Source organism: Triturus cristatus, chromosome 8 (assembly GCF_964204655.1).
Source record: "Triturus cristatus chromosome 8, aTriCri1.1, whole genome shotgun sequence".
NCBI lineage: Eukaryota > Metazoa > Chordata > Amphibia > Caudata > Salamandridae > Triturus > Triturus cristatus.
Genome location: NC_140591.1, coordinates 1,337,860,121 through 1,338,148,478, shown reverse-complemented (window position 1 = coordinate 1,338,148,478; position 288,358 = coordinate 1,337,860,121).

Sequence of the window (288,358 nt, the reverse complement as noted above, 5' to 3'; positions counted from 1 at the left end):
TCTGACAAGAGAAGGCTAACGTCTCAGGACTGGCCTGGTATTCTAGGGGAGCTTGGACCTTCCAATAGGGCAGCAGAAAAATTAGAATACCCAGAATGGCATAACTTCTATTAAGACTGTGTTAATTAGGCAAAATGTATCAAAAGGTATAAAACACACATGAATCATTGTGCTATGAGCCAGCCCAGCACAGAAGGTTTCTAAATACTACAGCAATTTGCAAAATTATTACTTTGAAACTTTAGTGCATATCCGTTTTATTGAATATTATACTTGTATAATATGCCATCATTGGATTAGGAAGGTACTCCTGGATTCAAGAACTCTAAACCACATTGTTTAGACCTATGTGAAAGGCAGAAAGGCTGGAAAAAAGGGAGCAACAGAAGCAGGAGGAGGGAAGACTATGTTTATGAACTCCTGCCAGGAAAGTGAGGTACCCACTCTGAACCTGCACTACTGCTACTTTTGTTTACCCTATCGCCAGAGGCACTAGCTCCTTGCCTCCCTCTCAGGGCAAGTTTAAAGTGAACTGGCTGACCTGATCATTTTTTAGAGTTGCAGGAGTTGGTATTACAGGCTCCTGTTGGTCATACAGGTACGCTGAAAGTGGCTGAGGACTTGGGTGACTGAAAACTGCAGCCAGGGAGAGCGGGTTACTGTGAGTACTATGGGCACTTTTATCTAATAGATCCCAGCTCTGAAGACAACCAGAGCTAGACAGGAGGATGGGACCAGACAGCTACAGTTGTGCTGCTGCTCAGAATGGAGGAGACAACAGCAGTGGCAGAGGCAGCAGTAAGGCAGTGATAATTGATAAGTAATATGTGGGTTACGAGGCACTCGGAGAAGTTCCCTGGTGGCTAAGGTCCGCCACCAGAAGCAGTGTTTCTAACCACTGTCAAAACTTATGGAGAGAGACCTGAGATATTGTTCATTTTCTGTCACTTATCAACAGCTGTGAGGTCTTTGCTCAAGTGCACTAAGGATTGGCAGCCAGGCTGGACCATCCAACATTAAGTGTGAGAGATAGCATAATCCGTGTTACCCAGCCAGATCCTGTCAAAATCCCACACCCTCTGTGAAACATTCCCAGACATTTTTGCTGTACCCTAGAGAAACCTGTCCCCTGTGGGCACCAGTGTCATGGTGTGACTGTTGTCAAAATTTGTGGAGCTTTAGGACTGAGGTAGGCAAAGGAGGCTCATGATTGTGTGCTGCCTAGAGAAGGGGCCTTCCCAAGGCTGCCCGCTCCAATGCATAACACTCATCAATAGGAAATGACTGGTGTGCATAAATGAAGTGGGGAGGAATGGTGACTGCGATTAATAACATAGGGGCATATTATCAAGCCAGGCGATACAATTATTGCCGCCTTAGCGGCAGAAAACTGCCGCTAAAACGGCGATAATAGGCTTGATAATATGCTCTATGGAATTCCAATTGAAGCCCATGTTAGACGTCCTTCACGTCGAACATGGGCTTCAATTGGAATTCCATAAAGCATATTATCAAACCCATTATCGCCGTTTTAGCGGCAGTTTTCTGCCGCTAAAGCGGCGATAATTGTATCGCCTGGCTTGATAATATGCCCCATAGTTTGTTAATTTCTCTTTACATTTTCAACCAAGCCTTTCAGGTGCACCACGGCGGGGCAGGGAACCCCACAGTAGAAACAAATCTGAACAAGCCACAACAGACAGTTCACACATTAGAAAAGAAATTAAAAGGAAAAGGCTGACAGCCACTAAATGCATCAAACTCAAACAAGACATTGGGGCTAGGGTTGGATGAAGAATTCCAGTGAGGTTTGTGGAGTTTTGTTCAGCAAGGAGTGCAGAAAAACTCTGCAAAGTGATGTGGAGCTGAGTGTTTTCTCCTGAAGCAGCTTGCCAATGATAAGTTGGCAAGCGCTCACGAGAAACAATCGTGTGCAAGATGTCCTTCGGGCAGATTTCTCAACATGGGAGGTTGCGGCAGGTCATGACCGCTAGCATTGAGATATCTGCTGCTCGCTTTGAGGAAGCTGCTGCTCTAATAGAATGTCTTCATGAGCGGCAGAAAGCAACAGCGACCTCTGGCACAATGCATAGTGCTGTTTGCATTGATTTTGCAGCATGGAAAAAACTCCCAGTGCTAAAGATCAGTGCAAGCAGCACAACTTAACAGACTCCACCACTGGCGGAACTCTGCAGAGCGCAAACGAGTTTTATGGCACTTCGTGGAGTAGAACTCTGCGAACTCCGTCCAGCCATATGTGGGGCCTCACAATGCCTGAACCTAATAAAAAGTTGCATATGTAGTGTTATTGTTGCCCCATAGTTGCAGGGCTACAACAGTGTAGTTGGTGGAATCCTGGGTCAACATAAGTCTCCTGGAGTGGTGAGCCAGAGGCATCAGAATATGAAAGCTCCATTTTAGCTGGTTCCTATGGCTATTTTTGGTATTCGCTAAGAGTCTGCTTGGGCCAACTATTCTAGGTTCCTGAGAGATGTTAGCCAATCTAGTGTAAAAATAGAAAACTGGGTCTTTGAATGAAATATTCATTCAAGTCATATGGTTATTTTTTAAACTGTGTCAAAGCCAATACGTTTGACTTTACAAAGTCAAAAAAGGAGTTTGGGCAAATTATCGGGAAATAAATATTGTGATACAAAAATATTGTGTCAGGATTATTGGGAAGTCAACAATATGGTTGACAGGAATATCAAAGGTAAAAATATTGTTTATAGTGTTGTTTTTAATACAGGTGTAAAAATCTTGATGCAGAAAATATTGTATGTAACATAGTTTGTGAGAGTAAATTAGTATGTAATTTGTTGTAGTGTGTTAGATTCTATATGTGTATTGATTTTATTTACTTGTGTTTTTGTAAGATAATGTATTAGTTATTAATTGATGAAATTTGTATTTTTATTTGTATTAATATATATACATAATGGTTTTACACTTTTTTTTAGTCATAAGATATTGGGTTGTTAGGAGATAAGGATGGGGAATTTCTAAAAATTGTATATTTTGAATTACATTTTATTTTTATTATTTAATTGATATGCACATTCATATTTTAATATTCTCTAATGTGTTTTGTTTTTTAATATTGTTAATTAGAACTAATTAAAATATATATTAATGGTATGTGATGGCCAAAGACAAATTATAAAAATAGTCTAAAAATGTAAAATATAGAAAACATTATTTTAATAAAGTAGAATAATTAAACATTTTTTATATAAAATGTTAACATTTTGCATTTTTGTGATTTCATTTTTTTATTTTATTTTTTACAGTTTAGGAATGATAGTTATTTAAAAAATACATTAATTATTCATATTGATAATGTTTAATATAAATGTTAACTGTCAAATATGAATTAATAGGTTTGTTATTTTATTTAGGATTTTCTTTATAGTTAATAAATTGTGTCTGATTATGGAGTATTGGTTGTGTATCTACAATTTTTAATTTGTATTACCTTGCATACAACGTTTTAAATTGTATTGGAAATAGTAAATTTCACCTCTTTAGAATCCAACGCCTTCTTCAAATTGTCTTAGATTGGATTGGGAATAGTAAATGTCACCCCTTTAGTGTCCAACACCTTCCCCTAATATGGTTAAATTGGAATGGAAATAGTAAATGTCACCCTTTTAGTGTCTAACACCTTCCCTAAATTAGGTTCAATTGGAGTACGAATAGTAAATGTCACTCCTCTGCTGTTCAATACCTTCCATGATGTGGGATTAGTAAACCTCACCCTTTTAGTGTACAAAATCTTCTTTATATTGGTATAGATTGGAGTGGGAATAGTCAATGTTACCTTCCCTAAATTATTATAGTTGGGAGTGAAAATACTATGTGACACCTTTTAGTGTTCAATACCTTACCCCAATTTGGTTTAGTTTGGATTGGGAATACTAAATGTCACTCCTTTAGTGTTCAACACGGTCAAGTTCCTAAAAGTTTATGTTATCCTTTTCTCTCACAAAATTACAGTGCAGTAGTTCCAATTAAGTCCTGAAGAAAGCCACGTTCAGTGTAAGATATAGGATGGCTGAAACATGTAGACCTTCTCACTAGCGCGCTCGCACATTTATTCAGATCGCGCCTTTACTGCTTTTTAACTCTTGACACCACGGGATACCTAATAAACTTTTTTCTCTCCTTGTAGTCAATTTTAACACACTTATTACATACACTGCACCCCGCTTTTTCACCACAATGCCTTATGCTTCATTGATCCTAGGTGATCTAGTCCTGGATTACATCCAAACAAGCGTGAGCTCCTCCTTTACAGTAGCAACGAGTTGTAGCTCCTTGGTTGTACTAGTGTGCAGCCAAGAGGAGATCCCAAATGATGAAGCATGCCACTTCGGTGGGTGATGAGATTCCGTCCTCTTAATTGAGACTCTTTCCCTTTTTTGTGCTCTCCTGTGGTGTGTACTGCCCATACGTTTGTCTATATATTTCTTTCTGAGACCCGCGGATTCTTTGTTGTTGTTGAATATGGCTTGGGGACTCATCCGCGCAGGTCTATAAACATCCCTTAGACCCTCTTTCCTCACCTGGTAATATATTGGGCCCCCTTTCTTCCCTCACCTCCGCAGTTTTCATGTAGGAGGCACAGCCATGGAAACCCTGGTGGAGAGGAAACTCCTAATATTCCTGGCGGGACCACAGCATTCCCGCCAATCATAGTGATGCCCTACACCGCTGCAACACCCCCATGGAACAGTGGTTTCCTGGTGGCCGCAGAGGGGCTGTGGCGGTCCCATTACCCAACTCATAATCCGGGGTTGGAAGGACCGCCACTGCCATGCTCCCCGAGTCTGGCAGTATGACTCGTAATCAACCCCTCAGTGTCCAACACTTTCTTCACTTTGGTTTAGATTGAGTAGGAATCGTAAATGTTGCCCTTTTAGGTGCCGATTACGATCCTGTAAAAACCGGGTACGGACCGTCGGACGGAGCATATTCCCCGTCCGATGCGTACACGGTCGTAACAATATACAAACATGGAAGTACGATTCGCACGGAAATACTATTTCCGTACGAATCGTACAAAACCCGACCGACGAAAATAAACATACAAATGTGATCCGGGAAAGTGCCGACGTGACGTCGGGACGCACGCAGCCTGCCATTCACGAACCAGGAAGTACGATTCGCACCGACGTCATCCCGCACGGAGAATATTTTCCGGCAGCCAAAAACTGCCAGGAAATCAGGACGACGCGAACAAGGAGTACCTGCACGCGACGGACAGACATGGACCCGAACCTACGTGTCATCCCGGCCCTCATAGCAGTCGACCTTCTCTACAGGTTACGACGCAGACGCCGCAGAAGGTCAGAACAACAAAGGGAGCGGGGAAAGGGGGGGGGCAGGAGCAGTGGCAGGCCACAAAACCCCCACCAAAGTCACACAGCACACATGCCCTGGACATACCTGACCCCCAGGCCCTGGTCACTACGAGGGGGTGGGGGCGTGTCCAGCAAAGCCAGCGTCCGCCACAACGGAAGTGGTTGACGACGCGAACCGGCAACACAACAATACAGGTACGTCCCGTACCCACGCCTTAAGAGCGTGGGTACGAGTCGTACCACGCCCATACCTACGTCACCCCAACAATGGCGGGACGGCTGTACCCACGTGGCAAAGGCCTGGGTACGGCCCGCACAAGCATTCCACAGCGTGGGTACGGATATGTACAGACCGTTCTCCCACCCCGTATGCATGGAGCGTACCCCCACCCCAACCGTGTATGTACGGCCCGTACCCCCACCCCAACCGTGTATGTACGACCCTTACCCTCACCCGCGTATGCATGGAGCGTACCCCCACCCCAACCATGTATGTACGACCCGTACCCTCACCCGCGTACGCATGGAGCGTACCTCCACCCCAACTGTGTATGTACGACCCATACCCTCACCCACGTACGTATGGAGTGTACCCCCCATGCTAACAGTGTACGTACGGACCATACCCCCACCACGTATGCATGGAGCGTACCCCCACCCCAGCTGTGTATGTACGACCCGTACCCCCACCCCAACCGTGTATGTACGACCCTTACCCTCACGCGCGTATGTATGGAGCGTACCCCCACCCCAACAGTGTATGTACGACCCGTACCCTCACCCGCGTACGTATGGAGCGTACCCCCATGCCAACAGTGTACGTACGGACCGTACCCCCACCCCGTATGCATGGAGCGTACCCCCACCCCAACTGTGTATGTACGACCCGTACCCTCACCCGCGTATGCATGGAGCGTACCTCCACCCCAACCGTGTATGTACGACCCATACCCTCACCTGCGTAAGTATGGAGCGTACCCCCCATGCTAACAGTGTATGTACGGACCGTACCCCCACCCCGTATGCATGGAGCATACCCCCACCCCAACCGTGTATGTACGACCCATACCCCCACCCCAACCGTGTATGTACGACCTGTACCCTCACCCGCGTATGCATGGAGCGTACCTCCACCCCAACCGTGTATGTACGACCCGTACCCTCACCCGCGTACGTATGGAGCGTACCCCCATGCTAACAGTATACGTACGGACCGTACCCCCACCCCTTATGCATGGAGCGTACCCCCACCCCAACCGTGTATGTACGACCCGTACCCCCACACCAACCGTGTATGTACGACCCTTACCCTCACCCGCATATGTATGAAGGGTACCCCCACCCCAACAGTGTATGTACGACCCGTACCCTCACCCGCGTACGTATGGAGCGTACTCCCCATGCCAACCGTGTATGTACAACCCGTACCCTCACCCGCGTACGTATGGAGCGTACCCCCATGCCAACAGTGTACGTACGGACTATACCCCCACCCCGTATGCATGGAGCGTACCCCCACCCCAACCGTGTATGTACGACCCGTACCCTCACCCGCGTATGCATGGAGCGTACCTCCACCCCAACCGTGCATGTACGACCCGTACCCTCACCCGCGTATGCATGGAGCAAACCCACACCCGTGTATGTCCTAAGCGTACATATCCTGAAATAGGAGGGTTGGGTGCAGAGTCCTCCCAGCAGTGCCCAGTCATAAGAGGGGTGTGTGCAGAGTCCTCCCAGGAGTGCCCAGACACAGAAGGGGTGGAAGCCTAACACTCCCAACAGTGCCCAGACACAGGAGGGGTGTGTGCAGAGTCCTCCCAGCAGTGCCCAGACACAGGAGGGGTGTGTGCAGAGGCCTCCCAGCAGTGCCCAGACAAAGGAGGGGTGTGTGCAGAGGCCTCCCAACAGTGCCCAGACACAGGAGGGGTGGGTGCAGAGTCCTCCCAGCAGTGCCCAGACACAGGAGGGGTGGGTGCAGAGTCCTCCCAGCAGTGCCCAGACACAGGAGGGGTGTGTGCAGAGTCCTCCCAGCAGTGCCCAGTCATAAGAGGGGTGTGTGCAGAGTCCTCCCAGCAGTGCCCAGACACAGGAGGGGTGGGTGCCTAACACTCCCAGCAGTGCCCTGACACAGGAGGGGTGTGTGCAGAGTCCTCCCAGCAGTGCCCAGACACAGGAGGGGTGGGTGCCTAACACTTCCAGCAGTGCCGAGACACAGGAGGGGTGGGTGCCTAACACTCCCAGCAGTGCCCAGACACAGGAGGGGTGTGTGCAGAGTCCTCCCAGCAGTGCCCAGACACAGGAGGGGCGGGTGCCTAACACTCCCAGCAGTGCCCAGACACAGGAGGGGTGTGTGCAGAGTCCTCCCAGCAGTGCCCAGACAGAGGAGGGGTGTGTGAAGAGGCCTCCCAGCAGTGCCCAGACACAGGAGGCGTGTGTGCAGAGTCCTCCCAGCAGTGCCGAAACACAGGAGGGGTGGGTGCGGAGTCCTCCCAGCAGTGCCCAGACACAGGAGGGGTGTGTGCAGAGGACTCCCAGCAGTGCCCAGACACAGGAGGGGTGGGTGCCTAACGCTCCCAGCAGTGCCCAGACACAGGAGGGGTGTGTGCAGAGGCCTCCCAGCAGTGCCCAGACACAGGAGGGGTGTGTGAGGCCTCCCAGCAGTGCCCAGACACAGGAGGGGTGTGTGCAGAGGCCTCCCAGCAGTGCCCAGACACAGGAGGGGTGGGTGCAGAGTCCTCCCAGCAGTGCCCAGACACATGAGGGGTGGGTGCAGAGTCCTCCCAGCAGTGCCCAGACACAGGAGGGGTGTGTGCAGAGTCCTCCCAGCAGTGCCCAGTCATAAGAGGGGTGTGTGCAGAGTCCTCCCAGCAGTGCCCAAACACAGGAGGGGTGTGTGCAGAGTCCTCCCAGCAGTGTCCAGACACAGGAGGGGTGTGTGCAGAGTCCTCCCAGCAGTGCCCAGACACAGGAGGGGTGTGTGCAGAGTCCTCTAAGCAGTGCCCAGACACAGGAGGGGTGTGTGCAGAGGCCTCCCAGCAGTGCCCAGACACAGGAGGGGTGTGTGCAGAGTCCTCCCAGCAGTGCCCAGACACAGGAGGGGTGGGTGCAGAGTCCTCCCAGCAGTGCCCAGACACAGGAGGGGTGTGTGCAGAGGCCTCCCAGCAGTGCCCAGACACAGGAGGGGTGGGCGCCTAACACTCCCAGCAGTGCCTAGACACAGGAGGGGTGTGTGCAGAGGCCTCCCAGCAGTGCCCAGACACAGGAGGGGTGGGTGCAGAGTCCTCCCAGCAGTGCCCAGACACAGGAGGGTGGGTGCAGAGTCCTCCCAGCAGTGCCCAGACACAGGAGGGGTGTGTGCAGAGTCTTCCCAGCAGTGCCCAGTCATAAGAGGGGTGTGTGCAGAGTCCTCCCAGCAGTGCCCAGACACAGGAGGGGTGGGTGCCTAACACTCCCAGCAGTGCCCAGACACAGGAGGGGTGTGTGCAGAGTCCTCCCAGCAGTGCCCAGTCATAAGAGGGGTGTGTGCAGAGTCCTCCCAGCAGTGCCCAGACACAGGAGGGGTGGGTGCCTAACACTCCCAGCAGTGCCCTGACACAGGAGGGGTGTGTGCAGAGTCCTCCCAGCAGTGCCCAGACACAGGAGGGGTGGGTGCCTAACACTTCCAGCAGTGCCGAGACACAGGAGGGGTGGGTGCCTAACACTCCCAGCAGTGCCCAGATACAGGAGGGGTGTGTGCAGAGTCCTCCCAGCAGTGCCTAGACACAGGAGGGGTGGGTGCCTAACACTCCCAGCAGTGCCCAGACACAGGAGGGGTGTGTGCAGAGTCCTCCCAGCAGTGCCCAGACACAGGAGGGGTGTGTGCAGAGTCCTCCCAGCAGTGCCCAGACAGAGGAGGGTGTGTGCAGAGGCCTCCCAGCAGTGCCCAGACACAGGAGGGGTGTGTGCAGAGTCCTCCCAGCAGTGCCCAGACACAGGAGGGGTGGGTGCGGAGTCCTCCCAGCAGTGCCCAGACACAGGAGGGGTGTGTGCAGAGGCCTCCCAGCAGTGCCCAGACACAGGAGGGGTGGGTGCCTAACACTCCCATCAGTGCCCAGACACAGGAGGGGTGTGTGCAGAGGCCTCCCAGCAGTGCCCAGACACAGCAGGGGTGTGTGCAGAGGCCTCCCAGCAGTGCCCAGACACAGGAGGGGTGGGTGCAGAGTCCTCCCAGCAGTGCCCAGACACATGAGGGGTGGGTGCAGAGTCCTCCCAGCAGTGCCTAGACACAGGAGGGGTGTGTGCAGAGTCCTCCCAGCAGTGCCCAGTCATAAGAGGGGTGTGTGCAGAGTCCTCCCAGCAGTGCCCAGACACAGGAGGGGTGTGTGCAGAGTCCTCTAAGCAGTGCCCAGACACAGGAGGGGTGTGTGCAGAGGCCTCCCAGCAGTGCCCAGACACAGGAGGGGTGTGTGCAGAGTCCTCCCAGCAGTGCCCAGACACAGGAGGGGTGGGTGCAGAGTCCTCCCATCAGTGCCCAGACACAGGAGGGGTGTGTGCAGAGGCCTCCCAGCAGTGCCCAGACACAGGAGGGGTGGGTGCCTTACACTCCCAGCAGTGCCCAGACACAGGAGGGGTGTGTGCAGAGTCCTCCCCGCAGTGCCCAGACACAGAAGGGGTGTGTGCAGAGGCCTCCCAGCAGTGCCCAGACACAGGAGGGGTGGTTGCAGAGTCCTCCCAGCAGTGCCCAGACACAGGAGGGTGGGAGCAGAGTCCTCCCAGCAGTGCCCAGACACAGGAGGGGTGTGTGCAGAGTCTTCCCAGCAGTACCCAGTCATAAGAGGGGTGTGTGCAGAGTCCTCCCAGCAGTGCCCAGACACAGGAGGGGTGGGTGCCTAACACTCCCAGCAGTGCCCAGACACAGGAGGGGTGTGTGCAGAGTCCTCCCAGCAGTGCCCAGACACAGGAGGGGTGGGTGCCTAACACTCCCAGCAGTGCCCAGACACAGGAGGGGTGTGTGCAGAGTCCTCCCGGCAGTGCCCAGACACAGGAGGGGTGGGTGCCTCACACTCCCAGCAGTGCCCAGACACAGGAGGGGTGTGTGCAGGGTCCTCCCAGCAGTGCCCAGACACAGGAGGGGTGTGTGCAAAGTCCTCCCAGCAGTGCCCAGACACAGGAGGGGTGTGTGCAGAGTCCTCCCAGCAGTGCCCAGACACAGGAGAGGTGTGTGCAGAGGCCTCCCAGCAGTGCCCAGACACAGGAGGGATGGGTGCAGAGTCCTCCCAGCAGTGCCCAGACACAGGAGGGGTGTGTGCAGAGGCCTCCCAGCAGTGCCCAGACACAGGAGGGGTGGGTGCCTAACACTCCCAGCAGTGCCCAGACACAGGAGGGGTGTGTGCAGAGTCCTCCCCGCAGTGCCCAGACACAGAAGGGGTGTGTGCAGAGGCCTCCCAGCAGTGCCCAGACACAGGAGGGGTGGGTGCAGAGTCCTCCCAGCAGTGCCCAGACACAGGAGGGTGGGTGCAGAGTCCTCCCAGCAGTGCCCAGACACAGGAGGGGTGTGTGCAGAGTCCTCCCGGCAGTGCCCAGACACAGGAGGGGTGGGTGCCTCACACTCCCAGCAGTGCCCAGACACAGGAGGGGTGTGTGCAGAGTCCTCCCAGCAGTGCCCAGACACAGGAGGGGTGTGTGCAGAGTCCTCCCAGCAGTGCCCAGACACAGGAGAGGTGTGTGCAGAGGCCTCCCAGCAGCGCCCAGACACAGGAGGGGTGGGTGCAGAGTCCTCCCAGCAGTGCCCAGACACAGGAGGGGTGGGTGCCTAACACTCCCAGCAGTGGCCAGACACATGAGGGGTGTGTGCAGAGGCCTCCCAGCAGTGCCCAGACACAGGAGGGGTGGGTGCCTAACACTCCCAGCAGTGCCCAGACACAGGAGGGGTGTGTGCAGAGTCCTCCCAGCAGTGCCCAGACACAGGAGGGGTGGGTGCCTAACACTCCCAGCAGTGGCCAGACACAGGAGGGGTGTGTGCAGAGGCCTCCCAGCAGTGCCCAGACACAGGAGGGGTGTTGTAAATTAAGGCAGAATGTGATTAAGCATTTACTGAAAACATTTATGCTTCCCCTTTTGATCATGTTTTCTTCGTTATGTTGACCGAAGTCCGGACTCCATTTTGTATTGACATGCTGCCATGTGTTCACCACGAGGAGAGTCCGACCTCTGTGTTAGTTGCTCTTGTAATCTGCCTAGCAACAGTTTATAAATAGCTCTCTCTTGTCCGTCTGGCGCATGCCCAGACTTGACCACATCTGTTATAATTAGCTTTGCTTGACCATGTCCTTTCGCGGGCTCAAGGAGTGTGTTGGCTCCGCCCATGTATTGATTCAGTATCGAGAATGACCATAAATGGTAATGTTCTTCGGCCTCATGTTGTATCCACCCACTTATGAGCCCCTCTGTTGTGTATAAAAGGGGACTGTGTACGAATGTTCTTTGTGCTACTCCATGCAATACTGAAGAGTGTTGTGTGGATTGTAGGACCACCCTTAAGGGTTAATAAACGTTGTTTTGTACTTTGCAGTTTCCGTGCCAACTTCCTTATAGATTCCGTTACAGGAGAGCGAACCCTTGTGTCTTGCGGGCCTAGCTGGGGCCTGTATTCATCAATTGGCGCCCAACGTGGGGCTCATCGGCGACTCGGATGCTCGAAGGACTGGTCGCGACGAAGGTGAGGAGTTTGGCCGGGGACGTGATCACTGCCAGCGGCGTCTTAGCCCTGGCATCCCGAGGTTTTTCTTCCTTCCCTTCCGAGCTGACCGTCTGGGTGGCGCCGGTCATCGACTGAGACCTCTTCTGTCGGTCCTGCCGTGAGAGCCGTTTGGGCGATTGTGGAGCTTGGCAGTTGGAACCTGGACTCTTGATTGGTAAGAACCGTTGTACGGTACTTGCTCCGAGTTTTGAAGCCTGGGTTGGCTATTTGAGTTTGATTGATGATGACTAGTCATATTTTGAATTTGTCTTTGTGAAAATATATGCGTTGCAACACATATAGGCAGGTAATGTGGAGAAATTTCTCCAGGAGCTGTGTAAACTTTGAACGGCGCAACGATTAAGTGCCATTTTTCCTTATAATATTGCATATTTTGCACTATTTCTGAGCATGCCTGCTTTCAGCGCACTCCGTAAGTGGTGCTGCTGTTTTGGTAACCGGTTGAACCTCGAGGAATCTGCTCCAGCTCCCCCAGAGGGGACTCCTAATAGGGATATGTATGTGAAGCATGGTCTTTCTTCCATAATGTACAGCACGCTATGGAGGAAATACACGAGGAAGGATCCTGAGTTGCGATGGCCTTTGTATGGATCGTTTGATATATGTAAGATTGAGTATGTGGAACAGTGTATGTGTAAGCGACGTGCTCGTCAGGATATGTTTGAGTGTGTGCGATTATGGGTGAAGGAAGTGCGTGAGCGAGAGAAACGTGAGAAAGCGCTGTTTGATAAAGAGCAACGGAAGAATGACCATGTGCGAGCGCAGGAAGCGAAGCGTCGGGAGGACAAAGAGCATACGGACAGACAAGAGAAAGAGCATAGGCTACAGGTCTCGGGTCAATATGTTGTTCGCCAGCCGCTTTATCCTGTCCTTAATAATCCTGATGATGATTTTTATTTACTAGATCGCTCTCCGCCCCCTTATGTTGGCGCATCTGCTCCGCGGCCGCAAGATTCTGGCCCGGCTCCGGGTAAGGTCGACACACGATCCATGTTATCGGCCGAGCATATGGCTGAGCTTCGGAAACTTTCCCTCCGAGCACTTAAGGGCAAGATGTCTAATGAGGAGTTGTTCCATACTTGGGGGTCGTGGCAAGATAGAGAGAGGGTGTATTTTCTGTCTCATTTCGCGGATGAAGTAATTGCTGCTTTCCGAAAATATTCTAGTGTCCTTGAGCCTGACGAAGTGTCTTCGGATGCCGGAGCATTACGTAATGGTGTTTTTTCTCCCCCTAAGGCTCCTGAGGCGGCTCGGCGGCTGTTCGCTTTACGGGACGAGGTGCTGGCCCTTAGAGAGAAAGCACGCCAACAAACGGAGGAGGGGAAGCAGTTGGATTCGTCTGCAGCAGGGGGCCACCCATCCGCCTCCCAGTCAGATAAGGATGACATAGTGCATGCTAAACCAATGCGAGAGGCGGCGCCTTTGTATGTTCCTCCTAAGGGAGCAGGGACTAGCTCGGATATTAACTCCGCCGATGCAAGGGGATATTTTGTATATAACTGGGTTTACACTCCATGGCATAGGGCCGATGTTATGGCACTAAAGAATGTGTTGCCTGACCCCCGCAAGAATCCAGCGGCCTTCTATGAAGAAGTCGAGGGGGCCTTGAATTCTTGCATTATGACCTTAGCGGATATAGACCTGTTCTTTGGCCTTATCCTACCGCCGGATACGTGGCGCTCTGTCCGAAAGGTAGATGATGCGGTTGCCTTCAAGGCCCGGTGGTCCGACCTTGAGGATGAGGATAGGGAACGGAAGCCTGCACAGAAACCACCCCAGAATATTTTAGATCTCCCTGCGGCTATTGTGGCTAAGTTGAAGACGATTATCCCCCCTAAAAAGATTGACTGGAATATGTTAACTGCATGTAAGCAGAAAGTTGACGAGTCAGTTGCGGACTTCTTTACGCGCTTTGAGGAGACGTTTCATGATTTTAGTGGCCAGTCGCTTACTGACGACACGGGCCGCCACCTTTTCGCGGACAAATATGTGGCTAATCTGCTACCGGCAGTTGCGGCCCGGTTAAAAGCGAGCGAGAGTTCCTGGTCCTCCGCGACGCCGACGGCCCTTCTGACTATCGCTCAGTATTATGAGCGTCAGGAGCACGAGGCGCAGGGCCAGGAGGAGAAGAAATCGAAAGATCTCAAAACCAAGGTGATGTTAGCACAAGTATATGGCCCGCCCCGACGGGGTAATAATAATAGAGGAAGGGGCGGATCTTATGGTCCCCCTTCGGGCCGATCTGATTTGAATAGGAACCAGTGTGCGTACTGCAAGCAGTTGGGCCATTGGGCCAGGGATTGCCCAGCGTTGCGTGCTTCGCGTCAGGGGCACACTCCGGGTGGCCCGAGAGGTAGAGGGGGCTTCTCGAACTTTAGAGGGAATTCTAACGATAATGTCCGTTTCGATACTGCCGGGCGGCACCGAGATGGCTCAAATGTTTTTGATCGCCAGCACCAGTATCATGTATCGGACATCGATCAATCGGGATATCATGATTCTCAGCATGCATAGGAATGCGTTGGATGGGGGTCCGAATCAGTTGAGGTGCCGGTCGATCAGACGGGTCCTTATGTATCGGCTGAGGTTTTAGGTTCTACTGATCAGTTCCTAGTGGATACAGGAGCGACACGTAGTGCATTGTCTAGGTACTTGGTTCCGGGGGCTCCCCCATCCGGCTCAATAGTTACATCGGTAGGGTTTGACGGTACACTCTCCCGAAGCCCTCTTTCACAGCCCCTTGCATTTAAAGTTGATTGTTTTTCTGCGCCCTGTCCGTATCTGCTTGCTCCATATACACCGGATAACATTATGGGCCTTGATATGTTAAAGTACTTTAGGGCTACAATCCGCTGCTCCCCTGAGGGTGTGAGGGTGATCTTGAATGACAACTACCCCCGGTCTGGGAGGATGTGTACGATATCAGAGGATGCATTGTTGGCTACCCTCCCCCGAGCTTTATGGGCGACTTCGGACACAGATGTGGGGCGAATGGTGATTCCTCCGGTCCACATTAGTGTCCAGGAGGGGGCGGTGCTACCACGCCTCCCGCAGTATCGTATTTCCCAGGAGGGCGAGGAGGCTCTCATACAGATTGTGCAAGACTTGATAGCAGTAGGGGTAGTGGAAGAAGTTCCCTATAATATCTGTAACAGTCCGATTCTCCCAATTTTGAAAAAGGACACGGATGCAAAGGTCTATCGGTTCATAATTGATTTGAGGGAGGTAAACAAGATCGTGATACCTCAGTACCCGGTGGTTTCCGATATCACGACGTTGCTTACCTTGGTCCCGCCTACGGCGACCATGTTCTCAGTGATTGATTTGAAAAATGCCTTCTTTTCTATTCCCATTCACCCTGATAGCCGATTTCTTTTTGGGTTCACATTAAACAATAGATCTTATCGTTTTTGTAGAATTCCCCAAGGCTATACAGAAAGCCCTAGTATTTACAGTCAGGCTTTGAAACGACAGTTGGATTCCTTTGTTCTACTCGAGGGGGTCGCCCTCATTCAATATGTCGACGACATCTTGTTGGCGGCTAACACCCCGGAGGTGTGTGAAAAGAGCACGTTATCCCTCCTTTCCTTTTTAGCCTCCCACAATCATAAAGTATCTAGGAAGAAATTGCAATTCTGTAGACCAAAGGTGACTTATTTAGGTCACCTTTTGTCTAAGGAGGGGCGTGCACTCACACCAGATCGTATCCAAGTAATTTTGGACACACCGAGACCATCCACGCAGAAGGATGTGCGTGCATTTTTGGGTCTTGTTTCTTTTTGTAGACAGTGGATATTGGGGTTTTCACACATAGCTAAGCCATTACTAGCTCTTTTGACAAAAGACACGCCCATTCCGATCCCCTGGTCAGATGAGTGTGATGCTGCGTTTCAGCAATTGAGACAGGCCCTTTGTTCAGCACCAGTGTTAGGGACCCCTGATTATGCAAAACCCTTTTCGTTGTATGTGCATGAGAAAGATGGATGTGCATTGTCAGTCTTAGTACAGATGCACGGCGACAAGCAGCGCTCTTGTGCATACTTTTCGGCTGTGCTTGATCCTGTCGCCCGAGCATTACCAGGGTGTTTTCGCTCGGTAGCGGCGACAGCTGTGTCAATACGCCAAAGTGAAGGAATTGTGTTGTCCCATAAATTGTTGGTGTTAGTTCCCCATGCTGTGGATGCCCTGCTTAATCAAACAAAGACGCAGCATTTGACCAGTGCCCGTTTAACGGGATATGAGCTAACGCTTTTGGCTCCTCATATTACGTTAAAGAGGTGCGTGACATTAAACCCGGCCACATTGTTGCCATACCCCGAGACCCAGCCTGAGGCGCAGAAAGCGCATGATTGTATTCTTGTGACTGAGGAACAAACAAAGGGTCGTATTGATCTCCAGGATACGCCCTTTTCAGAGGTAGATGGAGAGTTGTGGGTAGACGGATCATGCCTGAAGCTACCAGATGGTACGACTTCAGCAGCGTATGCAATTACCACATTACACACGATAGTGGAGACAGCACGCATACCACAGAAATCAGCTCAAGCAGCGGAACTGATAGCCTTAACACGAGCATGTGAGCTCAGTACAGGATTGTGTGTGAATGTTTACACAGATAGCCGCTATGCCTTCGGAGTAGCGCACGATTTCGGCCTACTCTGGAAGGAGAGAGGGTTCTTAACGTCACATGGGGTACAGATAATGCATGGGGAGTTAGTCCACAATCTCTTAACCGCATTGACATACCCGAAGAAAATTGCCATTGTTAAGTGTAGTGCCCATAGGAAAGTAGTTGATAAAGTTGGAGAAGGGAATGCGTTAGCAGACCGAGTAGCACGGGAGACTGCGATGCAGCCCGGCGCTACTGCCATGTATGTAGTAAAGTCACAGGTGGAAAGATGGCGTGATGCGAAGGAGGAAGTGCGAGAAATGCAAAGGACCGCTTCTGATAAAGAGCGGGAGCAATGGGCTAGCGAGGGAGAGTTGGATGATGAGGGCTGTTGGAGAAATAAGCAGATGGATAGATGGAAGTTACCCACGGCTTTCGTACAACCTATGGTTCAAATGGCACATGGGCTAGCACATGTTGGAGCTTCCGCAATTGTGAAATTGCTTACCCGAGTCTGGGAGCATCCAGAGATTGCTAGCACAGCAAAGAGGGTGGTGCAGACCTGTATGATCTGTCTGAAGTATAACCCAGGGAAAGGCACTCGAACTCCAGCAGGAGGATTTGCGACGCCCACTGCACCCTTTGAGGTTCTGCAGATGGACTACATCCAGCTTGAGCGTTGTAACAATTTGAAGTATGTTCTAGTAGTGGTTTGCGCCTTCAGCAAATGGGTTGAGGCGTACCCTACGAAAGACAATACTGCAATGACCACGGCGAAGCTGCTGCTAAAAGAGTTTTTCCCTCGATACGGCGTCTGTAGACTTCTGTGGAGTGATAATGGCCCTCACTTTGTAGCGGATGTTATAAAGTATGTCTTGAAGGGGCTAGGCATCACTCAGAAGTTTCATGCCGTGTTCCACCCTCAGTCTGCAGGACTAGTCGAGAAGTATAATGGTACACTGAAGCTTAAGATCGCCAAGATCCAAGCTTCAACATCTTTGACTTGGCCAGACGCCCTGCCACTGGCGTTATTGTCAATTAGGTCGGTGCCACACTCTCGAACTGGCCTTACGCCATATGAAATCGTATTTGGACGCCCAATGAATATTTGGGGTCCACCAAGGCCTAAGGCTGTGTATGATGTACCTTGTGTAATGATGAGCGATTATCTGGCACAGTTAACGGATAATTTGGTTTCTATTCATCAACAGGTCCGAGAGGCGCTCCCTGATCGGTCTACCGGTGAAGGACATGGTCTCCGGCCTGGAGATCATGTTATGGTGAAGGTTTTCGACAGAACGAACAGTTTGGAGCCGAGATGGGTAGGACCTGAACAAGTCCTCCTTGCAACGAGGACGGCAGTGCGAGTCTCGAACAGGAAGAATTGGATCCATTCCTTGCACTGCCGAAAGGTACCGCCCGGATTGGTGGAGTCTGCCGTGCTGACCGATCAACGAGAAATCCTAGCAGCAGAGACAGGCCGTGCTGCGAAGCCGAATGACACTGAGGAGCTCTTTCCGGACCACACGACTTCTGGAGGAAGGCGATATCATCTTCGACCAAGGAAGTAAGGTTTCCAGTGCCGGGACATACTGTCAGAACGGCCCTTGGGTTAGTGAAACGGAGAGCCGATGAGGCAAGGGGGGGGGATCAGCCCTGCATTAGTGTAGTGACACCCGTCTTGGCCCGCTGGTGAAGAAATCAACCGCTGCCCAAGGGGAAGAGTTCTGACAGACTTTTTAGTTTCAGGAAGATATCAGGGTATTGTTTCTTTTGACATGGAGAAGAAGAAAATCCTTTGTGCGTTGGGGTTCATGCTAACAGTAGCTATTGTTGGGATAGCCACATGGTTTGTGGAGGAGGCAACTCCTGCTCGAAAGACACTTGTGTTGACGACTCCAGTGCCTGCGGAGCACTACTTTTATACATTACCGTATCAAGAGTTGAAGCATCGACAGTCCTATTTGAATAACACTTTCATTCAGATGCTGCATCACACCCACGTTGCTACGAACGCTACGAACTGTTGGATATGTGGGATGATGCCAGCCCATCAGAAGAAAGGAGGAACGCCATTCATACCACTTCCTTTCTCTCATAATGGCTCTTGTAGAGCATGGTACACTTTGCTGTTTGCCACTCGGAAACCGACAGTGGGACGATTGCTTTTTAGACTTAATAGAGAATGCCATCAAGACAAGAATGGGTATCCACAAGCGAATGGGACAATTTGGGAATGGGAAGAGTACCGACCGGACAATGAATCCATTCCCTATATCTTCACGAACACAAGAGACACTGCGGGGAAGGACAAATTCGTAATCCAAGTAGCACAAGCTCAAGCGGATTTGTGTGTCCAGAGTGTGGGTTTTATCCCTGTTGGTGTCAGTGATTGTATAACTGTACTGAACATCGACGGGCTGAACAACAGTACCTTCCTAGCGTCCCATAATACCTATTTTGTATGTGGAAATAAAGGTTATTACCGTTTGCCGGCAGGGTGGTCCGGGGTATGCTATGTATCATTCCTATTACCTCCTGTATTCTTAGCACCTGCGTCATATCATAAGGATTTGAAACTGTTGAATAATGTGACTGTAAATAGATATAAACGTACTCTATCAATTGATGATGTGGATCAGACCGATACCAGCTTGCAACAGTATATTGATTTTAACTTAGGACTGTTCTTCTTTGTTGGAGCTGCTTTGAACAGTAGGAAGATCCGAAGATTGACAAGAGTGGTAGAAGCTGTGACAAATCAGACTGCTGCCGCTCTTGGGAATCTTACGGAAGAATTACAAATAACTAGGATTGTTGCATTGCAGAATCGTATGGTACTAGATGTAATGCTAGCTGATCGAGGTGGAGCCTGTAAAATTATTGGAAGTAGCTGCTGTGTGTTCATCCCAGATCATACGCCATCCGTTTATAACGCCATTAACAAGCTGCATAAAATAGCAGCTGAAATCCACACAGAAAACGGCACTTGGTCCTTTTCTGGATGGTTTTGGGCGTTGGTTACTGCCTGGGGATGGAAGGTCTTAACTGGTCTCTGCATTATTATAACAGTTCTGTTCCTTTTCTGTATGTGTATTCAATGTGGACCATTGTGCTGTTCCGTATGCATTTCATTCTGCATTCCAGATAAGAAAGCTATTGCCGATGTTGCTCGACAGAAGGGTCTAGCTAAAGAGGTTAAGGGAATGATGATAATTGATATATATGATGATTATTCTTGGAAACCGGATGTCTTCAGTAAATGCTGAAAGGGTCGTCTGTTGTAAATTAAGGCAGAATGTGATTAAGCATTTACTGAAAACATTAATGCTTCCCCTTTTGATCATGTTTTCTTCGTTATGTTGACCGAAGTCCGGACTCCATTTTGTATTGACATGCTGCCATGTGTTCACCACGAGGAGAGTCCGACCTCTGTGTTAGTTGCTCTTGTAATCTGCCTAGCAACAGTTTATAAATAGCTCTCTCTTGTCCGTCTGGCGCATGCCCAGACTTGACCACATCTGTTATAATTAGCTTTGCTTGACCATGTCCTTTCGCGGGCTCAAGGAGTGTGTTGGCTCCGCCCATGTATTGATTCAGTATCGAGAATGACCATAAATGGTAATGTTCTTCGGCCTCATGTTGTATCCACCCACTTATGAGCCCCTCTGTTGTGTATAAAAGGGGACTGTGTACGAATGTTCTTTGTGCTACTCCATGCAATACTGAAGAGTGTTGTGTGGATTGTAGGACCACCCTTAAGGGTTAATAAACGTTGTTTTGTACTTTGCAGTTTCCGTGCCAACTTCCTTATAGATTCCGTTACAGGAGAGCGAACCCTTGTGTCTTGCGGGCCTAGCTGGGGCCTGTATTCATCAGGGGTGGGTGCCTAACACTCCCAGCAGAGCCCAGACACAGGAGGGGTGGGTGCCTAACACTCACAGCAGTGCCCCTGCAAAGAAAAGGGTGGAGTACCCACAGATCCAATGCCCACAAATGTCAGTCAGGTGCACAAAGATCCTGCAGTACATGTACCACATGTGTGCGAGGCTGGGAGTATACACATGCATAGCGCCGAAAAGAAAACATATCCACATGAAGTCATGACAACAGTCTACATACACAAGTACAGTGACCACCAAGGACGCCACGAATGATGCAGGTGGAGACATCGCTCAGCATGCATGGCCAAAGTCTAACGAGTCCGTCACACACCCAGCCAATGTAGACACAGCTCAGCACCACATATTGGAAAGACCCTGCAGGGAAGATGTCAGGTTACACAGAGGAAGGAACACACCTTGGGACGATGTCACCATGCAGTAACTGCTTACATGAACAAAGTTATGTAGCCAACAGCTTGTGATGGCACACAGATACCAGGATCCACCCTATGACCAGCACAAGACTACAATTCCCACACACCCAACACATAATCACCACCCAAAATAATGGGGCCGGTCCACCAACAGCAATACCAGACAGACAGTAGTGTACTAAGGAAAAATAAATTGCTTTATTCAGCATCGAAAAATCTGTTTGTCCCTTGAAAGTTCAAAATGTACAATGCCCATAGGGCAATCTAAAGTTCAAATCCAGGTGGGGGACACAGTGGGACGCGTGTCCCCTAGCTTGCCTGCACAGTCAGACTCCTTCGTCTTCCAGAGGGGGGAGGGCATCATGTGGGGGGGAAGGACCAGGCACCGCAGGGACATGAGGGCGAAGGGTAAGCGTCGTGGGTGCAGGGATGGAGGACTCCACCACAAGGGGTGGGGCAGGGCCAAAGGCGGAGGCCAGGATGGCGCTGCACACCTTAGCAAGGTCCTCCAGCGACTCCCCTGCACCCGAAGGAACCACAGGCCCCAAGGAGGGGGGGGTCAGAGGGATGGGTCGCAGCGCCACTGGGGGAGGGTGTGGACAGGGGGGGGGACTCAACCACCCTGACCGGGGACTCCCTTGACCGCTTGCGGGGTGGTGTCACTGTGGGGCTCAGGGACAGAGTGGCCATGAAGGAGTCTTTGCCGGATATGTGGCCAGGAGAGCTGAGGGGAGGGGATTTGGAGGGAGTGGATTTGGTGGAATGCGGACTCCCACTCTGGCTGCGTGTCTTATGTTTGCCCCCCGACCCAGTGGGTGTGCCTACTTCACCCTGTGTGTGCGTGCAAGGAGGTGTGCGTTTGACCTTCCCTGCTGGTGTGGTGCCTGTGTCTGTTGTGGTGGGTGCATGCTGACATCTGGGTGTACGTGGGACAGGCATGGGAGTGGGAAGTGTGGATGGGTCAGGGGTAGGGGGTTGGACGAAGCGCTGCAGGAGACCCACTGCTGCAGTCAGTGTCGAGTCAATGGACCTCAGCAAGTTGCGTTGGTCAGCCTGCGATGAGAAAATGCCCTCCAAGTATGCCTCCATGTTGTTCAGCACTTGGCTGTGGCCATGGAGGACATTAAGCATCGCAGCCTGACCAACCTGCAACTGCCGCTGGATGTCCACAGACTCGGCATTGGCGGCAGCAGTGGAGACAGGGGCAGGGGGTGCGGTGCCTGGCAGGAAGGAGACATGCGGTGACTGGGCACGCTGGGAAGGGACACGAGCAAGTGGGAGGCAGCTGATGGCAATGAAGGGGGCGGGGAGAGATGTTGTGCCGCTGTCAGCTGCTGGTGCAGCCTCCGCCCACTCGGAGAGATCATCCTCGGACCCGTCAGCTTCATTTTCTGTGGTGGCAGTGGACAGGTCCTCGGCCTCACTCTCCTCCGCCTCAGTTCCACTCGATGTGCCAGGCACGATGTCACCGCTGGCACTGGTGCTCGGTCCCTCCTCTCCGTCTGTGCTTATGTCTCCCTCCGTGTCCCCCGAAGATGCTGTGGGCAAGGTGAAGAGACAGCAATTAATCATACACCTGTATACATATGTCACATGAGTCCAATCTACATAGGTTACAGTGCATAGCCTGAAAAGAAAGATGAGTAACATCTACAAAACAAGGTACATATGTAGGGCATGCAACACACAGTTGGTTGACCCACCATGACACTGAAAAACTATGGAGAGCATGACACAATAGCAAATGACATGAAATGGATTTTGACAGAGGAGCCAGGCCCTGGGGACAATCCAGCACTGCATCTGCACCACACAGCGTCGCCGAAAATAGGGATGAGCAGGGACCATATCCATGAACTTGAGGCACATGCTGCATAGGTAATACTGAAAACATGCCCACCATGACTGGCTCACTGCACCTTGAGTGTATGTCCAGACAAACATCACACACTGGCCAGACCTAGCAAGGAGATATCAGGTTTTGACATGTAGGCTTTGCCCGCACCAACCACCCCCTACATGAGACAATTTGTTGAGACACAGGAAGCACTTACATCTCTTAGTCTGGGTGAAATACACATGGGCTGCATAAATGAAAGATTGGACACCAAATACCCAAGGTGCGCCTGTCCAAATAATCATGTACAAATGGTCATCATCAGATGATTGTAACAAAACACACAGGCACTGGCCACCGTGAGTATGAACAAGGAAAATCAGGTCAGGATGTACAGTGGACACTTGTACTACATTTTACGTCAATATACATGGTGCCAGGGGACAATGGCACAGAGCACAACCTATGCTGTGGACACTGAGAGTGTCCACATTTTGTGATGACACACATGACACCTAGGAAAATATGCCCCAGGGGATAGTAGTGGCCACACAACTCCATGGTCCTGAATGGGAATGACTGCAACACACGCCACCATCCCTGCACCATGTGTATCGCACACTCATGCACATCATGTCACAGGCCACAACATAGGACATGCGTGCTGTAAGGCATGACACTTGAGAGACTAACTCCCATGTCTGGACTCAGCATCAGTGCCAACTGACATGGAACCCACAAGTACTGAACTGGACAGGGCACAGGCAAGGTCCCAAAACCTGTTACACACCACCACCACACATGATGCTACAGGCATTGTTCACGTGGATAAAGTGCCAGCCTAGATAACCTTGTGAAGGAGTGACTACACACAGACCAGGGAACACATTGCAAGGAGGGGAAGGGAGGCAGGAGAGCACCGTTATACTGTGGGTAACAGGATCTGCACAGCACCTTTAAACCCTGGCAGTGTATCCATGCAACTACGCACTTACAAATGCTGGTGACACACAACAAACACACATATACCTACCCCCTTCCTGCTGCTGCTTCTCCTGTAAGCGCCTGTCCAAGTCTGGAAAGACCACTGCCAGCACACGCTTGTGGATGTGGGTCAGACGGCGGCGCCCGCGGTTCTTATGGGTCTCAGGTGAGTCCCCCAGCAGGACCCGTGCGATCCTCCGCGTCCAGCACCGGATATCCTGCCAGCGTTTTCTCACCTGGGCCAGGCGCCGCTTGCGACCCTCCGTCCTCCTCACGGCACTGACGGCGTTCATCCAGATCTGCTTCTTGGCAGAGGCGCCTACCTGTGAGGATGAACAAGTGACACTACATCAATACACCTGGCACATGTCACAGAGACACATATTAGAACAAATTTGCTGTTTACAACAAGGCATAGTATGCAACCAACGCATTGCACCTTTGTCATAGGGACATGATCCTCTGGGGAAGGGCAAAAGCAGTACGTGCCATTGAAAGTACACAGGTGGAATGAGGGCAACGACACAATCAATGATCCAGGCTCACACTGTGCATCACAAGCTACACCAGGATTATGTGCAGCACCTCTAAGCAGTCACATGCCACAGGCCACTGACGCTACCTCAGCAGAGTACACAGACACACACAGGCACAGGACATTCACCTGCCATTGCCAAATGCAGCGACAAACCTCACTCTGCACATGTGCCACTAGACGGGGGGCTCACAGGTGTGGGGCTGGCTCTGCACATCAGACACACAGCACTGCTCCCTGCTCACATCAGATGGGCAGGGTATATCCATCCCTCATGCAGCCCGGGTGCTACACTCCACATATGCACCCACCCACATGACAGGGAACTTACACACACACCCATGTCCAGGGTACGAACACATCATGTGGACACTCTCAGCGCAGGTACACAGAACTAACACACATCTGTGGGTACAGTCACCTGTCACACTGGGCTGACCACATAATCACATGAGGACTGTAGAGGCAACATTCCCAGGAGGATAAGACAGGCAGAATGTGGCATGCACCATGCAGTGATTGTCACAGTAAACACAATGCAAGTGAGGACGGCAGACATGCACCACAGCATGCTCTGCTGGGAGACATCAGGCATTCCTCCTCCCTGGGACCCCCCTACAGTACATAGCATGTGTGTCACACCTGGACACAATGCCAGAAGTCACAGTCACAAAAAAGGGACACAGTCTGTGCTATTAGACTCTGCACTCACCTGATACCCTGGTTGCCAATACAGCAGGGGGTACTGTGGGAGGATCACATCCAGCAATGCCAGGTTCTCCTCCAGGGTGAAAGGCTGTGCCCTCTCCACAGACCTTGACATGGATCCAGGGAATCAGGAGCAGCAGCTGGGTTGTAGAATCCAAAGATGTGCAGGCAAGTGCTCCCTCATGGGACCTGGCTGCCTTATATCTGCCTTGCTGGCCTGTTTCATGCACAGGAGTACAGAGTGATTGGTCACTCACATTTGCATCCTATGTTCCCTCCAATCCCTTTAAACCTAGCACAGTCAGTAGGTTTTAATTGTTTTTTTTCTTGAGCATGATGTCAACTCCAGAACCACATTGCAACAAAGTAGATTCATTCAAACTGACTTCTGCTGTGCACCTTCCGGAAAAAATTCAAATTTTAAACTTGGTCTCCATGACAACCAGCATGTGCATGTAGGCCTTTATACTTGTCCCTCATGTGTCCCCTATGTAATTTGGAGTTTCACACACAGGTACGGTGCGTACCGGGGCCCTAGGGCACCCCAAATGCATAGCAACGGCCCGTACAGGCGTGTGTGCGGTCCGTATCACTATGGGTACACATACGCGAGCACACCCATAGTGATAGTGAGCGTACAGGCGTGTGTACGGTCCGTATCACTATGGGTGTGCTCGCGTATGCGTACCCATAGTGATAGTGAGCGTACAGGCGTGTGTACGGTCCGTATCACTATGGGTGTGCTCGCGTATGCGTACCCATAGTGGTAGTGAGCGTACAGGCGTGTGTACAGTCCGTATCACTATGGGTACGCATACACGAGCACACCCATAGTGATACGGACCATACACACGCCTGTACGCTCACTACCACTATGGGTACGCATACGCGAGCACACCCATAGTAATACGAACCGTACACACGCCTGTACGCTCACTATCACTATGGGTACGCATACGCGAGCACACCCATAGTGATAGTGAGCGTACAGGCGTGTGTACGGTCCGTATCACTATGGGTGTGATCGCGTATGCGTACCCATAGTGATACGGACCGTACACACGCCTGTACGCTCACTATCAGTATGGGTGTTCTCGCGTATGCGTACCCATAGTGATACGGACTGTACACACGCCTGTACGCTCACTATCACCATGGGTACGCATACGGCAGCACTCCCATAGTGATAGGGAACGTACACAGGCCCTCTGAGCGAATGTACGGTGCCTTTCACACATCACAGTGGTGACAGGCAGCACAAAGGAAGGAATAGAGCTGACATACTTGTCCATGGATGGACATCAAGGCATTGTCTGGGCAGTACTACATGTGTGGGGCACAGGTGTGAAAGGCTGTGATGTGGCACATTACTCCTGAGTCGAGAAGGCAACAGATGTATGATGAGATGTGTAAAGATGTTATGTGTGATGGTGCAATGTGTGCCAGGCATGCCCTTAACTCCTTTGACATGTGTGCATGTCGTACTGCACACTTGGGATGAGCGTCACTGGCATGGCACAGTCAACAACACACGCAAGTGTCCGCTGATGCCCGCTACAGGGGTTACCACACCAGACATGTGACTACCCACGGTGCACGATGTATCTATGTCATGTATGTGTGAGGTGTTCCCATTAGCTTGATGTTGGTGCTCCCTCAAAAGCATCAGCTGTTGCAGCAACCAACATGTGTCTGTGTGTAGATGGACATGGCACACTGTTACGCACACCAGGCCACATGTGGTATCGGATGTGAGGTGCGTATGTATGCATGGGACACGGAGTAGCGTAACAAGGACATGTCTGCATCCTCTCAATGAATGTGTGGTGAGTCATTACATGTACACCTTCATGGCAAGGTGTGTGGGCTGTCCTAGTGTAATGTCATGTGACCTGTGGCTCTAGTGTTCCGCTACCTGTCTCTGAAATCGACATCCTACTTCTGCTGATGTGTTGATGTATGTCACTCCTGTGTTGCGTCTGGCTGTTCACTTACACTGGGAAACAGCTAATCCCATGCCATGGCATGTGGAGGTTCAAAATCTCCGTGTGTAGCTGGGTCTTGGTAGGAGTGTCACCTGGCAGCCATACGTGTCCACGGCATGTGGCACATACCTGACTCCGTATGTAGCATATGTGTATTGACAGATTAACATGTGCTCAGTACAAATAAATTGTTGTTGTAGTGCACTCACTCTTCCTTGTCACTTCCAAATTACTGCAGAGCGCCGCCTCTTCCCCGACCAATTCCGGACTTGGCTGACATGCGGGAGAATGACTGTATACGGTGCTACCGCTTCCCCCAACCGTTGATTGAGGAGTTGACGGCAAGGCTGGCTCCACACCTGCAACCGCTGCACAGGTATCCTACGGCACTGACACCCAAGCTGAAGGTAATGGCAGCCCTACATTTTCTTGCCACGGGTACTTTTCAATATACCATAGCTCATGTTGGTGGCATGTCCCAGAGCATGTTCAGCTGTGTGCTGCATGATTTCTTAGAGGCCATGTTGCTTCACCTGGATGAGTTCATCCATTTCCCGACTCCTGAACTGTTGACTGGGGTCAAGCGTGGATTCTATGCCCTGGGAGGGATGCCCCATGTCATTGGGTCCATAGATGGGACACATGTGGCTTTGGTACCACCACAGGCACAGGAGGTAGCGTATAGGAATCGCAAGCACTACCACTCCATCAATGCCCTTGTGGTGTGTCTGTCCAACATGGTGATTTCACATGTCTGTGCTCGTTTTCCAGGATCAGCACACGATCCCTACATCATGAGGCGTAGCAGGGTGCCTGAAATGATGACACAGCTGTGCAACGAACGAGCATGTGTTGTTGGTGGGTACACTCTGTCTGTCCTGTATTTTGCGTAGACTTCCAGCACGGCGGCTTCTCCTGTCCTACTTATGTCCATGTGGTTTCCATGTAGGGGACGCTGGCTATCCCAACATGCCATGGCTGATCACACCTCTCCGCAACCCCATCACGCCGGCCCAGCTCCGCTACAACACCGCCCATGGCCGGACAAGGCGAGTGATAGAGAGGACATTTGGCCTCCTGAAGAGCCGATTCAGATGCCTCCACAAGACCGGTGGCGCCCTCCCATATGCCCCGGAGAAGGTCTGCAAAATCTTCATGGTCTGCTGCATGCCGCACAACATGGCAGTTGAGAAAGCTGTGCCACTCATCCTGGATCAAGATGATCAGGACCATCCACCCGAGGAGGACGAAGGGCTTGGCAATGGGGCTAGTGATGTGGAGGATGTGGTTCCGCAAGAGGACATCCGGAGTCGGCTCATACGTGACTTCTTTGCTTAGTGGTGAGTACCAGTGTCTGTGTGTGCACGCATTGGTCCCCGTGTGGCATGTGTTGCGATGTGTGTGTCCATCTGCATGTATGCCACGTGAGTCAGAGGTGTGTGTGGATGTGTCACTGGAGTGATGAGTGTATTTCCCCAGTCATAATTGTGACCTAGCATGTTGTCATCCTTACATGTGTCGAGTGCATGCACATGCAAGTGGCTGTGCTTTTTGTGGTTGACTTCTTGTGTGTCTCTCATCCCCAGGTACTTGCGCATGCCGTCTGCTGGTTGCATTGTTGTGGCACTGCTATTCCTCATGGACACGTCATCGTGTGCTGACTCAGTGTTACACGCAAGGACAAGTTTGGAAGTCTCCTTAGGGTAAGGGATGCATCAGGGGTGTATTGGGTGTGGCAGTTGTTTACGATGTGTGCATACTGCCCCTGTCGATGTTTCGTTCCTCTGCAGACATGTCGCATCACCATGGGACACATGACATGTAGCTGGGTACACCTGAATAGATGGTCAGACTTGTTGACAGTCATCTGTGATGGGATAGTGGATTGTGATGATGGCATCAATGTGTGTAACACTGCCCTCGGACACATACGGTTTGCATTGGCTTGACATGGTGTGGGACTTCCACATCAGAGGATCAATGGTGTATGGCAGCCTCTCCGTGAGCAGCAGGGGGTGTTTAGCTGTTAGCCGACACTTGTGTGCCAGTTCCATGGCTATCACGCATTTGTGCTGCAGAAGGGGGGTTCCAGTGTTGGACCCACATGTTACTCCACATGACCTGTTTATGTGTACTCCGAGTTGCCTCTGCATTCCCAAATACATGAATAATAAAGGTGTCCCTATGCCTCCAAGGTGCCTATTCTCAGTCAATGCTGGTGTGTTGCCACGGTGCATCCGGCATGTCTGGCATGGTTTTCCGTGATAGTGGCTATGTGTCTATGTGTCGAGTAGCAAGATGCAAGCTGTTTGTGTGGGATTAGACTGTATTTTGCATGATGTCCATGACTGTGTGGGTATTGTGACATGTGCCATCCCCATGCATCCAACGTTGGCCAGGCCACCATTCTCTGCATCCCCCTGACTCAAGCTTGCAGGACATGGTTCTGCCACCTCTCCACACATACCTGGGTGCCCCCCAGGACACTCCACATGATCCCTGACCTCTGCGCATGGCTGTCGCTGTACTCAATATGTCTGTCGGCACGGTTGTGCGGCCACCCCCTCAGCTGGTTGGGCCCATCATGGGTGTGTATGGTGCGCCATGTCTGTCTTGCCTAATACATTGTGACCCATGTGTGTCCTGTGCCAGACTCAGGCCCCAGGGTGTGGATGGTTGAAGTCAAATGAGAACTCAGGCATGGTTAGACTTTACAAGACACATGTAAGGTAATGCAAAATGTAGGCATCATCTCTTTATCGTGTAACTTTTTATTTTGGTTGGGGTACGGGGGGGTGGAGGTATGACATGAGGGGCTTTCCGGGTGTGTGGAATCCAAAGTTCACTAGGGGAGTTGGTGTCCTTGCCATTGGAAATCCTCAGAGTCCATGCCACAGTCTTTGTCAACATTGGTCAGACAGTGACCAGCAAGTCCATGTGGCAGAGAATGTCTTTTGCTGCTGTGCTGCTGTTGGTCCAGTGGGCCAGGTGCCAGGCCAGGTGTCCTGGTAGATGGTGCTGTTGCGCTGACCCTCACGGTCTTTTCCGTGGACGACCCGCCCTCCTGCGGGGACCCTCAGAAGCAGGCCGTGACGATGTTTGGGATGCTCCGTCGGATGTCTCCTCCTCCTCCTCATCCCTCACTGTGGGTGGTGATGTTCTACGCCTGGTGGCACAGGGAGGGTTGCCCATGTTGTTGGCTATCCGACGGAGTGTACGATGAATTCCCGTGAACACCGTCACAAGCTCAGCCTGTCTGTCCTCCATCCGCCCTTGGTGTCGCAGTAGACAGGCATGTTGCTCCGCATGTTGCTGGGCCTGCTGGGTCTTGATCTCCTCGAGGATGGACACAACCTGGGCCATGCCCGTGGTGTCCTGCCGGTATGTGTCCAGGATGTTTCTGACATGGGAATATACCGGTTCCGCAGCCAACTGGTCAGGCTCGCGCCTCCGCCATCCTCCACTCCCATCACCCCTGCCCACTTGCACCTGGCCTGCCCTTGTGGGCACATCGGGTCTCCGGGACCCCTGAGGGGTGGCATTGGCGTTGTCGCCTGCCTCCTCCTGGGTGCCCGGTACACCGTGTCCCTCCTGGCCAGCCTGGCTGCATTGTGGTGGTGGGGCAGGGATCCTGGGTGTCTCCTGGGATGTGGTAGGAGTGGGGGTGGTGGTTGGCCCAGTTGTACCTGACGCAGGTGCTGCAGGTGGTTGGACACCAGAGGGACCAGGTTGGTCGGGGTCGTCCACAGAGTGGTGAGAGTCATCACTGCCGGTGTGTCCGTCATCCCGCCGAGCCGGGTCCTGTGAGTCTTCCCCCCAGTGTTGGGGGGTAATCCACGACGTTGACCTGTGTGTGAGAGAGACAATGTTAATTTTGTTCCATGCAACATCCATGTTTCATTCGTTTCTAAGTTGGCACATTTCCTCTGGTAATTTGGATATGTCTTGCATTCCAATCACAGTGCACTTGTGCATGGGTATGTCCCTTGGCCACAGCTTTTGAGACTTTACCTATGTGTGGCACAGTCTTACTTGCTGCGTCAATTGTGACTGCAGTCAGCAGTGGAGTGGGCAGGTGTGGCGAGCCATGCATTGGTGCCTTCCGTGTTGCACTGTACGTGGGCACATGGAGTTGTTCCACACACTTATATAATGCAGGTAGTTGGCGTTGTGCTCGTGCACAGGTTGAGACATGGCCCAGTGTTTTGCCATGGAGAAGAGAGGGGGATTCAGGCACTGGCCACCCTTGTCTACATGCACGCAGTCCATCAGGGAATTGTTGTCTGCTTCTGAGTTGCACTATGTGATTTTTGGGGCGCACACTCCCGCCATCCGGCTTACCGTGTCTTGTGTTGGTGTTTTCTGTGGCCTGTGACTTGGCATTGTCCAGCTGGGTGCATGGGGCATGGTGGCGCTAGTGGCATGTGCGTGTTCATGGAGTGTGGTTGAGTCGTGCGATAGCTTGGGGTGGTTGCGTGCCTGATTGTGAGTTTGGTTGTGGATGACGTTCCCCCCATGTGAGGTGAGTTGTTTGTGTACTCATCCGGGTCTCGGAGTCCTTCTAATCCGTCCACTGCCACCACCGGCAGTATGGCCATCACCCTCTCCTCCCAGGGATGGTATTGTACGGGTCTGCGGGGCGGCCCTCCTCCAGTGATGTTGGCCTGGTTGTGGTCGTCGGTCATTTTGGCTTGCACCCTCCTCCGCAGATCGTACCACCTGGCTTGGCATTCATGCCTGGTCCTTCTGGTGGACGCAACAGCATTCACAGCATCGACAATCCTCTGCCACATGGCTGTTTTTTCGGATGTGCTGGTCTGTCTGACCAATGTTCCAAAGAGGTGTGGCTCGACTCTGAGGATTTCGTCGACAAGGACCTCCAACTCTCGGCTAGTGAACTTTGGATTCTTGTTAATGGGCATGGTGAGGGGTGTGGGTGTGGATGGTTGTGGGGGGTGTGGGTGTGGATGGTTGTGGGTGTGTGGGTGTGGTTGTGCAGGTGTGTGTGTGAATGTGATGAGGGGGTGTTCGTGTAGGTGGGTGTGTGAAGGTGTGCAAGTGTAAGGTGTAGTAAAGGTTCAAGTATGGTGCTGTAGGTTGTCTGTGGGGTCTGGCATCAGTGAGTCTGTTGCAAAGGCTCATGGTTTGTGTCTGTGGGCCCTTTTTATTGGTCCATTGATGGGTGTGGCTGTGTTTGAACTTTTGGTGGGTGTGTTATAAGGAGTGGTTGTGTTTTGGGCCTCTGTTTGGGATTTGGGCAGTTGCAGGTCAGTGAATGTGTTGTTTTTGTGCTTGTTGGACATGTTTTGTGGCTTTGTGCCATTCGAATGGTGTATTCTTGGGTTGTTTTGCTTTGTCCTGGTTGTGTACGTGCGTTTTTAGCGTGTGTACGGTGTGTACTTCAGGAATTTTGTTGTACAGTGCTGTCCTTGTGTCTGGCTTGGTACGACTCGTACATGCGCGATGTTGGGTGAAGGTGCTGGTGTTGGGGCCTGGGGTGCGCTCCGTACTTAGAATGTTGGGGTGGGGGTACGCTCCATACATACGCGGGTGAGGGTACGGGTCGTACATACATGGTTGGGGTGGGGGTATGCTCCATGCATAGGCGGGTGAGGGTACGGGTCGTACATAAACGGTTGGAGTGGGGGTACGCTCCATGCATACGTGGGTGAGGGTACGGGTCGTACATACATGGTTGGGGTGGGGGTACGGTCCGTACATACACGGTTGGGGTGGGGGTACGCTCCATACATACGCGGGTGAGGGTACGGGTCGTACATACACGGTTGGGGTGGGTGTACGGGTCGTACATACACGGTTGGGGTGGGGGTACGCTCCATACGTACGCGGGTGAGGGTACGGGTCGTACATACACTGTTGGGGTGGGGGTACGCTCCATACGTATGCGGGTGAGGGTACGGGTCGACATACATGGTTGGGGTGGGGGTATGCTCCATGCATAGGCGGGTGAGGGTACGGGTCGTACATACACGGTTGGAGTGGGGGTACGCTCCATGCATACGTGGGTGAGGGTACGGGTCGTACATACATGGTTGGGGTGGGGGTGCGGTCCGTACATACACGGTTGGGGTGGGGGTACGCTCCATATATACGCGGGTGAGGGTACGGGTCGTACATACACGGTTGGGGTGGGTGTACGGGTCGTACATACACGGTTGGGGTGGGGGTACGCTTCATGCATACGCGGGTGAGGGTACGGGTCGTACATACACGGTTGGGGTGGGGGTACGGTCCGTACATACACGGTTGGGGTGGGGGTACACTCCATACATACGCGGGTGAGGGTACGGGTCGTACATACACGGTTGGGGTGGGGGTACGGGTTGTACATACACGGTTGGGGTGGGGGTACGCTCCATACGTACGCGGGTGAGGGTACGGGTTGTACATACACTGTTGGGGTGGGGGTACGCTCCATACGTACGCGGGTGAGGGTACGGGTCGTACATACAGGTTGGGGTGGGGGTACGCTCCATGCATACGCGGGTGAGGGTACGGGTCGTACATACACGGTTGGGGTGGGGGTACGGTCCGTACATACACGGTTGGGGTGGGGGTACGCTCCATGCATACGCGGGTGAGGGTACGGGTCGTACATACACTGTTGGGGTGGGGGTACGCTCCATACATACGCGGGTGAGGGTACGGGTCGTACATACACTGTTGGGGTGGGGGTACGCTCCATACATACACGGGTGAGGGTACGGGTCGTACATACACTGTTGGGGTGGGGGTATGCTCCATACATTCACGGGTGGGGGTACGTCTCATACATAGGAGGGCTGGGGGAGTGTTGGGCGCGTATGCGGGCACATGTCTCCATGGTTGCTATGGGAGTTCGGTGCAGACGGTGTTTTTTCCATACGGTTGTAACATCGGACGCACGGGATGGATCGTACTTGCGCGGTCGGACTTCACTTTTCACATTTGTACGGTAAATCGTCCGGGGACGTGTCGGACACATTTTCCGACCCAAGGACGTGTGGGGAATTATTCCCAATGCGATTCGTATAGACTTTTTCCCATGCGAATCGTACTTGGCAGTTTGTACGGCACTTGTACGATTCGTACGGTAAAAAGACCGGATACGAGTCGTACGGGGAAATTTTTTACAGGATCGTAATCGGCACCTTAGTGTCCAGTGCATTCCCCAAATTGGTTGGAAAGGGAATAGTAAATGACACGCTTTTAGTTTCCAACACCTTTTTTAAAAATTGTTTATGTTGGAATGTGATTATTTAATTTTATTTGTATGCAGTAGAAATAGTTTGTGTTATTCATTAGTATTGTTGGTGTTTAGAAATATACAAAAAATAGTTGGTTGTATGTTTGTAAGCAATAATATCATTAAGTACATTTTTATAGAATAATGACATGTAAGTCATTTTTCTCATTTTATTTATGTTTAACAAGTTTATTTAATGTATATTTATTCATTTTAACTTAAAAATAAACTTTTATAGATCGTCAAATAAATAAGAAATGTTAAGTATTTTTAATAACTATTGTATGTTGTACATTTCACACTTTTATTTTCCATTGTTTAACACTTTTTAACATTTATTACATTGTTTTCTATACATATTTTCAACATCATTTTAACAAACATTTTCTCAGTATTTATTAGGTCTAGAAATTAGTTATAATGATGTTTGTAGTTTGTACATTTAGATGTATTAAAAGTAGTGTTTTTCACTAGTTTTTAGTTTTGGGTTTTGGTATACTTTTTTTTAGCAATGTACCATTATGTTATGTTTAATTGTGTTATGTTGCTTATATTTTGATGATTAAGTGTGAGGCATATGTATTTTTAGGAATGAAATGTGTTTTGCAGCTCTGTATTCTCATTTCGTTTACAGGTTTCTGTTTATGAACTTGTCCCTTGGGCATTACAAGTTTCTTTTTTTTAAAGCAAATTAATTTTGGTTGATAATAAACCAATGCTTATTACTTTGATTTCCTTCTTCTGAGGTTTCCTGGAGCACTTCTTTTTTTTTAATCACTTTTTCAGGTTTTTTATGGTTCCTAGATACTTTGGATTGCCATTGAATTTGTTTTATTTTTGCATTTTTGGGGGGCTTTTGGAGAATAATTTACCCGTTTTGGATGGATTACTATTTTTGAATATGTGAATACGAAGGAATGTCTGCAGCTAGACAACAGTAAGTCTTATTTATTTAATTTCTTTTGGGTGGGAAATGTTGTATTTTATTGTTTGTGAAAATATTATGTGATTGTTCTTTGGAAGTGTATGGTTTATGTGATAGATTGAGTTTGTTTTTTAGGTTCTTAGTTGATGACAGTTATATTTTGTAGTTAAATAATTTATAGATCGTTTTACTATGTCAGTCTTCATTAACAATTAACTTTTATTTCATTATTAGACTGATGTAATACAATATTAAATTCATTATTTATAAAAAAATAATTGTTCATGTTGGTTTAGGTTTTGTAATAGGTCTGTGGGATTTTGGTAGGTAACTATTCATTTTATGATATCCTTTTGGCTGTCATTTCTAAGTAATATACTCCTGTGTTATTTATGAAGAGTTTGACTTTAAAACGTACCATGTTGTACAATCTTTTAGGTTGCTTGCTAATTTTAGGGGCAACTTTGCTTACAAATTGCTCCATTCATGGTTGTTAGATTTGCTTTTTTTCTGATACTTCTGTGAATGTATCGAGCGCATCTTGAGTTCTGCCTACTGTGGATTGGAAGACATTATGCCATCTTTCTACTGCGTTATTTGTTTTGACTTTCTGTACCAAGGTGCTGTTATAGACATTCCACCATGGTATTTGGAGTTTGGGTTGCCATCTGTGTCCGAGGCAATGCAGTCTGCCAACCCAAGTGTCTTTGAATTAACTCATTAGGGGGCTAGGTTACTCCTCATTTTGTTGGTATAAAGGGCTTTCTATTAGTAAATTGTAGTGATTACCTATCACTGTGACAGGGACATAGGCTTGTGCTATCATTATTTTTTATTTCAAAGGCAAATTGGCTGTTTGTAAAATATTCTACAATGTGTGCAGATTGTTGGATATTGCTCCATATGCTTTCATTGCCATGATAGTGGCAGCCGTGTATGACTTTATGGCGGTACATTTTTAAAATGGTTTAAATCATAGCTTGCTCAAAGTCTATGAATCATTGTTTGGGGATAGTAGTTATTTGTTTTATGCTTAATGTGGTTTAAGAAGTTGTAGTAAGTGCTGCTATTTCTTATTTGGTAGTAGGGCATATATAAAGGGATATTTGTGCTTTCATATTCACCATGCATGGTGGGTATCTAAGTGAAGGGTTTGGGACACATTTTTAAGGCCCCAGGTATTTCTAAGTCTTGGTATCTTCTAGGAGCAGGGGGAGTATCCCTGATGTCTTTTTTAGTTCATGCAATTAAACGTTTTAAAGTGGGTGTAGGTGGTAGTTGTCCTGTAATGAGTTCAGGGACTTTTGCCATTATGTTTAAGGATTTTAGATGTGGGTTTCTGGGAGCTAGTTCTTGATTCTCATATGGTCTGCAATACCGCCCTTAATTCTATTTCTGTCACATTTGGGCGTGGTTATGTTCTCTTAAATGAATTACACATCATATTTTGTAACTGCCCTCCCATAGCATACATTAGAATTATATTTGGTACATTTCCAATTTATATTTTCTGTTGATGCACTTTCTTGACTGTATGTGTAACCCATGTGATTTAGTAATGACTTTAATTTCTGCAATGTTATGTATTTTGCAGCCTATGTCCATGTACCTGAAAGTACTGTAATAGGATAAATATATACAATATTTTAAAGTTTGTAAGTTTGTAAATTACATTTTAAAATTATGCAACTACTTTTATTTTGTATACTTACATGTATGTTATTTTTAGATGTTTCACACTGTTTTGCAGCTTTTTGGTTGGGGTGCTCTAATGTGGAGCAGGTGTTTTCTTTTCTGTTGGACAAAGAAAGTCAGTTTCATTTTAAATGTTAATTTGTTGGTCATTTGTAGAAGTTCATTTTGTTTATTTCTACTAATTATTTAGGTGAGTTTATAGCTTTTTAATAATGTATGTGTACCTACTTTGTTATGTCTTTTTGCTGGTTTGTGATAATTGTTCTTTTCTGGCAGTTTATCACCTTTCCAAGTAGTAGTATTTTCTCTTAGGAAGTTGGTGCAATGGCATAGAGGCTGAAGAATGTTTTATTGATTGTTTGCTATTTTACTCTTTTAAGTTTATTAACAAGCACATTTTAGTTAAAGTATAAGGTTAACTAATTTGGTTAGGTAGTTGTGAGATGTATATATTTCTTCTTTAATGGTCTGGTCAGAGAATACGGCAGAGTTGTTTTGTCTTGCAGCGTCCGTCATTTTGAAAGTATTTACTTGTGTAAATTAGTGTGCCTTTTATATTGATGATTTCGGGCCTCATTAAGAGTTTGGCAGTCCATAGGACCATCAAGCCTATGGTGGTGGTGGTGCGACCACCTCCACACTGCTGGCCCGCCCGCAGTATTACATATGTGGCAGTCAAACTGCCACAGGAATGCTGCGACCGCTAAGGATCAAGGATCCCGTGGTGTGGTAGTCAGATTGAGCAATATGTTGGCAATGCCACTGTGGCACTGCCAAGCAAATTACGAGCTGCCTCACTGCCACCCTTTCCATGGGCAAGAGCCCACCACCAAAAGGTTGGTAGTGAGGCAAATAAGGGGTCCTTACAGGGCTGCCTGCTGCTCATGGACTAGGCGGTGCATGCAGGTGGGGACATTTTGTGCCCTCCTGGGAATGTGCACCCCACTTCCTGCACTGTATGGAATACAAGACATGGTGACTTCCATACTATGTAGGAACATGCTGCAACAGTGTCACAGTGGTGCCTCTGTAAGGCTCTCCTATTAGCCTTAGGCAGGCCCCGCCATGACACCACCGCAGCACCGCCCACCCACCAAGGATGAATTTTGTACTCCGGCGGGCAGTCACACTGCAGGCTTGGTGATCCTCCTGCAGAGTGCAGCTGTGGGGGGATGCAGGAGGACCACCAAACTCATAATTAAACTCTAAATTGTTTGTCTGATTTTATTGGTTAAAGTTGTTAATACTTTGATTCTATTGCTTGATTTAGCTTAAGTTTTGATTTTTTGTATCTGTTATATCATTCTATGGTAAATGCCAATGTAGGTTTTATTTATAATTTATGTTATATATTTTGATAGTTTTGAATACTCAGGTATTTTTTGGGTTGTGTTGTTATGATTTTAGTTATAGAATTTATTGGACTGAATGGTAAATATTCTGGTGATGTTTTATATTTATATTTAATTTAAACCTGTGTATAACATGTTTTAGGTTTTATCTTTTTTACGTAAAGAGCATTTTCTAATATGTATTATTGATAATTTAATTATTTTGGCAATATTATTGTAGTCAATATTGTGTGAATCAATACTTTTGACATATAATACATTGAAATGTGCACCCAAGTTTAAAAGTTCAACCTCATTGTTTGTGAATACCCTTTGACAAGGCAAGAGATCTGATGGGTTTTAAATATATACCTTACATGAATTGCAACAGGAGTGTATTTAGGTATTGATGTTATAGGGATTAGCATACTAGCTATTAAAGGTGCCTTAGGGCTACTTCATGTAGTCTACCCTTAGGGGCATAATTGACTACTGTGACCTTCCTCTAGTGTACATGCCCTGATGTTTATGAGGACCTTTGGAAGGTTTGAACTTCTTTTTTCCACTTGCCATTTTATATATATTTGCAATTCTCTATGCTGTACGTATTTATATGTTGGTAAATTAAAGCAGTTTTCTCCATTTTTCTACATAAAGCACTGGCTTGACATTGATATATTGGGTATTTGTCAGTTTTGAAATGTTCTACATGTCTACCTTGAGATCCAATTGCTAAAGGAGCACTTTATTCCCAGTGTGAGAGTTCAAGCCACAGGAGCCCAGGACATCAGAAGATACCTAGTGACACAAATGGGGGACAATAACTTTTGATTTCATTCAGACCGCCAAACCAGGATTGCTGACAATGATTATGAAATCAGATAGTTTTTTTATCTCCACTTAATTCTTACACATAAACAAACCAGAATAAGTTAGCCTCACTTCTTGTATATGTAGTTGGGAAACATCTATCTATCTATCTATCTATCTATCTATCTATCTATCTATCTATCTATCTATCTATCTATCTATCTATCTATCTATCTATCTATCTATCTATCTTAGAGACAATGGTTATACGCATTAGTTACTCATCTTTTGAAGATGTACTGTCTCTCCGCAGAAGATCCTTCCTAACATTAGGTCAAACCCCATTCTGCCATATCAACCCACTGCTAGAAATGTATTTGCAGTGACAACTCTGTGAGAAATGATCCCCCTTTTGTCTTGTTCTCCCCGTATTGCCCATGAGCCTTCTGGATTTGCAACTGTGTGATTAGCCACTGCTACAGTGTAGACAAGCACGTGCGCTTCTACCTCGGACATGCTTTACATTGAAACTTCCTCTGTGGCCTATTAGTCTTCTCTATAAATCCTTTGTAATTAGTGCCTAAAATGCAGTTATGACATGGAAAGTTAAATGTAATATGTGGACTGCAGTGTATATTTATGTCACCCGGTAAAAGATAAAAGTATGACTGCCCACTTTCCTAACAAGTGCTCTATAAGTCAACAGGGCAAGCAACTAATATATAAACACATTGTACTCCACACAATGGACTTAATGTGCTCTCTTTAAAATAAAAGCAAAATATATTTCACTCTGAAGGCTTTGCTAGATGCTCCCCTAACAGCATAGAATACATTTCTCCACGTTCGATAATGCTAGAAAAATCTTGAAATGCAGTTCTTTTTTAATTGTAAAATTTAAATTAATGGTAAATCAGATTTTTGAGATCTTAAATGGAAACCTACGTTTGTAAGAATGTACTTTTTACTGCCCATGCCAAAACTGGCCTCAAACCAGTTTTGCCACTCCAGAGCTGGAATGCCCATCCTTGGCTAGGAAGCACCTCTGGCTCAGAGAAACGTAGCCTGCTTCTGAGCCTGTAAAGAGCAGTGTTAATTGATGACCGCTTATCAGGGATTAACAATCTGTGATTAGACAATAACCATTGGCAGAAGCAAGAGAACCTTTAAAACTACATATTTTGGTTTGGAGATAAGGAAGTCTTCTTCTATTCATTTCCAGAACCCTACTGAAAATCCAGGCTCCAGTCACGGTAGGGTAGAGCTCATCTAAATAGGGGAGTGGCCAAAGAGCTGAAGACTGGCTGGCTATATCTTCTGCTTTTCAAAAATCAAACCCAATTAATAGTGTGACTAGAGGATTCTACCATACGAAATAAGAGTCTCAAAGTATGCTTAATCGAGGACTATAGCCTAGGTAGGTGATATGAGTCTCTAACTAGAATGAAAAAATATATATAATGAACCATAATTAGCTGCAGCTATAGACATGTGATTGAAATTCACTGCTAATTGTTTTAGAGATGTTAGACTTAGGTGAAAATGTCAGATAAAACATGCCATTTTAAACATACAAAATCACTGAAATACCCCAGTTATATTCATCTCAACTGACTATACCTTGTGTACTAAGCACAAAACTGTGTGTGCCAAGGGTGCAAGTTGTAGGTATTGTACGTTTAAAACACTATGCTTTAACTGACGCTTTCACCTAACTATAATGTTATTTTAACCTTTGTTTGTTTCAGTGAATATTTAGTTTTTTTTAAACTTAAAGTAATATTTTATTTCCATACGTAAAACCAACCCCCGTCTTGCATGGCCTTCAGCTTTGTGCAGTGGAGAGTCAGCCACAAGGCCTGGCCACAGACCAAGCTCTGCATCCAACCACATGCAAGCAGCCAATCTCACACCATGCACTGTATGACCTTCTGGCTTGTGGAGGTCCTGGCTGCACTCAGGTAAACTTACTAACTTTGCCAGAGAAACTCAATACCAAAATATAAACATTTATCCTATTATCATCTTTCTCCAGATATCACCAATAGTTTTTATCTAGTGTACATTTCAGTAAATCACACATTCCAGGGCCTAATTCACAAAGGTGGACTTACACTTTAGTGTAATTTTATGATTATTTGTTAAACACATTTTACTATTCGTATCTTTATGACTGCTTTGTTTTTTGAGCGCAACCTGTTTTTCTTTGAGGAAAAAGGGCTGCATTTAAAAAAAAATGATTGCCTTATTTACAAGCAATCACAGACATGGTGTCTACCATCCTCATGATTTTAGCGATTCCTAGCGGGGTAGCAAATTCTGATCTGCCTCATAAATATTAATGAGATAGGTCAATTTGCGAGCCCCTATGAACTCTTGGAGTTTCATACATTAGGAATAGTGATTACCTAATTGCGATTCACTGAAAATCGCAATTAGGTAATCGCTGTTCTAAATCTTGATATATGTGGCCCTTATCTATGTGAAGCAAGTGGTTGAGTGCTGATCACGACTCATAGTAAGGCCCTGTACCGTAGCTGTACCAGGGCATGTGTGCACATGGCCTGTTTCCAAACAGACACCAATATGCAATTTCCACTATGTATATCCTTTGGCTATGCACAGCAGGGGAGGATCACAGATTCAGGCAGGAAAAGTTCGCCGATTTATCAGTGGCGGCTGGTGGAATTTGAAAGTGGTAAGGTGCAATAGCAATTATTGGATTTGAGCGAGTTAAGAGAGCAAGCCTGATTTTTCTGAGAAGGTTCAGGGAGGTTCTTCCCCAAGAAAATGAAGGACCTCATCTACAAGAAAATTACACAGCACGGCGCCACAAGTCATTTAGCTGTTCATCATTTTCAAAAGCACAGAAATGTGTTGTATTAACATCAATACGACGCATCCCTGTGCACCAGCGCAGACACCATTCTGTCATTTTGCAAGTGTTCCTGCAGTGCCGGGATGATTGTTTTCATGCAGGACGGTACTCCTTCCTGTACAAAAACAATAATTGATGGCATTTTCCTCTATGAGGAGATATAAAAGTATTTCTCCTTGATGCGCCATTCGGCGTAGAATTCTGTTGCAGTCCCAGTTTCACAAAATGTAAATCTGGGAATGCATCATGTTCCATGGACGTTGCTTGGTAATATCATAGCAACACCCATGGAACTACCCTTTCACATAGAGTAACGTGTGAAAGGGGCCCATATTAACAAGGCATTGAAAAATTACCAGCGTGACTTTAAGTGGCCTTACAAGTATGTGCAAGCCCGTGCATCAAAAAAAGTGAAGCACAGGCAGCGCAATGGGCTTGTAAATAAGCCCGACATCTGTAGCACATATTAGAGCAACTTCAAATATGTGAGCACAGGATAGATGTTGTACAAAAGAAAACATTTTTTGTATGGAGCACCTACTGAGCTAACACACTCTAGACGCTCTCATATGTGCAAATGAAATCATTAATACATTAGAGAGCACCTTGAAATACCAGAGCTCAGGATAGGCGCTGTACATAAGGAATTCTTTTTTGTATACCGCACATCCTAAGCTCAAACATTTCAAATTGCGCTCATATGATTTCATTAGCACATGTGAGAGCATTTTGAAATATGTGAGCGGGGATGTGTATTGTGCTGACAGCCTTGTTGTAATTACTTTTAGCCTCAAGGCTAAAAGCAAATACAAAACAAAGGATAGCAGGCTTGAGCCTCGGAGAGATTCGGTCCGATCTTTGCCTTACCTGCAATCAGGACAAATCCCGTACTGTTCTGCTCTGGACGGTCTTGAGATTAAAGTTACAACTGGTATGGGTCACACAGGCCTTAGTAGAGTCACGCTGTGCAAGTCAGGTAGCAAGCCTTGTTGCCCTTGGCCGCAGTGCTCCTCGAGTCAAGTGTAGTAGTGAGACTCTGAGCAGGCTCTGGATGATGACGCAAATACAGGAAACAAAAACACTACACAGTGTATCTGTTTACAGCACGCATTCAACCCGATATCACAGAGTCTCAGGACTGTGACATCAGGACACATGTCCTCAATCCTTACACTGGGAACATGCTCTAACCCACCCTATCCCATGTCTTCGCAGGGTGGGATGGGGTCAGCGATGCTTGCTGACCCCACTCCACCATGTGACGACTTGGGTGGGTGGTTTATTACAGGTGGTGTAATGATTGACAAGCAGCCCTGGGAAATACAGGACTTACGTGCTAGAGGCCTGGGGTGCTTTAAAATATGTACAAAATCAAAGGGAGAGCTAGGGAGAAAGTACGGGGGTACGTCCCTTCCCCACATCAACACAAGACTTCAACAATGTGGACGGACCCACTATGTGTATGCAATTAAATCACTGTGAGTAGTAAGAACATGGACCCATTAGGTGTTCTTAAAAGACCCCTCACACACCAACATGGTTGGTGTCATGCTTCATCATTCCTCCCGGTTGTGCTACGACGCCTGATTACAGCGGAGTTGGTGTTGTGCATAAGTATGGGAAAATCAAATCCTGGAATATCAGGAGATGCCCTTCTTTGAAAAGGGCATAAAATGGCAGGATAGGGACACAATCACCAACCTAAAAAACAAAATGCCTCCATAAAGTTTAAAAGGTTCACCCCCCTCTTAAATCTTGACTACCCTTCAAAAAGAGTTATACTCTATTTACCTTAACAGAATCACTCTCTTTTAGAAATGGGGGTCTCTCGTTGGCAAGGGCTTGCACCTTTGTTCAAAACGGGACCCTTCTTCCTAGTAAGGGTAAGGGAGTTACAATCCTAAAATAACCCCTGCTCACCCCCCTGGTAGCTTGGCACGAGCAGTCAGGCTTATCTTAGAGGCAGTGTGTAAAGCATTTCCACATAACCAACAGTAATACAGTGTAAACACTACAAAAGGACACCACACCAGTTTAGAAAAATATACAATATTTTTATATACTTAAGACCAAAATGATAAAAAATCCACAATACAGCATTTAAAATTTGTCGGTTATCCAAATAACCTTGTAAAACAGTTCATTGATGTCAATAGCTCCGTCCAGGGCTATCACGGCATCGTGAGCAAACAAATCCAAACAGTTCTGGCTGACCGCGGTGTTGCGGGCCAGCTACTATGTCGGGAAGACCCGCAAACAGTACCTTTCAGAAATGCAGGGCATCGATGACCTCTCGTTGAGTTTCCGAACACATGGCGTCGGTAGGCGTCGGTTCCTGAGGTCGATGCAGGAGTCATCAGGGCCCTCGAAGTCACACGCGTTGCAGATCGAACTCCTCTTTATTGAAGTCAGGAGCGCTGGCATCGGCAGGCGTCGGGTGCCGCGGTGCAAAGTGCAGCGGTGCAGCGTTCGGTGCCCTCAGGCCGCGGTGCGAACAGCGGCTTGGTGGCGGCGTCAGATGGCGTCATCGGTGAGACCAGGGTCGCGGTGTGAGATGAAGGTGGTGCTCGTCACTTTGATGACAGGTCACGGTGCAAGCAGCGTCGTCGTCGTTGCTGAAGCGATGTCGTCGGCTGATGAACTGGAGTTGATTACACCGCCATCGGTAGGCCAAGACTGTGGTGCAGGATGAGGACGGTGCGTCGTGTAACTTTACGAGCAGTGCCGTCGATCCACGGTGCAAGCAGCAGTGTCGATTCTGGCATGGAGCGGCATCGTCAGGGATACCAAGGCATCGTCATGAAGTGAGGCGGTGCGGAATGAGGTGCCCACAGGTCATGGTGCAAGCAGCGGCTCGGTGGCGGTGTCAGCAGGTGTCATCAGTGAGACCAGGGTCACGGTGTAACGTTGCGGTGGTGCCCTCTGCAGTGCTGTCAGGACACGGAGTTGGCAGCGGCCTTGTCAACATCGTCAGGTTCCTTCTCTTCTGTTGCAGCACAAAACACACAGTTCCCAGTGCTGCGGGCAGAAGAGCTTGAAGTCTTTGCTGTTCCTGAGACTTCTTGAACAGGAGGCAAGCTCTACCTCAAGCCCTTGGAGAAACTCACAAAAGTAGATTGCAGAAAGTTCAGTCCAGTCCTTTCACTGCCCAAGACAGAAGCAGCCACTGCACGCCAACACAGCAAAGCACACAGCAAAGTGGTGGATCCTCCTCACAGCTTCTCCAGCTCTTCTTCTTAGCAGTATTCTTGATCCCAAAAGAGTTCTCTAAAGTCTTTTCTATCCCTGAGACTTCCAACACGAGGCAAGCTCTACTTCAAGCCCTTGGAGAAAATTCTAACAGCAGGATGATGAAAGCACAGTCCAGTCCTTTCCCTACCCAACACGGAAGCAACCACTGCAGGCCAACTCCACAACACGCAGCATAGGGGCAGTACTCCTCCTCCAGCTTTCCTGGTCCTTCTTCCTGGCACGTTCCTTAGTTCAGAAGTAATCTAAAGTTCTGGGGTCAGGGCCCCAATATTTATACCACCAGATCCTTTGTCCTCTGAGGGCAGATGGTCATGTACCTAGTTCAAACCAGTTCTGGGTGCATTCTGCCAGTGTGAACCTTCATCCTTTGTCAGTGTGGGTCAGGGTCATCAGACGCACCACAGGAGATGGAGCCAGCATTGTGGAAGGCAGGCACGGCCCTATTCAGACCCAGGTGCTACTCCTCCCACCCATCTACATGTAGATAGGTCTATTCAGCCCTGTGCTGACTTACCCTGTCTCCAGGAGTCTCCCCCAGCCCCTGTCACTCACAAACCAGCTAGACAATACACAAGCTATCAGAGGCAGGCTGGATGGCTAGGTAAGAAAATACCTACTTTCTAAATGTTGTATTTTCAAACACAGAATGTTAAAACCATCTTCACTAAAAGATGTATTTTATCATTCTGAGTTCAGGCGTACTAAACTCGAATTTCTACCATGTTCCCTGGGTCAGTTAGGGTTATAGGATGTTATAATCAAACTGCCCATTCTGGCCTATGGGTAACAGGTAGCCTTGCAATAGTTAAAATCGAAGTAGGCTGTAATTCAGTATCACGACATGCCACACATACCAGGGCATGTCCTACCTTTCACATACAATGCACCCTGCCCACAGGGGTACCTTGGGCCTACCTTAGGGGTGACTAACATGTAGAAAAGGGAAGGTTTAGGGATGGGAAAGTGGGTGCACTGGCCATGTCGACATGGCAGCCCCAGGCTGCACACAGGCTCTGCATGGCAGGCCAGAGTTACACTTTACGGGCTGTTTGCGTGGGTGGCAGAATCCAGTGCTTTAGCCCATCAACAACATTTGATTTATAGGCCCAGGCACTCGCAGTGCACTTTACTAGGGAGTGACACATAATAGGCCAATCGTGGAAACACCAATCCATAACACAGTTTACACAGGGAGCATATGCACTTTAGCACTGATTGGCAGTGGGAAAGTGCCCAGAGTCCTAAAACCAACAGAAACAGGTCAGGAAAAAATAGGATGAAAAAGCTAAAAGTTTAGGGATAACCCTGCAAAAAGGGACATTTCCAACACTCTCTTAAACACTTCACATGACCAACAGTTTTAAGTCAAGAGGGTGAGAGATTTTAATTTGTCAGTGGAAATACCTCTTCTGCCAGTCCCTGTGCACAACTCTCCATAGTGAAATTAACTGCCCACATTTCTGAGATTGGCAAACCCAGAGCCATGCTTTCAATGCTAGTGTGAGATGAACTACCTCTGCTTGGAACTGCCCTATATTCTACATTATTGAACAATCTGAAATACCTCAAAATCTTTAGCAAAGTTTTAGAAATCAACATCAACTCCCAAAAAAACTCCTCACTATGTAGGATATGTCTATAGCACGGTATTACAACTATTTCACTTGGGCAGGTACCCAGATATCCAGTGTTAAATAATCTGTTGTCAACACAAGCTTTGGCCTTTCTCACACATTTTTAGATCAAGCTTAAGCTTTAAGCCACAACCTACTTTGAAACATACCTCTGCAACTAACATTAGGTACACTCAGGATTTACCTTGTTCAACATGGAGCATTACTTGTGCCCCAAATTTTTGCGATTTGCAAATGGTTCACTTTATAACTGTCAACATGCACAACCACACTTGCCTCCAAGGCTTATCCTATTTCCTAGGATTTTTTCAGCAATATAATTTGAGAATTAATAAGTAATATCATCAATGCTGTTCTTTAACATGTCATGAGTGAAGTAAAATAAGAGGTCAAAAGCAGTTCATGGCATGTGCTCAAATTATAGGTATCTCAGTAAACTACAACAGGTGAATTTCAGTTTTTTTGTTTTTAAACATTCATTTTAAACATATTTGAATACCTAACTACAACCTTCGATTTTGTATTCATTTTACACTGTTTATAGCCTCCATGACATTATAATCCAATTTAGCTAATTGTGGCCCTCGCTGCCTAAAAGAGACAGCCAGTGACCCAGTGTAATAATCTTCCCTAGCGCCACTTTTTTGAACAGGGACCCCAGCAAGCATCACAACTTAAGGGGCAGTGCTCATGTGGGTTTGGCCTGCTGTCTCAGCCGGACCAAACCACACATGCGCACATAGGTTTTCTTCAGCCCAGCTGCATTGAGCAGCTGGTCTGGAGAAACTCCACAGAATCGCTGGTCTGAGCAGGGCTTCTTTTCTGCCTGCTCAGACCAAGCCCTGCGCTGCTGCAGCGCGGGGATTGGACAGGGAGTTTGTCCCAGGGGCTGCTGACTCCAGCAGGCAGGAAGAGGAGGGGCGGCGCAACAAGACGCGACGTTGGAGCGGCTGGCGGCAAAAGGTAGGCTATTCCCTCCCACGTGATGCCTCTTGTGCGACCCCACCTGCCCCGCCACCCTTTGTTCATTACGGCCAATGCTGATTGCTAATAATGTACGTAGAGAAGGCTTTGGGTCCACCGCTTTCAGACACTGTCTTTCTTTGAGCAGCCTTTTTCAGCTGTTTGCTTGAGACTTTGACACATTTTGGCTCAGACCGGTGGGTAATCACTCTCCTAATGCCATTGGCTGTTTGGGTGTATCCTTCCACCACCGCTTGAGAGCTTTCATTGAACTGCTTGGGGCTGTTCTGCAACTGTAACCCTCTCTGTCCGTTTCTGCTCACTCCCTCCTTCGTGTCTCGCTTGTCAACTGCTAATGGTGCATACAAGAGCATATTAACCTCAGACCTATTGGTTTTGGCACTACTTGTTATACACAGGTAACTGTAGTGTCGCGATATTATCCCTGACGTGACACGCGATGGCGTGCACGTCAGGGCACGTAGTTGTGACTTGCAATAAATACTACGTCACGCTTGCACGTAGGCAGAAGCGCCACGGCAGCGGAGACGAAGAGCACACCCAACCCATTGTCTCGTGTCCTGATTTCACCACGTGTGTTAGGCCTACACCGTGGGGGCCCTTAGCACGAGCCCCCACCCCCCAGCGACACAACAAAGTGGCGACGAGGGTGGGCGTGCCCTCGCTCCCGCTCCGCGCGTCCGGTTGGTGTGGCGGCCGTTAGTGGTGCTCGTGCCCCGCCGGAGCGCGCTGCTGTCCCCGCATTCCAAGGCTGCCGAGGACGTGCGCGGAAGCGCCGGAGCGCTCCTGCTCAGCTGGATGTTCGCGCTGGGGCCGTTTCTTGCATCGGTGCCCCGGCGCGCTCCTGTGACCTCGCGTGACCCGCCCCCCCTGGCCTGTGGAGCGCGAAGCGCCCATCGCACCCTGCATCCTGCCTGAGGCTGTGGGGAATAGCGCCACCTGGCTCACCTGCTGCTGGAGAGGTAGGATCAAGTGCCCTACGCCTGCATAAGCCCTCTGTCACCTGGGGCACGGAGCTGCTTGGTCCCTGCTGTCCTGAAGGCCCCTGGGGTATCTGACACTGCCCAAGGGTGAAGGTCCTGCCGCCCACGTGGAGGCCATTTTCAGGGAACCCTCATTGTCCAGGGGAGGTGAAGGTCTCGCCCAGCGCCAGAGCACGCGTGTGTCCAGGGGAGGAGAAGGTCTCGCCCAGCGCCGGATCACGCGTGAGCAAGAGGTCCCGTCCAGCGCAAGCCGCGCACGTGCGACATGGCGACCATCCCACCAATAGAACCATTCTCTGTCGAGGGGTCCCCATCGACGGTAGCGGCCCGATGGAGGGACTGGGAGGACAGAGTGCGCATCTTCTTCGAGGCCACGAAGGTCCACAGAGATCAAAAGCGCGCAATGATAATTCACCTAGGTGGGAAGGAGATTCACAACATAGTGAAGACGCTTGTGGAAGCCACCCCCAAGACGCACACGACGCTAATAGCAGCGCTCAACGAATATTTCGAGCCAATGGCAAACCGCGACTATGAACGCTTCATATTTCGCCAAGCGCGCCAATTGCCGGAGGAGTCGCTCGACAAATTCTACGCTCGCCTAAAGAACCTGGCGGCCACCTGCGGGTTTCGGGATGAGACGGAGGAGATAAGAGGCCAGATAATACAAGGATGTGCGTCCGTCAAGCTGAGGGAGAGGATCTTGGAGGAATCCGGTAAGCCCCTCGCTGATATCCTGACGATGGGCCGAACGAAAGAACTGTCCAAAGCGCGCGCCGCGCACATGGAAGCGGCCCTGCAGGTGCCCGTAAAGACCGAGCCGGTCAACGCAGTGGCAGTCAAGCCCAAACAGAGGTGGCCCCGACGAGGGCCAGGCCCGGCTGTTCAAGAACAACCAAAGTCCTGTGGGTACTGCGGTGGCTCGCCCCACACCCCGTCTGAATGTCCAGCGCAAGGGACTAAGTGCAGGGGGTGTGGACGATTCAACCACTTTGAGAAAGTGTGCCGATCGAAGAGATTCCGAAAGCCCCGCCAAGCCGTCAACACAGTTGAGGAAGGAGGCACGGGGGCCAGTGACATGGACGACGACGAAGAGGAGGAAAAGGTCATACACCGGGTACACATGATAGGCACGGCGGCCCGCCGGACGAGGAGACTGCCGCAATGCAGCATCCGAGTAGGGTCCCAGGAAGTCACGACGGTGGTAGACACAGGGGCCAGCATCAACATCATGGCCGCCGCGATGCACAGATCCATGCGCCCACAGCCCGCGCTCCAGCCCTCGACGATCACGGTGTTCGCCTACGGACAGGAAGAACCGTTAAAGGTACGAGGAAAGTTCAGGACGATGATATCCCATGGGACGAGGTCAATCACGTCGAATGTCTATGTCACCGAAGACGGGCAAGGCATGCTCCTGGGCTGTCGGGCGGCAGAAGATCTGGGAGTGGTGACGTTCGCGTTTGGGGTACATCAAGAATCAGTACACCACACCTTGGAGGAGTTCGAGGAAATCTTTCAAGGGATAGGCAAGTTCCGGGGCAAAGAGGTTCACCTACATATCGATCCCACGGTCCAGCCGATAGCCCTCCGGCATCGCCGCATAGCGTTCCACCTCAGGCCACTGGTGGAAGCGGAATTGAAGAAACTAGAGGCGGCGGGGATCATTGAGAAAGTATCCGGACCGACCCCGTGGGTGTCGCCAATTGTCGTGGCAAAGAAACCCAAGCAGCCAGGCGCTGTCAGAATATGCGTGGACATGAGGCTCCCCAATGCTGCCATCAAAAGGGAGCGACACATCACCCCGACCATCGATGACATCGTCGGGGAGATGGCCGGCGCCAGGTGGTTCTCAAAGCTGGACTTACGCTCTGGGTACCACCAGCTAGTTCTGGACGAAGCGTCCCGGAACATAACCACGTTCTCCACCCATGTAGGTCTGAGGCGGTACACGAGGCTGAGCTTCGGGGTGTCGAGCGCTGCGGAAGTATTCCAGAACGTCATACAAGAACTGATCGCAGGAATCCACGGAGCGATCAACGTCAGCGATGACATCATGGTACATGCCACGACCGTGGCGGAACACAACGAGAGACTGGTGCAGGTGCTACGACGCATACGAGACGCAGGTCTCACACTACATCGGGAGAAGTGCGAGTTCCTGTGCCGGAAAATCCAGTTCTTCGGCTACACCTTCTCGGCCGATGGTGTCAACCCGGATCCGGACAAGGTCAAGGATATCAAAGAGGCAGCCGCTCCTGCCAACGTCACGGAGGTGAGGAGCTTTCTAGGAATGGTGAACTACTGTGGCAGGTTCCTCAAGGACCTGGCGAACCTCGCGGCGCCACTGAGAGTACTCACAAAAGAGTCCACCCCCTGGACATGGAACAGTGACCAGAATCGGGCGTTCGAGGAAGTCAAGCAGGCACTCTCAGAAGCCACGATGCTGGCCTTCTTCGACCCGGCCAAGCTGACGCAGATCGCCGTCGATGCCGGTCCAGTCGGGCTGGGCGCGGTCCTGCTGCAACGGAAGACAAGTGCCGAGGAATGGGCCCCGGTGGCCTTCGCCAGCCGGTCACTCACTGAGACGGAGCAGAGATACTCCCAAATAGAAAAAGAGGCGATCGCCATTCATTGGGGGTGTCGTCACTTCCACCTGTATGTCTACGGCAAACCCTTTGTTGTGACCACAGATCACAAGCCACTGGTATCCCTGTTTGCTGGCACATCCACCAAGCCGCCGCCAAGGATCGAGAAGTGGATGTTGCAACTGCAGGACTATAACTGCAAGATTGAGTACCAGCCGGGTGCGTGGAACCCGGCAGACTACCTGTCTCGCCACCCTCGCACAGCAACTCCGAGAGAAATGAAGGAAGCGGCCGAAACAGAAGAATATGTCCGGTGCATCACGGCGCGGTCATGTCCCCGGCCTGTATCCATGGCCAGCCTGTCTCAGGCCACCAGTGAAGATGAGTGCCTACAAAGAGCAAGAGTGGCGGTCCGAGACAACAGCTGGACCCGCGCCAGAGAGGAGTGGAAAAGCCTGACGCCTCGAGCGAAGCAAATAATGGAGAGCCTGTACCATGTAAGAACTGAACTGACGGAAGACGATACAGGATGTTTGTTGAGAGGCCACCGGCTGGTCATACCGACGTCCCTCACCCAGAGAGTAGTGGATCTGGCCCACATTGGTCACCAAGGCATGGTCAAGACTAAGTCAAGGCTCCGAACCAAAGTGTGGTTCCCTCTCATGGACGAAATCGTGGAGGCCACCGTTCGAGAATGCCAGGCGTGTCAATTAACTGGAGAAGTGCCCCGGCCAGCCCCTGTGGTGATGGAGCCTCGCCCTCGGAGGCCCTGGTCGAAGATCAGCGTCGATTTTGGCAGCTTGCCAGACGGACGGCACACCTTGGTGGCCATAGATGATCACTCCAAGTATCCGGAAGTGGAAATACTGACTGTTCTGAGTGCTCAGGAAGTAATCCCGAAGCTCGAGAAAATCATGGCAACACACGGTATCGTCAAAGAGATCAGAACTGATAATGGGTCACCTTTTCAGAGCCAGGACTTCGCGGCCTACCTACAGACCCTTGGGGTTCATCACCGGCGGATCACCCCCCGATGGCCTCAAGCGAACGGAGAAGCTGAACGCTTCATGAGGACCCTCAACAAAGTGATAAGGATTGCCCACGAAAAGAACCAATCTGTGGAACTTGCAATTTTCACGTTTCTCCGCAGCTATCGTCAAACGCCCCACTCAATTACGGGAGTAGCACCGGCACACCTGCTGATGGGGCGGGTTGTCACCGACTCAATACCGCACCACCCAGAATGGAAGCCCGAAACTCCTAATGACAGTGCCATTGATGAGCATCGACGTGGAGCCTTTGCTCAAGCTGACGCCCGCCGGCGGGCTGTGTCCTCACCCCTAGTCCCAGGTGACAATGTACTGATCCGCAATCGGATGCCAGGGGGCAAGTTTCGCTTGAACTGTGAACCACAGCCTTGGACCGTGGAGAAAGTCAGAGGCACGTGTGTGACAGCCCGGAAAGGCACCGAAAAGATAACGAGGAATGTGTCATATTTCAAGAAGATTCCCGTGCCCTCTGGACTGGATGAACGACGCCAGGACAGGGCCATGAGGGACACGCCGCGAGAGGAGAGATCAGGACTAGAGGGCCAGGCGAGTGCAGGAGCGGAGTCCACAGGTCATGGTTCTGACACCACGCAGCACCAGACAGAGAACCTGCCACCCGAAACAGCTGGCGTGCCCGAGACTGGAGAGAGCGGCGCAGATGGCGACTCCGGGAGTGGAGGTCAGGGTGTTGCGGTGGACCGTGGCGGAGTGAGATATGACCTGAGGCCGCACCCCGCGCCCTCCTGTCGGTTACGGGACTACGTCAAGTAAGACTGTTCAAGTGTTTTTCTTTGTGAGAGTTTTAGACTGCACATGTTGAGTGTAGAGGTGCGGGACACTAAGAGACCTGTCGTCCGTACATCAGAGTGCAGTCACGCATATTGGGTTATGTTTTATTTTGTGTGTTGGGGAGGAATGTAGTGTCGCGATATTATCCCTGACGTGACACGCGATGGCGTGCACGTCAGGGCACGTAGTTGTGACTTGCAATAAATACTACGTCACGCTTGCACGTAGGCAAAAGCGCCACGGCAGCGGAGACGAAGAGCACACCCAACCCATTGTCTCGTGTCCTGATTTCACCACGTGTGTTAGGCCTACACCGTGGGGGCCCTTAGCACGAGCCCCCACCCCCCAGCGACACAACAGGTAACAACATTGGTTTAACATTTTCAAGCCACAATAGGCAGCAGTTTTATTGTAGCTGACGAGGGTCTGTCTAAACTTCGGTAGGATGACAGGATAAACAGACAGATCATAGTTCAAATCTGTGATTAACAGCAGTACTAACACATGGGTTGTTAATATTGGGCCACGATGCATGGGGATGATTTGATCTTTTGTTTTCCAGTCAATGCGTGTCATAAACTCGACAACAGTCCCAAAATTGATTGTGTTTATATGTGACTGCCAAAGTATAGCCAATAAATCTAAATTCTTTAGATATGTTTGGAAACAAAAAAATAATCTAAAGTGTTGAGCTCTTTTAAATATGATTTAATTTAAATTCAGTGCACTATATCTTCCCAGGAATAAACAGTGAATCCGCAGCACGCGCTTAAATTATTTATACATTTACACGAATGCAAAGCAAAACGCTTTGAAAACGTCTGCAACGTATCAACAACAAGACTTTCTCTTTCGGGAAGAATGATGAACTAACCGGAGTAAACTGCTAAGCCTTTCATTGACAAGTGGTAAACCCTCTCATTACAGGTAATCTATTGAACTGCAAATGTCACTCCCTCAAGCGGTGCCTCCGATCAATATCTTTTACTTTCATCCAACCTGTCAGATAAGATACAGTCTGCATATACAGCATTGACTGAATTCTGTTCCAAGATAATACACAGCACTCACAGATCCTACGGGGATTTTATGTTTAAAGCAACCGCCAGACTATCCCAGTTTTACAAAACAAATAACAATCTAGAAAAAAAAATGTAAGCTCTTTTCCGAGACGTCCCTTTAGTTCAGCTAAGTCGGTTTTCGTGCATTGATTTAACACACTTGCTTTTGTGGAGATTGTTAAAGTGAGTTGTTGTGAACATTTCTTCCAAATGAAGAACTCCACAGCACTGCAGCAGAGCTTCTGAATAATACATATGCAAGTGATATAATATGCAGTGGCATCATAACCAGGCGGTCTGTGCAGCAGTCAGGAAGGAAAAATGAACTTGAATGCTGTATGCAAGCTTAGCCTCGCTGGGTTGTAGGCAGTGTCAGACATGGGAATTAAAATACAGGATGTAATAGGTGATGGAAATCAGGGGTGGACTGAGACAGAACAAAACACACAGGCACCAAAATTAATGAGGCCTCCATTATGAATTACAAAGCTAAAAATGTGTTTACAAATAGGGTCAGTGTTTTGCATCGGCTACTGCCTGATTGCCCTCTAGGACTGTTCGATCCATATCGAGGTCATTCGCTTCCTGAGCTGGTGTTTTATTTACTGTCCTACATACAAACCCACTATAGCAAAACAAAGGACATCAATTGCTAATAGTATCAATGCTGCGAATCTGGATTTTCTTTCACATATGTAAATCCATGAATGTACACTTTGGGCCACTTTCACGAAGATATGATGCAGCACACTGCAGCAAGACAACCTGCTGCACTGCGTCATATCGAGAGGGCAGGGCTGCACCATATCAACCCTCCCCCATCACTAGCCCACGCAGTCCAGCCTAGTATAAATGCAGGTACCCATGCACTATAGTGCAGTGGTGTCTGCATTGCAGGCAGGATTGTTTGTGGGCAGGAAGCGACCAGTCGCAGACAGTGCAGGTAAGTGTTTGTTGTGTGCATTGAATGGCTGGGAAAGGCGAACTGGTCTAGGCTTCTCTCTCTACTTGTCTTTTGCCAGGAGAAAGCAAGAAAGCACATGTATTCCTATGGAGTACTGGAACAAAAAAGAAAAAAAAGTTCCATGGGTTCAATAATCGAAGGATACAAGTCATCTAATCATTAGCACTGTAAATAATGTATACTGTGGTGGAGGAGGAAACACAAGAAAAGGGAGAAAAGTGATTAAGTAAGAAGAAAGCAATCAGAATAAGAAGATAACTAACCAAAGATAATATGACCTAAATCACTCTGAAAGTACAGGTATTGTACACAATTGGTCTTACCTCTCTGTACATGAGACCTAGATTTAAGACAAAAAGTACCACATGTGAATTACATAAACCAGTTACTTGCCAACACTTTACACCAAGACCCTACATGATAGTTACATCTATTCCGGATGACATTAATCAGTTTCTCACAGGTCCATACCAGCAATCTTGAATTAGAAGGGACATTTTAATCTCCAGCATATTTGATGAATTATTGTTATCACTTTTTGTGGGAAAACAAATTCTCTTTCATGAAAAAAAAAATGTTTTTATTGGGGCCCTAATTTCGATCACATAAAAAGAAAATTAACAAGCATTTACAATGCAATGGTCTCGGCAATATTATAGGTAGAGCTATTGGTATTGCTCATTATTTTTTTTATCATTTTTGTATCCCTAAATAAATGGCATTGTCATTTCTATAGGCATTAGCTTTTTTTTTGCATACGTGATACCTATTGCATTAGCAGAGAGAGAGTGAGATAGAGAGAGTGAGGTATTGAAATAGAGAGTGAGGTAGTGAGAGAGAGTGAAGTAGATAGAGAGTGAGGTAGTGAGATAGAGAGTGAGGTAGATAGAGAGTGAGGTAGTGAGGGAGAGGGATGTTGTGAGGTAGTGATATATAAGCATAGAGTGATGTTGTGATGTAGTGAGATAAAGAGAGAGGTACATGCACCAGAGTGAGACAGAAATAGGTAACACTCTGTCACGGCAGCGCTCTGAAGAAGTCACGAGCGAGAGAATACACCTTCAGGCGTTTTACTTCAGCGACCAGCAAATGAATGAGCAAAGCTGCTCCATACTGGAAAGCGGTTTCAGATTCAGGGGCGTGTTTTTCTTTTCTCTCCTCTTGCCATTGGCTGGAGGAGAGAAAAACACGCCTAAAAAAGGGCGTGGCTAAAAAGTGGAAAGAACAGCACGGAACACGCCCCCGAATCTGAAAAAGACGGAGCCTATTTGGAGGGACGGCTCTCTCCTCCAATGGCTGGCCTCCGTTTAGGAAGCCAGCCAATGGAGGAGAAGCAAAAAGAGAATTACAATTTACAATGCAATGGTCTCGGCATTGTTAAAGTTAGAGCTATTGGCATTGCTCATGACATTATTTTATTATTCAGATGCAATAACATACAGCTTTCAAAAAGCACCATGAATTGCACTGCAGGAAAGCTTATTTGCAATTTCATCATAAGGAACAGAGATGGCTTAGCACGTACCCAACAGGGTCCCAAAACCTTCATTGGCTTCTCTCTCACAACACAGTGTCCCCTAACGCCGAATAAGCTGCCGTTTCTATAAAATGCCACCTTTTGGGGTTCAAAAATCATATCTTCGTTTTTAGCTGGTACTTCCTCACTGGCATGCTCAGCAAAGCATGAGATATTGTCTTCCAGGTCTGTCCACAATGTAAGAGAAGCTTCGCCAACTGACTGCTCCTTCTTTCGAGATGAGACACTAAAGCTCTTTTAGCCTCTGTGCGCACAATTCACAATGGAACTCTTATGTGGCCCTTGTCTTTCATACAAGACCTGAACATTCTTACCTACAGCCCCCCCGCAGGTCTTAATCCTGAAATCCTCCAAAGTCTTTGGATATGCATTGAACTGCTTTAGCCTGTGCAGTTTGTCCATGACCAGTATCAGCCTCAGAAATGCACTCACTTCCTGGACTGCACAGCCAACCACGCTACCCTCAAGCGCACGCGCAACGCATGCAGCCAATCCTCGTGCACCTTACACACCTCAGACACTATACCTCTCGTGGGCCTTGCTAATTGGGGATTCACGGCCTGGCCGCAAGCCGTGTAAGTTGAGAAATGATAACTACCCTACTTGCTCCTCCCTCTAGACGAAGGCCACATCCACACCCAACATGGCCTCTGTGTGACTTGAGCGATTCACGCATGAGCGGTACTGCCAAGTCAATATAAACAATACGGTTAACCGATGCAACGGAGGCTAACGTACTAATATTAAACAGTGGGGAAAAAACATAAGCAAAGACGATCAATGTGTTCTAGTGTATTATTCTTAAAAATATATTTCACACTAGACACGTTTGCGATGTTTTAAAATATGCACGGTAACATCGAGAATGTCACGTTCGTCTCCAAAATACCGTCTCCGCATGCCTCACGATTTCGATAAGAACTACAATCTGATAAACAAAATAAAAAGGTTGGTTTGAAGACGGCTGCTACGATGCAGTTGTAGTCCTGCTTTGTTTGAACACCAAGCTTCTCTCCCTCTTCCTGAGGCACAGTCAGTTCTCGGAGTAGTGAGGAAGAGCTAGAGTGCTAACTTTCTGTTTGTGTGAAGTGCTAAAGCCAGGAGGGCGGCTGTTTTCACGTTATAAACCTTCCCCCACCCTCCGAGCATGTAGCAGCATTAACGAAGCATACGTAAAAGGTATCACATGCAAAATTATTTTCTTAAATTCTCTAAGATTACATTTCGCCCCTCCGGAGATATTAATTCGACTACTGTGCTGCTGGTTTTGCATTTCCAATTTCATTGTGAAGCCCGACTTCTGGAAGACAAGGACCCTCGAGGATCGGCAGCATGGTGTAGTGGCTGCATCCTATTTCCTGTACACTGCTTGAATACAGCACACATACAGAAACCATGCAGTCGGATGACGGAGGAATGCCAACGAACTGGGGATACACTTCTGTTACGTTAAGAGTGATGGATTCAAAAGCTGACAGGAAGTATGCAAGATGAACATCTGAAATGGAACACTGGAAAGCCAACCATATGTAGGAGAATCTGGCCAAATTAGAAGTAGGTAGGAGACACCACCGTCTTTCTCCGAGGCAAAGCAGAAATGCCTCGGAGAAACGCAGCGGCGTTTTTCGGATTCGGGGGCATGTTTCTTTTTCTCTCCTCCTGCCATTGGCTGGAGGAGAGAAAAACACGCCTAAAAAAGGGCGTGGCTAAAAAGTGGAAAGAAGAGCACGGAACACGCCCCCGAATCTGAAAAAGACGGAGCCTATTTGGAGGGACGGCTCTCTCCTCCAATGGCTGGCCTCCGTTTAGGAAGCTAGCCAATGGAGGAGAGCCAAAAAGAGAGGCGGGCTAAATAGCCACTCTAAGAAACATAAGATCTCCGGACTTCCGGTTCTGCCTTCGGCAGACCGGATGGTCCCTCGACCTAAAAAGGATGTATCAATCTTAACCCATTACAATTTTAATGGTTACTTCCACAAGAAATGTCATTTCAAGTTTTCAATTCATGATATAAACATGTATAATATAGCCTTTTAACCTGCTGCCAAAGGCCATATCGGTTATTAACAGACCAGAACCTGAGTTATATAATGAGGGATATGGCCTTTACGCAACTAGTTTAGCCTGAAAACATTCCACCAACTAAGAGTACAATGTTCTAAATTAAAAATAAAGTGTAGGAAGCTGTCTCTCTATATAGTGTACTAAAATGAGGTACACTATCCAGAGAGTCCAGTGGGTCTCAAATTGGGTCACAGTGGCAAAAGTTGATAATACTAACACTTTTATTTGTGGTAGTGTGGGCGGGCAGTCAGGCTTATCAGAGGGTTCTGCTAAGCACTTGATGTACTCAACGAGGCAATAAATCAGACACACACTTAAAGAATAAATGTGAGACCAAATTAGAAAAAGAACACTTCCTTTTACATATATTTTAGAACCATGAACTTCTGTCAAAGGTAAGTACTGTTTTCGATATCAACAATTACAGGTAGGAAAAATGTTAAAACCTGTGTGCTTTCATGCACAATGCAATCCTATAAGAGCAAAAGTCAAAGATGCATAAAGGTAGGTACAGTCGATTTCAGGGGTTCACCTTCAGGGATCAGAGAAATAGTGGGCCAAAGTGCAAAGTACTACCAGAAATTCTTCTGTAACCTCCTGGGTTCCACTGGGAGCAGGGTGCTGGTGAGGCTGGTAGCTGGTGTGCTGCGGTGATAGGGGGCCACCCAAAAACAGGCTGCACAGGGTTACTTGCGGGCAAGTTTGAGGGGTCCAGAATGGGGGCTTAGGTCACATTGGGTCTTGGAGCAAGAGGCACAGCCGGTTCATTGGCAAACTGAGAAACAGCTGGCATAGGAGAAATCAAAGCAGCTGGCCACTCATGAAGTGGATCTCAGTGCCGCTGATGTCTCTTGACGGCTGCTTGGCCCTAGTGCATGAGAATTCGGACTGGACTCTCACTGTTGGTGTTTGATGCAGGGCATCCGGTACCCCGGGAGTTGATACGCCATGGCTCCGGTTGGTCACGGTGTCTTCACACTCAGTGGGAGACAGATCTGACCTTCCTGAGTACAAGTACCTTCTCCAGGTCATCTCTGGTGTCGGTCAGGCCTGGGAGCTGCAAAGCGAGTGACCGGACTCTGCTTGCTGGTGCCTGCAGACTGCAGGGGAGGAGCCCCTGTACTCCAAGGGAGACTGTTGGTGGTTTTGAAAGTGCTGGCAGGCTACCCAAAGCTTTGGTTGTTCTCCAGCTCACAGGACGAGTCTCTCTGTCACAACTGTCAAGGGAGGGCTGAGGACAGCAGGGTTTTCGTGACAAAAGTCCAAAGGTCTGCTGCAGTTCTCGCCAGGCAGTGACTCTTCTTCGTCCTTCTTCTGTTGAAGCTAAGTTCTTGGGTTCAGGGTTGTCACCTAAATACTCAATTTAGGGCACATTAAAGGGAGTGAAAGGTAGTAACCAATGTTCCTGTGTGAAATGGGCATAACCCTGACCCTAGAATGCTTATTCCGTCCCAAAAAAACATGGAGGAATCTAAAAAGTGCGGTCCATATCAGTTGGCCTGTCCTAGGGGTGGTGCTGGATGAATGTGGGCACATCTCCTAATCTTACTAATTTTCTCTCCTGTCTTGCCACAAAAAAGTGGGGTCAGGACAGTAGGGTGGGCACCGCCACTATCTGGAGGGGCTCGGAGTTGCATATCAAAGGTGGCAGAGCATTTGTAGCTTCCCACCCTGGGATGCCCATTCTGCTTGGATGAGGTGTTGAAACCTCCACCCAGAGCAGGCATTGTTCCTGGCCTCCAAGAGCAAAGGCTCTCGACATAGGAGGTCGGAAATCTATAAATGGTGGCTGGCTGTTTGAGACCAGTCAGTCAGCACACTAGTAGTAGGTAGGTTTTCAAGGGGCAACTTTAAGGTACTCTCTGGGTGCATCTTTTAATAAATTCAGAACTGACATCAGTGTGGGTTTAGTATGAAGAGGGGCTTGGTACAGAACCATGTGGCCTGTGTGTTCTTACTGTTATACTGTTTAACTGTATTCACTGTATTATTGTTTACCTATATTCACTGTATTAGTGTTTTCTTTCTTCGTGTGCTATCTTCCCGCCGCTGCCCCCTGCGGCCTCGCCCCCCGCCACAGCCCCGCTCCCGCCACCCTACCTCTGGTCCCGCCCCCCTCCCCTACTTAATGCCGACCGCTGCGGGGGAGACCGTGCAACAGCCTTGACCTCTGGTCCAGGCCAGCACTCCCCAGCAGCTCTGGCGTGCAGTCCGATCTGCTCTGGTCCAGGGCCCCCCTCGAGCAGGGTTCATGCCGGCAAAGCACCTCAGGTGGTCTTTCTCCTCTTCGCCTCCCTACCGTTTTCCATCCAAATTCTAAACCCCCTCACTCATTTTATTTTATTTGGTCTGTGTGTTCTTACTGTTCTTCTGTTTAACTGTATTCACTGTATTATTATTTGGCTGTATTCACTGTATTAGTGTTTTTTCTTTGTGTGCTATCTTCCCGCCGCTGACCCCTGCGGCCCCGCCCCCTGCCACAGCCCCACTCCTGCCACCCTACCTCTGGTCCCGCCCCCCTCCCCTACTTAATGACGACTGCTACGGGGAGCGTGTGCAATAGCCTTGACCTCTGGTCCAGGCCAGCACTCCCCAGCAGCTCTGGCATGCAGTCCGATCCGCTCCGGTCCGGTCCAGGGCCCCCCTCGAGCAGGGTTTGCACCGGCAGAGCGCCTCAGGTGGTCTTTCTCCTCTTCGCCTCCCTACCGTTTTCCATCCAAATTCTAAACCCCCCTCACTCATTTTATTTTATTTTGCCTGTGTGTTCTTACTGTTCTTCTGTTTAACTCTATTCACTCTATTATTGTTTACCTGTATTCACTGTATTAGTATTTTTTTCTTTGTTTGCTATCTCCCTGCCACTGCGCCCTGCGGCCCCGCCACAGCCCCACTCCCGCCCCTCTCCCCTACTTAATGCTGACCGCTGTGCGGTCGCGCAGCAGACGCGTGCAGCGGGCGGGCGCGCCTAAGGCAAGCCGGTCTGCGCCCGTCCACACCTGGACCGCGCCCAGCGCCAGACCCCCTGGCCCCCACAAGCACCACTGTGACGCCAACCTCCTTCACGCACCCAATGCCGGCCAATCTACCGCCTGCTTCCAGGCCACCGAAGCACACCCAGGGACCCTTCACCTGCCAAAACTGCAGCTTCACCAGCCAGTGTACACCAGCACATCCTGCCCACACCAAAGCAGGCCACAACCATCTCAGATGCATACTGCTCAACACACGGTCCGTCCACAGGCATGCCGTCGAACTCTGGGACCTGCTCAACTCATCCTCCCCAGACATTGCTTTCCTGAGAGAGACCTGGATGAACACCTCATCGGCACCCAACGTTGCCATAGCCATCCCGGATGGCTACAAAATCACCCACAGGGACCGCACAAACAAACCGGGAGGAGGAATCACCAGCGTCCACAGAAATACCCTCAGAATCTCAACCAACACCGAAGACACCCTCAGCACCGCGGAACACCTGTGCTTCCAGATCCACATCGATCCCAACACCACCCTCAGAGGAACCCTCATGCACAGACCCCCCGGACCCCGGCCACAGTTTATCGACTCCATCACAGACGCTGTCAGCTCGCACGCCTTGGCCTCCACAGACCACATCCTCCTCAAAAACCTGAACTTCCACCTCAAGAACACTGATGACAGCAACTCCACCACACTGCTGGACAACCTCGCCCTCAAACAGCTCATCACGACACCCACCCACTCCGCCGGACACATGCTCGACCCCATTTTCTCCGCCAACAGCCACGTCACCATCAGCCACACCACCGAACTCCACTGGACCGATCACCGCTGCATCCACTTCTCCTTCAAGAAAACCACCACACACAACCACCAGCAAAGAATCCCCCACCGCAGCTGGAACAAGGTCACCGAAGACCAGCTAATCACCACCCTCGCCCGAGACCCACCAACCGACCATACCGACACTGATACAGCCGCCCTCAACCTCAGGCAATGGATCGACGACTGTGCCAACACTCTCGCCCTGATCAAGAAACCCTCAAACAGACACACCGACAGAAGGGCCATCTGGTTCACCGACGACCTCCAGACATCCAAACAGGCCTGCCGAAGACTAGAGAAGAAATGGTGCCACGATAAAACACCAGACAACCATGCAGCCCTCAAGAACGCCAGCCGCAGACACCACCAACTCATTCGAACGGCCAAAAGGACCTCCTTCAAGGAACGCATCGACAACAACGCACACAACAGCAAAGAGCTCTTCTACATCGTGAAGGAACTCACCAACCCCCGCTCCAGCTCCAACGACATCCCGCCGTCACAAGACCTCTGCGACTCTCTAGCTACCTTTTTCCACCGCAAGATCGCAGACATCCATGACAGCTTCAACACCCTGACCTCTCCAACAGAAGCCGACACCCCAGACTCACCAACCCCCAGTCACACCGGCCACCTGATCTCCTGGAACCACTTCAACGACGAAGACACCATCAAGACCATGAACACCATACACTCCGGCTCACCATCAGACCCATCATGCCCCCACCACATCTTCAACAAAGCGAGCTCCATCATCGCACCCCAACTCTGTAAGATCTTCAACAGCTCATTCGAGACTGCCACCTTCCCGGAAAGCTGGAAACATGCAGCGATCAACGCCCTACTCAAGAAACCCAAGTCAGACCCAAAGGACCTCAAGAACTTCCGGTCCATCTCCCTGCTTCCGTTCCCAGCGAAAGTCATCGAGAAGATCGTCAACAGACAACTGACCCAACTCCTCGAACAGAACAACACCCTGGACTCGTCCCAATCCGGATCCCGCAGCAACCACAGCACCGAAACCGCACTCATCGCCACCACCGACGACATCAGGACCCTGCTGGACAATGGCAAAATAGCGGCCCTCATCCTCCTGGATCTCTCGGCCGCCGTCGACACAGTCTGCCACCACACCCTATGCACATGCCTCTACAACGCAGGGATCCATGACAAAGCCCTGGACTGGATCACCTCCTTACTCACCGACAGAACACAGAGAGTCCGCCTCCCTCCATTCCGATCCAAAGCCACCAAGATCACCTGCGGCGTACCCCAAGGATCATCCCTCAGCCCGACCCTCTTCAATGTCTACATCACACCGCTCACCAACACCGTTGGATCACACAACCTCAACATCATCTCAGATGCCGATGACACCCAGCTGATCCTCTCCCTCACCAAAGACCCAGCTGCCGCCAAAACCAACTTCCACGAAGGAATGAAGGCTGTCACCGAATGGATGAAGAGCAGTCACCTGAAACTGAACTCGGACAAGACAGAGGTCCTCATCCTCGGCTCCACCCCCTCTGCCTGCGACGACTCCTGGTGGCCTGCCTTGCTGGGAACCGCACCAGCACCCACTGACCACGCAATCAACCTGGGGTTCATCCTGGACTCATCTCTGTCAATGACCCAGCAATTCAATGCCATCTCCTCCTCCTGCTTCAACACCCTCCGCATGCTTCGCAAGATCCCCACCGGAACCAGAAGGATGGTCACCCAGGCCCTCGTCACCATCAGGCTGGACTACGGCAAAGTCCTCTACGCAGGAACCACGGCCAAACTCCAGAAGAGACTCCAACGCATACAGAACGCCTCCACATACCTCATCCTCAACATCCCCCACGACAGCCACATCACCGCCCACCTGAGGGACCTGCACTGGCTCTCCATCAACAAGAGGATCACCTTCAAGCTCCTCACCCACACTTACAAAGCACTCCACGACGCCGGACCAGCATACCTCAACAAGCGACTCACCTGCTACACCACCAACCGCCAGCTCCGCTCCACTGACCTCGCCCTCGTCACCGTCTCACGCATCCACCGAGCGACCACCAGCGGCAGATCCTTCTCCCACCTCGCCGCCAAGACATGGAACACCCTCCCCATCCACCTACGACAGACCCAGGAACTGCTGACCTTCAGGAGACTCCTCAAGACCTGGCTGTTCGACCGGAAACAGCTCCCCCCCTCAGTGCCTTGAGACCCTCACAGCTGAGTAGCGCGCTTAACAAATGCTTGATTGATTGATTGATTGAACTCCCTTGGGCAAAGCAAAACCATCATGTAGCTGGGGAACTCATATTCGCAAGTGTTCAGCCCATATGATTGTCATGGCTTCCCTTTGCTGTCCTAACAACTAAGGGTGAACTTAGACATCTCGGGGACACATCCACTTAGGCAGGTATGCCCACACATGTCAAAGTCATCTGAGTCTGTGCCACACTGTTTGTTTTTCCAGTCGTAATGCAATATCTTTGGTGGTTTTTTTTCTTTGTCTGATATCTGTGTGAAATAATCTAATTATCATAGGAGTAAAATTGATTAACTCCTGGTAAAAGTACATCAGCTATTTTTCAAATATTTTTTTAATACTGTATTTTTAAACAAACTTTCTGGATGTGGTGAGGGTCTGTGGACATAAGTGAGTTAGTCTTTATTGTAAAGTGTATTCATTTGTAACAATAAAATTATGTTTTGTATTTTGGGGAAAAAAGCATCTTTGGTTCTATAAGTTTATATTGCAATTGTTGTGCTGAGTAATAAATAGTTAGTTGCCTTAACAGTCATGGGTATGGTGCACCCTGCCTTTGGGCCATAGGTCAGGTCCTGTGTCTAACGTCCCGCTGTGAACTGTTGAAGGCTGGGTGCTGTTGGGGATGTTAGGCTCCCATAGGGCGGTTTAGCGCAGGGCCTAGCCTACAGGGGTTATGGTGCCCAGGACTGATTGCAGGATAAGGTGCCTGTTAGGGAAAGGCTGTGTGTGCTGTGGTGGGTAGGGCACCCGTAGGAGGTTGTGAGCAGGGCCTGGCCTGTGACTAGGCCCTGTGCCCAAAGCCCCACATGCACTAGTATTTAATCACTCAATCAGCAGATTTGCAGAGCGCTACTTGTCACCTGTGAGGGCATCCAGGTGCTGGCAGGGTCCAGTAGATAAGCCAAATAGCCAGGTCTTTATGGACTTTCAGAACTCTGGAAGCAATGGAGAGGTCCGCAGATGAAAGGGTAGCTCTTTGATTCCTTCGCTGCTAGGTAGAAGGAGCTACCTCTGCATCAGCTGCACTTAATGCAGGGGTGAGGGTTAGAGAAAGGGATGTGGAGCAGAGGTGTCTGGTGTTGTTAATAGAAGTTCAGGCGGTGGTTCGAGTAGGCAGGTCTGCAGTTGTGTAAGGCCTTGTATGCATTGTCATGGAGCTTGAACAGGCATCTTTTCTGTTGAGGGAGCCAGTGGAGTTTCCGGAGGTAGAGGGTGATGTGGGTTCGTTTAGGGAGATCCAGGACATGTCTGGTTGCAATGTTCTGTATGGTCTCTAATCATTGGAGTTGGTGAGCTGCAATCCCTGTGCAGAGAGCGTTCCTGTAGTCCAGTCGGCCTGTGTGATAACCCGTCTTGAGCTTTGGGGTAGCCATTTGATTATCTTACTTAGGTGGAGATAAAGAAGCAGGAGGAGAAAAAGTAGTTCACATGTGTCATCATGGTTAGCTTGTTTTCCAGAATGATCCTAGGTTCCTAGCATGGTCAGTGGGGGTAGGAGGAGGGCCTAGTTCTCTGAGCCAACAGGACGTGTCCCATGGCCACTTTTGTTTTTGGAAATAGTACCTCTTTCTTTTCTGTGTTAAGCCTCAGGCACTCGTAATTCATCCAGCTGGCGACGTTTGTCATGCAGTTGTGGAAGTTGGTTTTGGTGTTGGTTGTGTCTTTGGAAAGGGAGAGGATGAGTTGTGTGTCATCAGTGTAGGATATGATGTTAAGTTTGAGGGTTTTGGTGATGCTGGCCAAAGGGGTCATTAACGTGTTGAAGAGGTTGGGGCTGAGTGAGGATCCTTTGGGCACTCCACAGAGGTTTCCCTTGGGTTCAGAGGTGAAGGGGTGAAGCAGACTTTTTGCATTTGTCCAGTGCGGAAAGAGGCAATCCATCTGAGAAGGCTCCTTGGATGCCTATGTTGTGCAGCTTTGTGATGAGTGTGTGGTGGGAGACCTTATCAAATGCTGCTGAAAGGTCTAGGAGGATCAGAGCTGCACTCTCTCCTTGGTTGAGTGGTGCTCAGATTTTTTCAGTAGTTGCAATGAGGGCTGTCTCAGTTCTGTAGTTGCTGCGGATTCCAGTTTGGAAGGAGTCTAGTGGGAGGTTCTGTTCCAGATGTCTGGAGAAGGCTGTACACTGTGGTGGAGGTAGAGTGCTCGCATGGGGATTAAGCGCAGGAACTGGCAGCAGGCCAGGCCTTGTGTCCAATCCCACACGTGCATGGCAATTGACATCTTACAAAGGTAAGAAAAAGCATAGAAATTCACTCAAAAAACAAAGATTAAAGTGACGTTATATTTAGGTATGGGAACTGTGAGGAAATGGGTAGAAGTAAATGGTGTGGTTGTGCAGCATCACCATGTAATACACTTATCAACCTCTTTAGGACCAGTCCGTTTTGATTGTCAAACCTGCTGCCAAACCCTGCGTATCTGTGGCTCTGAGCATTTTTTTTTTTTGATCAAGAAGACAGCCAAGAAATCCAACACCAATTCATAAATATAGATTGTATATTTATGTATTTTTAGACATCACAATAAAAAAGGTATACCTAGGAGTTTCAAAGATATAGAATATACAAGGTATAGTAAATCAAAGCTTTTCATTCAACCGCAAACAGGCATAAGCAAATTAAACACATTTGACACAGAGACATTTTTACATCAAGACATTGAGTTAGTTAGATAATTAGAGACACTTTAGGCAACCATCTCCAGTAGGGAGGCAGTCAAGGGGGCCAGCAAGGTCCACAGAATCATTTACCTCCACAGATGAAGCAACCTCCAGGAAGTTCCAGGCACTTTATTCCCTTTGCAGTGGATTTCTATAGAAGTGGTCCTAATGAAAGGTATGAAGGATGCTCAAGTTGCTCAAGGATGCTGTGGCTGTGATGCAGTCAACAGGGTTCATCCTTTGGCTACTCCTAGGTCCATAAATGAGGTGAAGTGGTCCTGGTCACAGGTTTGACGCCCCTTGAAGTCCTCTCGGTGCTGGTAGAAGTCCAGTTAGCACTGGGCATCCTGATATCTTGGTCACAGCAAAACCCTTCCCTGTGCAATAGCTCGGCTCCAGGGCACCCAACCTGTACTCAGATGACCATCCTGGGCTTTCCAAACTTAGGCGCAACTTTGAGCATTGGGTCCTGGTCTCTGGTGCTATATAGTTGCAGTTCACGGTGGTCTGAAGATCCTTGGCTACCATCTTGCCCCAGCAGGCTTCCCAGCTGTTATGGCCATTTGCTGCAAAAAGGGGGTGATACAGCTTACCCTTGTTTTGTCTGCACTCTGGGGATGACTTCTCCCCGAGCAGGACACAGCGGACACAGTCCCTCTTCTTTGCTAGCCACCAGGTTCAGCAGGTGCAGTCCACACCAGTGCAGCCTCCATTTGCTGGTTTCTTGCTGCAGCAGGGCAGCCCATCTTTGGTCCTCTTTCCAGTCTGGTTGAGATATGAATTCTGGGTGTCAAGGTTGACCTATTTATGCTTAGAAAATGCCCTCAGGGTAGGATGTGATTGGTAGCTAATGGGTTACCAGATTCCCTCCCATCTAACTACCACTTCATTGAAAATGTGGCATCTGGCTATCCCAGCATGAACCATTCTGTCCACACTCAATATGACACAAAACCTATCCCTGTCCAGAGCTGCCTAGCCCAACCCAGAAGTGTGGCTTCCAAGGGGGCTATATGCCCCTGGCAAACATTTTTGACAACAGGCTTACCCTGCCCTGCCCCTAGTGCCAGCCTGTCTACCTCAACAATAAAGCCGCCCCTCTCCCAAGTGTTTCTCATTTGCCCTTGAAAGGTAGCTTCTCCTCTGAAGCACTCCTTTTGGGCCAACTCTCATGTGGCTTCCTGCTGGAGGGAGATAACACCTCTCCATATTGTCTCCTGTCCTGAAATTTATTAGCATGTCTCCAATGGAGGGCAGACAGTTGCTGCGGGATAGAGCCTGTGTACAACAATAGACAAGCAGTGGAAACTTTGGGTAAGTAAAGTGAAGACTTCTAAAGATGAACTTTGCCTACACAAGACATGAAATTAGTTTTAACCAATAAATTGGATATTAATGCACTGAGTTTTTTGATAGCTTACAGTACCAACTTTAGTACTCCTATTTAAGAGTTAACAGGACTGGGATGCAAGCCTGTAACTCTTTACTTGCCAATGGGGATACTAGCCTTTCCAGAGTAAAAAGAACAATTTAGGGCTTTTTGCTGGATCATGTAAAGGTACATGTCAAACTTTTTAATATACAGCACACTGCCTTAGGCCTTGACACAACAATTGATGCAGTCCCTGAGGGAACACTCTAACTTACAGCCTTGGTCCCCTTGATGCCATATACTAGGAACTTACAAATAAGTTAGACTATGCTAATTGGGTACAAGTCAAGTAAACATATACCATTTTAAGGTTCAGATCACATGCACTGAGTCCTCTTTAGTAGTCAAAATGGGGGAAAAAGTGGAGGGAAATTGATAAAGATCTGTTTTCTTATAGTAATAATATCTTAGTTTGTATTAAAAAAACTTTGGAAGCTGAGTGAAAAAGTCAGTTAAAACATACTGTTTTATACAAAACAAAACACTGAAATTCACCAGTTATAGTTACCTCCAGTAAGTATAAATTGTACCCTAAAGTAACTATAACTTGCACCATAGGTGAGAGTTAGAAGAGGATGATAAAGAGGATGGAGCAGCCAAGGAGAGTGTGAGTGAGAATAGGTGTAAGAAGGTACAGTGGGGAAGTGATTGTGAGAGAGAAGCAGATATGACAGTGTCAAGAGTGTGAGAAAGGGTGTTAGAAATGGGGGTCTCTAGTTGGCAGAGGTAGGTACCTTTGTCCAAATAGAGACCCTTGCTTCTAGTCAGGGTAAGGGGGATACACACTTTAGATAACCCCTGCTCACACCCTTGTTAGCTTGGCACGAGCAGACAGGCCCATCCCAAAGGCAATGTGTAAAGTACTTGTACCAACACTCACAGTAACAAAGTGAAAATACCACAAAAGGACACCACACCAGTTTAGAAAAATAAAACATCTTTATCTAAACTAAACAAGACCAAAACAAAAAAAATCCATCATACACAGTTAAAAATATGTCTTTCAAAAGGTTTCCAGAACTTGTACCATAGAAAACTATGGATGCGTGACTTTTCACCAAAGTACCTGTAGCTGCGTCAAAGTTCACCAAGCCAAACAGAAGCAGCGTCGGAAAACAAAGAGATGCGACACTCCTGAGACCCCGAGGAGACGATGCAACAGTCTCGCTGCATGCAGAGGAAGGGTTGCGTCGATTCCGGTCTTTATTGGGAGTGATGCGTCGATTCTTTGTGCCGGTAGGTGATGAGTCGGAAGAACTTGCTACACAGGTACAATGCATGGAAATCCGGGATGCATCGAGGATCAATGCCTCGGCATTGCATGGCGCTGCATCGGTCCTCTTCAGCCGCAATCCCTTGATGCGTCGTGATTGGAAATTCTTCTTGCGCCATGAAGATGTGTCGGAAAAACAGCCGCAGGAAGAGCGATGCATCGATTTCTGTAGTTCCTTGAGTTTCTTCTCCCTTCCAGCTCCCAAACAGCAGCAACAACCTTGAGAGGCCCAAAACTGGCACTGGCACTTCAAGGCAGGTCAGAGCTCACAAAAGCAGAGTTCAGGGGAGCTGGGGTGAAGTCTTTGTGTCCCTGATACTTCTGAAAAGGAAACCAGCTCACTTCAGGCCCTTGGAGATCTCCTTCAAGCAGGGGACACAACACACAGCAAAGTCCTTCTCCTTTCCTTGGCAGAAACAGCAACTGCAGGCCAACCCCAGACACACAGCAAGGGCAGTACTTCTCCTCAGTTTCTCCAGCTCTTCTCCTTGGCAAAGGTTCCTCTTGAATTCCAGGAATGATCTAAAAGTCTGGGGTTTTGGGTCTGATACTTATACCCCAAAATGTCTTTGTTCTCTTTGTGCAAGGGGCTCTGAACCCAGTTGAAACCAGTTCTGGGGGCACTCTGCAAGTGCACAACAACATCCATTGTCAGTGTGAGCCTTGGCTCCAGACACACCACAGGGGGGGGGGGGGCAGTGCCAGCATTGTGGAAGGCAGGCACAACCCTATTCAGGTACAGGTGCTACTCCTCCCACCACTTCAAATGTAGATCAGACTTATTCAGACTCCTGGAGCCACTGCACCTCCCCAGACCCTGTCACTCCAAAGCCAGACAGTCAATCCATAAACAGGCAGAGGCACAAAGGATGGTTAAACAAGAAAATAGCCACTTTCTAAAAGTGGTATTTTCAAACACACAATTTAAAAACCATCTTTACTGAAAGATGTGCTATCAAATTCTGAATTCCGGGATATCAAACTCCATTTTTCCATCTTATCCCTATGGGAAGATATGTTTGTAAAATGTTACAAAGCATTCCCCATTCTGTCCTCTGGGGCAAGATAGCCTTTCAATAGTGAAAAATGAAATTGGAAGCATTTCACTATCAGGAAGTGTGACACACATCAGCACATGTACATGTACATGTACATGTACATGTACATGTACTGTTGACCCAGTTCCTGAGGCGGAAAGCCGGGAGCTGGAGGTACGAGTGTTGAGAAATACTTGATTGCTTTTAAATACAAAAGCTTACCTTTACAATTGTGTGGTGTCACTTAAACGTGCTGCTTTTAAACTGCACCAACGCCAGGACTTGATGGAAATTAGCGCACAGCTGCTCTAAACGCTGTTGACGCTCCTCATCAGCCCCAGCGGCCGCCATCAGACGAGGCGTGCACGCTGACCACGCCCACTTAGGCCACGCCCCCTCGATCGCACTATATAAACGCTGAGCTCCAGCGCACCGGCAGACTGTTGACCCAGTTCCTGAGGCGGAAAGCCGGGAGCTGGAGGTACGAGTGTTGAGAAATACTTGATTGCTTTTAAATACAAAAGCTTACCTTTACAATTGTGTGGTGTCACTTAAACGTGCTGCTTTTAAACTGCACCAACGCCAGGACTTGATGGAAATTAGCGCACAGCTGCTCTAAACGCTGTTGACGCTCCTCATCAGCCCCAGCGGCCGCCATCAGACGAGGCGTGCACGCTGACCACGCCCATTTAGGCCACGCCCCCTCGATCGCACTATATAAACGCTGAGCTCCAGCGCACCGGCAGACTGTTGACCCAGTTCCTGAGGCGGAAAGCCGGGAGCTGGAGGTACGAGTGTTGAGAAATACTTGATTGCTTTTAAATACAAAAGCTTACCTTTACAATTGTGTGGTGTCACTTAAACGTGCTGCTTTTAAACTGCACCAACGCCAGGACTTGATGGAAATTAGCGCACAGCTGCTCTAAACGCTGTTGACGCTCCTCATCAGCCCCAGCGGCCGCCATCAGACGAGGCGTGCACGCTGACCACGCCCATTTAGGCCACGCCCCCTCGATCGCACTATATAAACGCTGAGCTCCAGCGCACCGGCAGACTGTTGACCCAGTTCCTGAGGCGGAAAGCCGGGAGCTGGAGGTACGGGTGTTGAGAAATACTTGATTGTTTTTAAATACAAAAGCTTACCTTTACAATTGTGTGGTGTCACTTAAACGTGCTGCTTTTAAACTGCACCAACGCCAGGCCTTGATGGAATTAGCGCACAGCTGCTCTAAACGCTGTTGACGCTCCTCATCAGCCCCAGCGGCCGCCATCAGACGAGGCGTGCACGCTGACCACGCCCACTTAGGCCACGCCCCCTCGATCGCACTATATAAACGCTGAGCTCCAGCGCACCGGCAGACTGTTGACCCAGTTCCTGAGGCGGAAAGCCGGGAGCTGGAGGTACGAGTGTTGAGAAATACTTGATTGTTTTTAAATACAAAAGCTTACCTTTACAATTGTGTGGTGTCACTTAAACGTGCTGCTTTTAAACTGCACCAACGCCAGGACTTGATGGAAATTAGCGCACAGCTGCTCTAAACGCTGTTGACGCTCCTCATCAGCCCCAGCGGCCGCCATCAGACGAGGCGTGGACGCTGACCACGCCCACTTAGGCCACACCCCCCTCTGGTCAAATATGTGCATCCACAGGAAGCGCAGCGGACGAGCGCAGCGGGAGCGCCGTTTGCGCGCCGAAGGCGCGCCTAAGGCAAGCCCGTCTGCGCCCGTCCGTGACCAGCCGGGACCCGGGGCCATGACCCCTGGCTCCTGCCTTATCCAGAGCAGAACCTACAGCTCGACGACCTTACATAGCATAGGCAGGACTATTACTCCCCAGTGCCCTCATACCTTCAGACCCACAGAGCTACCTGCCCGATGTTCAGGGTGCAAACACTCTTTCTACGAAACCCCCTTGACCGCGGCTCTAACGTACCGTATGTACGCGCTCAACTGCCGCTCCCTACCTAAACACAGCACACAGATCTCCATGCTGTTGGAGGAGGAAAGAGCGGACGCGGTATTCCTAACAGAAACGTGGCTCACTGCCCACTCCGAGCCAGACGTGGTAAAAGCCTTACCCGTAGGATATTATATCCTCAGAGTGGATAGACCGCTAGGGAGAGGCGGAGGTCTGGCGATCATCTTAAAAGACCAGTACCGATGCCGTTTTACAGCAGGAACCATCCCTGAGTGCGAGAGTGCAGAATTCTGTATAGAGTTTCATGCCAACAGCACTTTTTCTGGCACCCTAATCTATCGCCCCCCCGAGCCTGCAAAAGAGTTTCACAGGTCTCTTCCAGAAATTACAACGCAAAGAATCCTTTCCTCTGCCAATCACACAATCTTGGGTGATTTCAACCTTCACTTTAACTCCCCCTCAGACCACACTGCTCACGAACTACAAGAGGACCTGGAAGCTCTCCAACTGCTCCAACTGGTTGCTGCCCCGACCCATGATAAAGGCAATTTACTCGACCCCATATTCAGTAACTGTCTGAATCTAACTGTGGATCCACCCATCCCCCTCCCATGGTCAGACCATTTCTTAATTCCTTTCTCCTGGGTAAAACACAAGACCCCCCAGCTACCTCCCCAAACCACCACCAGGAGGAGCTGGTCAAAACTCCCACTAGAGCTCTGGATGAACAACCTAGACTCCACGCGCCCGCTACCCTGTCCAGACCCCAACGTGGCAAACACCCACTATGAGAGCTGGATCACTCATTCGCTAGACGCGATCCTTCCGCATCGTAAGTCCTTCGCGAAGAGATCACAGAAATCCGCTCCCTGGTTTTCCGACTCTCTAAGACAATTAAAACGCATTTGCAGACAACGAGAGAGAGCTTGGCGCCTCGACTTCCTCCCAGATAAGAAGACTGCCTACAAAGAGGCGATCAGATCCTACAAAGAAGCAATCAGGTCAGCCCAGGCAACCCATTACTCCGAGAAAATATTAGAAGCAAAATCCAAGCCAAAAGAAATCTTTCAAATTATAAAACAGTGCTCCAATGTCAATACGGCCCCTCCACCCATTAAAACCCAGGACCAATGTAACGAGCTCGCGGACTTCTTCTACGAAAAGGTTCAAAAAATTTACTCTACATTCCCTATCGCAGCCACATCCCTGGACTCGAGCATCTCACCTCCCCCTAGACCGCCCCCTCACCCAGACCAGCCCTCCCTTGAGTACTTCCATCCTCTGGATCTGGACACCTTAAGCAAGGTGGCCCAACAAGTCAAGTCGGGTTCCCCTTGTGATCCTGCCCCCCCAGAGATCCTTATGCGAGCCAGCAAAACCACCCTGCCCGCAATTCTAGACCTCCTCAACACCTCCATATCTGCTTGTTCAGTCCCCATGGCTTGGAAACAGGCCATGGTGCGGGCACTGCTGAAGAAACCCAGCCTAGACCCAGACGACCACGCCAGTTATCGCCCCATTTCACTTCTCCCTTGGGTTAGCAAGGTGTTAGAGAAACACATAAACGCGCAGCTGGTCCAGTTCCTGGAGGACCACTCTCTACTACATACCTCCCAGACAGGCTTCAGACCAAAGCATGGTACTGAAACCGCCTTATTGGCAGTCACCGAAGAAACCAGAAGGATACTAGACCAGGGAGGATCAGTGGCAGTGATCCTCCTTGACCTAAGTGCCGCCTTCGATACGGTCAGCCATACCACCTTGCTAGACCGTCTCTATAACATCGGGGTCTCAGGTGACGCCTTAAGGTGGTTCGAGTCCTTTCTGTCTGGGAGGTCGTTTCAGATCTTCGATGGAAAGACAGTATCCTCCAGGAAACCCTTGAGCTGCGGAGTGCCACAGGGCTCTTCCTTGAGCCCTGTGTTGTTCAACGTCTACATGAGGCCGCTGGCGGGTGTTGTCGAACCGTATGACATTAAAATCGTGTCATATGCCGACGACACCCAGCTTGTGGTCTCGCTGGCAACGGAGAACAATACTCACTCCGCAGCAGACCTGTTAAACTGCCTAGTGGACGTGAAGGGATGGATGACCAACTCCTCCCTTAAGTTGAATGGTGAAAAGACGGAGCTCATGCTCCTGGGACCAACCTCTCCTGTGTCTTTCACCTCCCTATGGCCCAGTGCCCTGGGTCCCCCGCCCACTCACAAAGAAAGTGTTAAAAGCCTGGGAGTATGGCTAGATAACAAACTTTCCTTCTCCACCCAGGCCAAGAAGCTGTCCGCCACCTGCTTTGGCCTACTCAGAATTTTGAGGAAGGTGCTCCCGTTACTTCCCCTAGAGGCCAAAAAGGTGGCAGTCCAAGGTCTGATTCAATCTCGCCTGGACTCAAATAACGCTTTATACTTGGGGGCCCCGGAGATGACCCTCAGGAAATTGCAAATTGTTCAGAACTGTGCAGCACGCACTTTGCTGAAAATTCCACGGACCCAGTCGGCCAGACCTGCTCTGAAGAGCCTCCACTGGCTGCCAGTGAAGCAGAGAGTGTCCTTCAAGGCGCTATGCTTGGCACATCGCACCTTTTGGAAGACGGGACCTGCCATATACACTGGCTTGGTTACCCCCTACCATCCTAAAAGGAACCTCCGGTCTTCGGAGGCGTTCCTGGCCGTTGTACCCAGGGTGAAGCGAGCTAGGTCTGGAGGCAGGCTGTTTTCCTTGAACACCGCTAGGCTATGGAATGCTCTTCCCATCACACTCCGCTCCAACCCTGACCTTCTTGCATTCCGGAAAAACCTAAAGACACTGTTGTTTGTTCAATCCTATGTACCTTAAGCTCCCTCAGTCACTTTCCCTCTATCCAGCGCTTGGACGCCTGCGGGCAGCAACCGCGCTCAATAAATACTGTTACAATTACAATTACAATTACATGTACTACCTTTCACATACACTGCACCCTGCCCAGGGGGGTACCTTGGGCCTACCATAGGGGTGCCCTATATGTAATAAAAAGGGAAGGGTAGGGCCTGGCAAGTGAGTGCACTTGCCAAGTCGACATGGCAGTTAACAAACTGCGCGCAGGCACCACAGTAGCAGGCCTGAGACATCTTTCCAGGTCTACTCATGTGGGTGGCACAATCAGTGCTGCAAGCCAACTAGTAGCATTTGATTTACCAGCCCTGGCACACTCAGTGCACTTTCATGGGGACCTCCTGGTAAATCAAATATGCCAATCATAATAACAATTTACACAGAGAGAATATGCACTTTGGCACTGATCAGCAGTGGTAAAGTGCCCAGAGTACTATAGCCAACAAATACAGGTCAGGAAAAAATAGGAGGAAGAAGCAAAAAGTTTGGGGATAACCCTGCGAAAAGGGCCATTTCCAAGAAAGGGGATGTAGAAGAAAAGAGTGAAAAGGAGTGAAGATTAAATAGGACAAAGGTGAGTAGCGAAAAGTCTTTGGCAAAGAAGAGAATTTAAAGTGAAAGAAATGATAACTAATGTAATGAATGAGACAACAACACTATAAAGTAGAAAATGGAAAGACACATTTTCCAAAAATAAATTATATTTATAATAATTTGACACCCTTCTTTTGCATCTCAAGTTGCAAATGTGTCTGTACAGGAATAATAGTAGGTTCATCTATGTTGTCATATTTAAGTAAGGACTATCCATCTTTTTTTCCGCTTAAAATTAAATTCAGTAGGAGTTTGAAATAGATCAGTTACAAACTGAAACATTAATGGTAAAAGGATATATTTGTAGAGCTCTGTGTTTCCCAAGCTATAATAATGCTAATTAAACAAGTGTTTATTTATTTGAAGATTAGTTGAACATTGTTTTCACAATATTGTAGACAAGGACAACATAGAACATATACAAGTAATCAAAAAAAGCTAATTATTAATGATGTGTAAAAAGAGTACTGCAGAATACTGACATATTTCTATCAAATTATTTACTAAAGACTGTTTCACTTATATTTTTGCAATATTTTTGTAATTGTGTATGTGTAATATCTTCCACTAGCTTGATTAAAATGTTCCAATTGATCTCCAAGTTTAAATCAAATGTGTTATATTTGTGCTAGATTGGCCATGCACATAAACAAGGCACCAATTTGTAATTTGTGAAGAAATTTCCAATTTCTCAAAACACGTATTTGCCTTTTTAGGACTATGTTGTAGTCACAGTTGCTTTTTTTAGCCATGTCTATATTAAAATGTAGGGGGTCATTACAATAGTGGTGAGACCACCGCCGACGGGATGTAGGTGGTTGTCCCACCACTGACAGACTGTTGGTCTGACCGCTGCATTTTGATTCAGACGGTTGGACCATCAGCACTCAAGGGACAGACCTACTGCCTCTGACAGGATCTACGATCCCATCTGGGATGCGGCCGGACGCGTATCCCTAGAATGGCGGCAATGCTGATGCAGGCAACTCCATCAGGATTACGATGTCCATTTTCCACAGTCTTTCCATGTTGGCCTCACCGCCATGAAAAAGGCTGTTGGAAAGGGACTTTCCGTGCCCCAAACAGGGCCCGTCCCTCTTCGGCCACTGCAAAGTGGCCCAGGGGGCTCATGTGGTACCCCGACGCACATCAATGCACCATGTGCCATGCATCACATAGTGCATGTCAGATGGTGCATCGATGTGCCCAAAGTGCTCTCTAACACTGTGGCTTGTACTGCAGCCCTTTTCCTGGGCTGCAAAACAAGCCGCCATGTTAAAGTGCATTTGCGACTGCCAACCCAGCGGTCACATTGTAGTAGGTGCACCTGCTTGTCAGCAGTCTCCTGACCGCCTCAACTGAGGTCAGCAGTCAAACCTTGGGCCATCGTAATGAGGCTCTTAGTTGGCTATTTATTTTTTCCACCAGTCTAACAATATTCAACATTTAAAGAATATGAGAAATTAATCAGCCAGAATAAATCTTTGAAATGTTTGAATGAGCTTCCTTGCATAGTTATATTTTTTGACATAGGAATGCCTGCTTTCCATTTTTTAAGGAAATATGATTTTTTTTAATGGATGTTAGAGAAATTTTCTTGTCAAATGCAAAGACATTTTGTCCACAGTTTTTCAGTTTGAAGGTACAATTATTTTTGGCAAGTGAACGCATTTTTATATACAATGGGGCAGATTTACAAGCCCCTTGCGCCACTTTTGCGTCACTTCTAACATGGGAAAAGTGACGCAAAAGTAGCGCAGGGGGCTTGTAAATCTGCCCCATAGTGAATTCTGAAAACTGCGTGTATTTTCAATGTGTGTGCCCCAAACAGTCAAGATATGTTGTGACATCATTCAGTGTTTTTAAGAGCCTCATGAGAATATTAATACTTATTTGCAATATAGGTTCCATTTCTTTGGGTGTTTTTAACCCAAAGTAAGTGGACTGTTTGCTTTCCATTCTGTAAGCAAATTCACATGTTTTATTTTCTCTTTTTCGTATTTTGGAGGTCATCATCACACTGGACATGGTTCAATGTATTTTGTAGCCAGAAACGAACCAAAAACGCTAACTAAGATGAGGCATTTCCATATAGGGCCAGAATAATGTTAGCAGCATATGGCTCAAAAACGGCTCAATTTTTAAAACAAATTGATATAACTTATTTTTAGACATTATACTACTCCCACGGGACAATTCATACTCACTCAACACATACTGCACTAAGATAGAGGAACCTGCAAAGTAGAAAATTCAATATTTATTACAAGAAGAAGCGTCTATTTGATTAGCAAAAACACGCAGTTTGAGCAAAACGTATATCCAGTGTATTCAAATAATTCCCTTTTCGGACCACTGAATTTTTTAAATTGTCATAGTACCTAATGAGGTAGTGAAACAATGTGGGTAGGCACAATTACATAGAATTATATCTGTGTTTTACAAAACCATGCTACATAAAACATATTTAGATAATGGTAATTGGGTGGGTTAAAGCAAAAATCTGAGCTAGGAATTACGATCACACTAAAACAATAGACAATTGTCTACTATACCTGCATAAAGAAATTTGCAATACACCTTTTGGACCACAGTTAAGGGATTAGGAGTGTATACAATTAAGCCAGGGAACCTCTGGCATGGGTGTATATTTAGTTTTCAAAAGGATGCATTTAGCGTTAGGTGGGTGGAGAATACAAGGGGCAGCAATTCTGGCTTTTAACCCTTTCCGTGCGCACGACGACCAGGAGCCATCGTGCGCAACAGTGCCCGTGTGCGCAGGATGCCTCCTGGCCGTCCTGGCACATGGCAGCGGAAATCCCTCTGGTGCAGGCACCAGAGGGATTTCTTTTTCTTCCCCAAAGCCTCGAGAGCTGGGGAAGAGCTTCCCCAGCCCCCGAGGCCCCCCCATGGTTTCTATAAAATGACGATCAGTGCACACATCGCGCTGACGTAATTTCATAGAAACCGAAACTGACATGAGCCTTTAGGCTCATTTCAGTTTCACTTTCTATGTGCTCAGGGGGCTATCTCAGCCCCCTGAGCACGTAGAAAGATGGGAGATGTATCACTGGAAATGGGAGAATCTCCCCTTTCCAATGGTACCACTCCTCAGTGGATCCCTGCTTGGGCATCCACCACTAGACACCAGGGAGGGGGGAGCGGACCCTTGGGCAAGACCCTTTGCTCCCCCCAAAAAATGTTGGCCAAATTCAATCTTTCTGCCCCCCAGGGGGGCAGAAAGCCCACTGGACGCCAGGGATTTTTTTGGACAATTTCAATGAGGGTGGGGCTGCCCAAAACCGACATGCCAATGCCTCCACCCCCACCACAACTACAGCCTTTCTGCCCCCGGGAGGGTATAAAACCCCCTAGACACCAGGAATTTTTTTGGCGGTAATTTTAATTGGTTGGGGGCTGCCCAAAACAGGCAAGCCAATGTCCCCAGACCCCCTCACCACAGTTACAGACTCTTCACCCACCGTGGGGCAGATGGGACAATAGCCCCCAATTCGCCCCCGGGGGGCAGAAAGCCCCCCTAGACGCCAGGGATTTTTTTGGGCAATTTCAATGAGGGTGGGGCTGCCCAAAACCGGCATACCAATGTCTCCACCCCCGCCACAACTACAGCCTTTCTGCCCCCCTGGGGGGCAGATGGGGGCAGTAGCCCCCAATCTGCCCCCGGGAGGGTATAAAGCACACTAGACACCAGGGATCTTTTGGGGGGTAATTGTAATTGGTTGGGGGCTGCCCAAAACAGGCAAGCCAATGCCCCCTGCCCCCCCAAAACAAATACAGACTTTATGCCCCCCGGGGGGCAGATGGGGGCAGTAGCCCCCAATTCAACCCCCCGGGGGCAGAAAGCCCCCTAGATGCCAGGGATTTTTTTGGCGCAATTCTAATTAGGGTGCGGGCTGCCCAAAACGGGCATTCCAATGCCCCCACCCCCCTGTCACAATTGCAGCCTTTATGCCCCCCTGAGGGGGCAAAAAGCCCACTAGAAGCCAGGGATTTTTTGGGGGGCAATTTTAACTAGGGTGGGGGCTGCCCAAAACAATTACAGTCTTTCTGCCCCCCTGAGGAGCAGATGGGGCAGTAACCCCCAATCTGCCGCCCGGGGGGGGTAACAAACCCACTAGAAGCCAGTGATTTTTTTCGCCAATTTGAATCATGGGTGGGGGCTGCCCGAAACAAACATGCCAATGCCCCCACCCCCGCCCTAAAAAATTCCAGTCCTTCAGCCCCCCTTGGGGGGCATATGGGGGCATTAGCCCCCAATCTGCCCCCCCGGGGGGCAGAAAGCCCACTAGAAACCAGGGATTTTCTTTTGTATTCACATAGGGGTGGGGCTGCCCAAAATGGGCACGACATTCCCCCCACCCCCAGAGAAATTCCAGTCTTTCTGCCCCCCATGGGGGGCAGATGGAGGCAGTGGCCCCTGACCTGCCCCCGGGGGGGCAGAAAGCCCACTAGGCAATAACGATTACGCTGGCTTTTTTATGCGTGGGGGTGAGGGCTGCCCAGAATGGGCATACCAATGCCCCCACCCCCCAAAAAATAGCAACAGTCTTTCTGCCCCCTTGGGGACATATCGGGGCAAAACCCCTCCCCCCTGATTCCTCCAGGGCGGCAGAACGCCCACTAGACACAGAGTTTTTTTAGCGATGTACCTACCTGTGTATTTTGGGCCCTAGCACAGCTGGCACATAGGGAAACCTATCAAACCTGTACAATTTTTAAAACTAGACACCAAGGGGAAACCAGGATGGGGTGGCTTGTCTGGCTCTCACCAGGTTCTGTTACCCAGAATCCCTTGCAAACCTCAAACTTTGTAAAAAAAAAACAGATGTCCCCACATTTCTGTGGTGGAAAGTTCTGGAATCTGCATGGATCCACAAAATTCCACCCAGCCCGCATTCCCCAAGGTCTTCAGAGAAAAATGGTACCTCACCTGTGTGGGTGGGTAAAGTACCCGCGACAGGCAAGGGCCCAAAACTTATTGAGGCGACATCAAAATTGCCTATCACAAAACAACCTGGTTTTGCAAGAGGGGTCACCTGGGTATTTGCCCCGGTGCTTGGCGGCCAGCTAGGCAAACCTACCAAACCCACACATTTCTAAAAACTAGACACCTGGGACATTCCAGGGAGTAATGGCTTGCGTGGATCCCCCAACATTTTCTTACCCAGAATCCCCTGCAAACCTCAAATTTAGCTGAAAAAATCACTTTTTCCACACATTGTTGTGTGGGAAAGTTGTGGCATCACTGGGCTGACACACATTTCCTACCACCCAGCATTCCTCCAGGTCTCCCGATAAAAATGGTGCCTCACTCGTGTGGGAGGCCCAAGTACCTGCGACAGGCAAGGGCCCAAAACTTATTGAGGCGACATCAAAATTGCCTATCACAAAACGACCTGGTTTTGCAAGGGGGGTCACCTGGGTTTTTGGCCCCGTTCTCGGCGGCCAGCTAGGGAAACCTACCAAACCCACACATTTCTTAAAACTAGACATCCAGGGGATTATAAGGAGGTATGTCTAGAATGGATCCCCCAACTTTTTCTTACCCAGAAACCCCTGCAAACCTCACATTTAGCTGAATTAATAACTTTTTCCACACATTTTTGTGTGGGAAAGTTGTGGCATCACCGGGCTGACACAAATTTCCTACCACCCAGCATTCCCCCAGGTCTCCCAATAAAAATGGTGCCTCTCTCGTGTGGGAGGCCCAAGCACCCGCGACAGGCAAGGGCCCAAAACATTTTGTGATGTAAATGAGAAAAATGATTCCACAAACAGGAAGACACAATAAAAACACAGCCTACCATCAATATTTTAAAGAAGCCCCCACATATGTCTTCTAAACATAGCACCCCACAAGCGATTCATAATATTCAGTGGAGTATTTACCTCTTTATTCATGCTGGAAATTGCTTAAAGTCAAATGTTAGGTAAGCTAAAATGCCTTTCTTGTTATATGAAACATGCAGAATCAACTCAGGGCTAGGTATGAACTAGGTGACCCTTGTTTCCCTGAAAAGCTAGCAATTGAGATCTGACAGCCAGACCAGAAGCAAGAGGTAGGCAAATGCTTAGTCAATTTCAAGCGCTATAATTGTTGCTACTCTACAGTGAATTCTTCAGATTGTACATTATGTCTGACTTCATAAAGCTCATCTTACATGTTGTGGCTCTTCACCCCTGCATACATCATGGCTGCTTTATAATGCTCATCCCTATGGGTTCCCATCTGCTGTTCTGGGGTTAATGCCTCAGAGAATATGCCAAAGCTGTCTATATACTGACCATTCCCTTGGGTTTGCCTCTGTCAATTCTGTATGGAATCCTCAGACTATAAAATGGTCCTGATTTACAGTGCCCATTCATATGTGTTCATTCCTGATACACCTGGTTGGTCTTCTCAGGGCATTTAACATGACTGGTTGCACACCACTCATTCAAATTTGTTGATCCTCTGCCTCAATTTCTCAGTGTATACATGCCTGGTTATAAAATGACCATCCCAATATGTGTTTCTTACTGTTGCTTGAAGAACTCCTCATAGCACATTGTATGGTTGTTGTAATGTGTATATTATATTTATATATTTATCTTGTTCATAGTTGTAGTACCTCTTTAAGGATTAGGTACTGTGTAGTTGTTGTTGTTGGAGTAGCTCCATGGAGATGGAATACTCTGGGGATGAGAGAGTCAGTTGCACCTGACTGAAAGGACTGGATGGATGGGATCTTATTTTCTCAACAATAAACTCAACTCTTCTTATCTCAACCTGACTCAAGATAACTTATTTTGGATAATTTTACACTGGCGACGAGCGTGGGATTCATCCTTACAGAGTTGTGAAGCTTCTACAATTGTTTTATTTATATGAGGAACTTAGAAGCCTTAAAGAAGATCCCAACATCTGTTATTAAATCTGCACTGGACTTTCTTGTAAGTGCTTTTTCTAATTTATATTAAACCTAAAGCTTCGCCACATTTCTCGCCCCTGTAATCTGAAGAAATTTATTAGAGGGCTGGGAGAATATCGATGTGGGCTTAACGTGATCCTGGAAACTTTGTTGGGAACACATATGTTCTCTTATATCTAATTTGAGAAATACATGTTGTTCACAAAGTAAGGATTCACCTGTTTTAAATTCTGAAATGATTCTCAAGTAAAACTCTTATACAAGTGGAGTATTGCTCCATTGATTTTGTCTGCTTACTCATCAGTTTTGAATCTACTTTAGTTGAAGAGTCCTCGCAGTTTTATGATGTCCTTTCATGTGTAAAACATGTGACTTTTACTCTCAATTCGTGTTTGTCAGCCTATGTTTGGCATGATAAGTTGTGACTCACGATCATTGTTTTTGGCTGCGAAAGGTTTCGTGGACAGCTGGGTAACATTTCTGTCAAAATATTTGACTTTGCTGTGCCCACCCAATAGAATCTTTCAACCAACTCTGCAGCTTCTGGATCAACGCACAAGCGGTTCTTTAACATCACCTGTTATGCTTTAAAAATTGTTGTCATTTAAAGCTTACCTCGCGTGATTTCTGCTGACGTCTCAACTCTGTGTGACGCCGAGAGTCTTCACTCTGCAAGGATCTTCTTCGGATTCGTTTTTTTCCTTCGGAGGCTCTTCCTTTGTTTGGACAATGGCCGCTTCCCTTAATTTATCAAGATTAAGGAGTATTTGAAGGAGACACCTAGATTAGGGAGTTTTGACCCTGAAGCCAAAACAGTTCTAGTTATAGATGCAAGCATGAAAGGATTGGGTGCTGTTTAACAACAAGAGAGTGGTGGTAAGACTGCAGTCATTCTTTTCCTTTCAAGAAGTCTCAGGGGAGCTGAATCTCGTTACTCGGTGATTGAAAAGGAGGCGTTATCTGTTCATTGGGCTATGAAAAATTAAATAATTTATTGTGGGGTATTAAATTTGTGGTTCATACGGATCACAAACCCTTAGTTGAAGTTTTTAATAAGAAGGGAACTGATGCTATCTCGAGCAGGATTTCAAGATGGGTCGTTGATTTGCAAGGTTATAATTTCAAGGTGGAATATTTACCAGGGGTACGCAATTATACTGCTGATGCTCTGTCCAGGTTAGTCTCACAAGATAACGATTACCTAGATCAAGAAGAAGAGGAGGAGCTTGAATGGGTGTGTGCTATAGGAGGTGGTGGCATTAAAGAAGATAAGTGGAGGGAAGAGTGTAGAACTGACAAAGAAATTCAAGAGTTATCCTCGCTCATTTATAATGGATGGGTTACAAAAAGTCAAGGTGTGTCAGAAAAGTATTGGAATGTGAGGGGTGAATTATCCATGTCTGATTGATTGATGCTTCGTGGCACTAGATTGATTCCCCCTAGGTGTTTTCGGGAAGAGTTAATTACTTTAGCTCATCAAGGCCATCAAGTCATTTCTAAAACCAAAGAGAGAGTTAGACTCAACTATTGGTGGGCTGGGATGGACCTGGAGATTGAGAGATTAGTGCGTGAGTTTATTCCTTGCACTCTAAGTGAGAAATGTTTCAAACCAAGAGTGTAACCTATGTTTATAAGGGATAGACCCAATGCGCCTTGGGAGGAATTGGCTCTTGACATATTAGGCCCTGTCAAATGTAAAGAAGGTGAAGTTTATTTGTTCGTTCTTATTGATTTATTTTCAAGGTGGCCCGAAATTAAAATCACTAAAAGCATTGATTCTAAGCATGTCATCTTTTTTCTTATGGATGTTTTCACTAGAGAAGGTCTCCCTGGTTATCTGCTTACAGATAATGGGGTCCGATTTGTTTCTAAGGAGATGGAGGCGTTCCTAGTGAAGTGTTCTATTAAACATAAGCGTTGCTCTTTATATCATCCGGAAAGTAATGGAATGGTGGAAAGGTTTGTCCGTGTCCTCAAAGAATCCATTTCATTATCCAAACAAAATAATACGGATTAGAAGGAAGGGGTCAATAAAATTGTAGAGAAGTATAGGGTAACGCCTCATGCTACCACTGGTTGCACACCTTTTTTTCTCTTAAAAAAAAGACAGCCTAATACTTTCATTACACTTTTCTGGGTGAATCAAAAGGTGAGAAAGAGGAATGGAGTCAAGCCTTCTTTTGAGTCTTGGAGGAAACGTGAGTCTGACAAAATTATTGATCGTAAGTTGAGGTTTGACGAAAGGAAAGCTATAAAGAGAACATGTATCAATGTAGGAGATTTGGTAATGATTAGGGCACCTCCAGGACGGAAGGCTTCTGAGATTTTCAAAAAGATTCACAAAGTGATAAAAGTTTTTTCCAACGCATTCAAGACTCTAGAATTTGGAATCTTAATAGGGTGGTTGTTGTCAATAAAACAAGGGCAAACATGGAAAAGGATGAAACCACTGCCGTGTCCGGTAGCAAGGCTCTTCCTAGTCCTTTGAGAGGAAGAGGTAAAGGGATCAGAAAACTTCCATCAAAATTCAAAGACTATGTTAAAGGTTAATCCGCTTGTTTTTTTTTGCTCTTTTATTTTAATAGTTCATTGTTCCTTTATTATGGGGGAGGAAGATGTGTAGTAATGTGTATATTATATTTATATATTTATCTTGTTCATAGTTGTAGTACCTCTTTAAGGATTAGGTACTGTGTAGTTGTTGTTGGTGGAGTAGCTCCATGGAGATGGAATACTCTGGGGATAAGAGAGTCAGTTGCACCTGACTGAAGGACTGGATGGATGGGATCTTATTTCCTCAACAATAAACTCAACTCTTCTTATCTCAACCTGACTCAAGATAACTTATTTTGGATAATTTTACACTTGTCTAATGCCCTTTCCTGCAGGTTGGGTTGCATCTGCTCATGGATGGAGACCTCAAAGCGTATACTATGGATGGTTTTGTAATGCTCATTTTTATAGGTGACTCCCTATCCCTCCTGAGTGCACTACACAGGGCATAAGACATGATTGGTTTCATATGGCTTATGGGCTGCTCTTGTTGCTCGAATGTGAATATACCTTGACAAAACAAAGACAAGAGAAGGTTGGCAAAACAGGAACAGTTGGTTTAATTAAACATTTCTCTGGGAAAACAGCTGCAGAAGTGGGTCTGAGGACTGTCTCAAAGAACTATTGATTTGAGCGCCATTATAAAAAAAATTGGGAGCATCATAAAATAATTTGTAGGTCTTTTTTAGGAAGATGAATGTGAGCCTAGTCATAGAGTCATAAATTACTCCCACTTAAGGTGCATCTCGACTTTGCGTGGATGCAGTGAGGGCCAGTGGGTAACGTGTCTAGATGTCCGGCATTGGGAATGCTGGCATGGGGAGAGCCTGATCACCGTTTGTGCTGTGTCCTGATTGGCTGAGTGTTCCTAACTTCATGTGGCATCTAACTTTATGGTGTTTTGGGAACGTGCGCTCCTCCGGCCATGTGTAATTTTTTGGGGCCAATCTTCCCAAACCTTTGTGGTGTCGCTGCCTATTTGTGGGATCAATCTGGGTTTTCCCTGTTCATAAGTTTCTTCTTTCAGTTATCATAATGGAGGCTTCCACTAGCCCTACAATAACCCTAAATCAAGAACCCAATCCGGATGCCACAATTTCCACAAAAGTTAATGTTTAGCCAGATTTACTGTAATTATTTGAATGTAGCAATTGATATTTTTCTTAAAGGCAATCTGCAAATTATGACAAAAACATCTTCACAGCGAAGAATTGCTAGCGAAGTTCCTAGTAAATGAGGCCCATTGAAACTAGATTGCATTACCTGCCTATACCATATCTATTATATCTATTGACATTGCCAATGCATGTGATGATGTCTTGCAAGCACTGGCAAAGTCAATTGCTATCACTAGACATCTTGAATTATGCACAATGCTTCTAAAATGAATACCATGATCAATCAAGACGCTATGTGGTGGCCATACTGGAAATATAGAAATTTAAGTGCAAGGTTGTTCAACCACTGTCTCCTCTGCTTGATGTCACACACATTCACAACGTGGAAACTGTCACATGGTGAAAAGCTCCTCTTAGTGAATAGGATATCATCCCCTTCAGGGAGTCATTCAGGGAGTCATTATTAGATTAATGGTTACCAACAACAAATGCAGTCACAAACCACTGATACACTACTTTGCAGTTTGTTAAGAAGAGTGGGTAGCCCTTTTCCACTCCCTCCTATAGAATAGCAATCAATCTCGAATGCCAATGTGAGTGTTATAAAGTAATTTTCAATCTGAGATGGGTCCTTACTACATTGTGACTTGTCTTTTTGTGCAGATCTGACAATCTCAGTTTTTTACAACTGCCAGCTGGTTAGATACACCTGAACCTTGGTTATTTACAGTTCAGCAAGATTTGCTAATGCAAGCAAGTTCAGCATGACATTTTGTTTCTATAATTAGTTCCGCAATAGTTTTCTCATTTTTAGTTCAGACAAAGAAGCCGCTTATGTAAAGGAACCCACTAACTGATGACCATGTTTTGCATTGGGACGCAGCAAATACAATTGTGGCGACTTTATATTGGCCACTGAATGTTCCATCAGCACCTTTACCCAGATCATGGCTCTTTCGACCATCCCTGGGATGAAGTCCAACTCCTCTTGACCTCTCCATGTAAATTGATGTAATGTACCTTGGGTGTCGAGTGTTGAAATGTCATTCCAACATACTACCAGAATATCGAATCCAAAATATTGTGCTGCAAACATTTTTAGCAACACTATTGACATCAAGAGTACTGTGAAGGAAATTATACATAGGTAAGTACTCATCTTGCTACACAAATGGGGTGAATCAACCCTAGGTGAATACTGGCGATCACATTAGACATAGTAGTTAGTTTACACACATTGATCGTTATGCGGTGCCTCAGGGGAGGGGAATCACTCTAACCCCTCCACAATCAAGGCTGGGATCAGAAAATTAAAGAAAAAGACCAGGAAGAAGTTATCATTATTGATCGAATGTTTCTTTTATTTAGCGTGTGCTAAGGATTGGATTTAAGTACCCATCATGTCAAAATATGTACTTTAAGGTGGATTTCAGAATGTTAAATGTATACTTATCTCTATACCCTTATCTGCAAAATATTTCTGTTGTCCAAAAAATGTTTGCTATGATTTTTTGTATCGCGATAGTTTTGTGGGTGATAGTTCGACTCACAGCCTCCAATCCATTACTTTGTTGATAAAATCGATGTATGTGATTTACAGTGTGCATACATTCGTGTTGTGGGGGATGGGTATGTTGCTGTCAGCTCCTGAAATATTTTACTCATGCAAGGCTGTGGCGAAATTTAAATTGTGCTGATGTAATTTGCCAAATTTCAGGAATTTTGCAAGTAGCTTGTTAATCAACATTTCTGAAATTATACCATTATGCCACACCACACAATAACTATATTTTTACAGTAAGTGCTTATTTACAACGCGAATGGCTGAAAGTGAGCAGCTATTGCGCATAGCACTTGTCCTTTTCGTGTTTTAGTTGGAAATCCGTCGCGGCACCAAAAATTGACACAAGGGTGCTTATCCTGCTAAAATATCGCACTGTATGATGGACATCATTCTGGCATAATTCTGCGTAGTTTTGCCAAAATTCTACGGGGCAGATTTATGACGTCTGGCGCATCTCTGCTAATCAGCAGAGATGCGCCAGAAGAGTTGCGACGCATCTGCCCACCCGTCCGCCACCATTGATGCGCCGCATTTACAATGCGGCGCACCGTGGCACTCGGATGGGCAGATGCGTGACGCATCTCCTGTCGGAAAGGCGGAGCATTGCTGGAGTTGCGTCGCAAGCGCGACGCAGCTCCAGCAAGGCTCGGGGGTGCCCTATCCCTTACATGCTGCGTCAATCCTTACGCCTGCTTCAAGCAGGCGCAGGGTTTTGACGCAGCATGGCCTTAAAAGTGACTGAGTGAAATCTTGTAGATTTCACTCAGCCACTTTTAGGAGGCGTTCCTGCGCCAGAACGCCCCCCCACTGCTCCAGAACGCCTACATGTGGTGCAGGGCTTTACAACGTAACGCATCTGCCAGATGCATCACGTTGTAAATACCCCACAGCATGGCACAGGATTTGCGCCGCCTCTGCGTTACAAAAGTGATGCAACGGCGGCGTATATGAGGCGCAAGGGGCTCATAAATCTGCCCCTACGTAATTAGGCGAAAGTATATTTATATAAACGTAACACCCCGTAATTCTTACCAGCATTTACAAAAGTTATTACGCGATGAAAAACTGAGAAACCGTGTGAAGTATACACTGGTAGTGGCAAGGAGGTAATAACATGAATTTTAGCACCTACTCGAAGATTCCCATCCACTGAAATAGCTCTGCAAGGCTGTGCGGTGCACTGTCTGCATGAAAACTACAGGTGATTTCTTGTGCTCGTGCCTTGCCTTACTGGGGAGCTAGTGCCGTATATCTGAGAGAAAACAGAGATGTTATCTGTCAGCCATTCCGGAAAACCTATTTGTGGCAGAGTAAACCGTTTAGATGGGCTGCATAATGTTCATGGTTTGCTGGCTGCAACCTGGAGCCACATGTGACTATTGTCTGTGCTTCTGTGACAGAAGCACTGCCCTTGACATGAGACGCCGGATTCCTGTGGCAGGGTCATACCATCCCGCTATATCAAACAATCATATATTTTAGCCAGTGAGAAAGGAATTTCTTGAGGCTCGGGGTCTTTCTAAGTGTGTGTGTGTGTATACTTTATAAATTAAATGCCACACATGGAGACAAATGAAATATGGCCTTTGCTGATTGTGTTTTAACTAAACGGACGAACGCTTGTGTTTTTATTCTATTAACACAAAAATTGATTAAGTAAAGACACTGGTGCACGAGTGCATGAATATGAAAGATTACAGCGCATTCCCTCAAGGGAAGACGATTTTGATGATCTGATCAAATCTCAGGATCGTCAGAGGATGACAACCAAACAACGTTTTTATTCCCCTGACGCTCTTAAACAATGTTCTATCAGCAACAACATGAAAAAATATAGGGGCGTATCAACAACAGCCGGCGATAATTATCTCTAAGCGCACTTAGCGCTAGGATAATTATCGCCGGCTAGCGTGAATTTTTATCGCTGAGATAGCGTGCTATTAGCAACGCTTATCTCAATAGCGATAAGAATCCTCACGCTAACAGGCTAACGTGAGATTATCGCTGGAAACCCAGCGATAATCTCACGTTACCTTGTTGATAGGGACAGGCAAACTTAGCCATGATATCCTCCTTCCATAGGATATCATGGCTAAGTCTGAAAAATACCAGACGTAAAAAAGCAGCGTTAACCGCGGTTAGCGCTGCTTTTTTTGTCTCTAACAGGGTTAGCGACATTCTTGATAATAGGAGAAATGTCGCTTAGCGACATTTCTCCTATTATTTTACTCTGGAACGCCCCCTTTGCATCTCATTAGAGATGCAAGGGGAAGCTTAGAGTAAAAGGGTGCTAACATGCAAATTTGCATGTTAGCACCCTGTTGTTGATAGGGCGCTAGTTTTATCTCCCCTTTTTTGGCTTTTAAAGCCAAAAAAGCAGAGATAAAGCCCTTGTTGATATGCCCCATAATCACTAAAAGTACTACATTCTTGTATACGTTCATTCCTCGGTTTACTGTGCCGCGAACCCCTTTATCAGTTCTTATTCCCATTCAATTTCCCACATCTTTACAAAACATTTTCCTCAGATGCTATCATTTATTGTGGATGATAAGCATATGCTGGCTCCGCGAAACCATGAACTGAGAATTTCTTCCGAACATTAAGACTCCGCGTTGAAGCACATTCTAACACATTAAAGGTTATCAGTGGTATGTAGTCAAGTAAAATGCTAGATTTTTAAGTCCGATTTTTTGTGTCATCGCCACCAAAGGGAAAAAGCCTGGATTTCAATTCTGTGCTTGCCTTTCTCTTGATTTCTAATACAATCCAATCTTATTCTGTGAGAGAGAATAACATATTCTGCCAGGCAATGAATTATCTAATATTACAAAATTTAAGTCTGAATATGTATGCAAACAAAGCAGTTAAGTATGCATTTCCATTTCTTTGTGTTTAACTGAAAATTTCTGTAGCTAAAGTAAAGTGCAGTTAAAATTTGAATGAAAAGGCATGTAGTATGTATATAATGATCTTTCCCATTAAAAGTCAAAAAGGGTAATGCATGTATTACATTTATTCCAACAACTAGACATGTAAATCCATTTTTTTTTACCTTTATGCAAGGAAGTATGTGGAGAATTTGAACTTTTCTCAATGTTGGTTGGACCCATGCATCCTCCAGTAAAGTCCTAAGGGAGAGAGATGAAGGAAAATAGCTTATCATGTAATGGAAATAATCAGCACTCGAAGAAATAAGTAAAACAACACAAAACAGGTCTAGAAACTCTAATGGATATAGTTTTAGTGTAGTCCTTACCATATAGTAATGTTTTAAAAAACAAGGAAATCAATAGTTACCATAGGGGCTGGGGAAAGTATTATTATATTTTATTCATAGATTTCTGTAATTTAAAAATGTTCTTTTGAATTTACACTATTATTTGTGCTTCTACTTCTCATTCCTGTTGTCTTAGCCTCCATTGCTGTATACTACAAACGCTTGCCATGAAATAAGTCAAACATCTTGTGAGGTCCAACATGTAAATAAACCAGGACTCAACTCACAGTATTTATGGCACAGAGGAGCCAGGCCTAATTTAAGGAAAAGGTCTCAGTGCCAAAACTACATCCCTCATCATCCCCATGTCTGCCATAAGTGCAAAACAGCATTAGTTTTCTAAGAATTATTCTATTGTCACATGCACCTCTGTGAGTGCCACATCCCAACTTGATGCACATAAAGCAAACAGTTACATCTGTATGTAGTTGCTCTTTCTTAGCCTTTCTGATCCTGAGTGTACATGAAATTTTATTTTGGTATGGCTTTATGAATCGATACATTGTATTGTTGTTAATTATTTACAACTTAAGTAGCCACACTAAATGATATTGTTGTTTGTAGTACTAGTTTAATTGCAACAATGCCACGTTTCACTGATGTTCTTTTTGGTTGTTTGCTTTTAGGTGCAAAAGCGAAGAGACTTCACCTACAGTACAAACAGACAGGAGGCCTGTGCACGACTTGACGCATGACCACACAACACGGACATCTCTTAAGTTTGTGAAGCTAAGTGCCACTGCCAACTGACAGCTTTAAGATGGCCTCAAAAACTGGCTAAGTCGCTCCAGACCTTATTTAGGCAAAAACGTGTGCCTGCCGCACCGCCTTCCTGGGAGAAAGCTGGGAGTAGCACTTCCGGCTCAGCAGCCCCACCCCAACCTCGGCCCAATCCCATGTCTGGAACAGAAGCAGCCACTCTAACCACACAACGCCGACGAGCAGTGACGTTGAATTTGACTTATCTCTTTCGCAAAGTAGTACCCAATCGTTGCTGGAAACTCAGCTAAGTGGACAACAATAGTTGCAGCCAACAATAGTAGTTCCTATCGAAGTAGGAGCACTTCAGGAGATTGAGCTTCATGCTGAGGAAGTACAGGAAGCCCCTCTTTCAGAAGATCCATTGTCTTCCAGATCTCCAGCAGGAAAAAGGAGGGGTAGGGTTCCTCTACCATCTTCGATTCCAAGCCCCCCTTCTGATGATCAAGACTCCACTTGGATGCTGCCTCAGTCTGAGACACACCGGGAGAGGCTAGCGAGAATGAAGATTCCTGAAAGCCTTAGAGTTATGGAGGAAGATGAGGATGACGACAAGCGAGTCATCATGGCTGTAAGCCCAGTCCCAGTGAAGACTTGTGTTACCCCATCTCAACGTGCTCTGAGGGATGTCGCACAGATACCACTACTACCACCGACAACATCCATATTTGCAAGGCCCCGGCTGCGACCTACATCCACAACCACATCAGTAAAAGTAGGTACTACAGGGAGGCAAATGTCAAAATGCCCACCTACCGCCACTTCCTCCGACATTGCCAGAGGTACCAGTGTCAGAAAGGGGACCTTTCCAGTATGGGACTTCTTTAGGTTAGCGATAAGTAGCTGAACATTGCCATATGCAATCTGCTGGGAGGACCACCTTAACAACCACAAAACTGCAAGTTGTGTTGGTGAAGGGAGTGTAAGCCGGGAATCCAATCCAATCATGGTGGAAGATGAAGGTGAAGAAGAAGGTGACATTTTTGTTAGGGAAATCAGCCGTGTCCACAGCAGTACAACATTGCCCACATCAGCAACATCGGAACGGCACAATGCTCTGAGTCAGGTCGAGACGCCAAGGCAGGCGCATACAGTGACTGCCCCGTAGAGATGCACATTGATCCTACCCCCTTCTGCTCTCAAGAAGTCACCTGCATCAGTGGCACCAGAAAAGAAAAAAACTCCAGGCTACTATTCCTAGCATGTTTAGGCTTGTTTGGCAGGAGGGGCAGTACAAACGCAACCACCCAACAGCACATTTGTGTAGCACGAAACTGTCTAAAATCTTAGCGCAGGGCCTCCTCCCTTTTTCTTTTGTGAAAGGAGTGGGCTTTCTATAATTTGTGGTGGCCATCTGCCAGAAATGGAGTGCTCCCAGCCTGACCTATTTTGCCAGATTTGTTGTTCCAATGTTTCATCACGATGTGCTGGAATTGGTTGGTCAACATTTGCAGCAGAGTGCTGTTCACACTATCCACCTGACGACAGACATGTGGACCAGATTCCAAGCCACTGATTACATGTGCATCACTAAACATTGAATCTCTTTTGTGGGGGTTAGAGAAATGATATCTGCAGGTGTTTGCACTGCTGAAATTTTTAATAGAGCTCGGAAGCATGCAACAGTAGCCATGTTTGCCATGGAGAAGTCCCACACAGCTGCAAACATCTTGGATGACTTTAAAAACAAGGTCTTTGAATTGCTGCGACCCAGAGAGTGTAACTTAGGATTTGTTGCCACGGAGCATGGCAGTAATGTAGTCAAGAAAATGACAGACGGTGGCTATTTCAGGAACTGTTTTGGGTGCACTGCATCAACATAATTGTGCAGGACATTCTCAAAAAAGAAGACTGAGTGAGAAACTTACTGTCCACCTGCAAAATAATCTGCACTCATTTCAGCCATTCTTTTAAACCCCAGAAACAGCTGATGATCATTCAATATGATAATAGAATTCAAGTGAAAGCACTCATACAAGAGGTGCCAACATGTTGGAACTACACTTGTTACATGTTGCAACATCTGTTTGAATAGTACAGACTGATAAATAAATATGTCATGCAAAGGGAGGATGCAACTGTGAAACGCATGATCACTGAGATGGACCAATCAAGCCTAGTCAAATGCCTGACAGAGATGTTGCTTCCTTTTGATGTTCTCATACAGAAAGTCAGCAAGGGGGACAATACCATGGGCCAAGCCATCCCGGTTGTTGCATATGCTACAGGAACAGCTAAACGAGGTGTCCGGAAGGTACGTAGGTGTGGACAAAAAGAAAGATGCGCATGAGTTGGTGGAGAGCTTAATTCTTCACTTACAAGGCTGCAAATGGACATTGTGTCATTACCTATGTGCCACAACTCTTGATCCATGGTACAAACAATTACTGGCCACTTTCATTCCCTTTTCAGATGGCGATGTTTCAAACTACAATACATGGATTGCAGAGGAAGACAGTGACCGACAAAAAGAACGGCTGGGGATTAGAGGCCCATTCCAGAGCACATGTTCTGCGGTGCAGCAGTCAACTTCAATAAAGCTTGAGGGCAGTGCTATTGGCTCACAGCTGAGAAAACAAAAAAATAGAATGCAAGCAACAAAAACAGGGACAGAAGCATTAGCACCAAAATCTGCATTTGATTCGTTATAAAGGTAGGGCTAAAGTCCAGTGCAAATGCTAAGGCAAAAGAGATCCAGCAGGGTGGAGCACCAATGACTATTGAGAGGATGGGCCAGGTCTATCTGGATGACCCAACAGAGATCTATCTAGATCAAGACCCATTGATGTATTGGTATGGGAATGGGCGCAATGGCCTGTGCTCAGCAGGCTGGCAAAAAAGTATTTTGATTTCCTGGTAGCCAGTGTGTCTGCTGAGTATCTGTTCAGTGCAGCTGGTGCAGTTGTCACAGTGAGAAGGACTAGTCTCTCACCCCAAAATGTGGAGAGATTAACCATTATCAAAAGGAATCAGCACTTTATACCACTGAATTACACCATACCTGAAGTACGAGACGAGGAGGATGAGGGTGATTGGTCAGGCTCATGTGATAGTAGTGTGTTAGCTGACCAACTTCTGGAAAAACCATCAGAGTTTGAGGACAAACTCTGCTTCCATGACTTCTGAGTAGTCCTGGGCCACCATGGAATTTTCTATCACCGAATTGCTTTGAAAAATAAAAGGATATAGCTACGGGAACACTATTTTATTTTGTTTGTTTGTTTGTGTCTGACTAATGCAGCCCCACTTTCTTAGACACATGTATGGCCAGATTGGAGTTGTGCCAGTGTGCAGGGAATAGGCCTCTCCCCCATTCCCTTACAGGACATAGGAAAGACAATGTCTGCCTCCATCCTGTGCCTATCTATCCTTTCTTTAATCCCCTAGCAGGACGGTCCCACAATATTTGATTTACAAGACAAGTAAAATGCACCAATGAGTAATATATGAGTGATTGTTGTTTCTGAGTATGTTGAGATGATTAATGTGGTGCCAGACAGTGAGAGCGGGTGATTAACAATAATTATTAATCTTGAATGTGTTGGTGGCCACATGAGTGATAAGTTTCCTCCTGAAGGTGATTCTTCCTTCCCCTTTGACACTTAGTGAGGTTTCTTTGTCTGGTCAACACAGCTTTGTTTCTCGGTTCACATTCCTGAAAGACCCTACCAGTCAGTTTAGCTAACAAACACAAATCAAGTCTAAACAAAAAAATGATTCAATGTAAAAGGAAAAGAAAGACTGGGGTTCTGCTTTAAAATCAATAGTTCCTATTCTTTTTCAGGAGCCATGATATAATGCCTGCCAGGCCCTAGCTTTGAATTCCTGGACTCTCTAGCAGAGGCGTTAGGAGACCTCACGCTTCAGTACTCAAATTTGACTGTCCTAGGAGATTTTAACCTCCATCTAGAATGCTGAAGTAACCCAGGGGTAGATAACTTTTTGGATACATTAGAAACCCTTGGAGTGTGTCCTAATTGTTCTTTTCTAACAGTTAGTTCCCCCTTACCCAAGCATGGCCAGACCTTATGTTAATACCACTTAAAAATATTTTGCCATGTCCAAACCATCCTTTAAAACAAAAATCAATATTAATACCAAGCTGCAGATGGGCAAAGATGCTAGCGAATCCAGCATTACCCCAGCTAGCAAAGGCTACTCTTCCAACCCTATCAGGCAACACATTAGAGGATAGTCATTGATTTAATACTTGGATAACAGCAATTAGTGACGAATTAGCTCCTATAGAGCACACTACAAGCCAAGAGAAAGTTAAAACTTCAGCACCCTGGTATACGCTTACACTAGTAGTATTCAGCCTTCAGAGTAAACAACTGGAATGAAGATGGAGAAGAGCGTATAGAGCAGCAGAACTGAACCTCTTCCAATTGAGTAGAAAAAAATATCATTCACAAATCAAGTTAGCAAGAAAGAAGTATTTCCTCAATAAAATCTTAGAGGCTCATAATGATAAGAAAAATGATCTTTTCAGTGGTAAAATCCTTTACTGCCTCAAAAGTGCTAGTCAAGCACATTTCCCCATTACAAATGCTATGTGATCAAATCTCGGTCTTTTTCGATGAGAAAATCCTTAACATTCAAAAACAACTTAATACTCATCACACACAGTCAATAGATTTGATACCCGACCCAACTGTTACTGGACTGTCCTTCCAGGCCTTTGAGGAAATCTTATTGGAACAGTCATGTCAAACTATCATGGACTGCAAATCAGGATCCCCTTTTGACGCATCTCACCCTGCGGTTCACCACAAGGTGATAGACATTGTTAATCCATTAATCAACAATATAGTTAATTCATCCCTAATGACATCTACAATCCCAGCAGAATGGAAAATAGCAGCTGTCAAACCACTGCATTAAAAACCTGAATTTATACCCCTCTACACTCTCCAGTCTTCGCCCTATATCACTACTACCCATTCTTGGCAATATTACAGAAAGACAGGTTAATAAACAGCTCACAAACTTCCTTGAGAAAGCCAGTAGACTACACCCAAGACAATCTGGGTTTTGACCCAAACACTGAACTAAATCTGCATTGCTGGAAGTCCTAGACACATTGAAATTAACACTAACCAGGGAAAAAATGCATTACTGATCCTACTCAATCTGTCTACCGCATTTGATACTATCTCGCATGATATCCTTCTATCAAGTATCAAACAAAGCGGCATGTCCTCAACAACTCTGGTCTGGCTTAAATCCTTCCTTACTAACCATAGACAAACAGTTACCCTAGGATATTTCCTCTCAAACGAATGCCTGATTACCTCAGGCGTCCCAGAGGGATCCTCCCTCAGCCTGCTGTTATTTAATGTCTATATGGCACCAGTGATCTTGTTAATATCCTCCTTCAATATCAATACAACCTCATACGCAGATGATACACAAGTGATCCTGGCCCTAAATAAAGATACTACCAAAACTGAACTTAACTTTAAGCAATGTATGACATTGGTCATCCACTAGATGAGGCTAAACAATCTTAAATGTAACAGATACAACTGAGATACTATTGACAGGGAAAGACAATCCCTTCAACCCGACCCTATGGTGGCCAAAACATGAACCTGCCCCACCTAACACAGTTGAAATCACCAAGAATATGGGAGTAAAATTTGACACTTCTCTTACATTCTGGCCACAAGCTTTTGCAGTGACAGGAATGTGCTTTAACCTTATAAAACTTTGAGAAAGTTATTCGATTATATTCCCTACTCTGCAAAGAAAACAGTGGCAGTAGCACTGATGCTTCTTAGATTAGATCACTACAATAGCCTTGTCAAAGGAACAAATAAACAAGTAGTAAAAAAGCTGCAAATTGTACAGAATGCAGCGGCTTGCCTGGTGTTGAAAATGCCTCGTCGATCATCGGCCAACTCAGCACTTAATACCCTGCATTGGCTGCCAATACTGAAAATAATTTTATTTAAATCTTGACAATCACTTTTAAGCCTATAGAGACTCTGGACCCAAATATCTGACCGCTAAATTCACTCATCACACCACATCTACGACTCTCAGATCCTCCACAGCGAACCATCTTAAGCCTCCCGCCTTTGGATACAAAACCAAAGGAACAAAAGCGTGGAATCTCATGCCCGAACATCTAAGGGGAATAGAATCTGAGACCCTATTCAGAAAATCACTGAAAACCTGGATATTCGGGCTATGGATGCATTCTACTCCTCACTGGTATAAACAGGATAATTTATCACACCTACTCATTCACCTGTGCCTCTTCCGCATAGCTACAGGATGCTCCCTCCAGAGCAACAGCTGTACTCTACAAATAAAAAAAAATTAAAAAACACGCACACATATATATATTTGAACCATGAGACCTGTCTGTAAATTGCTTCATGCACCTCTAACAATCCATCTCCATGCATTTAAATTGACATTTTTTAAAAGCTATGTTTTTCTAAATATTCCCTTTTTTAAAATTAAGGCAGTATTAAGCGAATAGAACAACACAGAGTTTAAGTAAACCAATGGGAAAAGGACATGCTGGACTTAGGTATGAATATCTCTCACTAATTATGTTTAGTTCTTTAAAAATAAATTATCACATATATATATATCCTCCAACTACACTGCTCCTATTCCAAGAATATGGCTTTCAGGCATGCCTCATGTTTGTTATTATTGAAGATTTGTAGCATTCAACATGCTCTTAAAACTCTATGGCTAATCTGCACTTGACACGGACTAATCAAGGGGGAGACTGCTGAAGCAATTTGAAAGTATGTTTCAGTAAACATGACTGGCATTTTTGCTTACATGGATGAAGAAAATATTTGAGCTTTTATAGAACATGGTCCTTTTTTAACTTTCTGGAGCACTAACCATAATTATCATGCTTCAACTACAATCCCTCATTTTGTTCCTCTACTGTAGTCTAAGTACTGTAGTATCCTTCAGTGGAAATGTTTTCCATGCTACAACTCCTATTTCAAGAACATGGCGTTCATTTGTGCAACATATCTGTCATTAATTAAGGTTGTTAGCATTCTACCTATTCATTTGAAATCAGTGGTCATCAAATCCCAGAATTTTTTTACATGCCAAATTCACATTAGAACTGATCAGAATTCTGAAAATAATGACACTACCAATAAACAAGTTACATTGTGACTAAAATCTGTTATCACTCTTTGTACGTTTCGTTTTGTGATCCTCAAAACCAGCAATTCACTAAAATGCATTTCAGTTGGACAAAATGGTATTGCCTTTTGACCCAAAAAATACATCTTTTAATCTTCCAGCTAGATAGTGCCATGAAAAAGTATATGATCTAACAAACAGTTCAGTGAATTGCCCCAGTGACAGATTGGGTTTTTGATTGAGGGTTGTGTTAACCCTAGTAAAGAAACAACCGCAGTCCTTGTCAGCGACAGCGTGAACCAGAAAAGAGTTTACATTAACCTGTTCCTAGTCCTCTGGAAGCTTGGCACAAAAGCAGTCAGGCCTAACTTAGAGACAATGTGTAAAGCATGCATGCAGCCCACAAACAGTAATAAAGTGAATACACAGTACAATTATATGCTACACCAATTTAGAAAAATAAAATATAACAAATAAAATGAGACCAAAACAACAAGAAACCCAATCAGTAGAATCAGAGATATGCACTTGCAAGGATTTAAGTAAGTATACTGCCCAAAAGCACAAAGAGCTTGGTGAGGGGAGTTGCGCCGCACATCAGCAGTTTTGGGTAGCAATGCAGGGTACTGCATCGAGATGTGGGGTGCGGAGTCAGTTCTGATGAGTGATGTGGGTTACTGCTTCAAGCTGTGTTACACTGCATCAGTTCTGATGAGGAGCTCTGAGGACTGAGAACTGAGATCCCTTTTGATTTGGGGGCACTGCATCAGTTATGATGAGGAGCTGCGAGGGCTGTGTCAGACCGCGTCAATTCTTCTAATGACCACAGTTGAGCTGGCACAGCACCGTTAGCCCCTCTTCTAAGGGTCTAGGTCTGGGGAGACAGCATCCTGGGCAGTAAGACTCACAGTAGGCATATTCCAATTGCAGGGTACAAGGATGTTAGAACTCGTTGTATCCTTGTATCTCAGAACAGGAGGCCAACTAACTAGCTCTTGGAGACACTCTGGTGCTCCTGGGTGCAGCGGAGCAGTTCCTCTTGCAGACAGAGCAGCTGGGCAGCAGGACAGCAGAGAAACTGGGGAGTCCTTCTTGCAGCAGAGCAACAGGAGTGCAGAGCAGTTCTTCTCCAGAGTCTCCACAGGCTCTGAAGGCTTCAGAAGAGTGGGCCTGAGGATTCCCTTTTAGTGCATGGTGTTCACATTGAAGTGGGAGAAGCTTCTAGAGTATCCTCCTACAGACATGTATGGAATTGCATGCCTCCTTGACCTGTTCTGAGTCTGTTTGGGGGCATAATAGGCTAATCATTTAATTGTGAGCTGGGCCAGTGCGTTTAAAGTGCAAATGTGGTAGGTGATAGCTCCGACCCTCCCTTTCCACACAGAAATGGCCCATACTGCCAACACCACAACTCTATTGTGATAGTGTCTGGGAGGAATACACAATGGCTAACTGCCAACAACACCAGGTGATGCTACCCATGAATAGGCTGCTGGTACTAAATGGTTAGCATTAGAAGATACCAGCTTTCTAAACGTGGCATTATCAGAATTGTGACTTAAAATCCAGCTTTACCATTAAAGAGGTTTTAAACTACAACTCCTGAGATACCAAATACAACTTTCCTACCTGCCGCTGATAAAAGGCTATCACATTAAATGTAATTGGGTAACCCAATATTAGCCTAGGAGAGAGGTAGGCCTCACAGTAGGGGAAGACGAATTTGTGAGTTTTTCACTACCAGGACATGGAAAACTTAAAAGTACATGAACAACTTTCTAATTACAAGGCACCCTGTCCTAAGGGCTGTTTAGCACCTGCCAATAGGCTAGTTTATTTGTATTAAAAAGGGTGTTGTGGGTATTAAAAAGGAATTATTTTTTTCCCAAGTCAATTTGTCAGTTCAAAACCTTCATACAGGTGGCAACGGCAGACCTGGGACATGTTTTGAAGGGATACTTTAGCGGGTGGCAAAACAAGTGCTGCAGGCCCACTAGTAGCATTTATTTTACCAGTCCTGTGTTTATGGTATACCCCTTTTCAAGGGACGTACAAGTAAATTAAATATGTCAATCAGGTTAGACCAATGTTACCATGTTGGTGTGTTTTACTTTTTGGGGCCTAGTCAGCTGTGGCCCCTCGATGTATTATCAATATATGTTTCACATTTTCACTGCATCTGTGCTAGAAATATTTTTGTATTATTTGTGGGGCTTTTGCATGACCTTGCATTCATGCAAATGTTTTATGTGTGTGCCTATGCCAATAGGTGGCTTAAAAATCGAGGTTGCTCCAGGAGCCAAGGGCTATCTAGCCAGACATTTAACTTTCTTCTTCCACATGTCCTTTCACACAGTTTTGTGTGAAATGTTTGCCTAATTGTTTCAACTTTTAGATATATTGGAGTAATTGTTATTTTGATTTGTTTGCATTTTGAACATTTATAAAGTTTATATTCATATGTTCTCACTGTTTCCATTTTGCTCTGCTGTTAATATATTGTTTATCTAGGTTTAATTTTCTTTTATACTATTGTTGCTGCATCACTGGTGGTATACTAAGGCCCATGGATAGGTCCAGTCACAGTTTAAATGTATATTTGGGCAATCCTGCAATCTGGATAGTTTTTGTTGTTTGAAAGGGAGGAAGGGACTACATCAAAGGTGAGAATGCTATCTTCCCTGTGTTTTCCTTGATTCTGTTTTTGCAAGCGATATGGCAGACAATCATTTTGTGGAACCAGTGTGTGTGTGTGTCTGTGTGTCATAGGCAGCATTTTAACTTTGTTTTACTTGCCACCTGCTTTACTGGCCATGTAGTGAGTGACCACGATTTTATGGAGCCTGTGTGTGTGTGTGTTAATGTGTGTGTGTGTGTGCATGTGTGGGTGTGTGTGTGTGAGAGAGAGAGAGAGGGATGGCCACTTTGTCTTTGTTCATTTAGTGTCTATCTTTGCTGGTCATGTGAACAGAGTCACGGTGTATTTCTGAATATTAATCATTGTATTCTACTTTTATGTAATTTTTGATTGATATTAGAAGCCAATGTTATTTATGTTTATTATTGTTTGTTCCTAACATATTTTTCCTGATGAAGTAATTTGTGCATGTGGCTGATTGTAGTAGTCTATAGTGCACAGTTGTTGTGTTCAATTAATTTATTCCACAGAGACTGCTCCTTTGCCTCCAATGGTGCCCATGTGGCCCTAGAAGGACACAAACAATATGTATCTTTATTAATTCGATTTTTACCTGTCCCCTGCCTCCCAGAGGGACCCAATGGCTCTGAAGGGAAAACCAGCTATTTATTAATTGAGTGTTATAATATTGCTATGATGATGGTGGTGATGATGACATATTTTCCATTGTCAAGTCTCACTCTCTTTGTTTGTATTTTCCTTTGCCTGCAGGAGAAGATACTGACTGAGACAAAGATAATTATGTGAAATAGCTGAAACCATAGCGAAAGATCTCTCTGCTAAGTGTTGCTACTCATGCTTGTGACAAACAGTAAAGAAGTACAGAAGATTATCCAAAAAAAGCAGGCTTTTACCAAGAATGCTGTCTTTGAGGAGAAGAAGTCTGTTGACACCACTCACATCAAGCTCAAATCCTTTTTTCATGTAAAGCAGGAAACCTGCTGGTCCTGCTTCTAAGTAGAAAGACACTGGAAGAGGAGCACCCTTGAATCAAGAATGGCACCATTTCCAAAACCGAAGCAAATGTCCCTCAGCACTGCAATGACTGCAGTCATATGATAGAGAGCTGTGAATTTGAAATCAAGTGATCCCATCAACAAACCAAATATTCTTCACAGAAACTCAACAAAAACTAGAGTCTGTGACATCTGAACTTCTGGAGGGAGGACCAGAGCAGAGAGCTGAACATCATTCAAATGTGCATAATGTGGTGACTGCTCTTGTAATGGACACATCAACTTCACTTTCTCCTATGAGAAAAAGAACTACCTCATCTTCTCCAAGCCTCTCATCAGATGAAGATAACATGGATTGAACCCCCGAGTTGAACTATGGAGACTCAGGAAACAGAAAGTTGCTGTATGCCTTTGAAGAAAAGAAGATAAACAAGTGATTAGTTCACATGGAGAGTGGCACAGAGGAATTGCAGTACATTTCTATTCAACCTGCCCTGATTCATCCACCAACCCCAACCTCACCTATGTCCATTTTTCAAGAACCCCAAGAGCTACAGCAACCCCCACTACTACCACAGCCCATGCTTGGAAAGTTAAAAACAATCACCAAGCTCAACCACAAGTTCCTTTGGCTCTCGCTCTATAAGGAAGATCTTCTTCCCTGTGTGGAACACTTTAAAGCAAGGCTGCATGAGAGAACCACATTGCAGATTGTACAATTTGCCTCATACCAGATCATTTTGCAAAGTCAGGTAGGCATTACATGACTGGAAGATAATTGACCCATTCAAAACCATCATGCAAATGTGTGCAAAGATCACATCAAAAGGATAGCTGCTAACAAGAAATAAGTAATCGAACAGATAGAAGGAGGTTAGGAAGAAGAAGATGTCATCAAACTTTTAAAGGAGCCCTGCCACACTTAGGGTGAATTAACACCTGCAGCAGCCTCAGCGGGGCACAAAGAATAGAGTCAGCTAGTCACCCAAAGGCATCCAAGCAGCCTAATTTCTCTCTATGATGTGGTATTGTCATACAAAAAAAACTACCAAAGAACCCCACTATTAAATTTATATTCATCAAGGATTTGCGGTACCACTAAACCATGATTTAGTCATTACAATAGGAAGTTGGCAAATTGTTAGTTCTTTACCTCCTCCCTTTTTCTTTGGTGACAGAAGAGGAGTTGCTTGAAATTTTTGAGGCTCTTTGTCTAAAGGATTATTTCAACTCAATATATTCCTCAAATGTTTCTGTAAAAGAGCCATGCCATCAAATGCTTGGATCGGTTAACGAAGCAATGATATGAAGGAGATCTTCTGTTAAATTCATCCACCTACTGACAGACAGGTGGATCAGTTAGTTGCTGGTCTCACTTTTGCTGAATGTTTATAAGGATTTCAGTGGCAAGCAATGGTTGCAATGTTCTTAATGGCGAATCACATAGAGTTGGTGTTGTAGATCTTACATTTAGCCTCCATTTTAGCTTTCTGGTTTAGCTTAGCATCTTTCTCTCATGGTGGCTTGCCTCAATATGAGAATGTGCCATGCAGGCATTTTTTCTTGATGGACTTTATCGCTAGGCTTGGATGGAGTTCGCAGAGTTCCACCATGTGAAACTCCACAAAGTGACAAGAAATCTCTGCCGTGCTACGCGCAGTTCTGCAAGTTGTGGATTGCATTACATCATGCCGTTCGTGCTGGTTTTTAGCATTGTGTGTATGTCCCACAGTATAAAATCAGCGTGAACAGCACCACAAGCAGTTCAAGAGGGTGCTGCTTCTTTCTGCCACTCGAGTAGATGTTCTACTCGAGCTGCAGCTTCCTCATGGAAAACAGAAGGTTTTTCAATGCAACTGTTAGCGACCATCCATGACTGCCAGCATTTAGAAATCTCGCCGGGACGTCGTCTGGAATAACATTTTCCTCACTCGTGCTGGCCAACTTAACATTGGCAAACACAAGTGAGGAAAAAACTCCGCTCTGCAACGCAGAGCGTGGAGTAGGAAAAACCCCGCAAGTGGAGCGGACGTTCTTGCCCAGACCTAATTATCACCCTATAGTCTGCACATTTAGTCCCAGTGTTGCAAACATTAGAACACAATGAATTGTTTTATTTTGCTTGTAGGAGATAACTATTTCTCAACAGACACAGTGTGATAAGCTTGCCATTCTATTATTTAAACAGTATACATGCTGAAGCCAATGAGAGGTTCACTTCTTTGCTGGAATTATCATGGAAGCTGCCTGTGACTGAAATCCAGTTCTGCTGTCCCTGGCCTGCCTCCTGAGAAGACAGATAGCCATGTGAGAGAAGTGTGCAGTCCGGTGACTCTAACAAAATCAAGAACTACTGGTCCAACTCCCTGCTCCCCTTTCCTGCAAAAGTCTTCGGAAAGGGCATCAACCTCCAACTTACAGAATACCTGGAGAACAATGATCTGCTGGACCCATGCAAATCCAGATTACACATGAACCACAGCACAGAAACTGTTCTGATTGCAGCCACTGACAACATAAGAAGCATCCTAGACTGGGGGGAAATGCCGCCCTGATCCTCCTCGACCTTTCAGCTGCCTTTGACACCGTGTCCCACCAAGCCCTTATCAAGATGCTTCATTGGACCCGGATACAAGACGATGCCCTTAAATGGATCACATCCTTCCTCAACAGAACCCAGAGAATCTCCCTTCCACCATTCACGTTGGAAAGCAAGAACATCATATGTGGCGTTCCTTAAGTCTTATCTCTCAGCCCTACTCTATTCAATGCCTACATGACTCTCCTGGCCAGCATCAGCAGAACCCATGGACTGAACATCATATTCTACACAGACGACACCCAGCTCTTCCTCGCTCTATCTGAAGACCCATCCTCATGAGGACCAACTTCTACTTTTGCATGACCACCGTTTCTGACTGGATGCAAAATAAGTGCACCAAACTCAAAACAGACAAAGCAGAAGTGCTGATCTTTGGGAAGAATATCTCCCTGTGGGACAATTTCTGGTGTCAGCTGAAGTAGGACCCTCTCCCACCACTACAGCCCATGCCCCAAACCTCGTCATCATCCTGGACCACAAACTCTCCATGAAAAACCATATCAATGCAGTCTCCTCCACCTGCTTCCTAACCCTTTGCAGGCTCTGAAAGATCATCATATAGCTTCCAGTCAGCACCAGATGCACAGTCATTCTAACCCTCGTCAACAGCCACCTAGACTATCCACTAGAAAGGCAACGCAGCACACCACCATAGTCTAATAATACCCTGAATTATCCATTTCCTTGGGTATTATCCATGGATTGTAAAATTCATAGAAAGATGTACATCATTGTCCAATCTTGATAGGGTTGTTGTGTTGAATTTTTTATTAACCAAGTATATATCCAATGTTCAAATCGCAGCCGACGCGCTTTTCGCCCACAGGGCTTTCTCAAGGCTGCATACATGTAAAGAAGAAAAGAAAACAATAGTCTACTTGACTCCATACGTAAGTATGCTAAAAAACATTGCAATCAGCACCAAACCATATGTAATGAAGGAAGAGAAATCAGATTGTACTGAAACCCGTGTTTAGGGCAAGATTGGAAGATATAGATCCAGCGAATACCACCTAGACTATAGTAACACACTCAACATAGGAGCTACCTCAAACCTCCTGAATATACTTCTGATCATACAGCACTCAGTGGCCAGGCTCATCCTTGACCTCCACAGAAATCCACCTCAAGAAATTCCACTGGCTTACCGTCCACAAGAAATGTCAATTCAAGATGATGAAGCAAACACAAGGAGATGATGGAGAGAGCGCTGAACCTTTTCAGACACTCACCCCAGTCACACAACTAGGTTGTATCCTTCATCATTCTTTAGCTCACTTTGCCACCCCAGTTCAGACCAAGTTCTGACCCAGCCATATCCAAATCAGTCTTGACCCTCTTCCTCATGTTTCTTCACAGGATTATGGCACTCTCACTCTTGCACCATTCAAATGTCAAAAAGGTGCTCTCACTCACAGTTTCAATATATATTTCTCAAATGAGATTTTTTTTTTGCAAGAATATAAAGTAAATGCACTGTTTATCTTTGTCTTAAAGGTTTCTTTTTCTTTTCCAGATACCTGTGATGGGTGAGACGATGAGGATCAGCAAAGCAGTATCTGCTTGTTGAAGTAGTGTTTGCTCCTGAAGGGCTGTATTAGCGCTGTGCATGGGGAGGCTGGTCTGACTTCTTTCATGATAGGCAGGAGACTGGCAGGCTGAAAAATCTTTAAGCAAAGCAAAATGTTTTGCCATGTGATGTGGTTTAAATAGACAAGCTGCTGCCATGCCCAAGGTTTCAGCAGGATGTCTTCCATGTGTACTTAGCATAAGTCTTGAGTGATGACTCAAGAGGCTCACAGCAGCAAAGTTCTAAGTGCTTTGCTTGAGTGGTAACTCATGTGGCTCACAGCAGGAGAGTTCTAAGTGCTTTTTGGAGGAGGCTCTCACTGCCATCTGAGTCAGCACGCATATGAGTGAGAGGGCTCAGTATTTGAAACATGGGCACCTTTGTCAAAAGAAAATAGTGAAGCATATAAACAAAACAAAGACGTATGGACATTTTTAGATAGTACATAGGTAGAGAAAAACTGGGTGAGTAATGATTGCACATGCATTTTACATGAACCAAGTACTGTGAATATGGGCCTTATGGCCTGTGGGTGTAGCTCAGTGTAAGGGGGTTGGAGTAATATAGACAGGTCCCTGACTCAATACCCTGCACAATCAAGGAGCAGGATACATCAACCACTGCCTGAAATTCTACCAACCCTCCAGACACCTGCGCTCTGCCTCCCTTCTCCTCGCTCACACCCCTCGTATCCTCCAAAGCAACAGTGGAGGATGCTCCTTCTCTAACCTCACCATGAAGGCCTCCCACTCCACCTCTGGACCTCACCCTTGCTTCAGGAATTCAGAAGAGGACTTGCACCTGTTTGTTCAATGGATTCCTCCCAAGCAGCACAGCTATCATTGCCTATACACCCTTGTGGGTGATTAGTAGTGCTTTACATATTTTGATTCATTCATTCATTGACTCAGATGGGGTGCATTCATTAATGCACTGAGACCGGCTTCTTGATATTCAGTTCCAAGGTATAGGATTAGCTCATTCCAAAAGACCTGGCAGATGGTACTCCAGACATGCTCTCTTTAGCATAGAGAAATTAGTGATAGATAAGAGTACTCTTGTGAACAATTAGCATGGTTGGATTTTCTGTGTTTCTCGCCATTCTCATAGTGCTTGTAACAATGATGTGTTGAATATTGCTAATAATCACAGTTCATGTTTGTTTTACAAAGCTTGTCAATAAACATTTGAAAATGCATTTTTATAGACTGACTTTGTGACACATTGAGCATGCAAAAGTGACAGATGAAAGGTTTACATCTGTTTCCACAAATTCCTTGCAAATCAGAGTGGCCATCTTTGAGGTTACTGACAATATCTATAACTCAGGTCACATCTGTTTCTTCCAAGATAGAATATTTCAGAAAAGGTTAACTGATTCTAACTTATTTGGCATGGTGATGGCAAAGTAAGTGTGTTTTACGCAAAAATTGCACATTCAGTTTTTACTACAAATGGTAGCATGGATGTGATGTGAATACATCATTCATCTAAGAGAGTGAAAATTGAAGTGAAAGTGGCAAGTACGTTGTTTCTTTTCCTCTGCTGGTCAGAGGAGAATACCTCACTTACCCGTTATACTTTTACAAGTCTATAAATACGGAAAAACACTATTGTTTGGCCCTGACCTATCTGCATTAGTAGTATGGAAACTTATTCCCACTTTTTCCAAAGATGCTCAACACATTTTCTTAAGTTTTGTTTTATGCGGATTTGGTTCCATAGAATATGACATTAAATAATTTTCATTGAAAGATGAAATAAATGACTCAAGTTCGCTACACTCACCTTCCCATATGATAAAGAGGTCATCAATGAAACGTGTCCATAATTTTACTTTTTCTACTTTTACTGAATGTTCTCAGTCCAAATGACTTCTGTTTCCCAGTAGCCCATGAGAAGGTTTGCATAGGTTGGAGCAAATAAAGTCTCCATTGCAGTACAATGTTCTTGTAGGTAATGAATGCCATTGAACATAAAATCATTGTGTGAGGCAAAAATGTAATATCTCAATCCGTAAATTTGAATGTTCAAGGTGATTGGTTGGTCTATCATATAAAAAATATTGAACTGCTTTTATTCCATCCACGTGTCTAATGGAAGTATATAACGAGACAACATCAATTGTAGCTATCAAGTGCGAATTCTTCCAAGGGATATTTTTGATTTTGTTTAAAAAGTCCATTGAGTCCCTTAGATGAGAAGGAAGAGCTGTCACATAGGGTGCTAAGAAAAGACCAATGCATTTTGAGGTATTTTCTAGAAGTGAATTTATTGAGCTGACTATGGGATGAACTGGTGGATTGGTTGGGCTCTTGTGTATTCTCGGAAGGAAATAGATGGTACAAGTTGTGGTGGGGTGTATTATTTTCAAATATTTGCATTCCTTGTCATCAAACAGTTCTTGTTGATTGCATAACTTTAATTTTTCATGAAATTCAATAGTGTTTTATTGTAAAGGGTCTACCTTTAATTTTGTATAATGATGTCTGTTTCTTAGTTGTTTTTCAGCCTCCGTTTGGTAGTTATTCCGATCCTGTATTACCATATTACCACCCTTATCCAATGGCATTATTATAGTTTCCATGTCTTCCTTTAGCTCTTTTAATGCTGATCTTTCTTTAATGGTGATATTTTTCCTACCCCTGTGTTGAATTTCTTCGGGCTAATCTGTTTAAATCTTCAATTGCCAGTTCTTGGAACAGATCTATCTTGTTCCCTGGTGGTAACTGCAGTCAAAATTTAGAATGTGATTTTCGTTCACTAACTCCTCCTTCCCCTGTATTGATACATAGTTCGGAGCATGTTTGTGGGTTCATCATTTCCCTTGCTTGAGTGGTAGATATTCCGCCAGCTGATTCTTTTTCTAAATATGCCAAAGTACTTAAGCATGGTAAATCCTTACATGTTAGGATGGAGAAATTCTTTACTGTTTGTGATTGTATTTTTCTAAATAGTGTAATTTTATTTATTCTTTCTATTCAAACCAAACTTAATCTACACAAATATTTGGTGTCCTAAAGCTAGAGTTAAAGCTTCATTTTATAATTTAAGCACCACCTTCAAATTTCTGTAATTTGTGCTTCTCCATAACCAGTGTTGTCAACTCGTTAGCCATAGTACATGAATTATAACTTGTGCTTTTATGATGCACTACTTACAAGCTTTCATATTACAACAATTATTCTATGTGAATACATATTGATAACAACACTTATGACATCTCAAATGACATGATTTGTGAAAACACTGTGCATGATAGGGTGAGGAGTTGTACTTTATGCACTATGGCTATAGAATTCCTCACTTCGCCAACGTGATGCTCTGCTACACTTGATAGGGTCTTTGGCTACAGACATAACAGTCCATGAGGCCAAGCCTGCTATTTGTGATGAACATCTGGAAGGCCATACCTGCTACTTTCAGCCTCCACCACCGTGAACTGTTCTCTCCACGTCAGATTTTGTGAAGGTAATTTCTTTTATTGGGACTTACCTGGTTCCGGTATCCAGCCCATGCTCCATCATGGTCAACCTGATCTTGTTACTTTACCCTGGTTTAACAAGCTCAGATGACCACAGTTGGTGAGTCGTGCTTCTAGGTACTATTTTAACCAAAACCTTTAAAACTGCATATCTACAGTTTTACTAATTTGAATGTTATGTTTTGGTGACACATAATTTATTACATTCTTGCAAAGTGGGGTGAGATTTTTCTTGTGTTGTGTTTTACTTTATTATTGTTTAAGTGTTGTATAAATAATTTACAAATTGCTTCTAAGCTAAGCCTGACTCTTTTTGTGCCAAGCTACTAGAGGTTTAACCACAGGTTAGTTTAGAAACTTTTCTTTGTTTCACACTGATGAAGATTGTGGTAGTTAGTTGAGTAGGGTTTCACCTCCTCCCCTTCAACCAACAACCCAATATCTCACATTGATGCATCGGTGGGTTCCGGTACTTGTGTTTGTGTAGACGCATACATTTGTTTGTGTTTCACAAAAATCCAAGATAAATAATTGTATGCCATATATGACCCCTTTTAAAATTCTTCTTGATTGGCTCCATCCCATTCTACCCGACTGTCAGTGTCTGTAACCCTACCTGCAAAGATGGAGCTTGTGCTCTGCAACCTGGAGTGCTTTACTGCAGCTGCACTCAGACGATTCTGCAAGGAGAGGGGGTTTCAAAACAAAATGATCTCCAAGAAAAAGGAGTTCCAGAATGCTCTCAGGGCTGATGAGAAGGCTCGCCTGTTGTTGGGCACATCACAGTATGAGGAGGATGCTAGTCACAGGTCCTGAGCTGCAGTACTCAGAGGAGAAAATTAACTCACCCTCCAGGAGTGGAGACCATTGTCAGAGCAGAGAGCAGTGTGTCTTCCAGTGGTCTGTTCCTAAGAGAGCTGGAGGAGAGAACCCTGGGAGGGAGCTCAAACTGGAGCTTGCCAAATTGAAATTGTATGCATACGAGAGAAGGACTGAGACATAGGTAGAAGGGTTAGACTGATAGGGTTTTGGCTGAAAAGAAACTACAGCTGGCTCATGAAGTGAGCATTGAGAAGCCGGGCCACAAAGCAACATAAACCTCAGAGTCCAGCGTAAATGGTGGCAGCAATACACCAGTAGACAAAGTAAACAAGAGGATCCACATTCACAAGGATCTGGTGCCTAACTTTGCTGAGGGGAATTACATAGATCAATTGTCACCAACCAGTCAATTGCAAGTTATTAGTAGATGGTAGACACCTTCAGAGTAGCTCCCAGCCTTAAGGTCATTTTTAAATAAACACAGGGCCTCAATTTCCTTTTAAAGTTGAGGGAAGAACATATTCATTTTACATTATTATCATCAGGGTGCAGATGGAAGGGTCTGAGGGTCTGATACTGAGCTGTGATCAGTCAAATGTAGGACCCTTGCTGGGGTACAGAGGTGAATAACTGACACACTGAGGTATTCAACTCTTAAATAAAAGTCCTTGTTAACCCAATATTGGACTGTGAGAACGAAAAGATGTTTCTGAATGCTTTAAAATCGAAGAGTAACCTTAATGATTGAATTAACTCTTTGTTTTGATTTTCTCTTATTTCAAAGTTTTACATTTCCGAACGCAGGCCTCTTGCTCCCAGTAGCGAGTTGGCTCTGTGCTATATTTATAACTGAAAAAAATCTGTCATTTTTTTTAATGGGAGAAATTTAAAGCGCAGAAAAATATTTCTATGGAACATCAAGAGCATCATTACTATACCAAGTCGGACTCTTATCTGACTGCACGACTAGGAGTTGGCGGTCCCGCTGTCCTTATTACAATGCGTTTGTCTTCACGGCGGTCGCAAAGTATATATTTTCAATGAACACTTTAAAAACATCCTTGCACCATGTGCCATGCACCATGAGGTGCCTGCTACTTGCTTCAGGGATTTTTAGGGCGGGTACCATAGGTGCCCCCCAGGTTCCATAGCAGAGGGCCGGGGAAAGGGGCCCGCTAGTAGCCCCCAAAGTCCCTTTTCGTCTGCCTTTTCATGAAAGCACAGACAGAAAGTGACAGTGCAATCACTACAGTGGTGCCTGAGAAGGTCCTGCCCCTATTGTAGGGATTACTGACCCTCCAACATTCCAACAGGCTCCGTGAGCCCATCAGAAAATGTCAGACTACCTCTATTTCTACTCCATCTGCTCCATCTGACTGCACGCAATTTAATAAATGCATCGGTCAAACCGCAGCAGCAGATTGCACTCTGACCTCATCCGATGAACCATCGGATGCGTTCCGGCCACCTTCAGAATGACCACTAAGTCTTAAACTTTTTTCTCCACTTTCAATTCAGTGAGTTACGTCGTAATGTTTTATGACGCATGTTTCTTCACTTTAAATTCTTCCCATTTAAACTAATGGCTGTATTTTTCTTTTATAAATATGGCACTGTGTCTACAGGCCTCTGGGAGCAAGATTCCTTCTGTTTGTAAATATGACACTGTTAAATGAGAAACATTTTAAGTGAGGAGTTTTATGGAATCCATAAAAACAAAGTTAACTCTTCAGTTTAATATTCTCCCATATCAAGGGGTCGCCTTGACAGACAGTAGGCATCTTTTTCTCAGAGGTTGGTTGACACGGTGCCATATTTATAATTGAAAAATACAGAATTCTTTTAAGTGGGAAAAATTAAAAATGCTGAAAAATGTTCCATATTATACACATTTTTGCTGAAAAAGTTTTTGCACTTTAAATTACTCCTATTTAAAAAAAATAGTTTTGTGTTTTTGTTATACATGTACTAGTGCCACATATGGTGAATGGTATTCGCTGTGCCACAAATATAAACAACACATGTTCTCTGTCACTGATACACATATATCCCATTTATACGCACACTTGTTCATACATCCTTATAGACCACACACTCACTTTCTCACGCGTGGGAGTGACTTGCTGGGCACTCACAATCGTATACAAAATTTTCAGGGCTGTTTGTGGACACCACAAGATTTGCTAGCTGGCAGCATGCTCCTATGAGATTTTGAGGCTGCCAACACATCAATCGGGTGCGAGTTCTGGTGTAGGTTGTCTGCCATTTGCAATCCCGACTGTGCAGGAGAGTCTCTCCTTGAGAGGCATCAAAATCTTGCGGAATTTGGAGTTAAAAACATCCTTGAATGGACATTTGGCGTTTTTTTATTTTGTGCAAGGAGTCCTTTTTAAAAAAAACTCTTTGTCAAACTGGAAGGAAGTGCCCCAGAGTCTCCATCTTCCTGGTCCTGTCCAGCAGGCTCCTGCCAGTTTTCTGTCCATCTTCTGGTCACTTTTCATTTGAATTTGGAGCTGAAAGGATCTATCTTTGTATTTGCTGCATATCCCATTGGATTTAAGGACTTTGCATTTAGGAATTCACAAGTAAGTTGAAAAACTGGTGTTGCTTGATTGAATGGGCAATGCACCTGGATTTATTTGTACTTTTAATTGATTTTTAATATTCATCATGGTGGGTGGCCTGTTGTTTCAGTAGGGGCCTAGTGATTTAATGCATTTAATTTCTCTTCTTCTGTAAAGGAAAAATGTTGCATAGTTTACTAGATTTTCTCCATTTTGTTGAATACATTGGCAATATTGATTTAATTCACTATGTGGTCTAGTCTGCCAATTGAACTTCCAGCCAGTAGGCCCAGTGCTAGTCATGGGTGCACGAAACAACTGTTTCTTTGGTGTCTGTTGAGTTTAAAACATCATTTAGGCCATGCATGGATTTGGATTTAAATACAAAAAGGGTTTTTGTTTGGAATTTCAAGATTTATTTTTAGTAAACAGTGTATGAGTGGGGTTATGAAGGATATGAGTTGTTGTAATTTTAGTTTTTGGCATTGCTGAATTATTGCTGTGTTCTCTGTTTTACCTTATCTCCTTGTCTGGCTAGTGTGTCTGTGTTTGCCATAGGCCAAGATGTGCCTTTGTTCCACATGCCATGTGGACAGGGGTCATTTTGTATAGTCAGTGTCCATAGGCCTGCATGTGTTCTTTGTTTTCCAGGCCTTCTGCCTCTTGTTGTGACCATGTGGCTGGCAGCCATTATGTGTATCCAGCCAGTGTTCTTTTGCCATAGACCTGCATGTCTTTTTTGTTGTTGGTTCTTGTTGTGACTGACCATGTGGCTGCCCGGCCATTTTGTATAGCCAGCCAGTATGCTGCTTTCCCCATAGGCCTGCTATATGTTCTTCTTAGTATGTTCCCCATGCCTTCTTGCTTATTGTTGTGACAATGTGGTTGTTGTCCATTTTGTGTAGCTAGGTAGTCAGTGTGCATTTGCCATAGCCTTGCATGTGTTCTTTGTGTGTGGTAATGTCTCCTTGCTTGTTGTTGTTTTTATGCATGTAATAGTTCTTATTTTGTACATGAAAAAAGTTGCACAGTTTAGTACATTCTCTCTATGTGTTCTAATACATCTGCAATATTCTTTTAGTTTAATTCACTATTTGGCCTAGTCTGCCAATGGGCCTTCCAGCTAGTAGGTCCAGTACTAGTATCTGTGCACGAACCAACTGTTTCTGTGTTGTCTGTTGGATGAGACAGCTTTTTTAGGGCCTGGATAGTATTAGATTTAAAAGCAAAATGTCATTTATTTATGGTATTTCAAGGTTTTGTTCTCCTGTAAACAATGTATAGGTGGGGTAATGCCTTTTTGGAGGATGTGTGTTGTAAACATTTTTGCCCTGTTGAATTTTCATTTTTGGCATTGCTGAATTAATGCTGTGTTTTCTGTTTTACCATGCCTCCTTCGTTTGGCCACTGGCCAGTGTGTGTGTGTGTGTTTTGTTTTTGCTATAGGCCAGCATTTGCCTTTGTCCCACAAGCCATGTGGCCAGGTGCCATTTTGTGTACAGTCAGAGTCCATGGACCTGCGTGTGGTCTTTGTGTTTCAGGCCTCGCCCTCCTGCCTCTTGCTGGTGGTCATTTTGTGTTACCACTAGCCAGCCGATGTACTTTCTCCAAAGGCCTGCATGTTTTCTCTTTTATCCCAATGCCTTCCTGCTCAATGTTATTGTTGTTGATGACCACGTGGCACTGGCTGTCAGCCATTTTGTGCATCCAGCCAGTGTGGCGGCCCTTTGCCATAGGCTTGCAAGCATGGTTGAGCAATGAGATAGCAGTTTAATTAATTATCTAGGCATTATTTCTTCCATTGTCATTTGTCAGCTGCACCTGCCTGAGTGCCACTTGCCACTTGAGCGATGTTGTGTGATGCTCATGAAGCAAACAGTTACATCTGCATGTTGCTGTTGTTTTTGCTCTTTCTTATCGTTCCTGAGTGGAGAGTTAGTCACCATGAGAGTTAATGTGGTGTGATCTTGCATTTTAAGAATAGATAAACTATATGGTTAAATATTTATTATAAGAGTAACCAGTGACCACACTAACTGATATTGTGTTGTTTGTGCTACTAATTAAACTGCAACAATGCCACATTTCACTGATGTCCTTCTTGATTTCTTTTCTTTTCGGTGCACAAGAGACAACATCACTCACAGTACTGCCAGAAAGAAGGCCTGTGCTTGATGTGACACATGATCCGCACATCACAGACATCACTTCAATTTGTGATAATAAGTCCTGCTGCTAACTCACAGCTTCAAGATGGCCCCAAAGAAAGGTGCTACCAAGAATGTTACCAGTGAGAAGAAGAAGGAGCTTACCACCACCCAGATCTCTTTTAGAGAACAAAAACTGGGCCTGCTGCACCAGTCTCTGGGAAGCAAGCTGGGAGCAGCGCCATCACATCAGTGGACCCACCCCAATCTAGGCCCAAGCCCATGTCTGTCACAGAGGCAGCCAGTCTAATCAGGGCAACGCCAACAAGCAGAGAAATTGACATATCTCTATAGCAAAGTAGTACCCAATCATTGCAGGAAACTCAAAGAAGTAGACAACAACAGCAGCAACCACTCGTAATTCCTCCCGAAGTAGGAGCATTTCAAGAGATTGAGCTTCATGCTGAGGAAGTAGATCAATCTGCTCTTTCAGGAGATTCATTGTTTTCCAGATCTCCAGCTAGAAAAAGGAAGGTTAGTGGGGCATCATCTTCTTCTTCAAGCCCCCCTTCTGATGATCTAGACAGCACTTGGATCCTGCCTCAGTCTGAGAATGAGACACAGCACAAGACGAGGCAAGGGAAAAGGAAGGTTCCAGAAAGCCTTAGAGTTATGGAGGCAGTTGTAGAATCGGAGGAGGACAATGAGTCAGTCATCATGGATGTTAGTGCATCCCTAGTGGAGACCGACTTTACCCCATCCCAACTTACCAAGGGAAATGTGGCAGTGGCACCACAATTACAACCACCGCCAACTGCCATATTTGCAAGGTCCCGGCAGTGATCTACTTCTACAACCACCTCAGTAGAAGTAGGTCCTGCAGAGAGTCAGACATTAAAATGCCCACCTACTGCCAGTTCATCCGACATAAATTAAGCTCCCTAGTTTGGGACCACTTTTTGGTTAGCAAGAAGGAAGTGAACATTGCCATATGCTCCCTTTGCAGAGCAAGTATTAGTCATGGCAAGCTTGGCGTAAACTATGGTCCCGGGGGCCAAACAAACCATTCAAGAGAGCTCCCTAGGATTCGTTAGGAGGCACACCTCAGCTGGCAAAAAACAAGCAAGTGTTGTTGATAGAGGGGGTGAAAGCCGACTGAGCAGGAAATCCAAATCTTTTTTTATATGTATATTACCGCAGTTAGTAAAAAACATAAATAACAGAATTTAGCAAGCATAAATATACATGTACTTTTTTTCTTCCTTTTCCCTTTTTGACCTGGACATATATGGCACCTTTTCTTCTTAATCTTGACACTGTTCCCTCTCAAAAATGGAAAGAACCCCCGGTCTCTATAATATTCATTGCTGCTTCATCTCCAAAATTTCAAGAAATTTGACTGTAGCTCCTACAAATATAATGTTTCTTTTGCTTCAGTTTGAGTCATCTTGTGTTGCCATTGGGAACAAATTGGAGCCTCAGCCATTTACCATTTTTGCAGGATCAAGGACTTGGTGACTAGGGATGCAATAAAAACATGCTGTCGAATACATAAGTTAAACATATCAATGATATTGGAAAGGACAGTTTTTGTTTCAGGGACTAAGACTATTCGAAGCTTTTTACTAAGCCAATAAGAAATTTGATTCCAGAATTCAGTTGAAGCCAAACATGAAAAGTAAATATAGAGCCAGTCCCCAATGGAACAATTGCATCTACAGAATGTCCCTAGAATGGAAGGATACATCTAATGAAGGCAAGATGAAGTATAGTACAGTTGCCACTGACACAAAAATGCCATGCGTTTGAAATTGGCACAACTAGGCTTTATGCACCCAGATATTATACGCTTTCCATAATTGTATATCTAGCCTACAGCCTGTAGAATTATGAATCTTATGTAATGCTTGTGGAACTACTTTTGCATGCAGTTGTTTCTGTAAGATCTACTACCAATTCCCTACCCCTCTGGTCTCCTTCACATAATACATATGGCTGATCAAGTTCACCAGCACATCTTTGGGGAGTTGAACATTTCTTATATAATTACGAAGTTGGAAAAAAGAAAACAGCAAAGAAGAGGGGAGTCATGGATTAATAGATTTTAATTGATCCCAAGATTTCATTGCCCCTTTTATAAGAAAATCATTGAAACAATGTAACTCTGCCTTCTCCCAAGTTGTTATACTTTTCTCACTTATATGGAGACCTATGTCACTACTATGTGCAATCAGGATTCCAGGATGAAAGGAGATAAACTGGTACTCTTCCTTCAATTGAGAAAATCTAGCAATGATAATCTGAGGCGTCTTTTATCTGCTAAGCTTGGGAAGCTTGGGTATTTTAGTAAATGGAACAAGCTGGGTGCCAATTTCTAGAAGCATTTGTTTAAGGTAGAAGTTGCCTCCCAAATCTCATCTAGTTACTGATCTTGTACACCAGTCCGTAAATGCTGCCTGATATTCTTTAAAATGGGGATGTGCAGGACCACCTCCTTGAATAGAATAGCTGTAGAGTCTCTAGTTTTGTGCAAGGCTTCTTGCCTGACCAATCAAAATCACGCAACATTTGGTCTATTGCATAAAAAATTTAGGGGGACATTAGATTAATATATTTGTAAAGATGAAAAGAAAAAAGAGAGAGAATCGTCATTTTTATCACAGCGACTCTCCCTGTTATAGAGAGGGGTAAGGCCTACCACTGCTTTAAAAGATTCTTGGCCTTAAAAAGTCTTGGTTCATAGATATAACTCTGAAAAATCATGTGAGACATATATCCCCAAATATCTAATTGAGTCAGTCCTCAAGACTTGGTTGTGCATATCAGAAGGAAGGATTTGGTCTAAGCAATTAAAAAGGAAAACCTCAGAGTTTGAATTGTTGATTTTATATCCCCCGCGATCTGAAAAAGTTTTGATTTTTTTAAGGACTTCCAAGATATTTTGTTTGTTTTCTGCCAATTACAAAATGTTATTGTCTGCAAAAAGTTTGAGTTCAGGAGCCCCTAACAGGGGTGGCTTGATTTGCGGATCTTGCCGTAGCAGGTATGCTAGCGGTTCTATAAATAGTGCAAAAAGCACTGGTGACATAGGGCACCCTTGCTGCGTGCCTCGTCTAATTTGTAGTAACCCTGCAGTTTGAGAGTTGATTATGATCTTAGCTTCGGCTTTACTATTTAAGTTCTGCAGTACATTTACATATTGCAAAGGAAAATTACATTTTAGAAGAATAGTGAACATAATTTTCCATTGAACTAAGTCAAAAGCTTTTTCAGTATCAATCATGATAAACGTTGCTTCTATCTTTTAATTAGTGTAGTAATCAGTTGCCTGTATTAGAAAGTTAGCATTGATTGCCATGGTTCTCCATGGCAAAAGAACAGACTGATCTCTATGAACCACTTCTTGAGCACATGGGGTTATCCTAGCTGCCATCATTTTCATAAATTATAGTTGAGTAGACTAATCGGCCGGTATGATCCAGGCTTATCACGTGGTTTATCTTTTTTAACAAAGCTTACTATGGCTGCCTCAGAAAAGGACTTAGGTATCTGGCATCCTTCTGGAATTGCATTGAAAATTTGCGCTGAAATGCCTACGAGTTGGGGCATAAATAACTTATAATATTCAGCTGGGAATATATCCCAGCCACATGCTTTTCCATTGGGGGTGTCTTCAATGGCCCCTTTGATTTCATCAATTTTAATAGGGGCTACAACATAAGCTTGTTGGTCACCACTGAGTTTAGGCATATCTATGAATTTGAAAAATTCTTCTATAGAAGCAGAGGTAGGCTGAGATGGGAACATATGTGATTTCTTATAATGGGAGAGAAAAACTGCATCAATTTGTGCCACTTGGTCGACTAATTGATTTTTATTTTGATAGTAGATAGATTTGATAGCGGCATTGTTGCTTTTCCTTTTTATAGACCAGGTCAGAAACTTTCTGGCATGCTCACTTTCTTCATAAAGTTTTTGAAAATATGTATGCTGATTGACTATTGTCTGAGAGTCATAATAATCTTTTAGATCCTGTCTAGCTTTTTCTAGTCTAACTTTAGTCGGTTGGGAATAATACATTATGTACATCTGAGCTGCATGATCTAAATCGTGCTTCAAGGTCATAACAGTAATCTTCTTTAATTTAGCTATGTTGGCTTTATATGATATTATCTCTATCTTAATATAGCTTTTACAAGCTTCCCAGATAAAGAAGTACAAAGCGGACCCCCTATTTCTTTCCAGAAATTCCTTAATCCTAACACGCATAGTCGTGACCCATTCCTCTTCAGTCAATGACGTCCTATATAGAGTCCATCGAGGACATTCCTGCCTAGTGAAATTGATCTTGATTTCCGTTACCGGGATTGAGTGGTCAGAAAATAGATTTGAGAGAATATAAGCCTTACCCTGTTCCCATTGATGAAAGATTAAGATAAAGTCTTGGACTCGCCAAGAATCGATTAAAGCAAAGCCTTGAATCAAAGTAGCCAAACACCTAGCTACTCTAGGCTTATTTTGAACTTTACTCTTACATAAAGTGTCTAAATGTAAATTGTGCAATACATTAAAATCTCCCCCTAGGATGATATAACCAGGACGCTTCTAAAAATACCTCCTTTAGACCCTCAACGGCGGCTGTATCATCGTCTATTGGGCCATAGAAGCTGAATATCTTTAAAACCTCTTTTTCCACCTTCCTATCATCCACCTAGCACTGGGGTCTCTAATGATCTGCAAAGCTTCCCCGTGGCAATGACGCGTGAACTGAATCATGACCTGCCTAATTGCTGCCCAGGCTGAGGCAATATAGCTAGGTAACCTAGGAGGAGCAGAATCTTTTTTCAAATGTGTTTGCTGGAGTAGAATGATCAGAATTTAGGCAGATACCAACCACTGGAGTGTTGATTTCAATTTAGTTTGATTATTGGCCCCATTGACATTGCACAAGGCTATCTGAATCATTTGTTTATCTGACATACTGCTTCAAAGTAGAACCAGCATCTTTGCTGGCTTTTTTATTTTTCATCTTTTCTCCCTTCGACAGATAAGAGAGATAAGACCAGGTTAAGATTCGTCATAAGGATTTTCGTAATATATTGAATAGCATATTTTGAACCTTTACTAACAGCAACTTTTCTATTTTTCCTCTGATCACTCCCGAATCCCCATGCCCCCCAGCCTCCCAGCTCCCCATTTAGGGTCCCTGCCCAACATGGACCCAGTGGTCAGCCTCCCCCCAACCCTTGCCCCCTCCTTTTCCCTTGAATGAGTACTCGTAAGCTCATTCCCATGAGGAACAGCCAGAGGGTTTGAACTTTTTTAAGGGTTGTTTGCGTTTTTTTAGGAAGCAAACTTTTTACCCTATCCCCTTCCCTGTCCCCTCTTTTGGGTCCCCTGGACCGGAATTCCATTGAAGAGCTCTACTACTCCTTACCCTCCAACCTCTTTTACTGTCTGCAAAAATGTTTTAGCATGATCTACTGACCAAAATAAATGTGATCGCCCTTTAAATAACACTCTCAATTTAGATTGGTGCATAATTCAAGCTGGTGCCCCATAATGTTTAAATTCATTGATATGCCCAACAAATTCTCAGCACCCTTGTGCTGGTTGAATCGACATGTCTGAAAAAATGTAAATGAAAAATTCTATGCTGTGGAAAAATATTTTTTGAGATTGCCTGCAATAAGATCTGTTCTCTTATTTGCACATCGCCAGAATTAACCACAATTGTACGAGGGTACTTGGCATTTGTAGGCTGGATTGATGGTACTCGATGTGCCCGGACAATGGTGAGAACCCCACTTTCAGCTGTCTTTTACATGTTTATGGATCAAGTCCGAAATCAGCTTTGTTCCAGATGAACCAGCTTCACAATCTTCAGGTATTTCCACGAATTGTAGATTGGCATGTCAAACTCTATTTTCGACATCGTTGATCTTTAGCTGAAGATCTTCTAGTTCGATCTGCATTTTTTGTAATGTCTTTTCTTGATTATTGTAAGAATCTTCTAGAGTAGAGACTGTCAGCTCCACCTGAGTCTCGCTAGAAGTTAATTGTTGGATATTCTCATTAAGTTGTTAAAACTGTTAATTAGTTTTCTTATGGGCTTTCTCATGCGAGATCTTCATCCCTCATAGCTCGCTTAAGAACTGACACAGAGGCATCTCTATTGGAGAAGGCAACAGGGGATTAAGGGTGGAGGTAGTTGTCACCTCGAGTCCATGTTGAATTACATCATTAGGTCTCAGAGGATCCTTCGTTTGAGCTGCTTGCAGCACGGTGACCATTTGAGTATTATTGGGCTTCGAGTAGCTTTTTTCCTGAATCTCTTTGGTGATGGCCCATGAGACTAGCGGATTTGGTTGTTTCCCTTTTTCTACATTTAGGGGTATAGGTACGGAGGTTTTGATGGTAGTTTAGAGGCCAGCTGCTACCATAGAGGTCGGAGAAGAGACAGCTTCAGATCTTGAGCTAGATTCCATTCTACTACTTGCTTCTTGGGAAAGATTGTGCCAGAATCCCTCAGGAGAGTGGGACTGTTGATCTGGAATTTGTTTTGATGCTTGTAGACTGCCGGTCTTATCACCTTTGAGGTTCCACTTAGCAGTATGCATTTTCATAGGGGAGTCTCTTGAAATGTGTTTCATTGAGGTAGCAGGTAGCTGGTAGTAATTAGCAGGAAGCAGTTGGGAATATAAATAAATATATATATAACCGTTTGTTGTCTTTTCTTTGAACTTGTTTTTACCTCTGAAGTAGAGTGGTGGGGTTGAGGCAATCGCTGGAGGAATTGCAAGGTGGCAGCAAGCTGCATCCATGTTACATGGACTGCCTTCTCAACACTACTTTAACTCCTTCTCCTGGCGTTAGACGTAATGTCCCATCACAGGTTGCATGTATCCCCCCTTTTTTGGTTTAAAATCACATCTTCCTTCTCTTTCTTAAGTTCTTTCCTAAGTTCAACTGGCTTTTGATATCTTAATGTGCCTCTCCTTTCCATAATGAAGCATGTAGTGAATGAGACACAAGAGAGAGCACAATAATTGTGGATACAAAAACAGTGAAGTGCCCAAAAGATCTCAGAGGAACCTAGACTGGTAGAGGCCTTGAGTGCTTTGATATTGTAAATGTGCTGAGGCAGGCTACAGTAAACAAGGCTGATGCCACCAGTGTAACAACATGTCAGGTTACAGCTCACAATTCGCTGGGAACAATGTTATCACTGCTCTTCAGATTTCCTTACCTAACTGCCAATATGCAGCCGTCAGCGGCTCTTTTTGGATTGCGGACAGGGAATCCAAATCTGATCCAATCACGGGGGAAGGTGAAGAAAAGGAAGACATTTTTTTTATGCAAAGCAGCCCTCTCCCCAGCAGTGGAGTAGTATCGCCCACATCAGCAACATTGCAATGGCACAAGACTCAGGTCGAGATACCAAGGCAAGTGAGGATATTGGCTGCCCTGCTGAAAAGAACATCGAGCCTACCACTGCCTGCTCTCAAGAAGTCCCCAGCATCAGTGGCATCAGAAAAAAAAAAACAGGCTCCTATTCCTGCCATGTTTAGGACGAAGGGGCATTATGAACGCAACCACCCAATGGCACGTTTGTACAATGCGGAGCTGACTAAAGTGTTAGCGCTGGACCTTCTCCCTTTTTCTTTTGTGGAAGGGGTGGGTTTTCTTGAATTTGTGGCATCCATCTGCTCGAAATGGAAGTTTCTCAGCTGGTTCTATTTCGCCAGAGTTGCTGTTCCAGTGCTCCATAACGATGTGCTGGAATTTCTTGGACAAGCTTTGCAGCACTCTGCTACACACAGTATCCACTTGACAACAGACACATGGACCAGTTGCCAATTGGCTGTTTACATGTGTATCACTGCACATTGGATCCCTTGTGTGGAGACTAGAGAAAAGATATCTGCAGGTGTTGACACTGCTGAGATTTTTAATGCTGCTCGGAAGCTTGCAACAGTAACAAAGTTCGCCATGGAGAAATCCCATACAGCTGCAAACATTTTGGAAGACTTTAACTATAAGGTTTTTGAATGGCTGCAACCAAGAGGGCTTAAGATTGGATTTGTTGCCATGGACAATGGCAGTAATATAGTTAAGGCCATGGGCGGTGGTGGCTATTTCAGGGTCCTGTGTTTGGCGAACTGCATCAACATCATTGTGCAGGACTTTCTCAAAAAAGAAGTCCAAGTAAGCAACTTACCGTCCACCTGCATAAGAATCTGCACTAATTTCAGCCATTCATTTAAGCCCAGAAACTGCTGATGGTTATTCAGCATGACAATAGAATGCCAATTAAAGTACTCATACAGTGGGTGCCAACACGTTGGAACTAGACTTATTACATGCTTGAACTGCTGTTTGAGCAGTACAGAGCTATCAATGAATATGTCATGCAAAGAGGGGATGCAACTGTGACAGGCTGAAAGTGCATTGGTAATGCAAGTAGCATTCAGGAAGGGAAAAGTAGGGCATTTATTTTTTCCCTAGGGTGCAAGCCTCCCCAAAGGAGGGGTGGTAAATCGTCTAACTTTGTACACTAATTTCATATGGCACTCTGGTTCTCTGGATGTATGTGTACATGGAAGTAAATAGCCAGCCTTAGGTTGCAACCCCTGGTTCGCTAGCACCCATGTCTCCATGGTCTCCTAGACGCAAAGCATATATGGCAATGGAGTAAAAAAGTCTCACAACTCAATCATGCAAAGAAAGGGAATAGATGTGCAAGATTCCTCTTTTTCACTTGTTTTGGGAACACTCCCATGGCCTACCAGCCTGGACCTCAGAAGGGTCTAGAATAAAATGTACTATAGGTACATACTTGCTAGAATTGCAGTAAGTATTGTTACACATGGAAGGAAAGTTTGCTAACTGCTGTGTGAGTATCAATGCACCAAGTAGTAGTTCTTTGGCCATGCGGGAGGACACAATGATGAGAAGCATTGCCTTTTGCTAAACACTGCAGAGGAAGGAGACAGGCATTTTCTACAGATCCAGCTGGTTGTCAGGAGCACAAAGAAAAAAGTATGGCAGTGATGGATTAGGAGGTATAGTAGTAAGCAGTGGAGAGTGCGGAAATAGTAGCTTAGAGGTACCGGGAATGTCTGGTGAATGGTACGATCAGTTTGGGGTGGGTACTTGAATAGGTGTGGGAGTAACGAGTGACTGATTGAGGGGACGGAGTCATGGAGTTAAACTTAAGTGGCTACTGGGATGGCAGAAGACTATCTGGAATAACTTCTTGGGCAACAGATGAGTGGCTAAAAGAGCTAACTGGGCTGAGCTTCTTGTGTTTATAAGGGTAATGAAGGTAAAGGTAAAGTGGGCACCAGTCAAGGATAATACAGGTGTGTCATGACTGCCAGAAAAGGTTAACTGGAGTAATTAAGATATAACTTTGCTGTCTGAGCCTTCTAAAGCTGCATTGTTTAGTCATGCATGATCACCACAAAGAAGTTGAAAAGGGTCTAAAAAGTGATCCTGCCTACAGTATCCCACCCACTCAAAAATTGGAAGTCTTTAGAGGGAGAAAATGCTAAGGATAAGGGTCTTTGAGGAAGGGGTCATGGACAGCAGGACGCCAACATTGTTTTTTTGGGAGGGATTAGCCCACTATGCCATCTGAAAAAGTATGAGATGAAAAACAGACCTTCAAATCCCTAAATTTGCCACAAAAATTCCCTTGTTTATGCTGCAAAGGTTCAAAACCATGTCGCAATATCGTGGAAGGTCTGACTTTAGAGAACGCTGAAACTAGTCTGGTGCTACCAATGCTCTCTAAATAGGACCTGGCTTTGAAATTCAGGCTAGACTGAGTGTTATAGAGCAAGATCAAGTCTGATTTTTCAGCATCTATTATCTTTTGAGATGAACAGTTGGAGAAAAAGACAAAGAATGACTGCAATTGCCTCTTAATTAATCACCTGTGACTGAGATAAATTCAAACATTCAATAAATCACTTTGTGTTTCCTTCACGAATACCTCATGCAGGCAACTATCATCATCATTGCATGGAGTATCACATATCTTAAACTGTCCCAAACACTGCTAATCTCCTAAAATGAATTAGAGCTACTCCAGAACCAGCAAGATTATGTGACTTCACAATTAGCTATTGAAAGACTGATTTACAAAGACACAAAGTGACCTCAGTACATTAGGGCTACAACAGCAAAACAGGACATTATCAAGGACTGCGGAAATCAAGTGAGACGTGCTGGAACAAAGTAATAAATAGGACAGATCACTGCATGAAAGCAGGAAGTGACATGTAGGGAAGAGATTGTCCTGGAAGTTGTAGAAGATCTGGGCCCCCGTGAGAGAACACCTCAGCTTGAAAGAAGAGATGATCACCAGAGTTCAGGTAGACTGGATCCACTGAAGACAGACAATTTGAGAAGTCCACCAACCACAGAGAAGAAAGAAAGTGGTAAATCAAACAGAGGAATAGTTGAACGGGAAGTAGTAAAACTTCCAAAACCAAATGTTAACAGTGTATTATACTACTAATGCTAGTGGAAATGCATGTAGAGCAGCGCTGTTACTGTGCAGCATGATTAAAAGGGAAAAAAGCAAGATGATGCAGGAAGGTAAACAGCGTTTTGTTTAATATAACTTTTAGCTATGCCCCCCACTACAACCTGATATCTGGGCGACTGGGTGTGGTATGCGTGTGTCAGGTAGGTTTGTGGATGACTAAAACATTATGCCCATGTAATTTCATAATCAGGCGTAAGTTCGCTACTGTGGCCATCTTCGTAAAATATTCAATGGGGCAAAAAAAAGTTATATGTAAAAATCACATCAATGTATTTATTCTACTCCAATCCAAATTGGGAGCTTTTTATGTACTTGCTCTTATATAGGAGACAGAATATATATGAACTGAATTGCGCCGACACGTGTTTCAGAAAGAACACTTGATGAAAATAGTTCAACCTTCATCAGGGCCCTGTCTGTACTCTATATATGGTGGCAACTGCCATCCATTCTGAACTTGATCCAAGTACTAAAAGGGAGCTCACATCAGGTCTCAAACCTGGTTCATGTGTGTTCTAGTTGGCTTGTCTTAAAAAAGGTGTTATTATGAAAGAAAGAGGTCTCCTATATAAGAGCAAGTACATAAAAAGGTCCCAATTAGTACAATATGTAATTTAGAATTCCAATGAAAAAAATTGAACTATTGTTACCCTATTGTGATATAACTGCTTTTATATTTTGTTGTGTATGTCTTCGTAGAGTATGATTGAGTGTATTACTGGAAACACGCTATGTTGTATTGTTTCTTGTTCTCTTTCCCTTAAGTATGTTTTGAACTTGTGTTTGAGTTCACAATATTTATGTACATATTGTCAAAAAAATATTTCTATTGTAAAATATAAATATTTCTATTAATGATAGATTATAAACCAAACTGGTCTGATCTTTGGCTCTTAAAACACTGTAAGGTGCTAAGTGCTTTTGCTTTGATTTAATCTGAGAAGATATTGTTTGGTTTTCTTGTAAGTTTCCTCTTCTGGACTCTTCTCCTTAATTTTGTCTCAGGGGCCCTCTTTTGTTTTTGACACGAGGGACAGGTGCCATAACAAAATTGGAGATATAACTTCCTAGCTGCCGCAGGTTCAATCTCGTCAATGAACCATTCTGTCTTAAACTCATCCTTCACCAAGAGGAAAGCATCAGTTAGGGGGCTGACACTTCCTAGTTTGAAGTGTTGGCAGCCAATTAGAGCCAAGCTCTTACTCGTGTTCCGCCCAGATATATATATATATTTGTTTCCTTTAATATCTCAACAACTACTGAATGGTTTTACACCATTTAACAAAAAGGGCACTTTCTGAAACAAGACCTACCTTTTTGCCAAATTTGGTGTAATTCCGTTCGGCAGTTCGGGCTGTAGCTTTGTCTAAAGTTTCCTATGGAAATTAACATGGGGAAAACACGTTTTGGGCCCCCCCTTTTTTCTCGGCCCCCGCTTGTCGAATCACCTCGAAACTTTCAAGACACGAGCTGACCAGAGCGGGCCACTAGTTTTGAAATTTCCGTGAAGATTCTTCAACCGGCGCCAAGTTATTGGGAAAAGAAACGCTTTTCCTATGGAAGCTAGGTCCTAACTATGACTACCATCATACATATGTATATATATATATATATATATATATATTCAGTGAAAAAACCATAGGTTTCACACACGTTATAGTTAGGAATTAGCATTTAAAAAACCTTAGAAATTCAGTGAAAAAACCATAGGTTTCACACATGTTATAGTTAGCTGGACATTTTACTCGTAAAAAACCAATGAAATTGCCCCGTTATAGTTAGTTCAGCTAACTATAACTCGCGCGCCCGCAATGCACTGCTGATGACGTCACATATTACATCACTCATGACATGGTCAGTGACATCACTCATGACATCACTGATGACATCTCAAATGACATCACTGATGACATCACTGATGACATCATCCAGTGAATGTGTGTTATTCTGAAAATTACATATGTTTTATATATGTATATCTCAAGGTCGATGGAAGAATAAATGGGTATATAAGTATCTAAATGGATGATTTGTTTTTGAAAAATTGATTGTGTAACTGACTGATTAAGTGTATCTCTCACTTTGTGTATAAGTGGCTGCATGGGTTGGTGAGTAGCTACATGGGTGTCTATATAGGTTATTAGTTGTTTTTTTGAGTATCAGTCTGAGTGTCTGTATGGTACGGTGGGGGGTATTACGTAGTGCATAGATGCATGAATGAGTGACTCACTGTTTGTATGTGTTGAAGACAGCATGTGTGCAGGACTGTATGGGTGGATGAGTGTGTGTATGGGTGTGTTAGTGAGTGAATGACTGTCTCAATAGTGTCTTCAGGAGTAACTACATATGTTTTAAACTAGTATATGTGAGTATTGGTGTATATATGTGAGTATATATGAGAGGGAGAGATTGAAAGAGTTCCTGTATGAATAAGTATGTGTTTCTATAAGTGATTGTTTAAAAGACTAAGTATGTGTTAGTTTCCGTAGAAGTAAGTATGGTGGTGTGTGTATTACTGTATATGCAAGTAAATGTATGTTTTATTCTTTATTAGCATGAGTGACTATGTGTGTGAGTAACTCTATGGATGAGTGGCATTGTGTAACAGGATGTATAGATGTATGAGTACATATGATGAGTGAGTACATGTATGAGTGACTGTATAGGACTGTTGGTGAATGAGTGGATGAGTATGTGGATCTTAGAATTACTGAAGAGGTTGTTGTAACTGGTATTGGTATGTCCATTGTTTTGAAATTTTTAGTCTCTATTTTTGAATGTGTGTATCAAAGCTTATATTAAGGTGAGAGGAGGTCTGCCACTCTATCACAAGGATGATGTCATCAGTGATGTCATCAGTGATGTCATTTGAGATGTCATCAGTGATGTCATGAGTGATGTCACTGACCATGTCATGAGTGATGTAATATGTGACGTCATCAGCAGTGCATTGCGGGCGCGCGAGTTATAGTTAGCTGAACTAACTATAACGGGGCAATTTCATTGGTTTTTTACGAGTAAAATGTCCAGCTAACTATAACATGTGTGAAACCTATGGTTTTTTCACTGAATTTCTAAGGTTTTTTAAATGCTAATTCCTAACTATAACGTGTGTGAAACCTATGGTTTTTTCACTGAATTTCTAAGGTTTTTTAAATGCTAATTCCTAACTATAACGTGTGTGAAACCTATGGTTTTTTCAGTGAATTTCTAAGGTTTTTTAAATGCTAATTCCTAACTATAACGTGTGTGAAACCCATGTTTTTTTCAGTGAATTTGCAAGGTTTTTTAAATGCTATTTTTTGTTTTTTTTCTTCATTTTTTTCAAACATATTTTTAATTTAATTTTTTACCTTTTATAAAGACTATGCTTAATTTTTTTAAATCATTAAATATTTATTTTATATACATTTTTTAAAATAAACAAGTGACATTTATTTCCAGATTTTTTTTTTTTTTTTTTTTTTTATAGTACGCGTACCGTAAGCTCACGGTAAGCGTACGTTTTACGCACCGTCCGTAATCTATCTACGCTGCTTGCGTATAGTTACGTACTTTGCGTAGCGCGCGTACTGCGCGTGGGACGCGTGCGCGCTTACGCAACACGCGCACGTTACGCGGAAGTGCCGGGAAATGACTGTTATGCGCATGCGCGCAAGCGCGTGTCTTTTTTACGCGCACGCGTACTTTTTGCCGTAAGCGTACCGTAAGCGTACCGTAAGCGTACGGTAGGTCATGTGATCTTGAAACACAACTTTTGATTGGTTGAAACTACTTTCAGTTCTAGAACTCTCCTACACCACACCCATTCCCCTCATTTCTGCTTGTGATCCCTTGGGAGAAGGAGCTGGTTTGTCTTTGGGATACGATGGCAGAACAGCAGAGCTCTTCTGAGAGTGAGGCTAGCACCAGCAGCACTGTCTTGAGGCAGAGAGCGAGGAAAGTAAAACCTTCTTATGTTTGGGATTATTTTACTTTTCCAGAAGGCCAGCAAAAGGTGAATGCACCCTTAGTTACTTGCAAGCTGTGTCAGCGTGTACTTTCTAGAGGTAATCCTGACAGGAAGTATTCCTTTGGGAATCACACCATGATGAGGCACCTCAAGGATGTACACAAAAGGACACATGCTCAACTTTTTGGAGGTAACTCTTCAGAAAGACGAGCCAGTACATCCACAGCAGCTCAGCCTGGACCATCACCTGCAGAGCTTACTCCTTCTTCTGCAGCTCAGGTGAGCCCTTCATCTGTGGGGGGAGAATCTCCTTTTGCTGGCCCTCTGGAAATGAACCCTCGATTTCGGAAGGTTGATATTCATTGCACATTTTGTAAAGCTCTAATTTGTTATAGGGAGACCAGTGTTTCCCTAGTGAATAACAAAATAGATCAGCACATTTGTAGCTTTGAATGATTTTCCCATGGTTCCTTTCCTCTGTCCCTGCATGAACACAACGGTTATTTTAAGAGCCAACCTTATCTTTCATCTTTTTTTTACATTTTTTTTAAAAAACTTTTTTTTTTTTTTTTACCGTACGCGTACGGTAAGCGTACCTTTTTTTTTATTTTTTAAAAAAAACACTAAAAATCATTTTTCACATTACAAGGTCCTTGAAAGACTACAATTATTACTATTGACTTACCATACTCACTGAAAAAAATATTTATTCATTTGTTTTTTTAAAAAATAGTTTTTAAAATGGTTGTAGTTTACGAAAATTTGCTATATCGATCTGAAAAAAAAGAAAAAAGTATTAATATCTTTAAACCATTTTATAATACAGTACACATATTTACATTTTTTACCAAAAAATATTTTTGCCTTATTTTTGCTGTTTTCAGAATATATTGCATTTCACTATAAATTGTGAAAGCAATTGCATTCATCATTTTACAGCGGGCAAAAAAAAATAACAATCTCAAAGATTGTATTAAAAAAGCCCAGAATCTCTTCTCACTTAAACTTATCATTACAGAAATGCATATTATTCTAAAAAAATATCATCTAAAAACAATACTTTTTTCTTTAAAATACCGTCTGATATTTTTGTTTCAGGAGTATAATCACAATATTATATCTCAAATAACTCCAAAATACATCTGATTTTATTTCCTTTAGGCCAAATTGTATTTTTTTTTTTCCCTGGAATAAATTTCCAAGGGAAAACCATTAAAATTCTAAAGTTTAATCTGTCCAGATCTCACCGATTCTCTGTAACATTTTGGTTCACAAAAATTTTTTGAATAATTTATTTAGTCCACAATAGAATTGCTTACTTTTCCACATGGCCAAATAGTAATTTTTTAAATCATTTTTGTAAAAATTTCCAATGGCAGTCCAATAGCATTCCAAAATTTAAAATGTGCAGAAGTTACCGATTATCTCTAAATTATTGGTTTTTCAAAATTGCATTAAAAATTTAAAAAGTCCACATTACAATTGGTTATCTTTCCTTTAGGCCAAATGATAATTTTAAAAAATATTTTTTCTACAAAATTGCAATGGTAATCCAGTAAAATGGTAAAATTATTTTGTCCACATCTTGCCAAGTCTCTCTAAAATTTAGGTTTCAGAAAGATTAGATAGGAATTTGCTAAATCAAAAGGCAAATGTTGTTTGAAAATCAATTGGGAATCATTACACAGTGTCCAGCCTTTTTCACATTTAAGATAAACTGTGTAATGTCCAGAAGTAACAGTAGGTCCATCATGGAAAATTATTGCAACAGTTACAAAAGTTTTTCCTGAAATTGATAATTGCTGTCCTGTAAACTTCTTTATTAAAGTATCCAATTTTGAACCATCAGCTCTACATCGTTGCATCATTAAAATTACATACTGTCCGTATTCCCTTAAAATTAATGTTGAAAACATGTCAGAATTACACTCACCACATTTCATGCTATGATTAGCATCTTTAACTAATTTTGCAAAAGTGACTGTTTTACTCTCTGGCAATGTCAAATAAATAAACCTTTCATTATCAACAATAGAGCCACATATATTATAACAATTTTCACAACTATGTTCCCATTTATAAGAGAGACCAAAAAAAATGTCAATGGGAACTCCTTCTTCTTCCACTACCTGAAGAAAAAACAACAAGAATTCCTGTGCGTCTTGCTGTACATTTTGAGAAAACTGTGTTCGTCCTGAACATACATCTAAAAGTTTTCTAATGTCAGTAGCACTTTCTATTTGAGTTTTATCTTTACTCAGCTTTTGAAAAAGGAGACTGAGCTCTGAACAGAATCTTTTTCCCTGATTTACTATTATCTGCTCTTGCAAACTTTCCAGATAAAATACAACATTCAGCACTACATTAGCGTAGCAGTTGACACCAGAGCTATTTTCAAAATGACATCCTACAACCTGTTCTTCATTTTCCTTATTCTTTTTGCTTGCAATTACATCACTCCTCTTTTTTTTCCTCTTCTCTACATCTTCATTACAGATATTCTCATTTCTCCTTTTACGAGAAACTACACGTTTCTCCAACACAGGATACTGACCTAAATGAGGAGCATAGGTTCTTCTTAATCTATTATACTCCTTTACACAGTTTGTATCAGCACTAACTTTTGAATCATCAAAGTCAATCATGAATAAACCTGATAATGTTTTGACTCGTGACAAAGCTACATATGCCATACCTTCTTTGAACACAGTTGAACCAATGTTCACAAATGCACAATCTACAGTCAATCCTTGAGACTTGTGGATAGTTACAGCATATGCTAGTGAAAACGGAAACTGCTTCCTACGTACATATAAGTCTTTCACAAGCATGAAACGAACTGAACAACGACAAATGTCTTTAACTTCCTCTATCTGATCAAATTTTATTTTTAAACATTCAATTCCATCTTTTTTCTGATAATTAATAAAACCCACAACTCTTCCCATCGCTCCATTCACTAAGCCTTTTTCAACATCCAAATTTCTCCTTAAAAACACTCTACAGTTCATGCAAACATATAGATTTTTTTCTAATCCTGCTGTTTTGGAGATATTCTTCTCTAGTGAGTCCAATTTATTTTTCAGTTTGCCTGTTACTGTGACAGTAATTCTTCCATCCTCAATTTTGTCCACTGCTTCCAATTTCATGATGTCTTCATTTTCCAATTTCAAAAGCTCCTCATTAAATATTGAGCATTCACGTAGAGTTGGCATTAAGCAGATGACACTTTTGTTTTCTGCAATATTCTTGTATATTTTCTCTGCAACTATTTCTTCCTTTGGAAATAAGTTATGTAGCAGCCGACTCTGTAATGCTTTTTTGCCAACTTCTGTGAGTAGTCCAATTCTGATATCTTTCAGAATACTTCCATATTCTTCATCGTTTGCTTGCCTCATATTAGTTGTAAGTTCCTTGTACTCAAAGAAGGACCAAATATTTGTATTTCCAATGCTTCCCAATGACTTCTTCGTGTCTTCATGTGTCACAGTATTAAACACTGGTTGTCCTTTAACTGGAGTAAGTTGCAAAAGATCCCCAAAAACTATGACGTGTTTTCCACCAAATAACACGTCATAGTCTGTCTTCAAAATTTGCTGCATTCTTAAATGCACAAAGGCAAGCATTAAGTTTGATACCATGCTCACCTCATCAATAATGAGAACTTGCATCTTCTTCAATACTCTTGACACTTCTAAGGATGCTTCTCCAGTTAGCTTGTTGAATTGTATTTTGTTCTCATGCTCCACTGGTAACATTAGCAAACGATGTAAGGTGATTCCTTTTATGTTATATGCTGCTAACCCAGTTGGAGCAGTAACCACACAAGACAAAGTAGAATCCGTTTTTTGCTTTAGGTAGCTTCTGATGACTTTAATTAGGAAACTTTTTCCAGTGCCAGCTTGTCCGCTTACATACATCCTGATTGGATGAAATGATGTGCATGAGCACTCTTTTTTGATATGTAGAAATCCGTGATCAATTTTGTTTTTGATCTCTTCATAAATTTGTTGCTGCTCTTGATTCAGTTGTCTTTCCAAATTTTCTAAGTCTATAAATTCTTCTTGAGCTTGATTCATAGCCGTTTCCACTTCATTCATGGCTATTGATGCTTCATTTTCAACGATTGGTTGTCCTAGGGGATCTTGACTGTATGTTCCTGAACTTTGGCTGTCCTGAGAACTGTCTCTAGCTATTTCTGCTGCAATTGTAGTTTCCTGTTCAATTTCTTCATTTAACATTTGCAGATAAGTTGAGAATGTACTGCATTGTATGCTGTCTTTGCAAGCATTAAAAGAATCTTCATAGCTCTGGAATTCTCCCAGTAGTTCATCCTCTGTACGCCATGGTTTAAACAACTGTAAAAGAGCCAAGTAGTAAAATTCTTTCTTGTCGGTAGTGTCGCAACTCAGCTTCCGGTGATTTATCAAACTTCCTTTGGTTTGCTTCACCAAACATCCTTCTTCACCAACAACTTTATATTTTCCACTGTTGATGTCTTCTGCAGCTTTCCGTGAATAAATGTAGTTCTGCAGCACTTCATAGAGACACATGTTCTCCAGATGATGACTTCTCTTGGGATAATATGTGTCCAACATGTTTGTTTTCAATATGTCTGTACTTTCTGGGTCATTCTCAGCCAAATATTCAATTTCTCCAACAGATTTCAGTACCCGATTTCTCATTGCTGCAAGGCCTAAACTTGCCCAAATTATTCTTCTTGACTTCGAGTAGAGACTTGCAGAAGATAACCTATCTGAACATTCGTAGGATCCAATTTCTCGATGCGATAACATCTTCAAACTAAAACTGTACAGCTTCTTACTGACAGTCTTCTCGTGAGAAATCTCTTCCCACATTTCCTTCAATTCTGTTTTTTCTGATTTCGTAATGTAAGACGTTACATATCGAGCAACAGCAATGGAATTGTCAGCAACATACTGTATATCCATGTTAGCGTTCCACATGGATAAAATGACTGGGTTGTAGTCATTTATATTTTTTGATTCTTCTTTTCTTTTAAGGTTGTAGGTATTCTTAGGTGATTTTCTTGTGATAGTATGTCTCACAGCTGACATAAAACTGTTGACTCTTCCATTTGTAAGAACAGGTCTAGGAAATCCAAATCGACATTTAGTGTAGTATTTTTCTTTGCTCTTGTATTTCCGTCGACAGTATTTTCCACACCGATGACTTTGGAAACGTAGAACTTGCTCCTTTAACTTGTTCTCTTCTGTGTTTTTAGGTATAGCACATGTTGCATATTCTTCAATGTAAGATAACACTGCTTCATCAGTATCTGTTCCAAACTTTGGGGCATCCTTGATCCACAGCAGCATATGAATATGAGGAGCACCTCTTGCCTGGTACTCTTTTCTCCAAAAGAAATCCACTACTTCTCCAAGGGGTGGATTTTTTTTATTGCAGATGAAGGACATCATAGCCTCAAATCTATGATTGAAATATCTGCAAACATTAACCGGATCCAATGAGCACAGTTCTCCTGCTGTCTTGTATTCGATGTTTTCAATGTTTGAATTGGCCTCTCGTAGAAAATCCAGTAAATCATCCCAAGCGTACTCGGCGCAGCTTAGGGTAAGGAACCATGTTGGTGTTCCTAAGTTGCGTAACATGCATTTTAGTTCACCATGGCGTCGGTACCAATATTCATTTGTCCCACGCTGACAAGCCATCAGATTGATCAGTTGTGTTTCCAAATGATCATCTCGGTGCTGCACTTTCTCCATAAAATCCTTAGCAGACACATTTTGTAAATGTACTCCACTTTTTAAAATGTGATTTACTGCATAAGACAGTGCAGACAAGTCGCTTTCAAATAAAAGATGGAACAAATAAGGGATACTTTGTCGAAATCTGGGATCTTCAGCATATAGTCTTGTAGTCCGATACTCAGAAGCTGGAATCTGTTCCGGACGTTCATCGTATCGTCCTCCTTTTCCTTTAGGAAACAGCTGGGGAAAACATCGAGCTTCCAAGCTCTCCTCCCATACACTCACGGGATTTCCTTTTGCTTTCTTCATCTGAAAGAGATCAATATTGTCTCCCATAACTTCTTTCGAATGGAGAGGATGTATGCTAAAATGTTCATAAATTTCTTCTTCCTTTGACTTGTCCACTTTTTCAATTTGTCCAGTTAGTGTTTCTGTGTCTCCTTGTAAATCTTCTTCTTCTTCTTCTTCTTCTTCTATATAAATTGATTCATACCATTTGTTATTTTTTTTCAAATACAAATTTGCTCTTTGTACTTTCCGCACATCTACCAGCTCCTGCCAAATCTTCTTATTCTTTGTAGGGACACCATTAACCAGAATAATTAATGGTTCAGTTTCCAAAGTATCTGCATCAATAGTTTCCATATTTTTTTTCAAATCCAAGGGCAAATACACCACTCTACCTTTTAAACCTCTCAGTAAATCTGAAGGAGGTAATTTACCAGTTTTGGGCTCCACACGTACTATGGTCTGGAACGGATGAACACATTGAATGAGTATAGACTCATATGTATTTAATTCAGAAAGTTCAGCAGGAATAGCATCCAATTCTAAATTATTATGTACAGCTCTGGTCGGCATTCTATTTTCCTCTAACTTGTTGTAGCAGTATTTGCAAATACGCTGATCTTCACCCAATTCAAAACAATTTTCAAGAAATATATATGTGGCAAAATCCATCCACTTATAATTATCTTCATTTTCACTCTTTCTGTAGAGATCAACATTCCTAGTTTGTTTTCTATAATGAGTTCTGCGGCAACAAATACAAGTAACATTTGGTCTTTCATTAGAGACTATTGCAAATTTTGTTATGTGATCATTAAATGTGTTACTTACAGAGGGTTCTACATTCTCTTCCACTTCTGCCTCATTTATTGTGTCCTTCTCTGCACTGTTTTGTTCAGGACCAAAGTAACAAAACTGAATTTCATCAACAACCTTCTCTACATCTGATACCGTTCCTCGGAACAGAGCCCTATTCAATTCATTTAACTTTATTGCTGGACTTTTGGCAAAATACAACCGTCTCACAAACTTTCTCATTTCAGTATGATGAACAGCCAGCATCCTAAAATGATGGAAAACACTATTGCACACTTTTCTAGATAGACAAGCAAGAGAATGACCCTGCAAACCAGTATTCTCTCTCACTCTGCATGGATCCAGACTTTGAAGCACCTTAATCTTTTGTTTTACACTTTTTTTACTATATTCTCTTAGAAACTCTCGAAATCTGTCAATAGATTCCTGACGCACAGTGCAAATACTACTACAATTCCAAGTGTACACTGGGGCTTTAGGACGTCTCCCCATTGCCTCATCTGCCATCACTTGTACCTCATCTCTTGGAACCATTATCTCCTTCTCCATTATGCAACCATTTTTTACTTCGTATGAACGACCTCTGGTGTCAACTGCATGCAGCAAACTATTACTTTGAAAATAGCTTTCTTCATTAAAAAAAGGTTCACTACTTGAACTATGTATCCACTTTCCTAAAAACACTTTACAAAAGTTTGTTCTGTTCACTACTCTTTTGCTTTTGCTTTGTGATTTCAGTACATTAACCATTTTATCTAATGTACGCATCCTATTCAAAATTAATATGAATAGTTTCCTTTTTAATTCTAATGCTTTTGCTGCAATGGCTTCAATTTCTTTTTTTCTCTTATAATATTTAGCCTTTTGCTTATATTTCTTTATATCCTTTATCAAATTGGACATAACTCTTCTCTGAAACATTTTTCTACGTATCTCTTTAAATGCTGTTTTTCTGTTTATGTTAAACTTTTCAATTGCAGAAGGTATATTTGCATTAACTAAATCCTCAATTTTTTGCTGTTCTGTAGGTTTTGTTACATTTTTCCGAGAACAGACATTTTGTACATTTTTGTTTGTTTTCAATATTTTGTTTAGGAATTGTCTTTTTTGCTTACCAGAAGATTTTTTCTTTTTCCCAACATCAGCATCTTCTACTAACTTTGGTCCTCCAGTTGTCCTCAAATATAGTTTTTTTTTTAGCGTTTTTTGAACTCGAGATTTTGTAGGCATCTTAAATTTTGTTCACTGTTCTTCAGCAATACCTGAAAAAAACTAAAAAAAAAATCCTTTATTGTATTTAAATATATTACTACATTTCTTTTCACAATAGTCACAAAACGAAATTTCTTTGCCATTTTCAATGCACACAAACTGCTCTTTTTTTAAAATTTATTTAAATGCACATGTCCAAGCTTTTTTTTTTTTTCAGATCACCACCGTGTGTATTCTCTGTGACTGCCTACACTCCAGCAGGGGCCACCAGCCTTAGTGATGCTGAATATATTTGCATTACAGACTTAAACCTGAAAACCCCACTCGCTTCTAATTACTGTGCATGACTATACATGGCAAGCACATGGGTGTGTGCTAAGCCTCTGCTTCTTCCCCCAAAAATTCGCTCCTCTTTTCCATCTACTGCAACTGTGAAATCACCAGAGCAAGACGCAATAAATTTCTGCCTATAATTCTTCTATGCACACAGAGTCATGTTTTCACATTAGTGCCAAAACGAAATTTCTTTGCCAATTTGAAAGCACACTTACTGCTCTTTTTTTTTCGGGCCAAGTGAAAATCTCTTTTTACACTTTGAAATCACTTTTACAGACTGACACATTCTGAAACCTTTTTTTTAAATTTATTTAAATGCACATGTCCAAGCTGTTTTTTTTTCAGACCACCACCGTGTGTATTCTCTGTGACTGCCTACACTCCAGCAGGGGCAACCAGCCTTAGTGATGCTGAATGTATTTGCATTACAGACTTAAACCTGAAAACCCCACTCGCTTCTAATTACTGTGCATGACTATACATGGCAAGCACATGGGTGTGTGCTAAGCCTCTGCTTCTTCCCCCAAAAATTCGCTCCTCTTTTCCATCTACTGCAACTGTGAAATCACCAGAGCAAGACGCAATAAATTTCTGCCTATAATTCTTCTATGCACACAGAGTCATGTTTTCACATAAGTGCCAAAACGAAATTTCTTTGCCAATTTGAAAGCACACTTACTGCTCTTTTTTTTTTGGGCCAAGTGAAAATCTCTTTTTACACTTTGAAATCACTTTTACAGACTGACATATTCTGAAACCTTTTTTTTAAATTTATTTAAATGCACATGTCCAAGCTGTTTTTTTTTCAGACCACCACCGTGTGTATTCTCTGTGACTGCCTACACTCCAGCAGGAGCAACCAGCCTTAGTGATGCTGAATGTATTTGCATTACAGACTTAAACCTGAAAACCCCACTCGCTTCTAATTACTGTGCATGACTATACATGGCAAGCACATGGGTGTGTGCTAACCCTCTGCTTCTTCCCCCAAAAATTCGCTCCTCTTTTCCATCTACTGCAACTGTGAAATCACCAGAGCAAGACGCAATAAATTTCTGCCTATAATTCTTCTATGGACACAGAGTCATGTTTTCACATTAGTGCCAAAACGAAATTTCTTTGCCAATTTGAAAGCACACTTACTGCTCTTTTTTTTTGGGCCAAGTAAAAATCTCTTTTTACACTTTGAAATCACTTTTACAGACTGACACATTCTGAAACCTTTTTTTTAAATTTATTTAAATGCACATGTCCAAGCTGTTTTTTTTTCAGACCACCACCGTGTGTATTCTCTGTGACTGCCTACACTCCAGCAGGGGCAACCAGCCTTAGTGATGCTGAATGTATTTGCATTACAGACTTAAACCTGAAAACCCCACTCGCTTCTAATTACTGTGCATGACTATACATGGCAAGCACATGGGTGTGTGCTAACCCTCTGCTTCTTCCCCCAAAAATTCGCTCCTCTTTTCCATCTACTGCAACTGTGAAATCACCAGAGCAAGACGCAATAAATTTCTGCCTATAATTCTTCTATGGACACAGTGTCATGTTTTCACATTAGTCCCAAAACGAAATTTCTTTGCCAATTTGAAAGCACACTTACTGCTCTTTTTTTTTCGGGCCAAGTGAAAATCTCTTTTACAGACTGACACATTATGAATCCACCATGTGTAACTACAACAAAAACAATTCCCATTTCTATTATTCATTTCTTAAGTTACCACATTCATCCCCTCTCAAACTGTAAACTCACCTTTAAATTTAGTTAGTTGTGAAAGAAATGTGTCACTCAAACAGCAGATTATCAGAGCCAGGATCTCTGTTCTGTACACCTCTCTCCTCTCAGCAGAACCAGATAATGGCAAACTTTCCCTCTATTTTTCCACACATATACATGTAAGTTTCAAATCTCAGTGCTTCCCCCTTTTTTTCAAATGTAATGACACATTTCTATTGGTTGAAAACCAACCCTTTTCCAAAAGTACCCTGCCCCCAACTTGACTTCTGCCTAGTACCCTTCCCCCAACTTGACTTCTGCCTGCTACCATAGCAACAGCTCATGGAACACTGCTGTGTGCAGTTAGGTCAGAAGTTCGACACACAATGTTTCAATTCCACAGAGCAAGAGTGCTTGACTTTTCAATCCTAACTGCAAATCCATAGTACTGTTCTTTGGTTACACATTTTTTTGTACCAATACAAAACATGCTTCTATTAATTTTCACATACAGCCTAGTTTTTTTTCTAGAATGGTATGAAACAGCCAATCAGTTCTTTTTGTTTTGTAAAAAATATGTATGCCTCCATTTCCAAACTGTCTTTATTTTCATATTGCCATTCTACTGAAAGACACCTCCTGAGTGCATCCAGTTCTCCTTTGAAGATGTTCACAGTGTGGATTGTAGGGCACAGCTATGTCTTCTGGAGTGAAAAGTTTGCAGAGAAAACAGATATGGTGAGAGACCTTGCTTTGCCAAATGTAGACATTAAATGGATTGGTCAGAGAGGGTTAAAGTGGCACCAATTGATGCCATTGGTGAAATCCTTCATGCAAATCCAACACCCTGACCTCATAATAGTGCACTGTGGTGGCAATGACCTAGGCACTTTGACTGGGGTAGGTCTGGAAATGCTTATGAAGGACACCTTTGCACAACTGTTTACACTTTTCCCTAAAACTGCCTTTGTGTTTTCCAACATATGCCAAAGGCAAAAATGGAACTGGTCCAATCATTTCTGTCCACAGATTGACAAAGCAAGAAAGCACGTCAACAAATCTGTTTCTGCTTTCCTCCGTGACTATGGTATGGGTGCCATTTACCACAACAACTTGCGTTACGACATGCAAGACATTTATAGAGGAGATGGTGTGCACTTCAATGATGAAGGGAACAGAGTCTTCCTCTTGAACCTTAGACTCTGCATCGGTACTTACTTGTAAGTACCACTAAAAAAATGACTCCATAAACACAACAGCTCTTTTTAGAGCTCCCTAATTTCTAAACTCTTAAATCTGATTTTCATTTATTTATTTTTATTTTTTTTACCGTACGCTTACCGTGAGCTTACCGTACGCGTACCCCGTGATTTTTTTTAAAATCAATAAATGTTTTTTTTTTACTTTTCTGTCCTTCTTTGACCCCCTTACAATTGTTAGGGGGTCTGTAACTCTCCTCATTGCCCCCTTTCTTTGTTTTCACTCTTTTTTTTCAGAGTGAAATACACAAAATGGCGGCCGCCGCTTCCTGGTTTCGGCCGATTCGAATGTTTACTAAGATCTAAGAGCCAATCAGAATCGCGCTCGCGCACGCCACCGTACGCTTACCGTAAGCGTACGGTAAGCGTACCGTAAGCTGGCTCAGATATATATATTGATTTAAAGGCTATTTTCTCAGAATCTACTGAACAGATTTACACCAAACCTACAAAAGGCACTTCCTTGACCTAGGGACTACCTCTCTGCCAAATTTCTAGTAATTCTGTTCAGCCGTTCGGGCTGTAGGTCGTTCTAAAGGTCCTATGGAAAAATGCATGGGAAAAACGCGTTTTGGGACCCCCCTTTTATCTCAGCCCCCGCTTGACGGATCCCCCCGAGACTTTCAGGGTAGGAGCGGAGCGTAGCGCCCCACCTATTTTGAGAAATTCGCGAGGATTCGTCGACCGGCGCCAAAGTTATTCAAAATAGAATGTTGAGGTTTTCCTATGGAAACGTGGTCCTAACTATAACTACCTACTGGCGACCGCCAGTAGGTAATATATATATATATATATATATATATATATATATATATATATATATATCTCGAATACTCCTCCGCTGTCCTTCGCTCAACGGCTATCCCAAAGGATGGACACAAACCCAAAATTGTGTGCAAAATTATTCCTTCTTTATTCCATATGTCGCCATAACGCGTTTCGGCTCGCCCGAGCCTTGATCACATGACAGTGGCATTAGAGATTACTCCCCTATTAAAGTGACATTGCAGCAGTAATCATGATCACGTGACAAGCATGGCGCGCAACTTTATCAATGAACATAAAGAAAAGCTTAACAAAAGTACAATCTAATACAAAACATTGGACTTGGTTTCTGTATTAACAAGACATTAAAATATCTGTTTGTTTTTCTTTTCAGTTAAACATTATTTGAAACATCTCTGTAAAATACCGTCAATCTGTTCATGATTTTAATCATTTGCCTATGCTCATGAGGGTATATATATCTGATATACCTGTGCAAATATTTGCTTGTATTCTGGTACGTGACTCATGGTACATAATTAAAAAGCAGAAATAATAAAATATATAAATATTATTTCTGAAAAAGTGCAACGTGCATACAAACCCAATGTGTATAAAAGATAATAAAAAAACAAATATTCGAATAATTCTTGTTTCAGTGACGGGTTGGACCCCTAAAGAAAATTGGAACTCGTAATGATGTCCCCGTATATGTAGACAATATTTTTATGTGGTAATTTTATGAGCAAATGAGATCTGTGCATAGATGGTAGGATACTGACAATGCTGCAGATTTGTTATCATATAAAGTCATTGGATGATGTTGGTAAAATACCTTGGTTTATGTTACCATCAAGTAGCAATTATTTCTATTCTGTGGGTAATTCTAAAATCTAGGTTAGACATTCAATATTTAGAAATTCAATATATATTACAATCTTCAATGTATGAACGAACAGTTGGAACGGACATACAAATGAACCGATAGCACCGATAAAGTGCGTAAGTGCCAGTGCAATATAGTGTGTGCAAAAAAATGCCAATAAATAGTTAAAAAGGTATTTTAGACCTTTAAAATTATATCTATTGACCTATCTATGTCGTCTTATATTCAGATAGGTACCACTGAAGATGAATCTATTCTAACAGCTTACATACCTTGAAGTTTAAATCATCAGGTATTGTTAAAAGCATGTAAAAAATGAATAAATAGTAAAATATCATTTTTACAAATATATATATACAAAGAATTTGAATAAAACTTTATATAACCAATGATTTAAAATTCCACGATTAACATTTTATACAGCATTGTTGTAAAGATGACAAGATCTACCTGGTGTGTGTGATTGTTTTGATGCTCTCTCTTCTAACAATCAGATTTTGCTAAATCAACTTATACTAGACATGTGTAGAGATCTTCTGTAGCATTGAGCCCAGCAGGATGCTTCGTGTCCATTTGTAAAATGTACCGTGTTTCTAATTTTCTTAGTTTGTTCTCACGGTCTCCACCTCTCCTATTGGGTGCTATTGAGTCAATGACATAATATTGGAGGAGGTGGTTGTCAGATTTATGCTTTTCTCTGAAGTGCCTTGCAACGGGGTATGTGTTGTCCTGATTAGTGATAGCCCTTAAATGTTGAAGGATACGTTTAAAAACAGGTAATTTTGTGCTGCCTATATATTGTAGGTTGCATGGACACGATAGGACATACACAGCATATTCTGTTTTACATGTTAGAAATTTAGTGATAGTGTGGTTGTAATCACTAAACGGGGTTCTATATGTACTGGTATTTACTCCTTGATTGCATGCCTTACACGTTTTGCATCTAAAAAATCCTTCGACTGATTGCATCCAACTACTGTTGCTAATCACTTCAGGACTGGTATGCACTAATGTGTCTCTCATTGAGGGCGATTTGCTATAAGTAATGGACACCCTCTGCGGTAGCAGGGGTCCTATTACTGGGTCACTAAGTGCCAATGGCCAATTTCGTTGTAAGATTTTATTGAGACTCTTGTGTTGTTGACTGTACTGTATTATCAGTCTGAATTCCTCTTTGGCGTTTGTATTATCCAAAATGTCCTGAGATACATAGTTGGAGTTGACTTTTCTAGAATTGTCAAACAGTGTCTTATCCACTTTTTTCTCCTTGATTGCTTCCTCCCTAGTGCAGGACATGGATTTTTTTATGGCATTGTCTATGATACTGATTTTGTAGCCCCGTTGTAGGAAGCGATTTTTACTCTCCTGCTGTGCTGCTTTTAAGTCTAGGTCATTACTACAAATGCGCCTTATGCGCAGCATCTCCCCGTAGGGAATGCTATTGATAAGGTGCTTTGGATGTGCACTAGTTGCATGGAGGGTAGAGTTGCCCGCTGTCTTTTTTCTGAAGAGTCGAGTTTCTATTCTGTTATTTCTGATATAGACTTGGGTGTCAAGGAATTCAATCTGGGATGGGCTAATGGTGGCGGTAAAGTGCAGATTTAAATTGTTCTCATTAATGCTCTGTATGAACTCATTGGCTTGCTGTACAGAACCATGCCACACTACAAATAAATCATCAATGTATCTCAGCCAGATGACAACATTATTCCTAATGTTCTCCCCATATTGATCTCTGAGGACCAGCTCCTCCCATTGGCCCATATGCAGACATGCATAGCTCGGTGAGAAGCTGGCCCCCATCGCTACCCCTCTGGTTTGCTGATACAACTGGCTGTTGAACATGAAAGTATTATTGTGTAAACAGAATTCGATCATTTCTATTAACATTTTGTTGTGTTCAAGGTGTTGTATCGATCTTTGATCTAGGTAGTGTTGTACGGCCATTAGCCCATCCACATGATTAATGCTAGTATATAGCGAGGTTACATCTAATGCTATCAGTAAGTAATCATTATGCCATTCCACATTCATAATTTTCCTCAGAAAGTCACTTGTGTCTTTTACATAGGAAGGTAAACTTTGTACATACTCCTGTAGATAATAGTCAATATATCTTGTTGTGTGTTCCATAAGACTATTTTTAGCACTGATAATCGGTCTTCCTGGAGGTTCATTACAGTTCTTATGAATTTTTGGGATGAAGTAGATGGTCGGTGTTGTAGGGTTATCATTTTTCAGAAATTTGAATTCATCATTACTGATAAGTTTCGCATTGTTCCATTTGATTAATTTATGTTGGAAATCTTTCTGTGCAATTTTCATGTTACCTACGGTGATCCTTGTGTAGCAGTTGCGATCGTTTAGTTGTTTGTACGCTTCCTTATTATACATGGAAATCGGCCAAATTACAATGTTGCCTCCCTTGTCACTGTTGCGAATGACAATATCCTTGTTTTTCTGTAATTTTGATGTTAGTAACCGATATTGCTGATTTATTTTACTCTCATGTTTGGTTTTGGATTGTGTCTTTCTATGCAGTTCTTTGATTTGTGTGGTTACTATTTCGTGGAAGATGTCGATTGAATCACGCACCATTATTGGGTTGAACGAGGATTTGGGCTTGAATGGACTTACTCCTAATGTTTGCTTCGTAGGATTACTTTCGTTGTTTAGATCTTGCAGTACTTGCAAAATGGATACATCAGATTGGGTCAAAGTCGGTGCAACTTGTCTGATTTCCTCTGAGGGAGTTTGTTTATGAGTTATTTGATTGACTGTGTTGGTAATGAAGTACTTTTTCAATTTTAACTTTCGTATTCCTTATATATATACATATATCCGGTACTCGTCCAATGATCCGTGTGCTAGGAAAGGACGAGGCAAACCCAAATTCAGTGCTTTCAAAGTTTATTTCGTGCCCTGCACCGCCGCCATTACGCGTTTCAGTCCTCTTGGGGCCTTGGCCACATGATACATCACATGGCTCTTACTACACCATTTGAAGTCACAGTGCGCAGGAAGGACAGGCAATTACTTCCGTGTCTACATCATAGAAACTGAAGACATTTCAGCAAAATGCTGCCTAAAGCGCTTTCAGATTTTCAAATACAAATTGTGAATTCCAATTTGATACAACGCTATGTGCAAAGTAACGCTATATATATATATTAATAAAAAAAACATAGGTTTCAGGTATGTTATAGTTAGGAATTAGCATTTAAAAAACCTTAGAAATTCACAGAAAAAAACATAGGTTTTAGGGGTGTTATAGTAAGCTAGACCTTTCACTCGTACAAAACCATTGAAATTCCCCCGTTATAGTTAGTTCAGCTAACTATAACTCGCGCGCCCGCAATGCACTGCTAATGACGTCACATATTACATCACTCATGACATGGTCAGTGACATCACTCATGACATCACTCATGACATCTCAAATGACATCACTGATGACATCATCCAGTGAATGTGTGTTTTTCTGAAAATTAAATATGTTTTATATATGTATATCTCAAGGTCGATGGAAGAATAAATGGGTATATAAGTGTCTAAATGAATGATTTTTTTTGTAAAATTGATTGTATAACTGGCTGATTAAGTGTATCTTAGTGAATACATGGGTTAGTGACTAATGTTTAAATATGTAAATATCTGTACCAGTCTCACGTTGTGTATAAGTGGCTGCATGGGTTGGTGAGCAGCTACATGAGTTTCTATATGGGTTATTAGTTGGTTTTTTGAGTATCAGTATGAGTGTCTGAGTGTCTGTATGGTTCGCTGGGGGCTATTACTTAGTGCATAGATGCATGAATGAGTGACTCGCTGTTTGAATGTGTTGAAGACAGCATGTGTGCAGGACTGTATAGGTGGATGAGTGTGTGTATGAATGTGTTAGTGAGTGAATGACTATCTCAATAGTGTCTTTACGAGTAACTACATATGTTTAAAACTAGTATATGTGAGTATTGGTGTATATAAGTGAGTATATGTGAGAGTGAGAGATTGGAAGAGTTCCTGTACAAATAAGTAGGTGTTTCTATAAGTGATTGTTTAAGAGAGTAAGTATGTATAAGTTTCTGTAGAAGTAAGTGTGGTAGTGTGTGTATAACTGTATATACAAGTAAATGGATGTTTGATACTTTGTTTGCATGTGTGACTGTGTGTGAGTAACTCTATGGATGAGTGGCGGTGTGTAACAGGATGTATAGGTGTATGAGTACATATGATGAGTGAGTACATGTATGAGTGACTGTATAAGGACTGTTGGTGAATGAGTGGATGTGTGTGTAGATCTTGGAATTACTGAATAGGTGTGTTGGTATGTACATTGTTTTGAAAATGTTAGTTTGTATTTTTGAGTGTGTGTATCAAAGGTTATATTAGGGTGAGAGGAGGTCTGACACTCTATCACAAATGCTAATTCCTAACTATAACGCCCCTGAAACCTATGGTTTTTTCAGTGAATCTCAAAGGTTTTTTAAATGCTAATTACTTACTATAACATATCTGAAACCTATGGTTTTTTCAGTGAATTTCAAAGGTTTTTCTAATGATAATATATTGTTATATTTCGTTTTTTCTACATTTTTTAAACAATTTATTTTTAAATATTTTATTTTTAAACTACATTACATATTTTGAATATACATTTTTTTTTAAATATTGAAACTTTTTTTTGTAATTTATATTTTGTAAAATATATTTATAATTTTTTTTTTTTTTAATTTTTTGGGGGAATCGCGCACCCAAAGCGTACCTTTCTCGATCACTGCGTGGAACCTAGCCGCCATTTTACGATTGTTTTGTAGGATCCACGTAGGGTGTGCAATGGGATCCTACACACGTGTTCGGCGCGGTGGGTGCATGATTTCAGCGAAAATTTTAAATGTCAAAAAAGATATATATATATGTATTTAATAAAAATATTAAGGCAAGACATTATCTGAGCTAATCATAAAAATAATATACTTTTACTTTTAATAACCTATTGAGCCCCCCCACCCATTTTTTTTAAAGCCCCGGGGGGTAGCATTCCCCGGGGCTGGGGGGGCCTTATCAAATTTAATATTTTTGCCCCTGGGATTTGGCCCCCCCGGGGGCTAATTGTTAAAAAAGCGCGGGAGACCACGCTTCATTTTATATATTTTTTTATGGCAGGAACCGCGCACCCTGCGCGCATTTTGCAGTTTTAAAAAAAAAACATTTGGGGCCTTGGGGGTCCTTGTGGGACCCCCTAAGCAGGTCTAGAGGGTAAGGGTATTTCTACCCTGCACCCTTTATACGTTTTGCACACTTGATCCACTGTTTTCTTGAGCCTCGCTTCTACAGAGGCACAAAATGGCTGGCAACACTTCCTGGTTTGGAGTGTTGACAGCCAGTTGACAGACAATTAGTATGCAGCTCGTGATCGGGAAGGTGCGCACTGGGAGCGCATAGGGTGCGCAGATCCTCCAAGACCATAGATATATATGTGATTGTACTTTTGATTTTCTCAGCAACTACTGAACAGATTTACATCATGTTACCAAAAGGCACGAGTGTGAACCAAGGGCAACCTCTTTGCCAAATTTAGTGTAATTCTGTTCAGCAGTTTGGCCGGAAGCTGCGATTAAAGGTTCCTATGGTAAATTGCATGGGGAAAACATGTTTTGGGACCCCCTTTTTTCTCAGCCCCCGCTTGACGAATCACCCCGAGACTTTCAGGATAGGAGCAAACCGGAGCGCCCCACCAGTTTTGAAAATTTTGCGAAGATTCCTCAACCGGCGCCAAAGTTATTCCAAATAGAATGTTGCAGATTTCCCATGGATAATAGGTCCTAAATATAACTACCTAGGTAATATATAGATATATATATGTTTATATATATATATTCACTGAAAAAACCATAGGTTTTATACATGTTATAGTTAGGAATTAGCATTTAAAAAACCTTGCAAATTCACTTAAAAAACCATAGGTTTCACACATGTTATAGTTAGGTGGATATTTCACTCGTAAAAAACCAATGAAATTCCCCCGTTATAGTTAGTTCAGATAACTAAAACTTGCGCGACCGCAATCCACTGCTGATGACGTCACATATTACATCACTCATGACATGATCAGTGGCATCACTCATGACATCACTGATGACATCATCCTTGTGATAGAGTGGCGGCCGCGCGAGTTATAGTTATCTGAACTAACTATAACGGGGGAATTTCATTGTTTTTTTACGAGTGAAATATCCACCTAACTATAACATGTGTGAAACCTATGGTTTTTTAAGTGAATTTGCAAGGTTTTTTATATGCTAATTCCTAACTATAACGTGTATGAAACCTATGGTTTTTTCAGTGAATTTGTATGTTTTTTTTAAATGCTAAGTTATGTATGTATTATTATTTTTTTTATATATTTATTTTACAATAAACTACGTATACATTTTTTTTTTTTGTTTTTTTTGTTTTTGTTTTTGTGCGCGCACCCTCGTGATTTAAAAAAAAAATAAATTTCAAAACATTTTCTGCCTTCGCGGTCCTTCAGTGACCCCCTGACAAAGGCTAGGGGGTCAGGAACTCTCTACCCTGCCCACATTTCACGTTTGCCACCTTCCTTTTTCACTCTCGCACTGAAAACAAACAAAATGGCGGCCGACACTTCCTGATTTTGACCGATTCGAACGTTGACTAACATGTAACCACCAATCAGAATTACGCTTGCGCACGTTAGGGTGCTCGCACGGTGTTCGCACGGTGCGCGTACGGTAGTGCTTATAGATATGTATATGCTTTTAAATGCTATTTTCTCAGGACCTACTGAACATATTGACACCAGACCTGCAAAATGCACTTTCCTGACCTGAGGACTACTTCTCTGCCAAATTTCAAGTAATTCTGTTCAGCCGTTCGGGCTGTACCTTCGACTAAAGGTCCTATGGGAAAATGCATGGGCGGAAAACGCGTTTTGGGACCCCCCTTTTTCTATATATTCACTGAAAAAAACACAGGTTTCAGGGATGTTAATGCTTAGTTGGACATTTCACTCGTTCAAAACCATAGAAATTCCTCTGTTATAGTTATTTCAGCTAACTATAACTCTTGCTCCCGCAATGCACTGCTGATGACGTAACATATTACATCATTCATGACATGGTCAGTGACATCACTGATGACATCATCCAGTGACTGTGTGTTTCTCTAAAGTTTAAATATGTTTTATATATATGCCAAGGTGTATTGAAGAATGAGTGGGTGTATAAGTGTCTGGATGGATGATTTAGTATGTGTGTGACTGACTGTATAAGTGAGTGATTAAATGTGTCTTACTGAATGCATGGGTTAGTGACTAAACTGTCTGAATGTGTGTATCAGTATGTTTGTTGTTGTGCAAGCTGCTGCATTTGTTGGTCAGTAGCTACATGAGTGTCTATGTGGTATTGATTGGTTGCATGAGTATTTGTATGGGAGACTAGGTGTGTGTGTGGGTGGGTGGGAGGTGTGTGACTGTGCATAGATGTGTGAGTGGTTGATTCACTGGGTGTATGGGTTGAAGAGTGCATGTGGAAACAGCTGTATAGGTGGGTGAGTGTGTGTATGGGTGTGTTTTTGAGAGATTGGGTGTCTCAGTGGTACATGTCCAAGTAACTACATATGTAAAAGGCAGTGTATTTGAGACTTGGGGTATATAAATGACTATACGTGAGAGTCAGTAATTATGTGAGAGTGGATGTATGGATGAGTGTGTACTTGTATCAGTGATTGTATAAGAGAGTAAGTATGTGTTAGTATATGTTTGAATAAGTGATGTGGTGTGTGTATAACTGTATAGGGGAGGAAATGGGAGCATGATTGATTCTTTGCATGACTGAATAGGTGTGTGAGTAGCTCCATGGATGAGTGGTGGTGTTTGAGTGTCTGGATAGGTGTATGAGTGCATATGATAGTGTTGTATTGATGAGTGACTGTATGTATGAGTGATTGTATTGGGAAATGAGTGGATATGTGTGTAGACCTAGGAATCAGTGAGTGCATATGTAGTAACTGGTATTGGTGGTTTTGAAAATCGTAGTCTGTATTTTACAGTGGGTGTATCAAATATTATATTAGAGTGTGTGGAGATGCATCAGATTTTGATGTGGATGATGTCATCAGTGATGTCATCAGTGATGTCATTTGAGATGTCATCAGTGATGTTATCAGTGATGTCACTGAGCATGTCATGAATGATGTAATATGTGATGTCATCAGCAGTGCATTGCGGGGTGGCGCGTGTTATGGTTAGCTGAACTAACTATAACAGGGGAATTTCTATGGTTTTGTACGAGTGAAATGTCCAGCTAACTATAACATCCCTAAAACCTATGTTTTTTTCTGTGAATTTGTAAGGTTTTTTAAATGCTAATTTCTAACTATAACGTCCCTGAAACCTTTGGTTTTTCAGTGAATTTCAAAGGTTTTTTAAATGAAAATTTCTAACTATAACGTTCCCTGAAACCTATGGTTTTTCAGTGAGATTCTAAGGTTTTTTAAATGCTAATTTCCGACTATAACGTGCATGAAACCTACGGTTTTTTAGTGGATTTCAAACGTTTTTTAATTGCTAATTTCTAAATATAATGTTCATTAAACCTATGGTTTTTCAGTGATTTTAAATTATCATTCCATTCTCAACCTAGTGAAAACAGCCGATATTGCCAGTTTTCCAGCAATAGATTCCGCAAAACAATTTGCCACAATTGAGAGCGACAACTAACGCTAATAATATGCAGAGTTGGCGTTCCAGTGCATAAATAACACAAAAACACCCCTTCCGGATATTTTCAACAACCAGCCAAATCTGGGGTGCGATCGAAAAACAGGCGATAAGCTGCGTTAGCAGTAGGAATTTAACATCTGCCTTTTACTGGTGTAAAGCAAGACGACAGTGTGAAAGGGAGCAAAGCCCAGAATCACATCTAAAGACCAACACAAATCATACAGTTACTAATCATGCAGCTCCAACACCCAAGAAGGCCACATCACCTACTGCCACCACCCTCAGGACCTCCCCCCGGACCACCCCTCCCTACTACCACCGAGGCAGCGCAGAACAGGACAGCTGACCTTCCAAAAATGGCATGGTCCCTCAGCCACACAGTAGCTGAATGTTGGGAGATGTGGCAACCAAGTATGTGTGAAGGACGCAAGTCACCCTTCAATAAAAATGCACACAATCCCAAGTGTAGTGGTGATGTGCTGGACAGACCTCCCTATGCAGTGCACAAACCTCTCCAAGTGGGCATATGCTGTTGGTGCTTGTACTGTTGTGGACAATAGAGGCAACCAAATTACCTCAGCCAGTGGGGAAGATCTTGGACATCTAGCTGTGTTGTCCCCCCTGGAAGTGGAAGTGGAGTGGGCTGGTCCAACGTATGCCACTACAGCGTAGGAATATGAGGCTGGGGCTCTGGGCATGGGTCACTCGTGGGAAGGCCAAAGCGTCTGCTAGGGCAGCAGCCCTCACCCTGCCACGAGGCCTCCGCCGTGACCGCCGGCCTCCTCGACACAGACTTATGTCTATACAGACTACTGCCTTTGATCTACACTGCGGACAGCAGGGGTCGCAATTCATATCGAGTCACGATTGCAGATGACGCAGTTCAGTAGGTGAGAGACATTGCTCCCAGTGCGGCCTGCCTGGACCACGCATCATCGCAGACTGCACACACACTAAGTGCTTCAGGTGCCACTAACTCAGTGCATCACAAGTCAACACCACGTGCAGCCCGCCCGGACCACGCATCATCGCAGGCTCCACACATGCTGGTTGCTTCAGGTGACACTAACTGTGCAGCTCTACTCAACGCCACGTGGCTGTGGGCCCTTGCTGACCACTGCCTCCAGCCTACACTGCGGTCATGAGGGCTCACATTTAAAAAGGAGTCTTGATTCAATAATTGCAGAGTCCAGTAGGCAACTAAGTATAACGTCCCTAAAACCTACACAATATCCTTTTAGTATCCTTGCTTCAAGAACTTGTTTTATATTAGTTATAGCTTTACTACAATGACCAAATTCATCTTGAAAGTCCAAAGGAACACTGAATGACAGTCTACACTGCAGACAGCAGAGCTCACAATTTGAATTCAGTCATGATTTATTATTTGCGCCAGATGACATTGAGAAAGGTGAATGCCTAAACGTGTCTGATTATGCAGAGTTCAAAATAAAATATATGAACTCAACCCCGCGAGTACCTTCCCTTGATTCTTGGTGATGGGTAAAAGAGCTGGCATTTACAAATGCGGGTACACCCCCGTGACGAAACGGCACCCGCCTGCAAGCGCACAGGCAAAGGTGGTGGGAGCAGTTATTTATTTATATATATATTCACAGAAAAAAACATAGGTTTCAAGGGTGTTATAGTTAGCTGGCCATTTCACTCGTACAAAACCATAGAAATTCCTCTGTTATAGTTAGTTCTGCTAACTATCACTCGCGCGCCCGAAATGCACTGCTGATGATGTCACATATTGCATCATTCATGACATGGTCAGTGACATCACTGATGACATCTCAAATGACATCACTGATGACATCATCCATGTGACAATCTGATACACCTCATCTTACACTAGTATAACCTTTCATCACTCACTGTAAAATACAGAGTACCAAATTTGAAATCATTAACACACCAATACCAGTTACTACATACCCACTCACTGATTCCTAAGTCTACACACACAACTCCCCATTCAACAACAGAATCATTTATACATGGAGTCACTAATTACATTTCTACGGTTTTTTAAATGCTAATTTCTAACTATAGAGTCTCTGAAACCTATGGTTTTTTTCAGTGAATTTCAAAGGTTTTTTAAATGCTAATTTTTAAGTGTGATAGTAGTTATACCTATTTTTTTGTACTGATTTTCTACAGTTTTGTAACTGTTTATTTATAAATATTTTATTCATTAAATGCACTATGGGGCAGATTTATGAGCCCCTTGCGCCACTTTTGCGTCACTTTTAACATGGGAAAAGTGACGCAAAAGTGGCGCAAGGGGCTCATAAATCTGCCCCTATATATTTTTCAGAAAATTGCAAAAAAAAATTTTTTAAAACATTCAAACTGAAATATTGCTGATTTTTTTTGTTTGCGGTTTTTATTTTATTATATTTATATTATTATTTTTTTTTTTTTTTTTAAATCAAATTTTTTTTCGGAGTCGCGCACTCAAAGCGTACACATCATGGTGGGTGCGTGGATTCTAGCTGCCATTTTAGAAAAGTTGTGAAGGCTCCGCGTACGGTGTGCGACGACTGCGTGTTTTTCAGTTACATCATATACATTTAATATTACATGATGTGTGCGATTGGTATGCGACCAGTCCGCGACTCCTGCTCCCGCGCATTAGCGACACATGAGCATTACGGTACGAGATGCTTGCGCAGTGGCGGGTCCCGAATGATGTCATATACATGCTGGGGCGCGCTGGGTGACTCCCACAAAAGAAATGTATGTTCCAAAATGATATGTATGTGTCTTTAATATAGATATTAGGGCAAGAGATTATCTAAGATATTCATAAAAATAATATATTTGTAGTTATTATAAACTTATAATATTTTAAAATATATTTTCGTAAAGTCGGGTGCATGCATCGTGAGGGCAGAGAACCAGGTCAGCAGAGCTGCTGTAGAGCCAGAGAAACCAGGTCAGCAGAGCCGTTGTAGAGACAGAGAACCAGGTCAGCAGAGCTGCTGTAGAGCCAGAGAAACCAGGTCAGCAGAGCTGCTTTAGAGGGAGAGAACCAGGTCATCAGAACTGCTTTAGAGATAGAGAACCAGGTCAGCAGAGCTCTTTAGAGGGAGAGAACCAGGTCAGCAGAGCTGCTTTAGAGCCAGAGAACCAGGTCAGCAGAGTTTTTCTAGAGCCAGAGAACCAGGTCAGCAGAGCTGCTTTAGAGCCATAGAACCAGGTCAGCAGAGCTGCTTTAGAGCCAGAGAACCAGGTCAGCAGAGCTGCTCTAGAGGCAGAGAACCAGGTCAGCAGAGCTGATTTAGAGGGAGAGAACCAGGTCAGCAGAGCTGCTTTAGAGCCAGAGAACCAGGTCAGCAGAGATGCTCTAGAGCCTAAGAACCAGGTCAGCAGAGCTGCTTTAGAGCCAGAGAACCAGGTCAGCAGAGATGCTCTAGAGCCTAAGAACCAGGTCAGCAGAGCTGCTCTAGCACCAGAGGACCAGGTCAGCAGAGCTGCTCTAGCTGACACTGACTGACTGACACTGACTGACTGACACTGACTGATTGACACTGACTGACACTGATTTATTGACACTGACACTGATTGACACTGACACTGACTGACACTGATTGACTGACACTGACTGACTGACACTGATTGACTACCACTGACTGACTGACACTGACTGACACTGATTGACTGACACTGACTGACTGAAACTGACTGACACTGATTGACTGACACTGCCTGACACTGATTGACTGACACTGACTGACTAACTGACACTGACTGACTGACTCTGACACTGACTGACTGACACTGACTGACTGACTGAAACTGACTGACACAGGCTGACACTGACTGACTACTCTCTACTACTCTACTACTCACTCTCTACTACTCTCTCTCTACTACTCACTCTCTACTACTCACTCTCTACTACTCACTCTCTACTACTCTCTTTACTACTCGCTACTACTCTCTACTACTCACTCTACTACTCACTCTACTACTCACTCTCTACTACTCTCTCTCTACTACTCACTCTACTACTCACTCTACTACTCACTCTCTACTACTCTCTACTACTCTCTCTCTGCTACTCACTTTCTACTACTCACTCCCAACTACTCTCTACTACTCACTCTACTACTCACTCTCTACTACTCACTCTACTCTCTACTACTCTCTAGAACTCACTCTCTGCTACTCTCTCTACTACTCTCTACTACTCACTCTCTACTCGCTACTCTCTGTTACTCATCCTCTGTTCTTTATCTCTCTACCACTCTCTACCTCTCTCTCTACTACTCTCTACCTCTCTACCTCTCTACCTCAACTTCTACCTCTCTACCTCTACACCTCTACCTCTACACCTCTACACCTCTACCTCTCTCTATCTCTCTCTACACACACACATATGCACATATATATATATGCATATATATGCATATGCATTTACATATGTATGTGTATATATAAACATACATATACAAACATATATATAATCTGCATATCTATATAAATACAAATATAAATGAATGCATACATATACATATACATATATGCATACATATGCATGTTATGTACATGAAAGTTTGAAAAACACTACTAAAAGCAAAGCTAAAAAGCCACCTAATTAGAAACAGAATTGCTTTAACTTAAACGAGGGCGAGACCTATTGCATTTTCAATAAACCCCCTCTTTTTAATCCTTTTTAAATTAAATGTTTTAAGAGTTACCACTTTATTCCAATCAAGATGGCTTCAGGTGTGCCATACATGTGCCATACGTATGTCATACATAGGACTGTTAGTGGTCTAGTTTTTCTTTAGAACACTCTGGGAAGCTGCAGTAGAACACAAAGGAATAAACTGACAGTCTCTGCCCTTGTTGGATGTGCATGTTTTACTGAGAATGTCAGATTTCATTCTCACATGACTGAGAAAGATAATGTGAATTTACAGAAAATATGCTCTCAGTTTACCTTATAGATCACCTTCCAAACCTCGGTGGGAAAAGCATGAGAAAATAGTTTTCTCTCAAACATGATTCATGATATCCCAGCAGAAGGCTTTTTCACATGGTAAAATCACCTTAGAACACTCCACAATTCCTAAAATGAGTATGGTACCATCAACAAATGATTTATAATGTAACTAAAGTCTTAAAACCTTCTATTAACTGCAAAGCTTTTTAATGAGGTGCTATCATGTATATTGGTCCCAAGATGGCTGCCAACACTTCTTGGATGAAGTACTGACAGTCAATCAGATCTCACGATGAGATGTGTGGTTAGGCTCCGCCCAGATATATCTATCTTTTTAACTCTAATTTTCTCAGCAACTACTGAATGGATTTGCACTATTTAACCAAAAGGCACGAGTGTGAACCAAGGGCTACCTCTGCCAAATTTCGTGTAATTCCGTTCAGCAGTTCCGGCTACAGCTGCAATTAACGGTTCCTATGGAAAATTGCATGGGGAAAACACGTTTTGGGACCCCCTGTTTTCTCAGCCCCCGCTTGACGAATCTCCCCGAGACTTTCAGGAGAGGAGTGGATGAGAGCGCCCCACCAGTTTTGAAAATTTCATGAAGATTAGTCAACCGGCGCCAAAGTTATTTCAAATAGAATGCTGTGGATTTCCTATGGATAATAGGTCCTAACTATAACTACCTACTGGCGACCACCAGTAGGTAATATTTATATACATACATATATATAGAAATATAAATTATCTACTGGCGGTCGCTAGTAGGTAGTTATAGTTAGGACTAAGTTTCCATAGGAAGAACATTTTTTGTTTTGCTTATAACTTTGGCTTTGTTTGATGAATCTTCATGAAAATTTTCAAACTAATTCTTTGTTCATATCAGCTCCTATGTTGAAAGTTTGGGGGTGATTCGCCTAGGGGGCGAGAAAAAAGGGGGTCCCAAAACTTGTTTTCTCCATGCAATTTCCATAGGAAACTTTAGACAAGGCTACAGGTCGAACGGGTGAACGGAATTACCCCAAATTTGGCAGGGAGAAGGCTCTTGGTCTAGAAAGCACACTTTTGTTTATTTGGTGTAGATCCGTTCTGTAGTTTTAGAGAAATATTGAAATTTACAGATATTGATATTTGGGAATTCTGCCATCTGATTGGCTGAGGCGTTACGAGCACGAGCTTGCTGCTCATTGGCTGCGAACTGTTGCAACTAGGAAGTGTTGGCAGCCATTTTGTGATTCTGTTGAAATGAGTAAGGGGAAAAAAGGGTGAAAAGATTAGGAAACAGGAGGATAGGAGCACTGTAACCTCTGTGGGGGAGTGTGAAGCAAAGTACTCACTGCTATCGGTCTGAAAGTGTGGTGTTGCTCAGAGTGACATGGGGCCATATGTAGGTAAATTACATTTACCGATTCTTAAATACCGAATTTTACCGATTCTGTAAATGTAATGTAGGGAAAACAATACCGATTCGGTAAGTGTCGGTATTTTAGAATCGGTATTTACCGATTCGGTAATGGTAACTTGTATCCCATTGATTCCTATGGGCCAGGAGGCCCATAGGAATCAATGGGAAGCCAGTTACCATTACCGAATCGGTAAATACCGATTCGGTACTGGGGGGAGCACAATCAAGGGTGGCAGGGTGTCACAGTGACACCCTGTTGCACCCCTGATTCCTGCATGTGTGCACATGTGGCACACATACATGCCCTAAGGGCATGTGTGTCTGCCACATTGCACACATCTAAGGGCCAAATAATGCATTAACTAATACATTCGTCATTTACCACCAACTTTCAGTTGGTGGTAAATAACGAATCCACACTACACCCACACACTCCCTCTACATCTCATTTCAGGGTTCAGTATTTACCGAATCGGTAAAATTACCGATTCGGTTATTTATACCGATTCGGTAAATTACCGAATCCTGAAATGTCCCCCCTACATACAGAAAGCCTGAATACCGGTCGGTGACGTGATTTTTACCGAAAATCGGCCATTACCGACCGGTATTGGGCTACCTACATATGGCCCCTGGTGCTGAGATGAGATGCTGCTACACTCGGGTATGAAACTGAAAGGCTAAACCGTGAGCTCATTGCTGTAAAGTGATGTGCTCTGGTCTTTGTAGCATACCTGTGGAAGTAGTGTTAGTAGACGTTTATACCATACAGGGAGTGAGAAGCAAACTACTGACCCTACTGTGCGTTTATACTATACCGGAAGTGGGAAGCGAAGTACTCACACCTACCGGTGTGAAGACTCGGGGATCAAACCAAGCTGATTGCTGTAAAGTGATGGGCTCTGGGCACTGTAGCATTCTGGCCGCTGTGGTATAACTGTTAGTATGCGTTTATTCTATACAGGGAGTGGGAAGCGAACTACTCACCCCTACTGGTCTGAAGACTCAGATATTAAACCATAAGCCTAAACCGTAAGCTCATTGCTGTAAAGTGATGTGCTCTGGGTGCTGTAACATACCTGTGGAAGTAGTGTTAGTTTGCGTTTATACAATACAGGGAGTGGGAAGCGAATTACTCACCTCTACCGGTCTCAAGACTCGTGGATGAAACCATGAGCTCATTGCTGTAAAGTCATGTGCTCTGTGTAGTATTCCAATGTAAGTCATAGTAGAATGTTAGTATGCAATGCTACTAGAATATAATTATGTAATGTTAGAATGTAGGGCTGTCATGAGGGGAATCTTGGGGAGTTTGTACACGGTGCTGGAGAAGACAGTTGCCTTGCAGTCTGTTCCTGTTGGTGGTTGTTTAAGCTGTCTATTTTTTCCTGTAATAAATCTACTTATCGGAACCACTGCTGTCTGCCTCTTCACTACATAAATTTGCCAAGAAGCGGGAGAAGGTAAAAAGAAGGCAGCACTCACCAATATTTCAAGCTTCCTTGCGTTCTGCTGAAGACCTGTTTTCTTCGTGAAGCTGTTTCTACTCATCCCAGGGTCATCAGCTCATCGAACTATGTGATCCGACTTCTGGTAGGATTTATATGTTTTGATTTTGGGCTTCCTCTGCCTCTTCACTACACTCTGGTCGCTGTACTACACGTGTGCAAGCAGTGTTAGTATACGTTTATACTAATTCTGTAGTTATGCAGTAACCAATGCATCATGGCCCTATGGAGCGCCACCTCCCCTGCACAGCTCATACAATGTCCCGGGGTGTGCATCCGCGGGACATTTATGTTTGCTATTACAGGGCGGGAGCATGACTTCCACCCTGTGATAGCAAATCCTTGTTTGCCTCGTTGAAGCGAGAGGAGGAAAACCTCGTATCACTTCAATAAAGCGGATCTGGATGGTAAAAATGGAGAAAAAAAAATGAAGCAGGACTCACCCATTCATTTAAATGAGCCCCCTGGTGGGTAATTTCCGGGGCCAATCCTATTATTATATTACGGGGTCTCTGCAGCACTGGGGACCTTAATCTCACATGTAAATTAGGCACGGGAGGGCACAGAGACGTTTTGCAGCCTAGGGGATCGCCACCTCCCCGGATATTGTTTACTAATTGTTCAGGGGGCTTCGAGGCCAACTCAAGTCCGGGGATCGGCAACCTCCGGGGCTTTATATAAATATGCAGGGTGGGTCTCACCAGTCCCTGAAGCCTCGGTGGCCCTAGGCAGTGCCTTATTGGTTCTGTAATCACACGGGCAGTACTCATGGTGTTATAAAGTGATACACTCATAGAACCCTTGCAGTTGTAGAATTAGGCATGCTTCATTTATGTAATAGTCTGTTGGTTTATATTTGGTAGGTGCACCGCAAAATTACAAATGTTTTCCCTCATAACCTCCTATCAACCGCTGATTTTCAGAATAAACTACAGACAAGTGTTGTCAAAAAAAGAAGACCCATACACTCATTTTTTATTGGTAAAAATATAACCTTTATTAAAACAACCCAAATAAATGGAAACACAATTTTATTCTAAGAAACAACAGTATAACATGAAATAAGTGGGTGGGACTCCTCCGGAAGCAGCGTACAAAACCTGCAAGACAAAAAATAAACATAAGTCGGTGTGCCATGTCCAAGAGTAAAAGAAAGGTAGTCAGAATGAAAGGAAGAAAGTGAGAAGGGGAGAGAGAGTGAGTGGGTGGAAGGGAGAAGGGGACAGAGAGTCAAAAGAACAGAAGGAGGAGGAGACAGTGCGTCGGCCTACTTTACCCAGCCCTCACTGTTCACCTCCTGTCACCCATGTGTCTGGGACGCTGGGGTCCGCGAGAAAGAGTGAGGTCCAGCAAGTCCTTAAAATGAAACAGAGATATGAATGAGGCCAGAGATTACATTATTATCTATGGCAACATCGCTTGCCTTCACCTGTGCACCCAAGCTGCTGCACCCCAGCCCCTTCCCCCGCACTGTGCTCAATTGCAGCTCCTGCGCACCGAGGCTTCACGGCTCACCTGCCACCACCGGTGTGTCCAATGACGTGCCGGTGCGAGCTCCGACTCCTGGGTGCCACTCTCAGGGTGGCACAGCAGGTCTCCGGTCTGGGACGGTGTCTTGATACCATGATGGAAGGCGTCAGAATGCCCAGGGCATCATCACGGGCTGAGCACGTGCTGTGCGCATTTTGGTGCAACTAACTCAGAGTCTGAAAAGGGAGAAATAATATAATACTGGAAACGTCTTGAGGTAAATGAAGGTTTATTTCAAGCTTAATAGAGAACACCAGTTGAGTGCATCCTTCCTTTTGAAGTACAATCTACCAACTGTTAGTGGTAATCGTGGTTCAAAGAGGAGTTGGAGCGTACGAGAATACACAAGTTTAAATAATAATATGTTATGCCAACGTTCACATACAAAGGAACAGAGCCCATGCTAGAAGCATAATGTGCGCGTGTAATGCAGTGGCACAAGCCTGTGTGCATGTACACTTAGTAATCAGCTCACTACAGTGCCCCAAAAGCCAATGCAATGTGTCTGTAGGGCAGCTCTGCCCGCTGGCTCAGGCCTGCAGTATGGTCCAGCAGGTCCTTAAAATGAGACAGAGATGTGACTGAATGAGGTCAGAGATCACATCATTATGCACGGCAACATCGCTTGTTCACACCTGCGCACCCAGGCTGATGCACCCCACCCCTCCCGCAGCACCGCGCTCAATTGCAGCCCCTGTGCACCCAGGCCCCACTGCTCACTTGCTGTCATTGTTGTGTGTCCAAACACGACGGCCAGCAGGGTTCACCATTCAAATGGAGTTTTGATTGCGAGGATGGTGTACACCTCATGGATCCCTTTTCTATTGCGTATTGTGATATGCGAGGTGGAGGCGGCCATATCACCTGAGGCAGAATGGAAGAACTGGGACATGTGGCATCGTCGTTATCCTATTTATACATACGCAAAGTGGGCTGGACTTGCGTACGCCAGGCCAGCGTAGGGGTGTGAATAATTATTCTGGGGACCTGGGCGTTGTTCAGTTCCTGCCTGGCCAGGAAGTGTACTTATATGTGTGTCCCTGTTGTAGTTTTGACGTCACACAATCCGCAATTTACATTAATGTAGCATGTACCGGGAGGGCGGCAACTATTGGTAATGAGCTGCTGTCCGAAAACATTGAATGTCCGACATCACATGTCATTGTCAAGCTTGTGGATATGCGCAGACATGCAATGGTGTGCAGTATTATTGAAAGTGTTGCTATCGCGAAGCGCACACATGTGAGTGTGCTCCGATGGAGGGAGGATCAGCAGTGAGGCTACGTCATATACAGTGATAACGCTCATTACAGTCAAGCAATGCATGTCAAACGTGAATCTGAAAGTCTCACATATGACACACTACTATACTGATAAAGCATAGAGCATACTGTAACACAAATATACACATTACTCTTTACTGTTTGTCACATGTGATCTAGGATGTGCACTCTGCCCGTGGCTGATGATACTCCTTCGAGCCACCAATACCCAGGCCGAAAGGCAGCACAATATTGCGCACACACACACACCAGGGTCATCGTGTAACACACATTTGATTTGATGTAACGTTTCAGATGCATGGCCAGCACACATGAAAGGCTATGGTACAGACCATGAATATTGATCAAGATGATCGTTGCAAGTTGTGTGTAGTATAAGATATGTGTACACAGCAAAAAACTTTTTAAAAAAGCTCTCTAAGCAGAAGAGGTGTCTCTCATCAAACGCTGTAGAGAGAATCACTAAAATGGGTCGGGTCCTCCAACTGTTACAATGGGAAATGTTATGAACAAATAAAATGCTTTTTTTTAAGGTCACATGGCAATCACGCACCGAGCTCGCAAGGAGAACGCACCGACGTGATTTTGAGAAAATATATTTACCATAATATAAGTTTATTACAGTTAGAAATATATAAATGTTTAACATATTTTAGTTTATCGCTTACTCTCATATACACTTTAAACTTATTTAGATATAGTTTTGAGACATATAAACAATGAGAGAATGGCGTACCCAGCACGACACCATACGTCTTTGACGTAACACAGGGCCTGGCAGCGTGCACTCGTCGCATACGCAACGAGTAGCGGTCACGACCCCATATATACATGACGTAACGCACGGCTTGGTACTGCGTACCCGTCGCATACCAAAGCAGCAGCTGGCGCGACCTCATACGTACATAATGTTACTTGGATGCGGTGCCACGAACACGTCGGATACGAAATGCGCATCATTTACGAGTTTAGCAATATGGCGGATAGGATTTGCGTGCTGATGGAGCTTGTTACACTACCAGTACAGGACTCCAGATTTCTCCAAAAAAAGATATTCATATTTTTGGTGAAAATATAAATCATTACATAATTTTAAAAGTTTTAAAACAAAGGATAATAGAGTTCCAAAATGTTACAAAAAAATACAAAAAATATAGGATTTATAAATAATAAAATATGAAATTAACATGTAAAAAACATTCAAAATTCACTGAAAAAAACATAGGTTTTACAGACGTTATAGTTAGGAATTAGCATTTAAAAAACCTTTCAAATTCACTAAAAACCATAGGTTTCAGGGACGTTATAGTTAGTTGGACATTTGACTCATATAAAACCATAGAAATTCCCCTGTCATAGTTAGTTGAGCTAACTATAACTCGCGTGCCCGCAATGTACTGCTGATGACGTCACATATTACATCACTCATGACATGGTCAGTGACATCACTGATGACATCACTGATGACATCTCAAATGACATCTCTAATGACATTACTGATGACATCATCCACGTGATAATCTGATGCACATACTGATGCTCTAATATAAACTTTTATACACCCACTCTAAAATACAGACTACTATTTTTGAAACCGTACACACAACAATGCCAGATACTACATACCACTGACTATTTCCTAGGTCTTCACACACATCCAGTCACTTATACATGCAGTTACTCATCAATACAGTACTATAATATGTACTCATACACCTATACATACATACTCTGCCACTCATCCATAGAGTTACTCTCGCACCTAGTCAGTCATGCAAAGAATCAATCACATACCGATTTACTCATGTATACAGTTATACACACCAACTCCATTATTTATACACACACCACATCACTAATTTATGCAGATACTAACACATACTTACTGTCTTATACAATCAGTGATGAAAGCAGACACTCATTTATACATCCACATTCAAATAACTTACTCTCAAGTATAGTCATTTATATACTCCAACACTCACATATACTGCCTTAAAACATATGTAGTTAGTCACACATATACCACTGAGACATTCATTCACTCACCAACACACCCATACACACACTAACTCACCCATACAGCCCTTCCCAGATGCACTTTTGAATCCATACAACCAGTGAATCACCCACTCAGACATCTATGCACAGAGTCACACATCCCTCCACCCACCCACACACACACTCAGGCACCCATACAGATACTCAGACAACAAATCAATAACCCATATAAACACTCATGTAGCTACTCACCAACCCACCAACTGAGAGACTAATACAGACTTTCACAGAGTTTAGTCACTAGCCCATGCAGTCAGTAAGACACGTTCAATCACTCACACAGTCAGTCATGCACCTACTAAATAATCCCTTCAGGCACTTGTAAATCCACTCATTCTTCAATACACCTTGGCATAGATATATATGAAAAATATTTAAACTTTACAGAAACACACATTCACTGGATAATGTCATCAGTGATCTCATCAGTGATGTCATTTGAGATGTCATCAGTGATGTCATCAGTGATGTCACTGACCATGTCATGAGTGATGTAATATGTGACGTCATCACTAGTGCATTGCAGGCGCGCGAGTTATAGTTAGCTCATCTAACTATAACGGGGGAATCTCTATGATTTTATATGAGTCAATTGTCCAACTAACTATAACTTCCCTGAAACCTATGGTTTTTAAGTGAATATATATATATCCAACAAAGAGTTGTCCTCTTGAAGAAAGCCACAGCAGGAAATGAATATCAGTGTTTAATGGTGACAGCTGCAGCTTCAGAAGAAAGTCACTCCCACCAATACAAGAGTCCTCTTGGCCCAACGTGTTTCATGCTCTTCCGTAATTCCTCATTGGCAGACTCACACAGCTGACACCCAGCAACCTCAGCACCTAAATTCCCTCGTAGCCACGCCCCCGTGGGCGTCGGAAATCTAAATGCCTTCTGGTCTTCGTGGTGCTGAGCAGTGTTCCTCTCATAAGTTGTTTGTGTGCCGCTCAATATAATAACAATAAAACCACAGTGGGTTGTGGAAGTGTCCCACAAACAGGAGTTGCACCGTATAACTGTTACCTTGCATATTCCTGCCCATATATGCCGAACGTGGGTTGGCGTCAGCATTAGACTGCTGGCGCGGCAGGGCTTCCCTCACGGCAGGACGAGCTGTAACAAATCCAACAAAGAGTTGTCCTCTTGAAGAAAGCCACAGCAGGAAATGAATTTCAGCGTTTAATGGTGACAGCTGCAGCTTCAGAAGAAAGTCACTCCCACCAATACACGAGCCCTCTTGGCTCAAAGCGTTTCATGCTCTTCCACACTTCCTCATGGGCAGACTCACACAGCTGACACCCAGCAATCTCAGCCCCTAAATTCCCTCATAACCACGCCCTCGTGCGCCTTGGCAATCTCAATGCCTTCTGGTCTTTGTGGTGCTGAGCAGTGTTCCTCTCATAAGTTTCTAAACCCAAGAACGTATAAATTCATCATGCACTCTCCTTGCAGTACTCTAATCATCCAGTCATTACCCATGTACTCATGCAATGGCCCAGGCACTAACATATGCACTGCTACAATCCCCTGAGCACTTCCCATGCAGACCTCTAACCACTTACACACTGCTGATTCACTCTTCAAATCACCCAGGTAGTACCCATACACTCCAGAAATCCCTCTGTCACTACCCATGCACTCCTCCAATAACCTAGTCAGCACTATGTACTTATCTAATCACTCTGCCAAAATCCAAGCACTTATAAATTCACCATGCACTCTCCTTGCAGTACTCTAATCATCCAGTCACTACCCATGTACTCATGCAATAACCTAGACACTAACACATGCACTGCTACAATCCCCTGAGCACTACTGATGCAGTCCAGCCATCTCCTTGTCACTACCAATGCACTCCTCCAATCACACAGCCAGCACCATGTACATATCCAATCACTCCGCCAACACCAAAGCACTTATAAATTCACCATGCACTCTCCTTGCAGCACTCTAATCATCCTGTCACTACCCATACACTCATGCAATGACCCAGGATCTAACTCATGCACTACTACAATCCCCTGAGCACTTCCCATGCAGACCTCTGACCACCTACACACTACTGATTCACTCCTCCAATTAACCAGGTAGTACCCATGCACTCTTCCAATCACCCATCCAGCATCATGTACTTATCCAATCACTCCACCAAAACCCAAGCACTTATAATTTCACCATGCATTATCCTTGCAGTACTCTAGTCATCCAGTCAGTACCCATGTACTCATGCAATGGCCCAGGCACTAATACATGCACTTCTACAATCCCCTGAGCACTTCCCATGCTGACCACTAACCACCTACACGCTACTGATTCACTCCTGCAATTAACCAGGTAGTACCCATGCACTCCAGAAATCCACCTGTCACTACCCATGCACTCCTCCAATCACCCAACCAGCATTATGTACTTATCCAATCACTCTGCCAAAACTCAAGCAGTTATGAAATCACCATCCACTCTCCTTGCAGTACTCTAATCATGCAGTCAGTGCCCATGTGATGACCCAGGCACTAACACATGCACTGCTACAATACCCTGAGCATTTCCCATGCTGTCCACTCATCTCCCTGCCATTGCCTATGCACTCCTCCAATCACCCAGTCAGCACCTTGTACTTATCCAATCACTCTGCCAAAATCCAAGCACTTATAAATTCACCATGCTCTCTCCTTGCAGTATTCTCATCATCCAGTCAGTACCCATGTACTTATCCATTCACTTCGCCAAAACCCACTCACCTATAAAATTACCACACACTCTCTTTGCAGCACTCTAATCATCATGTCACTACCCATGCACTCACGCAATGACCCAGGCACTAACTCATGCACTGCTACAATTCCCTGAGCACTACACATGCAGTCCAGCTATCACCCTGTCACTACACTTGCACTCCTCCAATCACCCAGCCAGCACCATGTACTTATGCAATGGCTCAGGCACTAACACATGCACTGCTACAATCCCCTGAGCACTTCCCATGCAGACCTCTAACCACCTACACACTACTGATTCACTCCTCCAATTACCCAGGTAGTACCCATGCACTCCAGAAATCCCTCTGTCACTACTCATGCACTCCTCCAATCACACATCCAGCATCATGTACTTATCCAATCACTCTGCTGCAATCCAAGCACGTATAAAGTCACCATGCACTCTCCTTGTAGCACTCTAATCATCCAGTCACTACTCATGTACTCATGCAATTGCTCAGGCACTAACTCATGGCAAATCCAGGGGAGGTCATGCTAATCACAGGCGTACCCCAACACATACTGTTCCCTAGTGTATGTAGGTGTTTTCACTGTAATCTAAGTGTCTTTTAGCATAGCACTGGCTCTAGGCCTGGTTAGTCAGAGTCAGTTACCATCAGTACCTGTCAGCAAAATGTTGGGTGCACAGGAGGACGTTCTGCTCCTCTGTTGGTTCTTTTGGCACATCTCTTGCTTCTTCCTGTACTTTTCTTCGTCTTTCTGGACTTCTGTTGCCTCTTTCTGCATTTGTCTTGCTTCTGTCTGCGCTTTTCTTCCTCTTTCTTCACATGTCCTACCTTTGTAGGCATAGTTAGAAATTAGCATTTAAAAAACCTTTGAAATTCACCGAGAAAAACATAGGTTTCAGGGACATTATAGTTAGAAATTAGCATTTAAAAAACCTTTGAAATTCACTGTAAAAACCAGAGGTTTTCAGGGACGTTATAGTTAGAAAGTAGCATTTATAAAACCTTAGAAATTCTCTGAAAAAACACAGGTTTCAGGGACGTTATAGTTAGTTGGACATTTCACGCATACAAAACCATAAAAATTCGGCCGTTATAGTTAGTGCAGCTAACTATAACTTGCGCCCCCGCAATGCACTGCTGATGACATCACATATTACATCATTTATAACATGGTCAGTGACGTCACTGATGACATCACTTATGACATCTCAAATGGCATCACTGATGACATCATCCATGTGATAATTTGATGCACCTCCTAATACCCTAATATAGCCTTTGATACACCCACTCTAAAATACAGACTACCATTTTCGAAACCATAGACACACCAATATCAGTTAGTACATAACAACTCACTAATTCCTAGGTCTACATACACATCCACTCATTCACCCATACAGTCACTCATACATGCAGTCAACCATCAATACAGCATTATCATATCCCCTCACATATCTATACAGACACTCACACACCACCACTCATCGATAGAGTTACTCACACACCTAGTCAGTCATGCAAAGAATCAATCACACTCCCATTTACTCACCAATACAGTTATACACACACCACCTCACTTATTCAAACATATACTAACACATACTTACACTCGTATACAATTACTAATACAAGAACACACTGATCCATACAGCCACTCTCATAATAACTCACTCTCACATATAGTCATTTCTACACTCCAACACTCACATATACTCCCTTTCACATATGCAGTTACTCACACATGAACCACTGAGGCATTCATTCACTCACCAACATACCCATACACACACTCACCCACCCATACAGCCCTTCACAGATGCACTCTTGAACCCATACACCCAGTGAATCATTAACTCACACATATATGCATAGAGTCACACCCCCACCTACCCACACAGACACTCAGGCACCCATACAGATACTGAGACAACCAATCAATAACCCATATAGATCCTCATTTAGCTACTCACGCATCCACTAAATCATCCATCCAGATACTTATACACCCACTCAGTCTTCAATACACCTTGGCATAAATATAAAACATTTAAACTTTATAGAAACACACAGTAAGTGAATGATGTCATCAGTGATGTCATTTGAGATATCCAAGGGAAATGTCCAACTAACTATAACGCCCCCGAAACCTGTTGTTTTTTCAGTGAATTTCAACTTTTTTAATGCTAATTTCTAACTATAACGTCCCTGAAACCTATGTATATATATATTCAAGGTACAGGGAAGTTACCTTCTCGATATTCTTGTCCTCTTTCTTTTTGACACGATTTTCCTTTGACATAAAATTTCAGTTTCTGATATTCTGTCAGTGACCACATTTTTTTTTTAAACATATTGATTAACATTTTATATCTGGTTCCAAGCATTACATAGTATTAAACTTTAATGGTACATACATGGTGCATTGAGGAATCATAAAACATTAAACTAGACTTTTTGACTCTTTAGCATTTACAAGTCTCCTATGCATTGACAACATGGCTACCACATGTTATCACAGTCATCATTGCATCTTGTGGTCCCTGATCGGTTAGTCAATGACATCCGACGTCGGCTCCTCCCGTGGGGGCTCATATATGTTGCCCCAATAAGCATTTCACTTTCCCCATATCTGAGTCCATTTCTTGGGGCACCCTTTATGACATAGACTGCTTTTTCTGCCACCATTACTACATCCATGTCACAACACCATTTACGACATGTAGGAGTAATCCCGGTTCCCCAGTTTTGGGCTATATTTCGTTTTGATATTGCCATACCTAACGTTGCCCAATCTTGAGCCATATGGTTCAGATCTGTAGGCTCCCATATATTGAGAAGACATCTCTTTGGTTCCGGTAGAACAGCAGCCCCACCTACCCGCGAGATCGTGAACATGACCACCTCCTAATAGGGTGTGATTCCTGGGCAGTCCCAGAGCGTGTGGTAGAATGTGCCCGGTACCCCACATTGTCTTAGGCAGAGTGGTGTGTCCGCCCGACCGAGTTGGTGAAGAGTTTTTTGTGTAAAATATATTCGGTGCTGGATTTTTTATTGTACTAATTTTAGTTTGGACGGTATTGCAACCTCTCACGGGGACGCCACCGCCTCCTGCCAGTCTGTCTTGTCCAGCTCTCCTACATCAGTCTACCAACGCTCCTTAAGGGTTATCGTGGGATCTGGTTGATTGTTTATAATTTTCCGATAGGTTAGAGAAATAGATATTTTATGCGGGTAGTCCATTAAAAGTCTGTCCTCTAATGGTGAGGCCTCTGGCACTTGCGTTCCTGGTGGGATGGCCCCCATGAGTGCGTGTCTGATCTGCGTGTAGCGAAACGTTTCCGTTCGTGCCAGCCCATATGTTGCTTGAAGTTGATAGAATGGAATAACCTCGCCCTTGTTCCACAGAGCCCCTATCTTGGAGATGCCGATTAAATCCAATTGCCTGAACTCCTTAGTGTTGCGCAGTTTGCCTGATCGTCGGGTGTCCCAAAGTGGTGTGGCCTGTGTTAAAACCCCATCCCATCCTAGCGCTCGTTGCACTGTGAACCAGATGCGGACCGTGTGTGCTGTTGGACCCGCAAGAGTATTTTTCTGATTCATTGTATAGTACAGCCATAACTCCTTCTGTTTTAAGAACATGCCGATCCATGCAGAACACTGGTTCCTCTTGGGGGGCATGGAGCCACTGATTTATTACAATGAACTTTGAGGTCCAGTAGTACACTTTTATATTTGGAAGTGGCATGCCCCCATCGTACCAGCCCTTCACTAGTTTGACCATCGCTATACATGCTGGTTTGCTATCCCAGAAGAGATTGCACACCTTGGCATCCACTGCTTTGAAGTATGTGGGGAACTGCGAATAAGGTGTTTTGCACGGCATATAGGAATCTGGGGAGCGCCATCATTTTGAAGAGGGCTGCTCTTCCTAACAGTGAGAGTGGTAGTGATCGCCAATATTTGACATCACGGCGAAATCGTTTTAGGGGTTCCATAAGATTTTCTTCAATGAATTGCATGGGCTGGGGCGTCACAAACACTCCCAGGTATTTTAATCCCTTGTCAGTGATCTGTATCTCGCAGTTCTGTGGGAGCCGTGGAGGGGGACAATGAAGGACATACATGAGAGATTTTGCCCAGTTTATGGTGTAGTGTAGCCTGTTTCTTTCCCATATGCAGTGCATATGCCTAATAGAGTGTTTATGGAACATGCTGGGGATGCCATAAATATTAGCACATCATCCGCATAAAGCGAGATACGGTCTTCCCATCCCATCTTCCATTTTAATCCTTGGATCACCGGGTCTTTACTTATCTATGCTGCCAGCGGCTCCAGTACCAATGCGAAGAGGAGTGGGGACAGGGGGCAGCCCTGTCTTGTCCCCCTGCCCAGGGGAAGTCAGCCGAAATACGACCATTTAACACCACCTGTGCCAACGGTCTTTCGTACAGCAGTTGTATCCACGCACACAATTTGGGGCCAAATCCCAGATGTCTAAGGGTGGCGAAGAGAAATGGCCATTCAACAAGGTTGAATGCCATGCATGGCTCTAGGGAGAGAATAACTGTGTCTTCCTTATTTGTAGGTATACGCGCCATTATGCTACGCACTCGCCTCAGGTTGAGTGCCGTGCTATGCCCCGGCATGAATCCCGACTGATCCGGTGGATCAGTGTTGTAAGATGTGGCTGCAGCCTAATCGCCAATGCCTTGGCCAGTATTTTGGCTTCTGCATTTATTAATGAGATTGGCCGATAGGGTGCACACTCCTGCAGTGGTTTGCCTGGCTTGTGTATTGCCACTATTGTCGCTAGACGCTGATCCCTGGGTATCTATCTTCTGTCTAAGCAATTCCCGTACATACTAAGCAGGTGGGGTATAAGATGAGTCTTAGCTTTCTTGTATAATTCGACGGGTATACCATTGGGTCCTAGGGCCTTCCCTGTATGCAATGCACCTATAGCTTTTGCGATCTCATCTGTGGTCAGATCTGCCTCCAGCTCTTGAGTCGCACTGGCTGCTAATGTTGGCATCTGAATATCTTTGAGGAGGGCTAGGTTATCGGCTATTGTGGTTATGGCTGTAGGTGTATATATCGTCTCATAATGGGCCACTAAGGCGTCAGCTATCTGCTGCGGGTCCATGGTAATTGTCCCATTCTCTAATGTGAGCTGTGCTACCCATCGACTAGCCCTGTTCCGTATATCTAACCAGGCTAACAGCTTGCCCCTCTTATCCCCAACCTCATAAATGGTATGTTGTGTTTTGGTAATTCTTGTTTTTGCCTCCTCCCATGCGTATGCCCTGATTTCTTGCTGGGCCATGTCTAACATATGTGCCGTGATGTCACTGGTGTCTTTGGCATATTTGTCTTCTGCCTGGGACACTAATTTCTCCAGGACCGCTATCTGTTGTCACTGTTCCTGTTTATGGCTGGTGATTAGGGAGATTGCCTGGCCCCACAGTACCGGCTTATAGGCCTCCCACAGAGTCATAGGGGATGCAACTGAATGTTTGTTCTCGGTGAAGAAAGGCCCTGTGACTTTGAGTAACCCTTTCCCTATCATGGGATTTTTATATCCGGGGTGGATTGGAAAGATACGCCGTCAACCCATGATATGTGATGTGTATTTAAGTGACACAGGTGAATGGTCTGAAATACCCCTGGGCAGATGTTGGATTTCCAATACTCTTTCCAATCCTGCTGCCAGTATGAAAATATAATCCATTCTTGAGAGACTATTGTGGACTCCTGAGTGGAAGGTGTACTGTCATTCTTGTGGGAACCTGGAGCACCAGATATCAACAAGCCCGATGGCGTCCATGAAATCTGCTAATTTGAGATTTACGCTACTGGGGTCTCTGGGGGGTTTCGGTCCATGCTAGCATTCACAGTGGCATTGAAGTCACCTCCCATAATTAGCTCGCCCTGCGGAAGTGTTAGTAGGAATTTTCCCAGTGCCGGGAAGGTAGCCTGATGGAGTGTCGGTGGGATATACTGATACCAAATGATATGACCACCCCTCCCACTGGCACAATATCACTGCAAATCATCCTTTGTCATCTGTGCAAGACCGCGTTACAATGCGTGGGAAGCGTTCGCTGATCAGAACTCCCACCCCTCTCGAGCCAGAAGTGAAGTCAGAATGAGCCACCGTTTCAAACCCCCACCTCTCTAAGGCCTTACAGGTAGATCCCACCAAGTGTTTTTCTTGTATCAATATCACCGCAGGTGTCTTGCGCTTCAGGTATTGTAGGACCAATCCTTTTTTTATTTTGTCACCAAGACCATTTACATTCCATGCTATTACAGTGAGAGGGGGGCCCAGTGTGTCTGGTGTCAGGGATTGGGGATTCGCAGTCTCAGGCCGAGGTTCCATTAGTGTTCTGTGTGTCGTCATGTATATTGAGATTTGTGCACTGTTGTCATAGAGTACTTTGTCAAAAATTTACTGTATGCGTGTACCAGTGTGAACAAAAACAATAAAACATAAAACCAACACTTGCCCCCCCCTCCCTGCCTTCCTGCACGGCGGATCTAAAACTATCCACCATCCCAACTTAGCAGAGTGCTTGTGTCCCAGAAATTGTAATTGCATGAGGGGGAGTGTCTTCCGATGATCTCCTTGAGTCGTTCTCTTAAATGCACAGTCTATCGCGGCTGGTTAGTCTTACTAAGGTGTCTATGTGGCTATTGAAATGGCGCCAGATGGCTCAGTGTGCGTCCAGCAGTTCAGTCCTTGGCCACGAAAAGTTTCCAATGATTCGGTGATCACTTGGGGCCCACAGTCAGGTCCATTGGAGCTCTTTCCATTCGATTCCGGCGGCATTAAGCTTTGTATTCGTCTAACTTCCTATCTTTGTTCGGTCGCAGCTCTCCCGTCTGATCCGACTCCTTTGGTCTTGAAGAAGTTGCTTCCGTTAGCTGGTGCTGCTGCCTCTGTCCCTGTCTTCTGAGCCCCACTGCCGGACGCCACCCCTCCAACCAGTCGCGGGCATCTCTGGCATTGTGAATAACCAGACTTTCCCTTCTGCTTCTACCCACCGGGAACAACATCGAGTATTTGAGTTCTCGGGTCCACAGTTCCTTCTTGATATCCAGAAAGCTACGACGCTGCTTGGTTACCACCGCCGTGTAGTCTGGATAGAGGGTTACCTTTTCGACACGTATTGGGGGGCTATTCGTGCTGCTTGCAATATCATGTCCTGGTCTCGAAAATTGAAGATACGTGCCAATATGGGCCTGGGGGGTCGCCCGGCCGAGACCTACCTCCAGGCACGCGGTGTGCCGTTTCAACTGAGAAGTAACTGGACAATTCCTGCGGCTGCAGTGGGTTCTGGATAAGGTCTTCAACAAATAGATCTAAGGCCGGTCCCCCATCCCCTCCGGCATTCCAACTATGTGTACATTATTCCATCTCGAGCAGCCTTCCTGGTTATCCAGCTTAGCTGCCATTAGCTTATTGTCCATTTCTAGTTGCCGCACTTGACATTGCAGTGAGACTGTGTCTTTGGAGAGTGCTGCGGTGGTAGTTTCAACTTCTGTCACTCCCGTGGGCATTTTTTATACATCTGCACGTATGAGTGAAATGTCCGTTAAAATCGTGCTGATGGATGTTTGGACTTTGGTTAAGGCGGCCATGATGTCCTGCAAGGTGACCTCAGTAGCTTTTTCTGTCATCAGGCTCTCATGTTGTTCTGCGTGTGTCACTGATTTGTCCGGTTGGTCCTTATTATAGGCATATTTGTCCAACTTAATGGATTGCACAGTACGTTGGCCCGACCCCCCGTCGTGTTCGGACCTCTGGATGGTCCCCCAGTCCATATGGGGGGAGGGCAGTAATCACTGCTGCCTGACTGTGGGCCTAAACTCCACGTTTGGCCTTTCGGTTTTCCTGTCTTCCTATCATCCACGCATCCGGTGGGAGCGCTACCTCGTGGGGGTGTGTGCACTCCGGTTGTGGAGTGTCGTCCGTTTGATTATGCGGCTATCAACTTAGGGCCTACAATGAAGCTGCGCTGTCCATCCGGGGACTGCTGGGCCTGTCCACTGTGCGGCCAGGGCCGCAGTTCTATGCAGGTTTATGCCTTTAATGTTTTTCCCCTAGACACTGCGCACGTCCAGGTCTTCCTATTCCGGTACTGGTGTCGGCCGAGGGTAGGCCCAAACAGCCTGTCAGTGAAGCACGCCCATAGACTCCGCGGTGTCACCAGCTGATGATCAGGAGAAGCGTCAGCGACTCCGTGCCATGAATATGGGGCCACATAGCAACAATGTTTTCCACGCTCAGGGATGCCTTCCCCCCGCTGCGATGCTTGTTTGTGTCCTCATGAGGCACCACCTCGCCGTTCTTACTTAAGTTGGGTGCTGGATCCTTAAGGCACTAGCAGTCCGTGTGGGTCGTGATATCGGGGGGGAGGTCTTATTCTGCTTCATTAAGGACCTCCTGGCCCTCGTTGGTGTGAGGAGCAGTCGCGTAACACAGCGCTGCGACCGGGACCACAGCTCTGGCCGCGAGCCGCCGCCCACATGCCGCTCACTACCCCTGCTTCACTCTGCAGCCTCAGGTCTTGTCCCGCTGTCATGATCGGTCTCCAGCGCCTCTGCGGCCCATGCGATGCATTCTGCCCTTCAGCCGGATCAACCCTCACCGCGTGTGAGTGTACTTTGGGACCTGTCTCGCAGCGGCCGCCAGTGGTGTTCACGCCGCTCGGGCGCCCTTGGGGACTTTGCCAGCTCCAGGCCGCCTCTGCTTTCATGCCGCTCCGCTCACAGCTCACGTGAGGTCCAGGCTGCAGCGTGGGGTTCAGGCTGTGTCGCCGTACCTCCGTCTGTAGAGTCCGCTCCAGGGTATTCAAGACTCCAGGTCAGCTTTATTGATGCACCGGCCTCTCCGCCGCCACCTCCGCTATTCCACTCGTATTGTGCCTCCTGATTAGTGTCAGGATTGACGGGGAAGACTTTGTCAATCACGGAGCTCTCTTATGCTGCGGACATTTTTGTTAGCTAGCCACGCCCCCCAGTGATCCACATTTTTATTACCTTAGCTTCAAGTGTTAGGTATATTTTTTCGTTTGAAATGAAACAACAAATGAACAAATGGTGCAGAAAATGTCTATTTTGACATAACAAATTGTTTGAAGCAGAAAATATTAAAACAATAATTGTAGCAACATGTTGATAGTGCTTCTTTCTTCCTCTCACTTCATTTACCCTTTCTGTGTGTTAAACGTTATGAGTTTGAGAGACATCACTAGTTAAAATTTCAGTGTGAATGTGATGCTGAATCATAGATTCTGTTGCAGGATTGCTTCTGAGTCTTGACACATCCTCACTTTCACCTACACCTAATTCACCAGTTGGAGAGATGTGGGAAGTTTGAATATTTTCTAACACACTAGTGTCATGAACTAGACCCACTACAGTGACCCATCTCCGAAGGCATGTTCACCATACTCCTTGATAATGTTGATGTTGCATGTATGAGCTGATGAACAGACACTGTGCATACATCTAATCAACACATAAGCTGATGATGCTGCATTACTGTGCGTAAGTCAGTGACTGCCTTTTGAAGCAGTGGGGGTTCTACACATGGTTTTTGTTAGGCTGTTTGACTCCTTAGGAAAATCAGACAGTGGAGAGACTGCTGCTCTGGTTCTGGGTGGAGTTGGTGTGGGTTTGTTAGAATTATCTTCCACCATGTCTGAGGGAGTGTCTTGAGATTCTTCATGTTCCGATTCCTCACCTCTTGTTGATGGGACATCTTGGATATATATTAAAACATTTTCACTAAACTAAATATCAAAGCAATATTTTTTGTTTCATAGTCTTTCAAAAATTGAAAGTGTTTTTTCCTCTACATCTCTTCTAAAATCACTATTGATAAATGTTTAGTAATAATAACAAAAATGACACAATTTACTGTAAAACCTAATGTAAAGTCTGTGTAGTGCTTCAGTGAGGTAAAAAAAAGCATTGCTCAGGAGCAATTTTCATTTTCCAGTCATTTGCAAGGGAAAAAGGATAACAATTACACATGTCAAGTACTTAGAATAAAAATGTATTTCTTACCTTTGGATGTAGCAGGTGGGACAGAGATATTCATTTCTGAAAGTCCAATAATATTTTCTGGGACAAAGGTGCTTTCTATGAAGTCTTGCAGAGGTGTTGAAGTTGACTGGATTGACAGACCCCACCTGTTCCATGCACCTCAGCTACACAATTTGCCACCATCTCTTTTGTGTGTAAATGCACACTGCACCACTGCTTCCTTATTTCTTCAATGGCACGCTGTGCCACTCCTGTAGCGCTTTTTTTCTTATGGATGTCCCTCCAGACATTCCTTTTCTGGTTATCAGGAACATGGAATGAGCTTTTTCCATAAAGCTCATCTTGAAGAAACACACTCAGTGAGCACCTCCATCTCCTTCTCACTGAATTAATTTCAGCTTCCTTTTGAGCCCTCCTCCATCCTTCTCAGTATTCTCCCAGGACATGTTGTACTAGAAAGCAACACTAAAGCCTCAAAACACTCTGAAAGCTACTTAGGTCACATGGCCTGCCTTACTCTGCGAATCACAGTTCTCTATGGAGCATGAGTAAAAGCACTTCCTTACTGTCAGTCCATCAAGCTGTTCCCAAATATGATTTTTGAAATTTGCGATTTCCAAATTCTGATCTGCTATTTACCAAATCAGAATTAGGAAATTGCTAAATTAACAATGCAAATCATACTGTTGCGTAAAATGATGAATGGTCATTATGATGCATTAAGAATACCGTATTCCTAATTGTGAATTGGATACATTCGCAATCTGGAAATTGCCATTGTAAACCTTCTTACAGCTGCCTGTTTGTGTTTTCAATCTCCACTTGATCGCATCAGCCTGAAATCGCACCTAGGTCCTGGATAACCGTAAAAGTAACTTAGCATATTTTCCTCTAAACTATAACAAAAATACATATTTGCTGATTGTATATTCATAATGTTTGAGCCACTTACTTGATTTTTAGAAATCAGATCTGGGATTCTATAGTGTTGCATACTGCTAAATACATAACACATTGTTTCTCAAGTTAAGCCTATCTGATCTGTGCCAAAGCTAATAGGGATTGAGCTCAGGTATTTTGGGGAAGATTTACAAGCCGCTTGTGCCACTTTTGCGTCACTTTTCCCCTGTTAAAAATGATGCAAAAGTGGCACAAGGGGCTTGTAAATCTGCCCCTTTTTATTTAACTTGTGTGTTGGAACTGACTAGAGTATGGATTTATTTCTTGTAAAGGATTTACATACTCCCCATTTAGAACCCATTTGCTAACACTTGCTTAATGGTCTAGGCTTACGACAGATGCTCATGGATTGATGTGGGTGCAGTTTCTTTTTATGTACATGCTGAAAACTGTGACTCAAGTCTTTTACCTACAGGGAATCGCGAGTCTCTGCATTGCTACTGTTTTGCTTAGCAATGTTGGGAATACTAACCTACCACTGTGCCCTGTTTCTACATGTACCAAAACTATATGCTGTTGATGGAGTATAGTGCAGCAGACAGCCTGCCTATTATTTCAATCAAAATATTACAATTGGGCACCCAGAAATTATGACGAGCTATCTTGTCTAGTCCATGCTCAGAAGAAATCATTTTTATTTAGCAAGTCTTAGTCACATTCTTCTTCATGGCTGTCTGTCTTTTTTGACAGGAATAACTCACACAAGGTGCATGATTCTTTCATAATAGGATTCAGTGACTAGGAGGCTGAGTGCCCCTATCTCCTTGACAACCTTTGTGTGCCAATGGTTTTATGACCACAGAGGTCGGTGTGAAATCCTTACGTTTTATTAGTTATGTGATGATCATTATGAATAAGCTTAATTAATTGGGGGCTTCTGTATTCTTTTACTTAAAGGGTTTGTGAGCACGCCCATTAAGTTTTTCACAAGCTAGAGGAATTAGCAATTAACAAGAATTCTATACAGCTATTGGAATCCTACGTTCAATAGGTGAGGATACTTCTTGCCTCCTACTCAATTCTTCGAGTAGCAAGGTTTAAACACATGATTTCTAATATAGACATAATTGCAGGCTATACACAAGATACCCTTCTCTCTTTTTCCTGAGGAAGACCTGTGTTTGATGCTGTTAATTAGCACTTATACTAGGGTCGAAACGTCGCATAACTAGAAGCATTACAATCTAATATGACCAAACCAAAAAGAATGCAATTCTAGGTCACTTGGAGATTTAATACATGTTCTCACTCTATCCTTGATTGTAATGATGTAAATATTGTTTTGTACCTATTTGTAATTTGTTGTGATATATGTATCTCACACCCCACTTCCCTATTATCACTTTGACCTTGTGTATTTGTTCTGTACTCTAAATATACATTATTTCTTCATATACATTTTGGATATATTTAAAATAACACAATGTGTTTGTGCTTTTTAAGCAAGACATGTGTTTAGACAATTGTGTGTTTTTTACATTAATTGTTTTTCACATTCATTGTATAGAATTTTGAAGAAATTTTGATTTAGATAAGTGTGTTGTGCATTGTTCAAACATCACATTAGATGCCTAATGAATTCAATGTGAGACCCCTTGCCCTTTGTAAATGTAAAAAAGTGCCTCCCCTTAAACAAAAAAAACCTGAGATATTTTTTTTTTTTTAAAGTCCTATTGTTCGCCAATTCCACTGGTCAAAAGTTGCAATAAGTATTTTGCGACCAGTTGTGTGTACATCAGACACATGAAGATGCTCTTCCAAACCCTTGTTAGATTTGGGGAAGCCAAAGCACATATTTGTTGGAAATCCTTACTCCCTACATGTTCATGGCTCCCACTCTGTTACTCAGCTAAAAATTCTTGTAATTGTTTATAAAGAATTATTTGTCTCACACCTGTGCATTGTGGGCTGCAATTGTTTTCAGTGATACTAAAACATATTTTGTTTTTCTGACCCAAAATACTACAATCACTGATTTGCTTTTGTAGTAGTTTGACCCTGGATTACATGGAGTGCTTGTCTACATTAGTCATGTGAAATGCTTACTTTTATTTGATACCTGGGTCTCTCTTCTTTATTTGCATAACTGAACATCCTGGGTTGCTATTGTCCTTACACAAAGTCAGTAGACTCCTGACTTGCATTCAGATTAAATGCAGCAATGTATTCATACTTTTGGTCTTGTGCATCCTCACTTTTGTCCTTATAACACTTACATTTGCAATAATGATGTGAAACGCTAAAGATATGATTTGTGTCCACCTACATTGCACAGGTACTTACTTTTTCAGTTTATTAGAATTTTAATTTTATTATATTTACCTTGCTCAATGGGTTTATGCTCAAAGTGGAGCAATCTAAATCTGCTCCCTCTTTCATTTAACACATTATTGATATTATGGTTGTTTTGTTTTTTTAGCAACATAGCAGTTTCAATTTAGCGCAGTGCCTCAACTTTAGGCGTTCTTAACTGTAGATAATAGAAAGGCTTCTGTCACATTGTAATGATGTGTGTTTGTGCATTACTTGTACACCTACACAAACTGAACAGGAATGTGGAAGGCAAAAAGCAGATTCTTATGAAAAGAGCTTCAAGTGCAAAAGGTATCAACTAGCTAAAAACCTGTACTTCATGCGTTTTACAAATTGCCACCTATTTTACTGCTTTTACATGAGCAACACACCTTGTTTTCCAACATGCAATTATTTCTTGAAGCTAAACTTTTAAAGAAAGATTTCTTTTTGATTTCGATATTCCAACTTTTTATTCTCTATTTTAGACAATAAAGGTTTGTTTTATTTGAGAAAAAAAATCACATTTTTAAAGTAACAAATGAACCCCTATTTCCAACAATTTGTCCCTTTCCTTGAATTCAGTTAATCAATGAACTCCAAGCATTTCAAGAACCTCAGGCATTATCCTTCAAATGTCTGAGAAAGGACCTCTAATGCTACACCTTAACATAGAAACAAAATAAAACATATTAAATAAGTCGGGATTCACCAATGAATAGCCCCTGAGTAACTGGTAGCTTTCCATCTACCTGTAAGAGGCTCCCCTGTGTGCAGCCGACCCTCGTAAAATAGATGTTTTTGCTGGGTTGAATGACTAGATGGATAACTAAATTGAAAAGTGTGTATCCAAGACGAAAAAGTGTGCATTTTCAGAACTCATAAGCTGTTGTTTAGAGAAAAAAGGTTGAATTTCCAAAATATATTTAAAGCTAATATTTGAGTGATAAATTATACTGTATTGGGGAAACTTATTACGGATATCATTAACTTGGTGCCAGGAGCATTGCAGCTATTTCTTTTATGTATCACCCAGACATAGGTTTGTCACATGCATATGGTGGTCACTAATGTAATCTTGTCTGATGTGATCACTAATCCAATTATAATAATGTTAACAGCTTGTGATGATTTCTCTTGTACATAAGCTTTTTTTTTATTTCAGGATAGTTTGGAGACCCCTGGTGTAAGCTTTGCAGTATAGCACTCTCTACGAAGAGTATTAGGAATATTCATAAAAATATTCCAGAAACTGCCCACTAAATACCTGTACCACCAATCAATATAGATTCAAGTCAAAGTCAAAGAAGAATCTTTATTCGGTGATTAAAAGACACCATAAAAGCACACTCATATTTACATGTTAAAAAGTCATTAAACATTTCAGGGTTCTTTGTACAGTGAATTAACAAAACATAAATACAACAATATAGCCATATTTAACACTTAAAAGTTAAAGTAAAAACATTTTAGTCTTCTCCTCTAGTAAGCCTTAAACGAAGTGCTACCTTGATAAAGTTCATAATACTACACAGTGTTTGGGGTTCCTCAGCTTTCTGTAAGAATACAAGTGCCTCCCTAGCGTGGACCAAATTAGCATTTTTCAAAATATTTACAAGGTATCTGCGTCTGGGCATTGAGTAAAAGGGGCAGAGTAGAACAAAATGAAGGGAGTCTTGCGGAGACCTGTTGTCGCAGCCGCAGGGCCCCTTCTGTTCTATTGATGTAGCAAACCCCGCTGGTGATGCCAACATAAATGGGAGAAGGTTCAATCTGAAACGGCACATCAGGAACCTATCCTGTGCATTGTACATGAGGAACAAGTATGGCTCCATACCTTCCACGCTCTTCACTAGGTGATGGGCCCTCACTGTCTTTTTACACCCTTCAGCCTCATCTCTGCGTAGGTTTTTCCGCTCTAGAAAAATTCTCCCTACATGCAGTTTATTCTGGGCTACAATAGTTACAGGATGAGTGAAGAGGTTCCCAAAACATAGCTCCTCCAGGGTATTCTTCACATAAAGGAGCCAGGGGATGCGCATACACTTGTCCCTTTTTAGGCAGTCCAATAAGATTTCTCTACTAAGTGTCGCATCAGGATTGTACCAGATTTTTAACCAAGCGATAATAGGCCTCAATTTTATCAAATCTTCTATATATGGTCTCCCTAGCTCCCTATGGGCAATCAAACCAGCAGTACTTTGTGGTACCCTCAAGAGTGATTTCAGATATTTATTTTCTTCACGTTGGATACTAGTGGTATTGACAAAGCCCCATACTTCTGCCCCGTAAATTACCTTGGAGCATGATACTGAGCTGTACAGATTTATCACCTGTTCCGGGGACCATCTTCCTAGCCTCCTGCCATAGCTAGCGATTGCCCCGTTAGATGCAATCATTTTACCACAACGTTCCTCCACCAGGGTATCAAACCGCAGGGCACCATCGAATGTTACACCAAGGTATGGAAACGTTTTGACCTCTTCCACAATGTGGCTCCCTATTTTGTATGTAAATTTAGAGGTGGTTTTTTTCCCCGCCAGGAGCACATAGGATTTACTCAGATTTACAGAAAGGTCCAAGGCACTCATGAACCTAACAAAACCATCAATCAGGATTTGTAGGCTCCTTGGTGTCCGTGCGATCAGTACCGCGTCATCTGCATAAAGCAGAACAGGAATATGACGCGACCCAACCCTTGGGCAATCTGCCTTCAGACCCAACAGAAACTGCTCCAAATTATTAATATAAAGGGAAAACAAAAAGGGAGCAAGAATGCAGCCTTGTCGGACTCCACTCTTACAGGGAAAAGAACTAGTCAGCCCCCCCTCCCTATTAAAGCGGACTTTGGCGGTGGTGTCACTGTGCAGTTCCCTCAATATATTAATTAGACCACTCTCTATCCCCATACTAAGCATCATGCCCCACAATTTTTCCCTATTGACGTGATCGAATGCTGCTGCCAGATCCATGAAACCCATGTAAATGGATTCATCACTAGCCATGGTATACTTGGCAGTCAGCAAATAAAGGTTCAGGCACTGGTCACTAGTGGACCTCCCTGCCCTAAATCCGTATTGAGTGTCCGAGAAGATGTTTTTTTCCTCGGTCCACTCGGACAGTCTATTAAGAATTGCCCTCCCCAAAAGTTTTGCTGACACATCAATCAGGGAGATCGGGCGGTAGCACTTTGGGTCATCCCTGTTGCCCTTTTTGAAAATCGGCACAATTACTGCCGTGGACCAAGACTGGGGCAGGCCACAGATGATAGCAGTATTAATAACCCTTGTCATTAGGGGAGCCCAGAGTTCGATGTTACTCAAAAACAGATCAGGGGGGATTCCATCAGGCCCCGGAGCTTTATTTTTGGTCAGGCCCTCAATCCCTGCAATGATCTCCTTAATGGAGAATTCTGCCAGTGGAGCCTCAGTTGGAATGGCCGGTAGGTCTACAGTAGAACCAGGCTCATGATTGTACAGGCCCCTATAGTGGTTGACCCACTGCTCTGGGAGAATATTGGCCCCCATATCCGGGGTATCTTTTTCCTGGAAAGTTGGGTTATTAATTATTTTCCAAAAGCCTGCTAGGTCCTTTCTTTCCCCCGCTTCTCGTAAATCTGCCCATGCTTCCGCCTGCAAGGCAAGTTTCCTCCTCTTAATTTCCTTTTTATAAATTTCTCTGCACACCTTAACTTTGTGGGGGACCCTTGGTTTAGTTTTAAGGCAGCTTTTCAGCTCCCTCAAAGCTTTAGAGCAGTCTTTGTCGAACCATCGGGGATTCCCGTGGTTCTTAAATGGGACACTAGTCTTTAGCAAACCATCGACCAGATTAGCGATCTGGTCGAAAGCTTCCATTATCCTCGGTCCGCGGACTTCTGTGTCCAAACAATCATTAATAGCAAGTATGCCTGCGTCCACCAGGCCCTTGTAGAACTTTTCCCCGTCTATTTTAGCCCATTTTAGTCTCCTGCCTTGGTCTGTTGCTCTCTCAGTGAAGGTGCGTTGAACTCTAATACTTAGACCCACCATATACTGCAGCTCCAAAACAAGAGGGTTATGGTCACTAAAGCCACTCCATTCGATCCCTACACTAGTTGTCTTATTAATTAAGGACCTTGAGACCAGAATGTAATCTATGAAGGAAGAGCATCCTCTACCCTTAAATGTGGGGGGGAGTGTGCCATCCTCCTGCATCCCTACCATATTAATGGTGTGTTCAAGGTCATATTTAAACCGTAACATTCTGAAAGCTGAGCCCAACGGCGTATGAGTGAAATGCGGTCCCTTCTCCATAGGGCATCGGGACCAATCTGTGCTTATTTGGACCAGTACCGGGCACAAGTGGCAATTATAATCTCCCATAACCACCAACCCATGTGGCTGCCCATTTTTTTGGCCTGTTATGACCTGGCCCAACCTATTATCTAATTCAGTAACAAGAGAGATGTTAGATCCCGCTATCTCGTTGTTATAAAGGTTTACTGCAACAAATCTAAGACCTTTCCCAGTGAACCTGACTGCCTGAATCCTGTGGGAATTCCAATCAAGGCAAGTGTAACTTCCCGGAAGGCTCAGATCTATATAAATAGCTAAACCTCCCATGGCTCTCCCTGATCTTGATTTTTGAGCAGGAACAAAAAAACACTTATACCCTTGCAGGTGGAAATTATTCTCCTGGGCCCAGGTCTCCTGCAGACAAATTACATGGAATTTTCTGATATAGTCAAGCCACTCTTTGTTATTAAATTTCCTAGCCAGGCCAGCTATATTCCATGAGATGATTTTTAGTGCCTCACCCCCCTGGACCCCTCCTCCCTGTGACCCACCAGGTGATTCTCGCACTTGTTTTCCCAATTCCGGTCCCTGTGCGTCACCTATACATGCAATAGCTACAACCCTAGGTTCATCCAGCACATAACTCCGGGCGCAACTTGATGACTTTTGTTTTGCCTCGGGGCTGTGCTTCTCCCACTCAGCATTTGTAACCCCTCTACCCCCTATACCCCATATACCATTATCTCTTTGTCAATCTACCCCCTCAAGACCATCCAGGCAGTGGAACCGATTGAATGTATGGAAGGGTAGCTCTGGGCGGCTAAATAATGGCCTGGGATTGAACTCGTGATGAACACCCCTTCGACCCACCCTTTCCCAGTTGTCATATGAACGGGTCACGTGTACAGGGGCTGGGGTGGGGGGAAAGAAGAAAGACACATGAAGTGTTTGAATTGTTGTTACCTGTGATCTATTCTTTCCCTGGCATATGTGAGCAACTGTTCCAGCATCCCTGAAGCTCACCAATATGCAATCCCCTATGATGGATTTGCGTGTTCTCCCTATCCAAGGCACCCTTCTGACCATTATGATCTCATTGCTTAAGTGTACGGGTAAGGGTCTATTCAAATTTAGCCACTTAATCACCCTACTTTTCAGAGCACAGAAATCCTCGGCTTCACCTGCCTCTAGTGGTGGGACGCCCGCCATGACTACTGTAAAGTCATTCGCCTCTGGTGGTAAATTGGGTCTACGTGGCCTGGGGGGAAGCTTCATTAGTGGAGTCGGTGCAACACTATCTGGGGGCTGTACCGGGGGAACAGCATTTGCAGGGGGTATAGGTCCTATGGGGTTAGGTGGCTTATTTGGGGCAGGGTTATTCCTCTGGGTTTGTGGTGGGGCGGCCGCAGTTGCAACCTGTGAGGGAGCAAGATGCATAACACTTTTTGGAGCTGTTGGGGTGGCAATAGGTTTAGGAGCCCTCTCATGAGAATTGGCCGGATTTTTCATACTGCTTAGTGTAGCCTCAAGAATGGTTAGTCTGATTTCCACTTTTTTGATGCTTTCACTAAATGGTAACAAAAGTGACCTAAGCAGGAATTCCAAATTACCCAGCGGAGCAACAGAGAGGGGGGCATTAACAATGTTGCTAGCCGTCTCTTTAGTCAGGACGGGAGCCACACCATCCTGTGCAGCGGGTTTAGAATGTAAGTCAACCACCGTTGTCACAGTTGATATGGAGGGTTTGGATGACTTCCCAAAATCAGAATGAGGGATCTTTGGTTTGTTTTTAGCCTGGGCACCCCTCGACTTCCTCCTACGTTTGTTTGGTGGGGGCCCAAAAACCCCTTGTGCTACAGCTATTTTAGGTTTGGCTTTCCTAGACTTTGATGCTGGGGGCGGTTGAGAAATTAAGTCAATCGTCCCCCTACTTGGGCTTGTGCTACTCACTGGGGTTGAGCTCATAAGTACCACTGGGGGCGTTTTTGTAACATCCCTAAGCAGGATCGGAACATCTTCATTTAGTGTCAAGTCTTCGCTAGGTGTGGGAGGATAGTCTCCTAGAGGTCTACCTTTCAAATTATCTATAGAGCGTCTCCGCTCAGCTCTGAGCCGGCTTAATGTGTTCTCCTTGTCCCCATCTCCCCCCGCCCGAGGAAAGTAATTCTCTAAGGTCATATTTTTTGTTCCTGCCTGCCTTATGGGGGTACTTTCCTTTACCGGGGACGGCATGGTATCTTAGAGTGTAATGATAGCTATGGGGCAATTTATCAGCTTGTTGTGCTAGGGACTTGATGGCAAACAGCAGAACCAAGAGGGTAGGCCCAGCCCGGCCTACTCCGGCCTATGACGGCCACAGACGGCCCCGCCCTTGTCCCGGGCTTCTCCCGGCGCCCTCCCGCGCGCTCCCACGCAGCGGGATCCCAATGCAAAAATAAAAGAGAAGGAGGTGGGGCGGGGGCGTGGCAGTCAGGGAGAGCGACCCAGGTGTTGTGGGTTGACCTCACGCAGGGGCTCCTGGGAGTTGGAGTCCCTGCGGGTCCGCTCGCAGCCCTGTACTTGCCTGCCAAAGCCCAGAGTCCGGTGTCCAAGATCAGAGCCCCTCTATGCTCAAGGCGCCTCTCTCCACACCGCGAAGCGGGACCTGCGGAGCGGGTCCGGCGAGGAGCTGCGGCAGAAGAAAAACACCACAGGTGCAAGGAACAGCCCACGGCGAAGTCCAGGCAAACAAGGTATCCCACGTCGATCAGGAAGGGGGCTGCTTTCAAGTGCTAGGGCGGGGGCGTGGCAGTCAGGGAGAGCGACCCAGGTGTTGTGGGTTGACCTCACGCAGGGGCTCCTGGGAGTTGGAGTCCCTGCGGGTCCGCTCGCAGCCCTGTACTTGCCTGCCAAAGCCCAGAGTCCGGTGTCCAAGATCAGAGCCCCTCTATGCTCAAGGCGCCTCTCTCCACACCGCGAAGCGGGACCCGCGGAGCGGGTCCGGCGAGGAGCTGCGGCAGAAGAAAAACACCACAGGTGCAGGGAACAGCCCACGGCGAAGTCCAGGCAAACAAGGTATCCCACGTCGATCAGGAAGGGGGCTGCTTTCAAGTGCTAGGGCGGGGGCGTGGCAGTCAGGGAGAGCGACCCAGGTGTTGTGGGTTGACCTCACGCAGGGGCTCCTGGGAGTTGGAGTCCCTGCGGGTCCGCTCGCAGCCCTGTACTTGCCTGCCAAAGCCCAGAGTCCGGTGTCCAAGATCAGAGCCCCTCTATGCTCAAGGCGCCTCTCTCCACACCGCGAAGCGGGACCCGCGGAGCGGGTCCGGCGAGGAGCTGCGGCAGAAGAAAAACACCACAGGTGCAGGGAACAGCCCACGGCGAAGTCCAGGCAAACAAGGTATAGATTCATCTCAAGCATTGAGGAAAGCACCATACCACATGCAAAGTGTGTGACTTCCTCTATCTTCCTATCTGTGTGCCATGACACCATGCGTGTGATACGATGGCATCTTATCAAAGTTCTTCTATTTTCTATGTAAATACAATGTTTAAAAAAGTGTCAATTGCAAATCTATCCTTTGACCGGTGAGACAGCATCCTCTTTTATTTTTTTACATAAAAGGCGTCCTTCTGCTATAAAAAATATTAGTGACTCCCACAAAATCTAGTTTGATTGCTTCCACAGTTTTAAGTTTTAATGGTATGTCTGTGCTCTGTAAATTGACATACCACACTGGCTTTAGTGTTCGTATTACTGCTATTCGATTTATGCTCAACAACATACGTTTTAATCGTTTCAGCTCTGCCAATACAGATATCCCCTCAAGGGCACATCGACCTGTCACTTGTGAAGAAACCTTTTATTGTGTTCCTCTTTCTGCTGTAAGGTTCTTATGTGAGGTCGCTGTTAGTTATAGGATTGTAATGACTGCAGTTCAAACATGCTCCATTAGGCATTGACATAAGTGCTCCTGTCAGGATTCTGTTTTCCTAAAAGGGGTAGCCATTATGTTTTTCGTGTGTTTGCTCTATTGATAGGCAAAAGTGGGAGGTTCTTTTAACAAGTTTCTGAAGTCCAGTTCAGTCTTTAACATCTCCCTGTTACTTGTTTTATTTCCCTGCTTTAAGAAATAATTTAAAATACATGAACATTAATCCTAGCATCTTGTGCTTCATTTGAGCAGCTTCTCTATGTCACATCACATTTTGAGACTCCTGCATTTATTTGATGGGTCCAGTGTACACACAGTTTCTAATCTCCAAGCATATATTCATCTTGCTCAAATATGCATTACTTTTAAAAACAATTCAGACACATCATATTTCGCACATTAATAGTGGATACATAATCAGAGCAATACGTAACATGTCAAGTTATTTGGCATTTATTAAGATTTTCACTGTTCTGCTCCATTATTTGGTATTTATTATCCAGTAACCTAATGCTGCGCACAACATTATCCATTAAAATGCCCAGTTTGCGAAGTACATGTCAAGAATTGGTTCACAAAATTTTATTTTTACTTCCCCAGGGAAACATTGATATTATCTCAGCCATAACCATGCCTCATATTGATTTGTTTTAAACATCTTACTGAAATGGACCATTACAATATTTTTTTAATTAGTAAAAAAAAAAATTCTAAACTTTTCTACAAAAGTTTGAGTTCCACGTGTTAATCTACTGAGCTTCAAATGCTTATGTCTTATGTGAAAATACATTTAAAATTTTTCAAACATTAGACAGGAAGACAGCCAGGATGGCGTTCGCTCCTAACCTCCTCCTGCATTCGCCGACATCCTGCCGGAGTGCCTGCCATGATACAGCCTGTCAGCCTTCACCAGAGTTCCCGGTCCATGGAAATGTTGTGGCGCCACCTCAAACCCCCACGTCTGTAGTGGTGAAGCTGATTAGGCCGATTGGACCTGTCATGCTGCCCCTCCAAGATGGCGGATGAGGCCCATCACGAGTGGCGACTGCTGCCAGAGGACATGCGAGGGGGTAAGCCATATTTACAATGTTTTGGGGGGGAGAGAAAAAGCACTTTAGCATTGGTTAACAGTAGTGAGGTGCACAGAGTCCTGAGATTAACAAAAAGGGATTCCATACAAACAGGAAAAGAAAATGCAAAACATTTGGGGTTGACCACTCTAAGGTTGGTAGGTGTAACAATCCCCAATCTTTCAGGCCCTGATTTTCAATAGCAATATTATCAAAGGTTGAGCGAACGCCCAGGTAGATATTGCCCAGCGTTGAGTATGTCCATCAACTTCACCTGAGGCTCTAATTCCATCCTGGTCAATATTTTCCTGGGGTGCCCTCTGCTTGAATAATATTGCTTAAGCATGTAATTAACCCAAGTCCATCATATATAAAAGGAACACAAAGGGCATAATTAATTGCAAAATGGCATAACATTGTGAAATCTGTAATATGGGAGCAATATTGGTTGTAATGGTTATCTACAAATGGACTCAGGGAAAATTGTTCATACATTATTGTTGAATGTTAAAAACTATCAGTCCTGCGATATTTGGTGCACAGGGCTGGCTAATGCAGAATGCAGGCATGGTCTCAGCGCTGCAGCTGGAGTAGTAAATACAAAATATAAGCAAGGGCCATCTGTTGCTGGACGCCTTGATTTGTTGTACCATATGCGACAGACCGTCATTATATTGAAATAGCATTTAATCTGGCACTTGCAGCTTTACTTTGTTTTGTCGGACTCGTTCGAAAAATAATGATTATGACTGTGTTTATTGAGCAAGATGAGCATTTACAATAAGAAATTCCAGCCATAACAATGATGTGTATATTAGGTTCTTCAAACATGCAAGATAAATAATAAATAATAGACTAGACAGTAATACGAACGTCAAAAACACTGTTTTGATTGACAGCATTATGAAAACTTTACGGGAAGACTAGGAAAGCCAGAGATTTGAAGTCGTAGTAAGGTTGGCAGGTTTCCATTCTAAAAACATTGGGACTCATTTGTAATGAGGCTGTGCCACCAGAGCGTCACTTTTTGCGAAGCTCCAGTGGCGCAGGTGTCTGCTTCATATTTACTAGGCAGCACTACACCACTTTGCGTGGCTTAATGCGTCCTTGTAATTCTGGTTCCCCTGAACGTAGTTTTCTTAGTTGAAGGGGCGTGTAATGGATGTTGGTGTGGGCGCTCCCAGCAACACAAATGGCTTTTTGACACTGCCTAGATGTATGAGGAATAGAAACACTGAAGAAGTGCCAAAAACTTACACTTCCCCAAAGGAGGTATAAGAGAGGCGCAATGAGTAGAAATACCTGTATTTCTCCTTGTTTTTAGTTTTTACTGTGCAGCAGACATAGAAAGAGGAAAAACCCTCTTGTGATTGTTTTTGTGAATGAAGATTTCCGTTCCTGCACAAAAACAATCATCCCTGCAATGCAGGCACCCTTGCACCATGGCGCAAAGGTGCCTGCATTGGTGCATAGCAAACACAAAGAGATGATGGATGGAGCACTGAAACTTTTCAGACACTCACCCCCAGTCACAGATCTGGGTTGAACCCATCATAATTCTTTAGCTCACTTTACCACAACAGTTCTGACCAAGCTATATGCAAATCGGTCTTCACCCTGTGCCTCATGGAAACAGTCCAGCCCGAACTGCCAAGCCAGGTCTTCATTGGACCGGAAACAAGCATCCTAAGAACCAGTTTCAGGGTAACACCCCTCATCAGCCAGGCTAGCTTGAATCCAGTGCAAAGTGAGCAAGGGACCCACGTTTGTGCATACCCTGCCAACTTAGGGCAAAAAAAGCAAACACAAAGAGATGATGGATGGAGCGGTGAAACTTTTCAGTAACCCTGGGCGGCCAAGTACGCTACGCTCGTGAAGTTTGCGTAGTTTGTGCTACTTCGCGCTACACGAATTGCACATAGCACAGTGCAAAAACACGTAGCGTAATTGGCATATTTTTGCTCGCTCACGGTCCTCAACCTCAAGTTGGCAACCGTGAGCGAGCAAAATGACATCCCGGCGAGACTTTTTCCTCGTTCGCAATAAGCAACATCAAGTTGGCGATTGACAGTGTGGAAAATAAACCTCCCGGCGAGATTCTCAACGCGGGAGGTCAGGTTTCTCATTTCGAGTGGTCACGTATGCTCGCGACCGCTCGCGATGAGAAACTACCAGTCCGCGTTGAGAAAGCTGCCGCTCGAGTAAAAATCTACTAGAGCGGCAGAAAACGACAGCTCGCACTGTGCTAGTTTTCAATATTGCACAGTGCAGACAAGCATCTGGCACTGTGCAAATATTCCGAACAGCACACTACGCAGTCCGCATATCTCACGTAAAGCGAAGTGCACTTCACATAGCTATGCGTAGCGCTACTACGAAACTACACCCAGGGTTTCTTTTCAGACACCCGCCACCAGTCACAGATCTGGGTTGAATCCATCATTTTTAGCTCACTTCACCACCCCAGTTCAGACCCAGCTATATGCAAATTATTCTTGACACTGTGCCATATTGGAACAGTCTAGCCCGAACTGCTAAGCCAGGTCTTCCCTGGACTTGAAACAAGCAACCTGGAAACTGGGACCTGCTGCTTTTTTGCCCTAAGTGTGCTGGGTATGCCCAGACGTGGGTCCGGGCTCACTGTGTCACTAGATACAAGCTAGCCTGGCTGATAAGGGTTGATGCCCCGAAACCAGTCGTAGGATGCTTGTTTCCTGTCCAGGGAGGACCTGGCTTGGCAGTTCGGCCTGGACTGTTCCCATGAGGCACTGGGTCAAGACTGATTTGCATATGGCTGGGTTTAAACTGGGGGGGCGTGGTGAGCAACAGACGATGGATTTAACTCAGATCTATTGAATGGGGGTGAATATTTGATTTGCTCTGCATTCCATCCATCATCTGTGTGTCTTTTGCATTGGTGCATAGCAGCCCATTGTGAACAAGTGCAGGGGAAAAGGACAGGAAAGTGCCGTATCCTATAGATACGGCACATTCCTGCCCTTTCCTTTTACCATAAGGCAATGCAGCAGGAAGGCCTGTGATGCTGCTCTACGGCAAAAACTTGTAACTAAGGCCCATAATTCTTAAGGGAAGGTTGGAAGGAGAGAAGAGAGAAAATAGAGCGAGATGAGCTGGGAGCAGGGTCCAGTGGTATTGTGCTGTCAATGTGCTTAGTTGGTCATTTCACAGACACCAGTAAGTGGATTTACATGTCAATAGACACCATTTCAGAGACAATGATTTTTTTCAGTTTTATATTGCGCAAACTCAACCCAAAGGTATCAGAGTGCTTTACGTGAGTATCAGTTGTGTTACAATTGATTGCATATATTCTGTAATGACAAAGCAGAGAGCTGCATGTTTGTACATATTAATTATGCAGTGACTGTACACAACTTTCTGGAGCTATTATATTTTTCACCAGGCGTCAGTATTGCTGCATTGCATAGGTTTCTCAAAATATACAGCATGTAAGAAATGCATGTTTTGCACCATTCCAGCATGCATGCTAGCATTATGGAAGCTGCAAGACTGTGAAACAACAAACACCTTGAAACCAGGAAATTATTTTTACATATATATCTGTCATGGCTGATGGTTTAACAAGTTTGAAATTGTGGGAGATGAAGATGGCTTGTCACAGACCATGACCTACACTGAGAGGTTTGTTGTCAACAGCATCAATCCTAGTGAAAAATGTTTTATTTTGGCTAAACCATATTGGCTAGGGCCACATGTATGGGGTTTTGGTGTAGGGCATCACAGCAAATCACCTTGTTGCACTGCCCTACATCAAAGTGAAAGGACAGTAATACACCAAATGTATCCAATGCAGTGCATTCCTGTCCTATCCCCATGTTGGTGCCATTTCGGCACCCTAGTGCAAACACAGGCTCCCTTGCACCATGGTGCAAGGGGGCCTGTGTTGTCGGCAGGATAGTTTTTCTGCAGGCAGGGCTACCTTCCTGACAAAAACAATTCCAGGAGGTCCTCTTTCTGTGTGTGCTGCAGAATGCAGCACATATGGGAAGAGGAATAAACAAGGAGAAATGAAGTTATTTCTCCTAGTTGCACCTCCACTGGGGTGGCATAATGTTTTGGCACATTCCCAGGTTCACATGAGTTTATAAATTTGGGGAAGTGTAAAAGTCCATGGGTGTTGTACAGCAACACCCACTGGAATGGTAATGGAACACCTCCTTAGCACAGAGTATGGCAACACAGTGATTTGTGCTGCCTTGCTCCATATCTATGAGGTCATTCAAAGCCACGAAAAGTGCCTTGCATGACCTCATAACTATGGGGCCTAATTTATCGGGTTTTTGCGTAGGGCAGCACAGCAAATCTCCTTGCTGCACTGCCCTACGTCATAGTCATGGACAGGAATGCACCGAATGTGTCCAACACAGTTAATTCCTGTCCTTTTCCCCTGCGCTGGTGCAGTTTCAACAGCCTAGCACCAATGCAGGCACCAATGCAGGCACCCTTGCATGGTGCAAGGGTACCTGTGCTGTAGCCAGGATTGCTTTGTTGCAGGAAGGGGCTCCTTAATGCACAAAAACATTCCTGGGAGGCTTTTTCGCTTTCTATGTAAGCTGCAGAATGCAGAACACATAGAGAGGAAAAAACGAGGAGAAAAAAGTTATTTCTCCTCATTTGGTGCAAGGTTTTCAAGCATCCTCAGGTTTACATTGTTTTGTAAATCTGGGAAATTGTCAAAACCAATGGGTGTTGCTCGGGAACACCCACCACAATGTCCATGGAATGCCTCCCTAGCTCAGATTAAGGCAACATAGTAGATTGCACTGCCGTGCTCCATAACTGTGAGCTGTGCGAAGCCACGCAAATGGCTTCGCATGACCGCATAAATATTATAGGGTTTTGGCATGGGGCAGCACTGCAAGTCGCCTTGCTGACCTGCGCTATGTCAAAGTGAGAGGACAGGAATGCACTGTATTTATCCAATATAGTGTATTCCTGTCTTTTTCTCCTATGCTGGTGCTGTTTCGGCAACCTAGAGCCTACGCAGGCACCCTTTCACCATGGTGCAAGGGTGCCTGTGTGATCACGAGGACAGTTTTTGTGCAGGAAGGCGTGGCTTTTTCCTCTTTCCATGTGTGTTGCAGAATGCTCACTTCTGTAGGAGCATTTTGGTGCCTAGTGCAGTGGGCAAAGAATCAGCATTGTCAGGGGCTTAGAGAGTAGCATTAAACAGCCATGGTTATACCATGTTTATACATTTGCCATGCTCCGCTCTGGAGTGAATTGAAAGGGGCAATTTGTTCCAGTAAAACAGAGCTAGATAAGAAAACAGTCTACCATCTTGTCTAGCTATGGGGATTCATGGTCTCTTTCGATTACTCATACTGGAAGGTCTCAGCAATCTGGAGGGCTGATAAAAATGTTGTCGAGAGTGTAAGAAGGTAGGCAGGGCATTGTTTAGGGCCTTGTGGGTCAAGCAACATATCATAAAAATTATCAGTTTTCTAATAGGTAGCTGGTGAAGTTCCTTAGAATTGAAGCAGCAGACGTGTGAGGGGGCAAGTTACAGGATAACCGAGCCAATGTTTTTTGCATGACTTGAGGTTTGGCCAACAAGGTGTCATTGGCTTCCCATTGTAGTGCCTGCCCGTAGTTTAGATGACTAGTGATAAGGGCCTGGACTACAGTCTTTCATATATGGGACGGAACCACAGGAAGATTTTCCTCAATAGTTACAAGGTGTCATAACCGGATGTATGACGTTACAACGCACACTTTTACAACGCATGCACTTACAACGCATTTTTTACAACGCATAATCCATTACAACGCACTACACTTACAACGCATGACACTACAACGCATTTTTAAAAACTACCTTTACAACGCATACCATTACAACGCATAATATTACATTGCATTTAAGGTAAGTATTAGATAGTATAGGGGTAAAAATTACTTTTCTAACTCCAGGGGGTGCAACAGTAGGGTAAGTGTTGGATAGTGTAGGGGTAAAAATTACTGTTCTAACTCCAGGGGGTGCAACAGTAGGGTAATTGTTGGATAGTATAGGGGTAAAAATTGCTATTCTAACTCCAGGGGGTGCAACAGTAGGGTAAGTGTTGGATAGTATAGGGGTAAAAATTACTATTCTAACTCCAGGGGGTGCAACAGTAGGGTAAGTGTTGGATAGTATAGGGGTAAAAATTGCTATTCTAACTCCAGGGGGTGCAACAGTAGGGTAAGTGTTGGATAGTATAGGGGTAAAAATTGCTATTCTAACTCCAGGGGGTGCAACAGTAGGGTAAGTGTTGGATAGTATAGGGGTAAAAATTACTATTCTAACTCCAGGGGGTGCAACAGTAGGGTAAGTGTTGGATAGTATAGGGGTAAAAATTGCTATTCTAACTCCAGGGGGTGCAATAGTAGGGTAAGTGTTGGATAGTATAGGGGTAAAAATTGCTATTCTAACTCCAGGGGGTGCAACAGTAGGGTAAGTGTTGGATAGTATAGGGGTAAAAATTACTATTCTAACTCCAGGGGGTGCAACAGTAGGGTAAGTGTTGGATAGTATAGGGGTAAAAATTACTATTCTAACTCCAGGGGGTGCAACAGTAGGGTAAGTGTTGGATAGTATAGGGGTAAAAATTACTATTCTAACTCCAGGGGGTGCAACAGTAGGGTAAGTGTTGGATAGTATAGGGGTAAAAATTACTATTCTAACTCCAGGGGGTGCAACAGTAGGGTAAGTGTTGGATAGTGTAGTGTAATATTATGCGTTGTAATGGTAGGCGTTGTAATGGAATGCGTTGTAAAGGTAGTTTTTAAAAATGCGTTGTAGTGTCATGCGTTGTAAGTGTAGTGCGTTGTAATGGATTATGCGTTGTAAAAAATGCGTTGTAAGTGTAGTGCGTTGTAACAGTTGCGTTGTAAAGGTTGTTCCCCGTCATAACCGGTACCTCAAGTAGATTCGACCTGAGTTTTCATACAAAGGGATTGATACATTTTAACACTCAGATTTGTCACACCTGTTTGGGGACAGGAGCTGTGCCAACCTCAGATGGCAGCCAATCGCTGGATAGATTTGCTGTGCTTTCCCTAAAAGCACAATCTCCATTTTTTCTTTATTCAAATGGAAATAGTTGTTAGTCATCCAAGCCGCAATCTCTTGTATACAGTGGGCGAAATAAGACTGCCCCTAAGTTTTTTTGATCCATGTGAGTTTTCCCTTTTTTAGGGGGGGACTTGTAATCCTTGTTTTTTAAAGGGCTGGAAAATAAAACGATTCCAAAGATGCAAACTAAACTCAAACTGGTAATGCTTGTCCCACATAAACCTGGGACACTTGTCCAGACTCTCACACTGTAGTAGAAACTATACCATCATAAACATCTGCTTCTCACAAAACGCAAAGTGCATATTTGGATCGGTGCCCTCTTAACTTTAAGTACCACACATCTCTGCTGAACCAGAGTTACAGTTTGAAGAATTATACTAATGATTCTAACTTGCGTATTGTGTCACATTATTGACAACTCATTCTCTTCCACTTGACATTTATGGTTCAGGGTAGGCCGCTCTCCACTCTGCTCACTGCTGCTCCTCTGTGCCATCGCTCACTGCTGCTCCTCTGTGCCACCACTGCTGTCTCCCTAGGCTGTATTTTCCTCTCCCCCTCTTGACATTGTTGTATCTGCATTTGTGGTAACCCTGTTTTTTTCTCCCCCTTTGATCCGTGATCCGCTGTGCCCGCTCCCGCCACTTTACAATTTCCCTCCCCCCTCTTGACATTGTTGTATCTGCATCGTGTGGTAACCCTGTTTATTTCCCCCTTTTCTTTGTGTTTTCCGCTGTGCCCACTCCTGCCATTTTTCATTTCCCGCCGCTGCCTTCCCCTGCGGCCCCTCCCCCTTAATTCCCATTCGCTGCCCCCTCCCACCTCCCAGCTGCTCCTCCCTCCCTTAACCCCTTATATGGAGGCCGCACAGCGGTAGGAAGAGCAACCCTTGACCCTGGTTCAGGGTAGGCCGCTCTCCACTCCACTCACTGCTGCTCCTCTGTGCCACCGCTCACTGCTGCTCCTCTGTGCCACCGCTGCTGTCTCCCAACACTGTATTTTCCTCTCCCCCTCTTGACATTGTTGTATCTGCATTTGTGGTAACCCTGTTTTTTTCTCCCCATTTTCTTTGTGTATTCCACTGTGCCTGCTCCCGCCGTTTTTCCTTTCTCGCCGCTGCCTTCCCCTATGGCCCCGCCCCCTTAATGCCAATTAGTCGCCCGCTCCCACCTCCCAGCTGCTCCTCCCTCCCTTAACCCCTTATATGGAGGCCGCGCGCAGTGGGCGCGCCAAAGGCGCACCGATGGCGCGCCGAAGGCGCACCTAAGGCAAGCCCGTCTGCGCCCGGCCGCGCCTGGACCGTGCCCAGTGCCAGGACCCCTGGCCCCCACGAACAGCACGACGCCTGCCTCTGCTACGGCTCCAGCACCCTCCACGCACTCAACACCGGACGATCAGGCACCTGCTGCCTGGCCATCCCAAGACGCACCCAAGGACCCTTCTCCTGGCAGAACTGCAGCTTCACCAGTATCCGGCACACCAACCCCCCACAGAAGAACCCAACACGCAAACACGCTGTTGAACTCTGGGACCTACCCGACACCAATGCCTCAGATGTCACCTTCCTGACAGAGACCTGGCTGACCCCCTCCTCGGCACCCGACATCGCCATAGCCATCCCGGAAGGCTACAAGATCACCCGCAAGGACCGCACCAATGTAGCAGGAGAAGGAATCGCCATCGTCCACAGAAACACTCTCAAAATCTCGACAGACAACAACGACTCCCTCAGCACCGCTGAACACCTGCACTTCCAGATCCACACCGACCCCAACACCACCCTCGGAGGTACCCTTATCTACAGACCCCCCGGACCCCGACCACAGTTCAGCGACTCCATTGCCGACTTCATAAGCGCACACGCCCTTGCCTCCATGGACTACATCCTCCTCGGGAGCCTGAACTTCCACCTCGAGAACAACAACGACTCCAACTCCTTCACCCTGATCGACAACCTCGGCAACCTCGGACTCAGACAACTCGTCACAACACCTACCCACTCTGCCGTCCACACACTTGACCCCATCTTCTCAGCCAGCTCCCACATCTTCTTCAACCACACCACCGAACTCCACTGGACGGACCACCGTTGCATCCACTTCACCTTCCAGAAACCCACCAAACACCCCCGCACCTAGCAGATGTTTCATCGCCACTGGAGCAAAGTCACCGAGGACCAGCTAACAACCGCCCTTGCCCAGAGCCCACCCGCAGACCCGACTGACCCCGACACTGCAGCCCGTAGCCTCAGACTGTGGATCAACGACTGCGCCAACACCCTCACCCCGCTCAAGAAGCCCTCCAACACCCACACCAACAAGAAAGCCAGCTGGTTCACCAAAAACCTCCAGGCCTCCAAAAGTACCTGCCGAAAACGCGAAAAAAACTGGATCCATGAACGAACACCTGAAAGCTACACAGCCCACAAGAACACCACCCGCAGACACCACCACCTCATCAGATCTGCCAAAAGGACCTCCTTCAGAGACCGCCTAGACAACAACACACACAACAGCAAAGAGCTCTTCAACATCGTGAAGGAACTCTCCAACCCCAGCTCCAATACCAACGACATCCCGACGTCACAAAACCTGTGCAACTCGCTGCCCACCTTCTTCCATCGCAAGATCACAGAAATCCATGACAGCTTCGATGCCGTCACCACCCCAGCAACCGCTGAGACCCCCGCTCCCACAACCACCACCCGCACCAACCGCCTGCTCGCCTGGCCCAACATCAACGACAATGACACCGTCAAAATCATGAACACCATCCACTCCGGATCCCCAGAAGACCCCTGCCCACACCACATCTTCAACAAAGTCAGTAGCACCATCGCAACCCATCTCCGGAAAACCATCAACATCTCCTTCGAGACAGCGACCTTCCCGGTTAGCTGGAAACACACTGAGATCAACGCCCTACTCAAGAAACCCAAGGCGGACCCCGCGGACCTCAAGAACTTCCCACCCATCTCCCTGCTCCCTTTCCAGGCAAAGATCATCAAAAAGGCCATCAACAAGCAACTAACCAACTTCCTCGAGGAGAACGGCATCCTGGACCTCTCCCAGTCCAGGTTCCGCAGCAACCACAGCACCGAAACTGTCCTCATCGCCGCCACTGACGACATCAGGACCCTGCTTGACAACGGTGAAACCGCGGCCCTCATGGACCTGTCAGCCGCCTTCAACACGGTCTGCCACAGCACACTAGGAACACGTCTCCACAACGCCGGAATCCAAGAGAAGGCCCTGAACTGGACCACCTGCTTCCTCTCCAGCAGAACACAGAGCATCTGCCTCCCCCCTTCCGCTCCTAAGCCACCGAGATCATCTGTGGCGTACCCCAAGGCTCATCCCTCAGCCCAATGCTGTTTAACGTCTACATGGCACCGCTCGCCCAAGTCGCACGACGGCACGACCTCAACATCATCTCCTATGCCGACGACACTCAGCTGATCCTATCCCTCATGAAAGACCCCCACACCGCCAAAACCAACCTCCACGAAGGAATGAAGGCCGTCGCCAACTGGATGGGAAACAGCCGACTGAAGCTGAACGCATACAAGACAGAGGTCCTCATCCTCGGGTACATCCCCTCGGCCTGGGATGACTCCTGCTGGCCGTCTGCACTAAGAACACCCACTACACCCACTGACTACGCACGCAACCTAGGGGTCATCCTCGACTTCAGCCTTTCCATGACAAAGCAGGTCAACGCCGTCTCCTCCTCCTGCTTCAACACCCTCCGCATGCTTCGCAGTATCTTCAAGTGGATCCCCACCGAAACTAGAAGGACGGTCACCCAGGGCCTCATCAGCAGTAGACTGGACTAAGGAAATGCACTCTATGCTGGAGCCCCGGCCAAACTCCTGAAACAGCTCCAACGCATCCAGAACACCTCAGCACGCCTGATCCATGACATCCCTCGCCGCAGCCACATCACACCCCACCTGAGACACCTGCACTGGCTCCCCATCAACCAGAGGATAACCTTCAAACTCCTCACCCACGCACACAAGGCACTCCACAACACCGGACCAGCATACCTCAACAGCCGACTCATCCTCTAGACCCCCACCCGCCAGCTCTGCTCCGCAGACCACGCCCTCGCCACCGTCCCCCGCATCCAAAGAGTGACCGCTGGCGGCAGATCATTCTCCCACCTTGCCGCCAAGACATGGAACACCCTCCCCATCCTCCTGCGGCAGACCGACGACCTCCTAACCTTCAGAAGACTTCTCAAGACCTGGCTCTTCAAACAGTAGTAGCTCCCCCCACCCTAGCGCCTTGAGACCCTCACAGGTATGTAGTGTGCTTTATAAATGCTATGATTTATTGATTTATTGATAAAAATGTATTCCTGCATACGCTGTGAAGCTGTGCATGTATTCTCCCTCTGTGTCACTACTTGGGATTTTGCCCATCTTGGAAAAAGTGCATTTAACATGTTAGAGTGAGATGTAAAACAGATTTGTGAGTCAAAAAACGATTGCAAAATAATTTGCACATGCAAAATGGGCCTTACGCGATGTACGACAGGCATTCAAAAATCAGATTTTGTAATGGGACATATTACAGAGTCACCAAAAATATGAATGCACAATTTATGTGTCTCAAATCGCGATCGCAATTTGTGAGTCGGTAACATTCATATAGAGACGATTTGTACTTTGGGAATAAGCGCAAAATGGCCCATTTGCACATACAATTTACCATTAATCCAAACCAGGTGGTAATAGGGCCCAACCTATAAAAACAGGCCCAGAATGCATCACAAATCTTACTACAATGGCTGCCCTGTACAGGATAGCGAGCTGGATTTGGATTTTGGCTGCTCAGAAGAGGAGAGGGAGACAGGAGAGGATTTTCAGAGTCAGGCTAACGATGTTTGACAAGACAGAGGAAGAGATATACAAGCAGTACAGGCTCAATAGCAATCTTATTCTAAAGCTAATAGCTATCTTGATGCCACAAAAAGAAAGCAGAACCCAGTGCAGCAATGCAATCCCCACCCATGTCCAGGTGTTGTGCTCCCTCCACCTATTGGCCACTCGTAGTTGTCAAGATGTCATTGCAATGGCAGGAGGTGTGTCGCAGAGTGAGCTTTTGCATTTCTTTTACTAGTTCCTTGACACCATGATCCACCACATACATGAAATCATCTACCTGCCCAGGGATGCTATAGAAATTCACAATGAAATAACTACATTTTGCAGGTTAGCCAAATTTCCACAGGGAATTGGCTGCATAGACTGGACCCATGTGCCCATATGTCCCCCACCCACCTGGAATACATATTCCGGAACTGAAAATGCACACAATCACTTAACATTAAGGTAGTCCGCAATGCACAACACATGATCACGGACATTGTAGCAAAAGTTCCAGGGAGCACCCATGACATCTTTCGCCACAGTGGCATTCAACAGCGACTAGAAAAGGGGGACTTTAACGAAGGATACCTACTAGGTAATGCAATGTGTTGTACAAATTTGAATGTATCAGTGCAAACATTATGCTGTGTGTGTAGTCTCACCCTCATATTTGTCTCACCAGGTGACAGTGCATATGCCCTCTGGCCATGGATCCTCATGCACTACCTGAATCTCAACAACCCACATGAGAGATGGTACAACACTGCACACATGCATCAGAAGTGTGATGGAACACTTCTTCGGCATCCTGAAAGTACACTTTTGGTGCCTTTATAAAAGCAGAGGGGTATTGCAGTTTGAGCCTGTACCGGAGTAAAACATTGTTTCAACATATGCAATCCTTCAAAACATTGCCTGCAGGAGGGGCCTACCTGTGGAGGTGTCTGATTCAGACTCAGAGGACGATGACCCAGGCCCACTACCCGACACCCACCCGAGCAAAAAAGAGCAGCAGAGGGGAGATAACGCAGGGACCTCATAGCCTGTCAACCTTTTTCATGCTAAGATGGATACATTTACATAACACTGTCGACAAATAACAAAACTGGGGGCTGATCCGCATATTAACTTTTGAAGGCGTGAGGTCGCGAGGTGCCTGGTGGCCCTGAGCAGCAGCACTTGGTGTGACGAGCGGCGCGAGGCCGGAACCACATTTCCCAGAATCCCGAGAGGGGCACTTCCGCCCACAGCGCGCCCGGAGGCGCTCAAAAGCCGCGAGGATTCCCCGCGTCGCGGGACGCGCGCGGGCAGTGCCGGGCTGAGCCCGGGCAGAGGACGGGCCGTCTGTGGCCGGAAGAGGCCGGGCCGGGTCAAATCGTTCATCTCGCTCCCTCTCCTACCGGACATTGTCCTGCAAGGCAAGTACTTAACCACTGCTACGGGATTCGGGACACTGAGACTGTTGCAGCGGTTGCTGCAATATTGGGTGTATCTATTGTACATTGTTGACCGCTGACTATTTCCGCTTTTTTGCTGTCAAAGTCCCGTATCTACCACGCCTTATATATTGGTTTGAGGCAGTGGTGGGAGATCTCTGTTGTGTGCCGCACCGCCCCCTCGGTGCCCATCAAATTTATAGTTGGCCCGCCCTTCACCTCATCACCATGGTAAAGAGTAAGAATCCTCAGTCCAGGGCGGAGGGAGGGGTCAAGGGGACTCTGGACGCCTTTATTGTAAGAGCGGAGTCCCTACTTGCTCATGAAATCTTACTGACGGAAAAGCGGCTTTCCCTGGACTCTTTAATAGCCAAGAAACGGTCCTCGTTGGGAAACTTAGCCCTCAGTGTAACGCCGGGAGGAACTCTCCCCGACCCCTTGCAGGTGGCTGACCCTAGCCCACGGGGGTCCCTAGATCTAGTAAGCCCATCTGCCATAATTATCTCCCCGACTCCCAGGGTGCCGCAAGTTGCTGGCTCTCAACACCCTGACACTGTCTTAGGAGAAGCAGAAAGGGGGGGGCCTAGTGCACTCCCAACAGTAGTAGCTACTGAATCCAAACAATCGCCTACCAGGGAAGTGGTAACTCGATCGAAAAGATCTCAATTACAGCCTGGCCCAGTAACCACAGGAGGGATGCACACCCCTAATCCTGTGAGTAGGCATAGTCGCAGAGGACCAACCAAGACCACCAAGAATTTTGAGTGCTCTAAATGCCCAACCTGTAAAACCATAAATGGCTCGACAGGGCTGTATGAAGCCACTACAGCACTGGAAGGAAAATTGGAACAGCTATTAGTCCAACATCTAGGCCCGGTATTATTGGCAATTTCCAGTTTGGAATGTACGATAAGGAGGTTGGTAGAACCAGTCTCTGAAAAGCCAGATGGGATTTTTCCACAGAGGAGGCAAGAGGGTGGTGGGAACGAAGAGGAGTCACATAGGGTTGCCAGTGACAAAACGGTCACCTTTAATAATGAACCTGAACCCAGTAACTGTAGGGAAGCCACTTTAGCACAAGCATACACTGGTAATAGGTACTCTGGACAAAAATCCAAGGGTAATACACGCAGCCTCAATGACCCAAACATCGCTCCCTGTGGCCTAAATGAGAACGCAGCCTGGCCCAACACTAGTAACAACACTGTCTGCGCTCAGAATACCCCAGGCCTCCCGATTCTTGATTTACCCCCTGCATCCAGTCCCTACACGTTAGTGTTAGTAGGCGTCCCAGGCCTTAATAAAGATGTCGAGGAATAAACTAGCACCCTGATAAATAAGACCGTACACTGGGTGCGTAAAAATCACATGGGTTGAGGCTCCAGCACAGGCACATCTTAATGGCTAGGAGGGTGGCTTGGATCGGGAATAGTGCGAAAAGATTTACAGGTGACTGCATCATAGTTAATTTCAGACACCCCGAGATGGTGAGAGAACTACTTGACAACCGACACATGAACGGGGGTTTAGAGTCATGTATATCGATGCTACCCTTGCACTTTTTTTATAGAAACAATATACCTGACATTGGGCAAGGATGGCGGGGGCCCTGGCATCCCAAAAATCGGAGGGAAGTGGCACCTGTATTTGACACTAATAGATTTGCACCGTTCTCTTGTCCCTCCGCATTGGACGAACAGGACTGACTGTTGGAATTAGGGAGCATGGTGTCTGAGCTGGCAAACCCTACCTTGGGCAACACTGAAGACGATAAAGGGATCCCGGAGCAAGTGGCAGCAGCCGTCCCTGGTGTAGAGCAAGGGACGGAAACGGAAGCCAGGCCGAAAACGCCACACGGTCTGGACAAGAGCCCCCCCCTAAGAACGATGCCTAGCAAGATTAGGGGTATAGCTCCAAACCTTAGGGATTTGGGGATTATTTCCTGGAATATCTCAGGACTCGCAACCATGATCCAAAATACTGAATGGTTAGCATTTATAACAAATTTTCAAATCATTTGCCTACAGGAAACATGGGAAACTAACAAAACTGTCCCATTCCTGGAAGGATATAAAATGTTTTTTGTGCCAGCCCAGAAATCCAATATGGGAAGAGCCAAAGGCGGACTAGTCACGTATGTAGCATTGCCATTGCAGGGGAAATGGCAAGATTTGGGGTGGGACTCTGCTTGCCTCCAGGGCATAAAATACTCATCGGTGGGCCAAAAGCTGATTTTTATAAACTTTTATAATGCGGGACAATCATTAACAAATTTGATGGAATTAGAGGAAAGACTGGCCACCCTTCAGAATTCAGGGGACGAGGGCTATCAACTAATTCTTATGGGCGACTTTAATTGCCATCAGTGCCCACATCTGAAATGGGAGGGTGGCACTTGGAATAATTGCCCCTCTATTAAGGGTTGGCACCTGGAGCACTCCAGAGAGGGTTTTTCCCTGAGCACAATATTGAGTGAGTTCGCCCTAACCCACACAATGGATCTGATTGATCGGGGGAATTCTGATGATATAGCCCCTTCCTTTAAAGGAAGAGGCTGTAATTCAATAATAGACTACATTTTCATCCCCACTGTCTTAATACACAGAATAGGCCAGTTTATGATAGTACCCAGCGCATTTAGCGATCACAACCCCTTGGTCATGTCCCTAGTGGACATTCTCCCAGGCACCAAAACAGATAGAAGGATCACCACGGGTGAATTCAAGGCAAAGGATCAAGGAAGAAGAATTAAATGGGAAAATATCGATGGAGAACAACTCCATAGAGCTCTCCTTGCCAATGCCGAGAATCACTTGTGGAGATGTTTAGACCCCACTGTTGAGGGGACGGATTTGATTGCAGCGTTTGAGGGCACTGCACAGCATATAGACACCCTCTTAAGAAGCAAACCAAGGCCCCAGGCAGATTTCTGCCCTAGATGGTTCGATAAGAACTACTCTAGAACCCACAGGGACCTAAAAATGGCACTATCAACCGCCCCTAGGAATAGAGGAGAGATTGCAGCGTGTAGGGCCCGGTACAAAAAGGCAACGAAGTTGCGAAAAATATTCCTACAAACAGAGGCCTGGGAATCCCTGAAAGAGGCCGCAGAGCTCCACGACATGACCAGCTTCTGGAGGATTATAAACGCTCCATGTTTTCAACCCCCAAATAAGCCTCAGGTGGCTTCCCATATCTTGCCAGATGAATGGATGGCGCATTTTAGTGGCCTATATAACCGTGGTGAGTCGGAGGAGTTGCCAAATAGCGGCATAGAATCACTTGGTGATGATTGGTCTCATTTCACGGTCGAGGAGGTCAAACTGGATATTGAGGGCCTGGTGATGAAGAAGGCCCCAGGCCCAGATGGGATACCCCCGACCTTTTTAAAAGCCAGGTAGATCTCTGGGCCCTGGTATTGACTAGGGTGCTGAACACAGCCACTGAAGTAGGCATGCCCAGATCCTGGTCTACGGCTACGATCGTACCCATATTCAAAAAGGGCAATAAAAACGACCCGCAGTGTTATCGCCCAATTTCCCTTATTGATGTCTCGGCAAAAATTTTCGGAAGAGCTGTTTTAAACCGTCTGTTGACTTGGGCCGATGAAAATAACATCATCACGGATGTGCAATATGGGTTTAGAAACGGGCGTTCTACCACTGATCAGTGCCTTAATCTGTATCTTCTGATAGCGAAGTACACTGTGGCCAGGGAAGGCACCGTTTACCTGGCTTTTATGGATCTCTCAGCAGCATTCGACTGCGTGAACAGAAGATGACTGTGGGAGATCCTGGATGTGATGGGCGTCGAACCTGGCCTGATTCATATCTTACAAACACTTCATTTAAATACCACGGCACGGGTCAGATTTGGTGAGAGAGGGGAAGTGACAGAGGACTTTGGGTGCAGTGGAGGGGTGAGACAAGGGTGCATCCTCGCCCCTTTTTTGTTCACGCTCTATATTAATGGACTTGACAAAGCACTCAGAGAGCTGGAGGCCGATTGTCCCTGCATTGGGAGGAGAAGTATTCCAGTCCTCCTCTATGCAGATGACGCGGTACTCCTGGCACGCACAGGAAGGAGCCTGCAAACCCTCATCAGCGGCTTTGTACGTTTCATGGCAGATTTAGACTTAGTTCCCAACTTATCAAAGTCTTATGTCATGGAAGCGGGCAAAACGCCTTTAAGGAATTGCACCTTCTCTATAGGCACCCATAAACTTGAGAAGGTAAAAACCTTTAACTATTTGGGGATCATGTTCGATAAGGACCTCTCTTTCAAACCCCTTGCAAAGCACAAATGTAGTCAACACCCGAGAGCAGTGGGGTCAATCATGAACTATGCAAGTAGACTGGGTCGGTGGTCGCCCAATGAAATAGTAAAGTTATATAGGTCAGTTTGCTGTGCTAAGACTCTGTATGGGAGCGAGTTGTGGGGTTTCATAGATCCAAGCAAAATCCAAGTGGAAGAAAATAAGTTCCTAAGGAGATTATTGCAAGTGCCCCAATGTATCCCCTCATATATCGCCCACGAGGAACTGGGCATTCCCCACCTCGGTGACAGGATACAGCTCAATCCGTTAATTTGCTGGATCAAGATCTGGACAAATCCCGAGGCACTGTTAACTAGACAAATCCTGGAGGATTGTATGAGGGGGGATAAGGGCCTGCTAATACCCTGGCTTAAAGACATCAGGGAGGCATTAGATTTATCGGGCCACGCACCCTTTTTCAACAACCCATCCACACTGGCCAAAAATGACCTGGTTCTCACAAAGGCTGACCACCTACGACATATAGCCAGGGCAAGAGAGGAAATAGAAGGCCGAAATCATAGTGTCCGTGACTATCAGCTCACAAAAACCTCCGTGGGGATGGAAGTCTACCTGTCTAACACATACAACAAACAGGATAGATTCCTGATGACTAGATTTAGGTTAAATCTTTTGCATCACATTCTGTCAGTCCCCGCTGGCTTTGTGAGCGATGTTAGGACAAAAGGGTGCTGCGGCTGCGATCAGCGATCTCCGCAGGACACCCTACATTTCGTCCTACTCTGTCCCTTTTACGCACTACCAAGGTCCCGGTTTTTAAAAACAGTCCTAAAACGAGCTAAAATTAGACAGGCCAAAGTGGCCCTTCTGTTCCTTAAAATGTCGATTGATCCTTTTGTCTTATTTAGCACTGTGCATTTTTTGCGACTTGCAGTCAAATTAAGATTGACCAAAGGAGAGGCCCCCTGAAGCAGACAGTGGACAATTTGTCTGGAAATGATTTGATGCACATAGATATATTTTACCCCTTTCTATGAATGATTGTCGTTTATAAAGAACTACTGTATTGGATTGTTCGTTTTTATCCTTTTAACTTGTTTATATATAGGGATTTTATATCATTGATTTTACTGGAAATGTGTATAATTGATTCATATCACTTTTAATGGAGTCTAACATTGTTGTATGAACTGTATCTTTTATGGATATCTTTTTTTATCCGAATAAAGATTATTGACTTGACTTGACTTGAACAAAACTAGTAGTAGATTTCATAAACTGGGAAACCTTTTAATATCAGGGCATTCAGAAATGTACTGCAGGACAACATGTCCTTCCTGGGCAACATAACCAACATGTCTTTGACAAAGAGCGGTTACTTCACCGACAACAATGGTCCATGGGGGCAATAGCATGGTTCATATGCAATGGTCAGTCACTTCCTGCCTCTTTCATTTGATTGATGGGTTTTGTCATGTGGGAATGTGGGCTGCCTGCTGCTGCTCCTGGACTGTAGGTCTGTATGGCAATGGGCTCAACAGCAGCAGTCACAACAACAACAATTCTTCATTGTACAATTAATTAAAATCATTACAATAAAACAACACAACTCATAAAACAAGACAATTTCTTACGTTCCTCAAAGATATTGAGGAAGAGTTAACATACCTTTATAACCGTTGGAAGTACATAAAATATCATAGAAAAATATGGTGCAGACCTCCAGCCACATCTCCACTACAGTCTCCTATTGCCACCTGCAGGGCTAGTGTGCATCTTGAGTGGAGGGTGATTGCCCGGGTAAGGCTGCCAATCGCTCAGGTAAATGCCCCCATCCTGCTTGGCCTGCTCCTTTCATTGTGCCTCTGCTGGCATCTCTCCTTCTTCTGCTCAGTGAAGAGTTGTCAAATCATCCCAGTCAGTACATCAAGCTTGGCCTCCAGCCGAACCTGGTTGTCTGCCAATTGGAGGGAAAGGTTTGTGAATCCACTGGTCAGCTTACTGTTAATCAGCCTCAACTGTCTCTATTGCAGCCGCTGAATTTGCAGCCTTGCCTGCTCGATGCTGCTGGCCTCCGCCTGGTTGCCTGCCTGGAAGAGGGCATAAGGCCTTGCTCGTTGCTGCCTCTGCAAGCACTGCGTTGGATGCAGCTGCTGGACCCTTGGTGACAGGAGTTGTTGCTGGAGCAGTTTGCTTCCTGGAATGTGTTTCCCTGGATGTTAGAGGTACCTTGCTGTGACTCTATCTGGACATCCAGCTATGCATCCATCAGGTCAAGGTCCTGCTCTTCCCCTTCTTCCTCTTGTGTGTCCTGGACTCCCACAGGTGTATCTATGTGTTACACGTAAACAAAATAAATGCACATGTGAGACACTATCTCAGTAGTAAACCATGTTATTAAGCTCATTTCAGAGTGTTACTCCATTGTCTGTATACCTGACTACAAATCCCATGATGCAACAGCTGCATGAAATGGAAAGTCTAGAGGTATCTGTGTTGCATGCCTGTGGACTGCAGGGTTCTGTCAGAAATGTTGGAATCATAGGTAGTTTGCTCTTACGAGAGGGGGATGCAGAGGTGTGAAAGGTCCCTGAGGCATACGATGCCCCTGAATCCTGTCCAGGATCCTATTGGGGCTCCACAGATGAAGGGGAGAATTAGATGGTCCCACTACGGACCTTTGGGACTGTACAGCCATGCTGCAATCCTTTTCTTTACACAAGAGCACAGATTGTACCATCATTTTTTTAAATCATCGCTGGGCCTATCTGCAACGTCCACTGCATTAATCTGTTTCTGCATTTCCCTCCAGATCTTGCACTTTTCAGACTCAGGAAATGTCTGGGAGGCCCGCCCAAACAGCTGTTCATGGTTATTGCAACAACCATCAGTGAGAATTTCCAATTCGCTTTTGAAAAATTAGATTTTCCTCTTGTGCTCCTTTGACCCCTTCTCGCTCTGCTGGCTGGCCATTGCAGGGCTTGCTTGGTGCTGGATGCAGTCTTGAGTGTGTTTCTGACTCGACAGTATGCTCTTACTGCTATGCGGGAATCACGATGGACACCACTTCCTTGTTTGTGGTTCCTCTTTTGTTCCAGGAAGTGATTGAGCACTTTTAAAGCCACGGTCGCTGATTGCGAGCGCAATTGTAATTTGCAACCATGTTGCAATTTACAAGCACGTACCGACTCGCTAAATGTGAGGTCTTTATTTGCGATGCAACTCGATTGCGTGCTGCAAATTGAGGGCCAGATTTGTTTGTACATTCGATTTATTGACTCGTAATTTGTGAGTCACTAATTCTTGCAAATTGCGAGTCCCTCAATCACAAGGTTGTACATTTGGTCAAATATCCCGTTTTCTGGTACTTTATCCTTTGTCACAAACGAACAGAGGGAAAACCAAGGCCAACAAATTCCCACTCTAATAACCACAAATATACAATCAGAGTACTCTTGATGAACAAGATAGAACAGGCTGATGCAAGAAACTTACAGCGACAAGCAAAAGACATAAAATAGCACTGACCAATGTTTGTCCAAAATATCAATTGGGACTCAAATACGCAGAAAAAAGTACCCTTCAAAGTAATTAAGAATGGAACATGCCAGCATATGAATGCTCTCTCTTTTTACTCTTGCCCAAAAACTCTGCAATAATCTTGTAGATTGTTTCATCCAACAGTCAGCGACCTCATTAAGGAGATTTACGATATTTGTGAGCTTTACACAACTAAATCCTACAAGAAACTTCCAACCCCTGAAAACAAACCAATGGGATCCACTCTGTGAGAGTTCGCTGGTCTTGCCTGCCTCAGCACGCTTGTCCTGCAACTAACTCACTGCCAACTATCTCACATATCCTCTGAACCAGCCACTGGATTCTAGGTGGGTTACTGATATGCTCAAGTATGCTTTTGTATTCTTCTTGTTAAAAGAATTAATGCAAAACACATTCTTGTGGTCAATTTTAGGCCAATGTAATTGCATATTATTGTAGCAGGATAATGACCAGGTTTATAGATGCAGTTTATTCAAGGTGATCATCAGTCAACTGTCCTGGCAGCAACTGACAACACAGGAATTTTCCAATGTCAGCATTCTAAATATGTTGAGTGCATCACAGATACACATTCTCCACTCATCCCCCTTTCCTTAAGAGACAAAAAACTATGCTACACTAACTAAAACTTTAAAAAAACAGACAAAAAAATAAACTCCACACCATAAGAGAAAATTCAACACTACCCATGCACTTCCCTCTTCAGATGATACAATCCTTAAAATGTGCAGGGGTTACTCGGTCACAAAGAACATTATCCCAGAGAATCTCTGTTTATTGACTAGACTGTGGAATAGTCACACCCCTTACACCATATTCTCCAAATAAGAGTTGGACCCCTTAACCACAGATATTCCACATTCTGCACTCATTCAGTATCACTGTGTTCCGCCTCACCTCCTTGACACATTTAGGTGATGCAAAGCATGCATACCATGTCTGAGTCAATATAGGTTTCTTGACTGGACAAAATAATCCACCTTCACAGACAATTTCTTCCAGACCCGTTATCAACATATTTATTCTGCATAAAATTCAGCACATCTATCTTCTCGCACAACTTATCCTTATTTACCTGCTTCCAACCAATCCACTTACTTTTCAACTGTGAACTCGCCACTCTTCCCCTCAACAGCTTGAAAGGAGAAACACCCGTATTGCTATGTGGTGTTACCCTGTATGCCACAAAATGTCTCTCATAACTTCCTTCAAATTCTAATTATTTATAAGAGCCAAATGCAATTTATCTTTCACCACATTATTAAACCTCTCAACAAGGCCATTACTGCGGGATGGTATAACTATGTTTTGACATGCCTGATACCTACACTGTTTAAGAATGCCTTCTTCTCTATGGAAACTATTTGGTTGTCATTGTTATGTTTGGCCACCTCCCCTATCACAGGTGCTAATGATTAGTTGTGGGTGGGCCATATTAGATGTGTTTTGAATAAATGGAACCGGATCCCGATGTGCTGGGTTCCAGTGACCACACCAGATATCGGAGTGTGTGTGTTTTATCCAGGTCCTATGTCTGGCTCTTACCTATGCGAAACGGAACTCTGGCAACGAAGGTGCCTTCGGTTCCAGCCTTGATTGGAGTTGTTTGCCGGCGGTGCATTGCCGCTTGGCAGTTGGCGTGCACACCGTGTCCAAGGCTGCGGAGGTATGGTTTAGCCCTGTTGCTGTTCTGCTGGCCTCGCCTTGCTGTTTTTTGGTGCCTTCTTGCGGTGTTGTGGATGCTGCTTGTTGCTGCTTGGCCCCCCTGTTTCCTTCTTTCAGCACCTTGGAAGCCGTCTGCCTGCAGCCTTGGGGAGGTGATCTCCGTATGTGGTCTGGCGAGCTTTGGCCTCACCCCGTTTTTTACCATCTTGTTCTTGAGCTCTGAAGAGGTGCTTTTGGCTACTGCCTCCATGGTGGAAGGGGTTGTGCCTGCTGCCCAGGGAAGTTTGCTGGGACTTTTTGAAATATTTTATTAGGACTATACTACCCAGAATGCCCCATATTAGACCTATTGGTGACTGTAGCCCATTCCTGGAGTAATACAGAACAACAGGACCTGGACTATGCTTATGTTTGCTGATCCATAGTGTATGGATATTGCTGGTTGGGCCTGTATATTTTTTCTTCTTTAAGGCGTTTTTGGGTATTGACATACGTTATGTCTACTGTACCACCGGTTGAACATTTCCTGCTTGAAGGTCTGCCGTTAGCTCAGGCTGCCAACTGTTAGGACTGGCTAGAGCGCCTGGAGACCTACTTTGCGACTGTGGGTCTACCGGCCAAACGCCAACGCCTCATGTTGTTACATCTGGGTGGTGCTGCGCTGCACAAGCTTGGGAAGTCAGCAGTGGAGGCTGGACCTCCACATACCTATGCTACATTTAAGGCAGCCCTTAATCGCTCATTTTGGACATCTAACTAACCCTGATCATGAGCTATTTCTATTGCGGCAGGCGCAACAGTTTCTGGAGGAGGCTGTGAATGGTTTCTATGCTCGGCTCAAAGAGCTAGCAAGTACATGCACATTACCAGATGTCAACGATGAGATAGGTAAGGAATGAGCAGTTCCTAGGGGTGCTGTCTAAGACAGGGGGAAGGGGGGGAAAGGGAAGCACAGGTCTTTCTTCGAAATGCCCTCACACACCCCAAGGGATGTCATGCTTCATCATTTGGGCATTTGCCCCTCGTCTGGCCGGCGCTGCAATGCCTGACGGGCTCCCGAAACCGTTTCGGTTTTCTAAAATAGATCTTAGGGCAAGATATAATCAATTGCTACTGGACCCCGAGTCAAGAGCCATTACCACGTTTTCAACGCATGTAGGTCTTCGGAGGTGTAAACGCCTTCGTTTTGGGGTGTCCAATGCCGCTGAAGTCTTCCAAGATACTATCCGAGGGATGTTGGCTGACCTTAAGGGTGTTCTTAATGTCATCGATGACATTCTTGTGCATCGCCCAGCATTGGAAGAACATATGGACTGTCTGAGAAGTGCTTTTCTGCTTTTGCAGGATTGTGGCCTTACTCTCCATCAAGATAAATGTGAATTCCTTAATAGAGAGATTGAGTTTTTTGGCTATCATTTCACTCATCATGGGATATTGCCTGATCCGTCCAAACTCCAGGCTATTCATGTGGTGCCGGGTCCTACATCGGTTACCGGCATGAGGAGTTTTTGGGGACTGGTCACCTATTGTGGACGCTTTATTCAACATCTGATGGATTTCATTGCCCCTTTGAGGAAGCTGAGGAAGTCCAACGCTGGCTGGGACTGGGGGCCGGCCCAAGACCGAGCATTTCAGGATATCAAGCGAGCACTCTCTGCTGACACTGCACTTGTGTACTTTGACTCATCTCAAGAGTCTGAGTTGTCAGTGGATGTGAGTCCCATTGGTTATGTCGCGTGCTGTCACAGAAACAGGAAGGGGGCGAGTGGGCTCCTGTGGCCTATGCGGGTAGGGCTCTTACTGCTACTGAACAACGATACTCGCATATTGAGAATAAAGCGAAAGCCATTCATTGGGGCTGTCGTCATTCCCATCTGTATCTTTATGGACAGCTGTTTATAGTACATACGGACCACAAGCCGTTGATTTCACTGTTTATGGGACATTCAAATAACACAAATTTACCTCAGCACTCTTCAAGTTTATAAAACACTACCTTTGAATAGTGTAACCAGTCTGTATAGATATCTATATAGCAATTCACAGGCAAGTAATCCAGCAAGTCAATTTGAGCAAATTAAGAATATATTTTTAATATACTGATATTATTTCATTGCTAATTGTGGTGATCTCATATTTTACAAGACATTATAAATAATCAACAGTTCCAAGTGTTTTTTGTTTGTTAATTTCCTGGAGTTCCTGTTCATATAGCCTTTATGTTGTCTTTGATGGAAAAAGCTGACACGTGTTTCGCTACGTTCAAGGCTTCAAAGTCTAAAAACGACGGTCCAAATGGTAGATAATGCTCCCATGGATGCAGGGAGCACCCTACCTTGTATGTCAAATATTAAGGGACATGTAATGTGTGTCAACCGCCAAGGAATAGATCGATCATACAGAGAAGATTCACTTGCATAAGGTGTCTTCTCGTATTAGTCCTTCTAAAAAGTCTTATTGGCAATATTCACAAATATGTGTCACTCCTACTTCATATATTTGGTGTAGGTTTGTAGAGTATAAAATATTCAAGTGAAGGTCTTGACGTTTCTAATAAGGCATAGAGGGCTATGATAAGCCTCCCCAATTTTGACGCAGAGCGCCGTGTTCCGATTGTGGTGTCCCCCAACAAGTAAAATGTTTATGGGACATTCTTCAAAGCCCCCACCCAGGATCGAGAAGTGGATTCTACAGCTCCAGGAGTATCAGTTCCAAGTCTTCTATCGCACTGGGTCACATAACTCCACTGACTTTTTGTCCAGGCATGCTTAACCGGCCACAGCGGAGGAGGAATCAGCGGCAGATGAGGTCGAGGCATATGTGAGGTTTGTGGAAGAGCGATCACGTCCACGGCCTATCTCGTTGGATTAGATTGTGAATGCAACATCTGGAGATGAGTGTTTACAGCTGGCCATTGCTATGGTGATTTCGGGGAGATGGCATTTGCTGTTGGAACATTAGCAGGCAGGACTAAAGAGGCAGGTGTAGCACTGAAGGCATTATACAACGTTTGTATGGAACTGACAGTGTCTCCAGAAGGCTGCCTTATGAGCGGTACTCGTTTTGTGAATCCTAGGACACTACAGCAGCGTATGGTCGTTCTTGAAGTGGTAAAAACAAAACCTCATACACCCTGTAAAATGTGGTTCCCTGCTCCCCACAATCTGGTAGAGCAGACTGTTTGGCAATGTCCTTTGTGTCAGGCAACTGGTCCAGCGGATCCTCCTGCTCCAATCATTACTGAACAGATACCATCTCATGCCTGGATTAGAGCCAGCGCCGATTTTGGATGTGTCCCAGATGGGAGGTACAAGTTAGTCATCATTGATGATTTTTTTAAGTATCCTGAGGATGAAATCCTGGATTTAACAACTACATGTAACACCACAATAAGGCTGGAGAAAATGATGGCCACACATGGACTTTTCAAAGAACTACTCACAGATAATGGCCCTCCATTTCCAGCCATGAATTTTCTGAATATTTGTTGTCTTGGGGAGTTCATCATCGGAAGATCACTCCGCGTTGGCCTCAAGCCAAACAGGAGGCAGAGAGCATTTTATGCGTACTTTAAATAAGGTTCTTCGGATTGCACTGGCCTACAGCCAGAGCATGGAGTGTGCGCTGTACACGTTCCTGAGGGAATATCGTCTTACATCTAATTCAACGATGTAGGTGAGTCCAGTCTCTCATTGTTTTAATCGAGACTTGGGTGACATCATACCTCAAGTATTGCAGCAGTCGCATTTACAGCAGCGTGATGTGGTGAAACTGAGACAGTGGAAGGCCAAGAATGACCATATGTCCCAGATCCATGGTGCAAAACGGAGACATTTTTCTGTTGGTGACACAGTTATGGTGAAGAACCGCCATGCACTTGGTAAATTCTGGCTCCTATTTGAGTTGAACCCTTGGAAGATTCAATCTGTAAATGGGACAATGTTTAAGGCCAAAAGGGCTGGGGAGAATATCACCCCGAACATGTCTTGTTTCAAGGAGTATGTGGTTTCTTGGAGTCCAGGGACTCTGGTACCTTCCATCATGTCGGATGAGGGAATGGGCCCTGATGACATCTACACCTTGCCGACACCCCTTAGTGATGAGGTCCTCCTACCTCCTGGGACAGTGGTCATAGATCCTGTTAGGGTTCTGGGACTCCCACCGCTTTGCCATTAGGTTTGATGTCCCAAAATGTTCCTGATGATTGCCAAACTTTGAATGGGACACAAGGAGATGATAGCCTGGAGAATGATGGATGGTGTGGGCATGAGAGGAATCACCTCCTGCCATGTCCTGCGACTTCCTCTCATCTGAAAGATTTTGTGTTGATCTGACATCTATATTAGTGTTGTTGCTATATGGGTTTTCTCTTTTATTTTTTCTTTGTTTCTTTTTCGGTGTTTTTGTTTATTTTATTACTATTTATAATATAGGAGGAATGTTATGTTTGGCCACCTCCCCTATCACATGTGTTAATGGTTAGGTGTGGGAGGGGCCATATTAGATGTGTTTTGAATAAATGGAACCGGATCCCGATGTGCTGGGTTCCGGTGACCACACCAGCAATCGGAGTGCGTTTGTTTTATCTACATCCTGTGTCTGGCTCTTACCTGTGTGAAACGGGACAGTCATTATCTATTACTATTTCCTCTGAAATATCCCCTCTGTTGAACATTTCAAGGGAAAATCAATGACCACCTATGTAGTGATGTTATGGACAAATGTGACACCAGGCCAATTGGATAAATAATCCAGCAACAGTAGAACATACCTAGTAGGTCCTCCCAATACTCCAAAAGGTCCCAAAGTATCCCAAACCATCGTATTCAATGGAAAGCCAACGCATACTAGAGGAGGTACTGCCAGTGGTACGGTGATCTACATTTTTTCATGCAAAACACACGTTACAGTCCATTATGTAATATTTAACAGCTTAGTTATTGCCTGGCCACCAGAAAACCTCCCTGAATCTTCGCTTCATGGCTTTTCTAATATAGCCCAAATGGGGAAAATGAAATCCACGACATACTTATCTAGACCCAGTGGCACTACCAATAAAACACTACATCTTAACACACCATTAATGATCTAACTCTTCTGAACAATATGCAAACCAAGTCAGATAATCAGATACCTGTTTCATTCTTGGCCAATCCCATGCCATTAATGACACAGCTTCCTCTAACAATATAACCTTTTAAGATTCATCATTCCATATCTCCTCAGACAGAACATTCCGAGGAATGTGTCACGTTGTACTGAGGTTGCACACCATCTCCATGTCCTCGTCCTCTTCACTAGTTACCTTATTCTTCTTCAATGGCAATCTGAAGAGACAATCTGCAGGAACATTCTTTGAGTCCGGATCATATTCCAGCTTATGCTGAAACTCTTGCAAACCATACTGCCACTTGGCAACAGGAGGTGTCGCTTACCACCAACTTAGTTACTTCCCACAAAATTATTGAAATGTTGAACACCCCAAAGCATTCCAAGGCCTCATTTTTAATGGTGGAATAAGTGCCCTCAGCGCCCTATGAGCTCTAGGGGCAAAGGCACTGATTTTGTCATGTCCCATAGACGTTTTCTGCAACAACACTGACCCAAAATCCACATTACTCACATCAGTCATAATGATACTTTTATCTTTAGTATCAAACAGCTTGAGAGGACAAGCAAAAACTACCTGTTCCTTGATTTGCGTGAACACACTATCACACTCACTTCTTTACTCATACTTCTGTTTACTCTTCAAAAGTGGGCATAATATAGCAAATTTGGCAGCAAAATGTCTTACAAATTTAGCATTATATTCTATAAGGCCTCCAAAAGGCCTAAGTTGGCCTTTGTCTGCTGGAGCAGGTGTCTTCTCCACTGCTTCCAACTGTTTCATCTCTGGTTGAATACCTCTACCAGATACATGGTAGCCCAAGTAATCCATACCACTCTCCATACATTTGCATCTGTCCTATCTTAGATTCAAACCACTGTTCTTGATTAACCCTGGGCGTAGTTCGCGAAGTAGCTCTTCACTAAGCTACGCAAAGTGCAGATCGCACTACGCGAGCTACGCGTAGCACTTTGCGAACTGCGTAGTACCTTGTTCGCACTGTGCCAGATGTCGTTTTCAATGATTGCACAGTGCGGACAAGCAACCGGCACTGTGCAATCATTGAAAATGGCATCTTGCACAGTGCGAGCTGTAGTTTTCTGCTGCTCGAGTAGATTTTTACTCGAGCGGCAGCTTTCTCAACGCGAACTGGTAGTTTCTCATCGCGAGTGGTCGCGAGCATACGCGACCACTCGCAATGAGAAACCTGACCTCCTCGCGTTGGGAATCTCGCCGGGAGGTTTATTTACCATGCTCGCGATCGCCAACTTGATGTTGCTGATCGCGAACAAGAAAAAAGTCTCGCCGGGATGTCATTTTACTTGCTCGCGGTCGCCAACTGGACGTTGAGGACCGCGAGCAAGCAAAAAATGACTGCAGCACTACGCTACGCTTGTTCGCACTGTGCTATGTGCAATTCGCGTAGTGCGAAGTAGCGCGAACTTCGCAAACTACACGAGCGTAGCGTAGTGCTTTGCCCAGGCTTATTTTTAATGATATTCAGAATCTTAGTCAGCTTATGACTGTGAGCATTTACATCTCTCCCATGCACAAGGATGACATCTTGGAAAACACTACACCATCAACTCGCCCAAATAATGTGTTCATCAGTCTTAGAAACAAAGAGGAGGTGAATGCCAAACCAAATCATATGTACATAGTGGAATACACTCTCTGGAGTTACAAAAGATGGTAAGTGCTTTGAATCTTAGTAAAGTTCAATTTGGTGATACGCATCTGACATATGTATAGTGCAATGAACAGCAACTTTAAAAGAGGACAAAAACTCATTGATGTTTGGTAATCGGTCAATCCAACTTCTGCTATTCATATCACATAGGAATACACACAGTCTCAGAGATTTTTCCGTTTTGCATGCAATGACAACAGGGAGCACCCACTCGGAACCTTCAATAGGTTCAATAATCCCTAAATCATAAAGAGTCCTATTTACAAGGAAGTGCTGCAGTACTGCAAGCCCTTTGGATGTGCCACACTGCAGCACTTTCAAAGCACAGGGATATGACATGCTTACAATAATATGTTGCATTCCGGTGCTCTCCCCTGCGCTGGCTCACAATGCACATACACAATCTGAAATGGCGTTTTTCGACTTCTATGTGTGCTGCATTAGCACACATGGAACTTGCAAAACATAATTTTTTTAATGATTATTTATGTGCTTTCCTGTAAATAAACAATCACCAGAGGTGATTTCCTAATTCTATGTGGGCTACAGGATGTAGCACGCATAGAAAGAGGAAAAAAACGAGAAGAAATTGTTACATTTCTCCTCGTTGCGCCTCCCTACTCTTCCCCCTAGGGAGGCGTAGCATTCAGATACATTTCAGATTTAAAATTTCTCATCAATCTGGAAATGTGTCAGGTTCTATGGGTGTTGCTTAGGTACACCCACAGCAACACCCATGGAATGCCCCTTTCACCCAAAGTGCTGCGTGTAAAGGGGTCTTATTAACAAGGACAGGAAAAGCCATGCAGGGTGGCTTTTCCTGTGCTTGTAAATATGGGGCAGGAAAATGTTCCGCCTTTTTGTCACAAAACGTGACGCACCAGTGGCGCAAGGGGCTTGTCAAGAAGCCCTACATTTTTCCAATTTGGACTTTAATTCTTGGCTTTAATTTAAGGGCACATCCTTAGTTCATGAATGATGGAACAGCACCTTCTTTCAAGATGATACATTGTTTAAAACCCCTCAATTTCGAAGCTTGCCTGTGAGAAGTTCAGGGTTATCTCTCACCCACTTATTTTCATCCATTTCACACACTTCAGCACAATCTTCTTTTCTTTTATCTTTTAGTTTGGTGCGTTCAAAACATACCTCAGCCAGAATCTTTCTATTAGAAATCACTTAATCAACAAATTAAAGCCATTCTTAGCTACATACACCACACCATGGCGACACTATGCTCAGATTTCAACTCTGTGTAAATGTGCCCACAACCTCTACTCTTTTGTCACCATATGCAAAATACATAATGTTGGTACTTGGTAGAAGCTGTACCTTCCACAGTTTTTCAAATTCATCCTCCCTGACTGAAGAGAAGGGGGATCCATAATCAGTCATTGCATTGACATTTCAACGTTTTTACCCATCATGTTAACATAACAGAAAGGAGGTATTCTTTTTCTTAAAGTAACTACAGGTGTTAAATAACAATTGCATAAATTCTATACCATAAGGACAAACGTTTCTTCCTAAGTGCACACGCTGTCATCCATTTCTTTCACACAGTTGCTACTATTAAGATTGGGTTTAGTAAAACGTCTACACAGACATTCAAAATCACCCTTCTTGCTACACTTTAAACACGTAACACTGAGGGCTGAACATGCTTTGGAATTGCTTACATGAAACTTGCTCCGAAAACAGAAAAACAAAACGTATTTATCTACCTGAATCCTTTTGTATTAACTAGAATCTGGATGCATTAGACCATTCTCTATATCCTACTTAGAGTTATGCTTTTCCACAACCCTGGATACATGCTTGATTTCTGTTTGACTCCCACTTGCTTGTTGCAATATTAAGAGCTGTTTCCAGATCAGTGTCTTCAGAGGATAATAATCTCTCCTGGATCTTTCTATTGTTTGTTTTATCTCTAAGTTGATCGCTAATGATCTTATCCTTGAGATCACTATAATAGTACATAATGACCAGCATTCTCAAAGCTGTGACAAAGTCAACCACAGACTCTCCTGCAAATTTTGGCCTCTGTAACAACTTTTGTCGTTGCCACCCAACATGTTTCTTAGGGTTAAATCTCTAGTCCAAAGTCTTCAAAGGAGAAGTATACTCATCTACTTGTTTGCTGGAATCACTATTATCATGAGCATGTCCCATTACCCTTACCAACTGTAATATTTTTTAAATAGATCTGCCCTATGAAAGTAAATTATAAATCAGGCGAGCATGTTTTCTTTTGTATGTAGAAGTGTCTCAATCAATGGCTTTGAAATATGTCTCAAAAGCTTTTCACCAATGTTCCCAGCACAAAGGTGAAATACCAGGGATAGCCTTAAATTGAGAAGGTTTTGCAATCCTTTTCATATGCACATGGGGTGAACTGCTGCCCAATAAAAGAAATTGCAGTCAAAAGAAATTGCCAGTATGATCACCACACACTTGCAGATGATGGTTGTCCTTTCCAGTGAGCAGAATGTGGTTTGCACACTGTTAGAAATTAGGTCTGTTGTTGGCAGAGACATGCACCTTGTCCAAGTAGGAACCACTACCCTAGTCAGTTTTGGCTAGATACACACTAAAAGATAACCTGTGCAGACCCTTTTGGAGCAAAGCATGCCCTTGAAGTGTACTGATCCCTCTCATTCCAGCCCTGTCTGCCAGGCTATCTGTGGGGGGTAATCAGCCCTTTGTGTGAAAAACAGGACAATTCCTATTCAGGTGTAGGTGACAGCTCCCCTTCTCTCTTCCTCAACAAGAAGAGTTTTCAGAATGCAGATGAATCCTTATGAATTCTTTGTCACAACTACCCTTCCTGTGTTTGTGGTTGTATAGAGGGAATGCACAAAGTGTAGCTGTTACTCACCCCAGACGTGTATTGAAGATATGCTGCGGGCACACAGAGCTAGGTTAAGAGAAGACACATTTCCACTTACAAAAAGGGGCATTTCTAAAATAGTAATGTTAACTCTATTTTTACCAGTAAAAAGGATGTCTTGTTACAATTCCAAAGCTATGAAACATGATGCAGCTACTCATTTCTAATTAGGAAATAACAGCTTTAAAGTTTTTAAAGCGGTACAAAAGGGGGTGGTGATGGACGGAGCATCAGACCAATCAAACACTCACACCCAGTCAACAGATCAGGGTTTGATCCATCACCGTTCTTTAGCCCACTCTGCCACCCCAGTTCAGACATGGCCATATGCAAATCAGTCTGACCCTGTGCCTCATGGGAACAGTCCAGCCCGAACTGCCAAGCCATGCCTTCCCTTGACCGGAAACAAGCTTCCTAGGACCGTTTTCTGGCATTTCAGCCATCTTCAGCCAGGCTTGCTTGAATCCAGTGGCAAAGTGAGCAAGGGACTCACGTCTGAGCATACCCTGCCAACTTATGGCGAACAAAGCGGTACAAAAGGGGGTGGTGATGGATGGAGCATCAGACCAATCAAACACTCACACCCAGTCAACAGATCAGGGTTTGATCCATCACCGTTCTTTAGCCCACTCTGCCACCCCAGTTCAGACATGGCCATATGCAAATCAGTTTGACCCTGTGCCTCATGGGAACAGTCCAGCCCGAACTGCCAATCCATGACTTCCCTGGACCGGAAACAAGCTTCCTAGGACCGGTCTCTGGCATTTCAGCCGTCTTCAGCCAGGCTTGCTTGAATCCAGTGGCAAAGTGAGGAAGGGACTCACGTCTGAGCATACCCTGCCAACTTATGGCGAACAAAGCGGTACAAAAGGGGGTGGTGATGGACGGAGCATCAGACCAATCAAACACTCACACCCAGTCAACAGATCAGGGTTTGATCCATCACCGTTCTTTAGCCCACTCTGCCACCCCAGTTCAGACATGGCCATATGCAAATCAGTCTGACCCTGTGCCTCATGGGAACAGTCCAGCCCGAACTGCCAAGCCATGCCTTCCCTGGACCGGAAACAAGCTTCCTAGGACCGGTTTCTGGCATTTCAGCCGTCTTCAGCCAGGCTTGCTTGAATCCAGTGGCAAAGTGAGGAAGGGACTCACGTCTGAGCATACCCTGCCAACTTATGGCGAACAAAGCGGTACAAAACGGGGTGGTGATGGACGGAGCATCAGACCAATCAAACACTCACACGAAGTCAACAGATCAGGGTTTGATCCATCACCGTTCTTTAGCCCACTCTGCCACCCCAGTTCAGACATGGCCATATGCAAATCAGTCTGACCCTGTGCCTCATGGGAACAGTCCAGCCCGAACTGCCAAGCCATGCCTTCCCTGGACCGGAAACAAGCTTCCTAGGACCGGTTTCTGGCATTTCAGCCGTCTTCAGCCAGGCTTGCTTGAATCCAGTGGCAAAGTGAGCAAGGGACTCACGTCTGAGCATACCTTGCCAACTTATGGCGAACAAAGCGGTACAAAAGGGGGTGGTGATGGACGGAGCATCAGACCAACCAAACACTCACACCCAGTCAACAGATTAGGGTTTGATCCATCACCGTTCTTTAGCCCACTCTGCCACCCCAGTTCAGACATGGCCATATGCAAATCAGTCTGACCCTGTGCCTCATGGGAACAGTCCAGCACGAACTGCCAAGCCATGCGTTCCCTGGTCCGGAAAGAAGCTTCCTAGGACCGGTTTCTGGCATTTCAGCTGTCTTCAGCCAGGCTTGCTTGAATCCAGTGGCAAAGTGAGCAAGGGACTCACGTCTGAGCATACCCTGCCAACTTATGGCGAACAAAGCGGTACAAAAGGGGGTGGTGATGGATGGAGCATCAGACCAATCAAACACTCACACCCAGTCAACAGACCAGGGTTTGATCCATCACCGTTCTTTAGCCCACTCTGCCACCCCAGTTCAGACATGGCCATATGCAAATCAGTCTGACCCTGTGCCTCATGGGAACAGTCCAGCCCGAACTGCCAAGCCATGCCTTCCCTGGACCGGAAACAAGCTTCCTAGGACCGGTTTCTGGAATTTCAGCCGTCTTCAGCCAGGCTTGCTTGAATCCAGTGGCAAAGTGAGGAAGGGACTCACGTCTGAGCATACCCTGCCAACTTATGGCGAACAAAGCGGTACAAAAGGGGGTGGTGATGGACGGAGCATCAGACCAATCAAACACTCACACCCAGTCAACAGATCAGGGTTTGATCCATCACCGTTCTTTAGCCCACTCTGCCACCCCAGTTCAGACATGGCCATATGCAAATCAGTCTGACTCTGTGCCTCATGGGAACAGTCCAGCCCGAACTGCCAAGCCATGCCTTTCCTGGACTGGAAACAAGCTTCCTAGGACCGGTTTCTGGCATTTCAGCCGTCTTCAGCCAGGCTTGCTTGAATCCAGTGGCAAAGTGAGCAAGGGACTCACGTCTGAGCATACCCTGCCAACTTATGGCGAACAAAGCGGTACAAAAGGGGGTGGTGATGGACGGAGCATCAGACCAACCAAACACTCACACCCAGTCAACAGATCAGGGTTTGATCCATCACCGTTCTTTAGTCCACTCTGCCACCCCAGTTCAGACATGGCCATATGCAAATCAGTCTGACCCAGTGCCTCATGGGAACAGTCCAGCCCAAACTGCCAAGCCATGCCTTCCCTGGACCGGAAACAAGCTTCCTAGGACCGGTTTCTGGCATTTCAGCCGTCTCCAGCCAGGCTTGCTTGAATCCAGTGGTAAAGTGAGCAAGGGACTCAGGTCTGAGCATACCCTGCCAACTTATGGCGAACACAGCGGTACAAAAGGGGGTGGTGATGGACGGAGCATCAGACCAATCAAACACTCACACCCAGTCAACAGATCAGGGTTTGATCCATCACCGTTCTTTAGCCCACTCTGCCACCCCAGTTCAGACATGGCCATATGCAAATCAGTCTGACCCTGTGCCTCATTGGAACAGTCCAGCCTGAACTGCCAAGCCATGCCTTCCCTGGACCGGAAACAAACTTCCTAGGACCGGTTTCTGGCATTTCAGCCGTCTTCGCCAGGCTTGCTTGAATCCAGTGGCAAACTGAGCAAGGGACTCACGTCTGAGCATACCCTGCCAACTTATGGCGAACAAAGCGGTACAAAAGGGGGGGGGTGATGGACGGAGCATCAGACCAATCAAACACTCACACCCAGTAAACAGATCAGGGTTTGATCCATCACCGTTCTTTAGCCCACTCTGCCACCCCAGTTCAGACATGGCCATATGCAAATCAGTCTGACCCTGTGCCTCATGGGAACAGTCCAGCCCGAACTGCCAAGCCATGACTTCCCTGGACCGGAAACAAGCTTCCTAGGACCGGTTTCTGGCATTTCAGCCGTCTTCAGCCAGGCTTGCTTGAATCCAGTGGCAAATTGAGCAAGGGACTCACGTCTGAGCATACCTTGCCAACTTATGGCGAACAAAGCGGTACAAAAGGGGGTGGTGATGGACGGAGCATCAGACCAATCAAACACTCACACCCAGTCAACAGATCAGGGTTTGATCCATCACCGTTCTTTAGCCCACTCTGCCACCCCAGTTCAGACATGGCCATATGCAAATCAGTCTGACCCTGTGCCTCATGGGAACAGTCCAGCCCGAACTGCCAAGCCATGCCTTCCCTGGACCGGAAACAAGCTTCCTAGGACCGGTTTCTGGCATTTCAGCCATCTTCAGTCAGGCTTGCTTGAATCCAGTGGCAAAGTGAGCAAGGGACTCACGTCTGAGCATACCCTGCCAACTTATGGCGAACAAAGCGGTACAAAAGGGGGTGGTGATGGACGGAGCATCAGACCAATCAAACACTCACACCCAGTCAACAGATCAGGGTTTGATCCTTCACCATCATTTAGCCCACTCTGCCACCCCAGTTCAGACATGGCCATATGCAAATCAGTCTGACCCTGTGCCTCATGGGAACAGTCCAGCCCGAACTGCCAAGCCATGCCTTCCCTGGACCGGAAACAAGCTTCCTAGGACCGGTTTCTGGCATTTCAGCCGTCTTCAGCCAGGCTTGCTTGAATCCAGTGGCAAAGTGAGCAAGGGACTCACGTCTGAGCATACCCTGCCAACTTATGGCGAACAAAGCGGTACAAAACGGGGTGGTGATGGACGGAGCATCAGACCAATCAAACACTCACACCCAGTCAACAGATCAGGGTTTGATCCATCACCGTTCTTTAGCCCACTCTGCCACCCCAGTTCAGACATGGCCATATGCAAATCAGTCTGACCCTGTGCCTCATGGAAACAGTCCAGCCCAAACTGTCAAGCCATGCCTTCCCTGGACCGGAAACAAGCTTCCTAGGACCGGTTTCTGGCATTTCAGCCGTCTCCAGCCAGGCTTGCTTGAATCCAGTGGTAAAGTGAGCAAGGGACTCAGGTCTGAGCATACCCTGCCAACTTATGGCGAACACAGCGGTACAAAAGTGGGTGGTGATGGACGGAGCATCAGACCAATCAAACACTCACACCCAGTCAACAGATCAGGGTTTGATCCATCACCGTTCTTTAGCCCACTCTGCCACCCCAGTTCAGACATGGCCATATGCAAATCAGTCTGACCCTGTGCCTCATGGGAACAGTCCAGCCCGAACTGCCAAGCCATGCCTTCCCTGGACCGGAAACAAACTTCCTAGGACCGGTTTCTGGCATTTCAGCCGTCTTCGACAGGCTTGCTTGAATCCAGTGGCAAAGTGAGCAAGGGACTCACGTCTGAGCATACCTTGCCAACTTATGGCGAACAAAGCGGTACAAAAGGGGGTGGTGATGGACGGAGCATCAGACCAATCAAACACTCACACCCAGTCAACAGATCAGGGTTTGATCCATCACCGTTCTTTAGCCCACTCTGCCACCCCAGTTCAGACATGGCCATATGCAAATCAGTCTGACCCTGTGCCTCATGGGAACAGTCCAGCCCGAACTGCCAAGCCATGCCTTCCCTGGACCGGAAACAAGCTTCCTAGGACCGGTTTCTGGCAGTTCAGCCATCTTCAGCCAGGCTTGCTTGAATCCAGTGGCAAAGTGAGCAAGGGACTCACGTCTGAGCATACCCTGCCAACTTATGGCGAACAAAGCGGTACAAAAGGGGGTGGTGATGGACGGAGCATCAGACCAATCAAACACTCACACCCAGTCAACAGATCAGGGTTTGATCCTTCACCATCATTTAGCCCACTCTGCCACCCCAGTTCAGACATGGCCATATGCAAATCAGTCTGACCCTGTGCCTCATGGGAACAGTCCAGCCCGAACTGCCAAGCCATGCCTTCCCTGGACCGGAAACAAGCTTCCTAGGACCGGTTTCTGGCATTTCAGCCGTCTTCAGCCAGGCTTGCTTGAATCCAGTGGCAAAGTGAGCAAGGGACTCACGTCTGAGCATACCCTGCCAACTTATGGCGAACAAAGCGGTACAAAACGGGGTGGTGATGGATGGAGCATCAGACCAATCAAACACTCACACCCAGTCAACAGATCAGGGTTTGATCCATCACCGTTCTTTAGCCCACTCTGCCACCCCAGTTCAGACATGGCCATATGCAAATCAGTCTGACCCTGTGCCTCATGGAAACAGTCCAGCCCAAACTGTCAAGCCATTCCTTCCCTGGACCGGAAACAAGCTTCCTAGGACCGGTTTCTGGCATTTCAGCCGTCTCCAGCCAGGCTTGCTTGAATCCAGTGGTAAAGTGAGCAAGGGACTCAGGTCTGAGCATACCCTGCCAACTTATGGCGAACACAGCGGTACAAAAGGGGGTGGTGATGGACGGAGCATCAGACCAATCAAACACTCACTCCCAGTCAACAGATCAGGGTTTGATCCATCACCGTTCTTTAGCCCACTCTGCCACCCCAGTTCAGACATGGCCATATGCAAATCAGTCTGACCCTGTGCCTCATGGGAACAGTCCAGCCCGAACTGCCAAGCCATGCCTTCCCTGGACCGGAAACAAACTTCCTAGGACCGGTTTCTGGCATTTCAGCCGTCTTCGACAGGCTTGCTTGAATCCAGTGGCAAAGTGAGCAAGGGACTCACGTCTGAGCATACCCTGCCAACTTATGGCGAACAAAGCGGTACAAAAGGGGGTGGTGATGGACGGAGCATCAGACCAATCAAACACTCACACCCAGTAAACAGATCAGGGTTTGATCCATCACCGTTCTTTAGCTCACTTTGCCACCCCAGTTCAGACATGGCCATATGCAAATCAGTCTGACCCTGTGCCTCATGGGAACAGTCCAGCCCGAACTGCCAAGCCATGCCTTCCCTGGACTGGAAACAAGCTTCCTAGGACCGGTTTCTGGCATTTCAGCCGTCTTCAGCCAGGCTTGCTTGAATCCAGTGGCAAATTGAGCAAGGGACTCACGTCTGAGCATACCCTGCCAACTTATGGCGAACAAAGCGGTACAAAAGGGGGTGGTGATGGACGGAGCATCAGACCAATCAAACACTCACACCCAGTCAACAGATCAGGGTTTGATCCATCACCGTTCTTTAGCCCACTCTGCCACCCCAGTTCAGACATGGCCATATGCAAATCAGTCTGACCCTGTGCCTCATGGGAACAGTCCAGCCCGAACTGCCAAGCCATGCCTTCCCTGGACCGGAAACAAGCTTCCTAGGACCGGTTTCTGGTATTTCAGCCGTCTTCAGCCAGGCTTGCTTGAATCCAGTGGCAAAGTGAGCAAGGGACTCGCGTCTGAGCATACCTTGCCAACTTATGGCGAACAAAGCGGTACAAAAGGGGGTGGTGATGGACAGAGCATCAGACCAATCAAACACTCACACCCAGTCAACAGATCAGGGTTTGATCCATCACCGTTCTTTAGCCCACTCTGCCACCCCAGTTCAGACATGGCCATATGCAAATCAGTCTGACCCTGTGCCTCATGGGAACAGTCCAGCCCGAACTGCCAAGCCATGCCTTCCCTGGACCGGAAACAAACTTCCTAGGACCGGTTTCTGGCATTTCAGCCGTCTTCGCCAGGCTTGCTTGAATCCAGTGGCAAAGTGAGCAAGGGACTCACGTCTGAGCATACCCTGCCAACTTATGGCGAACAAAGCGGTACAAAAGGGGGTGGTGATGGACGGAGCATCAGACCAATCAAACACTCACACCCAGTCAACAGATCAGGGTTTGATCCATCACCGTTCTTTAGCCCACTCTGCCACCCCAGTTCAGACATGGCCATATGCAAATCAGTCTGACCCTGTGCCTCATGGGAACAGTCCAGCCCGAACTGCCAAGCCATGCCTTCCCTGGACTGGAAACAAGCTTCCTAGGACCGGTTTCTGGCATTTCAGCCATCTTCAGCCAGGCTTGCTTGAATCCAGTGGCAAAGTGAGCAAGGGACTCACGTCTGAGCATACCCTGCCAACTTATGGCGAACAAAGCGGTACAAAAGGGGGTGGTGATGGACGGAGCATCAGACCAATCAAACACTCACACCCAGTCAACAGATCAGGGTTTGATCCATCACCGTTCTTTAGCCCACTCTGCCACCCCAGTTCAGACATGGCCATATGCAAATCAGTCTGACCCTGTGCCTCATGGGAACAGTCCAGCCCGAACTCCCAAGCCATGCCTTCCCTGGACCGGAAACAAGCTTCCTAGGACCGGTTTCTGGCATTTCAGCCGTCTTCAGCCAGGCTTGCTTGAATCCAGTGGCAAAGTGAGCAAGTGACTCACGTCTGAGCATACCCTGCCAACTTATGGCGAACAAAGCGGCACAAAACGGGGTGGTGATGGACGGAGCATCAGACCAATCAAACACTCACACCCAGTCAACAGATCAGGGTTTGATCCATCAACGTTCTTTAGCCCACTCTGCCACCCCAGTTCAGACATGGCCATATGCAAATCAGTCTGACCCTGTGCCTCATGGGAACAGTCCAGCCCGAACTGCCAAGCCATGCCTTCCCTGGACCGGAAACAAGCTTCCTAGGACCGGTTTCTGGCATTTCAGCTGTCTTCAGCCAGGCTTGCTTGAATCCAGTGGCAAAGTGAGCAAGGGACTCACGTCTGAGCATACCCTGCCAACTTATGGCGAACAAAGCGGTACAAAAGGGGGTGGTGATGGACGGAGCATCAGACCAATCAAACACTCACACCCAGTCAACAGATCAGGGTTTGATCCATCACCGTTCTTTAGCCCACTCTGGCACCCCAGTTCAGACATGGCCATATGCAAATCAGTCTGACCCTGTGCCTCATGGGAACAGTCCAGCCCGAACTGCCAAGCCATGCCTTCCCTGGACCGTAAACAAGCTTCCTAGGACCGGTTTCTGGCATTTCAGCCGTCTTCAGCCAGGCTTGCTTGAATCCAGTGGCAAAGTGAGCAAGGGACTCGCGTCTGAGCATACCTTGCCAACTTATGGCGAACAAAGCGATACAAAAGGGGGTGGTGATGGACGGAGCATCAGACCAATCAAACACTCACACCCAGTCAACAGATCAGGGTTTGATCCATCACCGTTCTTTAGCCCACTCTGCCACCCCAGTTCAGACATGGCCATATGCAAATCAGTCTGACCCTGTGCCTCATGGGAACAGTCCAGCCCGAACTGCCAAGCCATGCCTTCCCTGGACCGGAAACAAGCTTCCTAGGACCGGTTTCTGGCATTTCAGCCATCTTCAGCCAGGCTTGCTTGAATCCAGTGGCAAGGTGAGCAAGGGACTCACGTCTAAGCATACCCTGCCAACTTGTGGCGAACAAAGCGGTACAAAAGGGGGTGGTGATGGACGGAGCATCAGACCAATCAAACACTCACACCCAGTCAACAGATCAGGGTTTGATTGATCACCGTTCTTTAGCCCACTCTGCCACCCCAGTTCAGACATGGCCATATGCAAATCAGTCTGACCCTGTGCCTCATGGGAACAGTCCAGCCCGAACTGCCAAGCCATGCCTTCCCTCGACCGGAAACAAGCTTCCTAGGACCAGTTTCTGGCATTTCAGCCATCTTCAGCCAGGCTTGCTTGAATCCAGTGGCAAAGTGAGCAAGGGACTCACGTCTGAGCATACCCTGCCAACTTATGGCGAACAAAGCGGTACAAAAGGGGGTGGTGATGGACGGATCATCAGACCAATCAAACACTCACACCCAGTCAACAGATCAGGGTTTGATCCATCACCGTTCTTTAGCCCACTCTGCCACCCCAGTTCAGAATAGCCATATGCAAATCAGTCTGACCCTGTGCCTCATGGGAACAGTCCAGCCCGAACTGCCAAGCCATGCCTTCCCTGGACCGGAAACAAGCTTCCTAGGACCGGTTTCTGTCATTTCAGCCGTCTTCAGCCAGGCTTGCTTGAATCCAGTGGCACGTCTTGAATCCAGTGGCACGTCTGAGCATACCCTGCCAACTTATGGCAAACAAAGCGGTACAAAAGGGGGTGGTGATGGACGGAGCATCAGACCAATCAAACACTCACACCCAGTCAACAGATCAGGGTTTGATCCATCACCGTTCTTTAGCCCACTCTGCCACCCCAGTTCAGACATGGCCATATGCAAATCAGTCTGACCCTGTGCCTCATGGGAACAGTCCAGCCCGAACTGCCAAGCCATGCCTTCCCTGGACCGGAAACAAGCTTCCTAGGACCGGTTTATGATTACCATCTTAGACCCAGACCACATGAGAAAATGATAACATGATTGACTGCGCCAGTTGTATTTATATAACAAACTAAATAAGGGAACAACTGCTTTTAAAATATTCCTTCTATTATCACACAGATATTCTTTCACATGTTTTATTTATTATTTTAGTCCTCCTCTCACATTCAGGCTATATAATATTTGATTCTTAGTCCTGAACCTTACTTTAGCTATATACAAACAGCAAGGTGGAAGGGCTATCCAGTGTGCACAATTGTGTGTTCCAAAGTATTTCATTCAATAGATTATTAAGGTGCTCTATGGAAGAGAAGTAGCCCTCAAGATATAAAGAATCCATTTGTATGTGATGTTTCTTTATTTTCAGTTTGTTATCAATCTTCACATTCATATGTCAATTCTGGCAAATCTTGTAGTCAACACCCGTTTTGTTACACAGTAAGTCTACCATCGACTTAAAAAACAAATTAGAACCATCCTCAATAGTATACTTCAATCATGATTACATAACCATCATCCTCTCATGATAGTTAGTGTCTTGGTAGTAACAAGAAGTCCATCATTATCTGCAAATGCTCAAAATGGCAATACCACTATATAAATAAAAGGAAATAAAGAACATTGAAATAGCCATTTAGATATTAGTCCTGTAAACGCTGAAAATGAAGCACAAGAAAATGCCCTTGTAAAAATAAATTAAAGATAGAAGAAGAATAAATGAGGAGGAAACATCTCAAGCCTGTTCTGTGACTAATTGGTACACCTAATCAAGTGGTTGCAAATATGTGAAGACAAACACCTAGAAAACAGTGTCAGTCCTATGTAGGATCTATGCTACTCACCTCTTATTAAAAGGATGTACAATATCACATGCAGCATCTAATTTATATGGCTAATGTTTTAAAAGAGCCTATAGCCAAAAATAATAAAGGAATAGATAACTTGATTCCAGCATCTTTTCCAAACACTCTAAGAATACCATGTTTGGCCAACTAGCATCTCCCCTTATCATAGTTTGCAACCACACAAGTGTATATACAGGTAAGTCTCCAGCATCAAATTTGTATCAACATATGTGAAAAATCATATATTCACGTGATTACCGATCCATTCATATTTACATTTCAAATAGCACATTTTACAATACATCCTAAAATTGCGCCCTCAGGACATAATCATTAAAATTAGGGAAATGCAAAACATTTACATATTGCGCTCCACAGAAATTATCATAATAGTTAAAAAATACACATACACTTCAATCCCTAGCCCCCATATACACTCAATAAAGCATCCAAAAGAAATGCATCTGTTTGACCCTGTCTGTATATCATATGGTAAATATACACTAATAAGTTCATTATGTCACAGTATAAACAACATGGCAGTTTGATTAATGCCGTTTCTCAAAACATGCGTTCCTGTACCACATAAACTACACCAGATAGAAAGATAATATAATAAACACGTGTATCTACATATCCATAGTAACACGAGTAAAATCGCAAGTGCAGTCTTACAAAGTTAGATATTATAAAGTTCCAAACAACATACACACATTAAAGTAAGTGTCTCACATAGCTCTTACCTAAAGGAGGCCAAAAGAGTACTCCATACCGGCAAATGTGTTTCTTGGCTTGTAGCTCTGGCGCCATCTTGGTTAGGATGTCACCAAGACATCAATATCAAAGACAGACAAAGAAGCCTGTCACAGACAACTAATCCTTCCTTATGTGTAATACAAATATATAAAATCAGAATAACCTAATGCCAGGTATTACTCACTATCCGGACAGATAAATTAAAATTAATTCCCACCACTTCATGTCATAAATACCATCAAATGTGAAATAATATTCCTGAAATGTATTAACCATAAATATGTCAACACAGAAGCTGTCTTTAAGGCATCATTCCTCCTGTGATTACACATATCTCATGTCATGAAAAGCATCAAATATGTAATAACAATTCCAAGGAAATATTAGTCATAAACGATTTACCAAGGCGGCCATCTTCAGGGTATAATCCTGTCTGTATTTGTACATATCATTACATTGTACAAAGGAAAAACGAAATCATATTATTTGCAATCTAGCCCAACATAATTGAATTCTTGCATATAATAACATGCCACCAATAACAATTTATAAACAGTAGTAATCTGTACTCGAAAGGTATACTAACCACATCCGTGCAAATTTAGCTGCCATCTTGCCAATACAATCCCATCAATTTTCATATGTATCTTTATAACGCACTAGGGGAACAAAGAAGAAAGCAAGGATACATCTCCGCCCATTCTCCAAATTCCTATATCCTTATATCAAATATTTTTCTCAATCTGGCTTTCTAAAATGAAACTAAAACTCACAGTAGCATACCACTAGTGAAAATACTTGTGAAAAAGTCGTACATCTTAAATGTGTAATTCCTTTCATACCAATACAAACTGCCACAACATAAAAGGAAAACAAAACCATATTCAAAGACAAACATATCATCCTAATACAAATATCATTAGCCTTATGTCCTGTTTTTTGTATATTCCAACCGATCAAGGTAGAATTAATTTACACAGCAACACACTAATAGCAGCTAGTATAAAGAGACAATTGTAAATTTACCAGGAACTTTTATATTCCAAACATTTAACCCAAAATCATGATTGATTAGTCAATTAATTGTAAATATCTCTGCTCATTTATGCATTCACAACAACCTGATGCAGATACAGTTCTGCGCCTCTACTCCAAAACTCAAGTAACATGATTCTCAATCATTAGATTAAGCAACATCCCCATCATAGGCTGAATTAGAAATCGGTTACATCTATTGTGATTGTGTGGCAGTCTCTTCAATGCCGAAGATCTCCTGCTGTTCCCTCCAAACTTTCAGATGAAATACAAAAACAGAAAGGATGAATCTAAGGAAAAGACGCCAGAGTGAATCCACCCCTCTTTTGGTTTAAATGACCCCATGCAATCTAGGTTCCCAAGAAAGATTGCATTTTGCGGTCAATATTCAGACCTTTTTCAACTGCATAAAACCACATTATCCAACGAGCTTTACACTTGCACAACTTCAATTCACTATTACCCCCCCAAATCATTTTGCGCAGTCTCAATCCCATGAAACCTGAAGCTCAAATGTGTATCACAAGTTTTCAATCTTTCACATGTATCGCTATTGGGTATCGAACATTTTTCTGCTTCAATGCTCTAAAGTGCTCTGAGATACGTTCTCTCAATGGCCTAAGAGTGTTTCTTATGTATACTTTTCCGTACTTCAGCACACAAACAACATAACGATCATTGCAATCAATGTGTGTGCTAATAACATGTCCACCTGAGCTATCATACCTGAACGCAGTCACTCCATTCACTGTCAGTCTGCACATGTTACAATGCCCACATTTATATGACCCTTCAATTTATTGTGTAATCAAGTATCATGTACTTGCTGTGTCGAGTAACTGGGACTGATGATGTGGTGCAGTGTTCTTCCATTGTGACAATCAATGCTGGGGCGATCTGTCAGAAATGCTTGTAAGGATCAGTCTGAGGTCAGTAGGAGCAAGTTTCTCTTCAGAATATTACGTATTTTAGACAAATGTTGATGATAATCAGTAATTAATTTACTGTCACCTTCTTCCTCCTGTTTACACGTATTGTATCTCTAAGTGCCTCGAGTAGCGCTGGATGGAGCTTGTGGAATTTCACTCTGAGGAATCTCGCTGAGAAATGGCCTATGATTTATAGAAGCCTTCAGAGGAATGTGTTATGCCTGGTACAATTGTATAACTTGCAAGACTGGAAGTTTGGAACACAAGAAACTGCGGAGGAACCACTAACCCAGTTTACCTTCACTGGCAAGAACACCAGGAGGCCTGTTTCAGGCAAGATAGCTTACACCCCTTGTCCTCTCCTTGGCGCAATTCCATGGATCACTGCTCTCTACCTTACCTGGTGCAGCAGTACATTGATCTCAGGTAGTGCAGCTCAGGAAGCACGCGGATCTGCAGGGGTGGCTGGAGCAGCAGGACTAAGCTGTCGGGAGCTGGCCAGATTTGGCAGTGAGGACACCAGCAAGCTGATGTCATTGATCAATTATTGCTCCCGTACTATCTTCAACACCCTGCCTGAACCAGTCTTTATAAAATCCAGTCCCAACATAGAGCTAGGACTTCGCTCTGCCGAGCCTGCATCCACTCTCAGAGCTAACAAAGTGGGCATATTAGAGGTGTACCATTCCTGTTAAAAAATTGAACTACAGTAGTCCAAAAAATAAATTATTAGCCCTGCAATTTGTAAGTGTCACTAATGACCCATGGTTAGTTGTTACTCACATGTGCCTCTATGTTTACACTCCAGCTCTCAGCAAGATGGCAGCATGGTGAAGTGACTGTTGGAATGGGAGGACAGTCTTTGGAGGTGAAGAAGAGAAGATCTATTGCTAGGATAACATTTTGTGAAGACAGTGGTAGGGGTGGGAAGTGCACCCAAACCAACAGGAATCATCTTGCTCAAGTCAAGAGGACCTCCTAATGTTTGGCACCAGTTGCCTTCTAGTTGCGGGAAGTAGTTGGGAGGAGAGAAAGCAGATGCAAAGCCCACCCCTTCCCCGCTGCCCGACTGTGAGAGGCTGAACCTGGTGTGAACTGCCTCTGGGGGATGCTGACAGCTGTTGGTATTGGGACTTTATCGCATTATGGTTGCTTGGCTTTACTCTGTCTTGGTGGGGTTGAGGGGCATCTGTCGGAGCAAATGGCTGCCAGGAGCATCACCACCCTCCTGGTGCCACAGAAGGATGGGAATAGAGGCACCTTCACAGTTCACACCAGACAGAGTCAAAGAGCCTAAGAAGCAATATTGCAAGAATGGGTGCTTTTTCTCCGGTTCAACCCCGACAGCAGGATGGATGGAGCACGGGAGAAAAGTGACTCCGACAGTAAGTACAGGCCTATCAAAAACGATCCCTGCATTTATTCTGCCACTACCAGCACTTTTATACCTGTGTCATCACTTTGTCTCATTTGCACTGTGAGAAATTTGCCCTTCCAGTGCTGTCTCTGCTAGGAATGAGCTTGTGCATGCTGGTAAACTCTCCACCGGCGGTTGACAGAGTTTTTTGCTGAACTGTGTGCTCCAAGCGGGCCGTGGAGAAAACTCTGCAAACTCCACCGGCGTAGCAGAGTTTGCTGCCCACTCCTAGACTCGACACATCTCAATTTACACAGACTCATTCTAGACCTGTAGATCACTTGATTATCATATCCATGTGCCAATAATCTCTGTTCTATATCTGTGATGTTGCATATGAAGTCCAGGTCTTCCCTACTATTTCACTTTGCTCTCAGCATCTCTCTATATGGGACTGAGTTGTTATTCTGACATGTAGGATGTGAGCTATTGGCATGAAGGAAGGAATTGCAAGATGTTTTCTTCCTATACATCCTGCAATGTATCTTGTCATCACATATGTATAATTAAACATCTAGAAAGACTACATGTTATTTACCGTGCACTAATCTAAAGGACATGTTGTACATATTATTGGTCAAAAATAAAAAAAACTCCATAAATTCCTCTAGACTACCTGCCCAAATCAATAGACAGTTGTCAATACACTACCCCCAGTAGAGGATATTGCCAGTACATTTTGATCCACCTGGGCCCAAGATGTGCACCACCTTAAACCAACCCATAAAAAAGTTCACAATAGTTGGTGCAAACCCGCAATCTCATTGTAGTCCCACAGAGCGGTCTGCACTATTCTCCATTTAAAGGAGATACGTTATTATCAAGTATCATCTGTTACTTTGTATTAAACATCTGAGAATGTTCCAATAATTCAATAGGTCGCTTATATAGAAAATATCTTAATGCTGTAATCTCATGCTGATGCAAAATATTGGTGTACAGTGATACCGCATCCATGGTAACAAGTGTTACTTCAGAATCACATGTTACATCATTCAACAGATTCAAAATATACTGAGTAGCATGTTATTGAATTTGATTTGCATGTTTATTGCTAATTTAATTTGGGGGAATTATTGGACTATCACCTTATTTACTTTGGCTTTTGAATCACATTCCATTCCTATTCTATATACATGTGTTTATCAATTATAACCAAACTAACACCTTTGGAGTGCCCACATGTTACTGAAAACTCTTTTAACCAGAAATATAAGGTAAAACAGCAGCCTCTTCTCAGCAGGTGCAAGGAATACATTTTCTTGGAGATTGCTCCTGAAAACAATTGGGGCCCGATTCACAGAACAAACTTAAGACTAAATCCTAAACTTACTACCATTTTGGTATTCACAGAATGCACCTACTACTACTGGTATTCACAGAGTGAACTTACTACTTTTGCTATTCACAAAATGAACTTAGGACTTTTGCTATTCACAGAATCCATTTACGACCACTAAACTTACGTCCGCACTCGGGCCGGAATTTCCGGCTCCGGAGAGGAATTTCCGGGTCCGGAGCGGAACGTCCGCTCGCGGGCCGGATAGTCCGCCTCCGGGCCGGAAAATCCGCACACGGGCCGGAAACTCCGCTCTCGGGCCGGAAATTCCGCTCTCGGGCCGGAAAATCAGATTTGGGACCAGACTACATTAACTGTGGCCATTGATCATTTGAGTCAAGGGTAAACACCTGTCCAAGTCCCTACCATCCCCCACCGTGCATCAGCTGACGCACTCCAGCCAATCCCAGCCAACAGCTCCAGTGAGCCGTCATGTTGCTAGTGCCTACCATCCCCCACCATGATCCAGCTGAAGCCAATTAACACTGATTGACCAGCAGCAAAAAACATTTAAAAGCAGCACACAGTGAAGGAACAGGTTTGGCCACACAGAGTTTGTATTTGCAAGCTGAGACCGGCTAAGAAAAATGGACCTCCTGAAGAGAAAGAGGAACTACACAGCAGAGGAGACCACCATGCTTGTGGAGTTCATTGTCAGGCACCACAAACGCCTCCATGGACTCCCACCCTACTGCACCAGTGGGACACAGAAGGCAGCCCTGTGGCAGCAATTATCCACTGCTATCACAGCATTGGGGGAGGAGAGGCGCACTGTCCAGGACCTAAAAAAAAAATGGCAGGATGAGCGGCTGAGGGTAAAGGAGAAATACTCCAGGATTGAATTACAACGGATCATCCCAGCCGCATACTCTGGACCACGCATCCGCCTCACCCCACTGGAGGAGGATATCCTTTCAACCATACACCCCCACTTGGCCCATGGGCTGCCTGTCAGTGACGTCCGCTACGTGGTACCAGGTAAGTGGGATGAAAAGATAAAGTGCATGAATAGAATGTCTGTGTTGCACTGTCAGTGTGAATAAGGAAGTAGTCCAAAGTGTATAAATAAATCCCTCAGTCAGAGACTCCTGTGTCACCCTCTGTATGTAGCACTACAAGTCCCACAATCCTTAGCGATGGAAATGGCAAATCCCTCCCCCACTTCAGAAAACATGGGCACTGTCCAGTTGCAGTAATACACCAGCCCGCTAAGTAGCATTTGACAAATATCAGCAGAGATGCGCCAGTAACAATGCCACACGCAATCCAACTCTTGTGCAACTGCGGATGCGTCACATTGACAATGCGGTGCACTGTGGCGCTGGGATAGACAGATGGGTGTCGCAACTGATGGCATTAGAGGGGTGCTCTGCTGGAGTAGTGTCGCAAGTGTGACGCAACTCCAACAATGTCCATGGACCGCCTACACCTAACGTTCAGGGCCACTCATTACATGTGCCTCAAGCTGTTTAAGTTTGCATGGCACCACCCTATGAAAAGTGACTACGTGAAATGCCGTCAATTACAATGCATCACTTGTACGAGGCATAACCAAATAAACACACACCCTGCCTACATCACAGCTGATGCATGTTTAATGTTGCGCAGGACCGCACACCGTGAGGCATCCCCATAGATGCATAACATTGTGAATAAGTCTAAATGTGTCACCTGTATTACCCCACCGCTGTGTCACAGAAGTGACGCAACTGCGGTGTAAATGTATTACAAGGGACGTGGAAACATGCCACTAAATATCAAAGAAGTAAATCACCCCGTGCAAGCTTAAATCACAAAGCAGAAGGTGAGAGAATCATCAGATCCAAAAGTCAGACACCTATTCTGTTGTACATTTCCCACCCTGCCACGCCATTACGTCCCCAATGCACCACTGCTCCTACCTGCCCAGTCAGCGGCAGTACTGCATAAACCTGTTAGCATGCAGAAGAAATGGGGAAATCACAGAAATGTTCCACAAGCACATATTCCAGATGTTTGGTTTTCTCTCTTTTCACCCATTGACACATTCAGCCAGAGCACAGACAACTGCCGCAGCAGAGGTCCCTGCATCGACTGGGAGGAATCGCCACCGTACACCCTCACCGACTGGTAAGTCAAAGTGGCCAGGAGATGGTCAAAATGCATACATTGTCAGGAGTGACCGAGGGACATATAGTGCCCACATATGAAAGTCAACCAGAGATGAACAAATAGCTGCATTACTATTGGAGTTGTCAATGGACATCCACCTTTAGCTAATTATAATTGTGAACAGCTGAAGACAATATTTTACATGTCTTGGCTCATCAAACCTTCGTAATTGCGGAACATGACATGTTTTTCAGCAACAGCCCCAGACCTGGCAATCCAATCCTGTTATCGAGTGCCACAACTACTCAAAAGGGTGTCCCCACTATGTTGTAATGGTGTCTGTAGACGTAATCAATCAAACTAATTGACTGAAATATGGCAATGATGAACAAGTGAGATCCCAGGGTCATTAGTATTGACAATGCATACACTGTCCAACTTTGAATGTTTCCAATATAGATCAAATTCCCAGTTCACACAGCTGGTCATGTACCACTTACATTGTCTGGCTTTTGTGTTGCCCATCAACAAAACACGATAGTGGACCTCACATCAGGATCCGTAGACATGTCGTGATATTGGTTGCATCCAGGTAGTGGGCCCATTCGCAGTCATGTGGGAGCAATCATGAAATTACGTATAACACACTTCAGCGACGCTGGTGCCCACAACTGCTTGTGCTCATCCTTTGTGCCAGAAATCTAGTGCATCACATGTGGCTGCAGGAATGTCAAATAGCAAAACACACTTATCATTGTAGGTACAACGAGGTCCTCCCAGAATCAAAGACAACACTGACTTCTGCTACAGGGTTGGCTGTGACATCTGTTCAGGGCCCACACACTGTTCCGGTGCTGCGCCAAGGGAGGTGAACCCAAGAATATATCAGGCTGACTGCTCATGAAATGTGCCTTTCACGTCCGCCGTATGTTGTATGTGTATTACAACACTGTTGTCCTGCATCACAATATGCTCACATATGGCATTTGAACCCATGCAAGATCAGACCCTGGTGGCTAATGAAAGGATGACACAAAATGTATGCCAAGTGAGTGCAGAATGGACATTCAATAGTACCATGAGTCATATGAAGTGACCAAAACACAACCGGCTTGCAATTCAATGATAGGAAACACCATGATGAAAATAGCATGGCTGAGGCCAACACTGATGCCAGTAGTGTACCTTTGAGATGAATGTAGGGGCTGCTAAAGTGAATCTTCATGCAGTTACACCTGCTAAATGACTAGGCTGAAGAGCAACACGCTAATCCAGTACAGGCAGAAGGCATCAAAGCCCGTCAGCCTATCCGCAATGTGTGAGTATAAACCAAATGTTACATTCTGCTTGCCTCCTCTCCTACTGTATTCACATGTATAGGTGAGTGTTTGACATATGAGGTTTGGATGTCTGCTGTACAAGACACCAATCGTCGTCAGCTAAGTAGTACCATGATCTGGGAAATAGAGTACGCAAAGAGAGGACACTCAAAGGATGGGCATAAGACATCTGTGTTCTCTCATACAAATATGTGTGACTTCATGCGTGGGGAAGCACAAATGAGCAACATCATGTCCCTGACTATTGCTAATCTCACACATGAAACCCTTTCTGACTTGACAACAAACAACATGAGACTCTGGAAATATGTAAGTCTGAATGGCAAAGGTGAAAGCAGTGTAATGGGGAGGAATCTGGGTCATTTATCCCTTCCTATCAGTAATCTTCTCATACATGTGTGTCTGTTGATGTGTCATCTTATTGATGTCACTGCTGTGTGGAGGAAACGGCTGGCAACTGCTGCATGTGAGCAGGTGCCCAAATGTAAAGTTCAGGAGCTAAACATGCTGCACATAGTTCTGGATTACCCACAAATGGTCATTGAGAATGACATGTTGGCTCAAAGCTACCATCTGTGGTTGCAAAATATAGACCTGTATGTCTTATCACAGCTGCTGACCGGATCACACCACAGCAGCGTGCACCATCCCGGGGACTGAATGACGTCCTGGCTGCAGCAGTTCAAACCTCGCGCACCCGTCCTTCAGGTAATTCTAGCATGAGGTGTCTGTTGATGTGTCATCTTATTGATGTCACTGCTGTGTGGAGGAAACGGCTGGCAACTGCTGCATGTGAGCAGGTGCCCAAAAGTAAAGTTCAGGAGCTAAACATGCTGCACATTGTTCTGGATTACCCACAAATGGTCATTGAGAATGACATGTTGGCTCAGAGCTACCATTTGTGGTTGCAAAATATAGACCTGTATGTCTTATCACAGCTGCTGACTGGATGACACCACAGCAGCGTGCACCATCCCGGGGACTGAATGACATCCTGGCTGCAGCAGTTCAACCCTCGCGCACCCGTCCTTCAGGTAATTCTAGCATGATGTGTCTGTTGATGTTTCATCTTATTGATGTCACTGCTGTGTGGAGGAAACGGCTGGCAACTGCTGCATGTAAGCAGGTGCCCAAATGTAAAGTTCAGGAGCTAAACATGCTGCACATAGTTCTGGATTACCCGCAAATGGTCTTTGAGAATGACATGTTGGCTCAGAGCTACCATCTGTGGTTGCAAAATATAGACCTGTATGTCTTATCACAGCTGCTGACCGAATTACACCACAGCAGCGTGCACCATCCCGGGGACTGAATGACAGCCTAGCTGCAGCGTTGAAACCATCGCGTACCTGTCCTTCAGGTAATTCTGGCATGAGGTGTGTCACTGGCTTCGACTCCAAAGCCATGACAGAGATCCTGATTCCCCTCTGCATGTAATCAGCAGTTGTTGTGTACAAAGTGAAATACAAATCAGGAGTGTCATGTGCCTGTCTGACAATTGGTGATGCAGATAATTGAGAATGTTGTCACTTCCCTCTACAGCTGCTGGTTCAGGGACAGCTAGGCCTACAAAAGCTGTGAGGAGACAGGTCCAGCAGGTGACACTAGGGGGGAACACCAAGGGACAGAGAGTTGTGGCTGGAGCTGGTGAGTTTGCCTGTATCTGTGTAACACCTCAGTGCTATGGTGTGAGCTGTCATTTGTGGTGGTACCCTACACAGGTCACATGATCCTCATCTGTTGATGCAAAGTACAGTTAATACAAACCCTTGTGTTGCACCACATGTTATACCAGCTCAATCCCAAATACGGTTGCAACCTCTGTTCCAGGGGATGCTGATGACGAGGATGACAGGCCTATGACCAGTGCGGGCCGACGGGGAATCAGAGGGGAGAATCCCCTAATCCTCCAAGCTGTGATGTCGGCTGCAAGCACTGCTCAGGAGGAGGAGGATGAATTTCCTGAGGACGTCTACTTGGTGGATGATGAGGACTACATGTCTGATGACGATGAAGATGCCAATGCGCGCTATCGTGCCAGATTGGCTAAATCGGTCAGGGCATCAACTCCTCTGCCAAGCAACGTCCGTCAGCCTCCTCCCAAGCATACCATGGCCTGTCCCCAGACTCAAGCAAACCAGCCACAGCACCCACGCATCACAACACAGACATCACTCCCTCACAGTCCTCACGTCCAGGACCAACATGGTGGTTCCCCTACCCACTCTTCCCTAGACAGTGTATCCCTGCCATCCTCTCCACCATCTGGGGGTAGTACCAGCCCTGTTGTGCTGCCGGAATCCCCTGGGCACCATTCACCTGCCCACAGGCTCCCACCTGCCACCCCCCCCGCTGTAGGACCTGCTCATCCCATCCATGGCAGACATCTGCAGAGAGGGCCTACACCTGGCTGTGATGGCCAGTGGGAGCAGGACTTCTACCAACAGCAGAGTGATGTGAGGCAGGACATTAGTGCCATAGGGGCTACCCTGTCCGACATGTCAGACTCCCTGCAGGACATGGTCCACTTCCCTCAGGCGGTGGAGAGGCTGAGCCAAGTGTTCGATAGGATGGATAGGACTTGGCAGGACATGTCCAGAAATATGCGAGACATGCTATCCATCCAAAGGGAAGAGAGTGCAAGACACCATGCCTTGGCCATGAAGATGATGGAGGGCATATTGAGAGTGAGCCAACCTTTCCCTTCACGGTCAACGCAGGGAGGGGAGCCATCATATCTGCCCACAGGACAGCACATCCCCACACCTGTACCAACTGCACAGCAACAGAGCAAAGGGAGACATCCACACCAGCGGCCTGAACTGGCACTCCCAACACCAACCCCTGTACAGGCACTCCCACCACCTGCACAACCACCACCAACCCCTGTACAGGCACTCCCGCCACCTGCACAACCACCATCAACACCTGTACAGGCACTCCCGCCACCTGCACAACCACCATCAACCCCTGTACAGGCACTGCCCCCACCTGCACAACCACCAACAACCCCTGTACAGGCACTCCCACCACCTGCACAACCAAAACCACCCCATGTACAGGCACTCCCACCACCTGCACAACCACCAACAACCCCTGTACAGGCACTCCCACCACCTGCACAACCAAAACCACCCCCTGTACAGGCACTCCCACCACCTGCACACCCACCACCACCCCCTGTACAGGCACTCCCACCACCTGCACAACCACCACCACCCCCTGTACAGGCACTCCCACCACTTGCACAACCGGCCCTTGTCCAGGCACAACCATCAAGTGTGCACACTACATCTGCACCAGCACATGTAGATGACCCTGGACAGTCCCTTGGACAGTACCCACCTCCACGTAGGCGGCGAGCCAGAGCTGAGCACTCCGAGCGGTCCTCCCCCCCAAATTGCGACGTCGCAAGCTCGATCCCCGGTGACAGGAACCCAGGACTATGTAACCACGTGATTGTGTGTTCACCAAATAAAGACCTCAAAATAAAGAACTCTGTTGTGTCTCATGTCCTGTGTAACGATGTAGGTGGCCTCGAGATGTGAGAAGATATGTGTGTGTGTGACACAGTTACAAGTGTAACCCTTCATTGCAACAAGCCATTATGTGCATAGCAGATGACTCACCAAATGTGTGTCCTGATTCAGAACCCGACATTCTAAATGAAGTCAAACAAGTAGAAGTAAGTAGGATTCCTCAAATATATTTAGGCATCAACAGAACAACCGTCCGTTTGGAAGGGAGGAAGGAAAACAAATGATGGTCTTGATGCAGAGGGAGAAGGGAACCTGGATTGGGGTGGGGCAACAAAAATATAACACGTCAGGGAGCGTCAGGGAAAACAGTCTATTTACAAGGGGAAACTGAAAAAATTGTTCACGTCAATGTCTCCGTCAAAAGTCAAGTGTCCTTCTGGTCATCCTCTAGGACCACAATGTCCAGATCCTCTGAGTCCGACGCAGGCACAAGTCTGGCAGGTGCAGTAACAGGCACCACATGTGTTTGTGACACACGAGGAGTACAGGGGGAAACAGTGTGGGGCAACGGACAGGGGGAGACATTGACGGTGGTATGGGAAGGGATTGGGGAGACAACAGACGACATGGCTGTGGTCAGTGAATTGATGCTGGTGGCAAGGGTGGCCATACATCGGAGCATGTCCTCTCGCATCATGCGTACCTCCATACACACTTGTAGCTGGATGCGAGCGGACATGTCTGGCTGACCCTCACACATCCACATCAAGTCTACTGGCACAGCCACAGGAGGAACAACACCGGGAGGGGTCTGGGGGGGACAGGAGGGATGTGGTGCCTGAGGTCCGGAGCCAATGATGTTGTGAGGCTGGCGGCGACGATGAGGGGGACTTGTTGCAGGGGATTCAGCAGGAGCCCCCGATGGCATGGGGGACTCTAGAGGTAGGGAGGGGCTGATGGCAGGCCCAGGTTGTGTGTTGGCCTGCCCCAAGGACACCTCTTCAGGGCCCACAGGTGAAGTGTCATGGGGAGAGTAGCTTCCCAACACATCATGGTCCGAGGTGTCGGGTTCACCCCCCCCCCCCCTCAATGTATTTAGCCTCCACCCGGGATGTAGCACCAGCATAAGGGTGTCCCTTGTCAGTCCGGGTGGGCGCAATCCCCTTGTCTCTTGATGTTGAGGGTCCCTCCTCATCCTCCTCTTCCTCGCTGGTGGAAAGAGGGTGTAGCCGCCGCCGCACTGGTGGCCCCTTGCTCCGGACCTGGTCCTGCTGCCCTTCCGTTTCGCCAGCTGTTCCTGCAGAAATGTAAGCAAAATCATAATGTCATGGTCGTGTCATGCAGGACGAGACACATACATAGAGGAGCCAAGCTCAGACTTATTTTCCTCTGATCACACTCTATAGTTGTCACCGTCTATGAGCTGACATTACGTGTATGTTCACTGTCATTTACTGGATTTAGTCTGACATGGCCATCTCACGTGGATGTTTGTGGCTTACACAACTGTATTGCCCAACCCTCAACCTGGCATTCTGGTGATCTGTGTGTCCTGCCACTGCTACATGTGCAGGTTCCAAAAGCAGTCCACCAATGGAGAACATGAAGAGTCCAGATTTCTCGGATTTTGGCCATTCCTAGGGAGTCGCAGCTATTTAAGGTCTGGACAAGTGTCAGCTGCTTTGTTTCATTGTATGGGACAAGACAAGTGGGGAATGGGGGTCACACATCCACTGAGGCTCTGGGCTATGTGTGTAGCTACATTGTGAGTCTAACCTTGGGCTGTCCCCACACATGATCTGACTATCCAGTGGCACATATTGTCTTTGGTGACTGATATGGTAATGCAGTACACCGCTGAACAGTGGGGGAGTGTTGTGACAGCTACCTGTACATGTGAAATGTCAAAAAGCCCACTGAGGGTGAGACGTCTGTCAGTGAACACCCCTTGCAAATTTAGAAGCGCTTAGGAGTGATGCAAGGATGTCAAAGTCTGTCTTGACTCCATGGCACATGAAGATTTGTCACAATTTGAACCCAAACTCTACAAATGCAATGCAAGTCATAGCATCCAATGCCCTTTGGCCTGCCATGCTCACACTGGACAGTGTCTGTACCATTGCTCATCCAATGCACACATGATTTCCTAGTGCCAATTGTTGTGGTGCGGGAGGAGCAGATTTCAGTATTAATGCACTATTATGGCTAATTTAGCCAGTTTCTAAAGATACGTGGTATGGAGGAAACGATATACAAATATATTCGAACAAGGACACTTTTAATTATCCATTCACATGTGATTAAATTCACTTCTTGTTTTCTTTGTATTTGTGCTGAGCATATACAAAAACATATATTTACAAAACCAAACCTCTGAACATATAACAAAACTACGCTACTGTCCTAAACATTAATTTTCAATTGTGGCTCCCCCCTTCAATAGTGTGGACAACCCCAGAGGGCATATACATTGCATGAGAAGTATCAATGTCCCCATAAATTCTAAGGCAATGCAAGGTTGTTGAATCCCAACACAATCAAATTCTTAGGGGGCCCTCTGTAAAACCAAAATGTCGACGCGGGCGCGTTTCAGCCAATCAATTCCTTTTGGCCTCTTCAGGACAAGGATAACCGCAGCAATCTTAGGCTGGTCCCTCTACTCAGCATACCAAGCGTAAGTACTGTACAATAGCCAGGAGTGGGACGCAGGGGATTCACGCCCTATTCCATCTCTTTATTGAAAAGTCAGCTGGGCCCCCTGTTCGTGTTCTAAAGTCAAGATTTCTTCCGTCGTGATTACACGCTTGCTTCTCTAGCCTCTCCTTGATAGCTCTTCCGCATCTATCGGTGCTAACTCTCGCTACGCGAGTTTGTTCAGGAGAGCACTATCTGCAGCGTATGCTGCAGATAGTGCTCTCCTGAACAAACTCGCGTAGCCTTAGCATTGCATTGCCTTAGAATTAATGGGGACATTGATACTTCTCATGCAATGAAAATTCCCTCTGGGGTTGTCCACACTATTGAAGGGGGGAGCCACAATTGAAAATTAATGTTTAGGACAGTAGCGTACTTGTGTCATATGTGCAGAGGTTATGCTTTGTAAATATATGTTTTTGTATATGCTCAGCACAAATACAAAGAAAATGAGAAGTGAATTCAATCACATGTGAAAGGATCATGAAATGTGTCCTTATTCACAAATATAGTTATATCTTTTCCTCCATACCACGTTTCTTCATATATTGTGTTCACTTTAGCCAGATAATGGATGGTGTAATAGTTGGGTATACCCCTAGCTATCAGATTCATTTAGCCAGTTGTCATGACGAAACTACAACTCCCAAAATGCACTCTGCCCTGTACAGTCCATATGCCACAGTGTGCCTTTTTATGCTTGGTGACTGCTGCATGGACACAGAATCAGTGAATGGAAGCATCGGACAACACAATGGTACAGAACTGTTTCACTCACATCATACTCCCAGACACATTTGGCTTATGATGCACTTACCATGTCCCTGCTGCACATGCTCCTCCAGCTGAGCATGGAGGGTCGGCCAAGCTGCTCGCAGGGCCCTCCTGTACAGTGGGGATAGGCGAGGACGATGCACATGGTGCTGGGAGGACTGGCCCACCATCTCCTCAGCCTTGTGCCGGGACCACCGTTTCAGGTCCTCCCAGCGCTTGCGGCATGCCCTCGCACTCCTGGTGTGGACTCCCACTGCACTGCAGCGCTCCCCGATGTTGGCCCACAGCCTGGCCCGGGCTGCATTGCTCAGCTGGTGTTCAGGGTCCCCATATAGCTGAGGATATTTGCCCAGCACCCCCTCAGCCAAGATGTCTAACTCACTTTCAGTGAAAGGGGGTGCCTTCTCTTCATAACCTTCAGCCATTATGGGGATAATAAGTATGATGGGAGCAGCAGGCTGTCAGAGGATCTGATCTGTGAGTGAGGATGACTCAGAATGAACACAAAATGGCTGCCAACTATTTCCTGTGATGTATTTCCTGCCTCCAACTTCCTGTAAAATATTTCCTGACTGAAATAATGTGTTTCGGGTCATTTTCAGAGTTTACGGCCTGCGAGCGCAGTTTCCGATTCCGGAGCGGAGGGTCCGCGCACGCGCCGTACGCTCCGTGATCGGGACTTCCGCTTTTGTGCCGTAAACTCCGAAAATGACCCGGAACTGATTTTTTAATACAGGATATGTTTGACAGGGAGTGGGAGGCAGGAAATACATCACAGGAAATAGTTGGCAGCCATTTTGTATTCATCCATATCCATCCCCAATCATGAATGTAATCTACTGCCATCCTGCTGTTCTGTTGTGGATAAAAAAGAAAAGACAGTGCATGTGTGCATTATTACAATGTAACAAGAGGGGGAAGAGACCATTTAAAGACATTTCTGCACAAATGGGCGGGGGGGCTGACACAACATGAAACCCCTGTTTCACTTTCTCATGCTTTGCATCATGGTACATGTAGTCCATATTGGGTGCTCAGTAGCAGAGTTGTGTGATGTGTTACGTAACATTGGGGTGGAGAAGTGTGGATATATCACAGACACATGGGGGCAGATTTATGTTCCCTGGCTCATCCCTGCAGATCAGCAGGGATGCGCCATGGGAGATGCGTCACGCAAGTGTTCCCTTGCACCACCGCAGAAGCGCCGCATTCACAATGCCGTGCATCGTGGCGCAAGGACAAGCAGATGCGTGACGCATCTGGCCGGCGTAAGGTTGGCGCATTGCTGGAGTTGCGTCTCAACCGCCACACAGCTCCAGCACGGCTCGGGGTGCCCTTATCCCTGACATGCTGCGTCAATCCTTAAGCCTGCTTCAAGCAGGCGCAGGGCTTTGACGCAGCATGGCCTGAAATGTGTCAGAGTGAAATCTTGTGGATTTGAATCAGCCACTTTTCGGAGGCATTCCTGTGCCAGAGGACCCCCCCCCCCTGTGCAGGTACGCCCACATGTGGCGCAAGCTTGACAACGTGACGCATCTCCCTAGATGCGTCACGTTGTAAATAGCAAGCAGCATGGCGCTGTGTCCGCGCCGCTGCTGCGTCACTTAAGTGACGCAACGGGGGCGCAAAAGTGGTGCACGGGGCGTATTCATCTGCCCCATGGTGTCTGATTCACCCATGACATCACTCACGTTGTAGGCGCATCTTTTGGGGGTGAGTCACATCTGTTGATGGCACAGGCCCGCCAATGCTATGGTTAGGGCATTTTCTGATTCAGTGACCCATCCTCATGAGGTCCGGCTGTGTCTCTCATTTTCCATCAGCGTCAATAGATTCTTTCGGGACATCCACTACACTGATCGCTGACATGGGCACGTGAGCTGCAGCACGCTCAACCTTTAGACTACTGTCACCAGCTGTGATGAACATGCAGTTAGTGTGGCTTGCAAAGTTGTCTCAGGAAGGAATTTATTGACACAGTCGTGTATATCCAAGTTTCATCATTGGCAACAGACAGCAATCCACATTTAGTCCATTCCACTACAGGTTGCTCATGTGAAAAATGTGGCAACGAGCTGCTCAAGGACTTGCATGCCCTGACCTCGGTTATGTGCCATGGCCCGGTTTCCCAGATTCAGAGCTAGCCGAGGTTCCAGCGGTATGTGTAAGCCATGCGCTAAGGCAATGTTGTGCAAGACACAACAGCCTAATATGATCTTGCACACAACTTCTGGGGAGTACTGCAGCACCCCCCCTGTACGGTCGAGACATCTGAATCGCGACTTCAACAGACCAAAAGTGCGCTCTATGATGGCTCGAGTCCGTATGTGTGCCCGATTGTACCTACGCTGTGGTACAGTGTTTGCACGCCTGTAAGGGGTGAGGAGATGTGGGGTGAGTGCATACCCAGCATCACCTGAGGAGAGGGGAAAGGGCAGTTTGTTACATTTCCCTCTTTGACTTGCAGAGGACATGATCTGTACTGTATTACATGCAGTATCTGTTGGGCCATGTATGTAGCTTTATGATTCTTATTGTACAATGGTTTATGTTGGGGGGCATTCATACATTTGCAAAACACATTTCCCTCATTTCTAACGCTTGGTACTTACCCAGTAGCCACATGTTGTCAAATTCTCCCGCAGCCATCCGCCGGGCAAGAGGTGATATGCAGAATATGAAGCTGTCATGGGTACTGCCTGGGAACACCGCATGCACATTGATGAACCTCCCCCTGGCATCACAGACAGCTTGCACGTTGATGGAATGCCATCGGTGTCTGTTGGAGAAGATGTGTGCAATGTGGCGGGGTGGCTGAAGGGCCACATGGGTACAATCAATTGCACCCAGCACACATGGGAATTGTGCAATGAGATTGAAAACTCGTGCTGCCCTTTGTCTTAGGGCCAGTGTATATGGCATTTGTATGTGGTTGTGGGATCTTGCAGTGATGCATCTCAGTACCTGATGCAGGCACTGCGACTGGCTCGCCTGGGATATGCCTACATGGTCACTGGAGACCCTTTGGAAAGAGCCAGTGGCAAAGAAATGGAGCGCAGAGAGGATCTTTAGATAAGCTGGGATTGCATGGGAGCAGCAGGTCACAGAGTCTAGTTCCTGCTCCCACTCTCATACCATATCCAAGATGACTTCTGGAGGGAAACGGTACCTGGCCCTTACATCTTGGCTGGAAAGCCCAAATAGGTTGATCCTCTGCCTGAAGATCCTCTCTGCTCTCCTCCTCCTCCTCCACAAGTGGTTTTGCCGCATGGCAAGGGGCAGTGCAACAAACACATTAAGTGACATGTTGTAAGGGTTTGCGTGTGTGTCTGCTCTGCAGTTATACGTGCTGCCGACCTAGGATTGGCTGGAGTGTGTCAGCTGATGCACGATGGGGGATGGTAGGGACTTGGACAGGTGTTTACCCTTGGCTCAAATGATCAATGGCCACAGTTAATGTAGTCTTGCCCAAATCGGAAGTTCCGGTCCGTGAGCGGACTTTCCGGCCCGTGACCGGATTTTCCGGCCATAAAGCGGACTTCCCGCTCCGCATGCGGGTATTCCGCTCCGGACCCGGAAAGTCCGCTCCGGAGCCGGAAAGTCCGCTCCGGAGCCGGAAATTCCGGCCCGAGTGCGGACGTAAGTTTCGTGGTCGTAAATGGATTCTGTGAATAGCAAAAGTCCTAAGTTCATTTTGTGAATAGCAAAAGTAGTAAGTTCACTCTGTGAATACCAGTAGTAGTAGGTGCATTCTGTGAATACCAAAATGGTAGTAAGTTTAGGATTTAGTCTTAAGCTTGTTCTGTGAATCGGGCCCGAAGGATCTGGCTTACCACGATATCTTGCCCAAAGATTGTAGATACAATTTCATTCACTTTTTCCCAAAACTGTCCTAAAACTGGGTAACTACCACATGCACTCATCTTTAGCGTCCCGGAAGTCTCCTCACTTATACTTAGGGATTTTGTTTGAAAATGTTGCCAATATTAGTGGAGGCCAATAGATTCACCAGAGACTAAAAAGATAATTTTCCTCAAAGCAAGCCTTTTAGTCTTTTGGCACAAGACTAAAGTAAATTCAAGGATAATTGCCATTTGTGTTCTATTTTCAATGTCAGCAAACATTTTCCCATATTCTGTATGGCTCCATCACTTTGACACCCTCCGCTTTAACTAGTTCCCAATATCACATTGAGACTTCTTTCATTGGTATCTGGTTCATGAATCTTTTTTTCAAACTTTTTTTCAAACTCCTATTTATCACATCAATGTTGTGAGCTTCACCATGAATGGAGATGAAAATACTTAAAACAGGAGAGATGGCTGGAAGTTTTCTCTAGAAATATAGCCCAACTTATCTAGTCATACTCATCTCGTAGATCACCCCAGGTGTTAATTCCTCCTTTTTTATTGGGAGGCTAGGTTTTCCAACAAAATACATTGGTGTCTCCAGAGAGTTTCTTATAAGAGATAAATGTGAATAGTACTGTATACCTAGTACTTTCCTCAATTAGACCCAGGTGCTCAGGTTAGCAAGAAGACTTTAAAAAATAATTTTGTAACTCTAAATTAATTTAGCTCTTCACTATAGTCTATCAAAATAGTCATGTATATCTTTCCCTCTTGATTATTGTCAGACTCAATCAATCAATCAAAACATTTATATAGCGCACTACTCACCCGGAGGGTCTCAAGGCGCTGGGGATGGGGGGTCCGCTACTGTTCGAACAGCCAGGTCTTGAGCTGCTTCCTGAAGGCGAGGTGGTCCTGGGTCAGGCGGAGGTGGGTCGGGAGGGAATTCCAAGTCTTGGCAGCCAGGTAGGAGAAGGACCTTCCTCCTGTTGTGGCTCTTCGGATGCGGGGGACGGTGGCGAGGGCGTGGCTGGTCGACCGAAGCTGGCGGATGGGAGTGTAGAAGTTGAGGCGGCTGTTGAGGTATCTTGGGCTTTGGTTGTGTAGGGCTTTGTGAGCGTGGGTGAGGAGACGGAAGGTGATTCTCTTGTTGACCGAGAGCCAGTGCAGGTCTCTCAAGTGTCCGGAGATATGGCTGTGTCGGGGGATGTCGAGGATGAGTCTTGCTGAGGCGTTCTGGATCCGCTGGAGTCTCTTCTGGAGCTTGGCGGTGGTTCCGGCGTAGAGGGCGTTGGCGTAGTCAAGTCGGCTGGTGACGAGGGCCTGGGTGACCGTCTTCCTGGTCTCGGTGGGGATCCACCGGAAGATCTTACGTAGCATGCGCAGGATATTGAAGCAAGACGAGGAGACGGCGTTGACTTGTCTGGTCATGGAGAGGGAGGAGTCCAGGATGAAGCCCAGGTTGCGTGCGTGGTCTGTTGGTTTGGGTGCGCTGCCCAGGGCGGGGGGCCACCAGGAGTCGTCCCAGGTGGAGGGTGAGGAGCCCAGGATGAGAACTTCCGTCTTGTCTGAGTTCAGTTTCAAGTGGCTGGTCGTCATCCACTCGGCTATGTCTGTCATCCCTTCCTGTAGGTTGGCTCTGGCGGTGGCGGGGTCCTTGGTGAGGGAGAGGATCAGCTGAGTGTCGTCGGCGTAGGAGATGATGTTGAGGTTGTGTTGGCGTGCGATGGCCGCGAGGGGGCTCATGTAGGCATTGAAGAGGGTGGGGCTGAGCGAGGAGCCCTAAGGAACGCCGCAGATGACTTCGGTGGCTTCTGATCTGAATGGGGGTAGGCGGACTCTCTGTGTTCTCCTGGCGAGGAAGGAGATGATCCAATCCAGTGCCTTCTCCTGGATTCCGACGTTGCTGAGGCGCTGCACTAGGGTGCGGTGGCAGACAGTGTCGAATGCCGCGAGAGGTCCAGGAGGATGAGGGCCGCTGTTTCTCCATTGTCGAGCAGGGCTCGGATGTCATCGGTGGCCGCGATGAGGGCGGCCTCGGTGCTGTGGTTGGCCCGGAAGCCAGACTGCGAGAGGTCGAGGGATCCGTTCGTCTCGAGGAAGGCGGCCAGCTGCTTGTTGACGGTCTTCTCGATGACTTTGGCCGGAAACGAGAGGAGCGAGATGGGGCGGTAGTTTTTGAGTTCGGTGGGGTCCGCTGTTGGTTTCTTCAGCAGAGCGCTGAGTTCGGCGTGCTCCCAGCTCTCAGGGAAGGTTGCGGTGTCGAAGGAGGTGTTGATGATGTCCCGCAGGTGGGGTGCGATGACAGTGTCGGCCTTGTTGAAGACGTGGTGAGGGCAGGGGTCGGTTGGAGATCCGGAGTGGATGGTGTTCATCGTGCGGATGGTGTCTTCGGTGCTGATCGGGGTCCAGGTGCGGAGTGTGGTGGTGGGGGGCGCCGGTGCAGTCGTGGTGAGCGTTGGTTGAGTGCTGAAGCTGTTGTGAATGTCAGCGATCTTGTTGTGGAAGTAGGAGGCGAGGGAGTTGCAGAGGTCTTGAGATGGGGTGATGTCGTTGTTTCCGGCGTTGGGGTTGGAGAGCTCTTTAACGATGTTGAAGAGTTCCTTGCTGTTGTGTGCGCTGTTGTCCAGTCATTTCTTGAATGCATTTTTCTTGGTGGCGTGGATCAGTTGATGGTGTTTTCGGGTGGCGAGCTTGAGGGTGGTCATGTTGTCTGGTGTCAGGTCTCTGCGCCAGGCTCTCTCGAGGGCTCGGCAGTTCTTCTTGGAGCTCTTGAGTTCGTCGGTGAACAAGGGTGCTTTCTTGCTGCTGGGTCTGCTAGGCGGGGTCCTCAGTGGGGCGAGGTCGTCTGTGCAGCTGCTGATGCATTTTGTGAGGTTGTCGGCGGCCTGGCTGGGGTCCGCTGAGCTGGCTCGGGGATGCGGCGAGCTGGTCGGCTGTGATCTTGTTCCAGCTTCTGCGTGCGACTTGTTGCTGGTGGTGGTGGACCGTTGTTCTACTGAAGCTGAAGTGGATGCAGCTGTGGTCCATCTAGTGGAGTCCGGTGGCGTGGCTGAAGGCGATGTCCTTGCTGGATGAGAAGATGGGGTTGAGTGTGTGTCCGGAGTAGTGGGTGGGGGTGGTCACCAGCTGCTTGAGACCGAGGTTGGCGAGGTTGTCCAGCAGGGTGGCGGTGTTGCGGTCGTTGTTGTTCTCCAGGTGGAAGTTGAGGTCCCCGAGGAGGATGTAGTCGGCGGAGGGGAGGGCGTGCGGGCTGATGAAGTCGGCGATGTCTTTGCTGAATTGTGTGCGTAGTCCCGGGGGTCTGTAGCTGAGGGTGCCTCTGAGGGTGGTCTTGGGGTCGGTGTGGATCTGGAAGTGCAGGTGTTCGGCGGTGGTGAGGGTGTCGTCGGAGTTGGTCGTGATGTGGATGGTGTTCCTGTGGATGATGGCGATGCCTCCTCCCGTCTGGTTGCCGCGGTCCCTCCGGGTGATCTTGTATCAGTCCGGGATGGCGATGGCGATGTCGGGTGCAGAGGAGGCGTTCATCCAGGTTTCCGTGAGGAATGCGACGTCTGGGGATGTGGTGTCGAGGAGGTTCCAGAGTTCGACGGCGTGTCTGTGGACGGAGCGGGTGTTGAGCAGGATGCACTTCAGGTGGTTGCTGCTGGTGCTCGGCTTGGCGGGTGGGGTGCAGGTCCGGATGCAGGTGAACTTTCAGGAGTGGCAGCTGAAGGGTCCGTGGGTTCGTCTCGGGGTGGCTCGGTAGCATCCCGGGATCCGTCCGGTGTTGAGTGTGTTGAGTTAGGTGGTGGTGTAGGTCCGGCGGGGGGGCTGGCGTCTGCGGGGGCCAGGGGTCCTGGCACTGGGCGCGGTCCAGGCGCAGACGGGCGCAGACGGGCTTACCTTTGGTGCGCCTTCGGCGCACAATCGGCGCGCCCGCTGCGCGTCAACGCTGCGCGTATGCACGGTCGCCATTTATGGCAAAGTGGGAGGGAGGGAGGAGCAGCTGGGAGGCGGGAGCGGGGAGGGCACAGAAGGTAAAGGGGGCGTGGCTGCACAGGGGCACAGAGAACGGCACAGAACAACGATAAGGCACACACTATGGGAAACAGGCAGTCAATATGGGGGACAGTACAGAATGGCAAAAACGGAAAAAAGCAGCACAAGAGTAAATCACACGCAAGATATTACGGCGGGGCGGGGTCGACGGGGCGGGCTCAGCGAGGCTGAGGACAGCAGCGGGGGAACGCACACGCTACAGCTGGTGGCCGTGCGGCGCGGGGGTGTCCTGAGGTCAGGTCACACTCACCTGCGCTGCACGGTCACCATTTATGGCCAAGTGGGAGGGAGGGAGGAGCAGCTGGGAGGCGGGAGCGGGGAGGGCACTGAAGGTAAAGGGGGCATGGCCGCACGCAGGCGGCGGGAAGCGGGGAGCAGGGCGGGGGGCACAGGGGCACAGAGAACGGCACAGAACAACGTGCGGCGCGGGGGTGTCCTGAGTCAATAGCATTCAGTTGTTTTTTAATTGAAAAGCAAATTACACAGGAATATTTGTTTAGGGAGGATTATCATTTCAAGCAAATTTACTCTACCGAATAGTGTTATGGGTAGGTTGACTCAATTTCTTAGCAGCGTATTTAGTTATTTTCTTAATGTTTTTCCCTGACCCCCAAACATTCTACCTCTTTTTTTAAAAGCTTTTTGTCTTTCATATCTTACCTCTATTTTTTCTTTATTGAGTTAATAGCCTGATAGCTCTCTAATTCATCTGCTAATATCTCTTCCTTTCGAATTGAATTTGCAGCATCAACAGTATATAAAATAAAGTCACTCGCATATAAAGCTATCTTTGTATGAAGGCTTGATGCCTCAAAATTAGTTATTTTTTGATGTTCCTTATTAACTGGGTGAATGGCTCAATAAACAGATTAAAGAGTAAGGGTGATACAAGGCACTATGCTTAGTCCCCCAAAAGATATTTCTTCTCTCAGTTAAAGCACCTTTAAGTATGAAATGTGCATATAGGTTTCTGTATAATTGACTTATCCCAAAATTATCAAAATATCCCAAAGGAAAGTCCAGTTCACCCTGTCAAGTGTCTTAGTAGCATCCACGTGACAAATGCTAGGGGGGTTTTATGCACCTCTGCTAGCTATGTTGATCTTATCAAAGTATGCATTAGTTTATAGAGGTGCCTACCTGCTATAAAAAGGTTTTGGTCTGGATTGCTAATATGGAGATTACATTCACAAACCTTTTCACCAGTATACCTGTATACACTTTGCAATAAAAATAATTGAGGGAGATGGATCAGTATGACTCAGTTTACTTAGGATATGCATCTAGTTTCAAAATGAAAGTAATAATAGCTTCACTTCAAGAAGAGGGAATTTCTGATTTATTACAGTATATTAACTTAAACATAGCCTAAATTGGAGCTACCTTCCAAATTATAGTTTTAGATAGGTCTTGACGGTTGGCAACTGGCCCTGCTACTAACCCTTTTTTAGATGTCTCTATGTGAACCATCATTTCTCCTTTTAAAATCTATTGTCTCAAAAAAGAATCTTGTTCCATATACATTTTTGGGATCTCTCTATTTTAGCTATAATTTTATTCTTTCCAGATTTGAAGTTGTAATCTTGAGTAATTGTCCTCCATATACGTTTATTGTGATTATTTCTTTACCCAACTCTTCTTCAGTCAATGCCTTTATAAAGTGTCTAGATCTGTAAGTTTTTTCTGGATATGCTATGATTGCTCTACATCTTTCTCCTTATTCAAAATATTTCCACTAACTGATTTTATATTTAAATGTTCCCCTTTTTATAAAGTTGTGACTCATTCTGGAGGTTCTCCAGATCCTGTTCCAGTCCTAGCATGTCATTGGGAGCTAATACTTTCTAGGCTAACAGTTCCTCTTCTTTTATCTTAGTCTTCTCCTCTAACCCTCTCTTCTTTTACTTGGCTTTCCTTTTTAGGTTATATCCAATTTTTGTTCTAAATCCCCTAATATATGCATTGTTTACTATCCGTACCATAATAATATGTGTTGAAAGAATATTTTGGTTAAAAGCATACTCTTTAGTGATTTCTAGTATTTTTTGCATTAGCATTAGGCTGAATTCTATTCTGGCTCCACCTTAGTTGTAGTGTATTAGCAGTGAATTCTAATTGCAGAATCCCTGCTAAATGATCTGGGCAGTGAGTTGAGAAAGGGGATATTTTTACCGTTAAGTCCATCAATGTTTGTTCTATTAAAAATAGCCTATTCTTTAATGATACCTATTTATTTGCTGAAGTATATATAATCCCTCAGGTTTCCCAATTTTCGACACCAAACGTCACAGAGACCTATATCTTGCATCATATTTTTTAATTGTTTACACACATACTTTAGGTGTTGAAGTATATTTCCTTATCTTTATCTGGTAAGGCAAACAGATCTCTGCCAATTATGTATGAGGATGGTTTATTTAGTAAGCGTAGTTGCAAACTATTTAAGAGAGCAACACCTTTGCAATTAGAGCCAAAAAGCTCAGCACATTTAACTGTAGTTTTCCTGATTCATATTGTAGCCACTACCATTCTCTTTGCACTGTTAACTTTATTATCTAACTGCCTGCCTCCTGAATTCATCTTTATTAGTTAATGTACTCCCTTTGTAATTTCCAATGTAGTGAAGATCGTTATCTACATATGTACAATGCTAAGTTAGCATAACCGCGTTAGATGTTAGATAGCCATCTTGCCGCTTTTGCTGCTTTTGCACACGACACTGTAGTCTCATGTTATTGAATTGAGAAATGCTTACTCGACTTTGCTTCACATGAGAACTGTCTGTTGTTAACATCCCAAACAGTGAGCAGCGACCTTGGTCTGTACACAGTGTAAAAGAAACCGTCTGGGTAGCTAGACGGTGCATGTTGTTGAGTTCAGGTTGATCGGCCCACTAGTTTAGCCATAACACGCACGCAGCTGCAAATACCTGAAAGTCGAGTGCTTTTAATATTGCAGTGTTACATGTTTTCATTACATTCGGAAGAAGAGCGTTCCTAGGAGCAGAGCATAGCTGATCCTGTGATGTGAACTCTCTGAGCTGGTTTTTACGGTATGGGGTTCCCCATTCAAGCCTAGAGACCTTTTATTAGTCTAATAATACTATTAGTGTGTTAGAGAAAGGAAGGTGGCTAAGATCCACTGTAATTTTAGTATGATTGCTCCTTTCATTTTCTATGGTATTGGAACTATGCTGATGGTTTTGATTTTAATCGTTTGTCTGCTAATGTTAGCCAAACTGCTGCATCTTAGGACACAAGGTTTATAAAATAAACTCTTTAAACTTTTACCGTGTCTCTGTTTATTCTGTTGTGGACTGGTATGAGAATAATTACGAAAAGGTGTTTCTGATTCCCACCATTCCTGAGAAATATACTAAGTCGCTTGTTCTGGGTTGTCTATACATTGGGACCGCCGAGCTAAACCTCGGATAACAAATGGGACACTGATGCTGGCCGAATAAGGGGTTCTGGGTTCTGAGGTGAGTTTTTGGTACACCACAATTCACTGAGGGCCTGGGTTCCTGCGCATAGTTCTGCACATAAGCAGAATCCCTGCAACACCAACTGATCTGAGCAACTATTTCTTGCATTCAGATACATCAACCAAAGAGTTTTTTATGTTCTCTTCCCTCCAAATGTGTCTTCTGAAGTATGATAATTTGTGCCTCTAGGCCCCTTATATAGTGGAAGATTATACTGTGTTTTCTCCTTGTATTGAGTTCATTAACATTGCACGTTACCATGCCTATGTTTTTGCTATTCATTATGCAATTGTCTTTCTTGTTCTGCCAGTTCTATAGAGACCCCTTTCTATTTTGTCAGGTTGAGGGCAATTTGTGGAGTTTTTTTCTTTTTTGTGTCTTTTCTACTCTAATGCTCCCCACACTGTGCTATCCATCCCTTGGAAACGGTCCTTCTATTTGATGGCATTTGCCTTCTAATTTCTCTTGACATTTTCTGTAAGGAAGGCCTAACATATTTTAAACTATTTTCTCCCTCTTCTGAGACTCTTCTTTATAACTTAAGTTGGTCACATTTTCCTGATCAGTTCTAAACCTCTTCTATTTTCCTGAAGCTAATCCTTTCAATCCTCCACATTATTTTTAGCATAGCTGGGAACTTTATTTGGACTATTCCTTTTAATTTCTCTAACTCTTCTGTTTTGCCCCAGTTCCCATTGGCACTGTCTTTTTACCCTACTCTGGAGATGTAGGGGAGGAGGTGCACACCTATTTAATCTGTTTAGTTAAATATTCTGATTATTCACAAAGTGCGACAGTGTTACGCTTGCTGTCTGGTCAAGCGTCTATAATCAAAGAAAGGGATTACAAACCGACGGAGTTGTATACACTGTGCATTGTGCAATGAGTTGCTGGAGAACCCTATTTCCTTATTCAAAGTTATTGAAAAAATAATAATGAACAAATCAAACCAATATTAAACTTTTGGCATTGTATTTGCTTATCACAACTTGTGCATAGGTTTGCATCAATCCAAGTTAAGGAAACATAATTATATCACAAATATACATCATGTAGCTTGAATAAACATAACATGTGGTCATTACATCATGATTGACACATGACATAATATACAAAATATTTAAAAGAAAGCCCGATGCATTTCGGGACTGACACGTCCCTTTGTCAGGGGCAACCTGTGGACAAAAACATCAGTATTACAAGAACATCATTAATGATTTTGGAAGACAACACGTGGGTGCCATTACATTAGATCATGAAGAACTCAGATGCTGCTGAACGTTGCTGTTATGGTGTTGTTATTAAAAAACTGCTCCACCCTTGTGTGGTTAATAATGTGCAAAACTAAGAGAATTAAATGAATGTGAGAAGTAAAATGTTAATTTATTAGTAAGAAAAATGTGCTATTGTGAAAAATGCACTCCCGATTAGGAGAAGAGAAAAGAAGATTAAATGAGATGTGAAATCTGAAATATACCTTCAATGGCAAAAAATATCAAGCTAGTGACAGTTCCAACCTAGATGCTGGGAACATAAAAAAGGTAAACATCGAGGTTGGTAAAATAGAAGCTGCAATATGAACGACATCACCAATTATTGTTAGTGATAAATCTGTGCTCACCTCAAGTTTTAACAGCGATGGTTACCCACTGGGAAGAATTATTGCAATGAGATAAATGATGCAAATGGGACAAATGGAGGAAAGTAAACTAATGATCTTTGTGCTAAATAACGATGACGCTGCGAATACCTGGATGAAAGCACTCACCCCTGTTGGCGTATAAAGAGATAACCGTAGAAGCTCTAAGCTGAAACGCTGCTGTCGGGTAACTCAGGTCTATAAAAAAGGATGACCGTCGTAAGAAAAAGGATATTGGGATACACAATATGCAAGGATAAAAAACAAAGTGGGAACAAAGGGACGCTTACCGTTAGTGATAGTATTCAGGACCCAATTACAATTAAAATGCCGGCAGCTAGACCGTAACGGATCACATTCAAACGAACGTAAACATACGTAAAATAAAAATGAAGGAAAGACTATAGTAAAAGAACCTATAGCGGCCATCTTGGAATGGTGAGGAAGATAATGATACACGCAACTGAGAGCATGTGAAAGAAAGTATGTACAAACAATAGTTTGTATACTTAATAATCAAACAAATAACTGCAATGGGATAATGTAAAGATATAGATAAAGTGCCGGAATGTCACTGTGAAGATGTGCTGAAACAGATAACTGTTATGCAATCAATAAACAAGATGTAAATATAGTGACGGAATGTCACTGTAAAGATGTGCTCAGACATGTAACTGCTATGTAATGGATAAGCAAGATGCCATAAAGATATCTGGAGGACATTGAAAGTCCTGTAGAATATTGAGGTATAATAGAAAAATTGGCGAAAAAAAACGGGTGGAAATATACATATCAGACAAAATGAAGAACAAAACGCTGAAGACAGTGAGTATGTAAACTAGCTATTCTAATCGTGATTAATAGATATAAACTGGTATGTCCCCGAGGTGAACATATTGGCTACAATGACTGTTATAAGGAAAATGTAAAAGTTGAATGATAAACACCACCATAAGTGTAAATGTGTATGGACTTCCTGATTTTGGTATATACAAATGTTTGGATGGGAGAACATTATAGGAAGCAACTCATATCAAAACAATCATTGAGCCCTACTGGGATCATAGTATTTAATGTTTTGATCTAAAAGATTTCTCTTTAGAGCAAAATGTTAGTAATGTCCATGCCTGGTTGTACAATCAATTTTTCGATTATTTGAAATCACAATTGAGATATAGTATGTTTAGCCTCATCCCAATGGGTGGCTATACTGGATGTTTTACTTTTTATTCTGATCTTACTTTTATGTTCAGTGATTCGGACTTTGAGTTTCCGTTCTGTTTTGCCCACGTAGGCTTTCCCAAAGGGGCACTTAAAGCAATAAATTACATTAGAAGAATTACAGTCACTCGTGTGTTTGAGCCTGGTTTTTTTGACTGACAAGGGATGAGTTAATGTATTGCCAATGATAACATTGTTGTAATGAATGCAACTGTTGCATTTTTTAGTACCTAATTGTTCTTCTGGTTTTTGAGTTATTTGTGGCGATGATAGCAGTGCTCCGAGATTTTTTCCTTTAGTGTAGGCAAAAAGTGGGTTGTCATGAAATAATCAGTTAAATTCATTTTCGCTTTGCAATGATTCCTATCAGTTGGTGATAATTTTTTTGAAGGTTTGTGAAACGGTGGAATATCTAGACAGAAATACTGTTCTTTTGTCTCCCTGTGGATGTTGCTTTTGTAATAATTCTTGGCGTGGTTTGGTTAGTGCCTTGCTGAGTCAATCTTGTAAAATCTCATCCGGGTAGCTCCGTGCTTGAAACCGTTGTTTGTATTCTTGCAATTTACGTGCGCAGACAGCGGAGTCTGAACAAATCCTCCGAATACGAATGAATTGGGAATATGGCAAGTTTTTAATCAAACTTTTAGGGTGAAAGCTAGAGTAAGCGAGAGTATTGTTCCGATCTGTGGGTTTATTGTAAACCACTGTATCAAACTGGTTATTGAGTGATTACTGATCTGGACATCAAGAAAATGGATGATATCTTTGTGAATGTTGTAAGTCAAACGAATGTGTGGATTTATATCATTCAGAGTGTTAATCATAGTTATAAGAGATTGTTCAGTATCACTCCAAAGTAGAAATATGTCATCAATGTAACGACAATATAAAGGCATTTTTTGCCACCAGGCAGGATTCGACATGATGTTGTCATGTTCGCATTGCGACATAAAAATATTGGCATACGACGGGCCCCCGAAAAACCCATGGAGGTCCCCGTCAGTTGTACATAAAATTGTTGTTGCCATTCAAAATAGCTATTGTTGAGGCCAAATTTAAGCAGTTGTAAAATGAAGACTTTTTCCATACCTATAGGCTCTGTCTGAAGGAGTACCCATTTAACGGCTTCCAATCCTGCTGAGTGAGGTATAGATGTATACAAAGCAGTAACATCAATGGTACATAGTAGAATCGATGAATGCTGTTCAATCTCCAGTTCTGAAAGTTTATGGAGAAAATGTGTGGTGTCTTTGAGGTACGTACTCCAGTTTTGAACGAAGTTTTGCAAGTAAAAATCCAAGATCTTTCTGACCGGGTCAAAGACAGAACCACAGCCGGATACTATAAGCCGAAAGGGTGGATCTTGTGCATCCTTATGCATTTTTGGTATCGTATAGAGTTTTGGTTCGTCGTGGATTATTTGTGGTGAGGAATGATTGCATTTGATCATTAATCCAGTCCTTTTCATGAGCCTCAAGTAATAGCTTGGTAAACATTTCCTGTAGTTGCACAGTAGGATCATATGTAAGTTTCATAAAGGTATTGGTGTCTTCAACATGAGCATAAACTTTATGATGATAATATTGTGTGTCCATGACAATGATTGCTCCCCCTTTATCTGCGGGTTGCATGGTTATAGTGGCATCATTAGCTATAGATTTTATGATGTTCCTCTCATGTTTGGTAAGATTATCACGGCTTTTTGATTGATACGGTAAATTTTATTGACCATGGCTTCAAAAGCATCTAACATTTTGTGGGAAACCGGAGGTATAAACGTGCTTTTAGGTTTGAATATTGACTCAGTTGGTTCCCGGGTTTGTTGATCCGGCCGTATAATGTTAGTGAAAAAATGCCTTAGTCTGAGTAGTCTCATGAATTTGAATAACTCTGCTTGTACTTGTAGCGGAGTTGTGGTCCCGGTGGTCACAAATGACATGCCTCATCCCAAAACAGTGATCTCTTGTGAGTTTAACAGTTTTGAAGAAATGTTCATAACTAGATCACTGCTTTGCCACTGCGGAGTAACTTGCCGCTTTTTTCTTTGTCCTCTCCTTGGTTTACCCTACTCGGACCATATCAGCTGAAGATTTCATTAGACAATGTTTTATTCTTGAGGACCTTTGCTACTATTTCCTCTCTAACCGTTTATGTCAATAAATGTATTGGTGTTTTTATTGGAGCTCTCTTGTTTATTTTAAATGGAACCTCTGAATCTGTGCATCAAGGTTAATACCAATGTAATTTTTCAAACCTCCTTGTATGAAAATGAAAATTGTTATCATGAAAAGATTAAAATTTCCTCTGCAATTTTTAAGAATCCTAAGTTACTTTATGTGGAGTGGTTTTCAATCTTTCTATTGCGTCTATCAATGTAGTTCATTATTGCTTTATTAGCTCAATCTCTAATCTACTGTGTTGTAGATTGAGGGTGACCTTCTGTATGCTCTTCTAATAGTTTAGTCCTCTCAGCTAGGCCACATAATTATTTTGTAAGGTTTGAGAGCATCATTGGATCTTCTTCTGATTTACTTCCGAGATTTTGATCTATGTAACTTGAACACATATGTATTGTGTAGGTACATACATAAGCAGTTAGGCATAGAACATTGAGGCTAACTTACCTGTCAATATCTTATTTTCGATACTCTGACCACTATATTCAGTCCTATCCACATTGTTGACTTGAGGTGAAGGGGGAACACTATTTGTTTCCACTCACAATTTCTGCATAGCAACAGGAAAGAGGCCTGGAAATTGGAATAAAACATGCAGAAAAGATCCAAGTAAACAAAAACATAGGCAATGGAAGTAGGTGTTTAGAGATACTGCAGCACCCCAGAATAAATGTGATCATCCCAGAATAATCGGAGTAATTTAGGTAATTCTGTGTTACTCTTTGATGTGAAATCAGAGATAATAGTGTGATTACATCTTGCATATTAAGAGTAAATTAGGGAGAAAATCCTCAGTGAGAGCACATTTAGAAGATGTGAGCGCTTGCTCACATTAATTATTTGTATTCTGCTGCATTTAGCGCTTTGCAAGAGCAAAATGCATCCTTGCATCAGAGTTAGGTACGAGGGTCCTATATTTATGGGTGATGCCACTATGACGAAGCAGATATTTCCAGAGTCCTCTCCCTACAAAGGTGTCTGGAAATTCTTTTCTCGCTGCGCTGGCCCAACTTGTCTGGGGGCTCAAAAGACTAGTCTGAAACCCTTTTTGAGTGTACTGAGGCATAGGCTTTGTGATGTGCAAGTGTGGTCTGTGACAGCTCTTCCACCTCATCCTGAGAGAGATGGCCCATCCTGACAATACCTATTCCCCCTTTGTCTCACTGTCTGGGAGTGATACAAAAAGACCAACTGCCAGATACACCTAGTCATGTGACCCAGGGTACAGACTGCAGGCAACTTTCTAAAAGAGGCATTTTGAAAATTGTGACGAAACCCCCAATGTTGCCATTCAGAAGGTTTTAAATTACAATAATTTGAGACAATAATTTTGAGACCAAAGTGAAGTTTCTGACGTGCTCCTAATTGAAATAAGAAAACTCAATGTTATCATATGGGAGAGGTAGGCCTTGCTGTCATGAGAAACACATTTAAGAGTAAATGTCGAACATTTCAATTACACTTCACCCTGCCCTATGGGCTGTTTAAGGCCTACCCTAGGGGTGTCTTATGTGTATTAAAAGGGAATGTTTGGTATCAGTAAAAGGCTTCTTTTGCCAGGTCGAAATGGCAGTCTACAACTGCACATGCAGTCTGCTATGGCAGGCCTGATATATATTCTCAAAGGGCTACCTAAGTGGATGGAATAATGAATACTGGAGGCTCACCTGTAGAATTTAATTTACATTTAACTAGATATGTACAAGTCAATTGTATGTGCCAATTGGGGGTAAGACAATTTTACCATGTTTAATAGAGGGAGCACACACACTTTAGCACTGTCTAACAGTGGTGAAGATTGCAAAGTACTAAAGCCAACAAAAACAAATTCAGCAAAAACAGGGGGAGTAAGGCAAAAGGCTTGGGGGAAGACCACCCTTACGCTGATAGGACTAACAATTTTGTTTTTATCTTGGCAGATTTGTTGTGCTTTCAAAGGCAGAGGTCAGACAATGTCTTCTGACAAATTGCTGCTTATTTGACAATCTTGCTGGAGTGCAGGAAAGGCTATAATTTGTCAGTTTTTGTCCAAATATTTTAAAATATATCAGCATCTAGGTAAGCACAAATCAAGTACATTTTTGTGTAATTCTGAAGTGGGATGGAAATAAAGATTTTAATCGGATCAAAATGAATCAACACACTTTATTTGGCCAATAATAAATGTTTGCTGAAACCTGAGTTTTACATAGTATTATTTGTGCTATATAGTTTATCAGTATATGTTAGTATGTTTGTGGCCATTTCAACGGAGCATGTGCCATCTCCAAATGACAGGGTGTGACAAGACCATGCTTTGGAAAATTATTTGCAAACATGTACTCCAAAATGCACCACTGGTGACATACCACACCTTTATTGCTCGACTGCTGAAGTTCCCTGCCTGATTTTCTGTGCCTGTTCTTTGTGAATGCTTGAATTTCTCATGATCCAGATGACTTCAGAGTGATGTAATGCTGACTGCAGCACCCCCACTATGAATATTGTTCCAGCCCCACTGAATAATGGCATGAAAAAATGTCAATGCCCAGAACAGGGTGGGAATCCTAGCTGGAAACAATGATTCCAGACTAAGGGCCTGATTACGAGTTTGGTGGTGTGGAAGTGGGGTGGCATACCACCACCACACACTGCCAAACTCGACTGCCTACCAAAGGTTTCTCGCTGTCTGGCTGGTGTTCATTTTGCGTTCCCATGGTGGTGCCTTTAAAAAAGGCACGGCCATGGAAATGCCAAAGCAAGTTCCCGCCCGGCATGGACTGTTAAGTCCATGCTGTGCAGGAACTGGGCGCGTATGCAGACAAAGGGGCACACCTTGTGCCCCCCTGCATGCATCCCCATGGCCTGAGGTACCAGGGGAACCTGTAGTGCTCTCTTAGTTTCCGCACCGCCAGCCACTTCATGGCATGAATACTGCCATGAGTCCACTGGCAGTGAGGGAGCTTGTAACAGGGTTCACTGACGTATATAGTCACTACAAATGTCGACCTACAATATTATAGTCACACTAATATCAATATTAAAAATATCAACAACCTATATTTAATAAAAGAATACACAAATATCGATAAGAAATGATCGTCATAAAAACATCGATATCACTAATATCGAACACACAAATATTGTTCAACATTGAGTAAACATCGCACAGAACAAAACAATCGAAACTAAAGATGTTGACTAATTAAATATTGTGCAAAAACATAAAAATAACTACTACGAAACAATAAACTTTGTTTTTATAATATAAATAGAAATATTAAAAAATCACACATATGAATAAATGTTATTTTTAAATCAACCATATTTTTACAATTCTTAAATATCACATCACATTTTATACAATTACATTACTCATCAAAAAATAAATAGCATATATAAGCACACTAAACTAAAAATGTATTTCTTACATTAAGTAAATTATATTGCACATAAAATAAATACTTATATTTTAAAAATTCACATTTAAAGCCAAATGTGAAATGATAAATTGTAAAAAAATCCATATAATATATATTTAACTTTTTGTAGATATATATTAATTTCAATACAATTAAGAAAATGAAAGAAGGTGCAAAATGAAGCACTTTGCAAAAAGGCAAACATTTGTTATGCTAGGTAGGGTACACATACAGACAAGAGAAAATATCCGCTAACGACATCGACTGGTAATGTAGAAAATGTTATTAAAATGCTTACTATGGAAGGGCAATAACTAGAGAAACACATTTTAAAATGACTAATTTCCAGAACAAAAAAGCCACAACATATACAACACCTGCCCCAAAAACATTCAGTGAGGTAGAAATTCCACAAGAACTTGTGATACTCACAAAGAGGGACAATTCCTTTTATATGACAATAAACGTCTTGAAAAAATATTATTATCTTTGCAACACCCACAAACTAAGGCAATGCAAAACATGGATAATGGGTGGGACATTTAAAATATGTCCCAAACCATTTTACCAACTTTAAACCATTCATAGGGAAAACCACAACAGTAACAGTAACACCTCTTTCATCTAAGCACTCTTATCTAATAAATAAACAACTACCTATGTAGACCTCCTAACCCAAATAAAACAGCAAACTAACAAATATTACCCCCCAAAATTATCATTGACTTTGAACAATCAATGATACAAGCCTTTCTCAAAAATGATCCCAACACAACCTTACAATGCAGCGGGATTTATCAGGCCTGGCTGCAGAGGAGAGAACTTCATGGAGATGCTTGGACATAATAAGAATTAGCATAAAAAAATAGCAATTTTGAAAATCGATTAGGAAGGCTGGAAGAACAATTGACAGGAACTTGTTGGACATTATAAAAAGAATTTGCATCATAAAATAGAAATATCAGAACATTGGAAAAAGAATAAGAATGGACAGTAACATGAAAATGAATCAGCCCTGATGATGTTCCATGGTGGACGAAATGCGTAGGCTGGCTGCATTGAAATTAACCCTGGGCGTAGTTCGCGAAGTAGCGCTACGCGAAGGTACGCAAAGTGCACTTCGCACTACGCGAGGTACGCGTAGCACTTCGCGAACTGCGTAGTACCCTGTTCGCACTGTGCAAGATGCCGTTTTCAATGATTGCACAGTGCGGACAAGCATCCGGCACTGCGCAATCATTGAAAACGGTATCTTGCACAGTGCGAGCTGTAGTTTTATGCCGCTCGAGTAGATTTTTACTCGAGCTGCAGCTTTCTCAACGCGGACCGGTAGTTTCTCATCGCGAGCAGTCGCGAGCATGCGCGACCACTCGCAATGAGAAACCTGACCTCCCCGCGTTGAGAATCCCGCTGGGAGGTTTATTTTCCACGCTCGCGATCGCCAACTTGATGTTGCTGATCGCGAACGAGGAAAAAGTCTCACCGGGATGTCATTTTGCTTGCTCGCGATCGCCAACTTGACGTTGAGGACCGCAAGCAAGCAAAAAATGACAGCTGCACTACGCAACGTTATGCTACGCGTGTTTGCACTGTGCTACGTGCAATTCGCGTAGTGCGAAGTAGCGCAAACTTCGCAAACTACGCGAGCGTAGCGTAGTGCTTTGCCCAGGCTTAATTGAAATATTGATTGTTCTGTGTTTTGAAGAGTTTGAAACAAGTGTCAATAAAGACAAGTGGACAAGGAAGCTTGCATTGGAATTTTGATTATTTATTGACTTCAATAATCAATTGTGGATGAATTCATAATAATTGTACGCTCCTTCTGTGTGGATACAACCTTACAAGGGTACTAATACCATTTTAACCAAAGCATATGGAGACACCTACAAAAGTCTACCCTAAGGGGCCGATTACGATGCCGGTCAGACAAGCGTCTGTCCAGCATCGTTGCTGTAAAGGGACCAGCCAACAGGTATCTAACGGTCTGCCTGCCAAATTAGTATCCAACCACCATGGAGTTGGTCAAAAACATGCCTCTTTGCATTGAGACTTGTGCTTCAGCCTGTAAAAGGGCCACAGCACAGGTCCCATTGCAAAAAAACATGTTTTCAAACATCCCTGCACCCTGTGGCAGGCATCACACAATGCAGGGATGTTTAGATGTTTAGAGAAGCATCACAGGTGCTCCCCAGGGCGTATAGCAAAAGGCCTTGAGGGAAAAGGGCCCTGATAGGGGCCCCAATAAAGCCTTTCCACCAGCCTTTTTACATCGGAAGAACTGATGTGAATTGGCTGGCTGAAAGGTGGATCGTAATGCCCACAATGGTGCCTGAGAAGGCACCACCTTCATTGTGAGCAATGCAATCCAACCGACCACCCGATGGGCTCCCTTGGGTCCCTGGGGCAACGAGGTCTGACTGACTGCATCATAAGGCAGTGGTCTGACCACAGATAGAAATGTTGGTGGGACTGACACCAACGGCATATCGGTGTCAGTCCCACCAATATCGTAATAGGCCGACAACTGTGTCACTTTGCGTATAAAATTAAAGAATTAATTAATTATGTCACCATAACTGAAGTAGCAAATTACTATAACCTAATAATAGATAGTACCCACTACCAAGCCAACACAAATAAATTATCTCGCCTACTAGACTTCTTTTGAGGATACCTTGGGAGGAATACTACATAGATCTAGATGCAGGCGCCAACCAAAATTTCACATTCCATGGTGGAATGTGTACGACATTACCATAGCCCAACAAGCCAAATCCAACAAGGATGGCATAATGCCTTCCAGTCCACAATAGGAATAAGTAATCCGACTCTACAAAAACTACTAGAATCTGTATAAAAAGAACAGAGAGAACTTATGGCTTGTTTACATGCCTGGTAGTTCATGGACCGCCAGACTCACTGTGGCGGTATTCCATCCACATGATTGCAACTCTTTGAGTTGTTACAGTGCAGGACTTCCAGCTGTGCCAGCTAACCGACATTCCCTGGCAGGGGCACCGCAAAGGGGCAATGCAATATGCTGAGTGGGACTGGGGCAGTCCCACTGAGCATATGAAAAATTCCTCTCACTGCCAACTTTTTCATGGCAGTGAGCCTGCTGTGAAAAAGCTGGTGGTGGAGAAACAAAGGGGGCCCTACCTAGTCCCCATGCCACCCCCACCACTGGAATGCATTCAGAGGGGCACAACATGTGCCCACCTGTCTGCTTGCACCCCCATTTCCAGCACGGCATGGACTTCATAGTCCACGCCATGCTGGAACACTTTTGCCGTTCCCACTGCGGTGCCCATTTTCGGGACACCGCCAAGGGCAAGGCAAAATGAACATCCGCCTACATGAGCTGAACTCGTAATCAGGCTGGCAGTCCTTGCACAGCTTTGGCATTGCTGTGTCGGTGGAGAGCCGGCGCAGCATTGCCAAAGTCAAAATTGACCCCTTAGACTACAACATTAAGTAACACAACTATGCCCTAAACAAACTAAAACAATGTATGAACATTTACAATAATACAAAGTTAGATTATATTCAAATACTAAAGGTCTAAAATACCTAACGATCACAGTAAAATCCATACTCTAAATATAAAGTATAACCACTAATAATTTAGCAAACATAAAAAAAAAACTTCTATACAAATATTTTTTACATTAAAATAAAATACAAATTGCATCTGAAATTAAACCATCAAACTACAAAGAAATAAATGAAATTTTCCACCATTTTTAGAAATATAAAAATATTCACAATTTTGTAGCTGTAGACCTGTCTCCCAAAAACAATAAGGTGACAGAAATCCTTCGAAATCCAGTGAAAAAATGTAAGAACCCAAACAAACTGGAAAAATACAAGTGGAAAAAATAAATACTCCGACATATTCCTCTGTAGCGTAGAACCATTTAAATGAATCTAATATACATTTCCTTTAAAAAAAAGTAGAGGGGCGTAGCCAAGATGGCGGCGAGGTAGGACGCTTCTCGTCACCTCTCCCGCTGTCCACCGCACACAGCACAAGCTACAGGTTGCATCCGGGCCCAGAAACACTGAGAGGTTAGCACCAGCACGGCATAGCACCCGGGAAACCACGGGAGCCGAGAGACAGTCACCTCCAGTGGCACAGAGCTCGAATACGAGCCTCATGGCATGGGACCCGGCAGCCGACCCTGGGGTGCCGGATCTGGCGCAGAAGACCGCAGGGACACCGGAGCAGACCTGGGAGCCCCCAACGGCACTGGCAGTTGCAGACGACAAGCGGAGGAGCCTGTGGGGAGACTGGGGCCCCCCGACAGCAATACATGCTCACAACGTATCCAGGGCACAGAGAGGTGAGGCCTCGGTACGGCGCAGCCTGCTGAAGGCATGGGCCAGGATGCCTTCTTCGAGGTTTACCGTGGCGGCACCTTGAGGGCTTGAGGGCTCCGGTGCAGAGGTGAGCAGAGGGGGGAGCACCCCGGGGTTGCCACTGCAGAGCGAGACCCAGGACGCGGTCCTGGTCAAGGCCTGAACATATTCCAACGCACAGCTCCAGGCCAATAGGATTCTGTGCAAGGCTTGCAACATTGCGGTTTGGGGGCATCCACTGAGTTGGTCCTTGGCTGTTAGCCCATGCACTAAAGCTACCTACTGGGCAGAGACACTGATTGATTGTGAGCTGGGAGCAGCAGACCCAAGGAGATAATGAGTGTGGCCGCAGTTAGAGGTGGTTGCGGAGAGTGGAGCCCGGCACCCCTAGGTCAGGGTGTGGTTTATGGGTGTGTTGTATGGCTCTCTTCTTGACTCCTGATGCAGGCTTGACATCCAGAGCTTACCTGCTGCTATCCCACCAGCTACCCGCAACTACTGCATGGGATTGGACCATACTGCACTGCACGGCAACACATGACTCCGGGAGAGGGTCTGGGATAGAAGCTATGCAGTTGTGAACCCAAGTCAGGGTCATGTCGGACTGAGAAGGCCATCGGTGGAGCTGGGTTTCTAAGATCCGTTGGAGGACTGCACACAATGGTCCCAGACAAGCAGATCGTGCGGTTCTGCTATCGTCCCTGGGACTTTCCCAGGTCTATTCTTGGCGTTGCTGCATCCTCGCCCCGCCGGAGTGTTGTTCCACTGGGAACCGCATGGCCCCCTCACAATAGGGCTAACGCCTCACTGTCTGCACTGAGACTATGTCCTCTACCTGGGGTGAGAAGGACAAGACTCTGAAGGAGGAATTTGCATGACCCCAGAGTGACACACCATTGGATCGTCCACTTCCAAGTGAGCCCACTAACCCGCAGGCGGATGGGGCCAAGGAGGAACCAGTGATGCGGGCCTTCCTTGAATCTGTTTTCACAACTCTATGCGAGGACTTGCAAACAGTCAAATGAGAGCTCACATCTGAAATAAAAGACATTCAAAGAGATGTAGATTAAATTGGAGAGAGAGTCGCCATGCTGGAAGATAAGGGAGACAACCGAGACACTGAAATGGCGGCCTTGCAGCAGGAGGTCATATGCATTAATGACCAAGAGGTGGATCTGCAGACCCATCTTGAGGATTTGGAGAATCGCTCCCGCAGACACAACATCAGGATCAGAGGGGTGCAAGCCAAGGAGGAAGCCAGAGATATCTTCAGCTACACGAAAGACCTCTTCAATCACATACTTGGCAACCCATGCGGCACAGACCTTAAACTGGACAGAGCTCACAGAGAAGGCCCTCCTCGATTGGGGACAGCTCCACCGGCGAATATCCTGGTCTGCATACAGGACTATCCCACAAAGAAGGAAATCCTCTGTGAGGCCAGATCTATGGAACCGATCACTTTCTGGGATCAAACGCCGATCCTCTATCAGGACCTAGCCGCGCTTACACTACAGAAATGCAAAATCTTCCGGCCTATCACTACACACCTCGAACAGCACAAAATCCCATACTCTTGGGGGCACCCGTTCCGTCTAATCTTTCGCCTGGAGGGCAAGCTCTGCCACTTACGCTCCCTCTCGGAAGCAAGCCATCTGCTGGGTGTTGCCGTCCCTGAAGAAGACGATGGAAGCTGCAGTCCTACCCCTGGGGCAGGGGACACACTACAGAGATGGCGGCAACAGCGACGTAGATGTCTGCCAAAGCGGCCTGACCAGGCAGAGATCACGAAGGGGCAGCAGGCTTTCCTGGAGGCGCTCCCTGAGGCACTGGCCAAGACACAACCTTTGTGAGAATTGCACGTGCTGCCTGCACTTTCTTCTCCTTTTCTTCAGGTGGGCGGCGGAGAGACGGCTCAATTTGGGCTACACTATGGTTCCCATACAGGCTTTTCACTGATCATTCCCGGGATGACGGACTACACTTTGAACTTATATGTTTACTATATGAGTTTGTTATGTTAGTTTATAAAGAGTTATTTGTTATTGGGATCACCTGTTCACTGCTTCCCGGCACACATTGGCTTGGTAACACCAAATTGGGCTCCCTCCACATGCGCGTAAGGGCTCTCAGTTTTTAGATGCCCCTCACTAACCTTAAGATCCTCACACTCAACATGAGAGGTCTCAATAATCCAGTGAAGTGCAGTGCGATTCTCTCATACCTAGAAAGTTCCAAAGCATATATCTGCTTGTTACAGGAGACGCACTTGCTCTCGAAAGATTGCCACCGGCTCAAATCCTGCAAGTTCCCAAAGCAGTTTTATTCGTCAGGCCCTTCTAAGGGAAGGTGGTGCAGAAAGTGGCCGAAATTAGGGGAAGGCTACTGTCCTATCAGTTTACGATTGGGGGGCACATGTTGGTTATCGGATCCCTGTATGCACCAAACGAGGGTCAAGAACAGTTTCTACAGGAGGCCTTGACTGAGGCGACGGCCACAACTGGGCGCTTGAGGCTGCTAGGCTGATCTCAACTTAGTATTTGACACCGCTCTGGACAGGTCAGCACAACGTTTCAATCAGGTTGGCGCGATTTCCTCTGTAGGGCTGTCCAGACTAAAAGACCTGGACCTGGTGGATCTCTGGCGGAGCCTCCACCCCCAGCTTAGGGAATACTCCTACTACTCTAATGCCCATAAAACATACGCCCACCTCGATTATATGTTAGGCTCTGTGGCGCTCCGCGATATAATGACTGACGCCGAGATCTTAATGGCATCGCTATCTGACCATGTCCCTGTGGTGGTCACCTTTACTCTGCCACCTATCCGACGGCAAACGCAACAGTTTTGTCTCTGGGACACCCTTTTGCAGCAAGCGGATGTAGTCATGCAGATACAATGCGCCATTGATGATTATCTACTCCACAACGACAACCCCAATACGCCCATGTCCACATGCAGGGAAGTACTCAAAGCTGTGATTAGGGGCGAAGTAATCGCTATCTCGACTGCAGATAACGCCGAGCGCAGGCAGAACAGGGAAGCCCTAGCACAGAAAACAAGAGAATTAAAACAAATGTACCAACGGACAGGGGCACCTAGAGTCTAGCACCAGCTGACTGTAACCCGGGTGCAATTAGAGGCCATAGATCTCCACAGAGCAGAATACGCAGCATTATGTCTTCGACACTCGTTCTACGTTGGGGGAGATAAAAGTGGGTGACTGTTAGCACACAAACTGCGCGAGACTAGACAGCTCAAGGGAGTACAGGAGATTTGTGACCAGACAGGGAACTTAATTACAGATGATGCAGCAATAGCCGAAACTTTCCGAGGCTTTTATGCCCAACTCTATGAGGTTGGTGGATAAGGACATTGAAGCTTACCTCGCTGAGGCACACCTTCCCACACTGACCCTGGAACAAGCGGAGCACTTAGAGGAGGACTTCTGGTTAGAGGACATTATAGCTGCCATTTCACAACTTGAGCTGGCTAAATCTCTTGGGCCGGATGGCTATACAGAGGCCTTTTATAAACAATTTTGCTCTGCCATAGCACAACTGTTAACCAGACTTTTTAACACCTTCGCGTCCCCAGGGGCAATCCCCAGGTCTATGCTCGAGGCAGCAATAGTGGTCATCCCTAAACCAGGGAAAGATAAAACCAGCTGTGGATCTTACCGCCCCTTTTCCCTCTTTAATATGGGCCTGAAACTCTATACCGGGATCATAGCATGTAGACTGGCCACTTATGTGCCAGGACTAATTGATCCTGGCCAGGCGGGATTTATCCCCCAAAGGCAGACCAGTGATAACACCAAGAGGGTCTTGCACCTAATAGAGAAGGCATCACAAATCCCCGGGAACTATATGCTCCTAACCATCGATGCCGAAACAGCCTTTGACAGGGTCCATTGGCCCCATCTGGAACAAGCATTAATCTGTGTCGGCCTAGGAGAGAAATTGAGGACACACAAATTAAATTGCTACCACTCCCTCACGGCCTCTGTTAGAATTAACGGCCACACATCGGCACCATTTCCCATAGGTAGAGGTACGAGACAGGGGTGCCCCTTGTCACCCCTGCTCTTCGCACTGTACATGGAACCAATGGCGCAAACGGTTAGAGAACACCCACAAATCACAGGGATCCGATTCAGGGGTGATGTGCGTACCATTAGCTTATACACAGACGACATCCAGGTAACCTTAGCGGACCCAGATGCAGATCTGGAGCTTTCCTGACGGAGCTTGACTCCTTTGCGAGGGCCTCCGGATTTAAGGTCAATGTGGAGAAATCGGTTGCCCTCAAACTCTCCCTGTCCACACAGATGCAGGCTGACCTATAACAACAGTATCCAATACAATGGTCAGGAGACACGTAATCATACTTGGGAATACAATTGGCGCCCACTCTGCAAAACAAGCCATCAGTTAATTACGCTAAACTACACACTCAAATCCGCTCAGACCTACAGCGGTGGAAAAATTACTGCATTTCCTGGTTGGGGAGGATCGCGGCAGTTAAAATTACTATCTTACCAAAAGTCTTATACCTCTTCCAGATGCTCCCCCTACGACCCCCAACGGGTTGGCTAAACCTAGTGCAGTCAGAACTCTCCTTCATATGGCAGGGTCATAAACCCTGAATGAAGAGACTCCTTAGCCCTCTCCCACCTAACGACGGTGGCATGGAAGTTCCCTATCTTCCCCTCTACTATAAGGCAGCACAGCTACGATATCTAGTCAGGTGGAATCGCACCGAATCAGAGAAGCACTGGCTCTTCCAGAACCAGGCACTGGCAGGCAAATCACTCAAGAAGATCCCCTTCTTAAAGAAGCTGCATAGACCACCTAATCTTTCCGCCTCTCACATTACACAAACCCTCCTCATAGCATGAGACCAGACTAATAGGAGACATGAACTGACTTCCTTCTCCTCTCCTCTCACCCCGCTCATTGATCTAGAATTGAGCCCCGAGATGGGGGAGGCTACCTTCACACACTGGATTGGTACAGAATGCCGACTCTTGGGACACCTGTTTGATATGCAGGGGGTAATTTCACAACTTAGGTCTGACCATGGACTCCCAGAGTCTGAGCGAATAGATTAATTGCAACTCCGGCACTGGGCAGTACACCCTGACGCAGAGACACCTTATGAACACTGGCTTCTCACGCGATCATCTGATAAGAACTTGATCACTCACCTCTACCAGATGCTGCTTACTCGATACATGCACACATATAACGCTGGCCGCGCACACTGGGAGAAGGACTTAGGGCAAGCACTTACTAGCAAAGAATGGGAGGGTATTTGTTACAGGGCATGACATACGGCAAGCAACATGGGTCTCACGGAGACATTGACTAAGGTGGCCACTTATTGGTACTACACCCTTGAGAGCTTACAGCGAGTTAATTTCACACAAAGTCCAAACTGCTGAAGGGGGTGTGGGAAAATAGGAACGTTGGTCCATCTCCTGTGGCAATGCGAACACATACAACAATATTGGTCTCAGATTCTAGAAGATGTGGATAAGCTCCTTGACACGGAGCTGCATAGACTTCCGGAGCATGCCATTCTAGGAGTCCCAAACCCATTGACATATCCTCGCACGTCTAGAAGAGGACACCAGATTGCCATAGCTTTAGGCACAGCCACTCAAAATATCCTACTCCACTGGCGGACACCCCAAATTCCCTCCCACACAGGTTGGTTCCAGCATTTGTGGCCCGTTTTGGGGATGGAGAAGATATCGCTCACCTTGGTAGGGAAAGGTTCGACCTTTCCGGATATCTGGCAGCCATTCCTCACTTTACTTGCTCAAGAATTTCATGAACTTGTGTGTCCTAGGCACCTATGAATCCTATGGCTTAACACACCGGACACAATTTCTCAACAAGACATGGGACAGCAGGGATAAGGCCTACACCCAAACATATTCTTTAAATAGCAGTGGACAGGGGAAGGGGTAGGGAGGAAGGCGGGGAGTTTTGTCACCTTTCTTTACTGTTTGTATCCTTAGTTTGCTTATTGAGACAAATAGCCAGCCTGGGCTCTGCACAGCCTACGAATCTAGGTTCCATATTGCAAACTACTTTGTTTGTTGTTAAACTAATATAAAGATTTAAACTTAAAAAAAAGTAGAACGCATCCTCCGACATATTTCTCTGTAGCGTAGAACCATCAAAAGACAGAAAAATAGAGTTTGAAAAAGAAACAGATAAGAAATTCGAAAATAAAGGAAATGTTTATAAACAATTTGTTTATATTAAACATATACATTTCCTTTAAAAAAATAACGTACATCCTCCGACCAACTTTAAATTGGGAATAATAGCACCTATAAAAAAGAAAAACAATTCTCTCCCTCACCTACATATACAATGTAGTACTTCATACTAAACATACATAATTTACTATTCCCACTCCAATGTAACTTAAGTCAGGGAAGGCACTGTACACTATACATACATAACATACTTTTCACAATTCCAATATAACTGAACTCAAAAAAGGTGCAGGACATTACGTTTTTAAAATATACTCCACTCACTCCAACTATAAAACAATTGCTGAAAAATTCTAGACATTAAACACAAAACAGAAGGGCCAATTTTGAGAATGGTGGTCTTTGACCACCGTACTCGTGGTAGTGCAGTGGTGGTTGTCCTGCGTCTGCCCTATTCAAGGGCAGCTCTTTGGACCATCCACCACTTAACCAGGAAACAGCCATTCCCTGGCGGTGGCACAATGCAGAGGCCTATATATCATGCAAGGCTGGAACTCCGCCATCCACCGAGCATGTTATGAGTTTCCCCTCCTCCATCTGGTAGAGGAGAAATAAAGGTGGCCCTACAGGGCTATTATGCCCCGCCGCAATGGGGATGCATTTGGATGGCCCATCATGTGCCCCCTTGTTTGCATGTACCTCAAGTTCCAGAACACCATGAACTTCACAGTCCATGCCTTGCGGGAACTTATTTTGCATTCCCATTGCAGTGCCCGTTTTCTGGGCACCACCATGGGGATGGCAAAAGAAAGGACCAACAGAGCCCGCTAGACACAAGTTGGTCCCTGCGCAGCTTTGCGGTGCTGAGCTAGCACAGAGCTCAGCACCACCCTCTAAGTTCCCCCCTCCAATATAAATAAAGGCAAATAAACTATTAACACTAAAAAAAACCTTTTCATTTTATAATAAAACACAACATAACATAAATAAAACACTAGACAACAATCCATATATATAAAAATGCATTATTTAAATAATTTTAAAAAACAAATTAAATTTTAGCACACATATTTATATATTTTTTAAATATTATGTTGTATTATGTAACACTTTACACACCTTATTAATCACAAAGTAAAGGATATTATAATAATTGTAATAATTCATATTTTGAAAATAAATAGTCAAACATATTTTATAACAATCACCTATTTATTACAAATAAATTTCATATAACTAAATAAGCATATTAAAATTTTAATAAATACTTCACACAACACAACTAAAAAACTAACAAAAAAAGTTAACATTTTCAGTAATTTTACACTATAAAAACAATAATAACCCAACAAAATAAATCAATAAAAATATATATTTAACATTGGGTGTGGTTAGCAGCCGAGAAGAATGGCGGCTTACTAGTGAGGCTCCTCAGCCCTCGCCAACTATCCCGCACATATCTGGGTCACTGCGGAGTAAATACTCGACAATGAGGTGGACTACTGACCCCTGAGTCCATCGGTGACGGGAGCGGAGGAAAAAGAGCCCTGCGAAGCGGCGAGGAATGACAGAATCTGGCTGTCGCAGCTGATGTGACATAAGCATGGCGGCGATCGAGTGAGCGGCGGAGGAGGCTCTGAGACCCCCGCAGCAGCAGCTGATTTCCCTGAACCTCCGCTGCAGTGGCAGTAGGTGCAGCGGGACGGAGAGCGACCTGGGATCAGGCCTCCGGGCTCTCCGATTAAGCGGCAGCAGTTGGATGGCAGCGTGAGAGTGAGAGGGGTGATACAGAGGGCCGTAATCGAGGCCCGACGTCAGAGGCCTGTCGGGCCCGCCGGAAGAGCGCACTGCCTGAGGACCTTGCTACGGTCAGGCCCTGCCTGGCCTGCCGCCCTACTTGTTCACCTGATTGGCCAAAAATACACAGCAGCAACAGCCTTGAGCGCCTGGAGGTGAGCGACATCAAGGAGGCCTGCAGTCGCAGAATCCAGGTCAGAGCCCCCCCAGTGCTCTGAAGCAGCCTTATTGAGCGCGTGTGTCACAGCGCTCCATCGGACGCAACGGGACTGGCAACCGCGAGACGGAGACGGGCAGAGCCAGTGGGGTGGTCCAGAGTCCAAGGGATAGAGCCCAGCTGGTGGCCCACACCCCGGTGAGAATTCTTACCACGACACCCCGGTGAGAATTCTTACCACACGGGGTGAGAATGGAGATCACCTGGCGGTCCCAGCTGACCCCAGACAATACCAGGGTTCCACCATCTATATATGAGCCCTACCACCCACAAGAAAGGGAAATGAAGACCCAGACATACGAAGGAGAAAACTCCATATTTCACAAGCCGAGCATAAGGACGTGAGGTGAGAGGTTAGAGGTGGCCGGGATGCCGTGGTTCAGACTCTGGGAAACCCAACAGGTCGCTAGTGGGACTGATATTTCCCCTGAGCAAGTTGCGGAGATTACCGGAGCTGGTTTTGGTGGGCCTACTGAGCCACCACTCCAGAACTCGACAATGGTGAGCAGCAAGGGGCCTAAAGCGTCTGCCCAGAACAAACTGCCCAAATTCGCCTGGAATAAAGCGGGGGAGGGGCAGGACACATCACAACTGGAAGCCCCAGATAAACAAACCACCTCCCCACCTCAGCGAGACCTCACTCTCCAAGACATAATGGAGGCCATCACTGGTGTACGTACCTCTTTGGAAGCTTGCATTGGCTCAGTGAAAATAGAAGTGTCCCTTCTCCGAGCAGATCTTCGTAAAATGGACACCAAAGTAAATGACCTGGGAGACACAACAGCTGAATTACCGAGAGATACTACCCAGCTATAACACCAAGTAAGCAAACTCCAAGACCACCACACCGCGATGGAAAAACAACTGGACGAATATGAAGGAAGAGCAGGCAGGAACAACATATGCATCCTAGAACGAGCGGAGGGGCCAGCGACGGACCTCTATGTAGAGGATTTGATTTTGAAGCACCTAAATCCTAAAAGAGTCTCAAGCTACTTTTCCATTGAGAGGGCCAACCATCTCCCGGGGGGGCGTCCAAGGCCGGGGGCTCCCTCCGCGACCACTTATTGCCCGGGTCTTCAACTATAGGGACTGAGACGTGATACTTCAAACGGCACGGGCCAGTCCTCCGCTCAAACTAGACAACAGTGTGGTCGCCCGGAACCCACCCACCGACCCCACCGACCCCAACACCGCCGCCCGCAACCTCAGACTGTGAATCAACGACTGCACCAACACCCTCACACGATCAAGAAACCCTCCAACAGCCAGACCAGCAAGAAAGCTAGCTGGTTCACTGAAGACCTCCAGGCCTCCAAGCAAAGCTGCCGAAAGCTAGAGAAGAAATGGCACTGTGAACGAACACCGGACAGCTACGCAGCCCACAAGAACGCCACCCGCAGACACCACCACCTCATCAGATCCACCAAAAGGGCCTCCTTCAAAGACCGCGTAGACAACAACGCACACAACAGCAAAGAGCTCTTCAACATCATAAAGGACCTCTCCAACCCCAGCTCCAACACCAACGACATCCCACCTTCGCAAGACCTGTGAGACTCCCTTGCCACCTTCTTCCATCGCAAGATCGCCGACATCCACAACAGCTTCAATGCCACAACCGCCCCGACTACCACTGAGACCTCCGGCCCCACGACCATCATCCGCACCGAATGCCTGCTCTCCTGGACCAACATAGATGATGACGACACCATCAAAATCATGAACACCATCCACTCCGGATCCCTGTCAGACCCACACCACATCTTCAACAAAGCCAGCACCACCATTGCACCCCATCTCCGGAAAGCCATCAACATCTTCTTTGAGGCAGCGACCTTCCCAGAGAGCTGGAAGCACGCCGAGATCAACGCCCTACTCAAAAAACCCAAGGCTGACCCCAAGGACCTCAAGAACTTCCGGCCCATCTCCCTGCTCCCGTTCCCGACGAAGGTCATCGAGAAGACCGTCAACAGACAACTAGCCCACTACCTGGAGGAGAACAGCATCCTGGACCCGTCCCAGCCCAGGTTCCACAGCAACCACAGCACCGAAACTGGCCTCATCGCCGCCACCGATGACATCAGGGCCCTGCTAGACAACAGAGAAACCGTGGCCCTCATCCTCCTGGACCTGTCAGCCACCTTCGACATGGTCTGCCACCACACACTACATACACGCCTCCATGACGCCGGGATCCAAGAGAAGGCCACCTCCTTCCTCTCCGGCAGAACATGGAGCATCCGCCTTCCCCCTTTCCACTCCGAAGCCACCGAGATCATCTGCGACGTACCGTAGGGCTCATCCCTTAGCCCAACGCTGTTTAACATCTACATGGCACCGCTCGCCCACATTGCACGATGGCACGGCCTCAACATCATCTCGAACGCGGATGACACCCAGCTGATCCTCTCCCTCACCAAGGACCACCAAAACCAACCTCCACGAAGGAATGAAAGCCATCGCCGAGTGGATGAAGAACAGCCGACTGAAGCTGAACTCGGACAAGATGGAATTCCTCATCCTCGGCTCCACCCCCTCAGCCTGGCACGACTCCTGGTGGCCGACTGCACTGGGAACAGCTCCAGCACCCACTGACCACGCACGCAATCTAGGGTTCATGCTCGACTCCACTCTATTCATGACCAAGCAGGTCAACGCCGTCTTGTCCTCCTGCTTCAACACCCTCTGCATGCTCCGCAAGATCTGCAAGTGGATCCCCACCGAAACGAGAAGAAAGGTCACCCAGGCCCTCGTCGGCAGCATATTGGACTACCGAAACGCCCTCTACGCAGGAGCCTCGGTCAAACTCCTGAAACGACTTCAACCCATTCAGAAAGCCTCTGCACATCTGATCCTCGACATCCCTTGCCGCAGCCACATCACACCCCACTTGAGAGACCTGCACTGGCTCCCCGTCAACAAGAGGATAACCTTCAAGCTCCTCACCCACTCACACAAAGCACTCCACAACACTGGGCCAGAGTACCTCAACAGACGACTCAGCTTCCACACCCCCACCCGCCAGCTTCGCTCCACCGATCTCGCCCTCGCCACAGTCCCCCGCATCTGAAGAGCGACTTCCGGGCGGCAGATCCTTCTCCCACCTCGCCGGCAAGACTTGGAACACCCTCCCCATCCCCCTACGACAGACCCAAGACCTGCTGACCTACAGAAGACTCCTCAAGACCTGGCTCTTCGAGCAGTAGCAGCATCCCCCCCCCAACGCCTTGAGACCCTCACAGGAACGTAGCGCGCTTTACAAATGTATTGATTGATTGATTGATTGATTGTTACATTCTTTCCTGACTTTACCGCCAAAGTAATTACCTGGTAATTTCCCTATTCAAAACCACATTACCTATGTTTTACCGCTGTAAAGGGTGAAAAAGATGGATCTTTTGATGACCGTGTTTCACCAAACAGGAGACTTTACATATATGTCAAAATTAAATGCAAATAATATTAGAGGCAATAATGAGAGTGGTGGGTTATTTTAAAGGGTTTTATTTTAAGTCAAAAGTTAAGGTTCTCTGACTCTTTATTCATTAGTCAAATATCAATTAGGTTACAGAATTGAAAAATAGGAAAAATAGCATTAATACAGAACATATTACAGTCTGCATATAAGCATCACATATAGGAAGGGAAATGTGGCGCAAATTGTCAGTCAAAACTCTTAAAGAGTTTCTAAGAAAGAGAGTGAGTCTTACAAGGTTAATCAATAATTAATAATGGCAAAAATATCCCATAAAGAGAAATAAATGCAGTTTAGCACCTAAAATCTAAATCTGTTCTGATCCTTTCAACTCTTTCCCTCTGCCTCTGCTTCGCTGTGCTAGTCTGTGTCTCTGTCTCAAGCTGCACCATAGCCCCCACAGAATGCAACCCCTCCCTGTCTCTGTGTCCAGCACAGAAACTGGGCCTGGCCCTCAGAAAAATTAAAAAAGAAGAGAGAGGCAAAAAGCAAGGCACTCCTCCCACTTGTAAGCCATATTTCAAGTAAAAGTTCAGGTGCTCAGTCCTCATAGCTGGTCCAATCAGAACTTCAAGACACATCATCTCCCTATGGGCTGACTGGATACATCATTAATCAGGCTTGTTCCTGTTCAAATTTCAGCCTTGTGATTTATGAAAAAAAAGTGTGTTCTTCTCTCCACGTTCAAACAGGCTACAAAAATATGCAACATTTTGAAGGTCGAAGGAAGCTGTAGGCAGGATTTTTTATCAGAGCCCTTTTTATTGAAAGTTGCTAGGGAAAGAGCAGCACATTCCAAACTAATGTTTCAAGGGCAAACTGCAGTTTAGTCCACTAAAGCAAACTAAAATCACGTGGTTTTCTACACTGTGAAACACAATTCAGCACATTTCTACTCTTTCAAAAATACATGATGCCATTTTAAAAGTACAAATACATTTTCTAAATTAATGTGCATTCAATGGTGAGATTACATATGGATTAATCACATATAAGCATGGCTGTTCAACTAATTAAGCATGTTTTCACGAAAGCACCTCCAAACTGAAGCATTCTGATCAGGCCCTATGTTTTCATCTTGCGTGCGCCACAATCTGCGTGCCATTTTAAAACTCATGTCTGCAGCTTTTTGTCATATAATAATGCATACATTTTAAGGTGAAATCTAAGCTCCATCAATTCACCCTTTTCATAAATATCAAATCATTGTACCTCAAATGATTTCGAAATTTATCACACTATTTAAATTCACATGTTACATTTGTTTAAAAAAAACACATCATTAGTTGAGTCAAATATATGTTTTTCTCTACCTAAAATATTACTACTCATCTTTAGTTCACAGGTGTCCATAAGAACACCCTACTAAATTAGTATGTTGTTTATCACTGGTTATTACAAAAGCTGAGCATATAGCAATGTTACCTCTATTTCTAAGGCCACACAAATTTAGTCTGTAAGTAGATCATATATGGCCAAGCTCAAATGTTGTTGTGCAGATTTCTGTAAGTAGCTTCTTCGAACAGTTTGACAGTTCTCATTTACTTGTTTCAGCAAATTCTGGCTCCTTGTCACCTGCTTGCCTTCAGGGTGGCTCATACAGTGTGGCATCCTGTACTTTTTTCATGCATTTTGACTACTCAGGTGCTGAAAAACTCTGACAGAGCACCATCATTACCTTGCACTTTTCCAATCCAAGCTTTTCACTTTTATTTTCACTTTGATCAGATTCAAATGTTTCAGCTATGGGTGCAAATGATTTTTCAAGGGACCGCTGCAAACTTTTTGGATTCCCTTTCAGCCAGCTTTTTCCTACCTCCACTCGTAGTCCCACAACACTAATTTCTTCTTCAGAGGCTGCATCTGACTCTTTCACCAATTGGATACCGCTTTCATCTGAGTCAGATTCAACTTTTTGCTTTTCCAGTGCCACCTCAGTTTTCTCTAGTGCTGCTTTAAACTCTGTGTGTTCCCTTACAACTTGACTGACCCTCTTCTGTGGACTTTTGATCACTGCTGGCATTTTTTCTTGAAGAGGAGCTGTTTTATCAGGGGGACACAGGACCATACGTGTGTGAGAGGCATGCACCCAATTTGGAAGGCCACCACATTTCACAACAGTCTTTGCCAGGATCATTTGGAACAGGCCTTTCCATTTCACAGCATCTCTCAGATCAAAGTTTTGGCACCATTCATTATGTAGATCTTGTGTAGCAGCTGCAATCTGGTGAGAAACTGCACGCTCCAC